The 255,045-nt window shown below is 32.6% G+C and overlaps 43 protein-coding genes, 1 non-coding gene and 1 pseudogene across 59 annotated transcripts; 12 read left to right on the top strand and 33 right to left on the bottom strand.

Moving 5' to 3' along the window:
* Positions 1–4,459: 4,459 nt before the first annotated feature.
* On the top strand, positions 4,460–4,566 carry LOC133036380 (small nucleolar RNA R71). Its single transcript, XR_009687037.1, has one exon. It is a non-coding gene; the product is annotated as a small nucleolar RNA R71 (small nucleolar RNA).
* An 11,097-nt stretch (positions 4,567–15,663) lies between these two features.
* On the bottom strand, positions 15,664–17,775 carry LOC133035522 (uncharacterized). Its single transcript, XM_061111363.1, has 2 exons — positions 17,715–17,775; positions 15,664–16,082 (listed from the first exon to the last, which is right to left on the bottom strand). The coding sequence occupies exons 1-2, from the start codon at positions 17,773–17,775 to the stop codon at positions 15,664–15,666; spliced, it is 480 nt and encodes a 159-aa protein (XP_060967346.1).
* Positions 17,776–20,946: 3,171 nt separating this feature from the next.
* On the top strand, positions 20,947–26,661 carry LOC115709016 (putative disease resistance RPP13-like protein 1). The gene is made up of 2 exons (XM_061111450.1): positions 20,947–24,000; positions 24,485–26,661. The coding sequence occupies exon 1, from the start codon at positions 20,983–20,985 to the stop codon at positions 23,311–23,313; it is 2,331 nt and encodes a 776-aa protein (XP_060967433.1). The 5' UTR covers positions 20,947–20,982; the 3' UTR covers positions 23,314–24,000; positions 24,485–26,661.
* On the bottom strand, positions 25,742–26,558 carry LOC115710005 (calmodulin-binding protein 25). Its single transcript, XM_030638295.2, has one exon. The coding sequence runs from the start codon at positions 26,556–26,558 to the stop codon at positions 25,926–25,928; it is 633 nt and encodes a 210-aa protein (XP_030494155.2). The 3' UTR covers positions 25,742–25,925.
* A 5,924-nt stretch (positions 26,662–32,585) lies between the features above and the next one.
* On the top strand, positions 32,586–38,934 carry LOC115711441 (uncharacterized). Its single transcript, XM_030639783.2, has 10 exons — positions 32,586–32,748; positions 36,150–36,212; positions 36,320–36,442; positions 36,990–37,187; positions 37,275–37,353; positions 37,449–37,594; positions 37,740–37,853; positions 37,982–38,113; positions 38,211–38,324; positions 38,600–38,934. Exons 2-10 carry the CDS (start codon positions 36,159–36,161, stop codon positions 38,639–38,641), a joined length of 1,002 nt encoding a protein of 333 aa, XP_030495643.2. The 5' UTR covers positions 32,586–32,748; positions 36,150–36,158; the 3' UTR covers positions 38,642–38,934.
* On the top strand, positions 32,615–34,470 carry LOC115711620 (uncharacterized). Its single transcript, XM_030639991.2, has 2 exons — positions 32,615–32,748; positions 32,998–34,470. The coding sequence occupies exon 2, from the start codon at positions 33,001–33,003 to the stop codon at positions 34,309–34,311; it is 1,311 nt and encodes a 436-aa protein (XP_030495851.2). The 5' UTR covers positions 32,615–32,748; positions 32,998–33,000; the 3' UTR covers positions 34,312–34,470.
* A 1,328-nt stretch (positions 38,935–40,262) lies between the features above and the next one.
* Positions 40,263–41,838, top strand: LOC115711706 (uncharacterized). The gene is made up of 3 exons (XM_030640093.2): positions 40,263–40,429; positions 40,532–40,584; positions 41,500–41,838. The coding sequence occupies exons 1-3, from the start codon at positions 40,339–40,341 to the stop codon at positions 41,620–41,622; spliced, it is 267 nt and encodes an 88-aa protein (XP_030495953.1). The 5' UTR covers positions 40,263–40,338; the 3' UTR covers positions 41,623–41,838.
* A 3,520-nt stretch (positions 41,839–45,358) lies between these two features.
* Positions 45,359–49,035, top strand: LOC115709773 (protein PNS1). The gene is made up of 5 exons (XM_030637981.2): positions 45,359–45,510; positions 45,621–45,941; positions 46,275–47,183; positions 47,852–48,085; positions 48,240–49,035. Exons 1-5 carry the CDS (start codon positions 45,490–45,492, stop codon positions 48,414–48,416), a joined length of 1,662 nt encoding a protein of 553 aa, XP_030493841.2. The 5' UTR covers positions 45,359–45,489; the 3' UTR covers positions 48,417–49,035.
* Positions 49,036–53,453: 4,418 nt separating this feature from the next.
* On the bottom strand, positions 53,454–54,554 carry LOC115709990 (N-terminal acetyltransferase A complex catalytic subunit NAA10). Its single transcript, XM_030638277.2, has one exon. It carries the CDS (start codon positions 54,215–54,217, stop codon positions 53,594–53,596), a length of 624 nt encoding a protein of 207 aa, XP_030494137.1. The 5' UTR covers positions 54,218–54,554; the 3' UTR covers positions 53,454–53,593.
* A 797-nt stretch (positions 54,555–55,351) lies between these two features.
* Positions 55,352–59,661, bottom strand: LOC115709813 (putative disease resistance RPP13-like protein 1). 4 transcript variants are annotated; one of them, XM_061111431.1, is made up of 4 exons: positions 59,293–59,661; positions 56,384–59,115; positions 56,074–56,152; positions 55,352–55,964 (listed from the first exon to the last, which is right to left on the bottom strand). In XM_061111431.1, the coding sequence occupies exons 1-3, from the start codon at positions 59,632–59,634 to the stop codon at positions 56,107–56,109; spliced, it is 3,120 nt and encodes a 1,039-aa protein (XP_060967414.1). In that variant the 5' UTR covers positions 59,635–59,661; the 3' UTR covers positions 55,352–55,964; positions 56,074–56,106. The 4 variants fall into 4 exon arrangements, with proteins under 4 accessions (XP_060967414.1, XP_060967417.1, XP_060967416.1 ...); XM_061111434.1 differs by having other exon boundaries at positions 55,352–55,923; XM_061111433.1 differs by having other exon boundaries at positions 55,352–55,910.
* A 153-nt stretch (positions 59,662–59,814) lies between these two features.
* On the bottom strand, positions 59,815–74,723 carry LOC115709812 (putative disease resistance RPP13-like protein 1). Of its 4 annotated transcripts, XM_061111436.1 has the most exons (3): positions 74,474–74,723; positions 62,238–64,475; positions 61,562–61,874 (listed from the first exon to the last, which is right to left on the bottom strand). In XM_061111436.1, exon 2 carries the CDS (start codon positions 64,302–64,304, stop codon positions 62,238–62,240), a length of 2,067 nt encoding a protein of 688 aa, XP_060967419.1. In that variant the 5' UTR covers positions 64,305–64,475; positions 74,474–74,723; the 3' UTR covers positions 61,562–61,874. The 4 variants fall into 4 exon arrangements, with proteins under 4 accessions (XP_060967421.1, XP_060967419.1, XP_060967420.1 ...); XM_061111438.1 differs by lacking the exons at positions 61,562–61,874; positions 74,474–74,723 and adding an exon at positions 59,815–60,404 and having other exon boundaries at positions 62,238–64,479; XM_061111437.1 differs by lacking the exon at positions 74,474–74,723 and having other exon boundaries at positions 61,562–62,169; positions 62,231–64,471.
* Positions 65,813–70,059, bottom strand: LOC133035565 (putative disease resistance RPP13-like protein 1). Of its 4 annotated transcripts, XM_061111449.1 has the most exons (3): positions 69,371–70,059; positions 66,145–68,788; positions 65,814–65,969 (listed from the first exon to the last, which is right to left on the bottom strand). In XM_061111449.1, exons 1-2 carry the CDS (start codon positions 69,677–69,679, stop codon positions 67,955–67,957), a joined length of 1,143 nt encoding a protein of 380 aa, XP_060967432.1. In that variant the 5' UTR covers positions 69,680–70,059; the 3' UTR covers positions 65,814–65,969; positions 66,145–67,954. The 4 variants fall into 4 exon arrangements, with proteins under 4 accessions (XP_060967430.1, XP_060967432.1, XP_060967429.1 ...); XM_061111447.1 differs by lacking the exon at positions 69,371–70,059 and having other exon boundaries at positions 65,813–65,969; positions 66,145–67,952; XM_061111446.1 differs by lacking the exon at positions 69,371–70,059 and having other exon boundaries at positions 65,814–65,953; positions 66,145–67,952.
* On the bottom strand, positions 70,663–75,298 carry LOC115709064 (putative disease resistance RPP13-like protein 1). The gene is made up of 5 exons (XM_061111362.1): positions 74,960–75,298; positions 71,985–74,723; positions 71,514–71,571; positions 71,281–71,394; positions 70,663–71,178 (listed from the first exon to the last, which is right to left on the bottom strand). The coding sequence occupies exons 1-2, from the start codon at positions 75,296–75,298 to the stop codon at positions 71,985–71,987; spliced, it is 3,078 nt and encodes a 1,025-aa protein (XP_060967345.1). The 3' UTR covers positions 70,663–71,178; positions 71,281–71,394; positions 71,514–71,571.
* Positions 75,299–76,982: 1,684 nt separating this feature from the next.
* On the bottom strand, positions 76,983–78,668 carry LOC115709491 (putative disease resistance RPP13-like protein 1). The gene has a single exon (XM_061111361.1). The coding sequence runs from the start codon at positions 78,666–78,668 to the stop codon at positions 76,983–76,985; it is 1,686 nt and encodes a 561-aa protein (XP_060967344.1).
* A 5,519-nt stretch (positions 78,669–84,187) lies between these two features.
* On the bottom strand, positions 84,188–87,679 carry LOC133035563 (putative disease resistance RPP13-like protein 1). The gene has a single exon (XM_061111435.1). It carries the CDS (start codon positions 87,414–87,416, stop codon positions 84,378–84,380), a length of 3,039 nt encoding a protein of 1,012 aa, XP_060967418.1. The 5' UTR covers positions 87,417–87,679; the 3' UTR covers positions 84,188–84,377.
* A 2,708-nt stretch (positions 87,680–90,387) lies between these two features.
* Positions 90,388–94,043, bottom strand: LOC115708924 (putative disease resistance RPP13-like protein 1; annotated as a pseudogene).
* Positions 94,044–95,790: 1,747 nt separating this feature from the next.
* Positions 95,791–99,907, bottom strand: LOC133035564 (putative disease resistance RPP13-like protein 1). Of its 5 annotated transcripts, XM_061111443.1 has the most exons (7): positions 98,474–99,907; positions 97,953–98,342; positions 97,267–97,764; positions 97,130–97,185; positions 96,802–96,859; positions 96,569–96,682; positions 95,911–96,467 (listed from the first exon to the last, which is right to left on the bottom strand). In XM_061111443.1, exon 1 carries the CDS (start codon positions 99,880–99,882, stop codon positions 98,605–98,607), a length of 1,278 nt encoding a protein of 425 aa, XP_060967426.1. In that variant the 5' UTR covers positions 99,883–99,907; the 3' UTR covers positions 95,911–96,467; positions 96,569–96,682; positions 96,802–96,859; positions 97,130–97,185; positions 97,267–97,764; positions 97,953–98,342; positions 98,474–98,604. The 5 variants fall into 5 exon arrangements, with proteins under 5 accessions (XP_060967425.1, XP_060967426.1, XP_060967423.1 ...); XM_061111442.1 differs by having other exon boundaries at positions 95,791–96,467; positions 97,267–98,337; XM_061111440.1 differs by having other exon boundaries at positions 97,267–98,342.
* On the bottom strand, positions 99,885–101,645 carry LOC115709493 (putative disease resistance RPP13-like protein 1). The gene is made up of 3 exons (XM_061111360.1): positions 101,304–101,645; positions 100,013–101,100; positions 99,885–99,894 (listed from the first exon to the last, which is right to left on the bottom strand). The coding sequence occupies exons 1-3, from the start codon at positions 101,643–101,645 to the stop codon at positions 99,885–99,887; spliced, it is 1,440 nt and encodes a 479-aa protein (XP_060967343.1).
* A 3,061-nt stretch (positions 101,646–104,706) lies between these two features.
* Positions 104,707–114,228, bottom strand: LOC115709486 (putative disease resistance RPP13-like protein 1). Its single transcript, XM_061111359.1, has 3 exons — positions 113,890–114,228; positions 113,180–113,642; positions 104,707–106,985 (listed from the first exon to the last, which is right to left on the bottom strand). The coding sequence occupies exons 1-3, from the start codon at positions 114,226–114,228 to the stop codon at positions 104,707–104,709; spliced, it is 3,081 nt and encodes a 1,026-aa protein (XP_060967342.1).
* Positions 114,229–115,892: 1,664 nt separating this feature from the next.
* On the bottom strand, positions 115,893–118,594 carry LOC133035521 (putative disease resistance RPP13-like protein 1). Its single transcript, XM_061111358.1, has one exon. It carries the CDS (start codon positions 118,326–118,328, stop codon positions 115,893–115,895), a length of 2,436 nt encoding a protein of 811 aa, XP_060967341.1. The 5' UTR covers positions 118,329–118,594.
* Positions 118,595–120,136: 1,542 nt separating this feature from the next.
* On the bottom strand, positions 120,137–124,391 carry LOC115709490 (putative disease resistance RPP13-like protein 1). Its single transcript, XM_061111430.1, has 2 exons — positions 121,055–124,391; positions 120,137–120,472 (listed from the first exon to the last, which is right to left on the bottom strand). The coding sequence occupies exons 1-2, from the start codon at positions 124,099–124,101 to the stop codon at positions 120,466–120,468; spliced, it is 3,054 nt and encodes a 1,017-aa protein (XP_060967413.1). The 5' UTR covers positions 124,102–124,391; the 3' UTR covers positions 120,137–120,465.
* A 1,833-nt stretch (positions 124,392–126,224) lies between these two features.
* On the bottom strand, positions 126,225–128,083 carry LOC133035520 (putative disease resistance protein At3g14460). Its single transcript, XM_061111357.1, has 2 exons — positions 126,731–128,083; positions 126,225–126,374 (listed from the first exon to the last, which is right to left on the bottom strand). The coding sequence occupies exons 1-2, from the start codon at positions 128,081–128,083 to the stop codon at positions 126,225–126,227; spliced, it is 1,503 nt and encodes a 500-aa protein (XP_060967340.1).
* Positions 128,084–129,335, bottom strand: LOC133035562 (putative disease resistance RPP13-like protein 1). Its single transcript, XM_061111424.1, has one exon. The coding sequence runs from the start codon at positions 129,201–129,203 to the stop codon at positions 128,088–128,090; it is 1,116 nt and encodes a 371-aa protein (XP_060967407.1). The 5' UTR covers positions 129,204–129,335; the 3' UTR covers positions 128,084–128,087.
* A 6,869-nt stretch (positions 129,336–136,204) lies between these two features.
* LOC115709722 (putative disease resistance RPP13-like protein 1) lies at positions 136,205–141,895 on the bottom strand. The gene is made up of 3 exons (XM_061111426.1): positions 141,528–141,895; positions 137,138–139,856; positions 136,205–136,800 (listed from the first exon to the last, which is right to left on the bottom strand). Exons 1-2 carry the CDS (start codon positions 141,867–141,869, stop codon positions 137,139–137,141), a joined length of 3,060 nt encoding a protein of 1,019 aa, XP_060967409.1. The 5' UTR covers positions 141,870–141,895; the 3' UTR covers positions 136,205–136,800; position 137,138.
* Positions 141,896–144,300: 2,405 nt separating this feature from the next.
* LOC115709482 (putative disease resistance RPP13-like protein 1) lies at positions 144,301–148,486 on the bottom strand. Its single transcript, XM_061111427.1, has 5 exons — positions 148,357–148,486; positions 145,833–148,164; positions 145,698–145,741; positions 145,130–145,416; positions 144,301–145,019 (listed from the first exon to the last, which is right to left on the bottom strand). Exon 2 carries the CDS (start codon positions 147,875–147,877, stop codon positions 146,687–146,689), a length of 1,191 nt encoding a protein of 396 aa, XP_060967410.1. The 5' UTR covers positions 147,878–148,164; positions 148,357–148,486; the 3' UTR covers positions 144,301–145,019; positions 145,130–145,416; positions 145,698–145,741; positions 145,833–146,686.
* LOC133035519 (disease resistance protein RGA2-like) lies at positions 144,882–146,392 on the bottom strand. Its single transcript, XM_061111356.1, has 4 exons — positions 146,106–146,392; positions 145,833–146,027; positions 145,249–145,375; positions 144,882–145,019 (listed from the first exon to the last, which is right to left on the bottom strand). The coding sequence occupies exons 1-4, from the start codon at positions 146,390–146,392 to the stop codon at positions 144,882–144,884; spliced, it is 747 nt and encodes a 248-aa protein (XP_060967339.1).
* Positions 148,487–149,603: 1,117 nt separating the features above from the next.
* On the bottom strand, positions 149,604–151,617 carry LOC133029081 (putative disease resistance RPP13-like protein 1). The gene is made up of 2 exons (XM_061111429.1): positions 150,270–151,617; positions 149,604–149,870 (listed from the first exon to the last, which is right to left on the bottom strand). The coding sequence occupies exon 1, from the start codon at positions 151,326–151,328 to the stop codon at positions 150,270–150,272; it is 1,059 nt and encodes a 352-aa protein (XP_060967412.1). The 5' UTR covers positions 151,329–151,617; the 3' UTR covers positions 149,604–149,870.
* Positions 151,618–151,621: 4 nt separating this feature from the next.
* Positions 151,622–156,254, bottom strand: LOC115709481 (putative disease resistance RPP13-like protein 1). Its single transcript, XM_061111355.1, has 3 exons — positions 154,653–156,254; positions 153,891–154,502; positions 151,622–153,445 (listed from the first exon to the last, which is right to left on the bottom strand). Exons 1-3 carry the CDS (start codon positions 154,989–154,991, stop codon positions 151,622–151,624), a joined length of 2,775 nt encoding a protein of 924 aa, XP_060967338.1. The 5' UTR covers positions 154,992–156,254.
* Positions 156,255–156,358: 104 nt separating this feature from the next.
* On the bottom strand, positions 156,359–159,430 carry LOC115711269 (F-box/WD-40 repeat-containing protein At3g52030). The gene is made up of 9 exons (XM_030639605.2): positions 159,155–159,430; positions 158,884–159,069; positions 158,559–158,613; positions 158,058–158,156; positions 157,876–157,979; positions 157,569–157,658; positions 157,216–157,355; positions 157,024–157,108; positions 156,359–156,931 (listed from the first exon to the last, which is right to left on the bottom strand). The coding sequence occupies exons 1-9, from the start codon at positions 159,322–159,324 to the stop codon at positions 156,577–156,579; spliced, it is 1,284 nt and encodes a 427-aa protein (XP_030495465.2). The 5' UTR covers positions 159,325–159,430; the 3' UTR covers positions 156,359–156,576.
* Positions 159,431–160,729: 1,299 nt separating this feature from the next.
* Positions 160,730–166,738, bottom strand: LOC115708728 (serine carboxypeptidase-like 40). The gene is made up of 6 exons (XM_030636729.2): positions 166,164–166,738; positions 164,977–165,084; positions 164,553–164,836; positions 162,755–163,012; positions 161,829–162,146; positions 160,730–160,982 (listed from the first exon to the last, which is right to left on the bottom strand). Exons 1-6 carry the CDS (start codon positions 166,564–166,566, stop codon positions 160,824–160,826), a joined length of 1,530 nt encoding a protein of 509 aa, XP_030492589.2. The 5' UTR covers positions 166,567–166,738; the 3' UTR covers positions 160,730–160,823.
* A 2,705-nt stretch (positions 166,739–169,443) lies between these two features.
* LOC133035518 (uncharacterized) lies at positions 169,444–170,580 on the top strand. The gene is made up of 4 exons (XM_061111354.1): positions 169,444–169,523; positions 169,708–169,752; positions 169,843–169,890; positions 169,975–170,580. The coding sequence occupies exons 2-4, from the start codon at positions 169,750–169,752 to the stop codon at positions 170,578–170,580; spliced, it is 657 nt and encodes a 218-aa protein (XP_060967337.1). The 5' UTR covers positions 169,444–169,523; positions 169,708–169,749.
* An 870-nt stretch (positions 170,581–171,450) lies between these two features.
* Positions 171,451–172,091, top strand: LOC133035517 (uncharacterized). The gene is made up of 2 exons (XM_061111353.1): positions 171,451–171,855; positions 171,951–172,091. The coding sequence occupies exons 1-2, from the start codon at positions 171,544–171,546 to the stop codon at positions 172,089–172,091; spliced, it is 453 nt and encodes a 150-aa protein (XP_060967336.1). The 5' UTR covers positions 171,451–171,543.
* Positions 172,092–172,635: 544 nt separating this feature from the next.
* LOC133029080 (uncharacterized) lies at positions 172,636–174,558 on the bottom strand. Its single transcript, XM_061111423.1, has 4 exons — positions 174,119–174,558; positions 173,894–174,020; positions 173,235–173,749; positions 172,636–173,155 (listed from the first exon to the last, which is right to left on the bottom strand). The coding sequence occupies exons 1-4, from the start codon at positions 174,289–174,291 to the stop codon at positions 172,954–172,956; spliced, it is 1,017 nt and encodes a 338-aa protein (XP_060967406.1). The 5' UTR covers positions 174,292–174,558; the 3' UTR covers positions 172,636–172,953.
* Positions 174,339–177,313, bottom strand: LOC133035516 (uncharacterized). The gene is made up of 8 exons (XM_061111352.1): positions 177,050–177,313; positions 176,721–176,804; positions 176,313–176,356; positions 175,489–176,224; positions 175,046–175,366; positions 174,769–174,948; positions 174,568–174,698; positions 174,339–174,462 (listed from the first exon to the last, which is right to left on the bottom strand). Exons 1-8 carry the CDS (start codon positions 177,311–177,313, stop codon positions 174,339–174,341), a joined length of 1,884 nt encoding a protein of 627 aa, XP_060967335.1.
* Positions 177,314–186,640: 9,327 nt separating this feature from the next.
* On the top strand, positions 186,641–188,703 carry LOC133035515 (uncharacterized). The gene is made up of 4 exons (XM_061111351.1): positions 186,641–186,665; positions 186,955–187,236; positions 187,366–188,156; positions 188,245–188,703. The coding sequence occupies exons 1-4, from the start codon at positions 186,641–186,643 to the stop codon at positions 188,701–188,703; spliced, it is 1,557 nt and encodes a 518-aa protein (XP_060967334.1).
* Positions 188,704–189,106: 403 nt separating this feature from the next.
* On the bottom strand, positions 189,107–192,406 carry LOC115701525 (uncharacterized). 2 transcript variants are annotated; one of them, XM_061111419.1, is made up of 9 exons: positions 191,972–192,406; positions 191,782–191,874; positions 191,466–191,543; positions 191,074–191,360; positions 190,902–190,967; positions 190,687–190,795; positions 190,229–190,588; positions 189,616–190,137; positions 189,107–189,517 (listed from the first exon to the last, which is right to left on the bottom strand). In XM_061111419.1, the coding sequence occupies exons 1-4, from the start codon at positions 192,347–192,349 to the stop codon at positions 191,214–191,216; spliced, it is 696 nt and encodes a 231-aa protein (XP_060967402.1). In that variant the 5' UTR covers positions 192,350–192,406; the 3' UTR covers positions 189,107–189,517; positions 189,616–190,137; positions 190,229–190,588; positions 190,687–190,795; positions 190,902–190,967; positions 191,074–191,213. The 2 variants fall into 2 exon arrangements, with proteins under 2 accessions (XP_060967402.1, XP_060967401.1); XM_061111418.1 differs by having other exon boundaries at positions 191,466–191,654; positions 191,972–192,350.
* A 31-nt stretch (positions 192,407–192,437) lies between these two features.
* LOC133035561 (uncharacterized) lies at positions 192,438–194,662 on the bottom strand. The gene is made up of 2 exons (XM_061111417.1): positions 194,108–194,662; positions 192,438–193,369 (listed from the first exon to the last, which is right to left on the bottom strand). Exons 1-2 carry the CDS (start codon positions 194,402–194,404, stop codon positions 192,440–192,442), a joined length of 1,227 nt encoding a protein of 408 aa, XP_060967400.1. The 5' UTR covers positions 194,405–194,662; the 3' UTR covers positions 192,438–192,439.
* Positions 194,663–197,767: 3,105 nt separating this feature from the next.
* Positions 197,768–198,682, top strand: LOC115709480 (protein BPS1, chloroplastic). Its single transcript, XM_030637596.2, has one exon. It carries the CDS (start codon positions 197,768–197,770, stop codon positions 198,680–198,682), a length of 915 nt encoding a protein of 304 aa, XP_030493456.2.
* A 2,758-nt stretch (positions 198,683–201,440) lies between these two features.
* On the bottom strand, positions 201,441–205,626 carry LOC115710309 (agamous-like MADS-box protein AGL15). Its single transcript, XM_030638677.2, has 8 exons — positions 204,864–205,626; positions 204,123–204,195; positions 203,331–203,395; positions 203,131–203,230; positions 202,980–203,021; positions 202,627–202,668; positions 202,373–202,545; positions 201,441–201,847 (listed from the first exon to the last, which is right to left on the bottom strand). The coding sequence occupies exons 1-8, from the start codon at positions 205,043–205,045 to the stop codon at positions 201,760–201,762; spliced, it is 765 nt and encodes a 254-aa protein (XP_030494537.1). The 5' UTR covers positions 205,046–205,626; the 3' UTR covers positions 201,441–201,759.
* A 15,692-nt stretch (positions 205,627–221,318) lies between these two features.
* LOC115711662 (uncharacterized) lies at positions 221,319–225,021 on the bottom strand. Its single transcript, XM_030640036.2, has 8 exons — positions 224,623–225,021; positions 223,758–223,871; positions 223,606–223,674; positions 223,471–223,490; positions 222,596–222,648; positions 222,440–222,470; positions 222,245–222,326; positions 221,319–221,873 (listed from the first exon to the last, which is right to left on the bottom strand). The coding sequence occupies exons 1-8, from the start codon at positions 224,804–224,806 to the stop codon at positions 221,692–221,694; spliced, it is 735 nt and encodes a 244-aa protein (XP_030495896.2). The 5' UTR covers positions 224,807–225,021; the 3' UTR covers positions 221,319–221,691.
* Positions 225,022–228,613: 3,592 nt separating this feature from the next.
* On the top strand, positions 228,614–230,382 carry LOC115711462 (glyoxylase I 4). Its single transcript, XM_030639804.2, has 2 exons — positions 228,614–228,959; positions 229,917–230,382. Exons 1-2 carry the CDS (start codon positions 228,657–228,659, stop codon positions 230,190–230,192), a joined length of 579 nt encoding a protein of 192 aa, XP_030495664.2. The 5' UTR covers positions 228,614–228,656; the 3' UTR covers positions 230,193–230,382.
* Positions 230,383–230,723: 341 nt separating this feature from the next.
* On the bottom strand, positions 230,724–233,145 carry LOC115711461 (probable 3-beta-hydroxysteroid-Delta(8),Delta(7)-isomerase). 2 transcript variants are annotated; one of them, XM_030639803.2, is made up of 5 exons: positions 233,010–233,145; positions 232,602–232,783; positions 232,365–232,511; positions 232,178–232,286; positions 230,724–231,237 (listed from the first exon to the last, which is right to left on the bottom strand). In XM_030639803.2, the coding sequence occupies exons 2-5, from the start codon at positions 232,744–232,746 to the stop codon at positions 230,955–230,957; spliced, it is 684 nt and encodes a 227-aa protein (XP_030495663.1). In that variant the 5' UTR covers positions 232,747–232,783; positions 233,010–233,145; the 3' UTR covers positions 230,724–230,954. The 2 variants fall into 2 exon arrangements, with proteins under 2 accessions (XP_030495663.1, XP_060967405.1); XM_061111422.1 differs by having other exon boundaries at positions 232,602–232,770; positions 233,010–233,138.
* A 1,080-nt stretch (positions 233,146–234,225) lies between these two features.
* On the top strand, positions 234,226–242,601 carry LOC115711242 (protein transport protein SEC31 homolog B). The gene is made up of 21 exons (XM_030639574.2): positions 234,226–234,833; positions 235,504–235,558; positions 235,676–235,798; positions 236,531–236,627; positions 236,713–236,749; positions 236,849–236,954; positions 237,061–237,118; positions 237,259–237,356; positions 237,480–237,599; positions 237,876–237,921; positions 238,090–238,208; positions 238,283–238,410; positions 238,548–239,109; positions 239,243–239,335; positions 239,524–239,706; positions 239,788–239,998; positions 240,518–240,579; positions 240,711–240,836; positions 241,128–241,596; positions 241,699–241,937; positions 242,033–242,601. Exons 1-21 carry the CDS (start codon positions 234,514–234,516, stop codon positions 242,120–242,122), a joined length of 3,342 nt encoding a protein of 1,113 aa, XP_030495434.2. The 5' UTR covers positions 234,226–234,513; the 3' UTR covers positions 242,123–242,601.
* A 3,423-nt stretch (positions 242,602–246,024) lies between these two features.
* Positions 246,025–248,282, bottom strand: LOC115709782 (serine/threonine-protein kinase-like protein At3g51990). Its single transcript, XM_030637991.2, has one exon. It carries the CDS (start codon positions 247,867–247,869, stop codon positions 246,316–246,318), a length of 1,554 nt encoding a protein of 517 aa, XP_030493851.1. The 5' UTR covers positions 247,870–248,282; the 3' UTR covers positions 246,025–246,315.
* A 457-nt stretch (positions 248,283–248,739) lies between these two features.
* On the bottom strand, positions 248,740–251,466 carry LOC115709479 (uncharacterized). Its single transcript, XM_061111421.1, has 2 exons — positions 249,573–251,466; positions 248,740–249,131 (listed from the first exon to the last, which is right to left on the bottom strand). The coding sequence occupies exon 1, from the start codon at positions 251,398–251,400 to the stop codon at positions 249,631–249,633; it is 1,770 nt and encodes a 589-aa protein (XP_060967404.1). The 5' UTR covers positions 251,401–251,466; the 3' UTR covers positions 248,740–249,131; positions 249,573–249,630.
* Between the last annotated feature and the right edge of the window lie 3,579 nt (positions 251,467–255,045).

Raw genomic sequence — 255,045 nt, 5'->3', positions numbered from 1 at the left:
CTTTTATTTGGGCTTACATTAAATTTTATTGGTTTTATTAAAACTTGGGTTGATTGGATAGTTCTTTGCTGTGTTAGCCCATGTTGTTGGTGATCAATTGTTAATGGGCTTAGCATCTGTGTGTAAAGTCTAGGTGAAGCAGAAGTGTGGGCTTTTCTAGTTGACTGAAGCCTTTGATGAGCAGGCCCAGCCCAACTAGGGTTTTTGTAGCTAAGTCCCCTCCCTAACTCTATAAATACATATTGTCTCATCACAATTGTATACCTTTTGATAATTGTTGCGAAAATTATTAATTACTACGCAAGTGCACGCAATCAAGTAGTATACTCACGCAAGTGAGGTCGAACCACAGGGAATTGGACTAATTACTACTAAATTATACTATTGATTCTATCTGGTAAAAGAATACTTTTTATGAATTAAATAAAACAATTCAGAAAATTAAAACTAACAAAAGGAAGATTAATCAAGATAAGAAAATAGGGAGACGAATCATGTTGTTAAGTTACCAATGTTAATGTTTAAATGCTATCCTTCTCTTGAAGTGAATGACAGATTATGAATTAACCTAGCTCTTTTCAGATCTTCTAGGTTCTAAATCTCATGCTCTCTAATTAATCTCTTAATTAAACCAACATGAAATCAGCATTAAGCAATAATCTAAATGTCACAAAGGCTATGTAAATACTTTCGTTTCACATCAAAACCTAGACTATCCAATTTTAGCATTCTCAATTCTCACTTTTCAGATTTTGAATTGAGATCATAAAACATGTAAAAGGTGATCAATCTTGCACATGGAAATTAAACACAAATATGAATAGTATTCACAATCAAGATGGAGGAATGGCAATTAATCATTAACTAGGAAAAACTTAAACAACATTCATCATTCTCCCTAAATAGGAGTTTAGTTCAAAACATCCATAATCAAATCCATAATTAACATTGAAATAGAAAAGAACATAGAAAAATTAAAGAGAAGAGAAAGAACTAGTTGAAGCAATTGATCCGGGTCGCCACAAGCCGCTCTTCTAGCCTCCTCCTTTGTTTCTAGGGTTCTAATTCTGAATAATCCCCTAATTTTCACGAACCCTCACTATTTAAACCAATTCTCATCTTTAAAATTCGTGAAATTACGAAACTGCCCAAAAATCCCGTCACTGGGGTCCCCGTCGCGACTGGCAAAGCCCCCGTCGCGACGGGGTTAAACTTTGAAACTTCGAGATCCTCTCTGCGGTTCCGTCGCGGCGGCATGTTCCCGCCGCGGCGGAACAGGCAGCGACACAAACTTTGGTTTTTTCTTCTCGATTCTTTCACCACTTTTCCTCAATTCTTGTACATACTTTCTTTAAACACCCAAGGACCTGAAACAAAAGAATCAAGCGTAAAATAGCCCTAAAACTAGAAACAAAGAGTGAAAACTAACTGAAAATACGACCCGAAACTTAGACTAATTTTAGCCTAACAAATTCCCCCAAACTAGATTCTTACTCGCCCCCGAGTAAGGTAAAAAAAAAACTAACTACGCTGTCAGATAATCACTACGCTGCTGACTCATGCTCTGTTTTCTTCCTTGCATAAACTAGAATTTCGATCCTACTAACTCTAACAATTAACTCAGATGCTCAATTTATAACACTATGTACAACTGTAAAAATTTATTCAAATGTGAAACATTGCTATAAAAGTTTTACTCTTTCCAACAGTTCCACAGCCCGATAATTCATAAGCTTGCATGCTTACCTTTCTCCACTAATGTTGACAGTATTCTTTGGAATCATTAGGTCTTTTCAAGGCTTTGGGTAATATGGCTCAGATATTCAGGGATAGGCAAAAGACAATTTTGGCTCAAGATATCATAAGCACACAAACAGAACCCACAAGCTTCTTACTTTTCTTTTTTCTAAGATCCCATAATATTCCCGAATTTACCAAGATTGATAGAAGACATCTCTATTATTTTTCAACATCACTGAAAAAAAATTTCTCTTTTTTTTTTCACACATATCTTTACTTTTTATTGTGTTTTTTTTTTCATCATATTCCATTTTTTTTCAGTGACATTGAATTACACAATTTTTTTTTCTTCTCAATCTTACAAGTTTTTCTCCCTCTCACTATTTCCTCACACTAAATGTTTCTCCTCCCCCAAACTAATTATGTAGCTTATGATATCATGGATAAAATGGTGAAGAAAAATTAATAGTGTGGTTGCAATTTTTTTTTTAAATCGATGGGTGAAAAACATAGCAGGTTTAGGCTCAAAAGGTTAACTAGGGATACATCTTATTACGGTAGGCTTGAAAGGCTCAAACTATCCAACAAATGCCTAAGTCATATTCCAATTGAACACTATCAAGGATTTCGTCTCAAAAGAATAAACATGCAAGTTCTAAGCTATCCTGTCAATCTTACCACAACCCATCGTAAAACAATTATAACAATTTTCACAGATTGAGTATTTACAGATAAATACAGGTTCATAAGCATCCAAGCTAATCCAAAGAGTTAGCAGAATCAAGCACACAGTTATTTTATAATTTCAGATCACATCACACTAATCAGCAGTATACAACTATCGTCAAGCTTATTGCCATCTCTTAACTAAAATAAAAAAAAAACTAAAATAGATAATTAAAATGCAAAAATTAAAGTGCAGAATTTAAAAAATTTTAAGTCTCTCCCCCCAAACTAAATATGACATTGTCCCCAATGTGCTATTATACTCAAGGTGAGAAGGACTTACCTGAACCCCCATCAGAAGGGGTTGGGCGGACCCTTTTCATCCAAAAGAGCCCTCGTACTAAATGAAGAAAATTTACCACCAATCGTGTTGATTTCAGAGTTTCGCACAAGAGTAAGCTCACCTTCAGAACTACCACACATCAATCTTTTCCAATGACGCCGAATCGTTCGAAGTCGCTCTTTAGGCTTTACTTTCTTCTTATCAGCTTTAACAAAAGAACCCTTTACCATCTCAATCTTGCAACAGGTAGGAATGTCGGTTGGGGCAAAAACATTAAAATTGACCTCTTCATCTTGCACTCTCAACTTTAACTCTCCCTTTTGAACATCTATTAATGCTCGGCCTGTGGCTAAGAATGGTCTTCCCAAAATAATGGGAATAGTTGAATCTTCCTCCATATCAAGAATTAGGAAATCAGCAGGGAAGATAAACTTACCAACCTTCACCAGTACATCTTCAATTATCCCACGAGGATGAGTCAAAGAACGATCCGCTAGTTGTAAAGTCACTGTTGTGGGCTTTGCTTTTCCCAATCCTAGCCTTTTGAAGACAGACAAGGGCATTAGATTAATGCTTGCTCCCAGATCACATAGAGCTTTAGTTTCCACCGAACCCCCTATAGAGCATGGAATATTGAAACTACCCGGATCTTTAAGCTTGGGCGGTAGTTTCTTTTGCAAAATGGCGCTACACTCCTTAGTTAATGCCACTGTTTCATAGTCCTCCAATTTTCTCTTCTTAGACAATATCTCCTTCATGAACTTCACATAACGGGGCATTTGTTCCAAGGCTTCGGCAAAAGGAATGTTGATGTGTAATCTTTTGAAGACCTCTAAAAATTTTGTGAACTGCTTGTCTAGATTGGTCTTTCGGAGTCTTTGAGGATAGGGTATTTTCACATGATGATCAATATTGATTGGTGGAGACTGTTGTGGTGGTGCTGGACTATCAGTAATCTTCTTATCTGATGATGCTTGAGTTGGTGTTGTTTGATCTTTAATCTCTTCATCCACTGGTTGTATCATCTCAGGCCCATCATATTTCTTTCCACTCCTTAAGGAAATTGCATTACATTGTTCTCTTCCTTTTGCATCATTAGTGCTAGGCGAATTTCCTTGAGCTTGTTTTTCCACTTGAGTAGCCAATTGTTCCATTTTAGTTTCTAGAGTTTTAATAGAGGCTCTAGTTTCCATCATGAATTGGAGCAATAAATCAGCTTGGATAGTGGAGCCTCCACTAGAACTTTGTTGTTGCAGCTGTTGTTGGTTTTGTTGGGGCTGGTTTCTCTGCTGGTAGAACCCCTGTTGGTTGTGCCCATAATTATTGTTTTGGGAATAGTTTCCAATGGCTTTTGCTTGATCCATTGGCAAATCATCCACATCTGCCTGACACTCAGAAAAGTGATGGGGACCTCCACATATCTCACAAACCACTTGAGCTTGTTTGGCTTGCACTGCGATCAGCTTTGTTAGGGCCTCAACCTGAGCTGTCAGCTTTGTAATGGCATCAACCTCTAACACACCAGCTACCTTCTTAGATTGACTCCTTTCAGTTGGCCACTGCTGGTTGTTTAGAGCCATCTCCTCCAATAGATCATACGCCTCATTAGCACTCTTTCTCATAAAGGCTCCGCCAGCTGCTGCATCTATTAGAGTTCTAGTGTTACCAACCAACCCGTTATAGAAATTATGAACCAGCATCCACTTCTCAATACCATGATGAGGACACTTTCTGATTAAGTCCTTGAACCTCTCCCAAGACTCATAGAGAGACTCATTCTCTTGTTGACAGAAATTGTTGATCTCTCCTCGCAGCTTAGCAGACTTTGCTGGGGGAAAGAACTTAGACAGAAATTTAGTTGCTAAGTCTGTCCATGTTGCTATGGAATTTGGTGGCAAGGAGATTAACCAACTCTTGGCTCTTTCTCTAAGTGAGAATGGAAACAGTCTCAAACGAATGGCATCATCACTAACTCCATTGACTTTAAAAGTCTCACAAAGTTCCATGAAGTTCGAGAGATGCAGATTAGGATCTTCAGAAGGGAGGCCACCAAACTGAACTGAAGACTGCACCATTTGAAGTATGGCAGGTTTGATCTCAAAGTTATTCGCATCAACTGCCGGTGGCCTGATACATGACTGCACTCCCGTCAGAGTAGGGAGAATGTAATCTCTCAAGCTACGGCCATTAGCTTGGTCTTCCACGGCACCACCATTATTGCCGTTATTTACAACATTCGCATTCACATTAGCAGCCATGATTTCTGTTGTTTCAGCAATTGCTGAAACTCTTTCTTGCCTCTTGTTCTTTCGGTTTCTCCTACAAGTTTTCTCGATTTCAGGATCAACTGGTAATATGACTGCTTGTCCTTGACGGCGCATACACTAGGATTCCTGGAATAGATAAAGAAAATATTGCTAAAAAAGATTAGTAATTAGCAAGAAAAATAAACCAAAGTAGAAGTTAGTATAATTTTGGGTAATATTAATCTTTACACAATTCCCCGGCAACGGCGCCAAAAACTTGTTGCGAAAATTATTAATTACTACGCAAGTGCACGCAATCAAGTAGTATACTCACGCAAGTGAGGTCGAACCACAGGGAATTGGACTAATTACTACTAAATTATACTATTGATTCTATCTGGTAAAAGAATACTTTTTATGAATTAAATAAAACAATTCAGAAAATTAAAACTAACAAAAGGAAGATTAATCAAGATAAGAAAATAGGGAGACGAATCATGTTGTTAAGTTACCAATGTTAATGTTTAAATGCTATCCTTCTCTTGAAGTGAATGACAGATTATGAATTAACCTAGCTCTTTTCAGATCTTCTAGGTTCTAAATCTCATGCTCTCTAATTAATCTCTTAATTAAACCAACATGAAATCAGCATTAAGCAATAATCTAAATGTCACAAAGGCTATGTAAATACTTTCGTTTCACATCAAAACCTAGACTATCCAATTTTAGCATTCTCAATTCTCACTTTTCAGATTTTGAATTGAGATCATAAAACATGTAAAAGGTGATCAATCTTGCACATGGAAATTAAACACAAATATGAATAGTATTCACAATCAAGATGGAGGAATGGCAATTAATCATTAACTAGGAAAAACTTAAACAACATTCATCATTCTCCCTAAATAGGAGTTTAGTTCAAAACATCCATAATCAAATCCATAATTAACATTGAAATAGAAAAGAACATAGAAAAATTAAAGAGAAGAGAAAGAACTAGTTGAAGCAATTGATCCGGGTCGCCACAAGCCGCTCTTCTAGCCTCCTCCTTTGTTTCTAGGGTTCTAATTCTGAATAATCCCCTAATTTTCACGAACCCTCACTATTTAAACCAATTCTCATCTTTAAAATTCGTGAAATTACGAAACTGCCCAAAAATCCCGTCACTGGGGTCCCCGTCGCGACTGGCAAAGCCCCCGTCGCGACGGGGTTAAACTTTGAAACTTCGAGATCCTCTCTGCCAGTTCCCGTCGCGACTGGCATGTTCCCAGTCGCGACTGGAACAGGCAGCGACACAAACTTTGGTTTTTCTTCTCGATTCTTTCACCACTTTTCCTCAATTCTTGTACATACTTTCTTTAAACACCCAAGGACCTGAAACAAAAGAATCAAGCGTAAAATAGCCCTAAAACTAGAAACAAAGAGTGAAAACTAACTGAAAATACGACCCGAAACTTAGACTAATTTTAGCCTAACAATAATCAGATAAATAAACTGCTTCTGATTTAGAGATCTAGGGAGGAAGACTTAGTTGATAGTATTGTACTATCAAAGTGGAGTAACTGTTGTGGATCAAACAGAGATAATTGCTATGGATCAATCAGGTACACATACCTAATTATTATATCTTATTATTGTGTTCTATGTTATATACAAATTGATCTTGGGGTTTATATTAATTTATCTAACATGTGGTATCAGATTGCCAATTGTATATGATTTAGAACCTATAATTTGTATAACCATTAATATGTATATGTTAATTTTCTTCAATTACATATTAATTTCGTTATTATTTTATGTTGAATTTTTTGTTTTTCAATCTTAAAAGTTTAGGGGTTTTATTCCTCATTAAATTCTCTTTCTATTAATATATTATTTGCATAAAATTATAGAGTAAATTAGGAGAATTTTAAGATTAAACTTTTAGGGTTTATATATTTTCTTTATGAAATTAATTTTGTGTTTTTCAATTTTATTGATTATAATTTGAAATTGATTGTGCATATCTCATCAATAATTGATTTATAATGTTTGTACACCTTTAATTTCTGAATTGGAACACATATTTGGGTTACTTTCTTCTTTAGTTTTCGGATTTATTTTAGATTAGATCTACCTAAGTTTATGTGTTTTCACATGAAATTAATATCGTAGATCTATTAGAAATTGTAAACCAATCAAAATCCCTTTTTTCCCGTCCGTTTCGTCACTTTTTTGGTCGGAATTTCGTCCCGACCCGCTCGGGTCTGAACCGGGTCGCACAAAACCCATTTTTTTCAGCCATGGAGGTTGCTGGAGGTTGAAGACAACCTGCTGGGACGAAGCCCACTCGCGGCTGCCGGAGAGTGAGAGAGAGTGAGGTAGTTTCGTGACTCTGTTTTCGACGATTCTTTTTTCCAGCATTATTAGAATTTGATTTCTGATTTTTTGGTGATTTTTAATTAATTTTTTGACGCCATTTAATAATTATTATTATTTTAATGATAATTATGCAGTTAAAAAAATTATTAAAAATAATTTTTGATGATTTTTCAAAATCCGTAAATCATAGAAAAATTTTTGGGTTTCTTCTCGTTCCATATGACATAGTCACTCTCTTATTTAATTTATTTTGACTATGTAGTCTCCACCAATTTTCTTATATTCACATCTTTTGATTATTTGTTGTTCTAAAGTTATAAAACTTAGTTGTTTGATACAAAAATAATGTGTTATGGTGGACACTTTATTTTTTGATTATCAATATAATAAAAGCAATTATATATCTCTTTTGGAAATTTGGTTAAAAATTATTAATTTTCAATGATTGTTTTATCACCAAATTTCACATGTTGAAGAAAATATTATATCTTTTGGTTGACTATATGTGTAATTACTTGCCCAAAGGTAGTATTTACATATATTAGTTCACATTCCATGAAGTGAGTTAATATTAAATGTATATATTTTAATTATTTGCCCAAAGGTAATAATTTAAATATATAAATTTATTATTAGTTTTTTGCTTGAATTAATACATATTTTTAAGAATTTTATTTGCCCAAAGGTAATAAAATTCTTAAATGATATGTATTTTTTCTTTGTTGTTAACTTCATGAAGGTAGATCATGTATGTGTTATATTCTCACCCCAAAGGGGAGTTTATAATGACCAGTTGACTCTACAATATTTTCTAATGCATTGCTCATATTGCTTATTCAAGTTTTAATTTTTGGATTTTGCGGTCTCCTTTCTGCGAACAACAATAACGTTTTCATCTGAATTCTGAATGCTTCCAACTTTAAGACATGGAAACGAGATGTGAAAATTACTTTAGGCATAATAGATTTGGACTTATGCCTTCGAGAAGAAAAATCTGCTGATCTTATTCTAATATCAGAATTGTTGCCCAAAAATTCTTCATGCACATTGGAAAAATTCAAATCATCTTAGTCTCATTGTTATGAACCGTTTAATTCCTGAACATCTTTTGATGGTTTGCCAAACACCTCAAATACTAATGAGTTTTTCAAAGTAGTAGAAAAACTATTTCACACTAGTGAAATCGCTAAAGCTGGACATCTTATGGATGAAATGGCAACCATTAAGTATGAAAAATCAAAGGAGTACGAGGTTTTATTCTGAAAATTATTCATGTTCAGTCCGAGTTGAAAGAACATAATATTCCTCTTCCCGGCTTTTACACCATTCTTTAAGTTCTTCATGAACTCCCTACCTCTTTTAGCTTTATCAAGACTGCCTAAACACTTATAATAAAGCATGGAGTGTTAGTGACCTTATTTCTCAGTGTGTAGCTGAAACAAGCAAGATAACAAATTGAAAAGAATGAGTCTTCTCACTTTGTTTCTCACCTCAAGCCTAACAAAGGATAAAGAAAATATGAAAAGAAACAACCACAACCAGAGGCTAAGGGATCTCAAGCAAATAAGTGAGAGGGAGTCAAAGCTTAAAGTGGCACTTATGTTGGAGTTGATGCTATCTATGTTGGCACACTTATTCTTGAATTACAGTTTAGTGTTCAGATTATTTTGAACAGTAATTTCTTGATTCTTACTTTTAAAGTAATTCAGTTTCGCTTCCGCGTTTAGTTAAACAATGATTTTCTTTTCGTTTTACCAATTATAGTGTTAACATTATGTTTGACTCCGAATAATTGGAAACTGTTTTTACTCTGATATTCTTTTCAAATTATCATTGACTTCCTTAGCTTCCTTTTTCAATGCTGTGAATATTGTGGGTAAGAAATCTTATATTAAGATAACATCCTTATTATTATGGCACGATATATCGGGTCATATTTCTAAACAAAAAATGATCGATTCCTTCTAGCTAAAATTCTTCCTCCTGTTGATGTTTCTGGTTGGAATACTTGTGCTGATTGTACTTGTAAAAAATTGACTAAAATAAGAAAGCAGACTGCTATCTATAGTCACTCTTTATAAGAGATTATCTACACTGACATTAGTGGACCTTATTCCACCACGTTGTGCAAAAATAAGTATTTATCACTTTTATCAATGATTTTTCTCGTTATGGATTCACCTATTTAATTAAAGAAAAATCTGACGCCCTTGATAAATTCAAAATTTTTCGAAATGAGGTTGAGAAACAATTAGGAAGAGTCATCAAAGTTGTTCATTCTGATGGTGGAGGAGAATATTATGGTCGTTATACAGAATCTGGACAACACATGGGGCTTTTTGCAGAGTACTTACAAGAAAATGGTATAGTTGCTCAATACACTATGCCTGGTTCACCTGAGCAAAATGGCGTTGCTGAAAGGAGAAATCGCACTCTCATGGATATGGTGAGAAGCATGATGAGTAGAACAAATCTTCCAGAGTTTTTATGGGGTGAAGCACTTATGACTGCAACTTATATTTTAAATCATGTTCCCAGTAAATCTGTTCATAAGACCCCTTTTGAGTTGTGGACTGGGCGGAAGCCTAGTCTGAATCATCTTCGTGTATGGGGTTGTCCAGCTGAAGTACAGATTTATGATCCTAATTTGAAAAAGTTAGATCCGAGAAGAAATCACTGTTATTTCATTGGTTATCCAATGCGCTCAAAACGCTATCGCTTTTGCTATCCTACTCGTGGTACGCGAATTGTTGAATCTCAGACTGCTAAATTTTTAGAATTTGATGTTGCTGAAAATATTCCTTCAACATCTCTTGAAACGGGGGAGTCATCTAAAGGAATTTTTATTCCTATGTCTTTTTCAAGAGATGATAATAATGGTAGTCTTATTCTTACTCTAGTTGATAACACTCCCATTACTGATGAATATATTGCTCCTAATATCTAAGATGACGAGGGTCCTATTATTGATGAGGAACCTATTATTGAAGAAGGTTTTGTTGTTGATGAGGGTCATGTTATCAGAGAAATCTAATTGTGGAATATGTCATTCAAAATGATGGTCAATAAATAGAGGTTATTCCAGAAGTACCTCCTATATGGAGATCTCAGAGACAAAAGAAGTCAACAAAGTGTCATGATAATTTTGTTTATCTTGGAGAAGGAGAATATGATATTGATCATTTTGTGGATCCTGTCACTTACAGTGAAGCACCTAATTGTCCACATTCTTCAAAATGGATAGAAGCCATGGATGATGAGATTAAGTTCATGGACAAAAATAATGTATGTGTGGAAGTTAGTTCTAATACTTGATGGTTTCAAACCAATAGGTTGCAAATGGATTTTTTAAGAACTAAAAGGGATAAAAAGGGACAGATTGAAAGGTTTAAAGCGTGTTTAGTGGCTAAAGGCTTTACTCAAAGAGAAGGTATTGATTACACTCAAAATTTTCTCACCTGTTTCCACTAAAGATTCATTCATAATTATTATGGATTTAGTTGTGCAATCTGATTCAGAGTTGCATCAAATGATTGTTAAAACTGTTGTTCTGAATGGAGAATTGAGTGAGCAAGTCTATATGTCTCAACCTGAAGGCTTCGAGGAAAATGGAAATGACAACTTGGTTTGCAAGTTAAAACGATCCATTTATGGTCTCAAACAGGCATCTCGCCAGTGGTACTTGAAGTTTGACAAGGTTGTGACATCGTTTGGTTTCGTAGAGAACAAGTTTGATCAGTGTATTTATATGAAGATCAGTGGGAGTCGTTATATTTTTCTTGTTTTTTATGTAGACGACATTTTACTTGCCAACAGTAATTTGTCATTACTAAATGAGACAAAAAAAAATTTCTGTCTTCCAATTTTGATATGAAAGATCTTGGAGAGGCATCCTATGTTTTGGGGATTGAGATCCATCGTGACAGGAATCAAAAAGTTCTTGGCTTATCTCAAGAAGCTTACATTAATCGTGTGCTCAAAAGGTTCAACATGGATTTGTGTAAAGCTGGTTCTGTTCCTATTCTGAAAGGGGACAAGTTCACTAAGCAACAATGTCCTAAGAACAACTTAAAAAAGAGAAGCAATGAAGAATATCCCATATGCAAGTGCAGTAGGGAGTTTGATGTATGCTTAGGTTTGCACTAGACCTGATATTGCTTTTATGGTCGATGTTCTTAGGAGATATTTATCTGATCCTGGCCATGATCATTGGGTTGCAGCCAATAAAGTTTTGAGATATTTGCATAGAACGAAGAGTTTTATGCTTGTGTATAAGCATGTCAACAATCTTCAAGTTGTTGGTTATTCAGATTCAAATTTTGGTGGTTATGTAGATGATTTAAAGTCAACTTCTGGCTATATTTTCACTTTTGTTGGTGCTGCTATTTCTTGAAAAAGTGTTAAATAGACTTTAATCGTATCATCTACTATGTATGTTAAATTTGTTGCATGTTATGGGGCATCTTTGTAAGCTTTATGGTTAAAGAATTTGATTTTAGAGATACGACTAGTTGATCCTATTTCCTCTCCTATACTAATCTATTGTGATAATAGTATTGTTGTTTTCTTTTCAAAGAATAATGAGATTAGTAGTGCTTCCAAAATTAAGGAAATAAAGTATCTCTCTATTGAAGACTTGGTTAAGAAAGGAGACATTGTGATAGAATATTGAAAGACCAAGTTGATGTTTGCAGATCCTCTAACCAAAGGATTAAGTGCCATATTGTTTGATAAATATGTTTTTGATATAGGCATTTTATAATCTTTTGCTCCTTTGGGTTAGTGGGAGTTTCTTGTTTTATCTTTTGAGATTACATTTATATGTAGTTTACTTGTTGATGTTATGAACTACTTTGTGGGCCAATAATTTTTATTATTGGATGTTTATGCTTTCAGTTAGGCTTTGTTATATTCTCGAGAATAATTGAATTGAAAGCATGTAGTTCATATCTTGTTGTGATCATTGTATTTTAAGTATATTTACTAAAAGACAATGATATTTTGTTGGCTTAATTTTTTAAGCAAGTTTAGTGACACTTACTTATTTATTAAGTAGTGTATGTTTAATTTCACTGGCTTATTTATTAAGCATCACGGTATCAGTGAAATTGAGGACTGATAAGGATATTATGTTATTTTAAATTGATCACATGTTGAACATAATTCCTTACCACACTACTAGACTTATTGACCATGTCGATTTAATACTTTGGTATTTGTGATTATGAATGTCTTTTGTTGAGTTAAAAACAATATGACTGTCATAGTTCATTATCAAAGGTTAAATTGGACCGGTATGTTGAGATGCTATCAGAGAACTATCATTTTTTAAAGTGGCCACAAATGTTTTCCTGTTGTTCAACCCATGAGTCGTTTTCAAACAAAATTATTTTAATATAATATATATGTATTAAAATCAATGTAGCCCAAGTGGGAGAATGTTAGACTTTTATTTGGGCTTACATTAAATTTTATTGGTTTTATTAAAACTTGGGTTGATTGGATAGTTCTTTGCTGTGTTAGCCCATGTTGTTGGTGATCAATTGTTAATGGGCTTAGCATCTGTGTGTAAAGTCTAGGTGAAGCAGAAGTGTGGGCTTTTCTAGTTGACTGAAGCCTTTGATGAGCAGGCCCAGCCCAACTAGGGTTTTTGTAGCTAAGTCCCCTCCCTAACTCTATAAATACATATTGTCTCATCACAATTGTATACCTTTTGATAATCAGATAAATAAACTGCTTCTGATTTAGAGATCTAGGGAGGAAGACTTAGTTGATAGTATTGTACTATCAAAGTGGAGTAACTGTTGTGGATCAAACAGAGATAATTGCTATGGATCAATCAGGTACACATACCTAATTATTATATCTTATTATTGTGTTCTATGTTATATACAAATTGATCTTGGGGTTTATATTAATTTATCTAACATCTATATGTTCATTAGATGAATCTGAAGAAAGTTGTTGTTAGTTATAGCAGTTGGCTTTAATATCACCTTAAAGGGGACCCCACCAACAACTATAAATAGGTGTTCTTCTATTCTCAAAGAGAGATTTGAGTTCTGATCCCTAATCTCCAAGCTCATATTTTAGTTTTAGATTCAAGTTTAAAGAGAGAGGTTCCAAGATCATAGTGAGTGTGTGTGGAGGGATGTAATAGGAGTATCATTCTTGAAGTAATTTCCCTCAATGTGAGACATTTCTTTATATTACTTCCCAATGTTGAGTTGTAATCTTGGGCTCATTCAATTGTGTACTACTGACTATTCCTATTCAATAAAAATTTATCATTCATTCTTTGTCTAATTTCAATTAAGTTCAAGTTTTGATTTTGGGATTGGTTTTAGTTTTGTTTATGCATTCTTGAATATTGTTATTGTTGTAACAATCTGTTTTGAGGGTGAGAATTCACCACATCAACATTAGTTGTGGGAGGGATAGACGGGGTATTGCGTGTTCTGGACCTGAACACAAGTGAAGTTGTTTAAAGAATTGTTTTGGCAGGAAGCATTTCGAGCTCCCGAGACAAGAATGGAGTCATTGCGAGGCTTGCGGAAGATGTTCACATGGACAGTGTTCCAAAAATTATTAGACCTTCCATAAGTTGCTTGGATGTTGGGATGAAAAAGGTTGTGACCACACATATTACAAAGTTCATATCAGTATAATGTACAATCTAGGAGTATTTGAATAATGTACTTTTATGGTTATTGTAAACACAAATTGGATAACCAAATATGACAACAGACATAAACATAACAAAATTGAGATACCGAAATTCATGCATGTATTGTTGTTGATTATACTAATTAATTAATTATCTACACTTTCAGTTGATACATTAAAGTATTTAGAATATAGAGTACATAATACTAATTAATTAATTATATTACTGAGTATATCTTCTCAAGATAATATAAAGGGAACAAGACAATATAGAAGAGTTTTTCATATGTAAAATGAAAAAGTGTAACAAATAACTTAGTACTTATTAAAGACTAAAGTGTGAGATTATCTTTAGCCATAAGTCAAAAGTTAAAAGTGTAGCAGTGGATATATTTAGTATTACTTTACAAAAAGAAAGATTCCCATGAATTATGGCTTTGATCAATAATGATTTATATATATATTAATTACAATTAATCAATTGTTTTGCTTTTTTACTATTATACATATATAACATCAGTAAAATTGTGATATGGTGTTTGTGAAGGAGTTGAAAACTTTGGTGTAGTCTTGGTTTGGTACTAATAAACCAATGGATTGGATTTCTCTAATTATTCATTATGATATATATATATATGCTTTGTCCTTAGATTAGTTAGAGAATTATTAGTGTTTATTGTATTGAATTTTTTTTCCACTATAATTTTTGTAAAATATATAATTCAAAATAATATTCATTAGAAGATAAGAAAATAATAAAAGTAAATCAAATTAACACATGTATATATAAAGATATTTTTAATTTCATTAGTCTTTTGCCTTTTGTTGATTGTTTATTAACCTATCGTATTCAAAAATATTTTATAGAGAAATGCTAAAGGGAACCAGTGGTGCCTATCACCTTCCTATGTGTCAATATCGCTATTGGTCCAATTAATTATCGGGTCCCATATAATTTAATATAATAGCTTTTATAGGGTATCGCTAACCAATCGCAACGCGACATGTCGAGAAGGTGCTGTGCACCACTGGTGCCTAATAGCAATGCTCTATTTTATATAGCACTTAAGGGGTAATAATTATAAAGTTCTTTTGCTATGCGGTATTACACTTTATTCTATTGTATATTGTATTTTATATAATATTTTTATATAAAACTATATGTGATATTAACTTTTATAGATACCTAAATATATAATATTTTAATATAAATTAAAATTTAGCATAGTTTTATATTAAAATATAATATATAATCTAATACAACCTAGTACAACCTAACAAATAAATATGTGCTATCTATCATATATTGTTTTTTAAAAATTAAATAAATAATTCCAACACGATTATATGGTGATGATATTAATTAAATTAAGTGGAAAATTAATTAATGGAGTTACATTGGATAATTAATTAATTAAGTAATAACAACTACACATCACATGCATGCATTTGATGCAAAACCAAAAAACATTCTCACTTTCACATAAAAAAACATGCTCTAACAAAACTTACCCAATAAATTTAGTAAGAAAGAGAGGCACTAATACAATTAATTAAGTACCTAGCTACGTCTATAAATATAGGTTGTGTTTTATAACAACCTCTCATATCATTCAATAATAATACAACAAATATATATCATAATATCTTTGGAATGTCGTGGACACCTGAAACCCCAGGAGTGCCAGGAATACCAGGGCCGGCGCCAGGAATGCCGGGAATGCCAGGAATGCCAGAAACACCTGGAGTGCCAGGGATACCGGGGGGGTCGGGGGGACCAGGGATGCCAGGAGTGCCAGAAACACCTGGAGTGCCAGGGGTACCGGGGGGGTCGGGGGGACCAGGGATGCCAGGAGTGCCAGAAACACCTGGAGTGCCGGGGATACCCGGGGGGTCGGGGGGACCAGGGATGCCAGGAGTGCCAGAAACTCCTGGAGTGCCGGGAATACCGGGGGGGTCGGGAATGCCGGGGGCGCCGAGGGTGCCGGGGGCATGGGATACACCAAGTGTGCCAGGGACGCCTGGATCATGGAATTGATCAACCCCTCCACCAACGCCTAAGAATATATAAGTGTGCATGTGTGCTAGAATAAAATATTGGTATTGTTATTTTGTTGCAAAATAATAATATTAATGAATAACACTGCAACTCACTCACATCACTAAGTTGTAGAGTTATTATATATTGTGCTATTGATTTGAATAAGTCAAATGTTATGTATTGTCAGTTTTATATTTCATTTACAAAAATAAAGATATGATCTTATGATGATCGTTCATTCATGATTCATCCTTAACTTTTTTAAAGTAGTATTTATTAATTTTAATTTTATATATTGAAAATTAAAGATATAATCGACTTGATTCTCAATAACTTTTAGGGAAGACGAGAGTTGCTTCAGTGATCAAATCAAAATCATCTCTTCAGTTTATTCAATGTACTTCTACTTTATTCAAACAACTCTCATAACTTTCATTATTTAAGTTATTGTCATTAAAACATTCTGAAGTAATTATGCACCCTTAAATTATCACATATAGAAATCTTACTATGGTTACCATGTGATTAATTTTTTTTTCAAGTGATAGTGTATTCTTCTTTTTCTTTGGTTGAATTTGGGTAACAAAGAAGGTATTGGTGACACCGACCCTGAAGGATGGATCCCAGTACCAGTCATAATCAAAATCTGTCATGTCATTCAACAAATTCATTACATCATGATTTTTTCTTAACAAAAGCTCTCCAGTTACCTATGTTCTATAATCCATCCAGTTTCTTATTTCATCATTAAGTCTGTTATAAAAGAATAGAGTAAACACTCACTTAAGAAATTAGGATAACATCCCTCTCCAAGCTTCTTAAATCTCCCCAAGCAAAATAGAATGATTCATTGTGTTGTTAAGCAAAATTCACAAAATAAGATAATGATCTTAATAAAGAATTTGGATTTTTTAGAGATCATAAGGCTGATCCCATCCCCGAAAATGTTATTAAAACCCTCACTTGTAGCGGAGAAATACCATCGAAACAAAACTTTAGCTCAAAACGAACTAAAACAAAATAGCACCAAACCAGTACAAATACAACACTGAGGTTCAACTGCCCCAATAAGAAAAAATTACACCAAAGATCTCCCATCTCTACTTTAAGTCTAAGAAGGACAAATGCTCAAAAAGCTTAGTCTTATACACCCAAGTAAATGTCAACGGTCTTATCTTATGCCGAAGATCATCCGATGTACACTAGCACCTTCAAAAATTCTGTTATGATCTCTAACCAGACAGCCCATAGAACTGCCAGGATTGCGATCCTCCATAAACAAGTCCTTCTACTACCATCCGACTTGCTAACTATCAAAACAACTTCCCAGAAACGAAGTTTTATTATTCTGCTACTAATGTTGACTCTTCTTCTGTTGCAATACAAACAATGCCATTATTTTTTGGAACCTTGGAGACCTTGAAATTTAATGGACTGCATATTCTCGAAGAGTGGTCCTTAAACGAAGGTGGAGTTTTTCCTCGTCTTAAGAATCTTATCTTAAGAGTTGCTATAGACTCAACGTGACATTGTTAGGAAATTATTTTCCTTCATTGAGGTGATAGTGAGGAATTAATACTATCATTACTCCCAAGTAGGGGTGAGCATAAAATTCCAAAAATTTAAAAAATCGTTCAAACCGACTTACCGAACACCGTTGGAACCGAAACCGAAAACCGAAAAAGACCGCCAACGGTTAAAACCGCCATTGAACGGTCGGATTTTTTTGGTAATAAACCGGCCGAAAAAACCGAAACCGACCGTTATACATATATATATTAAATTATTAAGTTTGTTTTTGATGTATTATAATTACTTATAATATATGAAAATAATATATTATTTTTTTATTAATATTAAAGTTAAAAGAATAAGATAAACCGCCCAAACCGAGGTTCAAAACGGTCGGTTTTAAGATAGATTCTAAATTGGTCAGTCGGTTTTCAGATTGCACCAATCCAGACCGAAAACCGAATTTTGAATTTTTATATAGAAAAAAACCGACCAAACCGACTGATGTTCAGCCCTATTCCCAAGAGCTCAACTCATGCAGGCCCCTTTGATCAGTTTAAAGAAGATTGTACTTAGTCTTTGTTTCAACTTGAAGTGCTTAGATGAGGCCGCCTTTCAGTACCTCACCTCCCTTGAGGAGTTGACGATTGAAGGCTGTCCTAACCTTCAACTCCAGAGGGAGACAGGGGAGGACTGGCCAATTATTGCTCACATCCCAAATATCATTGTTGATAAGAAGAAAATATGAGGTATTACTATTTTCTCTTCTTTTCTGTCCTAATTGTTTAAAAGCTTTATTCAATATTGAATCAAATAGTCTTCGATTTGTGTTCGTTTAAGGTTGTGTTGTGTTGTGTGTACAACACTCCCAGGTTGATATGATAGATTCTGTGTGTTTATAGCAGATTTATTGGAAGAAGCATCTCATGTATTGTACTTGTTTCACCCTCTGGCCCCAGCCCAAATGTTCGTTTTTTATATTTTGTGATGTTCTGCTCTACATTTCTGGTGTTAGTTCAGCCATTTAAGGTTGTCCATTCTGATGTGTCAATAACTGTTTTAACAGCTTCTACAATCGGGTTAGTTAGTTAGTATTCCTAACTGTCCCCATACTATAAATAGACCTTGTACATTTCGTTTCATTTAAAGTCATGTTATGAGATCAGAAAACTAAGAGAAAATTCAGTGGCAGGAGGGTTGTAAAAGGGGTTCAAGTGTGTCTGATCTTGATCCCCCAGTGTGAGTGCATGTGTAATTTCAGATCAATAATTCTCCATTGATTCAATTCTCTCATGTACTGATTTCATTCATCAAGAAAGGTCTCATTGCTGTTAAATTTCTCTTGTAATTCTATTCTGTTTTTGTCTTTGATTCTATTTGTCATCATTACAGTTTGTGATCAAACTGTTTTAGTTTTGATTGCTGTTATGTTTTCTTGACGCATTCAAAGAAGCATAATTTTCTATTATTTGTGTGTGCATGCTTTTAATTAGCAGTAAAATTACATGTAATTATGTAAATATGTATACACAGCACAAGCTATTAATTAGTAATTACTGTGTTTTTGCAGGATCCAAGTCCAACCATAGATGAGATTGAGTAGTGGAATTGATGTTTCTGAATGATTTGTGTGCTTATTGCTGACTAATTGGATTGAGTTGAAGAATGCAACTACTCAATTACCACCAAATAAACATCTATGATGACTTAAGCTCTCTTAATTTGCTTACTTTTATTTTGAATGTGGTGTGTGATTCTGAATAATACACTAGCTAGAGTGATTACAGTACAGTTGTAAGATTTGGGGTTTTGAATTTTATTGTGTGTGTATATATATATATGGAACTCAGAAACTTTGTACAAGAGGCTGATATGACACCATTGTTAATGTTAATGTAATTGTCTCTCCTTAATATAAATCTTGGTCTCCATTTTCTCATTTATTGTTACTTTCTTTTGAACATTTTGTCAATACAATTGCTTTGATTTGACTTGTTTGTGTCTATAAATAAATATTGTTAATCTCCTCAGTAGAATTGTTATAACAAAAACTAAAGGAAAATGTATATAGCTCTAAAACAAATCGAAATCAAACCTGACAACCAACATTTGCTAAAATGGAAGAAATATGATTCCCATTTCGTAACTAAGAATTCCATTTTCCTTTTAACTTCTTATAAAACAAATTACTAAAGTCAAGTGAAAGAAGTAAATTATATAAATATAAACTATTTATTCCAAGGAATTTTTTTTATATAAAGTTACATAAACAACGTTGTATGAAGATTCTCATTTCCAAGGAAATTTTTTTAAATAAAGTTACATAAACAATATAAATTTTGAATTATAAAACAAAAATATGAAGATTTGAAGAGTGGTCATTTATTGAAGGTAGAGTTTTTTCTCGTTTTAAGACTCAAAGTGACATTGTTTGTCGTCACATACAAGAGGCTGACTTGATACATAATTGCAGAATTATTGTTCTCTCAAACTAACATAACACATCTCTCTCTTCTTATTAGCTTTATAAAGTGATTAACTCTTTCTCTTTTATCATGTGGGACACTCATGTGTTATTTGGGAAGGCTATGCATCTAAATAAATTAACCAAATATTTGTTATACTGATCAAAAAGGGAAAGATACATCATCATCAGAAACTACAAATGTTAAAATAAGAAGATATAATTACATAAATAACTATCAATTTTGAACCACAAAACAAAGAACACTACTTAGCTTACATTACAAGAACTACAAATTATTCATAGCTTAATTTGCTCACTGATACTTACATCAAGAACAAATATAATTTTGATTTATGATGTTTGTGATTGACTATGTGTGGTTAATGAAAATAACCATGTCATGTATAAGCATGAAAATTGTAATGGAAAAGTGTAATTGTTTGGAACTATTTTTGACTGAGTCAAATTGTAATTAAAGAATAGAAGAGACTACTGAGTCAGTTATGGCAGCTTAATGAATAATAGTCAAACTGATAAAACAAATATGGAGCAAAGTTCAAGACAAGCCACCAACAAAAAGTGTCTTTTACATAAAGTCATGATTTTCTTCTTAGCATTTTAATTGAAAATATCAACTTATTTTGTAAGTTAGCTTTATATAGAATTATAATTAAGTGAAAATAATTAATTTTAAGAAAAAAAAAATTAAGAAAAAAAGAATACATATGTATATATTGGAAGTGGGATCTGAATCACAAAAAAGACAAACTTGAAGGGACATCTAACTAATAAGTCAAAAGGTATATAAAGTTTTAGAAAAGTGTTATAGTAGTACTCTTTATAAGTGTCATTATTTGTACTTAATTATATACTACTTAATTTGATAAGACCAGCCAGGAGCTCTGTCCTTCGAAAACCCTCAAAAAGGTTGATAATCATGGCTGCTGAAATTGTTGGAGGAGCACTTCTCTCTGCTTTTCTTGATCCCTTGGTGAAAAAGTTAGCTTCTGATGTCAAACACTTCTTCAAACGAAAAGAGACCATTCTCAAGCTGCTCAAGGAGTTGGAAACTTTGCTGTCCTCTGCTGATATGCTGCTCATTGATGCTGAGGAAAAGCTCATCAAAGACCCAAGAGTAAGGAAGTGGCTTGATGATCTCAAGGACACCATTTATGATGCAGACGATTTGGTTTACAAGATTGACACTGAAGCATTGCGAAAAGAAATGGAAGGTCATCATGAATCTCATGACAGTGGTTGTAGTAAGGTACTCATGAAACTCATCTCATCATCAAATCCTTTAACTTCTTTTGATAAAGACATAAAATTTGACATAGAAGAGACACTTGGGAAATTGAAGCTTCTTCTAGACAATAAAGATCTTGGTTTGGAACTTGTGAGAAATCATAAGAAGCCAGAGAGGGTATGTGCTCCATCGTTAGAAGAGTCTGAAATTTATGGAAGGGATTGTGAAAAAGAAGAGATTATTAAGTTGCTTTTGTTGGATGAAACAACCGGTGGTGACAAATTATCTGTGATTTCTATAGTGGGGATGGGCGGGATTGGAAAGACTACTCTTGCTCAACTTGTTTTCAAGGACGAAAGAGTCAACAAAATGTTTGATGTGAAAGTATGGATTACTGTGGGAGATGACAAAGTTGACTGCATGAAAGTGATGAGACTAATTGTTGAGAAGGTCACTTCTGAAAGATGTGAAATTGAGGAGCCGTATGATCTTCAAGAAGAAGTAAAGAAGGCTCTGAGTGTGAAGAAGTTTCTGTTTGTTGTTGATGATGTTTGGGATGAGAATCGTGCCAAGTGGGATGTCTTGAACAATTGTTTCAAATCGGGAAAACATGGAAGTAAGATTGTTGTGACAACACGGAGCACAGTTGTTGCATCGATTATGAAAACAGGGTCAACTTATCAACTAGGAAGATTAAATGAGGCTGCTGGTTGGCGATTATTTGCAAAACATGCTTCACTTGTTGTAGACTCAAATGATTACTTTGATCTCAAAGAAGTTGGAGAAAAAATAGTCGATAAGTGTAAGGGTCTTCCTTTAGCAATAAAGTCAATTGGTGATTTGTTAAGAGGAATACGCAGCAAGGAGGAATGGGAGAGCATCCTAAACAATGATATATGGGAGTTGTACGAAAGGAAAAGAGTTGAAATTCTTCCAGCATTGTGGTTGAGTTATTTTCATTTACCTTCTGCATTAAAGCAATGTTTTGCTTATTGCTCTTTATTTCCAAAAGATTATCATTTTAAAAAAGAAGAGATGGTCTTGTTATGGATGGCCGAAGGTCTTTTTCAGTCTACAAATGGAAAGAGAATTGAAAAAGTTGGAGAAGAGTATTTCGATTATCTTCTTTCTATGTCATTTTTCCAACCTTCATCATCGGACAGTGAAGAAACTTTCCTTATGCATGATCTTATACATGATTTAGCAATGTTTATCTCTGGCGAGTTTTGTGTAATGATGAATAACAGTATGAAATGTTCTCTCAAGGTTCGCCATTTACATTGTGAAGAATCGAGTATGCTTAAGAACTTTGAGGAGTTTTCTAAAGAGAAATGCTTCTTGCGCACCTTATTATTGTTCCATGAATTTGGTGAAGAATGGTTGTCTAAGTTGCATGAATCATTCCCACGCTTAAGAGTACTATCTATACAGAATGGTGTGATCAACAAGTTTCCTGATTCAATAGGCAATTTGAAGTATCTAAGATATTTGAGGTTAGATTGTAATTATATTGAAGAAATACCTAATACAATTTGTAAGCTGTATAATTTGGAGACTCTATTGTTAGAGCAATGTATAGAAGTTACTAGACTACCAAATGATATAGGAAATTTGATTAAGTTGCGACATCTTAGTGTTCCTAGATTATTAGAAATGCCATTGCAATTGGGGAAGCTACAAAATCTCCAAACACTAAATAGATTTGTTGTGGGACAAAATAGAGATTCTGGTGGTATTGAACTGTTGAAAGAGTTTCAAAATCTACACGGGAAGCTTTATATTAAGGGACTAGAAAATGTGAGTAGCCTTGAGGAAGTTTCGGATGCACCATTATTAATGAGTAAGAAGTTTCTTAGTCAGCTAACTTTGAAATGGGGTTATGGTCATGAACCTGATTACTTGCACAAAGAAAGACAAAGAGAGCTACTCAGTGTCCTCCAGCCTCATCCAAACTTGAAGGAACTTACAATTGAGAACTACAAAGGCAACAGTTTCCCGAACTGGATGGGAGATCATCGCTGATTGTCTAATTTAGTAAGGTTGGAGATTTCATGTTGTTCTAATTGCAGCTTCTTGCCGTCGTTGGGACAGCTGCCTTCTCTCAAAGACCTTAGGATTAGGTATTGTGGTGTGGTAGGAATAGGTTCAGAGTTTTATCATTCTACTAGTCTTGATTCTTCTGTTGCAATACAAACAAAACCGTTCTTTAGATCTTTGGAGAACTTGACATTCGGGGGTTTGTATTATCTCCAAGAGTGGTCATTTATCGAAGGTGGAGTTCTTCCTCGTCTTAAGAATCTTAATTTTGATAGGTGCAAGAGACTCAAAGTGACATTGTTAGGAGATTATTTTCCTGTATTGACAGTGCTTGTATTAAATGGTAGTGAAGAACTAATACCATTATTACTCCCAAGAGCTCAACTCAAGCAGGCCCCTTTGATCACTTTAAAGAAGATTAGAATTATGAGTTGTAAAAACTTGACACACTTGGACAAGGCGGCCTATCAGCATCTCACCTCCCTTGAGAAATTGGAAATTATAAACTGTCCTAAACTCCAGTGCTTGCCAAAAGAACTACCCGCTTCTCTTTCTGATCTACGCATTAAGAATTGTGAATTGCTAACACCACGAGTCGAGAGGGATAGGGGGGAGGACTGGCCAACTATTGCTCACATTTCAAATATAATTGTGGATGATGAGAAAATATAGGTATTACTCTTTTCTCTTCTCAGTCCTACTTGTTTGAAAGCTTTATTCAATAATGAATCAATGTCTTCAATTCCTTTTCTGTTTTAGGTTGTGTTATGTTGTGTTGTATGTACAACACTCCTAGGTTTCAGCAGAGTGAGATTGCTTAGAAACTTCTCAACTCTCTTGATTGACTTTGATTTTTCCATATTGACCAATGCCATTAATGTTCATGTTTACATTTGCTTTCTTAATCTTTGTTTTGGATATGAAACTGAATTAAGAAATTATTAACTTAATACTTGTGGAGAGAAGTATAATAAAATGTGCATGAATTCAATTGTTCATGATGTTCTTTCAAAAGTCACATTAGTTTAAGAAGCCCCTTGAAAGTATTCTTAAGGTTGTCTCTGCAAAATTCAAACATTAAAGAAACAAAACTAAGAGCAAGAAGTTGATCTGAATTTTACTAACATGACAGCTTGTATGGTTCATTTTTCTGCAGAGATGTGTGGATGGCAAAGAAGCTTTGGTTAGCATTTTCGGTTGCACATTTGCATGCTTCGCAACTACTTTTCTTTCCTTAAATTTCTGATTCTCATCATTGGCGGTTGATCTCTACTTTTAAGGTCTTGAGCTGATAATGAAGCAAAGTTATTGGAAGAAGAAGGACCATTTGATTCTACCACTGATTAATGTGAATCCATTGTTAAAATCTTCAATATCAAAGTATTTAACTTGATGACATTACATTTACATACATATTTTCATTTCTTAATCTTATCTCAGCTACTTTTCTTTCCTTTGAATTCATAATTCTCATCATTTGGCAGTTATGATCATAATAAAGAAATCTAATATCCTGAGTTGAAAACAGAAGATGAGTCTCTTATGCTTACTCTGCTTTTGGATGTGCCACCCATAAATATTGGCGCCCATTTTCTCTTACTGTCACTTTCTTTTGAAGATTTTGTCTATACAGTTGTTTTCTTGTTTGTGTACATAATATATATAAGTCAATTCTCTAACTATTTTAACTAAAGTCACATAAGCTGAACCAACTAACATAACAGCTCGGCCAAGCTGTCATGCCAATACTCGAACCCTATATATATAAGCCCGCTCATCATTCAGTTAGATGAGAAGTTTTTACAGAAAATTAGCGAGGAATTCACTTGGATGATTGAGTGTTTACTAGGGTTGTAAAAAGAGTAGTCTCGTGTGTTTAATTGATCGAGATCTGTCATGGTGAGAATTTTTCTGTAGTAGAGCAAGTCTTTCTAGATATATAGCAAGTCTCATGTGATTGTGTTTAATTTGTTATCTTTGTTTAGTTTTGTGTTTTTGTTGCTCGTTGGTTCTTGTTTGATAAACAAGAATAACATGCATTGTGAGGAATTCAATAGGATGAATGAGTGTTTATGAGAGTTGTAAAAGTGTAGTTTCATGTGTTTAATTGATTGGGCTCTTTCATGGTGAGAATTTTTCTGTAATAGAGCAAATCTTCCTAGATAAATCAACATCAATCTTAATTGTGTTTAATTTTGTTATTTTTGTTTAGTTTTGTGTTCTTGTTTGATGTTTTTTGGCATCAACAAGAATAATATACATTGTGGTTGTTGTAATGCACAATTATGGTTATAATTAATGTTACATATGTAAACTAATTAAAATTATTGTTATAATTAATGTTACATACATAATTGCATAATTATATTGTTCTCTCAAACTAACATAACCCAAGAAAAAACTCAAGATATAATTTCTAAACATTTGTTTACTTACTAATCAAAGGAAAAAAAAATACATCAAAAGGTTAAAATAAGAAGATAATTAAGATATAATTACATAAAACAAACGAACTGCCTAACATGGCTTACATTACAAGAACAGAGATCATCATCATCATCATCATCATCACCACAAAACCTAATCCAATCCCATAATCACATCACTTTCCATGATTCCAAAGTAGGAAAACTCGGCAAACTCTCCAATTCCAATCCAACCTCACCAACACCTCCCAATCCCATACTCACCGGAGAAAAACTAGAGAGCGGCACCAACGGCGGCTGATCCAGCAAAAACGCTGACGTGTCAAGAGTCGGAAGGCAACCGTTAGCGATCGGAAAACGGCTGCTGCAAGCTCTTTGCGGCTCAGGTTTAAGTATAGGCGCCGAAGTCGATGTAGAGAAAGGAGCCGAGCCGAATCTTACGCCGGTTACTTGCTGAACCATTTGTCGGAAATTAGCAGGGTCGGCTGTTATGAAAGTGGTGTTGGATCTCTTCGTGGCTCTGGATTTTCTTTTGGAAATCTTTCCGGTGATGGTGTTAGAAGTAGTTGTAGTATTATTCATGGTCGTGGTTGTGGAAGAGGGTTGAGGAAGTGAAAGAGTTTGGGTGTGAAGAATTAGGTCAGGAGGAGGTGAAGAATTAGCTATGGATTTTTGAAGGGCTTTGGTAATTATGGAATCTGCGTCTCTGTTGAGAAGATCGGAGAACCAAGAATCGGCGGAGAGGGAAGTGGGTTTGAAGACCCATGGGTCAATAGTAGTAGTGGCTAAATTCTCTGAAGCCATGAAAACGCGTTAAAGGAAGGAACACAGTGGTGAGAGTGAGTTATGTTTGTTGTGGTGTGTGAGTGAATGGAGTCAAAGGAATGGACTTTGAAGAGAGTGAGTCAAGAAATAAATGGAGAAGAGATTGAAGGGGTCATTAATGGAGACTTATATAGGACGGTGGAGAAGAAAGAAAGAGTGTTTTTTGGGGAGGGAGATGAGGAAACCGCGTTGTCTGGAGGACGATGAGATAGGGACACGCGTCATTTGATTGTACGGATGATGAGGATGATGCATTGATGATGATGAGGATGATGATGTTAGCTTTGCTAAGCTAATTTGTATGTATTTGTTCTAGTCTAGAGTCTAGATGGAGTGGTGTATGGTGAAATTTGAATTTATGTGTATAGTTTTGGTGTATATTAAATTTTTGAATACAAATTTATTAAGATTAAATAAATGGTAAATACTATTTTGGACGTGTTTTGCAAAAGTTATCAATTGGACCCTGTGTTTTGTTAAATGACAAAATGGACACTGTATTTTCTAAAATAGTACAAATAGGACCTTGAATTAATTTTTAAAGTTTAATTAGAATTCGATCTAAAAGTGCTATGACAAAACTGTTTACATTTTTTGTATCTGTTCATATTAGGAATTGTCTTCAAGTTGGTTGTATTAAAAAAAAATTGTCAAAAATTAAGCTCAGGGTCCTATTTTTACAATTTTAGAAAATATAGGGTCCATTTTATCATTTAAAAAAATAGAAGGTCCAATCTGTAATTTTTGCAAAACACAGATTTTTTATACTTACATATACCTAATATTTTATCCCTAAACTTATACATATCACTATTGAAAATATATGACCACTTTATCTAAAACCTAAAAATACCTCTCTCATAACTCAACCCCATCTCCCTCTCTCTCTGCTTGTCTACAACCCAAACTGAACTACAACCTAAACCCCCCCCCCCCACCACCATCCACAACGTCGGCCCCTCACCACCGTCTACAACACCAGCCCCCTCCCAAACCAAAACCGAGCACTTCTCTCCCACCACCTACCGCCTACACCGTCGGCCCCTTTTTTTTGTTATTATTTTTTTTGTGTGTGTGTGTGATATATGATTTGAAGTATTGATAGGTATTGATTTTAGGGTTATAATGTATAATGTATGTGTTTATGTGTGCACCGTGAGTTTTGTTAGATTTAGGTTCGATTTTAGGTTTAGATTTGGGATTTGGGAAAATTGCAGTTTGGGGAAGATGATGGCCCGATGGGGTCCGATGGGGGTTCGATGCTTGCGAGTTGGGAAAAAAAATGTGGTTGGGCCCGACGGGTCCGGTGGGCGGGGGGTCCGATGCTTGCGAGTTGGAAAAATTTCAGTTTGGGTCCGACAGGTCCGATGGGGGGGGGGGATCCGATGCATGTGCAGGTTGGGAAAAAATTTGTGGGTCCGATGGGGTCCGATGGATGTGCTGAAATGCGAGAGAGATGGGGTTGAGTTATGAGAGGGGTATTTTTGGGTTTTAAATAAAGTGATCATATATTTTCAATGGTGATATGTATTAGTTTAGGAATAAAATATTAAGTATATGTAAGTATAGAAAATTAAATTTCCCTTCCTATTTATACTGATAGTGGTTTGATGGGGGTTCGATGGTGGCCTGATGCTACTCATTTTTTTTTTATATATATATTTTTGTACATAAGTAAAGTAGCATCAGGTGACTATCGGACCACTATCAGACTATATTTACATTTATAGATGTTAAGCTCTATTTATTAGGCTCGTTAGGAAGGCATCAGACCATCATCGAACTCCTATCGGACCATATCATTGAGCTACCATCAGACCACCATCGAACCTTCATCTTCAACCTTTACTCATTTAACAACAGGAAGGCATCGGACCACTATCGAGCCTGACAAAAAAACTAATTTTTTGCCCAAAACTCATATTTAACTATTTTCGTGTGACAGTCAGTAGTCCCGTGATCCGTAAGGGGAAATACCGGGTAAGCTGTACAATCTCACACCGCCTGGGGAAGGTCAAGTGGGATGATTCTAAGACTGTGTAGGTATGGGACTACACAGTTGAATAGAGCTTAAATGGATTGATTGGTACTACCTATATCAACAAGGTGCATCTTGTTTTTCGGTAGCCCATCTCGAAAGAACTTCACAGTTAAGCGTGCTTGGCCTGGAGCAATTTCAAGGATGGGTGACCTCCTGGGAAGTTTTCCCAGGAAGCGTGTGAGTGAGGACAAAGCACGCTGAAAACATTCGTGTTGGTCTGTAGGGTCAGTCATCAGTCCATGAAGCAGCCATAGTGACGTACTCGTGTATAAGAGCCATTCAGTCCGTGGGTGTAAGGGCCCAATGGAGGCTTGAAGCGGGGACGTTACAAATGGTATCAGAGCCTTGACCCAGCCGGAAGTGTGGTCGACGAGGACGTCGAACCCTGTAAGGGGGTGATTGTGACAGTCAGTAGTCCCGTGATCCGTAAGGGGAAATACCGGGTAAGCTGTGCAATCCCACACCGCCTGGGGAAGGTCAAGTGGGATGATTCAGAGACTGTGTAGGTATGGGACTACACAGTTGAAAAGGGCTTAAATGGATTGATTGGTACTACCTATATCAACAAGGTGCATCTTATTTTTCGGTAGCCCATCTCGAAAGAACTTCACAGTTAAGCGTGCTTGGCCTGAAGCAATTTCAAGGATGGGTGACCTCTTGGGAAGTTTTCCCAGGAAGCGTGTGAGTGAGGACAAAGCACGCTGAAAATATTCGTGTTGGTCTGTAGGGTCAGTCATCAGTCCATGAAGCAGTCAGAGTGACGAACTCGTGTATAAGAGCCATTAGTCCGTGGGTGTAAGGACCCAATGGAGGCTTGAAGCGGGGACGTTACATTTCGACCCTAAATCGAACATCTACTCACACATAACAAACATTAATCATACAATTTATTCCTTTGACAACATTGTTGATGGTGAAGCCGTAGTTGATGGAGAAGTCATTGGGTCCATGGGTCCTTGGGTCTGTGGTCATGGTGGTCGTGGAAATCTAAGCCTCAATCTCTCTTTTTTGCTTTGAATGCCATCGTGCAGAAGTTTCTCTTCCAACAAATTCTAACACTGTTTCTGTAGAACTTTCTACTGTGTCGAGCTTCTCTTGATTCTTTAACTGTTCGAGTGATGACTTTTGAGGAACTTTAGCGTTTAGTTCTTGATGTTGTCAAAGCTCTCTCTAAAAAACATTGATACTCTATTTGTCTTTAGATTTGGCATCTTTATTTGTGATTGTTTCTTTATTTCATGTTCTTTTTACTCTCTATTTGCTTTCTGTTTAAACATATTTCTGTTCAATTCAAACAGTTTTGATGTCTGTTTAAACATCTCGATAACAATATAGTATTTAATTAATTAACTTGGTAATCATAAAAATGAAATTCACATTATATATTTTATTGTATTCTATTTTATTTTTATTTTTATTCGCATTTTTTACTATTATTCTTGTATTTTTATTTTTCTCAACCAAACACTATGTCTAAGAGTCTTTAATTTTTTTCTAAGTATAATAGTTTGACTCCTCTTTTTCTTCTTCTTCTTCTTCTTCTTTTGATTTTAATTTATATTTTATATTTTCTTATGTACATTTTTATGTGATTATAGCAGACTGATCGAAAGAAGCATCTCAGTACCTACCCCAACCCAAAGATTTATCTTTATATTTTTTTTTTGATGTTCTGCTCTACATTTAATTATTTACTTAATTTAATGGTTGTGAGATGTTTGACACAATCTATTTATTTATTATTTATTGACAATTTTAAATACAAGAAAATGAGACTTGTATGGATTCAAAAAGTGAGAGTAGAGTTGATAAAATTATATTAAAATCTACAAGGTTTGTTGTGACTGTAGTCTCTTGTTTTAAATTAATTCATAACATTCTACCTTATTTGACACAGTCAATTTTCTGTTTTTATTAAAATATTTAAAAGGTATGATATATATAGTTTGACTCTTCTTTCTTCTTCTTCTTTTATATTTTGTTTGATTTTCTTTAAGATTGTGAGGTGATTAATATGTTTCAAATCCAATACAAGTCTACTGATTATACCTTGAGTGTATTATGATGTCATTATTTAGGATGACATTATTTAATCAATTGGACACTTTTTTTCTCTTGATATTTTTTCATTGAGGTTTTAATGAGACCTATTTTTCTCAAATCAAAAGAAAAAAAAATTGAGTGTGGCATGTGATTGTGAATAATAATCACCATAGAGTGAGTGATTAGAATGCTATTGTGAGATTTAGGGTTTTGATTATCTATATAAATATTTTATTATTGTTATAATTTAAACTAAGTATAAATAAAAATAATTTTTAAATTATGATTAATTATACATTTTTTATATCGCAGATTAAAAAATATATCTTTATACAAAAATAATTATAGCTTAATAAAATATATACATATAATTAATTAATATTTATATAATACATATATATATGTATTATATTTACTCAAAAAATATTATGATATAGTGTTAATAAAAGTTTATTATTATTAGATTAATATTTTTTGGTATTTTAATTTTTTTTAGTGTAATATTATTTAGTTATAATCTTTCAATTAAAATACATTCTCAACTGTATTTTGAGATATTCATTCTTATCCTAATATAACTAGATATTGAATGGTTATTCCTAATTATGTGTGTTCTACTTGCATGAAACATAACCAAACTACTCTCCATGCCTCTTTTCTATAAATTTTTATAAAATTTTCAGTAGTAACAGATTTTTTAATATTTTAGTTTACCGTGATAAAAAAACGTAATAAATTTTTTAAAACTTTACAAAAATAATATTGTAAGTGTAATAAATAGTGCACTCCCAATTGCACCGTCACTTTGGAACAAGCTTTGGAATAGCAAAATTTTGGAGCACCACAAGGTCCTTTGGTGGTGTATTCTGTCTAACGCACTCCCGATTAGGTATGAGATTGGGAGACGATTTTAGATTGAGGACACAAGTTGTCCTTTGTGTGGGTTGAGGGATGAATCAATTGAACATTTGTTTCTTACTTGTGAGGTGGCGCTTCATTGTTGGCGATCTTCACCTTGGGGAATCTACCATGTGTGTGATAATGGTATTCGTGTTTGGGACTGGGTGAAGTTCATTTGGGATCTTAAAAAAAGGGGGATCCGAGTTGAAGACGTCTTTCTTTATGCTTCAATTGTTGTCGACACTATATGGAGGATGCGAAAAGAAAAGGTTCACAATAATACCAATCCTGATGTATTGACAATATTTATGCTTCTTTTGTAGAGTTACATGATTCTCTCTTGCCCATTCCTTCGCTGATCGTGAGGGAGTCCTGGTCTCCACCTCCCCAGGATTGGATAAAAATAAACTGTGATGTTAGAATGGGTTTAGAGAGTATGTGCACAGTTGTTGTAGCAAGGAATCATATGAGAAGGGTGATTTGGGTTCATACGGCTCGGTTGGATTTCTCTGATGTGTTATGCGGAGAAGCTGCGACTTGCTATTTGGCCGTCTCGCTGGCTATGGAGTTTGGGAATAAGTTTGTTATTGTGGAGAGTGACTCGAGACTAGCTATCAATGCTCTCAATGGGAAGGAGTTCTATTGGGTTCTTGATAACTATGTCTCTTTTTGTGTTTAGTCATCTCCCTCTTTTATTAGTTGTAGTTTTTCTAATGTTAGTAAGTCTTGTAATTTTGTTGCCCATAATGTGGCTAAACGGGCTTTCACCCACCAATTGTACAGATCTATTTTGATCTCCTCCTTACCGGAGGAAATATTTTGTAATGATCGAGATGTCTAACATTTATTTTATTTAATGAATGACTAAGCTTATTTTGTTTTTTTTTTAAAAAAAGTGAAATAAATAGTGGTAAGAAAAAAGTTTTAAAAAAAAGTATTTTAATATATATTTTTCCAACACAAAAATTGAGTAAAATATTAGAATTGGAGATTGACGGTATGTTAAGGATATTTCTCTTTGCATATTCAGTTATGGAGTGAAACTGTCTTCGTCTCCGTCTCTTGGTCGAGCTTCACCTTCAGAAATATCTGAACTCAAACCCTTTACTTCACCACTCTCTGCAACTAAATAAAGCTTCATCTTTCAATCCATGCTTCAATCTTATTGATTCCATTCCAATCAAGGTTACTCCTTATTTAATAATATCTTGTTTTTATCTTCATTTATTTCTGAACGAAATTGCACAATGATTGATCTTTATTTCTTGTTCTTATTGATGAAATCGGAAATTTCTCCTAAAAATGACTGTGAATATTGAAATGGATTTGCATATGTACTTACTCGAATCAAATAATTATTTTGATATGAATTCCCATTTCAATTCAGTTTGAAATTCTGCATTTGTTTTGCATTTGATTGAAAACGAATTATAGAGAATGAAGGAGAATGAAGAATTGGAATTAGCAAAGAAGAGATGCATAAATGTTATTGAGAGATTAAGAAGTTTGATTTCCACCACCACCACAAAAATCAACCCTTCTTCTCAACAAACCCTCCTCAAATTGGCCAAATCTGAGCTTGCCTTTCTCTCCCGTTCCTCAAACCCTAGGTGTTGTTTCAACATTGGGCACATTGAAGCTGTTCTCCACATTCTCCAACAGCCATTCATTACTGGAGTTTCACGTGTATGTAAGTCAATTTCTGTAAATGGTGAAAAAACTTGTGATTCTGTGTATGTAGATGTAGTTTGTACTCTCAATAGGAACCCAGTTTGGATTATTGTTTCTGATAGGAACCCTAATTACATTTCCTGGGATGAATCCCATTCGAGTAAAGGATTGAAATTTCGAATCGAGAAACTTCTTGCTGTTGCTAGGTCTTCTGTGGCACTTAAACCTTCTTCAGTTATTCTCTTCTTTGCTAATGGAATCAGTGAAGTCATTTATGAGAAACTCAGATTACAATTTGGGGCTGTTGAGTTTGGATTGGAGTTTACTGTCTTCGATTTCGATTTCTTTGAGGATTTGGAAGAAGAGTGGGTTAATGTATTAGCAAGAACATACAGAGATGCATCCATACTTGAAATTAGAACAAAGGATGATGATTGTGATGATGATGTTTCCAATTTGGATTGTGCTGCTGAAAACACATTCCAACTCGGAACTTTGGTATCCGAAAGGGATGATTCTTTCTCAACACTTATTTTCAGGATATGTGTCGAGAAAGAATGTGAATATGTGAATTTCGACACGACAGCTTTGATTGCTGTTGTTTCGGGAATCAGCAATGGTGGTTGTGAGAAACTGTTGGGTACCCCAGAAACTGATTTGAGAGAAAAATATAAGAGTAACTATGAGTTTGTGATTGGACAGGTAATGTCTGAAATTGAGAAACCAATTCATGTGGAACTAGGTAGTGTAATATCTGGAAAGAGAGGTATGATATGCCAAAGTGTTTGTTCAGAGTTCAAGGAATTAGTATCAATGTGTGGAGGGCCAAATGAGAAGTTAAGAGCTGATCACTTACTTGGATGTCTCAAGGTTGTTGTTGATTGTCCCTCGGAGCGTATGATGAGCCTCCCAACCACTAGGAAGCTTGCAATAAAGAATAAGGTTGTTTTCGGTACTGGTGATTACTGGCGCGCCCCTACTTTAACTGCAAATATGGCATTTGTGAGAGCAATTTCACAAACTGGGATGTCTCTGTTCACCATTGGACATAGACCGCGAGCTTTAATTGGCGATTAGTCAAAAGATACACACGATTTGTCGGAGAAGAAAAGCTTGCCTCTAATCAGCCTAAGTCGATTCAAAGCCACACAGGCACCAGTCACATAGCAGTATTGAGAAGGAGAAGCCTGGTTGGCTGTTATGTAAGATTATGGTGAAATAAGAATGATATAGTCTGTTAGGTATGATGTATTTTAACTGAACATTGTCTAATTTGATTTACATTACTGAGATAAATTTAATATCTTAACCCGGAAATAAAAGCTGAATGTGTAATTCAATAAAAGTTTGATGTGTTGAGGATTCTCTTTCAGCCTCTTATCTTTTATTTGTTACGTTTGGGGTCCTTGAATGTTCTCTCTATGTGTATTTTTTTTCAAAGGTTTTAGTCAGAATTTTATGTCTCTAAAAGAAGAGGAATTTTAGAAGCATGCCCATGATGACTATCTATAATTAGAGATGGAAATTGGACGGTTAATGTACGAGGAATGCAATCCCCACCCCCATCCCCGCTACCTGTTTATACCCCCATCCCCGTCCCATCCCTGTCTAATAACCAACAGATTCGGGGTAGGGGAATACCCATCGGTTATGGGGAACCCATCGGGTATCCATTAAGGTAAAATGAAAAAACAAATTAATTTAAAATAATTGAAAAAAAATAAGTTAAACTAATATTCTCACAAATATTTATTATGCATTCATAATTCATAGAAGATAAAAAATAAACCTACTTAAAAAAAACATAACCTAATAGAAAATAAAAACTAAATATGAGTCAAAGTTTGAAAAAAAAACAAAAAAAATTATATATATCTATATCGGGGTCGGATATGGTGCGGATAGTATTATTCCCGCCCTCGCCCCATTCCCGCTTCGGGTATTGAAATTGTCCTCCACCACCGCCCCATTAACCACTAAGATGGGGAATCCCCACCCCATTAGGGGCGGATCCCCGCGGTTGCCCATCCCCGCGGTATAAATTTCCATCTCTATCTATAATTGACACTCGTTTAATGTACTCAAGTTAGTTGATTTGGCTAATAGAGTTGTCTATTTAAGATACCAAAACTTCATTTTGATAAGAAAAGGATATTGAGATAAGATTGTTAGCATTTTCAATAAAGATGCTAATAAGTAATGTAAAATTAAAATATAGTTCATACTGCTTAAATCTCACTAGTAAATACTGCTTAAATCTCACTAGTAAATAGAAAGTTGAATCTACAATAGATCTCACTTGAATTGCCCCCATTTATCTTCTTAAGGAGAAGTTTGGATTCAAACCCCGATTCGAACAGAAAAAAACACACTATGCTAATGTGTTTTAGATGATCTACATCTCAGGGTCAGGTGTTGATAAGCACGCTGTACATTGAACTATTCACGTGGCTTAAAGCCTTCACAACCCAAGCACAATCACTCGAAGAGATAATACAAATTTGTATTATGAAAAAAATATTTTGCTAGAATATTTGTTATGATGTAAAATTTTGTATTAGTATAATGCTTTTTTTTTTATATAATTTTATTAGCTTATTATTACATTTAGCTATAATATTAAGTTCTAGATTTATTTATATATTTTTTTAATTAATTTACGTAATAAAATTATTTTATATTAAAAATATTAATTAAACATCAAATTTAACAATTATCAATTAATTATATGTTTTGGAGTTCTCAATTTTTAATCAAAACTAATGTAATTATTTCTAGGGGCGAATATTAATTTTAGATGGATAAACGACGTCGTATTTCTTTTTTATGTTTTTTGCTGTAAAACGAAGACGACGTCGTATATTAGGAAACAAAATTAAGTACATTACCCTGAAACGGACTAAGAACATTTACAGAAGACAACAATGGCGACGGAGCTAGAAGAACTAGTGGACTTCCTTTCTTCACCATCACCACAGGTACCCTTTTCCTTCTCTTCTTTCTTCTACAATCCACCCTCCAAAACTAAACTCAAACAAAGGGCTCTTTCTTTTTTATCTAATTTATTTAATTTTCATGTATTTAGGTGACAAAGGCGGCTGTTGATATAGTTCGAGGTTTAACTGGGTCTGATGATGGCTTAAAGTCCCTTGCCATTTATGCCAACAAGCTCCTCCCATCACTTTCTCGACTTTTAAATGCTCCTAAGGTATTATTATTATGCTAATATTTAAGCTTTACTAAACTTAAAAGCCTTTTACAACAATTAGGGATTTGATTGTTCAAATTTATATACTTTCATCATGTTTTGTGATTTTTTGACAACGGGGTTGAAGTGGTTTGGGGAAAGATTACATTTTGGGTGGCTACCTGGTTGTTTTAAGTCAAAAGGGTTTGAGGGGCTGAGCTTTTCAAGATTTCACTAGAGACTAGAATCTCATTTTACACTAACAAAACATAGTCAGCTGTAAATAAGATTCATGTTTGTATTTATCTATTATATTTTAGTCTTATGCTTGGCGAAACTCCCAAATAAAATTTGGGAGGGGTCAGTCTAAAATAAGTGACCTGAAAGAAAATTATGATTTAGAAACAAATGAATTGAACTAATTGACTTTGTCACTTAAAAATCAAGTTTAGATTTTGATGCAATTTAAGTTTTTTCTTTATTTATTTGATCTGATTATTGATATCTTGAGTTAAATGATTGATGATGTTTGGATGTTTAAATGTTGTTGGTTTGTCGGGTTTTTCAGGAGATTTCGGAACCTGCAGCTGAAGCTCTTGTTAATCTTTCACAAAATTATGATTTGGCAGAGAAGATGGTTGAGATTGGAATAGTTAAAACTTCTATGGATATCTTGTATAAGCCAGATTCTAGCATTGGCCACTTAATGGTTATGCTTTTAGTGAATCTTACACAACATGATGCTGGTATCACTTCCTTGCTTCAGGTGTGTTTTTCTTATAATCTTTCAGGGCTGCATCTGTTTGAAAAGATTGGAATGCTAACTTTTTATTTTTGCTATTTTACATTTAAGACTGGAGATGAGAAGATGCAAGGACTCTATGTTATGAAACTTGTTAGATCATTTTGCAGATCTTCAAGTGAAGCCAAAGGTAGACTTCAGTGGAAGATTATTGTTAATGTGTGTGTTTGTGTTAGGTAATACTTGTTTTGACATTTGTGGCACTTTTTATGATGCGGTGAGCAGAAGATGCATTTGAACATGTCGGTTCCATAATTGTAAATATTTCAAAGAACAAAGCTGGAAGGGAACTTTTATTGGATCCTAAGAGGGGGCTTTTGAAGCAGATGGTTAGACAGTTTGACTCACCTAATTCATTGAGAAGGAAAGGGGTATGTTTGCTCGTGTCTTATCGGTGTATATTGAACAATGCTTCTTTTAATTCATTTAAGCAAAGAGATGGCATGGAAATGTAGTTCATGGTATTTTGTATTTCAACTCAACTTGATTTTGGTAAAGCGTTTGTTTTTTCTATAGGTTTATGGAACTGTTCGGAACTGTTGTTTTGAAGCTGAGAATGAACTACAGAATTTACTTTTGATGTCCGAGTTCCTTTGGCCAGCTCTGCTTCTACCAGTTGCTGGAAACAAGGTGATACTTTTCTGTTATACGCTTGTTATAGTTCGTTGCTCCTCCCCTTATTATAAGCGAATTTAGAATTTCAACTTTCAACTCATATTTATTTTCTTTTTTTCTCTTTGCTTGGCGGAAATTTTCAGATTTACAGTGAACAAGACACATCAAAAATGCCACTTGAACTTGGTAGTGTGCTCTCAATCGAGCGTGAACCAGTTGTAGATCCTGATATTCGCATTCAATCCCTTGAAGCAATATACTTGATATCATTACAGGTTAAATAAGTAGCTGCATGCTGTGATTTGTGTTCTGATATTCTATGCTAATAACTTAAAAGACAAGAACTCTCTATTCTTTTCTCATTTTTTCCAGGAGGCGGGGCGGAGAGCCTTTTGGTCTGTGAATGGACCAAGGATAGTACAAGTTGGATATGAAGATGAGAAAGATCCAAAAGTTATTGAAGCATTCGAGCAACTCGGTTCTTTGGTATAAAACACTCAACCATAATCGATTTTATCATTTTAATGTGTATTTTTTTTTATACAGATAAAAGAAACGCCATAAGCTAAAAGTGGAAAGTTTACTGTCTATCTTAAGAGCATACTAAACCAATCACGGGCTGCAACATTAACATTGCGACTTATACAAGAAAGAAATGTCTTCGAAAAGCTAGATAATAAAACTTTAATATTAGAAAAAAAAACTTATATTTTCTTTAATGCGTATTAAGTACTGATGTTTTTGTATTCTGTTTTTACCAGTTGGTCAATAGTGGCGGGACAGAAGAACCTTCTTCAACATAGATAATCTACTCAACTTGCCTTAGTATAATGGTGTTATTGGAGAAGTGTTTGGAGATCATTGGAACTTGAGTGAAAGCTTTGCTTGTCTTATGATTCTTGTGTCACTCGTCTTAATATAAACTTTTTTTTTATCAATTGAAAATAGTTCCAATTTAATGAGAATAATCTCGATTGATTTCCAATTTTGAACATGGAAAAATGTTGAAAGTATTGTCTAGAATTTAATATTGTATGTTATGAGGCCTACTTGGATTATTCTTACTTGATCAACTAATTTGAGTAGAGATTATCACTAATCTTCTTGGACAATCACACCAATGCTCACATTGCATGGACAATCACACCAATGCCCACATAGCAAGGATTCTTTTTGATTGTGACATTGTTGTTCATTTTAACTTAAACCCACCATGATAATGTTGATGCCATCTTTCATATCTTTCATTTCACTTGTTAATTAAAAGAAACAATGATATTTGCGGTATAAGTACTCTAAATATTGAGTTTGTAATTGATATAGAGTATAAATACTTAATATTAGTAAAATTATAATTTTCAGTGTCAATTATCAATTTAATTTTCTACAATTTTAGGTAAGTTTAATTTAATTTAATTTGTTACTTAAAATAAAAAATTTAAAAATAAAAGGTATTCAAAGTTTTAGTAGATGTTAATGAGACCATATTACATTTTTATTGGCAATGTATTTTTGCTCAAACAATGTGGGATATCTTTTACTGGTTGGTTGGAGCATATTTTCCAACAATTTGATAAAGATATAAGGTGGTGGAAAGTGGCTATGCTTTGTTGGGCAATATAGGTAGGGAGCTCGTAATTCATTGATTTGGAAGCAAAAGTAAATTATCATGATAGCAATAATTACTCTTGAATAATGGGTAAGTGCTCAAGATCAACATGTTATCTCCATGATCTCGTTTGTGCCAGGGATGGTCTTGAGAAGTGGATGCTACTAATTGAAGACACCTTCAAAGTAAATGTTGATGTTGCATTATTTTCCAATTGATTGAGGCTCAAATAGGATGTAGGCATGGGGTTGTTAGCCTGAAAGTTGCGAAAGTCATTGGGCTTAAAGAAGGGTTGAGCTGGATTCAGTATCAATAAGAATAGTTGTCGAGATGGACTAGCTTTTCGTAGTATAAGCACTTCGGTATCGATTATTTACATGGGAGGAGAGTTGCATGTCCTCTTATTTGGGTGTGTTGGTTGAGGATTATAAGATGTTACAAACTCTACCTCATATGTTTTATTTTTTGTTCAACAGTCTACTAATAATATTACTCATAATTTAGTAATAATATCAGTATATTGCGAGGAAATGATGTTCCTCTCAAGTCTTCATGTTCACAATATTTTGTTATTTGACTTCGAGTTAGTAAAATTTATCCTTTATTGAAAAAATACAACTTTTGGTACTTTTACAAAAACAAAAAAAAATATTTAAGTGTAAATAAATTAGAAGTTTTGATACCTGAAAAAGGATAAAATTGAACGACAAGTCGTTCTTTACTTGAAAACGACACCTTATTTTGTATTGAAACTTTCTATTTTATCAACAAACGACGTGTCGTTTATAGGGCTCAATTCACAAAAATTGGAAGCTGATAAAAGAAAGAAGGCCAAAACCCTATCGAGAGAACTCTGCATCTGAAAAACCCCGAGAATCAGCAAGAGAGAAGATGACGCAGAAAAGTGGGTTATTCAAAGGCCAAAAGAAGAGGAAAACCGTTCCTCTAAACCGCCATGGAAAGGCACCCACAACTCGTAAAGGTATTATTATTTATTGGTTTGCTTTCTTTCTCGCTCAGCTAATAAATTGAGTCATAATCCTAATTTTGAGTCTCTGGTGTTCTTTTTCATGTTGATTTTCAGGGAAGAGATATGTGAAGCCTTCAAATTTCACGAGTGCAATGGATACTGATCGGGTATGTCTGTATTGTTAAATTTTGAATTAGAGAATTGAGTTGAAAGTTGAAACCCTAAGGACCCATTAATCTTACCTTGCTTTTGGAGTAGTTATTAAATTTGGCTTAGTGGGCAAGTCTTATTTAGTTTGGATTAGCTAGAAAAGCTATGGTTTTCCTAAAATTGGAGTCATAATAAGCAGGAAAACCTTAAAGTTGAGGGCTTTATGTCTTGTGGTATTGATATTCAGTTTTGAATTTGGGGGAATAAAGCTTTGTGTTTTCAAAAAATTTGATGTAATTGGAGGCTACTACTTTTCTATAGCTGTACTATAGATTTGTTTTTTAGTTTTTGGTTTTTACAACAATTGGGAATTTCCCATCTTTTCTGAATAATTCCTTTTTTTGTATCTTGCTTTGGAATATTATCTAAATTTGGCTTCTTTGGGCAAGTCTAGTGTAGTTTATGGTAGGAGGAAAACTATGGTTACACTGAGATGGAAGTCATGTGAGTAGGTAAAAGTTTGTGTTTCTATCTTAAAGTTGGGACTTTTTTAGGCATGTGGAATTTTGTATTTTGGTTCTTCTCAAGTTTGTGTGTGGAAACAAAGTCTTACCCAATCTTCATGGTTCGGTTAGTTTGACAATCTTACACTCCTTTGAGCAAAAAATTGTTTTGAAAACCTTGGTGTGTTCGGCCACCATTCTCAGGCTTAAAATGGTTAATCTAGGTTCAGTTCTCAACTTAGAGAATTCGATAATCTTTGATTTCACAAGTGACTGGAATGGAATGTTGATTGAAAATTGAAATATTAGCTATGATATTTGTTTAAACTATACTAAGCATTATTGTTTGTGTATCATACTTCTTCCTTACAAACCATGAAAATCAGCTAATAAAAGCACTTCCTCATAACTTTGATTTGATGAATTCAGGAGTTGACAAAGTTCATAAACAAGTGCAATGAAGTGAAGGCTGCCACCGCCGCAAACAAGGAAGGCGGTCAACTATGCATTGTCAAAACACCAGCTGGGAATGAAGCTGAGGCCAAGAAATAGAGTTAGGGATAATCACCATATATTCAACATATGGAGAGTTAAAAGAGAAACCTGAACAAAAGTTGTTAAATTTACTTCTCATTCAAGAAAAGCTAACACTTATTTTGCTTATCATCTTGTTCTCTTTGATTGTACCATGTATTTCTATGCAGTTTTGATAATTGAGTATGTGATAAAATTCTTTAATAGTTCGTTTATGAAACTCTTAAATACTCATTTTTGAAGTTTTTATTTTTTCTGTTCTTTTTCTACAAGAGAATTTTGTAATCAAGAAAACTTTGAATTGAACTTTTTGATGAAGAAGTACAACAACAAAAGCTAAAAAACATAAAAAGGAGTGAGAAGAGGGACAAGATAATATTGGGCATGGCCCATGACATTGATGTGTGAATGAAAGCTGAGTTGGATCTAAGTCATTAATCAACGGACCAGGCCCACATTCATGTTGACAGGTTCTACCATGTGTTGTAGTCTTGTTAGTAGATGATAAATGCTAAATAGTACCTTTTACTTTTTTTTTGCTAATTAAAATTTTCTAGTCCAAGATATGTGGTACTTTTAAGTTATTTGAACTATTGATATTTATAGATTCAAGGACATAAGCTTGACATAGATAAAAATTTAAAGAGTACGATTTGATACATGTCAAAATTTGGAACACAATTTAGTACATGTAAAAGTTCGAAACATAATTCAGTATATATTAAAGTTCAGATAGATAATTTGGTACATATATGGGGAATAATTTAGTGTATAGATGATCGCTATATTAGTAAAATTGAATGAAATTGGATAAAAAAATTTGAATCTAACATTCTCAACAATTCAAGGGGCATTTAACTTATCTTATAATAGTATTAGACACCACTAGTGCATAATAACAATCCGGAACAATAAATTAAATTAGGCAGGCTTATATTAGGCACGTGATGTTGCAATAAATCATTATTTTATGTACACTATTTTGATTAATCAATTAATACCTTAGTTACATATTCTATCCACAATCTTTTTTAATTGATTTATTCTTATCAAATATATATTTTGTTAAATTAATATAATGTACTCAGTAAATATTAAAAGAAAAATACAAATCTAGATTTGAACACACCTCTAAATTATTGAATATGTAATCTTTGATTCAAGTGAGATATTTTTTTTATGTTAAATTATTTATTATATTTTGAGTTAGAAATTATAATTAAAAAAATTAAAATTAAATTTTTTACTCTTATCTAGATTTTGAATGCAGAGATGCTTTGATTTGTTTAATAATAAATTTTACAAATGTTGAAACTATAAATTTATAAAATAAATAAAACTATTTGTTAAGGGATCCTTTTATACTAATTTAAATGTGAAAATAAATGTAAAAAATTTATAGAAGGTGTTCATTAAAATAGAAATATGAAAAGATAAGCACAATTACTTATTTATTATGTTCTCTCTTTTTTTTCCCTTAAGTGAAATTGAATATTATTGAAGTTTTTTTTTTCCCAAGGGTGAGACTAAGTCAATAATGTTCATGGGAAACCCAATTTTAATAAGTTCAAAAATTTAATTTAATTTTTTTTTTGAAAGGTATTTAATTTCATTTATTGAGATGAATAGATTATGATGAGCATGAGCCCCACCACAATAAGTGGCTAAAATGTATAGTACATACACATTTTTATTGGTGAAAAATTATGGAATTTTCTTATATTTTAATTTAAATTAATGCACTCTAGAAAATAGTAAAAGAGAAGAATATATAGAAAGAGATAGCCTTATTTTGTGCTAAGGGTATTTGAGAAAAAACTTTAAATTAAGTTTAGAGTTATAATAAGAAAGTAAATAGAGGTTAATATGTGGAGTTACCATCATTAATTAGATAAAATAAGTTCATAGTATTTTCAATGTAATCATATAATAACAAGTTTTATAGCTTCATAAAATAATTTAAAAAAAAAAACCTTTATTTACTAAATATTATATTGATCAAAAAGTCTTTTAAAGAATATATGAAGGTGTTGATCTAATTATAATTTTAGGTGTGTATTTTGTAAATATTTTTTATATAATAAATAAAATAATTTTACATATTTTCTAGAAAAATGTATGGCACAATAATATAATTCATATATATAAAGAAATCACTCTATCACACTCATATCATGGTCACATTCCTACTATAGAATAGAGCAAAGAAACAAGTGTAGTGTTTTTCTTAATTTGGACTTCTTTTTTCATATAAACTAACTTTCTTGCCAACCAAATGTTTCTATTTATACAAATATATTCCTTTAATTATGGGTTTTCAAGGACAATAGCAATAAATAAATAAATACATAAAAACTTGTAACAAATTTCAGCTTACAAAGCAAAGCAACCATTTTATATAGTATTCTTGTTTTTTTCAGTTGTATAATGGAAAGTAAAATAACAATATATAGAAGGAAATTGGTACGTATGTGACAAGTTTTATATATAGTTCCTTAATAAAATTATGTATATTTATATTAAATAATAATATAATAATAACTAGCAATAATGTCTATACAAAATTTCAAACAAGATAAGGCAAAGGTGGCTTATATTGTATATTTATTTATAATATATTTGTGTATTTATGTGTTGTAATATATGTTATGTTACACTCTTTAGTCTTATATACTATTATATAATATTTAAAGTCAATACCAATACAAATACATATATATAAATATTCCTTGTCAAAACTTTGCTCCTCATTTGAAGCAACCATCTCAGCCGTCAAACTTGATCAAAAGTACTCACTTTAATTACCATGCACACTCACCACCTAATATTATTCATCTAAATATAATTAATTAATATAGTCACTTATATTTTATTTTAATTATATATTGTCATTTTTTGTTTACTCTCTAAATATATATAATTATGCAATATTAATGTATTCAAAGGGGCAACTTTCAACTACATTATCCCTAATTAACAATTCATTTGGTCAAATCTTATTTGTTATTTGGTGTAATTTATTTTATTAAGCCAAATAAAATCAAACCACATTTATGATTTAATTATTTGGAGACAACAAATATTTTCATAAAGAAGAAATCACAATAAATACATTTTTCATTATAAATACAATTTTCTATAAATTATAAATAACAAAATAAAAAATAAGTGATAATTATTTTTTATTTTATTTTTGATTTTTCATCTTTTTTCCTCTTATATTTTAAAAAGAGAAATATTTAAATGTTTAAGCATTTCTAATACTCTCTAAAAAAAATATACATATATATTGTAAAAAAAAAAATACTTTTATAAATTTTAGTATTTACTACTTTTTCTTAGTAAAAAAAATTACTAAGTATGGTGTCTTAGATTATGATTCTTTTGTATATGTACACTCTTGTCCTTTTCAAAGATGACTCAAATAAACAATAACAAAAACATTAACCACATTCTTACATTAAATTTAATAAAAATCACCATAAATAAACACAAAACCGTTGTAATTTATTTATTTAATTAATTTCTTTAACATAAAAAAAATAAAAAAAACAAACTTTTTTTTTTAGAACAGAGCAAAAAAATCAGACATACCCACCCACCACTACTCCTCCTTCTTCTCTGTCCACGTGCGTCATCCCATGTCTGACAACAACAATAAACAAGGGTCTCTTCTCATTGGTGCGTGTACTTCACTCTCCTTGTCAGAGCGTGGATTTTCCCTCAAAACTGGGTCCCATAATGCATATTCTAGCTATATACATATATACATATATAGCCTTAGCAACTTTTACATCATCATCTTCTTCTTCTTTAATAACGTTCTTTTTGTAGTTTTGAAACCGCCGGCGCCGGAGAATTTTCCGGTCAACTCACTGTTTCAGAATGGGTGCAGCAGCTGAGCCTGTAATATACATATATATATATTTATATGTGTTTTATGATAAAGTTTTGATTTTTTATGGTGTTTTGCTTTGTGGGGTTGTGTAAAGTTTGGAACTTTGGTGTTGTTTCAGGTTGTGGAGAGAGAAAGAGAAGAAGAAGAAGAAGAAGTTAGAGAGAGAAATGAGAAGAGAGAAGAGGAGATGGAGATGGAGACAGAGGTGGTGAAAGTTAAAGACTTGGAAAAAGGTGAGGTGGGTTTGGAAGGAGAAGAGAAATTGGTTCATGATAATAATGTTAATAATGGAGAAGATTTTCAGATTTCAATGATGCAGAGGCTTAATCCAACTAATCCTTTAAGGGTTTTGGTTCAAAATAGTACAAGAGTAGATACTCCTTCTCCTTCTCAATTTTCTCAGCATTCAACTCAGCCTCGTTTTACACCAACCCCACAAGTAAGTATTTTTCTTTTGAAGCTGAGTTAGCTAAACAAGTGAATTTTGAAGGTTAAAGCTTTTATCTTTTCTGTCCAAAAATTTAGTCTGAGTGAAGTGTTTCAGAGGGTACCCAGAAAAAGAAAAAGGGAAAAAGATGAATTCTTTACTTGGAAATTTTAGTGGGCAATTTCATTTCTCAACTTTACTTGGTTAATATGCTTTTTATGGGGTTTTTTTATTTTTTTTTAGTGAATTTGTGTTAATTGCTGTTTTGGGTAGTACTAATTTAATCTGAATTTTATGGTTTAAGCTTAACAATTTGATGATTTTCTTTTTTTGGGTACTGATCAGCCATCTATAACAACATTAAATTCAAGAGCATACACCAACAAAATCTCTCTCTTTTTGTTCCTTGTGCATATGGTTGCTGCAATTGGATTAGTTGGGTTTCTTATATATAAGGGAGTTCAAGGGATTTTACAAGCATCAGATATCAAAAGAAAAGAGATGAAAATTCTCAAATTTTACATACCACAAGTTGAAGCATCATCATTATTAAGCATAACACTTGCATTTGCTTGGCAAAAAGCACTAAGAGAATGGCCTAAAATCATGGTACCTTTCATATTATGGAGCTCATTTTTGCTGTCATTATCAGCTGGAATTCTCTTAATTTGCTTCCAAAAACCATCCACTGATGGAGTTGGAGTTTGCTTCATTGCCTTTGCAATTGGCAATGGCTTATATGCTTGTTGGGTAACACAAAGAATGGGATTTTGTAGCCGAGTTTTGATCAAAGCGCTTGAGCCTGTATCGAAATTTCCTGACATTAACCATCCTATTTATTTGATGCTTGGAGTTGCATTTATTTGGATGTCTTTGTGGATTTTAGCAGTGATTGGTGCTCTTAATTTCTACTTACCACCATTAATTATAATTTTATTAGTATTGAGTTTAGCTTGGACTGCTGAAGTGATGAGAAATGTGGCTAATATAACAGTTAGTAGAGTAATTGCTTTGTATTATCTTAGAGGAATGCAATCAAGTACTCAGTTTTGTTTCCAAAGAGCATTGACCAAGAATCTTGGAAGTGCTTGTCTTGGCTCTCTCTTTGTGCCTACAATCGAGGCGTTGAGGATTGTTGCTCGGGCACTGAATTTGCTCGAGGGTGAAGATGAATTCATGTTCTCTTGTGCTCATTGCTGCTTAAATGTTATGCAATCCATCTTCAGATATGGCAATGGTTGGGCCTTTGTACAGGTACTCAAACTAAATAATTGGTTTCAATTTTCATTGTTTTGATTACTCTGAAAAAAGGCTTTTACCAAAAGATGTGTTTGTGTTTTCAAAAAGGATTAGGATTTTTTCTTTCTTCTGACATGTATCAAATTGTGTCTTGAACTTTTTAAGGCATTAAAGAACTCTTTCGAACTATTGAGATTGTTCGATTCAGTCCAATTCTGTTCAATTTTACTAACTGTTAAATGTCCAAGTTTGGGGAAAGAAAATTCTAATTAGCCATTATTTTATTTTTTAAATGAAGTATTAGGTGAAGCTTCCGTATGAGATTTTTTTTTTCTTTTTACATATTATCATTCTGAATATGATGTCAAGTATCTGGAATGATTCAAGTCAGTAAAAGCATACTTTTCTATGTAACTAACCAATATACACCATTTGACTATTTTCCCATTCAAATCTACTATTTTGGTAGGTAAATCTAGTCTCACTCTTATCAAATTTATTGTCTATCTGTCATTGTCATTAACTTTTAGCTCTTTTAGGGTCTGTTTGGTACACCGTATTATATCTTATTGTATTGTATAGTGTTATATTAAATTAGTTTATACGTCATATTTTTATATAATACTATGTTCGGACTGTATATAAAAAGTAAACTAATTTTTCCATTTGACCATAACAACCAGATAGCTGCATATGGAAAAGGCTTTGTAAGAGCATCCCAAGACACATGGGGACTATTCGAAAGGCAAGAAATCGTGCCTGTTGTTGACGCCGACATGACAAGCTCGATTTGTTTCCTCACCGGGGTATGCAGCGGCTCCATTTGTGTCATCGTAGCGGCTGCTTGGACAGCTAGAGTTCACCAAAGTTTCACAGCAACAATCTCACTTCTTGTTTTCATCATTGGATACCTTATGGTTAGTAATCCCCACTTCTTGACCAGTCTTTTACAAAGTTATTAGCTTTATTATTATTGTAATAATAAATTATTATTATCTTGACTCTTTTTTGCATTCAAATCACATGTTTAACTGAGTCAGCATTTTTCCTTTTTCTAATGGCATTATTCAGACAAGAATTGCCATGGCAGTACCTCATGCTTGTGTAGGCTGTTACTATGTTTGTTATGCTGAGAATCCAGACAATAGGCTATTTGACAAAACAATCAAGGATAGGGTCCACATGATTCAATCGGGTCGCGATGTGGTTGTGCCTACACCTCGATTACCCCGTCGGTATACAACTTGAGAAATACCAAGGTATTTTAAAGTGTCCAACATAACTCCGCTACTTTGTATGATGTTGAGCACCTTAAGGTTAATCAGCGAGACAGATCGACTCGTAGAGCATTGTAATCCTTTCAAGATTCTATTTTTCTTTTTGGGTTCTTAGTGATTTGTAAATACATTAGGTTGTTTAGATCATTTGCCATAGATATAACTTGTACCATATATTTGGCTAAGTCTTAATTGGGGTTTTTGGGCTTAACCAAAGTTTGAAGCTTTTGTTGGTGGTGATAATGACAATTTTGAATTGAAAAAAAAAAGAAGAGCAAATATGAGGTAAGGAAAATGGAGAGCCTAGTTGTTATACCACTCAACAAAGCTATGAAGAAGAAGAAGAAAAAAAAAGTATTTTAATTAGCACTAATGTGACCCCATTAGTACATTATTATAATTGCATAAACTTTTAGCATATTCCATGCAGAAAAGTCACTGAATTATTTAATTATTTATTATTAGTTTCTCTATCTCAATAAATTAGCTTAGCACACCCCAAACACCCCACCAAATATTTTTTATGTACCTATTCATTATTTAATACTATGTGATCTTGTATGAATCTCCATGAGTTTTGTTTCAGACTTTATTTCTTCATTTTATACATGTATATGTAATTATAATATGCTTGTATATTCTCAAGTGAAATAATGCACATAAGTGATAGTTGAGTTAGGTTTGGTGGAAATAAAAAAAAAATGGATAAATAAAGAAATTGGTGCCTAACACATTTATGTCCTTATGTTATTTCAAATTCCTTTCTATACTCTTTCTTTAATTTTTTTTAATTTTTTTTTTTATATTTACAGTTTGAATTGCTATATGAATTTTTCATAAAATGTAAAAAAAAATTACTTTAAAATATAAAAATAAAAAAAATTACTTATTATTAGTATAATTCAATATCAAATTTTTTATATTTTAATTTACTATCATTGAAAAATGGATATCTACTCAAAAAAGTGTCAAATTTATAGTAATATTGAGCACTACTAATAATATTATATTCAGATCAAATATCATTAATTTGTTGCCTAGCTCAGCTTGTTTATTTTATAATTCAGGTGATTTAAATTCTTGTGTACTATAGTATTATATTAATTACTTTCTTTCCCTACACATGGTGGAAGTGAAAATAATAGTAATATTAATATTCTAACCTCAATTATTATAGAGCCACTTTCATGAAAATATTTCAACTTGTTTTTTTTTAATGGAAGATCTTATACTTTGTGGTGACTAAGTATACATTATTACATGTTGACAACTAAGAATCATATGGAATAATCAACAAGTACTCATGTTTTAGTATATGGAGAAGCTTTATATACTTTTTAAGATTAACCAATCCAATCATAAGACAAATTTTCAATGTGTTTTGTTCATTTAAAACCAGCTTTTTTCTTTTCATTAAACAAAAAACAACAACAATAATAATAAAAACCCTGTTTTTTCTTTGTTTCAATAAGGACCCATTTTATTCCAAATGTCAATTTCAAATTTTTAAGTGAGCCAAAAAAAAAAAAAATTGATTGGATTGGGTTGGACAAACCCTCTAAAGATGGTGATGTTTCATGGCCTTTATGTATATAAACCCTTTTGAAAATGGAGCCACCACATTTCTCCACTCATTAATAATGGCTGCCACTGTACCTAATATATATATATATATTGATATATGTATAAATATAAATATTTAAATATTTAAATAAAAACTTCTCTTTGCCTTTAAAAATAATTAGTATTTTTGTTGTTGATAATTTGACACTATATTGACTTAGGGAGAGTTTTGTTATAATTATTAAAAACATAAATTAGTTGTTTAATTTATCCAAAAAAAACATAAATTTGTTGTCATCTATTTATTTAATAATAATAATAATGAAAAGCTTTAGATTCACTTTACACAAAGATATGTTAAAGGTCACCCAATTTGGAACAAAATTCTCCTCATAATAACTTTACAAGTGTTACTTATATGATAATCCAACTCTCTAGTATATTCCAATACACACACCAAAGAAATTTAAGAGTGTACAACTTTACAAACAACCAATAGAGATTATCCATTTCAAAGTTTAAATCTATTTTTATAGTACTTTATAGTTGATACGATGATCTAATAAAAGTTGGCTAAAGTATAAGACTCCTATAACTAACATGTGATTTTTGAGATCATCAAAAAGACAGAATGAATAGAGAAAGAATCTGCACCACGTGATCCCCTTTTAGTTAATAAAAAGAATCTATTTTTATAGACTTCTTTTTTGTTGTTGAGCTTTTGTTTGCTTGTTGGTGTTTAATCCTATAATTATCATTATTATTTCACAAAATATTGCTTGCGATATTAAAAGTGGCATAAAATTGATTATGACAGCCATCCACTTAGTATTTAACATAAAAATAAAAATTCATTTTTTTTTTCATTATTTTTCCAAATTATTTATTATTCCTAAAGATGATTTGCTGAGTAATCGATTTTATCCAAAGTGTTATAGTGACCAAGTGAAAAACCTTAATAGATTCCCTCTCTTTTCTCATTATTTTCCAAGCTATAGAGTAAGGAATATGTATAGAGAAAAATCAAGAAATATAGCTTGAACTTTCTATGTCTATTTTCATTGTAATGAACCCATAATGGAAAACCAATCAATGATAACTTTTCCTTTAAGCATTTATACCTACAAATTTCCATAAAATTTTCCAAGTCATTGAGAGTGATCCCATTGGCATAAACTTGGCTTAAAAAGATGAGAAAAAGCATGTGAGATTCTGAGTCGAACTTTTTGGTAATTTTTATTTGGTATTAACTTGACTCTTTGTCTTTGGGCACTTGAGAAAGAAAGAAAAAGTGATTGAGTAATGTGATTTGGTAATCAATGAGAATTGTTTGTAATAAGTCTTGATCAAGAATCTTGGTAACATGTCATGAGTGTTCAATCCTCCAAAAACTCAAACATGTCTTGTTTTGATGATATTTAAACCAAATTAATCTATGAATCTTTGGATAATTCCATAATCCACTCATCTAATGAGGCATCATTCACCAAATAGTAACAACAAAATGTCAAAAATGTCATTGTCAAAAGTTGAAAAAATCTAAATAATTATTGAACGAGTTGAGTGAAGTATACAACAAGCTATTGAAGAAGGTTTGCATTTGGCATAGTTAGAAATTTCAAAGGAGTTACCTATGTTGCTTCTTGGAAAGAAATAAAAGAACATTAGTGACTAACACTAATAATGAATCAATCAATCTTTCATTTTAAGTTCACATTTAGGGTGTGTTTAGTTGGGGAGTAATTAAAATAGGCAAATAGGAATAGAAAAGAGAACAAAAATAAATTTAATGTGTTGAAAAAAAATATTTCAATTATTCGTGTATTGAAACTACTTTTTTCTAGGCAACCAAATCAAAAAATGAAAATGGTTTCCATTCCATTCCTTTACCATTTCATTACATATGTTTGATTGGATGATTAGCAAATCTAAAAATCAAACCATCTTACAAGAACAATGGTAGTAAACCAAAGCAACACTTGTTTATCATCATCATCACAATTTCATAATTCATTTGATGATGATTGACGACGACACACTTAAATAGAGACCCTAAAATTACAGTAAGGCAATTCACAAATGTTCAATTGTAGAGACAGGTTCTAAATGACCATATTACTGAGCCGATTGAAGAGAACTACAAGGCCTATAACAATTCTACTTTTCTTTTAACCGAGCTCCTTGCAGTTTGAGTTATCCTTCACTTATGGGCCTGCTCATACAGCACCTAATCATATGGTATCCCAGGCTAAGTAGTTCTTTAAATCCAGTGTGAATTCGAGTCCCGAGTTTTCAGTAAATCGTAATACTATTCGGGGTCAAATTCTTCATTCACATAAAACATCAGTAAGTTCGCTAATAATGCTCGAAAACAAGGCCAAACCGAGCAGCATATGACATTCCCTAAATACCTCTAAAGCTAGAAAAATAACTTGTATGAATCTGTAATATTTACTGAGAATCATGCACCTCAATTCTTCCTTGCACAAACCTTTCAAATGTTATTAATAAAAATTTAGCATCTAGTATTAATATCAAATCAAGTTATCAAGTTGAAGCCATCTCAACAATATACTGCAATTCCTATACTCACTGCTATACTCCAACACCTCCTCAAATAACTACAATTCCATATCTTTCAGGCAAAAAATACAACATTTATTTCCATGTTAGCATCTAAAGTTCAATCAAATTGAAAGCAAGGTTTGTAAGTAGTTGGTAGTTAAGTCACTTCTTCTAAGTTTCAACACTTTAATTAGCTTTTGTGCCTATAGGGGAAATTTACTAAATTAACAATGTTAAATAGTAAAGTTTGCAAAATAATCACTCTCAATTTACTCTATGCGACCATCATGGTCCCCCAGTGTAATAGTGACCATACATGTTTATTAGCTAATAATTTTTTTTATAAAGACTACAACAACAGAAAGAGAAACACAAACTAAAACTATTGACACTCATAACTCTCACTATACTGCCTAAGTTTTAAGATCAAGACCAAACAAGGCACAAAACACATATAATTAACCAGAAAATACCTTTTAAAGAACTGTATAAAACCAAACAATTCAATGGTATAAGAATCAAATGCAGCCCAAAAAAGAACATACCGCTCAATTAAACCAAAGACCTAATACATCACATTCTATTTCTATCTACCCAAAAACTCATAACATATATATAACAACAGAAAGAGAAACACAAACTAAAACTCTTGATACTCATTACTCTCACTACACTGCCTAAGTTACAAGAACAAAGACCAAACAAGGCACCCATGATTAGCCAGAAACTATGCAATAAAGAAGCTTAGAAAACCAAACAACTCAATGGTATAATAAACAAATACAGCCCAAAAAAGAACATAACACTCAGTTAAACCAAAGAGGTCTTCTATTGCCATCTACCCCAAAGATAACTTATACAGATATAGTAATGCTACATCAGGAAACACATAATATATAATTAGATTCCCCAAATCCAAAAATGCATTATTCAAATTACCAAGCCAGCATAATCTGATAACATAAATGTAAAAAAGTAAACCAAAAAAAAAATCAAATCTTTACTTTCATTTCTCAATTCTCAGCCAGTTTTGGAATCAGTCTTAGCTTTCTCAGCCTTGGCACCACCTTTAGCCTCCACACTCTTGGGTTCACCACCAGAACAACACCCACCACCATGACCATGGTGATGATGACCATGACCGTGACCATGGCTATGACTATGAACATGTTGATGGGTTTTCTTCCCCTTAAGTTCTTTCCTCATATCATAAGCATCTTCTCCATCAGCATAATACTTAGCCTCAATATCATGAATCTTATACCCTAAAGTCTCAGTATACAAATTAAAAGCAGCTCTATTACTCTTCCTAACATGAAGAGAAACATACTCAGCTCCAAATACCTGTTCCATGGCGTTTTGAGCTGCACTCATGAGCTTTGTCGCGAGCCCTAATTTGCGATGGGTTCGGAGTACGGCGAGCGAGGTTATGTGGCCGTGGCACTCGTTGCTCTCTTCTTCCATCTTGGCGAGAACGTATCCAACGATTCTTCCATTGTAGTCTTCGGCTACGTAGAGGAGTTGCGGCCATGAGAGGATGTGGTAGAGGTAGTACTTCATCTGGTAATTCTCTGGAAGGCAGAATAAGTTGCAGGCTTGCATAGCTAGAAGATCGTCTATTGTGGCTTTACGTATGCACACCATGGTTGGATTTTGGATTGGGGATTTTAGGGTTTCTCTGGTTTTTAGGGTTTTGAGGGAATTTGATTGATTTGGTTCTCTAGGGATTTGGGAGAAGAAGAAGAAGAAAGCAATTGAGCGAGACGAATAGAGATTTGACTCTATGGTGGGCCTTGAATAAGGACATTTGGGCTTTTTTATGGGCCCTGAGCTCTATTTATTGGGTTTTCTATTGGACTTAATATGGGCTCAACAACAGCAACGTTTGGTAATATTGAGGAAATTTGTCTGATTAAAGTGATTATTTCAGGAATACCTAAAACATATTATGTTTTTACAGAATCCTGAATAATTTTTTTTTTTTAACGGAGTTTTTTTTTTTTACAGACTATTCTAAAAAAGACCATTGTTTACTTATAATTTATATTTATCATTCATGGGAATATGATAACATTGCGGTAACATGAAAATATCATTGAAAAACACAAGTCTGTAAAAATATAAATGAAAAAAAGTCTGTAAAAATATATATAAAAAATTATTTTTAAATGTATTGTGTAAATTTAGCAAGTAGCAACATTTTGTAAATATTTTTCTGTTTTGTTTTTTATATGAGATTATTTGCAAACATAACTCATTTTAAGGTTTTCTCCCCAATTAATCAAAAATATATAGTAAGTGATTGAAAAAAAAAAAATCTTAGAATAATACAGTATAATCTTATTGTTATACACCCTCTTTTCATTTTTTTTTTGGTTTTAAAAAACAATGTGTTATATGTAACTTCTTCTTTTAAATTTATGAAAAATATTAATAATTAATATTTACATGGAGGATAAATACTTTATCTGATAATGGAATTGTATAAAAGATGAGCCACACAAAAAGGAAGGAGTCAGAGTAAATTTTTTTGAAGAGGATGTGATAAACATAATGTTGAACAAACTACTAGCAAAATCAAAATTTCCAACTCATAATGAAGAACATTGATTTATGCAAGTCATTCAAATTTGTATATACTGATGTAAATGTATACAAAGATCAAATACACACACAAATTTTTGAATAGTACTTAAAGTTTAGCAATCTTACTAGGTAACATCAGTTGTTATTGTTACAACTTACAACTTACAAACTTAGCAAAACTACTCAAAGCAATTGAATGTTCAAAAGGAAAATGGATACCAAGATTTATGATAAGGTAATTAATTGAGGAGAGATAAAACATTAACAATGGTCTCAATCAACCTCTTCTACAAAGTAACATTAATGACACCACTCTAATCACTCTATAGTTATTATTATTCATAATCACACACACACCAAACTCAAACTTTCTTGGCCTTGATTACACCCTTTTATACACAGCTTAAGTTAAGTAAGAGAAAATAAAAGAATTTAGTTATAAGGGTGTTGAATTGGTAACTGACTTCTTGCATTGTCTATCATCCAAGTTTGTATGTAGCCCAACCAATCTGAATCTCTGGGAACACTTCCAAGGTTAACACAGAACCCAATAGATTTGAAATGCAGACAGGCACTCATTTATGGTTGGAGGGTGCAAGAAGAAGAGAGTAATAGGTTGTGTTGATTCACTTGGAATAATGGAAGGCCTTAACATAACAAATAGAGTAGAGATTAACCTGGAGATGAAATAACCATGGTGAAGGCTCCACTTATCTTCTGTTTTCATCAGCTCAGGAAATTGTTGAACCTGCTACAACATCACCCTGCCTTAGTTAAGAGGACTTTCACTATTACAATCACAACACTGCCATTGCCAATGACTGAGAATTAGAAATTTAAAAGGAAAGAAAAGTATCTAAGCTGATAAGAGAAGAGAACACAGTCACAAACAGAAGCTGCGAATAGATTTGTACCTTAATTCCATATATGATTGTTCTTTAATCTATTTAGCACAGAATCCAATTAAGCAGTCTGGCTGAATCTCGAAGAGCGCTGAAGCAACCAAAGTGATTGAAGTTATTGTTCAATATAAAGGATGAAACTCTGAATGAAATCTCAATTTTAAAATAAAAATTGATTGTGTCAAACAAACTTATTAATATGATCACTTTACCATTACATATTCTACCAAAATATATAACTAAATAATAATTTACAGCAGAAAATTACAAAATATAAAATAAAAATTAAAAAAGAAGAAGAAGAGGAGTCAAACTATCATACCTATGTTCTCCGTTATCGACGGTGATATTTGGGATGTGAGCAATAATTGGCCAGTCCTCCCCTGTCTCCCTCTCCACTCGTGGTCTTAGCAATGGACAATTCGAAATGTGTAGTTCAGAAAGAGAAGAGGGCAGTTCTTTTGGCAAGCATTCGAGGTTAGGACACTGATCAATGATCAACTCCTCAAGGGAGGTGAGGTGCTGAAAGGCCTCCTCGTCTAAGTGCCTCAAGTTGGGACATTTGACAAATTCAATCTTCTTTAAAGTGATCAAAGGGGCCTGCATGAGTTGAGCTCTTGGGAGTATTAATGCTATTAGTTGGTCACAGTCGTATACTAGAAGCTCTGTCAATGACGGGAAATAATCTCCTAACAATGTCACTTTGAGTCTCTTACACCAGATTAATTGAAGATTCTTAAGACGAGGAAAGCCTCCACCTTCCATAAATGACCACTCTTCCAGCTCAGAGAAGTCGATAAATGCCAAGGTCTCCAAAGATGTAAAGAATAAGGGTTTTGTTTGTATTGCAACAGAAGAAGAAGAAGAATCAAGAGTAGAACTACAATAAAACTCTGAATCTATTCTCACCACACCACAACCCCTAATCCAAAGATCTTTGAGAGAAGGCAGCTGTCCCAACGACGGCAAGAAGCTGCAATTACTACAATATTCCATCTTCAGGCTTACTAAATTAGACAAGCAGCGATGATCCCCCATCCAATTTGGAAAATTGTTGCCTTTGTAATGCCAAATGCTAAGTTTCTTCAGGTTTGGATGAGGCTGGAGGGCATTGAGTAGCTCTCTTTCTTTGAGCAACTCATCAAGTTTAGGAAAATGTGCACGATTCCATCTCAATTCTAGCTGATTAAGAGACTTCTTACTCTTTAATAATGGTGCTGCAGCATCTGAAACTTCCTCAAGCCTACTCACATTCACATTTTCTAGTCCTGTAATAGAAAGACTGCCGTGTAGATCTTGAAACTCTTTCAACAATTCAATACCACCACAATCTCTATTTCTTCCCACAACAAATCTATTTAGTGTTTGCAGATTTTGTAGCTTCCCCAATTGCAATGGCATCTCTACTAAGTTTATCTTAGGAACACTAAGATGTCGCAAGTTGATTAAATTTCCAATATCAGTTGGTAGTCTAGTAAGATATACACATCCCTCCAACAATAGTGTCTCCAAATTATACAACTTACATATTGTATTCGGTATCTCTTTAATGCGACAACGTAACTTCAAATATCTTAAATACTTCAAATTGCATATTGAATCAGGAAGCTTGGTGATCTCATTGTCCGCTATGGATAGCACTCTCAAGCATGGGAATGACTTGTTCAAGTCTTCAATCTTTAACAACCTTAGTTGATCACTGCTTGGACCTTGTTCCCACAATAGGGTGCGCAAGCATTTGGCTTTAAATAAATCCTCAAATTCCTTAGGGTCATCGGCCTTTGCACATTGCTGCAGGTACGAAAAATGACGAACCTTATGAGAACATTTACTGATATTATTCATCGTTAAACAAAAATTACCAGAAACAAATATTGCCAAATCATGTATAAGATCATGCATGTTAAAAGTTGGCTCCTCCTCATCCTCATTTGATTGTTGAAAAAATGACATAGAAATTAGATCTTTGAAGTACTTCTTTCCCATATCTTCATTTCTAATTCCCTCTTTAGGAAGTAAAAGACCTTCACCCATCCACAATAAGGTCATCTCCTGCTCATTGTACTCATAATCTTTGGGAAATATAGCACAATAGGAGAAACAAGACTTCAAATGCGAAGGTAAATAAAAATAGCTCAGCCATAAAGCTGGAAGAATACCAACACTCTCACTCTCATACAGCCCCCATATATCGTTGTTTAATATGTCATCCCAATCCTCTTTATTTTGCTTCCCACGTAAAAGACCCCCAAGTGATTTTATAGCTAGAGGAAGACCATTACACTTTTCAACAATTTTTCGACCAATTACTTGTAGGTCTGAGTACTCATGCGAGTTGACATCAATTGCAGCACATCTGACAAATAACTCCCAACCTTTGTCAAAAGATATAGTGCTTAGGAAATAAGTTGATGATGACTTAGTTCCCATAATTGATGCAACCCTAGTACTACGTGTTGTCACTATAATCTTGCTTCCGTGCAACCCTGATTGAAAAGTACTTTTTATGGCCTCCCATCTGTTGCTATCTTCATCCCAAACATCATCAAGAACAATGAGAAACTTCTTCCCAGTCAAAACCTTCTTGACTTCATTTAAAACTTCAAACTCCTCTTCAAATTCACTTTTGGCTGATTTAACCTTCAGAATAATTGTTTTCATCACTTTAGAACTATTCACTTTGTCATCGTCTCCCACAGTCACCCAGACTCTGGTATCAAACATTTTAGTGACTCTCGCGTCATTGTATACAAGTTGAGCAAGAGTAGTCTTTCCAATACCGCCCATCCCCACTATGGGAATCACAGAAAATTTATCATCCGACAAAAGCAATTGAATAATAGCTTCTTTATCACCATTTCTTCCATAGACATCAGATTCTTCCACCAAAGGAGCACATACTCTTTTTGGAAGCTTATGATTTTTCACACGTTCCAAACCAAGATCCTTATTGTCCAGAAGAAGCTTCAATTTCCCAAGTGTCTCTTCTATCTCAGGTTTTATGTTCTTATCAAAAGAAGTTAAAGGAGTTGATGAGATGAGTCTCAAGAGTGCCTGAATATTGATAGAGAAAGAGTGAGGAATTGTATTATATTCTGATATATTGAAAAAGACTCATACAATAATCTCTCTAATTCAAGTAAATAGCGTATAATATTCTCTAACTAATCTAATGACAAAGCAAATCATAATAAATAATTAGAGAAATCCAATCCATTGATTTATCAGTACCTTACTAGTACAACTGCAGCCTCTGTGAGATTCATGAGGATCACCACCTTCGAGTTTGTTTCGCCATGCTTCAGTGTCGATCTTGTAAACCAAGTCGTCTGCATCATAGATGGTGTCCTTGAGATCATCAAGCCACTTCCTTACTCTTGGGTCTTTGATGAGCTTCTCCTCAGCATCAATGAGCAGCAGATCAGCAGAGGACAGCAAAGTCTTCAACTCCTTCAGCAGCTTCAGAATGGCATCTTTCCCTTTGAAGAAGTCCTTGATCTCAGAAGCTAACTTTTCCACCAACGGAGCAAGGAAAGCAGAGAGAAGCGCTCCTCCAACCAATTCAGCAGCCATCAGATCAGATCTTCAAACAAACAGTAATTGCAAAAGAGAGAAGAACTAACAGAAATTGTAGCAAAAAATCACAATTTTAACTGTCGTTATATATATAAAAGCAAACAATTCATTGCTTGTAATTAATATATATCATCATTCATCAAAGCCATAATTCATGGGAATCTTTCTTTTTGTCAAGTAGAGTTATCTTGAGAATATCTTTTAACTTTTTCTTTATGTTGAATATGGTTCAAATCTTTAGTGCCACACAAAGAGTGATTATTAATAATAATAATACAGCAATTAATGGGTCCATTGCTTTACACTTTTTTTTATCAAGAAGAAATAGCTTCATTAATCACAAACAATTACACCTAAAGCAAACCAACCAGCTCAGCCGAGACTCCACACTACTTACAATATATTTTCTCTCCTCTCATGCCTATTTAGGCTTCTATTTTTAGCAATTAGTAATCTATAATAAACAACTTTCTGAATTTCCTGTACAATTTTAGAAGCTGTTGAAAATGCAGTTATTCCAATTGATCCACAAGTTGTAAATCACGACTCTTTGCTTCCTGTTGTTTTTGTTCAGCACTAACCAAGACTTCCAACTCTGGAAATCAATTGGCCAAACTCTTGAGCCCAGCCATTTGAAGATCAAATCAGTGATCCTTTGAGAGAAGCAGCATTCGAAAAATAAATAAATGCTGGTTTGACTCAGCTGCTGCACCACAAACAGGGCATGAAATGCAGTCCAATCCAATGAAATTGCATGAATTTTGTCCCTGTCATATTATATGTATAGAGATAAAGCAAATTGATTGTACTATAGAGATAAAATTATTGGACTCAGCAGTAATATATATGTGCTAAGGTGGCAAATGATCCTAAATAGAAAGATAAGTAAATGTTTTAAGAATTAGTAAAATGGTCAAATATAATAAATTAGATAATTAAAGTTGTAAAAATATCTTTATTTCATGTTATTTTCTTAAAAAAAAAAATTACTTAATGATAAAATTATGTTATATAATTTCTTTAGTATTAAATATTAATGTATTATATATAATTATAACGAATAAGTATATTATACCGTTAAATATATATTGCAAATATAATAATATTTAATATATTGTAGTACAAAAAATTAATATATATATTGTAGTAATAAAATTATGATTAATTAATATTTTTATCCCTAAATTTATGAATATAATCAATTGAAACCTACTTCTAAAGCACTTTATACAATGAAACTAAAACTAATACAGCTCAAAACATGAGACCATGAAATTAATCAACATTATCACAAATACACAATAATGTCCTGCTTTTCAACTTTCCAACTTTAATTATTACTCTTAATTAATATCATTTTAGTATCTTATTGTTTGCCATCACACAACTTAATACCCCTATTATTTAGGAGAATTGGTGTTAAATATTTTAAAAATTATGATATTTAAAAAATAGTTTTTTTTTTTATTAAAAAAAGTGTATTAGCATAATTGCAATAAATAATTTTTTAAATCCCAAAGTTATGCTATCATTGCTATTTCATAGGTAACATATACAATGATTTCAGTAAAACATTCTAAGAATCAAACTTAAACACAGTTGACAAATCAAAGTCAAAAAATGTGATGAATCAATAGCCCTGTTTCTTCTTCTTCTATCTTTAGTAGTCATTAGCATAATACTGCAAAAACTTAATTATAATCAAATCTGGGCACCTCTAATCCTCTCTTCATTGTTCTCTCAACATACTTTGTAGCTTCCAATAATCAAATCTAGGCACCTCTAATCCACTCTTTATAACATTATATATATAAACTAATATACTCACTCTGCAATAACAACTTCAGTTATTCTTGTTACAATTATATATACAAAATTTTGTCAAAGCAATTGCATAGACAAAATCTTCAAAAAGAAGTAAGAATAACAGAAAATGGAGAGCAAGATTTATATAAGAAAGGTAGCAATGGTTGTTTGTTATCTCTACTGGTACTAATGGTAGTAGAAAACATTAACATTAGCAATGGTGTCAACATCTTGTACAAAGTTTCATCACTCACTCTATAGACTATAGTATAGCTATTATTATTCACAATCACAATCACAATCAAACTAAAAGTAAGAAATTAAGAGAGGTAAAGTCTCATCATAGTCATATGTGTTTATTTGGTGGTAACTGACTTCTTCCATTCTTCAACTCAGTCTTCCATTTCACTACTCATATATAATTTGATTACCTTGCAAAAACAGGACTTAAATTAATAGCTTGTGTTGTGATTATATATTTACATGTAATTTCACTCAAATAATAGAAAATTAAACTTTTTATCTTGAATGCCACCAACTAATATTATAATCATGATATATATAGTTATGTTCTACCAGCTTCATCAACTAAACTTCACATGCTTAAATTAAATATGTACGCATCAAATTAGGTGATGACTCCAAATGCTACTATTAAACACTAATTAATCGTTGATTTAAAACAAGAGACCACAGTCACAGCCTAAAAGGGGCACAAATCGAAGACTATTTGATTCAATATTGAATAAAGGTTTTAAACAATTAGGACAGAAGAGAAGAGAAAAGAGTAATACCTATATATTCTTGCCATTGACAATGATATTTGGGATGTGAGCAATAATTGGCCAGTCCTCCCCTGTCTCCCTCTCCACTCTTGGTGTTATCAATGGACAATAAGTGATATGAAGATCAGAAAGAGAAGTGGGTAGTTCTTTCGGCAAGCATCGGAGGTAACGACATGTTTCAATTTTCAACTTCTTAAGACGAGGAAAAGCTCCACCTTCCGTAAATGACCACTCTTCCAACTTCTCCAAATTCTCAATTATCAAAGTCTCCAAAGATGTAAAGAATAAGGGCTTTGTTGGTATTGCAACAGAAGAAGAACCATAAAACTCTGAATCTATTTTCACCACACTACAATAACTAATCTGAAGATATTTGAGACAAGGCAGCTGCCCCAACGACGGAAAGAAGCTAAAACAGCAACACATCAACTTCAAACTTACTAAATTAGACAAGCAGCGAGGATCTCCCATCCAATTTGGGAAACTGTAGCCTTTGTAATGCCAAATGCTAAGTTCCTTCAAGTTTGGATGAGGCTCGAGGGCACCGAATATATCTATTTGTTTGTGCAACTCATCAACTTCAGCTTCACGATTATGATTCCATGCCAAATCTAGCTGACTAAGAGACTTCTTACTCTTTAATAATGGTGCTGCAGCATCTGAAACTTCCTCAAGCCTACCAACATTCACATTTTCTAGTCCGAAAATAAAAAGACTCCCGTGTAGATCTTGAAACTCTTTCAACAATTCAATACCACCACAATCTCTATTTCTTCCCGCAGCAAATCTATTCAGTGTTTGCAGATTTTGTAGCTTCCCCAATTGCAGTGGCATCTCTTTTAATGAACGAGAAACACTAAGATGTCGCAAGTTGATTAAATTTCCTATATCAGTTGGTAGAATAGTAAGATTTACACATTCCTCCAACAATAGTGTCTCCAAATTATACAACGTACATATTGTATTCGGTATCTCTTTAATGCGACAACGTAACTTCAAATATCTTAAATACTTCAAATTTCCTATTGAATCAGGATAAGTTTGGATCTGCTCAGCGTATATGCAATCTATGGATAGTACTCTTAAGCGTGGGAATGATTCATGCAACTTAGACAACAATTCTTCATCAATTTCTGCTCCGTTATGTAACAATAATAAGGTGCGCAAGAAGCGCTTCACTTTAGATATCTCCTCAAAGCTCTTAACCATACTAGCTTCTTCACAACGTAAATGGCGAACCTTGGGAGAACATTTATTACTGTCATTCATCATTAAACAAAACTCTCCTGAGATGAACATTGCTAAATCATGTATAAGATCATGCATAAGGAAAGTTTCTTCACCGTCGGATGATGAAGGTTGGAAAAATGACTTCGAGATTAGATCTTGGAAATACTCTTCTCCAACTTCTTCAACCCTCTTTCCATTTTCAGAATGTAAGAAACCTTCTGCCATCCATAACAAGACCATATCTTTTTTACTAAATGCAAAATCTTTTGGAAATAGAGAGCAGTGAGCAAAGCATTGCTTCAATTTAGAAGGTAGATAAAGATAACTCAACCACAAAGATGGAAGAATATTAACTTGTTTTCTTTCATACAACTCCCATATATCATTGTTTAGGATGCTCTCCCATTCCTCCTTGCAGCGCGTTCCTCGTAAGAGATCACCAATTGACTTTATGGCCAAAGGAAGTCCCTTACACTTAGCAACAATTTTTTCTCCAACTTCTTTGAGATGCAAGTAATCATTGGTGTCGACATCAATTGAGGCATGATTTACAAATAAAGCCCAGCTATCCTCGTCAGAAAGTGGCTTTAGCTTATAAATTGACTCGGTTTTCACAATTGATGCAACTTTTGTGCTACGTGTTGTGACAATAATCTTGCTTCCTTGCAATCCAGATTTGAAACAACTTCGCAAGACATTCCATTTAGTACAGTCTTCATCCCAAAGATCATCAAGAACAAACACGAACTTCTTTTTACTCAGAGTCCTCTTTACTTTCTCTTGAAGGTCATGCAATTCCTTAATTTCACATTTCCTAGAAGTGACCTTCTCCACAATTGACCTCATCACATTCCACAAGTCAAGTGGACCATCTCCCACTGTAATCCACACTCGAGTACCAAATCTTTGTTTGACTCTCTCATCTTTGTATAGACAAATTGAGCAAGAGTAGTCTTTCCAACACCACCCATCCCCACTATGGGGATAACAGAAAAAATACCACCACCGATACTACTACTACATTATCATCTTATCATCTTCATATATATATGGCCTACATTATCACTATAATGATTAATGTCCTGTGATTAGAGATAATCCATAAATAAAAGTTTTTTTTTAAATAATAAATCAAAACCATGCTTAAACATTACATGGCTATTTTCATTACATGGTGGGCTAGCATATACTAAATAAAAAGGGTAGTAGAGTAATTGTCTGAGGGTTGGGTTGTGAGTGAGAATAGGTTCTATATATATAGCTAAGTATAGAAAATTTCTTAATTATGCAGCTAGCTAATACGAGATTAAAAGAATAATCCATTATCTTTCTATTAATTAAGGAAATTAAATACAGGAAGTTAATGTGAGATCAATATGGTAATGGTAAAGAGGAAGAAAATAATCAAACCGCACAGCTCAAAACACTTTACGCCGTTAAAGTATTTGAACGTATCATTTTAATGCAATGTTCGATCTATTTTTGGCGGAATAATTATTTCATTTTTAAATGAATGCAGAACAGGTCATTCTAATATAACATTTAAGAAAAATTTAAGCGATTTTTTTCATTAATTTTTTACGTATTTTAAATTTTATTTCATTTTATTCTTATTCACCCATTTTCTCGTTCTTATTCTTATTCCTACCACCTGCTTTTAGAATTCATGTTATATCCCATTCCCGCCACATCCCCGTCTCATAACCAACGGATGCGGGGTAGGGAATCATCTCATTGAGTGTGTCCCTGTGGATAAATATGTGCATTTTAGAAGGAGAATCATGAGATAAGATCACAGTTATCTGGAAGCTTATGATTCTGCTACTTAAACTGACATTTCATTCTCTTTTTTGGTGTATAGGTGGCTTCTCTTGAACTTTTATGCTGCATATTGTTTATGAGTTTGACTATTCATTCAGCTGCCATAACTGACTGATGAGTAGTCTTTTTCTAAAATTACAATTTGACTCAGTCAAAAATAGTTTCTAGTTTCCAAGCAATTATTGTTTTAGTTACAAAGTAGCACAGAAGAAATTTCAATCGTAAGAAAAATGTGAGGTTGGAATTACATTTGATTATGATCATCATATATATAAGAGATAATCCATATATAATTATGTCTAGAGGTGACACCATTTTACACACACAAAGGCTTAATTCTATCTGAACAATGAAAAAAAAAATAAATTAAATAATTGAAAAAAATAAATTAAACTAATATTCTCATGAAATATTTATTATGCGTTAAAATAATTCATAGAAAATAAAAAAGATAAACCTACCTAAAAAAAGCATAACTTAGTAGAAAATAAAAACTAATTATGTCTTAAAGTTTGATAAGTTTTCTAACCTGTAAAAAGTTTGAGTATCACAGAAAAGCATTCCTAATTATTTTTCTAACGAGGCGAGTGAGTGGACTATCTCTTGTTCTTAGCTTTGAAACCTGTTGATCGGATAAAAGACTTAAGATGCTGACACTGCCTAGAGAAGAACCGCTGATACATAGGCATCCTAAAATCAGAAAATCAAACACAAGAAATGGCCTTCATCAGATAGCTGTTGAAAATGAGACACTGAATATTTTCAACCCCAAGATGGGTCATCAGTATGATACATAATATATTATTTGTTTTCAAAGACAAAATGTAAAATTTGGGAGAGAACAGAAGAGAAAAGAGTAACATACCTATATTTTCTTGCAATTAACAGTTATATTTGGGATGTGAGCAATTATTGGCCAGTCCTCCCCTGTCTCCCTCTCCACTCGTGGTCTTAGCAATTCACACAAAGTGATATGAAGATCAGAAAGAGAAAAGGGTAGTTCTTTTGGCAAGCATTGCAGCTTAGGACACTCTTCAATTCTCAACTCCTCAATGGAGGTGAGGTGTTGTAAGGCCGCCTCGTCTAACTGCCTCAAGTTTCCACATCTCATAATTCTAAGCTTCTTTAAACCGATCAAAGGGGCCTGCTCCATCAGTTGAGGTCTTGGGAGTAATAATGGTGGTATTTGTTCCTCACTGACACTTACTTCAAGCACTGTCAATGATGGAAAATAATCTCCTAACAATGTCACTTTGAGTTTATTACAATTATGAAGATGAAGATTCTTAAGACGAGGAAAATCTCCACCTTCAATAAATGATCACTCTTCGAGATTAGACAAATTCTGAAATCTCAAGCTCTCCAAAGATGTAAAGAATGGCTTTGTTTGTATTGCAACAGAAGAAGAGTCAACACTAGCAGAATAGTAAAACTCTGAACCAATTCTCACCACACTATTCAAATGTCCGATGACAAGGTCTTTAAGAGAAGGCAGTTGTCCCAACGACGGCAAGAAGCTGCAATTAGAACAATCTACCATCTTCAGGCTTACTAAATTAGACAAGCAGCGATGATCTCCCATCCAAATTGGGAAATTGTTGCCTTTGTAGTTCGAAATTGCAAGTGCTTTTAGGTTTGGGTGAGGCTGGAGGGCACTAAGTAGCTCTCCTTCATTGTGCAAGTAATCACCCCATGCCAAACATAGGTGGCTAAGAAACTTCTTACTCTTCAATGTTGCATCTGTAACTTCCTCAAGGCTACTCACATTTTCTAGTCCCTCTATCAGAAGACTACCGTGTAGATCTTGAAACTCATTCAACAACTTAATGCCACCAGAATCTCTATTTCTTCCCACAACAAATCTATTAAGTGTTTGCAGATTTTGTAGCTTCCCCAATTGCAATGGCATCTCTAATAAATTCCAAGAAACACTAAGATGTTGCAACTTGATTAAATTTCCTATATCAGTTGGTAGTCTAGTAACTTTTCTACATCTCTCCAACAATAGTGTCTCCAAATTATACAACATACATATTGTATTAGGTATGTCTTTAATATATTTACAATCTAACTTCAAATATCTTAAATACTTCAAATTGCCTATTGAATTAGGAAGCTTGGTGATATCACAGTCCGTTGTTGATAGTACTCTCAACCGTGGGAATGATTTGCCTAAGTTCTTAATCTTAAACAACTCTAGACCATCATATTTTGAACCTTCGTGCCACAATATAGTCCGCAAGCACTTGGCTTTAAATAGCTCCTCAAATTCCTTAGGGTCAATGTCTTTTGCACATCGTTGCATGTACGAAAAATGACGAACCTTGTGAGAACATTTACTGATATTATTCATCATTAAACAAAACTCACCAGAAACAAATATTGCCAAATCATGTATAAGATCATGCATGAGAAAAGTCGGCTCCTCCTCATAATTGTTATTTGATGGTTGAAAAAATGACATAGAAATTAGATCTTCGAAATACTCTTCTCCAACTTCCTCTACTCTCTTTTTATTTGAAGACTGTAAAATACCTTCAGCCATCCATAACAACACCATCACTTCTTTTCTAAAATGATAATCTTTTGGAAATAGGGAGCAGTAAGCGAAACATTGCTTTAATTCTGGGCGTAGATAAAAATAACTCAACCACAAAGCTGGAAGAATTTTAACTTCATTTCTCTCGTACGAGAAGACCCATTGACTTGATTGCCAAAGGGAGACCCTTACACTTGTCAACTATTTTTTCTCCAATTTGTTTGAGATCCAAGTAATCATTTGAGTCCACAACAAGTGAAGCATGTTTTGCAAATAATTTCCAGCCAGCAACCTCATTTATTCTTCCTAGTTGATAAGTTGACTCAGTTTTCATAATCGATGCAACAACTGTACTCCGAGTTGTCACAATGATCCTACTTCCATGCAACCCTGATATAAAACAATTATTTAAGACATCCCACTTGGAAGGATCCTCATCCCAAACATCGTCAACAACAAATAGAAACTTCTTCCCTCTCAGAGCCTTCTTTACTTCTTCTTGAAGATCATATGGCTCCTCAATCTCACATTTTCTACAAGTGACCTTCTCAATAATTAGTTTCATCACTTTCATACAATCAACTTTATCATCTCCCATCGTAATCCACACTTTGGTGTTAAACGTTTTGTTGACTCTCTCGTCTTTGTAAACAAGTTGAGCAAGAGTAGTCTTTCCAATACCGCCCATCCCAACAATAGGAATCACAGATAATTTGTCACCACCAGTTGTTTCATCCGATAAAAGCAACTTAATAATCTCTTCTTTCTCATTGTCCCTTCCATAAATATCATTTTCTTCTAGAGATGGAGCACATACCCTCTCTGGAAGCTTATGATTCTTCACACGTTCCAAACCAAGATCTTTATTGTCTAGAAGAAGTTTCAATTTCTCAAGTGTCTCTTCTATCTCAGCTTTTATGGTCTTGTCAAAAGATGTTAAAGGAGTTGATGAGACGAGTCTCATGAGTGCCTGACATGAATTATGCAATAGAGTAATTGACAATATTTCTTCCATAAAGAAAAAGAGACTCATAGAATAACTACTAGTGTATTGTAGAACAAATTTTACAAACTGTCAAACCCAAAATATACCACCCAAATCAACAAAAACACAACCTCAACAAAATTTAAACTTCAAAATTGTTTATTTTAATTGTATTTAGATATTGAAGTTATCTCAAAAAAAAAAAAGATATTGAAGTTTAATTTTAGTATTTAGACTATATTAATATTTTCTTCTATTTGAAACATATATATATGTATTCTTATATAACTAATAATTATTTGAAAACTAAAAACTAACAATAATAATAATAAAAAAATGAAGATTGGTGTGCGCAGGTTAATATGACCAAACTATCAAAATTATTAGACGGGTTATAATAAGAGGTTTGCAGGCTGAAGGCTGTTTAAAATATACTATAACCCGACGACGAATACTCACTCTTAATAACTATGTCTAAACCATAGTAAATGGTCATTAGATCACTTCTAAGTGATCTAATGACAAAGCAAAATAGAGAAATCCAATCCATTGTTTTATCAGTAGTACCTTACTAGTGAAACTGCCTTTCATTTTGTTTCGCTGTGCTTCATTGTCGATCTTGTAAACCAAGTCGTCTGCATCATAAATTACATCCTTGAGATCATCAAGCCACTTCCTTACTCTTGGGTCTTTGATGAGCTTCTCCTCAGCATCCGTGAGCAGCAGATCAGCAGAGGACAGCAAAGTTTTCAACTCCTTCACCAGCTTCAGAATGGCATCTTTTCCTTTGAAGAATTCCTTCACCTCACTAGTTAACTTGTTCACCAATGGATTAAGCAAAGCAGAGAGAAGCGGTCTTGCAACTAATTCAGCCATGAGATCTTCAAAAACTTGCAAAATGATTAAAGGAAAGATTGGTTGATGAACACAAAATAAATTCAAAATAAAGGATTAAGGAAAGTGATTGAGTGTAGTAGCTCTTGCACTAGCATAGCATATGATATATTGAATATGAAAGAATATCATGGGGCCACATTATATTATGATTATTAATTAATATTAATATTGTTTGTCTTACAATGGTATTTACTTATTATTTTTTATAGAGTTGGTATTAGGTACAAGTATAATGAAAACAAAACACAACAACTCACAAAAACCAATTTGTTTCTATTATAAAAATAGAGGTTTAGTATTATCATTACATGTGTTAATTGAGACTAAAAAGCTGAAAACCTTGCAATCAAAAAGAGCTTTAGTGCATATGTTTGTTCAAACAAAATATCAGCTAATTAACTATTTAATATATTAGTGGTGGCTATAGTTGGTAAACCTACTGCCTTAATTATTATACAAGATAAGTACAAAGACTTTGATATAATCATCATTAATAGAACGCAATATTTTTAGTTAATATTTATTAGTGTTATATTGTTGCTTTTAGTTTATGAAACCAAATCCATTCACACACCACACACTCAAACAATGCTTCTTTCAACTTTCTTTAACTATATTCATTCAAGTAGAAATTAACCTTCAGATCAAATGGTAAAAGTAAGCACTGTGTCTCGTTATGGATACCGCCTTTTTCCACTCATCATCTTCTGTTTTCGGCTCACATCACAATGAGAATCGGAAATTTAAGGAAAGAAAAATAGTTGCATAATAAGAACATATGAACTAGGAGATAAAAGCAAATGATAAACATGAAGACGCATATATAGTGCAAATTATTGGCATTTATTAATATAGTAAAGAGAACTGTGGTGCCTATCTAGCATCTATATGAGGTGTTATATAGCTATTGGTGCAGTTAAATATCAAATTTGATATGAAGTGTTGCTAGGTACCATGGTGCCTCATAGCAAAATGCTCCTTCTATAAATAATGAAAAAGCTAAAGAAATGAAGTTAATGTGAGGTCAATATGGAAAAGTAGTAGAAAATAATAAAACCCCACAGCTCACATCTTTTTTTTCAAAAAAAGAGAAATAGACTACCCCTACCACTATGTATTAATAATGGTTATAAGAAGAATACAAAAGAGGAAAAGATAAGATCACAAAACAAAACAGACCAAAACATCAAGTCTTTTTACATCAACACACTCCCACTCCCTACACAAGTCTAGAAAGGGAAAATTCTCAAAATGTTTTGTTCTAAAGGCCCATGTGACTGTCCAAAATCGAACTCTCTCCCAAACGTCCTCCGCCGGAATATTCTGCTATTTCTCTCTCAATCCACACAGCCCATTACATTTGAAAACGAGCAGACCAAACTTCAATGAATGCCACCCAACTGATGCACCCAAATCATGAACTTCAAATGGTTGAATATGTGTCAATGCAGAGTCTGTAACAATAACATCATGCAGTTCTGCAATGGGGAACATAAACAAAGCATAAATAACCACACAAAGCAAGATTAGTTTGGGAGTCTATTATGTACTGCCACCAACTAATTACATCCATTATATACCAATTAGTCAATCTGAATTCCCAGGCAGCCACTTTAGCTAAGGTTTTTGAAACCAAACCAAAGGTGAAACAACAAAAGTCATTTAAGTTGTTCTTCAGTATAGAGGATGAAACTCTCATTACACATCAAAAATTGATTGTGTCAAACATGTTAATCATCTCACAACCATAAAAAATTCTAGCAAAATACAAGCAAAGAATTACAGCAAAACATCACAAAATATAAAGATGAACCTTTGGGTTAAGCCAGAGGTAGAAACTGGTACAGGTGATGAAGCTTCCAATAAATATGCTACATAAAAATGAAGAAGAATATGTTAGGCCTCAAAAATATTCTTTCATATCCAGGTGTATGAATAAGGCATTCAATTTAGTTCCTTTAGGAATGATTGTTTTGTAAGTTGGTTAGTTAGTTAGAATTCATATGTTAAAGAAGGTGAAATACTTTCTGGGGAGATACCAAACTGTCTCAAAAAGTTTGAAACTTTGTAATTCTTTCATTGATATCAATAAAATACCTTTATTCTAGTTCTATCAAGTATTGGATTGGATCAAAAGTGTCATACCTGGGTTTTGTGCAATAGATTCAACCAACCTCCCAGTGTCAATACACACAACACAACCTAAAACTAAGAATGAAGACTTTGATTCAATACTGAATAAAGCTTTTAAACAATTACAAAAGACAAGAAAATAGAGTAATACCTATATTTTCTTGCCATCAATAATGATATTTGGGATGTGAGCTATAATTGGCCAGTCCTCCCCTGTCTCCCTCTGGACTCTTGGTGTTAACATCGGACAACCAATGATATAAATATCAGAAAGCGAAGTGGGTAGTTTTTTTGGCAAGCATCGGAGGTAATGACAGCCTTCAATTGTCAATTCCTCAAGGGAGGTGAGGTGTTGAAAGGCCGCCTCGTCTAAGTGTGTTAAGTTAAAAAAGTACATAAATGCAATCTTCTTTAAAGTGGTCAAAGGGGCTTGCATGAGTTGAGCTCTTGGGAGTAATAATGGTAATAGTACCTCACTGTTATGTATTACAAGCTCTGTCAATGAAGGAAAATAATCTCCTAACAATGTCACTTTGAGTCTATTGCAGTCAAAGAATTTAAGATTCTTAAGGTGTGGAAAAACACCACCTTCGATAAATGACCACTCTTCAAACTTCTCCAAATTATCAAACTCCAAAGTCTTCAAAGATCTAAAGAATGTCTTTGTTTGTATTGCAGCAGAAGAATCAACACTAGTAGAGCAATAAAACTTTGAATCTATTCTCACCACACCACAATTCACAATCAAAAGAACTTTGAGAGAGGGAAGTTGTCCCAATGACGGCAAGAAGCTACAATTACTACAATACATTAACTTCAAACTTACCAAATTAGACAAGCAACGATGATCTTCCATCCAATTTGGGAAGCTACTTCCTTTGTAGGACCAAATCTCAAGTTTCTTCAAATTTGGATGAGGCTCAACAGTGCAGAGTCTGAGTAGCTCTCTTTCTTTGTGCAAGTCATCAAGTTCAGGTTCATAGCGATAATCCCATACCAAAGATAGGTGACTAAGAAACTTTAAACTCTTTAATGGTGCTGCAACATCAGAAACTTCCTCAAGGCTACTAACTTTTTGTAGTCCCTTAATAGAAAGACTCCCGTGAAGATCTTGAAACTCTTTCAATAGCTTAATGCCACCACAATCTCTAGTTCTTCCAACAACAAATGCATTAAGTGTTTGCAGATTTTGTAGCTTGCCCAACTGCAATGGCATCCCAAATAAATTCTTCTCAGGAACACTAAGATGTCGCAACTTGACTAAATTGCCTATATCAGTTGGTAGTTGAGTGACTTTCCTACATTTCTCCAACAATAGTGTCTCCAAATTATACAATTTACATATTGTGTTAGGTATCTCTTCAATATCAATACAATCTAACTTCAAATATCTTAAATACTTCAAATTGCCAATTGAATTGGGAAACTTGGTGATGCTATAATCACATATGGATAGTACTCTCAATCCTGGGAATGACTTGTCTAAGTCCTCAATCTTTAACAGCTCCAGCAGATCACCGCTTAACTCTTGTTGCCACAATATGGTGCGCACGCCCTTCGCTTTGAATAACTCCTCAAATTCCTTGGGGTCATTGGCTCTTTCACAGTCACGCATGTACGAAAAATGACGAACCTTGTGAGAACATTTGTTTATATTATTCATCATATAGCAAAACTCACCAGAAACAAATATTGCCAAATCATGTATAAGATCATGCATGAGAAAAATCGACTCCTTCTTATTGTTATTTGATGGTTGAAAAAATGACATTGAGATTAGATCTTTGAAGTACTTCTTTCCAACGTCTTCAATTCTAACTCCCTTCTTAGGAAGTAATAGACCTTCAGCCGCCCACAATAAGATGACTTCTTCTTCTTTGTATTCATAATCTTTAGGAAATATAGCACAATAGGAGAAACAAGACTTCAAATGTGAAGGTAAATAAAAATAGCTCAGCCATAGAGCTGGAAGAATACCAACACTCTCATTCTCATACAACTCCCATATATCGTTGTTTAATATGTCATTCCAATCCTCCTTATTTTGTTTCCCATGTAGAAGACTCCCAAGTGATTTTATAGCTAAAGGAAGACCATTACACTTTTCAACAATCTCTCGACCAATTACTTGCAGGTCTGAGTACTCATGCGAGTTGACATCAATTGCAGCACATCTGACAAATAACTCCCAACCTTTGTCAAAAGATATAGTGCTTAGGAAATAAGTTGATGATGACTTAGTTCCCATAATTGATGCAACCCTATTGCTACGTGTTGTCACTATGATCTTGCTTCCGTGCAACCCAGATTGAAAAGTACTTTTTATGACGTCCCATCTGTTGCTATCTTCATCCCAAACATCATCTAGAACAATGAGAAACTTCTTCTCAGTCAAAACTTTCTTGACTTCATTTAAAACTTGGAACTCCTCTTCAATTTCACATTTGGTAGTTGTGATCGTCTGAATGATAGTTTTCATTACTTTAGAACTATTGACTTTGTTATTATCTCCCACAGTAACCCACACTCTAGTATCAAACATTGTATTCATAACTCTTTTATCATTGTACACAAGTTGAGCAAGAGTAGTCTTTCCAATACCGCCCATCCCCACTATGGGGATCACTGACAATTTGTCACCACAGGTTCTATCATCTGAACTAAGCAACTTAACAATAGCTTCTTTGTCAACATCCCTTCCATAAACATCAGATTCTTCCACCAAAGGAGCACATACCCTCTCTGGAAGCTTATGATTCTTCACACGTTCCAAACCAAGATCTCTATTGTCTAGAAGAAGCTTCAATTTCCCAAGTGCCTCTTCTATCTCAGGTTTAATGGTCTTATCAAAACAAGTTAAAGGAGTTGATGAGATGAGTCTCGTGAGTGCCTGACAAGTATTATGCACTAGATTAATTGATAGAGAAAGAGTGAAGAATTGTATATTATATTGTCATATATTGGAAAAGACTCATAACTACAAATTCTTTTACAAACACTCTAATTCAAATAAACTGCTCAAACCAACCCGAAATAATTTCAATCAAATGTAAAGCCTAAATAAGAAAGTATGTTACTAAACAAAAAGCAATTGTGATCAATCAAAGGTAATTGATTAATTATTACCTTGCTAGTACAAGTGCAGCCACTATGAGATTCATGAGGACCATCATCTTCCAGTTCATTTCGCCATGCTTCAGTGTCGATCTTGTAAACCAAGTCATCTGCATCATAAATGGTGTCCTTGAGATCATCAAGCCAGTTCCGCACTCTTGGGTCTTTGATGAGCTTCTCCTCAGCATCAATGAGCAGCAGATCAGCAGAGGACAGCAAAGCCTTGAACTCCTTGAGCAGCTTGAGAATGGCATCTTTTCCTTTGAAGAAGTCCTTCACCTCTGTAGTCAACTTTTTCACCAATGGGTTAAGCAAAGCAGAGAGAAGAGCTCCTCCAACCACTTCAGCCATCAGATCTTTAAAAACTCAGAAAAAAGATTAAAGGAAAGATTGATTGATGAACACAAAATGAATTCAAAATAGAGAAATAATATGAGTGAGAGTGTAGTAAACAGAGCTGAGCTCAGTGAGTGTAGAACATTGTTTATTATATATGATATGAGTTTTGTTTTATACATAATAGTTTACATAAATTTAGTACCTAATTACATGTGCTTTCATGTGTGAAACAGAGCCAAAGGCCTATGAAAACAAGAGATGACACTTTGAAATCTGATCATTTTATTATATAATTATTCCATAAACAATGTTGTAGTCTTTCTTTCATTATAAAAAAACCAACGACATCATGGAATCAGCTTTATTATCACAAATACACAATAATATAATTATGCTACTTTAATTATCACTCTTAATTAATATCTTATTGTTTGTCTTATTGTTTATCATAACACCAACTTATAGTATCCTATTATGTATTAAATACTAATTAACATGTTTTATATATAGTCAATTTAATATAACATAATGAGTTGGTAAGCCTAATAGCAATGCTCATAAGTTATTTGGACATGATTCATTTTTAATCTTAATTTGAATTTGAAAAGTGAGGTATAAGGAAAAATCATTTATAAAAAATGAAGGCACCAACTTGGGTCTTTTTGTTTTATCTTTAATCACTTAAATTATTGTGCTGTCTAGTGTAGTTAGTGCAAGTGGAGTTTTATCTTTAATCACATTCTTTCTTTTTATGTTGAGCATTACTGTAAGGTGTCTTGGTAGGTCCACTATTGAGTATATGATTATTGCCATTAATCACATAAATTTCATAAGCTGTTAAAATTAAGTTTATCCAATAATGGATATAACCAAGAAAGCAAAACTTGTATTTGTATAGACAAAATGTTCAAAAGAAATTAACAAATTTCAGAAAATGGACACCAAGATTTATTGAGATAATTAATTAAGGAGAGACAAAGGTAGCAATGGTTGCTATCTACAAATCATTAACAATGGTCTCAACAATTTCTAGTTTACAAAGTAACAGTAATGACCACTCTAATCACACTATAATCATCAACCAATCTCCATCTGAGAACACTTCCAAGGCTAAGACAGAAGCTGGTTTGAAATGAGAACACTTGTGTTTATATATGTTCATTCACTTGGAATGGAAGCTATCAATTTGAAAGGCATTAACAAGTAGAGTAGAGATCAAATCTTCAGATCAAATGGTGAAAGTAACCATTCAACACTCATGTTCTATTTACAGCTCAGAAATTGTTGAAGCTATAGGTATTAATGTATTATGATCACAACACTCCCAATGACTGAGGATCAGAAATTTAAAGGAAAGAAAAGTAGCCTTACATATTTTGTATGTAGTCTTACTCGAAAGCATGCCAATGTGCAACGAAAGTACTCATGATGACTTCTCAGAATTAGATTGATTTATTACAGTATGAGACAACACCTTTTAACAAAAGATCTTGATTCAAAGCTAACACTGGATTATTCATCATAAACACCAATCTCAATTTCTTTTTGCAAACTTCCAAGCAACCTTTCCAATCAAAGTATGCAAGCAACCTAAAAGTGTTGTAAAAAAGTTGAATAAGGACTTTGAAGACTTTGATTCAATATTGAATAAAGATTTTAAACAATATAGGACAGGGGGAAGAGAAAAGAGTAATACCTATGTTTTCTTGTCATCCACAATTATATTTGGGATGTGAGCAATAATTGGCCAGTCCTTCCCTGTCTCCCTCTCGACTCGTGGTCTTAGCAATTTACAACCAGTGATGTAAAGATCAGAAAGAGAAGTGGGTAGTTCTTTTGGCAAGCATTGGAGGTTACTGCAATGTCTAATTTTCAACTCCTCAAGGGAGGTGAGGTGCTGAAAGGCCGCGTCGTCAAAGCGCTTCAAGTTGAAACACTCGTTAATCATGATTTTCTTTAAACTGATCAAAGGGGCCTCCATGAGTTGAGCTCTTGGGAGTAATAATGGTATTAGTTCCTCACAATCAACTATTTCAAGCTCTGTCAATGACGGAAAATGATCTGCTAACAATGACACTTTGAGTCTCTCACACCACTTAAATTGCAGATTCTTAAGACGAGGAAAAACTCCACCTTCTATAAATGACCACTCTTCGAGCTTAGACAAATATTCAAATTTCAAGGTGTCCAATGATCTAAAGAATGGCTTTGTTTGTATTGCAATTGAAGAATCAACACTAGTACTAGTAGAGCAATAAAACTCTGAATCTATTCTCACCACACCACAATGCTCAATGAAAAGAACTTTGAGAGAAGGCAGTTGTCCCAACGACGGCAAGCAGATGCAATTGTGACAATTTACCATCTTCAAACTTACTAAATTAGACAAGCAGCAACAATCTCCCATCCAATTTGGGAAACTGTTGCCTTTGTAACTCCAAATCGTAAGTTCCCTCAGGTTTGGATGTGGCTGGAGGGAATTGAGTAGCTCTCTTTCTTTGTGCAAATCAAGTTCAGCTTTATTATTACCGGCCCATCCCAAATATAGACTAAGAAACTTCTTACTCTTTAATAATGGTGTTGCATCTGAAACTTCCTCAAGGCTACTCACATTTCTTAATCCATGAATAGAAAGACTCCCTCGTAGTTCTTGAAGCTCTTCCAACATTTTAATGCTACCACAATCTTTATTATTCCCCACAACAAATTTATTTAGTGTTTGCAGTTTTTGTAGCTTCCCCAACTGCAATGGCATCTCTTCTAATTTCCAAGGAACAGTAAGATGTCGCAACTTGATTAAATTTCCTATATGACTCGGTAGTCGAGTAACTCCTTCACATTCTTTCAACAACAAAGTCTCCAAATTATACAACTCACATATTGTATTAGGTATCTCTTCAATATCTTCACAATCTAACTTCAAATACCTTAAATACTTCAAATTTCCTATTGAATTAGGAAGCTTTGTGGTATAACAGTCGTTTATGGATAGTACTCTCAAGCTTGGAAATGATGTATCCAAGTGCTCAATCTTTAACAACTTTAGTTGGCTTGAACCTTGTTGCCACAATATGGTACGCAAGCACTTAGCTTTAAATAACTCCTCAAATTTCTTAGGGTCATTAGCTTTTGCACATTCTTGCATGTACGAAAAATGGCGAACCTTATGTGAGAATTTACTGCTATTATTCATCATATAACAAAACTCACCAGAAACAAATATTGCCAAATCGTGTATAAGATCATGCATGAGAAAAGTTGGCTCCTTCCTATTGTAATTTGATGGTTGAAAAAATGACATTAAGATTAGATCTTTAAAGTACTTCTTTCCTATTTCTTCAATTCTCATTCCCTTGCTAGGAAGTAAAAGACCTTCAGCCATCCACAATAAGATCATCTCTTCTTCATTGTATTCATAATCTTTAGGAAATATAGCACAATAGGAGAAACAAGACTTCAAATGTGAAGGTAAATAAAAATAGCTCAACCATAAAGCTGGAAGAATACCAACACTCTCCCTCTCATACAACTCCCATGTCATCCCAATCCTCTTTATTTTGCTTCCCACGTAAAAGTCCCCCAAGTGATTTTATAGCTAGAGGAAGACCATTACACTTTTCAACAATTTTTCGACCAATTGCTTGCAAATCTGAGTACTCGTGTGAGTTGACATCGATTGCAGCACATCTAACAAATAACTGCAAGCCTTTGTCGAAAGATATAGTGCTTAGGGAATAAGTTGATGACTTAGTTCCCATTATTGATGCAACCCTATTGCTACGTGTTGTCACTATGATCTTGCTTCCATGCAACCCAGATTGAAAAGTACTTTTTATAACATCCCATCTGCTGCTATTTTCATCCCAAACATCATCGAGAATAATAAGAAACTTCTTCCCAGCCAAAACCTTCTTAACTTCATTTAAAACTTCAAACTCCTCTTCGCTTTCACATTTGGCAGATGCGACCTTCAGAATAATTGTTTTCATCACTTTAGAACTATTCACCTTGTCATCGTCTCCCACAGTAACCCAAACTCTGGTATCAAACATTTTGATGACTTTGTCGTCGTTGTATACAAGTTGAGCAAGAGTAGTCTTTCCAATACCGCCCATACCCACTACTGGGATCACTGACAATTTGTCACCACCAGTTGTGTCATCTGACCGAAGCAACTTAACAATAGCTTCTTTATCAACATCTCTTCCATAAACATCAGATTCTTCCACCAAAGGACCACATACCCTCTCTGGCTTCTTATGATTTCTCACACGTTCCAGACCAAGATCTTTATGGTCTAGAAGAAACTTCAACTTCTCTAGTGTCTCTTCTATCTCGGGTTGTATGTTCTTATCAAAAGAAGTTAAAGGAGTTGATGAGATGAGTCTCATGAGTGCCTGACAAGTATTATGAACGCATGCAATATAGATCAATTTATAGAGAAAGAGAGGAATTGTATTATATTCTCATATATTGAAAAAGACTCATACAATAGCTATTATGGATGTACAATTTTTTTTACAAACACTTTAATCCTAATAAACTGTCTAACCAAACCGAAAAAACCAACCAATAAAATCTAAATCGCTCAATTAATATGATGGGTTGGATTGAAATATAACTTGAATGAACCAATTTACAATTTCTTTGAGAAAATATACATAACATATTATATAAACTATGGGTGGATTTATTAGTAAAGCCTAAATGACCATTTTCTCACTCTATGGTATAGTAAAGCCTAAATGACCATTTCAACTACCTTTACCCTAAGCCTAACATTACAAGTCTAGAAAGACCTTCTGATTCTTGGTTGTGCATTAATCTATATTAGTGGAGAATAGTAAGTATTGCAAGCATATGGAATTTTTGGTTAGTGGATTGATGATTGTAATTGGCATACATAAAGTGGTTTAATTGTTAGTTAATTGCATTCTATGGTTTGATGAGCTAAATGAAAATAAATTGAAATATGTCAAGGGTGTAATTGAACTGAAATTCTGGATTGTATGTATAAGTGAATTTTTTCATAATCATATTATTGAACCTACTTGAAAATTACTCATGTTTTGGAGATTGACTTGTTTAATGTTTATTTAGTGTTTTACTCGAGGACGAGTAAAAGCTTAGTTTGGGGGAATTTGTTAGGTTATTTTTAGTATTAATTTTAGATTAAGTTTAGTATATTTTTAATTAAGTTTTAATCGTGTTTGGAGCATTTTTACGCTTGTTATCTTTTATTTTTACAGATTTAAAACAGAAGAAGATTAGAAAAATATCAGAGAAAAAGATGGGAAAAAGATAAAAAATATCATGATATTTAAAATAGAGAAAATTGTGGAAGCCGAAACTTCAAGCCTAAATTCGACGGTTTTCTGATTGGATTTTGGAAAAAGTCAAAACATGAAAGCTCTAGATCTCTTTTTTATCTTTCCGGAACATCTTGAATCGTTCAATTCCGAGCAATATTGAGAGAGTTATGGTCCAAATACTATCAGTCGACGCAGCAGAAAAAAATATCTCGTTTGAGGTTTCCCAAAAATTTAAATTCGAGTGGGAATTTAAATATTGCGTTTTTTCCATATTTTTAGGCCTTCAATGCCTATATAAAGGGAAGAAGGGAGTTGATTTCATCAAGCAATTTTAGAGAGAAAAACAGAGAGAATACAGATGGAAAGTGGAGAGATCAACTGCAATATTGGAGGCATTCTTCAGAGGGTTTTCAGCATTCTTCTCTTCTCTATTTTTATCTCTTTTCTTAAAGTTAATATGTGTGATTGTGCTTTCATGAACATGTGTAGCTAAACACTTTAATTAGGGTTAGATGGATATTGTTTAACATTGTTTATGGTTTTAATATGATTAATTTTCCCCCTAATTTCTATGTATTCTATTTTATTTGTGCTTAATTACTTTTAATTGCCTGATCACCAATTAACTGTCTATGATTTTGATGCGAGATCTGAGAAGTGAGTGTCAAATATGCTATAGTAGAATAGAACTGAATTTCGATATAGGACGAGAGTACCTATATGGTTTAGATAGATTATAGGGTTTCTGTGTTTAATGCCTGTTGCATGTTAAATTTATCACGAGAGTAGAAAGTTTGCATGTAATTGAGGTTTATATATCTGAGAAGACTATAAATTACCTTAATAAACCTGCTATTGCATTGGAATTAATATTAGGGAAATAATCATATTAGACCATATTCAATAGAAACAATTGAAATCGACACCCTAGTTTTTATCAACTTTAAACTTTCTTGTATAATTGTTTCTTACTAGTTTCTTATTCTTAATTCTTTCTTTATTTTTTATTTAACCAAATAGAAGTAAAAGTTTAATTTTAACGTACTTAACTACACTCCCTGTGGGATCGACCTCACTCCTAGTGAGTCTACTACTTTAAACGATACGTACACTTGCGTGTGCAAAAATATCGCAACACCAATGAAAACCGAGGCGCGACTTCTTGGTGTGAACTTGTGTCTTCGAGAAGGGAGGGTGGAGCCATAGGCTAAACACCCGAAACTTCGAAGATGATCATATCTAGGATTTGTACCATGCAATAGTTGGTATGAAGTCAATCCCTTAAGCATTTTAGAGGGGGTCCTATTCATGATATATGTAGCGGTTTGAACTAGGTATGACCAATAAACCAAGGGTAAATTGGATTGAAATCCTAGTGCCCGAGCAATGTTTAATATGTGTTGGTGTTTCCTTTCAACAACGGAATTTTGTTGTGGTCTTTCCACACAAGAATGGTAATTCAATATACCTTTAGATGCAAAAAAGGATTGTAAGTTTAACTCTTTTGCATTGTCGGATCTTATGGCTTTAATGGATGTTGAAAATTGGGTACAAACCATGTTAAAAAAGGTAGGAATGACATTTTGAACATCGGATTTATTCTTGAGCAAATAAAGCCAAGTAAATCTTGATTTGTCATCGACGATAGTGAGGAAGTATTTGTAACCTTCTACACTAAGTATATGAAAAGGTCCCCAAATATCCATATGAACCAAATCAAACACATTCTTTGAGAAATTGTGATTGGAAATGAAAGGTAAGCGCTTTTGTTTTGCCAAATGGCATATATGACAATGTTTAGTAGAATTTGGATGTGAAATATTATGTTCTTTATTGAAAAAACTTGAAATACACATCGAAGGATGTCCAAGGCGATTGTGCCATTGGTTTACATTGATTTTATTGAAAGAAAAAGGGAAAATGGCAGCGGCTGTAGCAGAAGGATTGTCTTGTTGAATCAAGTACAATTTCCCACTTCTTTTAGCTGTCCCAATCACCACATTCAGAGTAAGATCCTGAATTTCACAAGAATTGCGATGAAGCACAATATCATTAGAGTTATGAAGCATGAAATCAGTAATGGAAAAAAGGTTTAGGTGAAACTGTGGGATATACAACACATTATGTAGGGTGATGTTGTTATTAATCTTGACAGTTCCAACCTTTTGAACAGGGACATCTTGTCCATTTGGTAATGTGACAACCTTAGGGAAAGTAACATTAGTAAATGAGGAAAAACATTTAATGTTGAAGCACATGTGGTGAGTTGCACCACTATCGATTATCCAAGAAAAGGAATGAGAATTTATACCTGCATGATTCGAAATTGCAGGGTTGCTGGCTGGGTTTTCAGCATTGCTGGTATGTCCTAGCTGCTGGCTTAGAAGTGATATGAGATGCTGGCAGTGAGAAGTAATATCAGCATGTGTAAGCTGGTGATCATTCTCAGGTTTCGGGTTGTGTGTGGAAGCAGTATTTGCCTTCCCTTTTCCCTTGTCTTGCTTCTTCTTATCACCATAGCCGGGGGGAATCCATGCAAAAAGTAACATTTATCAACCAAATGGCCTGGTTTGCCACAGTTAGAGCATGATGGCCTAGGCTTCTTTGCTCTTGGGGGATTGGTTGAAGACGAGGCAGCAGCAAAAGGAACAATTTCAGAGGATCCAAGGGATCGTTGACGCACTTCTTGAATGATCATTGCAAAGATTCGGGATAGGTTTGGAATAGGTTCATTTAATAGAATTTGAGCCCTAACCGAGGCATAGGATTCATTCAAACCAGTCAAGAATTGAAGGACTTGGTTTTGGTTGTAGTAATCCAAGAAAATTTTCATTGCACCACAAGAACAAGTGGTTATGGGTTGAAATTCTTTCAACTCATCCCATAGGGATTTCATTTTGGTGAAATAAGCAGAAACCGAAGAATCACCCTGCTGAAGCCGAGTGAGTTGGGTTTGCAACTGAAAAATTCTAGGGCCATTGCCCTCATTGAAACGTTCAGCAAGATCGTTCCACATTTCGGTAGCTAAATCAAAGTACATAATACTTTGTGCAATCTCAGGGGTGACAGAATTAACTAACCAAGACATTACAGTATTGTTACACCTTAACCAAGAATTGAGAGAGGGGTTACCAGGTTCTGGCCGAGGGAGAGAGCCATTGATGAACGAGACTTTGTTCTTGGCAGCCAAGGCCATTGTAATTCCTCTTTTCCATGGTTGATAGTTGGGGCCATTGAGAACTGTGGACACGAGTACAAGGCCAGGGTGATCACCGGTGCTCAAATAGAAAGGGCTGGAATGATCTTCAGCAATCGAGCGAGGGTGAGAAGCTTGAACTGCGTTGTCATCAACAATGGTGGTTTGGTCCTGGGGAGGAGGATCTGTCGATTGAGATTGAGTCCGAATCTGTGGGTTGCGAACAGGAATGGCGGAAGAATTGGGAGCTTGAACGGGATCGGAATTGATCTCGACTGTGTGATTGTCGACCGTGGAAGGAGGAGCTCCATCCTGGGAACGGGTCGAAGGTCTGGCCATGGAGGCTGGAGGCCTGATTACGTCTGATACCATATGAGAAGAAAGAAAATAGCAGAGGGAAAAACAGAGCTGATTTTCTATTATGAATTCTCTGCATGTTTTACAAAGGAGGGCTGAGTTTATATAGCCCCAAATAATCAAGAATTGTTAGTTGCATAACTAACTTACAACCGAATTGGCTCCAGCATTTAACAAACTGATTTAACATAATAAAACAACCCTAACTAACTTAAGCAAGTGGTTCCTAAAAGTCTTTAACAGTGATATTTGGGATGTGAGCAATAATTGGCCAGTCCTCCCCTGTCTCCCTCTTCACTCGTGGTGTTAGCAATGGACACCGACTGATATGAAGATCAGAAAGAGAAGTGGGTAGTCCTTTTGGTAAGCATTGGAGTTCCAAAAAGAGATCAATTGTCAACTCCTCAAGGGAGGTGAGGTGCTGAAAGGCCTCCTCGTCTAAGTGCCTCAAGTTGTAACAATAACCAAGTGTAATCTTCTTTAAAGTGATCAAAGGGGCCTGATTGAGTTGAGCTCTTGGGAGCAATAATGGTATTATTTCCCCACAACCATCAATTTTAAGCTCTGTCAATGACGGGAAATAATCTCCTAACAATGTCACTTTGAGTTTATCACACCAGATTAATTGAAGATTCTTAAGACGAGGAAAAACTCCCCCTTCGATAAATGACCACTCTTCCAGCTCACCCATAAAGTGAAATTTCAAGGTCTCCAAAGATGTAAAGAATAAGGGCTTTGTTTGTATTGCAACAGAAGAAGAAGAAGAATCAAGAGTAGTACTACAATAAAACTCTGAATCTATTCTCACCACACCACAATCCTGAATCAAAAGATCTTTGAGAGAAGGCAGCTGTCCCAACGACGGCAAGAAGCTGCAATTAGAACAACATGAAATCTCCAACCTTACTAAATTAGATAAGCAGCGATGGTCTCCCATCCAATTTGGGAAACTGTTGCCTTCGTAGTCCGAAATCGTAAGTTCCTTCAGGTTTGAATGAGGCTGGAGGGCACTCAGTACCTCTCTTTCTATGTGCAACTTGTCGAGTTTACTAGAATACCATTCCAAAGATAGATGACTAAGAAACTTGAAATTCTTTAATGCTGCTGCTGAAACTTCCTCCAGGCTACTCACATTTTCAAGTCCTTTAATAGAAAGAGTCCCGTGTAGATCTTGAAACTCTTTCAGCAACTTAATGCTAGCAGAATCTCTATTGTTTCCCACAACAAATGTATTCAGTGTTTGCAGATTTTGCAGTTTGCCCAATTGCAATGGCATCTCTACTAAGTTTATCTTAGGAACACTAAGATGTCGCAACTTGATTAAATTTCCTATATCATTTGGTAGTCTTTTAACCCTTTCACATTCCTCCAACAACAGTGTCTCCAAATTATACAACTTACATATTGTATTAGGTATCTCTTCAATATTTTCACAATCTAACTTCAAATATCTTAAATACTTCAAATTGCCTATTGAATCAGGAAGCTTTCTGATATGATAGTCCTTTATGGATAGTACTCTCAAGCTTGGGAATAACTTGTCCAACTGCTCAATCTTTAACGAATCATCGATTGAACCCTGGTGCCAGAATATGGTGCGCAAACACTTAGCTTTGAATAACTCCTCAAATTCCTTAGGGTCATCAGCTTCTTCACAATCTTGCATGAACGAAAAATGACGAACCTTGTGAGAACATTTACTGATATTATTCATCATATAACAGAACTCACCAGAAACAAATATCGCCAAATCATGTATAAGATCATGCATGAGAAAATTCGACTCCATCTCATCGTTATTTGATGGTTGGAAAAACGACATAGAAATTAGATCTTCAAAATACTCTTCTCCAACTTCTTCTTTTCTCTTTCCATTTGTAGACTGTAAAAGACCTTCGGCCATCCATAACAGGACCATCTCACCTTTTCTAAAATGATAATCTTTTGGAAATAAGGAGCAGTAAGCAAAACATTGCTTTAATTCTGGGCGTAGATTAAAGTAACTCAACCACAAAGCTGGAAGAATATCAACTTTTTTTCTATCATACAACTCCCATAAATCACTGTTTAGGATGTTGATCCATTCCTCCTTTCTCTGCTTCCGTCGTACGAGAAGACCCATTGACTTAATAGCCAACGGAAGACCCTTACACTTGTCAACAATTTTTTCCCCAACTTGTTTGAGATCCAAGTAATCATTTGAGTCCACAACAAGTGAAGCATGTTTTGCAAATAATTGCCAGCCAGCAGCCTCATCTATTCTTCCCAGTTGATAAGTTGACCCAGTTTTCATAATCGATGCAACATCTGTGCTCCGTGTTGTCACAATTATCTTGCTTCCATGTTTTCCCGATTTGAAACAATTGTTTAGAACGTCCCACTTGGAAGGATTCTCATCCCAAACATCATCAACAACAAACAGAAACTTCTTCCCAGTCAAAGCCTTCTTTACTTCTTCTTGAAGGTCATATGGATCCTGAATTTCACATGTTTTAGAAGTGATCTTCTCCACAATTAGTTTCATCACTTTTGTGCAGTCAACTTTGTCTTCCCCCACTGTAATCCATACTTTCGTATCGAACATATTGTTGACTCTATCGTCCATGTATACAAGTTGAGCAAGAGTAGTCTTTCCAATACCACCCATCCCCACAATGGGGATCACAGACAATTCACCACCGGCACCGGTTGTTTCATCCGGTAGAAGAAACTTGATAATCTCTTCTTTTTCATGATCCCTTCCATAAATATCAGACTCTTCTAGCGATGGAGCACATACCCTCTCCGGAAGCTTATGATTCTTCACATGTTTCAAACCGAGATCTTTATTTTCTAGAAGACGTTTTAATTTCCCAAGCGTCTCTTCTATCTCAAGTTTTATGGCCTTATCAAAAGAAGTTAAAGGAGTTGGGATGAGTTTCAAGAGCCCCTTCTTATACCGGCTGCTATGAGATTCGTGAGGACCACCACCTTTCAGCTTTTTTCGCGATGCTTCAGTGTCGATCTTGTAAACCACGTCGTCTACATGATAAATGGTGTCCTTGAAATCATCAAGCCACTTCCTGACTCTGGGTTCTTTGATAAGCTTCTCCTCAGCATCAATGAGCAGCAGATCAGCCGAGGACAGCAAAGTTTTCAGCTCCGTCACCAGTTTGAGAATGGCATCGTTTCCTTTGAAGAAGTCCTTCACCACAGAAGCTAACTTTTGCACCAACGGATCGAGGAAAGCAGAGAGAAGCGCTCCTCCAACCAATTCAGCAGCCATCAGATCAGATCTTCCAACAAATAGTAATTGCAGAAGAGAGAATAACTAAGAGAAATTGTAGCTAACAATGCTTGTGCTTGAGATTGAGAGTAGCAGTGTTGTGTTGCAGTAGTGATATCTAATTATGAAATGTAGAGGTGGTCAATTATGAAGACAATATTCCTGGGACCTACGTTATCACAATTATATATGGCCAAAGATAATCTCACACTTTAATCTTTAGTATTAAGTTATTTATGGTCTATTGAACTTTGCTGCATATTGTTTATGAGTTTGACTATTCATTCAGCTGCCATAACTGACTGATGAGAAGTCTTTTTCTAAAATCACAATATGACTCAGTCAAAAACAGTTCGTTCCAAGCAATTATTGTTTTAGTTACAAAGTAGCACAAAAGAAATTTCATCATAAGAAAATGTGAGGTTGGAATTACACATCTTGTCATCTTCATATATATATATGGCCTACATTATCACTATAATGATTAATGTCCTGTGATAAGAGATAATCCATAAATAAAAGTTTTTTTTTTAATAATAAATCAAAACCATGCTTAAACATTACATGGCTATTTTCATTACATGGTGGGCTAGCATATACTAAATAAAAAGGGTAGTAGAGTAATTGTCTGAGGGTTGGGTTGTGAGTGAGAATAGGTTCTATATATATAGCTAAGTATAGAAAATTTCTTAATTATGCAGCTAGCTAATACGAGATTAAAAGAATAATCCATTATCTTTCTATTAATTAAGGAAATTAAATACAGGAAGTTAATGTGAGATCAATATGGCATGGCAAAGAGGAAGAAAATAATCAAACCGCACAGCTCAAAACACTTTACGCCGTTAAAGTATTTGAATGTCATTTTAATGCAATGTCTTTTGACTATTTTAGCGAAATAACTATTTCATTTTTAAATGAATGGAAAGGTCATTCTAATATAACATGAGAAAAAATTTAAGGATTTTTTTCATTAATTTTTTTTTATGTATTTTAAATTTTATTTCATTTTATTCTTATTCCTATTCCCGTTCTTATTCTTATTCCTCTGTTTTTATTCATATCAACCAAACGCCACCTTAATGTAGAAATTGTTGGGTTTTATATCCTAAATAAAACTCATTTCAATATAATAAGATTTACTTATTAATAAAGATCAGAAATAACATTTAATGTTGCATGGTTCACATGATTTATTTCATGATTATATATATATATATAATGTATGAATTCTATTTAAGTCCAGAACATATCAATTTGTTAATGATTATAGTGTTGTCAGCACAGTGGAATATAATCTTGATTATATGTTCGAAAGTTTATTCCCTGATTTGTCAGTTCATTAGATTTAGACTGACATGATAATCAGCGATAGGTATTCTTACACCTTGGATAAGTGTTATGTCCTTTCCAGGACATTGGCAAAGTTTACCAGCATCGGATGTATGTAGTATACATCGGAAGGGTCCGATATTGAACTTTGATTAGATATATTAAAATTTACCGTAATATCTATTCAATTCAATATCACCCGTTGATCCTAGATCAAATGATCTTAATCCTGATATGTTTAGGTTCGATCTCAAGAGTATTATACATGTTCTTTGATTTGTTAGTTAAGCCTACTTTTGGGTCAGGGTGATACGTACATTTTGGGAACATGATAGTATAATTGAGTGGGAGCGCTAACATAAATATGGAGTCTATAACTTCTATAGGAATTTAGAAATGAAACGATGATATCCTTCGAGCTTGGCTAAACAGAGATAAATAGTGGAGATCTCATTTCACTTCGCTGAAATATAATTTATACGGAGCTAAGTGTTTTAAGGATAAAATACATTGAATGTGTAACGGTAACTCAGTGCCTATTCAATGTAGATCATCTATTAGAGGGTCATTGATCAAATTAGGATTGTAACAATGGATAACTAATGACGTATCTATATCGTGGAACATATAGAGCGTTCTATATACTGAGAGTGCAATTCTAAGTTCTATGCGTGGATTCAACGAAGAATTAATAAGTCAGTGAATTTAAGATATAAATTCTTGATCTGCTTATTGGAAGCTCGGATATATAGACCCATGGTCCCCATACTAGTTGAGACCATACTGCTTGTAAGACTCAGTTAACTGATTTTGATTAATCAATTATAATTCTAAAGTTAAACTATGTCTAGTTTATGAGTTTTCACTAAGCAATGGCGAAATTGTAAAAAAAAGAGATTCTAGGTTTAACTTTGTATGTCTAATTAATAAATATATTAAATGAAAATATTATTTAATAATTAATTTTTACTTATTAAATAATTAGAATTGGCATTTAAATGGTTGAATTTGAAAATTGACGTTTGTTGAGAAAATGAGATGCAGAAATGATAAAACAACAAAATTGCATAAGTGAGGCCCATTATCCAAAGCCCAGGTCGGCCACTCTTATAGGCTTTTATCATTTATTTTTTCATTATTTTAATGCCAAATAATTCTAACTTAAACCTAAGTGGTTACCTATAAATAAATAGTGATGGCTCTCATTCACACTTAACTTTAACAGATGAAATTTGAGCCTCCTATTCTTTCTCTATAGCCGCCACTTCCCTTCTCTTTTTCTCTTCAATTTCGAACCTTGAGTGAATGAGTGAGTGCCCACAGACATCAAGTGGTATCTCAATCATAGTGTGTAAGATTGTGGAAAATCAACTAACTAGAAGGAGAATCAGCATTAAAGGGAGAGAAAGAGATCCAAGTTCAAATCTTGGTGATGCTCTGCTACAGAAACTGACATTTCATTCTCTTTTTTGGTGTATAGGTGGCTTCTCTTGAACTTTGCTGCATATTGTTTATGAGTTTGACTATTCATTCAGCTGCCATAACTGACTGATGAGTAGTCTTTTTCTAAAATTACAATTTGACTCAGTCAAAAATAGTTTCTTTTCCAAGCAATTATTGTTTTAGTTACAAAGTAGCACAGAAGAAATTTCAATCGTAAGAAAATGTGAGGTTGGAATTACACATTTGATTATGATCATCATATATATAAGAGATAATCCATATATAAAGAGAGGTGACACCATTTTACACACACAAAGGCTTAATTCTATTCTGAACAATCAAATTAAAAGTAAGCAAATCAAATTACAGAAATAACAGAATTAATTTTAAGTGTTTTTTTGGTAACTGACTTGTTGCATTCTTCAACTCCAATTATTTCCACAAGGAAACATAGAAATACCAACTCTAGCTGATTGATTCTGTATCATCCAAGTTTGTATGTAGTCCAATCTGAGAACACTTCCAAGCTTAAGACAGAATCCGATAGATTTGAAATGCAAACAGCTACTCAATTATGGTAATAGCTTGTGTTTACATGTCTCACAAGGTGTTGCAAGGACTACAAAATGTTGGGGCTAACTTGATTTTCCCATGAAATTCTCACTGTCCTGCACAATGTAACAGAGAATGAAAAATTGGTTCATAGATTTCCCAACATGAAACATTTCCAGAAGTTGCTCCCGCAAATACTAAGTGACATCGTTGGTTTGAAACACAAAGGCCTCAAGTCTGATTTGGAAAGTTTGATAAGTTTTCTAACCTGTAAAAAGTTTGAGTATCACAGAAAAGCATTCCTAATTATTTTTCTAACGAGGCGAGTGAGTGGACTATCTCTTGTTCTTAGCTTTGAAACCTGTTGATCGGATAAAAGACTTAAGATGCTGACACTGCCTAGAGAAGAACCGCTGATACATAGGCATCCTAAAATCAGAAAATCAAACACAAGAAATGGCCTTCATCAGATAGCTGTTGAAAATGAGACACTGAATATTTTCAACCCCAAGATGGGTCATCAGTATGATACATAATATATTATTTGTTTTCAAAGACAAAATGTAAAATTTGGGAGAGAACAGAAGAGAAAAGAGTAACATACCTATATTTTCTTGCAATTAACAGTTATATTTGGGATGTGAGCAATTATTGGCCAGTCCTCCCCTGTCTCCCTCTCCACTCGTGGTCTTAGCAATTCACACAAAGTGATATGAAGATCAGAAAGAGAAATGGGTAGTTCTTTTGGCAAGCATTGCAGCTTAGGACACTCTTCAATCCTCAACTCCTCAATGGAGGTGAGCTGTTGTAAGGCCGCCTCGTCTAACTGCCTCAAGTTTAAACATCTCATAATTCTAAGCTTCCTTAAACTGATCAAAGGTGCCTGATCCATCAGTTGAGGTCTTGGGAGTAATAATGGTGGTATTAGTTCCTCACTGACACTTAGTTCAAGCACTGTCAATGATGGAAAATAATCTCCTAACAATGTCACTTTGAGTTTATTACAATTATGAAGATGAAGATTCTTAAGACGAGGTAAATCTCCACCTTCAATAAATGACCACTCTTCGAGATTAGACAAATTCTGAAATCTCATGCTCTCCAAAGATGTAAAGAATGGCTTTGTTTGTATTGCAACAGAAGAAGAGTCAACACTAGCAGAATAGTAAAACTCTGAACCAATTCTCACCACACTATTCAAATGTCCGATGACAAGGTCTTTGAGAGAAGGCAGTTGTCCCAACGACGGCAAAAAGCTGCAATTAGAACAATCTACCATATTCAGGCTTACTAAATTAGACAAGCAGCGATGATCTCCCATCCAAATTGGGAAATTGTTGCCTTTGTAGTTCGAAATTGCAAGTGCTTTTAGGTTTGGGTGAGGCTGGAGGGCACTAAGTAGCTCTCCTTCATTGTGCAAGTAATCACCCCATGCCAAACATAGGTGGCTAAGAAACTTCTTACTCTTCAATGTTGCATCTGTAACTTCCTCAAGGCTACTCACATTTTCTAGTCCCTCTATCAGAAGACTACCGTGTAGATCTTGAAACTCATTCAACAACTTAATGCCACCAGAATCTCTATTTCTTCCCACAACAAATCTATTAAGTGTTTGCAGATTTTGTAGCTTCCCCAATTGCAATGGCATCTCTAATAAATTCCAAGAAACACTAAGATGTCGCAACTTGATTAAACTTCCTATATCAGTTGGTAGTCTAGTAACTTTTCTACATCTCTCCAACAATAGTGTCTCCAAATTATACAACATACATATTGTATTAGGTATGTCTTTAATATATTTACAATCTAACTTCAAATATCTTAAATACTTCAAATTGCCTATTGAATTAGGAAGCTTGGTGATATCACAGTCCGTTGTTGATAGTACTCTCAACAGTGGGAATGCTTTGTCCAAGTTCTTAATCTTAAACAACTCTAGACCATCATATTTTGAACCTTCGTGCCACAATATAGTCCGCAAGCACTTGGCTTTAAATAGCTCCTCAAATTCCTTAGGGTCAATGTCTTTTGCACATCGTTGCATGTATGAAAAATGACGAACCTTGTGAGAACATTTACTGATATTATTCATTATTAAACAAAACTCACCAGAAACAAATATTGCCAAATCATGTATAAGATCATGCATGAGAAAAATCGGGTCCACCTCATAATTGTTATTTGATGGTTGAAAAAATGACATAGAAATTAGATCTTCGAAATACTCTTCTCCAACTTCCTCTACTCTCTTTTTATTTGAAGACTGTAAAATACCTTCAGCCATCCATAACAACACCATCACTTCTTTTCTAAAATGATAGTCTTTTGGAAATAGGGAGCAGTAAGCGAAACATTGCTTTAATTCTGGGCGTAGATTAAAATAACTCAACCACAAAGATGGAAGAATTTTAACTTCATTTCTCTCGTACAACTCCCATATATCATTTTTTAGAATTTTTTCCCATTCCTCCTTTCTCTGCTTCCGTCGTACGAGAAGACCCATTGACTTGATTGCCAAAGGGAGACCCTTACACTTGTCAACTATTTTTTCTCCAATTTGTTTGAGATCCAAGTAATCATTTGAGTCCACAACAAGTGAAGCATGTTTTGCAAATAATTTCCAGCCAGCAACCTCATTTATTCTTTCTAGTTGATAGGTTGACTCAGTTTTCATAATCGATGCAACAACTGTACTCCGAGTTGTCACAATGATCCTACTTCAATGCAACCCTGATATAAAACAATTATTTAAGACATCCCACTTGGAAGGATCCTCATCCCAAACATCGTCAACAACAAATAGAAACTTCTTCCCTCTCAGAGCCTTCTTTACTTCTTCTTGAAGATCATATGGCTCCTCAATCTCACATTTTCTACAAGTGACCTTCTCAATAATTAGTTTCATCACTTTCATACAATCAACTTTATCATCTCCCATCGTAATCCACACTTTGGTGTTAAACGTTTTGTTGACTCTCTCGTCTTTGTAAACAAGTTGAGCAAGAGTAGTCTTTCCAATACCGCGCCCATCCCAACTATAGGAATCACAGATAATTTGTCACCACCAGTTGTTTCATCCGATAAAAGCAACTTAATAATCTCTTCTTTCTCATTGTCCCTTCCATAAATATCATTTTCTTCTAGAGATGGAGCACATACCCTCTCTGGAAGCTTATGATTCTTCACACGTTCCAAACCAAGATCTTTATTGTCTAGAAGAAGCTTCAATTTCTCAAGTGTCTCTTCTATCTCAGCTTTTATGGTCTTGTCAAAAGATGTTAAAGGAGTTGATGAGACGAGTCTCATGAGTGCCTGACATGTATTATGCAATAGAGTAATTGACAATATTTCTTCCATAAAGAAAAAGAGACTCATAGAATAACTACTAGTGTATTGTAGAACAAATTTTACAAACTGTCAAACCTCAATATACCACCCAAATCAACAAAAAAACGCAACCTCAAAAAAATTTAAACTTCAAAATTGTTTATTTTAATTGTATTTAGATATTGAAGTTTAATTTTAGTATCTAGACTATATTAATATTTTCTTCTATTTGAAACATATATATGTATTCTTTTATATCTAATAATTATTTGAAAACTAAAAACTAACAATAATAATAATAACAAAAATAAGATTGGTGTGGGCAGGTTAATATGACCAAACTAAATTATTGGGCGGGTTATAATTAGATGTTTGCAGGCTGATATTACCATTGGGTTGTTTAAAATATACTATAACCCAACGAATATTCACTCTTATTAACTATGTCTAAAGCATAGTAAATGGTCATTAGATCACTCCTAAGTGATCTAATCCTAAGTGATCTAATGAGTGATCTAATGACAAAGCAAAATAAAGAAATCCAATCCATTGTTTTATCAGTAGTACCTTACTAGTGAAACTGCCTTTCATTTTGTTTCGCTGTGCTTCATTGTCGATTTTGTAAATCAAGTCGTCTGCATCATAAATTACATCCTTGAGATCATCAAGCCACTTCCTTACTCTTGGGTCTTTGATGAGCTTCTCCTCAGCATCAGTGAGCAGCAGATCAGCAGAGGATAGCAAAGTTTTCAACTCCTTCACCAGCTTCAGAATGGCATCTTTTCCTTTGAAGAATTCCTTCACCTCACTAGTTAACTTGTTCACCAATGGATTAAGCAAAGCAGAGAGAAGCGGTCTTGCAACTAATTCAGCCATGAGATCTTCAAAAACTTGGAAATGATTAAAGGAAAGATTGGTTGATGAACACAAAATAAACTCAAAATAAAGGATTAAGGAAAGTGATTGAGTGTAGTAGCTCTTGCACTAGCATAGCATATGATATATTGAATATGAAAGAATATCATGGGGCCACATTATATTATGATTATTAATTAATATTAATATTGTTTGTCTTACAATGGTATTTACTTATTATTTTTCATAGAGTTGGTATTAGGTACCAGGATAATGAAAACAAAACACAACAACTCACAAAAACCAATTTGTTTCTATTATAAAAATAGAGGTTTAGTATTATCATTACATGTGTTAATTGAGACAAAGAAGCTGAAAACCTTGCAATCAAAAAGAGCTTTAGTGCATATGTTTGTTCAAACAAAATATCAGCTAATTAACTAATTAATATATTAGTGGTGGCTATAGTTGGTAAACCTACTGCCTTAATTATTATACAAGATAAGTACAAAGACTTTGATATAATCATAATTAATAGAACGCAATATTTTTAGTTAATATTTATTAGTGTTATATTGTTGCTTTTAGTTTATGAAACCAAATCCATTCACACACCACACACTCAAACAATGCTTCTTTCAACTTTCTTTAACTATATTCATTCAAGTAGAAATCAACCTTCAGATCAAATGGTAAAAGTAAGCACTGTGTCTCGTTATGGATACCGCCTTTTTCCACTCATCATCTTCTGTTTTCGGCTCACATTACAATGAGAATCGGAAATTTAAGGAAAGAAAAGTAGTTGCATAATTAGAACATATGAACTAGGAAAGAAAAGGAAATGATAAACATGAACACATATATAGTGCAAACTATTGACATTTTTTAATATAGTAAAGAGCACCTGCAGTGCCTATAGCACCTCATATGAAGTGTTATATCGCTAATGGTGTAATTAAATATCAAATCTTATATGAGATGTTATATCGCTACGCTGTCTGATAAGGTTGCTAGGTACCATGGTGCCTCGTAGCAAAATGCTCCTTCTATAAATAATGAAAAAGCTAAAGAAATGAAGTTAATGTGAGGTCAATATGGAAAAGTAGTAGAAAATAATAAAACCCCACAGCTCACATCTTTTTTTTCAAAAAAAGAGAAATAGACTACCCCACCACTATGTATTAATAATGGTTATAAGAAGAATACAAAAGAGGAAATGATAAGATCACAAAACAAAACAGACCAAAACATCAAGTCTTTTTACATCAACACACTCCCACTCCCTACACAAGTCTAGAAAGGGAAAATTCTCAAAATGTTTTGTTCTAAAGGCCCATGTGACTGTCCAAAATCGAACTCTCTCCCAAACGTCCTCCGCTGGAATATTCTGCTATTTCTTTCTCAATCCACACAGCCCATTACATATGAAAACGAGCAGACCAAACTTCAATGAATGCCACCCAACTGATGCACCCAAATCATGAACTTCAAATGGTTGAATATGTGTCAATGCAGAGTCTGTAACAATAACATCATGCAGTTCTGCAATGGGGAACATAAACAAAGCATAAATAACCACACAAAGCAAGAAATTTTGGGAGTCTATTATGTACTGCCACCAACTAATAACATCCATTATATACCAATTAGTCAATCTGAATTCCCAGGCAGCCACTTTAGCTAAGGTTTTTGAACCCAAACCAAAGGTGAAACAATAAAAGTCATTTAAGTTGTTCTTCAGTATAGAGGATGAAACTCTGATTACACATCAAAAATTGATTGTGTCAAACATGTTAATCATCTCACAACCATAAAAAGTTCTAGCAAAATACAAGCAAAGAATTACAGCAAAACATCACAAAATATAAAGATGAACCTTTGGGTTAGGCTAGAGGTAGAAACTGGTACAGGTGATGATGCTTCCAATGTATCTACTACATAAAAATGAAGAAGAATATGTTAGGCCTCAAAAATATGCTTTCATATCCAGGTGTATAAATAAGGCATTCAATTTAGTTCCTTTAGGAATGATTGTTTTGTTAATTGGTTAGTTAGAATTCATATGTTAAAGAAGGTGAAACGCTTTCTGGGGAGATACCAAACTGTCTCAAAAAGTTTGAAACTTTGTAATTCTTTCTTTGATATCAATAAAATACCTTTATTCCAGTTCTATCAAGTATTGGATTGGATCAATAGTGTCATACCTGGGTTTTGTGCAATAGATTCAACCAACCTCCCAGTGTCATACACACAACACAACCTAAAACAAGAATGAAGACTTTGATTCAATACCGAATAAAGCTTTTAAACAATTACAAAAGACAAGAAAATAGAGTGATACCTATATTTTCTTGCGATCAAGAATGATATTTGGGATGCGAGCAATAATTGGCCAGTCCTCCCCTATCTCCCTCTGGACTCGTGGTCTTAGCAATGGACAATCGATGATGTGAAGATCAGAAAGAGAAGTGGGTAGTTGTTTGGGCAAGCATTGGAGATCATCACAAGAATAAATATACAACATCTCAAGAGAGGTGAGGTGCTGAAAGGTCACTTCATCAAAGTGCATCAACTTTTCACATCTGCCAATTGTAATCTTCTTTAAACTGATCAAAGGGGCCTGCATGAGTTGCGGTCTTGGGAGTAATAATGGTAATAGGACCTCGCTGCTATATATTGAAAGGTTTGTCAATGAAGGCAAATATTCCCTAACAATGTCACTTTGAGTCTCTCACAACCTTCAATATGAAGATTCTTAAGCCGAGGAAAAACTCCGCCTTCAGTAAATGACCATTCTTCGAATTTAGGCAAAAAGTGAAATTGCAATGTCTCCAGAGACCTAAAGAATGACTTTGTTTGTATTACAACAGAAGAAGAAGAAGAATGAAGACTAGTAGAGTAATAAAACTCTGAAGCTATTCTCTCCAAACCATTATAACGCATAATAACAAGGTCTTTGAGACATGGCAGTTGTCCCAACGACGGCAAAAAACTACAATTATTACAATCAAAAATCGTCAAGCTTACTAAATTAGACAAGCATTGATGGTCTCCCATCCAATTTGGGAAATTGTTGCCTTTGTAGCTGTTAATCTCAAGTTCCTTCAAGTTTGGATGAGGCTGGAGGGCATTGAGTAGCTCTCTTTCTTTTTGCAAGTCATCAAGTTCAGCTTCACGACCATATTCCCATTCCAAACATAGCTGACTAAGAAACTTCTTACTCTTTAATAATGGAGTTGCTGCATCTGAAACATCCACAATCTGATTTTTCCCAAAGTATCTCAGCTGAGCTGATCTTTCCCTCGAAGATTCTACTGTTTCTTTCCAACCATACTGCCCATAACAACGCCAAAATAGATGTCCTCCATAGGATAACCCTTCTCTTTCCTCCAATCAGCTTGTACGTTAAGACCTGGTCTACACCTCGGGGCAACACAACCATTAAAAATTTTACCAAAATATAACTAAATATAATTACAGCAGAAAATTACAAAATATACAATAGAAAATAAAGAAAAAGAAGAAGGAGAGGAGCCAAACTATCATACCTGGCTTATCTGTTTTTAACAGTGATATTTAGGATGTTAGCAATAATTGGCCAGTCCTCCCCTGTCTCCCTCTCCACTCGTGATCTTAGCAATTTTCACTCCTTAATGCGTAGATCAGAAAACAGTAATACCTATATTTTCTTGCGATCAAGGATGATATTTGGGATGTGAGCAATAATTGGCCAGTCCTCCCCTATCTCCCTCTGGACTCGTGGTCTTAGCAATGTGCAATAACTGATGTGAAGATCAGAAAGAGAAGTGGGTAGTTCTTTTGGTAAGCACCAGAGGTAAGGACACTCTTCAATCGTCAACTTCTTAAGACGAGGAAAAACTCCACCTTTGATAAATGACCACTCTTTCAGCTTAAACAATTCCTCAAATGTCAAGGTCTCCAAAGATGCAAAGAATGGCTTTGTTTGTACTGCAACAGAAGAAGAAGAATCAAGAATAGTAGAACAATAAAACTCTGAATCTATTCTCACCACACCACACCGCATGATGGTAAGATCTTTGAGAGAAGGCAGCTGTCCCAACGACGGCAAGAAGCTGCAATTAGAACACCTTGTAATGGTCAGGCTTACTAAATTAGACAAGCAGCGATGATCTCCCATCCAATTTGGGAAACTGCTGCCTTTGTATCTCCAAATCTCAAGTTTCTTCAAGTTTGGATGAGGTTGGAGGGCATTGAGTAGCTCTCTTTCTTTGTGCAACTCGTCAACTTCAGATTTATGAAAGAAACCCCATTTCAAACATAGGAGACTAAGAAACTTTAAACTCTTTAATGGTGTTGTAGCATCTGAAACTTCCTTAAGGCTACTCACATTCACATTTTGTAGTCCTTCAATAGAAAGACTCCCGTGTAGATCTTGAAACTCTTTCAACAATTCAATACCACCACAATCTTTATTTCTTCCCACAATAAATGCATTAAGTGTTTGCAGATTTTGTAGCTTCCCCAATTGCAATGGCATCTCTTCAAATGACCACCCATTAGGAACACTAAGATGCCGCAACTTGATTAAATTTCCTATGTCAGTTGGTAGTCTAGTAACACATGTATACTCCAACAATAATGTCTCCAAATTATACAACTTACATATTGTATTAGGTATCTTACCAAGATTATAACAATCTAACTTCAAATATCTTAAATACTTCAAATTCCCTATTGAATCAGGAAGCTTTGTGATCTCATCATTGTTTAATGATAGAACTCTCAAGCCCGGGAATGACTTGTCCAACTGCTCAATCTTTAGCTGATCAACTGTTCGACGTTGTTTCCACAATATGGTGCGCAAGCACTTAGCTTTAAATAACTCCTCAAATTCCTTAAGGTCATTGTCTTTCGCACATCCTTGTAGGTACGAAAAATGACGAACCATGTGAGAATGTTTACTGATATTATTCATCGTTAAAGAAAACTCACCAGAAACAAAGATTGCCAAATCATGTATAAGATCGTGCATGAGAAAAGTCGCCTCCTTCGCATCGTTATTTGATGGTTGCAAAAATAACATTGAGATCAAATCTTTGAAGTACTTCTTTCCGATATCTTCAATTCTGTCTTTCTTGTTAGGAAGTAAAAGACCTTCACCTATCCACAATAAGACCAACTCTTCTTCTGTGTACTTATAACCTTTAGGAAATATAGCACAATAGGAGAAACAAGACTTCAAATGTGAAGGTAAATAAAAATAGCTCAGCCATAAAGCTGGAAGAATACCAACACTCTCATTCTCATACAACCCCCATATATCGTTGTTCAATATGTCATCCCAATCCTCTTTATTTTGCTTCCCACGTAAAAGACCCCCAAGTGATTTTATAGCCAGAGGAAGACCATTACACTTTTCAACAATTTTTCGACCAATTACTTGTAAATCAGTGTACTCGTGCGTGTTGACATCGATTGTAGCACATCTAACAAACAACTGCCAACCTTTGTCAGTAGAGATAGTGCTTAGGGAGTAAGTTGACAACTTATTTCCCATAATTGATGCAACCTTATTGCTACGTGTCGTCACAATGATCCTGCTTCCATGCAACCCTGATTTGAAACAACTGTTTAAGACATCCCACTTGGAAGGATCCTCATCCCAAACATCATCAACAACAAACAGAAACTTCTTTGTACTCAGAGCCTTCTTTACTTCTTCTTGAAGATCATACGACTCCTCAATTTCACATTTTACAGAAGTGACCTTCTCGACAATTAGTTTCATTACTTTCATGCAGTCAACTTTGTCATCTCCCACCGTAATCCATACTTTGGTATCAAAAAAAATTTCAACTCTGTCATCCTTGTATACGAGTTGAGCAAGAGTAGTCTTTCCAATACCGCCCATCCCCACTATGGGGATCACAGACAATTTGTCACCACCACTTGTGCCATCCGACAGAAGCAGCTTAATAATAGCTTCTTTATCATCATCCCTTCCATAAACATCAGATTCTTCAACAGAAGGAGTACATACTCTTTCTGGATGTTTTTGTTTTTCTATACGTTTCAAACCAATATATTTATTGTCTAAAAGAACCTTCAATTTCCCAAGCGTCTCTTCTATCTCGGGTTTGATGGTCTTATCAAAAGAAGTTAAAGGAGTCGATGAGATGAATCTCGTGAGTGCCTGACAAGTATTATGCACTAGATTAATTGATACAGAAAGAGTGAGGAATTATATTATATTCTCATATATTGGAAAAGACTCATACAATAAACACTCTAATAATTCAAGTAAGTAAATAGTGTAGAATATTCTCTAACTAATCTAATGACAAAGCATGTCATAATAACTAATTAGAGAAATCCAATCCATTGATTTATCAGTACCTTACTAGTACAAGTGCAGCTGCTATGAGATTCTAGATAACCACCACCATCCATTTCCTTTTGCCATGCTTCAGTGTCAATCTTGTAAACCAAGTCGTCTGCATCATAAATGGCATCCTTGAGATCATCAAGCCATTTCCGCACTCTTGGGTTTCTGATTAGCTTCTCCTCGGCATCAATGAGCAGCAGATCAAAAGAGGACAACAAAGTTTTGAACTCCTTCAACAGCTTAAGAATGGCATCTTTTCCTTTGAAGAAGTCCTTAACCTCAGTAGTTAACTTTTTCACCAATGGATTAAGCAAAGCAGAGAGAAGTGCTCCTCCAACCACTTCAGCAGCCATAAGATCTTCAAAAACTCGAAAAGGATTACAGGAAGAGAGAGAGAGAAAGAGAGAAATCAGAAATAATTTGGCTTGAGTTCACATTAAAATTTTGAGTACGTAGTAAAATACCTCTCTAAAAGCAGATCATGGGGTCCATTAAACATTGTTTATTATGAGTTTGTTTTGTTTTATGGATCGCAGTGTAAAACAAAACATGAGTACACCTTTTTAATTACTGTAAACTAATGCTCATTTACAATAATATAATTATATGTTAATTTAATAGTGGTAGACTGTGCTAGCTGCATGGTTTAAATAAATTTAAGATAAAGAAATAAAATAACACCTCATTACATGTGCCTTCCCGTACGGCTATGAAGATTAGAGAAACTTTGATTATATGAAGCAAGAGAAATATAGCTAGCATTGTAGTATTTGTTTATAAAATGTAAAGGTTAATTGGAATACAGCTCAAAAATCAGATCAAGGAATTAATCAACATTATCACAAATACACAATAATAATGTCTAGTGGGGGATTGCTTTCCAACTTTACTTTAACTGTTAATTTAATATCATTTTAGTATCTTATTGTTTGTCATAACACCAACTTACAACCCTTCTTTCCCAACTCTTCAAACATTACAACCCCATCCTCATTAGAATAATACTCTAATCCTCGCTTTATAACATTATATATGTTTATGCATAATTGGCTCACAACCTCTGTTTATCATTAATGTCAAAAGTCCCTTAACCGTGCTATACACTAAAATACTAACTCTGCAATAACAACTTCACTTATTCTTGTTACGATTATATATATAGACTAAAATTAGTCAAAGCAATTGCATAGACAAATAATCTTCAAAAAAAAAAAAAGAATAAGAGAAAATGGAGAGCAAATTTATATTAAGAAAAGGTAGCAATGGTTGTTTTGTTGGTTCTCTCTACTAGTACTAATGGTAGTGCATACATACAGATATATATATATATATATATATATATATATATATGTTACAATAACAGTACTCTAATAGTCACTCAAACTAAAAGTAAGCAAATCATATTCATGTGTTTAATTTGGTGGTAACTGACTTCTTCCATTCTTTAGAAACAAACATACAAATCACTTAATAGCATTAATCACTGACAATTTGTCACCACCGATTGTGTCATCCGATAAAAGAGACTTAATAATAGCTTCTTTATCAGCATCCCTTCCATAAACATCAGATTCTTCCACTAAAGGACCACATACCCTTTCTGGCTTCTTATGATCTTTTGCACGTTCCAAACCAAGATCTTTGTTATCTAGAAGAAGCTTCAATTTCTCAAATGTCTCTTCTATCTCAGGTTTTATGGTCTTATCAAAAGAAGTTAAAGGATTTGTTGAGATGAGTCTCATGAGTGCCTGAAGTATTATGCTTGCATGCAATAGGTCAATTGACAGAGAAAGAGTGAAGAATTGCATTAAATAAACCACCAACTAGTTAAGCCAGCTGTCTTAATTAACAGCTATTGTATCAAAGTTTAGCAATCTTTGATACAATATAGATAGATACACACACAAAGGTAGCAATGGTGGTTAGAAACAAGAGTGAGTGAAGTTAGAGAAACAGCATCCAAGTTTGTATGTAGCCCAGCCAATCCAAGGTTAAGGCAGAAGCCTGTCGATTCCGGATATATTCACATTCACTTTGAATGGAAGCTATTAATTTGAAAGGCCTTAACAAGTAGAGTAGAGATTAACCTTTTGATCAAATTAATAAGCATGAGGCCACTACCTTAGTTAAGGACTACTTTCATATTTTCTCTTTTGAAATATTTGTATTAAACTTTAGACTGATATCACTCTCTAGGTGTATTTTAGGGTGTTAATTTTGGCTGTGAATTGATTATTTCGGATTGTTTTGTGTGGTTTTGTTACTGTATCGATTGTATTTGGATGCACTCTTCGAGTCAGTGTCAAACTCCAAATGAACCGAAGTATCTTCATAGTCTAACAGGTTTTATGTTTTTTTAAGTTTTGAACGATTCAGAATGCATTGGACAAATTAAGTATTGTTGCTATTACGAAATTGTTAGTTGTGTAAGTTACTAGTACGACGTTGTAGCTTCACCAAAAATGCATACAACCAAGAAACCAAAACAAGTGAAAGCAATTGCATAGACAAAAAAGAATAACAGAAAATGGATACCAAAAATGTTGCAATGGTTACAAGACTGATTCAAATTACATAAACAACATAAACATAATTAGTCAGATTGAAACATACAAAATATAACATAAGGTGATTACTTTGCTGCACTAGCTGATTGATTGATTGATTGATTCTGAATCATCCAAGTATGTAATGTCAATCATTTAGAAGCATTTATTAATAATTCCTCTACACTACTCATTTATGGTTGGACCCTGCAACAACAGAGTAACACCTTGTGTTAAATTCTACCAGTCAAGCAAAGCTTCATTTTGTTATGCCAACATCTATACAGTCTCTTCTTAATTGAAAAGAAAAAAAAAATTGTAAGGTAATCATAATATACTAGATTGGCCTCTTTTAGTGAATAGTAAGCAAAGTCAATCTGAATAACATGGTAATTCTTCAATATACAGGATGAAACTTTGAATAACATGGTATTTTGTAAAAAAATAAATTGATTGTGTCATACATATTTCTCAAAACCACTAAATATTCTAGCTATAAACAAATAAAATTAAACACCACAAATATTTAATAAATAATGAAAATAACAAATAAAGAAGCAGAAGAAGAGGAGTCAAACTATCATACCTGGGTTTTGTACAGCTGAATCAATCAACCTGGCAGTGTTGTACACACAACACAACACAACACAACCTAAAACAGAAACAAGAAATAAATAAAATGAAAACTTCGATTCATAATTGAATAAAGCTTTTAAGCAATTTTAAAAGTGCTAAGGGGCAACTTAAGAGGCCAAGCACCACAAGAAGTGGCATAATCGCGAACTACTTATGGAGGGTCATATATCGGTGTAGTGTTAAGATGCTAAATAGCAATGTTGTAAACAATTAGGACAGAAAAGAGTATTACCTATATTTTCTTGCCATCAACAATGATATTTGGGATGTGAGCTATAATTGGCCAGTCCTCCCCTGTCTCCCTCTTCACTAGTGGTGTTAGCAATGGACACTCAATGATATGAAGATCAGAAAGCGAAGTGGGTAGTTTTTTTGGCAAGCATCGGAGGTAATGACAGCCTTCAATTGTCAATTCCTCAAGGGAGGTGAGGTGCTGAAAGGCCGCCTCGTCTAAGTGTGTTAAGTTAAAAAAGTACATAAATGCAATCTTCTTTAAAGTGGTCAAAGGGGCTTGCATGAGTTGAGCTCTTGGGAGTAATAATGGTAATAGTACCTCACTGTTATGTATTACAAGCTCTGTCAATGACGGAAAATAATCTCCTAACAATGTCACTTTGAGTCTGTTGCAGTCAAAAAATTTAAGATTCTTCAGGTGTGGAAAAACACCACCTTCCATAAATGACCACTCTTCAAACTTCTCCAAATTATTAAACTCCAAGGTCTCCAAAGATCTAAAGAATGTCTTTTTTTGTATTGCACCAGAAGAATCAACACTAGTAGAGCAATAAAACTTTGAATCTATTCTCACCACACCACAATTCACAATCAAAAGAACTTTGAGAGAGGGAAGCTGTCCCAATGACGGCAAGAAGCTACAATTACTACAATACATTAACTTCAAACTTACCAAATTAGACAAGCAACGATGATCTTCCATCCAATTTGGGAAGCTACTTCCTTTGTAGGACCAAATCTCAAGTTTCTTCAAATTTGGATGAGGCTCAACAGTGCAGAGTCTGAGTAGCTCTCTTTCTTTGTGCAAGTCATCAAGTTCAGGTTCATAGCGATAATCCCATACCAAAGATAGGTGACTAAGAAACTTTAAACTCTTTAATGGTGCTGCAACATCAGAAACTTCCTCAAGGCAACTAACTTTTTGTAGTCCCTTAATAGAAAGACTCCCGTGCAGATCTTGAAACTCTTTCAATAGCTTAATGCCACCACAATCTCTAGTTCTTCCAACAACAAATGCATTAAGTGTTTGCAGATTTTGTAGCTTGCCCAACTGCAATGGCATCCCAAATAAATTCTTCTCAGGAACACTAAGATGTCGCAACTTGACTAAATTGCCTATATCAGTTGGTAGTTGAGTGACTTTCCTACATTTCTCCAACAATAGTGTCTCCAAATTATACAATTTACATATTGTGTTAGGTATCTCTTCAATATCAATACAATCTAACTTCAAATATCTTAAATACTTCAAATTGCCTATTGAATTGGGAAACTTGGTGATGCTATAATCACATATGGATAGTACTCTCAATCTTGGGAATGACTTGTCTAAGTCCTCAATCTTTAACAGCTCCAGCAGATCACCGCTTAACTCTTGTTGCCACAATATGGTGCGCACGCCCTTCGCTTTGAATAACTCCTCAAATTCCTTGGGGTCATTGGCTCTTTCACAGTCACGCATGTACGAAAAATGACGAACCTTGTGAGAACATTTGTTTATATTATTCATCATATAGCAAAACTCACCAGAAACAAATATTGCCAAATCATGTATAAGATCATGCATGAGAAAAATGGACTCCTTCTTATTGTTATTTGATGGTTGAAAAAATGACATTGAGATTAGATCTTTGAAGTACTTCTTTCCAATGTCTTCAATTCTAACTCCCTTCTTAGGAAGTAATAGACCTTCAGCCATCCACAATAAGATCATCTCTTCTTCATTGTATTCATAATCTTTAGGAAATATAGCACAATAGGAGAAACAAGACTTCAAATGTGAAGGTAAATAAAAATAGCTCAGCCATAGAGCTGGAAGAATACCAACACTCTCATTCTCATACAACTCCCATATATCGTTGTTTAATATGTCATCCCAATCCTCTTTATTTTGCTTCCCACGTAAAAGTCCCCCAAGTGATTTTATAGCTAGAGGAAGACCATTACACTTTTCAACAATTTTTCGACCAATTGCTTGCAAATCTGAGTACTCATGCGAGTTGACATCAATTGCAGCACATCTGACAAATAACTCCCAACCTTTGTCAAAAGATATAGTGCTTAGGGAATAAGTTGATGATGGCTTAGTTCCCATAATTGATGCAACCCTATTGCTACGTGTTGTCACTATGATCTTGCTTCCGCGCAGCCCAGATTGAAAAGTACTTTTTATGACGTCCCATCTGTTGCTATCTTCATCCCAAACATCATCTAGAACAATGAGAAACTTCTTCTCAGTCAAAACTTTCTTGACTTCATTTAAAACTTGGAACTGTTAGACTATATATATAGTGTATGAAATATAGCATATACAAATGATATGAAATGCGGAAAATAAACTTTAATCATATCAATAATATATGCAATGAAAGGATCGATGTACCTCCAGCCATTGATCTTTGAGCTTCAATCCCTGCGATAGCTTCGGTATTGGAGTTCGGGCTTCCTCGCTCTCTCAACTCTCTTTAGATGGAATTTGCTGAATGAATTCAGAATGAGTGAGGAGCTCGGGGACCGAGACCCTATATTTATAGGTGAGATACTCCATCAGTATCTTCGCCACATTAATTGTCAGAATATTTTGACAATTAATTCAGGAAATCAAATCAGGTAATGAATATAGAAATCTGACCATATATAGAATATTACATAATTGATTTTGTCCAGATTTAATGAATATAAAATATTCATTTATCAGAAAATCAATTATTTATTTATTTCCTTAAATAGAAAATCATTTCCTTAATTAGAAAATAACTTCCATATATAAAATATTCTAATATTCTCCCACTTGGTCAGCATTTAAACTAAAATATTCAAACCCAACGTTCCTCATTATATAATAAACATACGAATCATAGCGACATGTCCTCATTATGAATCGAGTATTATCTTCCATGTATTACAATACATTTATTATATAACAATGTACTTTATGTGGCAATGTACTTAAGTGAATAAACCCTAAACCTTATGTTTATTCAGGTCCTCTGAAAATTTTTCTCAAATGTAAAATTAAGATGCGCATAAATATGAGAAAAATCAAAATAAGAGTTTCATTAATAATAACTTTATTTGTACAAATTACATAAGGGAACCAAGTCCCATGTTCTCTACATGATCCTTGAATTTATGAGGTGGCAAGCCTTTTGTCATAGGATCGGCAATCATCAATTCAGAGCTAATGTGTTGAATGACCACTTTATTTTCCTTAACACGTTCTCTAATAGCTAAGTACTTAATGTCGATGTGCTTGCTTCGACTTCCACTTTTGTTGTTCTTAGCCATGAAAACAGCAGCTGAATTGTCACAGAACATCTTTAGCGGCCTTGCAATGGAATCAACCACTCTAAGGCCTGAAATGAAACTCTTTAGCCATACACCATGTGATGTAGCCTCAAAGCAAGAAACGAACTCAGCCTCCATAGTATAAGTAGCAGTCAAGGTTTGTTTGTTACTCCTCCAGGACACAGCTCCACCGAGAAACATAAACACGTAACCGGATGTAGATTTACGTGAATCGGTGCAACCGGCGAAATGCGAGTACGAGTAGCCAACTACTTCTAGATTGTCGATTCGTTTGAACATCGGTTTGTAATCCTTAGTACCCCGAAGATACCTCATTACTTTCTTTGCGGCTTTCCGGTGGTCTATCCCCGGGTTACTCGAAATCTTCCTAACATTCCGACGAGAATAAGCAATGTCGGGTCTTGTGCACACTCGAGCATACATTAGGCTTCCGACAGCAGAAGCATAGGAATGTTCTTCATTTGTTCTCTTTCAAAATCATTCTTTGGGCACTGGCTCAAATTTAATTTATCACCCTTCATAATTGGAGCAACGCTCGGTGAACAATCTTTCATATGAAATCTTTCTAAAACTCTGTTGATGTAGGCTTCTTGAGATAAACCTAAGATACCTCGGTATCTATCTCTATGAATCTTAATGCCTATGACATAGGATGCTTCACCCATGTCTTTCATTTCAAAGTTCTTTGAAAGAAATTGTTTCACTTCACGTAGCAACCCTTTATCATTGGATGCAAGAAGAATATCGTCCACATATAAAACAAGAAAACAGATTTTACTCCCACTTTCCTTCAGGTATATGCATTGGTCCATGACATTCTCTTCAAATCCAAAGGAAGAGATGACATCATGAAATTTTAAATACCATTGGCGGGATGCTTGTTTTAATCCATAGATGGACTTCGAGCTTGCATACCAAATCCCGACCTTCACTAGAAGAGAATCCTTCGGTTGTTTCATGTATACCTCCTCCTCTAGATCACCATTCGAAAAGCGAGTTTTTACATCCATCTCGCTCCAGCTCTGAAATCAAAATGAGCAACTAATGCCAAGATGACTCTCAGGGAATCTTTCTTTGATACAGGAGAAAAAGTCTCTGTATAGTCAATTCCTTCCTCTTGAGTGAATCCTTTAGCAACAAGTCTCGCTTTGTACCTCTCAGTGTTGCCTAATGAGTCTTTCTTAGTTTTATAGACCCATTTACAGCCAATGGCTCTCGCCCCATTAGGCAACTTTACAAGTTCCCAGACTCTGTTGCACCTCATAGAATTCATTTCATCATCCATAGCATTGTACCACAATTTTGATTCTCTACTGTTCATAGCTTGTAAAAACGTTTCTGGATCATTTCCAATTCCAATATCAGATTCTAATAAATACACAACATAGTCTTTATAAATCCTTGGTTTGATAGGTCTAGTAGATCTTCTTAAGACTTCACCAACAGGCTCTTGGGGAGCAGCAGCAGGTTCAGCAGGTTGTTCAACAGTTGCAGGCAACTCTTGAACATTTTGATCTACTGGATTATCATTACCAACTTGTGGATCTTCAGTGATTGGTAATGGTTGTTCAACATTCGTTTGAACGACAGGAGTGTTAACCATTATCAATCTTGCTTTTGAAGTGGAAGGTTCTGAAGGATCTTTCTCAGGACCTAAGTCCTTTGATTGATCACTCCCACTGATCAAGGCATTCTCAAGAAATTTTGCATTCCTTGATTCCACAATTCTTGTGCTATGAGATGGACAATAAAACTTGTAACCTTTAGACTTTTCGGCGTACCCTATAAAGAATCCGCTTATGGTCCTTGGGTCCAATTTCTTCTCTTGTGGATTATATATTCTGACTTCAGATGGACATCCCCAAATGCGTACATGATTCAAACTTGGTTTCCAACCTTTCCATAATTCAAAAGGAGTTTTTGAGACTGCCTTTGTTGGAACTCGGTTTAATATGTACACGGATGTCTTTAATGCTTCAGTCCACAAGGATTTAGGAAGATTAGAGTTGCTACTAAGCATACTCCGCACCATGTCCATTAATGTTCGGTTTCTTCTTTCTGCAACACCGTTTTGCTCGGGTGTACCGGGCAAGGTGTAATGGGCAACAATCCCATTTTCTTCAAGAAACTTCGCAAATGCACCAGTGCTTGTCCATCTTCTCGTGTATCTACCATAATACTCACCTCCTCTATCTCGATCTCACTATCTTAATTTGCTTGTTGCATTGTTTCTCTACTTCAGCTTTAAATATCTTAAAGACATCTAATGCTTCACTTTTATTATGAAGTAAGTAGATATACATGTAGCGTGAGTAATCATCTATGAATGAGATGAAGTATTTCTGACCATGTGACTCCATATCTGGACTACATATATCAGTATGTATGATTTCTAATATTTCGTAACTCCTATGGACACCGGTTTTGACGGACTTGGAGGTTTGCTTTCCCTTAATGCAATCCACACAAGTATCAAAGTCAGTAAAATCTAAGGTATTGAGTACCCCATCTTTTACCAACCTTTTAATTCTATCAATGGAGATATGTCCCAATCTCCGGTGCCACAATGTACAGGAATCCTCTTTCATAACACATCTTTTAGTGCCAGCGTGAACATGCATAACATTATTAGTGGTATTATTTTGTAAATTAAGGCAGTAAAGACCATCGTACAAAATACCATTTCCAACACATTCGCATTTATAATATAAATTAAAATATTTGTCTGAAAATGTAAAGGAAAAACCAAAGGGTATAAGTCTTGAAACTGAAATCAAGTTTCTAGAGAAACTTGGTACATAAAAGGTCTTTTCTAACTTTAAAATAAAACCATTACTTAAAACTAAATTGCATGTTCCAATAGCTTCCACATGTGAGCCCATCTTGTTTCCAGATAAGATGCTTTGCTCACTTGCCACTGGCTTCCTTAGATTTTGAATATCCTGCAAGGAATTTGTTATGTGAATTGTTGAACCGGAATCAATCCACCATGTGTTAAGATTAACATTAGCCATATTAGATTCATAACATACTAAGGAAATTGGATTACCTTTGTCATCCATCCATTTCTTGAACTGGCTGCACTCCCTTTTAGCATGTCCCTTTTGTTTACAAAAGAAACATTTGATGGAATCTTTCTTTATGGCAGCCTTGGGAGCCATGGGCTTTTTCCCTTTGTTCTTCTTGAATGGCTTGCGTTTCTTAGGTTGAGTGGTCAGGTGAACACTTTCTCCTTGCTCCTGTAGGAGCCTGGCTTCCTCTTGAACACACATGGTCATCAATTCATTGATAGTCCATTTTTCTTTATGTGTGTTGTAGGAAATTTTGAAAGGCCCATACTTGTGGAGGAAGATTGTGAAGGATGTAATGAACCGGGAAGGTATCAGGAATGATAACGTCGAGTTTCTTCAAATGAGCAGTGATGTCCCTCATTTTAGAAATGTGTTCTCGAACTCCTTTAACACCGGTGAGTTTTGTGGATGAGAACTCTTGGATGAGGTTGATGAATAAGGATTTATCTGAAGTGTCAAACTGCTCATCCATAACTTTGATAAAGTCTTTCACCTTCTCAGGTGGCTCCACCGATCCACGCATTCCCATAGGAATTCTGGACATAATGAACATGATGCAGAGACGATTAGATTGCTCCCACTTTTCACGTAGTGCAATCTCGACGGCGGTGCTAGTATCGGTGATAGCAATGGTTCATCTTTCCTTATTGCATAATCCATGTCAGTGCAAGCAAGGTGGAGAAGAACTCGTTCCTTCCATATTTTGAAGTTGTCACTCCTAAGCTGAGGGATTTCACTAGTGATTTCAGCATATTTAGAGGTGGATGAAATAGCTGCAAGAGTAGGATTACAAAAAATTTAGATGTTAAAAGAATTGAGGCTTTAATGAATTCATGTTTTACCAATGTAGAAACATGATGAAGATAAAAATTTTATTAAATCTAAAATTGCCTGTGGGCTAAATTTTAAATCTAATAAAATTAGATGAACTTTATGATAGATTTAATGAAGTATTTAATTTAGAAATAATAGAGGAATGAAATCTATCTTTAATTAAAATTTGTGATAACACTATTAATTCAAATCCTCATAACTCCCTGTGGGGTAAATTAAGAGAATTTAACTTAATATATTATCCTAATTAATTATAAAAATATAATAAAATCCCTGTGGGGTAAAATTATTATATCCAAATAATTAATTACAAGTTTTGTCCATTAAGGTGAATTTTAATTAATATATAATTTTATATAATTAAAGATGCTGTGGCTACTCCCTAATTATAAAAAATTATATTTTCACTTTAGACATTAGGTATTGGGCTCTACCTAAAAGTAATTTCGTTATTAACATAATAGACAATCACTGAGATTAGTGCTCCTAGTGTGGTCGTCCGAAGATCATTAAAAACCGTTCTAGATATGAGCATTTGTCCCAGGTTCATGTTTTCTTATGTCAAACCACAAAATTACTTACGTTTTATTCATATCTTATTCATTTTATAAAGTTTTATGAATATTTTATGAATTATTTTATGAAGTTTTATGAAACTTAATTGCTAAATAAAATATTCAACCTATCTTAATGTTTGAATATTTCTAAATATATCTAGCACTATAAAAGGAATTTATGTATAGCATTTAAATCATACAAATCCAAATTAATTGCATTAAACATAAATTTGTCAAATAAATACAAAATAATACAATTAATGTATGATTATTAATTAAATGCTAATTCCTTAATATGAAATTAATGGTATCAGAGCTTCAATCCCTGCGATAGCTTCGGTATTGGAGTTCGGGCTTCCTCGCTCTCTCAACTCTCTTTAGATGGAATTTGCTGAATGAATTCAGAATGAGTGAGGAGCTCGGGGACCGAGACCCTATATTTATAGGTGAGATACTCCATCAGTATCTTCGCCACATTAATTGTCAGAATATTTTGACAATTAATTCAGGAAATCAAATCAGGTAATGAATATAGAAATCTGACCATATATAGAATATTACATAATTGATTTTGTCCAGATTTAATGAATATAAAATATTCATTTATCAGAAAATCAATTATTTATTTATTTCCTTAAATAGAAAATCATTTCCTTAATTAGAAAATAACTTCCATATATAAAATATTCTAATAGGAACTCCTCTTCAATTTCACATTTGGTAGTTGTGATCGTCTGAATGATAGTTTTCATTACTTTAGAACTATTGACTTTGTTATTATCTCCCACAGTAACCCACACTCTAGTATCAAACAATGTATTCATAACTCTTTTATCATTGTACACAAGTTGAGCAAGAGTAGTCTTTCCAATACCGCCCATCCCCACTATGGGGATCACTGACAATTTGTCACCACAGGTTCTATCATCTGAACTAAGCAACTTAACAATAGCTTCTTTGTCAACATCCCTTCCATAAACATCAGATTCTTCCACCAAAGGAGCACATACCCTCTCTGGAAGCTTATGATTCTTCACACGTTCCAAACCAAGATCTCTATTGTCTAGAAGAAGCTTCAATTTCCCAAGTGCCTCTTCTATCTCAGGTTTAATGGTCTTATCAAAACAAGTTAAAGGAGTTGATGAGATGAGTCTCTTGAGTGCCTGACAAGTATTATGCACTAGATTACTTGATAGAGAAAGAGTGAAGAATTTTATATTATATTGTCATATATTGGAAAAGACTCATAACTATTTGTGGTGTACAAATTCTTTTACAAACACTCTAATTCAAATAAACTGCTCAAACCAACCCGAAATAATTTCAATCAAATGTAAAGCCTAAATAAGAAAGTATGTTACTAAACAAAAAGCAATTGTGATTAATCAAAGGTAATTGATTAATTATTACCTTGCTAGTACAAGTGCAGCCACTATGAGATTCATGAGGACCACCATCTTCCAGTTCATTTCGCCATGCTTCAGTGTCTATCTTGTAAACCAAGTCATCTGCATCATAAATGGTGTCCTTGAGATCATCAAGCCAGTTCCGCACTCTTGGGTCTTTGATGAGCTTCTCCTCAGCATCAATGAGCAGCAGATCAGCAGAGGACAGCAAAGCCTTGAACTCCTTGAGCAGCTTGAGAATGGCATCTTTTCCTTTGAAGAAGTCCTTCACCTCTGTAGTCAACTTTTTCACCAATGGGTTAAGCAAAGCAGAGAGAAGCGCTCCTCCAACCACTTCAGCCATCAGATCTTTAAAAACTCAGAAAAGATTAAAGGAAAGATTGATTGATGAACACAAAATAAATTCAAAAGAGAGAAATAATATGAGTGAGAGTGTAGTAAACAGAGCTGAGCTCAGTGAGTGTAGAACATTGTTTATTATATATGATATGAGTTTTGTTTTATACATAATAGTTTACATAAATTTAGTACCTAATTACATGTGCTTTCATGTGTGAAACAGAGCCAAAGGCCTATGAAAACAAGAGATGACACTTTGAAATCTGATCATTTTATTATATAATTATTCCATAAACAATGTTGTAGTCTTTCTTTTATTATAAAAAAACCAACGACATCATGGAATCAGCTTTATTATCACAAATACACAATAATATAATTATGCTACTTTAATTATCACTCTTAATTAATATCTTATTGTTTGTCTTATTGTTTATCATAACACCAACTTATAGTATCCTATTATGTATTAAATACTAATTAACATGTTTTATATATAACATAATGAGTTGGTAAGCCTAATAGCAATGCTCATAAGTTATTTGGACATGATTCATTTTTAATCTTAATTTGAATTTGAAAAGTGAGGTATAAGGAAAAATCATTTATAAAAAATGAAGGCACCAACTTGGGTCTTTTTGTTTTATCTTTAATCACTTAAATTATTGTGCTGTCTAGTGTAGATAGTGCAAGTGGAGTTTTATCTTTAATCACATTTTTTTTTATGTTGAGCATTACTGTAAGGTGTCTTGGTAGGTCCACTATTGAGTATATGATTATTGCCATTAATCACATAAATTTCATAAGCTGTTAAAATTAAGTTTATCCAATAATGGATATAACCAAGAAAGCAAAACTTGTATTTGTATAGACAAAATGTTCAAAAGAAATTAACAAATTTCAGAAAATGGACACCAAGATTTATTGAGATAATTAATTAAGGAGAGACAAAGGTAGCAATGGTTGCTATCTACAAATCATTAACAATGGTCTCAACAATTTCTAGTTTACAAAGTAACAGTAATGACCACTCTAATCACACTATAATCATCAACCAATCTTCATCTGAGAACACTTCCAAGGCTAAGACAGAAGCTGGTTTGAAATGCAAACCGGTACTCATTTATATATGTTCATTCACTTGGAATGGAAGCTATCAATTTGAAAGGCATTAACAAGTAGAGTAGAGATCAAATCTTCAGATCAAAATGGTGAAAGTAACCATTCAACACTCATGTTCTATTTACAGCTCAGAAAATTGTTGAAGCTATAGGTATTAATGACTGAGGATCAGAAATTTAAAGGAAAGAAAAGTAGCCTTACATATTTTGTATGTAGTCTTACTCGAAAGCATGCCAATGTGCAATCGAAAGTACTTATGATGACTTCTCAGAATTAGATTGATTTATTACAGTATAAGACACCACCTTTTAACAAAAGATCTTGATTCAAAGCTAACACTGGATTATTCATCATAAACACCAATCTCAATTTCTTTTCGCAAACTTCCAAGCAACCTTTCCAATCAAAGTATGCAAGCAATCTCTTAAGTGAAACCCAACCTAGAAGTGTTGTAAAAAAATTGAATAAGGACTTTGAAGACTTTGATTCAATATTGAATAAAGCTTTTAAACAATGTAGGACAGGGGGAAGAGAAAAGAGTAATACCTATGTTTTCTTGTCATCCACAATTATATTTGGGATGTGAGCAATAATTGGCCAGTCCTTCCCTGTCTCCCTCTCGACTCGTGGTCTTAGCAATTTACAACCAGTGATGTAAAGATCAGAAAGAGAAGTGGGTAGTTCTTTTGGCAAGCATTGGAGGTTACTGCAATGTCTAATTTTCAACTCCTCAAGGGAGGTGAGGTGCTGAAAGGCCGTGTCGTCAAAGCGCGTCAAGTTGAAACACTCGCTAATCATGATTCTCTTTAAACTGATCAAAGGGGCCTCCATGAGTTGAGCTCTTGGGAGTAATAATGGTATTAGTTCCTCACAATCAACTATTTCAAGCTCTGTCAATGACGGAAAATGATCTGCTAACAATGACACTTTGAGTCTCTCACACCACTTAAATTGCAGATTCTTAAGACGAGGAAAAACTCCACCTTCTATAAATGACCACTCTTCAAGCTTAGACAAATATTCAAATTTCAAGTTCTCCAAAGATCTAAAGAATGGCTTTGTTTGTATTGCAATTGAAGAATCAATACTAGTACTAGTAGAGCAATAAAACTCTGAATCTATTCTCACCACACCACAATGCTCAATGAAAAGAACTTTGAGAGAAGGCAGTTGTCCCAACGACGGCAAGCAGATGCAATTATGACAATTTACCATCTTCAGGCTTACTAAATTAGACAAGCAGCAACAATCTCCCATCCAATTTGGGAAACAGTTGCCTTTGTAACTCCAAATTGTAAGTTCCCTCAGGTTTGGATGTGGCTGGAGGGAATTGAGTAGCTCTCTTTCTTTGTGCAAATCAAGTTCAGCTTTATGATTACCGGCCCATCCCAAATATAGACTAAGAAACTTCTTACTCTTCAATAATGGTGTTGCATCTGAAACTTCCTCAAGGCTACTCACATTTCTTAATCCGTGAATAGAAAGACTTCCTCGTAGTTCTTGAAGGTTTTCCAACATCTTAATGCTACCACAATCTTTACTATTCCCCACAACAAATTTATTTAGTGTTTGCAGTTTTTGTAGCTTCCCCAACTGCAATGGCATCTCTTCTAATTTCCAAGGAACAGTAAGATGTCGCAACTTGATTAAATTTCCTATATCATTCGGTAGTCGAGTAACTCCTTCACATTCCGTCAACAACAAAGTCTCCAAATTATACAACTCACATATTGTATTAGGTATCTCTTCAATATCTTCACAATCTAACTTCAAATACCTTAAATACTTCAAATTTCCTATTGAATTAGGAAGCTTTGTGGTATAACAGTCGTTTATGGATAGTACTCTCAAGCTTGGAAATGATGTATCCAAGTGCTCAATCTTTAACAACTTTAGTTGGCTTGAACCTTGTTGCCACAATATGGTACGCAAGCACTTAGCTTTAAATAACTCCTCAAATTCCTTAGGTTCATTAGCTTTTGCACATTCTTGCATGTACGAAAAATGGCGAACCTTATGTGAGAATTTACTGCTATTATTCATCATATAACAAAACTCACCAGAAACAAATATTGCCAAATCGTGTATAAGATCATGCATGAGAAAAGTTGGCTCCTTCCTATTGTAATTTGATGGTTGAAAAAATGACATTAAGATTAGATCTTTAAAGCACTTCTTTCCTATTTCTTCAATTCTCATTCCCTTGCTAGGAAGTAAAAGACCTTCAGCCATCCACAATAAGATCATCTCTTCTTCATTGTATTCATAATCTTTAGGAAATATAGCACAATAGGAGAAACAAGACTTCAAATGTGAAGGTAAATAAAAATAGCTCAGCCATAAAGCTGGAAGAATACCTACACTCTCCCTCTCATACAACTCCCATATATCGTTGTTTAATATGTCATCCCAATCCTCTTTATTTTGCTTCCCACGTAAAAGTCCCCCAAGTGATTTTATAGCTAGAGGAAGACCATTACACTTTTCAACAATTTTTCGACCAATTGCTTGCAAATCTGAGTACTCGTGTGAGTTGACATCGATTGCAGCACATCTAACAAATAACTGCCAGCCTTTGTCAAAAGATATAGTGCTTAGGGAATAAGTTGATGACTTAGTTCCCATTATTGATGCAACCCTATTGCTACGTGTTGTCACTATGATCTTGCTTCCATGCAACCCAGATTGAAAAGTACTTTTTATAACATCCCATCTGCTGCTATCTTCATCCCAAACATCATCAAGAACGATGAGAAACTTCTTCCCAGTCAAAACCTTCTTAACTTCATTTAATACCTCAAACTCCTCTTCGCTTTCACATTTGGCAGATGTGACCTTCAGAATAATTGTTTTCATCACTTTAGAACTATTCACCTTGTCATCGTCTCCCACAGTAACCCAAACTCTGGTATCAAACATTTTAATGACTTTGTCGTCGTTGTATACAAGTTGAGCAAGAGTAGTCTTTCCAATACCGCCCATACCCACTACTGGGATCACTGACAATTTGTCACCACCAGTTGTGTCATCGGACCGAAGCAACTTAACAATAGCTTCTTTATCAACATCTCTTCCATAAACATCAGATTCTTCCACCAAAGGACCACATACCCTCTCTGGCTTCTTATGATTTCTCACACGTTCCAGACCAAGATCTTTATGGTCTAGAAGAAACTTCAACTTCTCTAGTGTCTCTTCTATCTCAGGTTTTATGTTCTTATCAAAAGAAGTTAAAGGAGTTGATGAGATGAGTCTCATGAGTTCCTGACAAGTATTATGAACGCATGCAATATAGATCAAATTTTTTTACAAACACTCCAAGAAAATATGATGGGTGGATTGAAATATAACTTGAATGAACCAATTTACAAGAAAATATACATAACATATTATATAAACTATGGGTGGATTTATTAGTACCTTACTACTACAAAAGCAGCTGGTATGAGATTCAGGAGGACCACTAACTTCCAGTTCCAGTTGGTTTCGCCATGCTTCAGTGTCAATCTTGTAAACCAAGTCGTCTGCGTCATAAACGGCGTTTTTGAGATCATCAAGCCATTTCCTCACTCTATGGTCTTTGATGAGCTTCTCCTCGGCATCAATGAGCAGCAGATCAGCCGACGACAGCAAAGTTTTGAACTCCTTGAGAAGCTTGAGAATGGCTTCTTTTCCTTTGAAGAAGTCCTTCACCTCAGAAGCTAACTTTTCCACCAATGGATTAAGCAAAGCAGAGAGAAGAGCTCCTCCAACCAATTCAGCCATATCAGATCTTCAGAAACTCACAAAAGAATTACAGGGAAGAGTATACAATGCTCAGTTAGTGTAGTACATTGTAACAGACTGCTCTAAAAGCAGATCATTGAACATTGTTTATTATGAGTTTGTTTTGGTTTATGGATAGCAGTGTAAAATAATGATAATTATATGTTAATTTAATTGTGGTAGACTGTGCTAGTGGTGCATGGTTTACATAAATTCAAAATAAAGAAATAAAATACTACCTCATTACATGTGCATTCACGTGTTTGAATGTGAAACAGAGCAACTGCTATGAAAATAAGAGAAACTTTGATTATATGAAGAGAAATATAGCTAGCAATAGCATTGTAGTATTTGATTATAAAATGTAAAGGTTAATTGAAGATCAGATCATGGAATTAATCAACATTATCACAAATACACAATAATATCACTTTTTGGTATCTTATTTTAGAGCATTGGTAGTAAATACATTAAATTCATTATGAATCAAGAATCAACAGCTCTGTGTCTTCTTCTTCTTTTTCTATCTCTAGTAGTCATTTCTTCCCATATCTCCGAAAAATATCAGCCAAATCAACCAAACCCACCTCCCTCAACTTATTTCCCACCTCTTCAAACATTACAACTCCATCCTCATTAGAATAATTCTCTCTTCATTGTTCTCACAACATACTTTGTAGCTTCCAACAACTTTCCCGCCTTAACCAAACCACCAACAAAAATCGTATCGAAATTCACAAGAGGATCCAATCCTTTCCTTCCTCTCCTTCCCAAATGTCCCTGCACTGCAATAACATTATATATGTATATGCATAATTTAAATACTTAATGATAAAACTTGCTCTTTTCAATCTCACAAAACCCCTTAACCAAACTATGGTACTCACGAATATCTGGTTCCTCAATATCTTTCCACAACCTTGTAAGTCATACTCAACTTCAGTTGCTCTTGTTACAATATTTATGGACACAAACTAGTCAATTCCAAGCAATTGTATGGACAAAATCTTCAAGAAAAGTAAGAGTAAGAGAAAATGGAGACCATGATTTATATTGAGGAGAGACAAACAAAGGTAGCAATGGTTGTTTGTTCTCTACACTAATCTGAGTAAATGGTAGTACATACAGAACATTAACAATGGTGTCAACCTCTTCTACAATTTCACAATAGTAGTCTAATCACTCACTCTATAGTATAGCTATTATTATTCAAAATCACACACAACACTCAAACTAAATATAAGCAAATTAAGTCATCATAAGTGTTTATTTGGTGGTAGCTGACTTCTTGCATTCTTCAACTCAATCCAAATCATTTAGAAGCATTCATTCCACTACAAATTGATGGTTGGACTTAGATCCTGCAAAAACATAATAATTAATAGCTTGTGTTGTGTTTTCATCAGAACATACCAAAATATAAAATACAAAATACAAATAGAAAAAAATATATATAAAAGAAGAAGAAGAACAATCAAACTATCATATATGGGTTTTGAAACTTAATCATATATGTTGAAATTAAGATAGTTTAGATTGAAAAGAAACAGAATGAGCAACTGTATTTTAAATATTTCAATGAAAACAGAAAAATTGATTGTCTCAAATAGGGTAGAAAGAAACCTAGCAGATTTTATCAAGTCTACTCTCATTTTCTTGTGTTTTCAAAATTTGTCAATAAAAACATAAATTCATTGTGTCAAACATCTCACAACCATTATTATTATTATTATTATTATTATTATTATTATTATTATTATTATTATTATTATTATTATTTATTTTTAGCAAAATATAAGTAAATAATTAAAATGAGCAGAACAAGTATAGGAGATAGCTTCTTCCAATAAATCTGCTATACACAATACATACACATAAATAAAGTTACACATCACAAAATATATAACCCAAAAAAAAGAGAGAAAAGAGTCAAACTATCATACCTGGCAACTCTGTCATCGACAGTGATATTTGGGATGTGAGCAATAATTGGCCAGTCCTCCCCTGTCTCCCTCTTCACTCCTGGTGCTAGCAATGGACACTCAATGATATGAAGATCAGAAAGAGAAGTGGGTAGTCCTTTTGGTAAGCATTGGAGGTTACAACACCATTCAATCCTCAGCTCCTTAAGGGAGGTGAGGTGCTGAAAGGCCTCCTCGTCTAAGTGCGTCAAGTTGGGACAACCCTTAAATCTAATCTTCTTTAAAGTGATCAAAGGGGCCTGCATGAGTCGAGCTCTTGGGAGTAATAATGGTATTAGTTGCTCACAGTCATGTATTTCAAGCTCTGTCAATGACGGGAAATAATCTCCTAACAATGTCACTTTGAGTCTCTCACACCTGATTAATTGAAGATTCTTAAGACGAGGAAAACCTCCACCTTCAATAAATGACCACTCTTCCAGCTCATAGAATCCGATAAATGCCAAGGTCTCCAAAGATCTAAAGAATAAGGGTTTTGTTTGTATTGCAACAGAAGAAGAAGAATCAAGAGTAGTACTACAATAAAACTCTGAATCTATTCTCACCACACCACAAGCCCTAATCCAAAGATCTTTGAGAGAAGGCAGCTGTCCCAACGACGGCAAGAAGCTGCAATTACGACAATATGAAATCTTCAACCTTACTAAATTAGACAAGCAGCGACAATCTCCCATCCAATTTGGGAAACTGTTGCCTTTGTAGGTCTCAATCGTAAGTTCCTTCAGGTTTGAATGAGGCTGGAGGGCACTCAGTACCTCTCTTTCTATGTGCAACTCGTCGAGTTCACTATAATGATGATAATACCAGTCCAAAGATAGATGACTAAGAAACTTGAAATTCTTTAATGCTGCTGCTGAAACTTCCTCCAGGCTACTCACATTTTGAAGTCCTTTAATAGAAAGAGTCCCGTGTAGATCTTGAAACTCTTTCAGCAACTTAATGCTAGCAGAATCTCTATTGTTTCCCACAACAAATGTATTAAGTGTTTGCAGATTTTGCAGTTTGCCCAATTGCAATGGCATCTCTACTAAGTTTATCTTAGGAACACTAAGATGTCGCAACTTGATTAAATTTCCTATATCATTTGGTAGTCTTTTAACCTCTTTACATTCCTCCAACAACAGTGTCTCCAAATTATACAACTTACATATTGTATTAGGTATCTCTTTAATCTCTGGAGAGTGTAACTTGAAATATCTTAAATATTTCAAATTGCCTATAGAATCAGGAAGCTCAGAGATATGCAAATCCTTTATGGATAGTACTCTCAAGCTTGGGAATAACTTGTCCAACTGCTCAATCTTTAACGAAACAACGATTGAAAAGTGGTCCCATAATATGGTGCGCAAACACTTAGCTTTGAATAACCCCTCAAATTCTTTAGGCTTATAGGCTTCTTTACAATATTGCATGAACGAAAAATGACGAACCTTGTGGGAACATTTATTGATATTATTCATCATATAACAGAACTCACCAGAAACAAATATCGCCAAATCATGTATAAGATCATGCATGAGAAAAGTCGACTCCTTCTCATCGTTATTTGATGGTTGAAAAAATGACATAGAAATTAGATCTTCGAAATACTCTTCTCCAACTTCTACTCTCTTTCCATTTGTAGACTGTAAAAGACCTTCGGCCATCCATAACAGGACCATCTCCCCTTTTCTAAAATGATAATCTTTTGGAAATAAGGAGCAGTAAGCAAAACATTGCTTTAATTCTGGGCGTAGATTAAAGTAACTCAACCACAAAGCTGGAAGAATATCAACTTTTTTTCTATCATACAACTCCCATAAATCACTGTATAGGATGTTGTTCCATTCCTCCTTCTTCTGCTTATCTCGTAAGAGAAGACCCATTGACTTAATAGCCAACGGAAGACCCTTACACTTGTCAACAATTTTTTCCCCAACTTGTTTGAGATTCAAGTAATCATTTGAGTCCACAACAAGTGAAGCATGTTTTGCAAATAATCGCCAGCCAGCAGCCTCATTTATTCTTCCTAGTTGATAAGTTGACCCAGTTTTCATAATCGATGCAACAACTGTGCTCCGTGTTGTCACAATAATCTTGCTTCCATGTTTTCCCCATTTGAAACAATTGTTTAGGACATCCCACTTGGCACGGTCCTCATCCCAAACATCATCAACAACAAACAGAAACTTCTTCCCAGTCAAAACCTTCTTTACTTCTTCTTGAAGTTCATATGGATCCTGAATTTCACATGTTTTAGAAGTGACCTTTTCCACAATTAGTTTCATCACTTTTGTGCAGTCAACTTTGTCTTCCCCCAATGTAATCCATACTTTCCTATCGAACATCTTGTTGACTCTTTTGTCCTTGTATACAAGTTGAGCAAGAGTAGTCTTCCCAATACCACCCATCCCCACTATGGGGATCACAGACAATTTACCACCGGCACCGGTTGTTTCATCCGGTAGAAGAAACTTGATAATCTCTTCTTTTTCACGATTCCTTCCATAAATATCAGACTCTTCTAGCGATGGAGCACATACCCTCTCCGGAAGCTTATGATTCTTCACATGTTTCAAACCGAGCTCTTTATTGTCTAGAAGACGTTTCAATTTCCCAAGCGTCTCTTCTATCTCAGGTTTTATGGCCTTATCAAAAGAAGTTAAAGGAGTGGGGATGACTTTAAGGAGCCTCTTCTTATACTGGCTGCTATGAGATTCGTCAGGACCACCACCTTTCAGCTTTTTTAGCGATGCTTCAGCGTCGATCTTGTAAACCACGTCGTCTACATGATAAATGGTGTCCTTAAGATCATCAAGCCATTTTCTCACCCTTGGGTCTTTGATGAGCTTCTCCTCAGCATCAATGAGCAGCAGATCAGCCGAGGACAGCAAAGTCTTCAACTCCTTCAGCAGCTTGAGAATGGCATCTTTCCCTTTGAAGAAGTCCTTCATCTCAGAAGCTAACTTTTCCACCAACGGAGCAAGGAAAGCAGAGAGAAGCGCTCCTCCAAACAATTCAGCAGCCATCAGATCAGATCTTCCAACAAATAGTAATTGCAGAAGAGAGAATAACTAAGAGAAATTGTAGCTAACAATGCTTGAGATTGAGAGTAACAGTGTTGTGTTGCAGTAGTGATATTTAATTATGAAATGTAGAGATGGTCAATTATGAACACAATATTCTTGGGACCTACGTTATCACAATTATATTATATGGCCAAAGATAATCTCACACTTTAGTCTTTAGTATTAAGTTATTTGTTAATCCAAAATGACCTCCATTACACAGCTAGTAGTACAGATGACATTCTAATGTAATGTTCTTTCTACTATTTTAGTGGAATGACTATTACATTTTAAAAAAGAAGGAAAGATCATTCCAATATAACAAGAGAAAAATTTAATGATTTTTTTATTAATTTTTTTTTTATGCATTTTAATTTTATTCCATTCCATTCCTAATTCTTTTTCATTCTCATTCCTATTCTTATATTTTTATTACTCCCAAACCAAATGCCCACTAAAAGAAAAGATTAATAGATATTTGGGGCAAGGGCCTACTAATGGAAGTAGAAAAAAATGGTGTCACACGAGATCTTGGGACCTACCTTATCACAATTACTCAATTAGTGTTGACAAATATAATAGTAAAGCAAAAAAAAAGGTTCAGTTAGTAATATAATATAATTACAAAGTAATATTGAACATCTTTTGAATATTACTTTGTAATTGAATATTATTTTGCTGCATATTGTTTATGAGTTTGACTATTCATTCAGCTGACATAACTGACTGATGAGTAGTCTTTTTCTAAAATGACAATATGACTCAGTCAAAAACAGTTCCTTCCAAGCAATTATTATTTTAGTTACAAAGTAGCACAAAAGAAATTTCAATCATAATAAAATGTGAGGTTGGAATTACACATCTTATCATCTTCATATATATATGGCCTACATTATCACTATAATGATTAATGTCCTGTGATAGAGATAATCCATAAATAAAAGTTTTTTTTTTTTAATAATAAATCAAAACCATGCTTATACATTACATGGCTATTTTCATTACCGGGTGTGCTAGCATATACTAAATAAAAAGGGTAGTAGAGTAATTCTCTGAGGGTTGGGCTGTGACCACTTGGGGCTAGCTCAAGTGGCCATAAGTGGGTGTGTGAGTGTTGGAGGTCCTGGGTTCGAGTCCCTGGTAAAACATGTTGTAATATATAAACGCTTAAATCAAAAAAAAAAAAGAGGGTTGGGCTGTGAGTGAGAATAGGTTCTATATATATATAGCTAAGTATAGAAAATTTCTTAATTATGCAGCTAGCTAATACCAGATTAAAAGAATAATCCATTATCTTTCTATTAATTAAGGAAATTAAATACAGGAAGTTAATGTGAGATCAATATGGCATGGCAAAGAGGAAGAAAATAATCAAACCACACAGCTCACAACACTCTAAGCGGTTAAAGTATTTGAATGTCATTTTAATGGAATGTCTTTTGACTATTTTGGTGGAACTATTCTATTTTTAAATGAATGAAAATGTCATTCTAATATAACATGAGAAAAATTTAATGATTTTTTTCATTAATTTTTTTTTTTTATGTATTTTAAATTTTATTCCATTCTATTCTTATTCTTATTCTTATTCTCATTCTTATTCTTCTATTTTTATTCATATCAACCAAACGCCACCTTAATGAAGAAATCACAAGGATTGAAAATTCTTTCAATCTAATATGTTTGTAAACTAAAAATGATAGTTTGAGTTTCCAACAAATAAATAATTGATTTTCTCAAATAATTTGTACTTGTGCCTGAATTTTTAAAATCTTTTCATGAAAGGGGTAATTTATCAATCATAATAGCAACTTGAAATTGTTCATTAATAGTCATACCTTCAGATAGAATTTCGTGAGCTATTTTTTGAAGCTCGTGAGATTGGGCTTCGACTAATTTATCATCAGTCATTTGAAACTTCAAGTAGCTACTCACAGCGTATTTCTTTGTTCCTGCCTCCTCGGTATTATAATTTTTTTGTAATGCTTCACATATTTGCTTGGTAGATTTGTCAGAATTATAATAATCATACAAATCATTAGACAGACCATTCAAAATAAAATTCTTACACACAAAATCATTCTCTACCTAGAAGTTCTTTCCTTAACATGCGATTCGTACCTCTCGACTTCACCCTTCTTCTCAGCAGGAGGTGGAGTCTCAAACACAACTAGTTTCAAATAGTCAGCACAAACACAACTTTTTTCATAGTCAGGAAAAACAACCTCTTCTATCTTCAACGTTTAAAATGCAAACCCTCAAAATGAAAAAGGCTTGTTAATGTCAGCTGTAGAACCAGAAAAATCGTCGGTAGTATTCATAGTAGAACGAACGTCTTAAAATTGTTATACAGACTGCTACTGAAAAATAAAACAGGAACGATATTACCGAATGAAATTTTTGGGTTGAGTCGCGGACTAAGTCGCTCTCTTTAAGACGTTCACGACACTGTTCAAGATTATGCAAGTAATCGGAAATTACCGGTCGTCCCCAGGATAAAATAGTCAAGTTGTCGTACACTGCTAAACAAAAAAATATAGCAGTTGTAAATAAAAGTTTCCTAAAAGGAAAACTCTGAATCTATTCTCACCACTCCACAATCCCTAATCCAAAGATATTTGAGAGAAGGCAGCTGTCCCAACGACGGCAAGAAGTTGCAATTACGACAATTTACCATCTTCAGGCTTACTAAATTAGACAAGCAGCTATGGTCTCCCATCCAATTCGGGAAACTGTTGCCTTTGTATTTCTCAATCGTAAGTTCCTTCAGGTTTGAATGAGGCTGGAGGGCACTCAGTACCTCTCTTTGGATGTTCAACTCATCGCTTTCTATGTGCAACTCATCGACTTTAGGATAATGATGATAATCCCATTCCAAAGATAGGTGACTAAGAAACTTGAAATTGTTTAATGCTGCTGCTGAAACCTCCTCCAGACTACTCACATTTTGAAGTCCTTTAATCGAAAGACTCCCGTGTAGATGTTGAAACTCTTTTAGCAACTTAATGCTAGCTGCAGAATCTTTATTTTTTCCCACAACAAATGAATTAAGTGTTTGCAGATTTTGCAGTTTGCTCAATTGCAATGGGATCTCTACTAAGCCCTTCATAGGAACACTAAGATGTTGCAATTTGATTAAATTTCCTATATCAGTTGGTAGTGTAGTAACCATCCCACATCCCTCCAACAATAGTATCTTTAAATTATACAACTTACATATTGTATTAGGTATTTCTTTAATACTTCCACAATCTAACTTCAAATATCTTAAATACTTCAAATTGCCTATTGAATCAGGAAGCTTGGTGATACGATTGTCCTCTATGGATAGTACTCTCAAGCTTGGGAATAACTTGTCCAACTGCTCAATCTTTAACAAATCATTGATTGAACCCTGGCGCCAGTGCCATAATATGGTGCGCAAACACTTAGCTTTGAATAACTCCTCAAATTCTTTAGCCTCATAGGCTCCTTTCCAATCTTGGCTGAGCGAAAAATGACGAACCTTGTGAGAACATTTATTGATATTATTCATCATATAACAGAACTCACCAGAAACAAATATCGCCAAATCATGTATAAGATCATGCATGAGAAAAGTTGACTCCATCTTATCGTTATTTGATGGTTGAAAAAATGACATAGAAATTAGATCTTCGAAATACTCTTCTCCAACTTCTTCTACTCTCTTTCTATTTGTAGACTGTAAAAGACCTTCGGCCATCCATAACAGGACCATCTCCCCTTTTCTAAAATGATAATCTTTTGGAAATAAGGAGCAGTAAGCAAAACATTGCTTTAATTCTGGGCGTAGATTAAAGTAACTCAACCACAAAGCTGGAAGAATATCAACTTCTTTTCTATCATACAACTCCCATAAATCACTGTATAGGATCTTGATCCATTCCTCCTTCTTCTGCTTATTTCGTAAGAGAAGACCCATTGACTTAATAGTCAACAATTTTTTCCCCAACTTGTTTGAGATTCAAGTAATCATTTGTGTCCACAACAAGTGAAGCATGTTTTGCAAATAATTGCCAGCCAGCAGCCTCATCTATGGTTCCCAGTTCATAAGTTGACCCAGCTTCCATAATCGATGCAACAACTGTGCTCCGTGTTGTCACAATTATCTTGCTTCCATGTTTTCCCGATTTGAAACAATTGTTTAGAACGTCCCACTTGGAAGGATTCTCATCCCAAACATCATCAACAACAAACAGAAACTTCTTCCCAGTCAAAGCCTTCTTTAATTCTTCTTGAAGATCATATGGATCCTGAATTTCACATGTTTTAGAAGTGATCTTCTGCACAATTAGCTTCATCACTTTTGTGCAGTCAACTTTGTCTTCCCCCACTGTAATCCATACTTTCGTATCGAACATCTTGTTGACTCTGTCGTCCTTGTATACAAGTTGAGCAAGAGTAGTCTTTCCAATACCACCCATCCCCACTATGGGGATCACAGACAATTTACCACCGGCACCGGTTGTTTCATCCGGTAGAAGAAACTTGATAATCTCTTCTTTTTCACGATTCCTTCCATAAATATCAAACTCTTCTAGCGATGGAGCACATACCCTCTCCGGAAGCTTATGATTATTCACATGTTTCAAACCGAGCTCTTTATTGTCTAGAAGACGTTTCAATTTCCCAAGCGTCTCTTCTATCTCAGGTTTTATGGCCTTATCAAAAGAAGTTAAAGGAGTGGGGATGACTTTAAGGAGCCTCTTCTTATACTGGCTGCTATGAGATTCGTCAGGACCACCACCTTTCAGCTTTTTTAGCGATGCTTCAGCGTCGATCTTGTAAACCACGTCGTCTGCATGATAAATGACATCCTTGAGATCATCAAGCCATTTTCTCACCCTTGGGTCTTTGATGAGCTTCTCCTCAGCATCAATGAGCAGCAGATCAGCCGGGGAGAGCAAAGTTTCCAACTCCTCCACCAGCTTCAGAATGGCATTTTTCCCATTGAAGAAGTCTTTCACCTCAGCAGTTAACTTTTTCACCAACGGAGCAAGAACAGCAGAGAGAAGCGCCCCTCCAACCATTTCAGCCGCCATTAGATCAGATCTTCCGACAAATAGTAATTGCAAAAGAGAGAATAACTAGCAGAAATTGTAGCGAACAGTGTTTGAGATTGAGTGTAGCAGTTTTGAATTGATCTTTAATTATGAAATGTAGAACAGGTCAATTATGAACACCATATTCATGGGACCTACGTTATCACAATTTTACTGTTGTTATATATATATCTATAAATATATATAATATAAGCAGAACAATTCATTGATTGTAATATCAAAGCAATAATTCATTGGAATCTTTCTTTTTCTAAAGTAAGTCTTTAATTAAAATTACTTACATATTTAGTGCTACACAGTGAGTGACACCACAGAAAGGATTAATGTAATTAAGAGTGAAATATTTGCGTAGCAAAATAGAACTTGGAGCACCATTAATATGTGGTCTTTAACTACAAAATCATTAGTCTTTTATTTAAAGATAAAAATCCACAAAAACACATTCTAAGCAGTAGTATTTTAGCAAGTGCATACCAAAGCTTCAATCATTAATTGGAAGTTAATCATAAAATGACATGTATAAATGCAGAATACTCTTCATAGATTAATATTGCAAAAGAAAGACTTAATGTAGTACCATTGACATTGATAAGATTTATAATAATTGCTTTCCAACTTTACTTTAATTATAACTGTTAATTTAATATCATTTTAGTATCTTATTGTTTGTCATAACACCAACTTACAACCCTTCTTTCCAAACTCTTCAAACATTACAACCCCATCCTCATTAGAATAATATGTTAAAGATCAACACCTACTCTACAAGTATCTAGAACTTTCTATCATTTTGGTAATATTATAGAATTTTCTAGAATCATAGAGAGTAGTAGTCATTAGAAGTTTCAAGAATATTTTAGTAACACAATTAGTTAGAATTATCTAGAATATTATAGTTGGTTTCTTTTGAGTAGTATAAATAGGGGTCATGGGTCTTCAAGTTGTGCATCCAACAAGAGTGTTCAAAGTGTGTTCAAAAGAGTGAGAGTGTGTTCTAAAGTGTCCCTAAAATCTTTCAAAAGTGTGAGTTATACACAAGTGTGTAGTAAAGGTGTCTAGTGATAAAATAAAGAGTGAGTGCTTGGTGTGTATTGTGATCAAGTTAAAGTGTTCAAGTCTTGGTGTAATTGCTTTTTCAATAATAAAGTAATTACGTTTTTCACGTGTTGTGGTGTTCAACAAGTGGTATCAGAGCCGGATCGAGTTCGTTCCGAAAGAGTCCTTTGTTGAGTTTCTTAGAGTGATCGTGTGTGGTTTAGTACTATAGAGTTTGCACGATGGGTGACCTTCAAGTGGTCGGCGGAATTAAGAAACTTAACAACCAAAATTACAACACGTGGTCGATGCACATGGAGGCATATCTCCAAGGCCAAGACTTATGGGAGATCGTTGGTGGCAATGAAGTCACACAACCGGAGGATGCATCCGCTTTAAAGAAATGGAAGATTAAAGCGGGCAAAGCCATGTTTGCGATTCGAACCACAGTCGAAGATGAGATGTTGGAGCACATCAGGCCGGCGAAGACACCGAAGGAAGCATGGGATACTTTTGCATCGTTGTTCACCAAGAAGAATGATACAAGATTACAGCTTCTGGAGAATGAGCTTCTCTCAATCAGGCAGCGCGACATGACGATAGCAAGGTAAAATCTCTTTGTCGCGAAATCTCTGCATTAGACTCTGGTGCTGGCATGTCAGATGCTAGAATTAGAAGAATTATTATTCATGGATTAAGGCCGGAATATAGAACTTTTATTGCTGCAATACAAGGTTGGCCAAGCCAACCTTCTCTTGTTGAGTTAGAAAACTTGCTAGCTGACCAAGAAGCGTTAGCTAAGCAAACGTCTGGAGTCTCATTAAAGAGTGATGAAGAAGCACTCTTTAGTAGAGATAAGAAAGGACGACCCCGACCAAATACTAGTAGAAATACTAGAAAACATGATGACAAGGATAGTCATCATGGGAGCTCCCAAACAGGGGGAGCTCAGAATAAAGACAAACGGGGTGGTCAATCAAAGAATAACAATAAATTTGATGGAAAATGCTACAACTGTGGCAAGTATGGCCACATGGCTAAAAGTTGTTGGTTCAAGAAGAAAACTGCAGAAGGCAATGCAGCCACATCAAATGCAGAAAGAACAAGCGATGAAGAATGGGACGCAGAAGCATCATTCGCAGTGGAGGAAGAAGAATTAGCTTTGACAGCTTCTGTTCCAGGAAAGATCGACTACAATAACGATTGGATAGTCGACTCTGGCTGCTCAAATCATATGACAGGAGATGAAGAGAAGCTGCAAGATATGACAGAATATAAAGGTGGTCGCGTTGTGGTGACAGCCAACAACTCAAGATTACCGATCGCGCACATCGGTAAAACAACAATCATCCCGAGATTCAGCCCAAAAGAAGTTTCACTCCAGGATGTCTACCATGTACCTGGGATGAAGAAAAACTTGCTATCAGTGGCGCAACTTACGGCGACAGGTCACCATGTCGTATTCGGTCCTCAAGATGTCAAGATCTACCAAGATCTTGAAATCTCTGGAACACCGATGATGAGAGGACGACGCTTAGAGTCTGTCTATGTAATGTCAGCAGAGTCCGCTTATGTAGACAAGACTCGGAAGAATGAAACAACAGATTTGTGGCATGCAAGGCTAGGACATGTTAGTTATCATAAACTCAAGGTGATGATGAAGAAGTCTATGCTGAAAGGTCTTCCTCAACTTGAGGTCAGAACAGAGACTATATGTGCTGGCTGCCAATACGGTAAGGCGCATCAATTACCGTATGAAGATTCAAAGTTCAAAGCTAAAGCACCATTGGAGCTGGTCCATTCTGACGTGTTTGGGCGAGTCAAACAACCATCAATCAGCGGCATGCGGTACATGGTTACATTCATCGACGACTTCTCAAGGTACGTATGGGTTTTCTTTATGAAAGAAAAATCCGAAACTTTTTTAAAATTTAAAGAGTTTAAAGAAATAGTAGAAGGAGAAGTCGGCAAGAAGATCCAATGTCTCCGAACAGACAACGGTGGCGAATATACCTCAGATGAATTTTCTGAGTATCTTCGAGAATGCCGCATACGCCATCAATTCACATGTGCAAATACGCCACAACAGAATGGAATAGCCGAGAGGAAAAATCGCCATCTTGCAGAAACATGTCGAAGCATGCTACATGCAAAGAATGTTCCAGGGAAATTTTGGGCTGAAGGTATGAAGACAGCCGCTCATGTAATCAATAGGCTTCCCCAGGCTAAGTTAGGGTTCGTTTCACCCTTTGAAAAACTGTGGGCTTGTAAACCTGCAGTAAGTCACTTTCGAGTATTTGGTTGTGTGTGCTACGTATTCGTGCCAAGCCACCTACGTAGCAAATTTGACAAGAAGGCGATACGATGTATCTTTGTGGGATACGACAGCCAACGAAAAGGGTGGAGATGTTGCGACCCTACAACTGGAAAGTGTTATACATCAAGGAATGTGGTCTTCGATGAGGCATCATCATGGTGGTCATCGCAAAAGGAAGCATTACCAGATTCTAGAGAAATGGAAGATGAATTGCAGAAGAAAATGGGGAAGCAAATTGTTGAGTTACCTATAACACAAGATACAGATGAAGAAGAAAACAGCGAGGATGAGGCACCTCAGAATCCCTGGCAAACAGGGGTGCATCAAAGAGAAGGAGATGATGATAGTCAACCAGAACTTCGGAGATCAACAAGAGCGCGAAAGCCAAATCCAAAATATGCTAATGCTGCTGTAGCTGAAGAAGAAAAGTTCAAAGAACCAGAGTCATATGAAGAGGCATACCAAAACTCCAAGTGGCTAGGAGCTATGAAAGAAGAAATACGTGCGCTAGCAAAGAATCAGAATTGGGAGTTGGTACCAAAGCCGAAGGAAGTGAAACCCATTTCGTGCAAATGGGTCTACAAGGTAAAAACTCGTCTTGATGGTTCAATTGAGAGATACAAGGCTCGGTTAGTTGCTCGAGGATTCTCTCAACAATATGGGCTAGATTATGACGAGACATTTAGCCCAGTCGCTAAAATTACAACAGTGCGAGTTCTGTTAGCACTTGCAGCTAGTAAAGACTGGAGGCTATGGCAGATGGATGTGAAGAATGCCTTTCTACATGGAGAACTGGATCGAGAGATATACATGGTGCAACCAAGAGGATTTGAGGATAAAGCACATCCTGACTATGTTTGCAAACTGAAAAAGGCGCTCTATGGATTAAAGCAAGCTCCACGAGCATGGTATGGAAAGATTGCTGAGTTTTTAGTAGAAAGCGGATATTCCATGGCACATGCAGATTCAAGCTTATTCGTCAAAGTAAAGGAAGCAAAGATCGCAATTGTTCTGGTATATGTCGATGATCTCATTATCACTGGAGATGATGATGCAGAAATTTATCAAACAAAAGAGAACCTATCAGTACGCTTTCAAATGAAGGAGCTTGGAGAATTGAAACACTTCCTTGGATTAGAAGTTGATCGAACTGAGGAAGGCTTATTTCTCTGTCAACAAAAGTATGCTAAAGATTTGCTGCAAAGATTTGGAATGCTCGAGTGCAAGCCCATCTCAACACCTATGGAAGCCAATGCTAAGCTATGTGCTCATGCTGGGAAGGACTTGCAAGATGGAGCAATGTATCGACAACTGGTGGGAAGTCTAATCTACCTTACATTGACTCGACCAGATATTTCTTATGCAGTTGGAGTAGTAAGTCGATATATGCAGCAACCAAAGAAGCCACATTTGGAAGTAGTACGACGAATACTGAGGTATGTCAAAGATACCATTAACTATGGTCTCTTCTATAAGAAAGGGGATGAGGTTAAGATCATTGGCTACTGCGATGCTGATTATGCTGGAGATCATGATACCCGACGATCAACTACTGGGTATGTATTCAAGATTGGATCTGGAGTAGTGTCTTGGTGTAGCAAAAGGCAACCAACAGTGTCTTTGTCAACCACAGAAGCAGAGTATAGAGCAGCAGCAATGGCAGCTCAAGAGAGTACGTGGTTGATGCAACTAATGAAGGATCTACACCAATCTACAGATTCTGCAGTGCCACTATATTGTGACAATCAGTCTGCTATTCGTCTAGCAGAGAATCCGGTATTTCATGCTCGAACAAAGCATGTGGAGGTGCATTACCATTTTCTCAGGGAGAAAGTACTTCAAGAAGAATTAGAGATGCACCAAGTGAAGAGCGAAGATCAAGTAGCAGACTTATTCACTAAAGGACTTAGCACAACGCGATTTCAGAAGCTGAGAGACCAACTCAGTATGAAGAGTTGGTGTTGAGGGGGAGTGTTAAAGATCAACACCTACTCTACAAGTATCTAGAACTTTCTATCATTTTGGTAATATTATAGAATTTTCTAGAATCATAGAGAGTAGTAGTCATTAGAAGTTTCAAGAATATTTTAGTAACACAATTAGTTAGAATTATCTAGAATATTATAGTTGGTTTCTTTTGAGTAGTATAAATAGGGGTCATGGGTCTTCAAGTTGTGCATCCAACAAGAGTGTTCAAAGTGTGTTCAAAAGAGTGAGAGTGTGTTCTAAAGTGTCCCTAAAATCTTTCAAAAGTGTGAGTTATACACAAGTGTGTAGTAAAGGTGTCTAGTGATAAAATAAAGAGTGAGTGCTTGGTGTGTATTGTGATCAAGTTAAAGTGTTCAAGTCTTGGTGTAATTGCTTTTTCAATAATAAAGTAATTACGTTTTTCACGTGTTGTGGTGTTCAACATAATACTGAATCAAATTTAGGCACTTCTAATCCTCTCTTTGTAACATTATATATGTTTATGCATAAATGGCCCACAACCTCTGTTTTATCATTAATCTCAAAAGTCCCTTAACCGTGGTATACACTAATATACTCACTCTGCAATAACAACTTCAGTAATTCTTGTTACAATTACATAGACAAAAATTAGTCAAAGCAATTGCATAGACAAATAATCTTCAAAAAAAAAAAGAATAAGAATAAGAATAAGAGAAAATGGAGAACCCAATGAATATATATATTGTAGTGAATGAATCACTCTCAAGAACACAATGCAGCAACCAAAAACAAGCACAAATAACCAACACAGTTTGATCACAAACTGTGCTGATATAACCAGCAACTTAAAGATCAATTCAAAGAGAAAATTAACACCAAGAGTTGATAAACATAGACCTTTTATTGATGTTGAAAACAGTACATACAATGAAGAAAGGATGAGAAGAAATTACAATGAACCTCACCAATAGGGAACCAAGATCAGTTGCTCTTAGTTCCCTTAAACATCCCTCCTTTTCATTCCTTTATTACTAAAATCTAATTTTACAACATAACTAAAAAGTGTGTTACAAGGTCTATTTATAGTATGTGAAGTTGGTCGTTTGTTGAAACAACTAACTCGGGTACCAACTGTCAAAACAGTTGGTGACACATCAGCAAAAGATAAAACATAAAATGGTTGAACTAAACACCACATATATGTTACAATAACAGTACTCTAATAGTCACTCAAACTAAAAGTAAGCAAATCTTATTCATATGTGTTTATTTGGTGGTAACTGAAACATACAAATCACTCAGAAGCATTTATACCTGCAAAAACAGACTAATTAATAGATTGAAAAGAAACAGAATGAGCAATTGTATTTTAAATATTTCAATAAAAACAGAAAAATTGATGGTGTCAAATAGGCTAGAAAGAATGTTATAAATTGATTTCATTTTATTTATGCCATTCAGTCTCAGTTTCTTGCATTTTTTGAATATGTCAATAAAAACATAAATTTGACTGTCAAACATCTCACAACCATTATTATTATTTCTTTTTAGCAAAATATAAGTAAATAATTAAAATGAGCAGAACAAGTATAGGAGATAGCTTCTTCCAATAAATCTGCTATATACAATACATACACATAAATAAAGTTACACATCGCAAAATATATAACCCAAAAAAAGAGTCAAACTATCATACCTATATTTTCTTCCGATCAAGAGTGATATTTGGGATGCGAGCAATAATTGGCCACTTCTCCTTGTGTCCCTCTCGACTCGTGGTCTTAGCAATGGACAACAGTAAATGATTAGCTCAGAAAGAGAAGTGGGTAGTTCTTTTGGCAACCGTTGGAGGTTTTGACACATACTAATCGTCAACTCCTCAAGGGAGGTGAGGTGCTGAAAGGCCGCCTCATCTAAGTGCGTCAAGAAGTGACAACCTTCGATTATAATCTTCTTTAAACTGATCAAAAGGGCATGCATGAGCTGAGCTCTTGGGAGTAATAATGGTGTTAGTTGCTCACAACCATCAATTTGAAGCTCTGTCAATGAAGGAAAATAATCTCCTAACAATGTAACTTTGAGTCTCTTGCATTGATGGAAATAAAGATTCTTAAGATGAGGAAAAACTCCACCTTCGATAACTGACCACTCTTCGAGATTAGACAAATCATGTGTTTATTTGGTGGTAACTACTGTGTTGTTGACTTGTTGTATTCTTCAACTCAATCCAATTAGTCCTCAGCAACAAACATGCAAATCATTTATGGTTGGACCCTGCAAAAACAAACATAGTAATTTCACTGAAAACCAAAAGCATGCACAAATAGTAGAAAATTAAAGCTTCTTTGAATGCCACCAACTAATGTTATTATCATTCAAACGGGTTCAGATTAACTTTTTTTCTTCTTTCAAATAGATTTGTACCTTATAATTTCATATGATTATTTAAATTCCAAGCAAGCACCCTCTTTAGCTAAGGTTTTTGAAACATATTAATCATCTCACAGTCATTATTGTTATTTTAAAATATGTTGATATAAATCTACAACACCAGAACATCAGAAAATATAAAATAAATTAACAAAAAAAATAGAAAAGAAGAGTAATATACCCTATATTTTCTTGTGATTGAGAAAGATATTTGGGATGTGAGCAATAATTGGCCAGTCCTCCCCTGTCTCCCTCTGGAGTAGTGGTGTTAGCCATGAACAATTATAAATGTGTAGTTCAGAAAGAGAAGTGGGTAGTTCTTTTGGCAAGCATCGGAGGTTAAAACAACGTCCAATTGTCAACTTCTCAAGGGAGGTGAGGTGCTGAAAGGTCGCCTCGTCTAAGTGCGTCAAGTTGACACAATTGACAATTCTAATCTTCTTTAAAGTGATCAAAGGGGCCTGCATGAGTTGAGCTCTTGGGAGTATTAATGGTATTAGTTCCTCACAATCAACTATTTCAAGATCTGTCAATGACGGAAAATATTCTGCTAACAATGTCACTTTCAGTCTCGTGCATCTACTAAAATAAAGATTTTTAAGACGAGGAAAAACTCCACCTTCCATAAATGACCACTCTTTAAACTTCTCCAAATTCTCAAATTTCAAGGACTCCAAAGATCTAAAGAATAAGGGCTTTGTTTGTATTGCAACAGAAGAAGAAGAACAATAAAACTCTGAATCTATTCTCACCACACCACCACAACTCCTAATGAAAAGGTCTTTGAGAGAAGGCAGTTGTCCCAACGACGGCAAGAAGCTGCAATTACTACAACTTACCATCTCCAAACTTACTAAATTAGACAAGCAGCGATGATCTCCCATCCAATTTGGGAAGTTGTTGCCTTTGTAGGACCAAATCTCAAGTTTCTTCAGATTTGGATGAGGCTGGAGGGCACTGAGTAGCTCTCTTTCTTTGTGCAACTCATCAAATTCAGGTTCATAGCGATAATCCCATGCTAAAGATAGTCGACTAAGAAACTTCTTACTCTTTAAAAATGGAACTGCATCTGAAACTTCCTCAAGGATACAAACATTTTGTAGTCCTTTAATAGAAAGACCCCCGTGTAGATCTTGAAACTCTTTCAACAACTTAATGCCATTAGAATCTCTATTTTTTCCAACAACAAAATTATTAAGGGTTTGCAGATTTTGTAGCTTCCCCAATTGCAGCGGCATCTCTTCTAATGAATACATAGGAACACTAAGATGTCTCAACTTGATTAAATTTCCTACATCAATTGGTAGTTGAGTAATTTTCTTACATTTCTCCAACAATAGTGTCTCCAAATTATACAAGTTACAAATTGTATTAGGTATCTCCTCAATCTTTTGACAATCTAACTTCAAATATCTTAAATACTTCAATTTTCCTATTGAATCAGGAAGCTTTGTAATCTGATCATCATATATGGATAGTACTCTCAAGCCTCGGAATGACTTATGCAAGTCCTCCATTTTTAACAACTTTAGACAAGCATCAACCCTTGAATCTTGTTGCCACAATATGGTGCGCAAGCACTTAACTTTAAATAACTCCTCAATTTCATTAGGGTCATCGACTTTCGCACATTCTTGTACGTACGAAAAATGACGAACCTTGTGAGAACATTTACTCAAATTATTCATCATATAACAAAACTCACCAGAAACAAATATTGCCAAATCATGTACAAGATCATGCATGTGAAAAGTTGGTTCCTTCTCATACCCATCCTTATTTGATGGTTGAAAAATTGACATTGAGATTAGATCTTTGAAGTACTTCTTTCCGATTTCTTCAATTCTCACTCCCTTCTTAGGAAGTAAAAGACCTTCGGCCATCCACAATAAGATCATATCTTCTTCATTGTATTCATAATCTTTAGGAAATATAGCACAATAAGAGAAACAAGACTTCAAATGTGAAGGTAAGTAAAAATAACTCAGCCATAAAGCTGGAAGAATATCAACACTCTCACTCTCATACAAACCCCATATATCGTTGTTTAATATGTCATCCCAATCCTCCTTATTTTGTTTCCCACGTAAAAGTCCCCCAAGTGATTTTATAGCTAGAGGAAGCCCATTACACTTCTCAACAATTTTTCGACCAATTACTTGTAGATCAGCATACTCGTGCATGTTCACATCGATTGCTGCACGTCTAACAAACAGCTGCCAACCTTTGTCAAACGATATAGTGCTTAGGGAATAAGTTGATGTTGGCTTAGTTTCCATAATTGAAGCAACCTTATTGCTCCGTGTTGTCACAATAATCTTGCTTCCATGTAACCCTGATTGAAAGACACTTTTTATGACATCCCATCTGTTGCTATCTTCATCCCAAACATCATCAAGAATGATGAGAAACTTCTTCCCAGTCAAAACCTCCTTGACTTCATTTAAAACTTCAAACTCCTCTTCAAATTTACATTTGGCTGATTTAACCTTTAGAATAATTGTTTTCATCACTTTAGAACTATTCACTTTGTCATCGTCTCCCACAGTGACCCAGACTCTGGTATCAAACATTTTAGTGACTCTCGCGTCATTGTATACAAGTTGAGCAAGAGTAGTCTTTCCAATACCGCCCATCCCCACTATGGGAATCACAGAAAATTTATCCGACAAAAGCAACTTAACAATAGCTTCTTTATCAACATCCCTTCCATAAACATCAGATTCTTCCACCAAAGGACCACATACCCTCTCTGGCTTCTTATGATTTTTTACACGTTCCAAACCAAGATCCTTATTGTCCAGAAGAAGCTTCAGTTTCTCAAGTGTCTCTTCTATCTCGGGTTTTATGTTCTTATCAAAAGAAGTTAAAGGAGTTGATGAGATGAGTCTCATGAGTGCCTGACAAGTATTATGTTTGCATGCAACAAAGAGTGAGTAATTGCATTATATCCCCATATATTGAAAAAGACTCATACAATAACTATTAGGGGTGTGATTTTTTTACTCTTTTTTTTCTTTTATAAACTCTGTGGTGTGTAATTCTCATAAACCTAATAGTTTCAAATAACAACTTGCCAAAAAGCCTGGGTTGTTAAGTTTTTTGACAGACTCAATTAAGAGCTTTCTTGATATTTGGTGTTGCAGAAAAATACACATATATTCTGAAGAGACCATTTACATGACACAAACCGAAGGATTCAAGGTGGAATCTGAAGGAAGGAAACTGGTTTGCTTTTTGAAAGTCCATCTATGGACTTAAAAAAAAACAGAGAGATAGAGGTCATTGTCTTATTATCACCTCTAAATGTATAGAAAATCTTGGTTAACAAAGAAGTAAAAGATAAATTTGTACAAGAAAGAAAACGCAAAGCAAAATGAAAAGCTATTGGCTCTATTACAACAGTGTTTTCCACTCCCTACATAAATCTAGGAATGAGAAACACTCAAAGTGTTTATGTCGATGATATGCTAATAATGGGAACAGATTCTAGCAAGATTGACAAGCTCAAGAAGGTTTTGAAAGGAGAATTTGAGATGAAGGTCTTAGGCATTGATATATTCAGAGATAGAAAATGCCACAAGGTAAGGTATCTCAAAGTTACTACTTGGAGATAGTACTAAAATAGTTCAATATGACAGAAACAAATGAAGTGTGTATCATGAAAGATCAAAACACATAGATGTGAGACTATTTCAGATAAGGGATCAGATTGAATAAGGGACTATTGAACTTCACAAGGTGTCAATTGAAGAAAATCCTGCTGGTACAGGTACGAAGATTCTTACTTTTAATGAGTTTCAACATTGTTTGAAACTTATGAACAACTTGTGGTGTGTAATTCTCATAAACCTATCAGTTTCAACTAACAACTTGCCAGATTGGTCTGGGTTGTTAAGTTTTGTTCCAGGCTCAGTTAAGGGCTTTCTTGGTATTTGGTGTTGCAGACCAATTAATACCTCTATACTCTGAAGTCCATCCTCATTTTCAAAGGGTGAGAAAGTCAAAAGAAAAAGAGGAGAAAGAGAGAGCAATTGAGATCTAGAGAGAGAATTGAGAGAAGGGGTTTGGGAAACACTTTTGAGAGATTTGTATGGGATGTGAGAGGAGAGTTGTGAGGTTTGAGTGATTGTTCAAGTTCTTGGGTGTAAAAAGGTTCTCTGGTTTCTCATCTAAGTCTTATACATGTTGTGTTCCCAGATCAATCTCTGTTTATCTAAGACAAGTTTGTAACAGATTGTTTTGCTCAAAGTGGAACCTCTTGGAGAAACTAGAGTAGGCTATTGATTAGGCCGAACCAGTATAACCTTTGTTGTGTTTTGTCCATTTCTTTTATTCTGTTCCTGGTTTATTTTGTTGTTCATTGCTTTCTGAGATAGAATCTACCAAACATTGATTGTGTTGTATGTTTACAACACACTCAATTCTAAATAAACTGCCTAAACCAAATCGAAAAAAACCAACCAGTTGATATCCAATGGGTGGATTGAAATATAACTTGAATAAACTGATTTACACAAGGTTAAACTATTATTTTATTTTAATCGTAAAGGTAATTGATTTATTAGTACCTTACTAGTACAAGTGCAGCCATTATGAGAGTCATGAAGACCACCACCACCTTCCAGCTCGTTTTGTGATGCTTCAGTGTCGATCTTGTAAACCAAGTCGTCTGCATCATAAATGACATCTTTGAGATCATCAAGCCACTTCCTTACTCTTGGGTCTTTGATGAGCTTCTCCTCAGCATCAATGAGCAGCAGATCAGCAGAGGACAGCAAAGTTTTGAGCTCCTTCAACAGCTTGAGAATGGCATCTTTTCCTTTGAAGAAGTCCTTCACCTCAGTAGTTAACTTGTTCACCAATGGATTGAGCAAAGCAGAGAGAAGAGCTCCTCCAACCAATTCAGCCATATCAGATCTTCAGAAACTCAGAAAAGGATTACAGAAAAGATTGATTGATTGATGAACACAAAGTAATAATTCAAAAGCATATATATATGAGTTTGATTATTAGGAGTTTGTTTGATATAACTTAATTATATATATGTTAATTGAATATTAGTGGTGGTAGCTGCATGGCTAATTATAAGTAATTACATGTGCCTTCACGTCTTTGATTATATAATATAAATAAATAGAAGAGATCAAACTTTGAGATTTGATCATTTTAATTAATATAAATAAATTTGATAGTCAACACTATTTAATTATAAAAATAAGCCACCAATTAGTTAAGCCAGCTGTCTTAATTAACAGCTAGTGTATCAAAGTTTAGCAATCTTTGATACATTATATTCTGCTAAAACACACAAAGGTATCCAAGTTTGTGTGCCAATCCAAGGTTAATACAGAAGCCTGTCGATTCGGGACATGATTTAGAGTAATAGCTTGTGTTGTGTTCACAATATGTTCATTCACATTCACTTTGAATGGAAGCTATTAATTTGAAAGGCCTTAACAAGTAGAGTAGAGATTAACCTTATGATCAAATTAATAAGCATGAGGTTAATTTGATCATAAGGTTAATTTGATCATGAGGTTAATTTATATATCTTAAGAGTAACTATTCTTATGATATTCACATTCATTTATCTAAGAGAACACCTGCAACTGAAACTTATCTATGATGAGCAGAAATCAACATAATCAGGCTATTAAATTAAGCAAGAACATATGATCAACTCGTAATGTGTTCTGGTCATTTCAACACGCAAGTAAACGTATCGTAAACAAATAATAGACTCACAAAGAGTAAGGTCAATCCCACAAGGATTATAGTTAAGTACTTTAAAATTAAATCTTTATTTTTATTTGTCTATATCAAAATTAAGAGAAAATTAAAATTAATAATAAAGAAACAGTAAAAATAAGAAGCAAATAATAAATAGGTAAATTAACAATAATTAAAATTTAGGATTTTCGATTTCAATTGTATCTATTGATATGGTTTAACATGATTTAATTCCTATTACCAAATTCTATGCAATAGCAGGTTTACTCAAGTAATTTATAGTCTTTTCAGATATATAAATCTCAATTACATGCAAATTTTCTACTCTCATGATAAATTAAACATGTAAAAGGCATTAAACACAGAAACCCTATAAGTTATCCAAACCATATAAGTACTCTCGTCCTACATCGAAATTTGTTTCTATTTCATTATAGCATAATTGACACTCACTTATCAGATTTTGCATCAAAATCATAAACATTTAATTAGTGATCAGGCAATTATAAGTAATTACGTACGAATGAAATAGAATATATAGAAATTTGAAGAAAATTAAATCACATTAACACCATAAATCAATGTCAAACAATATTCATCTAAACACTAATAAACTATTTAGCTACTCATGTTCATCGTAGAAAATTTACACCTATTAATTCGAAATAGAAGAAGAAAAAAATGTTGAAAACCCCGTAGAAAAAGCCTTCCAGGTTGATTTTGCTCTCCAATTTTCGTACTCCTAAACTGCTTGCAAATTAAGAGTTTATGAGTTTTTTTTAGCTCTGAAAACGTACTAAAAACACTAATAATAATGTGTTTATATAGGTTAACAGAGTTACTTAAAAGATACTAAAAAGATTTAAAATTTAAATTAAAAAAAAAAAATCGCAACTCTACTTGAAAAGTTATCTTTTTTTTCGCTATTTTTTTATCTTTTTTTTTTCAGAAATTTTCTACTAGAACTACTGATAGTATTTTGGTCATAACTCTCTCGATATTGCTCAGAATTTGACGATTCAAGATGTTCCGGAAAGCTGAAATAGAGATCTATAACTTTTATGTTTTGACTTTTTCTAAAATCTGATCAGATCATAGTCGAATTCAGGCTTAATATTTCAGCTTTATTTTTTGCACAATTTTCTCTATTTTATAGATCATCTTTTTTTGAAATTTGACCCATTCATACATTTTAAGTGTAGAAACTTTAAATTAAAGAAAACAAGCGTAATTCTATTCTAAAAAGTAACAATGAAAAAGAAAATTAACTCTAAAAATAATTTAAAAAATAGGCTAAAAATATCCAACATAATGAAAATGAAATTTCAAGAAAGCAAATGTTAAACGATAAACACATTTGTGGCATTTCTTAATTATGCATATAAAAAACATTAACTTTTAACAATTATGGCATGAAAAGATTTGTAAGAAAATAATTGTGTCTAAGAGCTCTACATTTAGAATCTGCTATTTCAATTTTCAGGGAAACAAGGTAAAACTGATCCATTGAAAAATAAAACAGTGATTTAAATCTCTGCATGTATGAAATTTTATTCATTTAGCAATCTTGTATGAATGTTACAACAAGAAATGATAAATTAAGCTTCTCCAATAATGGATACAACCAAGAAAGAAAAACTAATTGTATTTGTATAGACAATTCTTCAAAAGAAAGTAACAATGGATGGTAGTACAAAACATTAACAATGGTCTCAATCAACCTCTTCTACAAAGTAAAATTAATGACACCACTCTAATCACACACCATACTCAAACTTTAGACATGACTGAGAAGGCGAAGCTGCTCAGTTCCAAGCGATGCACATTTTTGGGCTTAACTTGAGCAGTGATCATCAATTATATTTCTAACTAAAATTTCATAATAATTTACTGCATTTTTATAAAATGGCTAAGTGAAAATGAGAGGATGAACCACCATACCGCATACACAGGGGCGGACCCACATTGTAGCGAGGGGGGCAGTCGCCCCCCTGAAAAAAAAAATCGAGAAAAAAATGTATATGTATTTTAATTAGTTACAACATATATTTGTATTAAAAGATGATATTTATAGACATAATAGTAACCTTAGTATAATGGTTAAGGTAGTTGGTGAATAGGTTAGAGGGTAAAGGTTCAAACCCCATTAACTACACTTTATATTTCCTTTTTAAATTTATTTACGCCCCCCCTCACTTTAAATTCTGGGTCCGCCACTGCGCAGTGCGCATACATAAAGCCTTGGAAAAGGTACCCTCACGGGGAGGAAATACACTTCTTGCCCCATCTCGCCTCCTTATACATATACGAGTGCCAAGTAAGCCAACAATCTATGAAATGTAAACAATGTCACTAGCATAGGAAAGAAAATCATGAACTATAAGTGTAAGCAAGTTTCAGTTAACACTTATTCAATGATTTGTTGATGTATTCAAGTTACCTTAGATTCATCAAAATCGAAGTCAACTACAGAGGTTGAGTCTGGTGTTGAAAATTCTTCCATCATTTATAGTTTCCTAACGACCACAGACGCATATCCTACCATAATTTTTCACATACCCTCTCTGGCTTCTTATAATTTTTCACACGGTCCAAACCAAGATCTTTGTTGTCTAGAAGAAGTTTCAATTTCCCCAGTGTCTCTTCCAACTCACGTTTTATTTGGTGGTAACTGACTTCTTCCATTCTTCAGCAACAAACATACAAATCACTCAGAAGCATTTATACCTGCAAAAACAGACTAATTAATAGATTGAAAAGAAACAGAATGAGCAATTGTATTTTAAATATTTCAATAAAAACAGAAAAATTGATGGTGTCAAATAGGCTAGAAAGAATGTTCTAAATTGATTTAAAACAAGAGACCACAGTCACAAACCTAACAGATTTTATCAAGTGTAATCTCATTTTCTTGTGTTTTCAAAATTTGTCAATAAAAACATAAATTGATTGTGTCAAACATCTCACAACCATTATAATTATTACTTATTTTTAGCAAAATATAATACCTGGGACTGGGAGTGTTGAACTTGAACACACAGCACAACACAACCTAAAACGGACACAAATTGAAGACTATTTGATTCAATATTCAATAAAGCTTTTAAACAATTAGGACAGAAGAGAAGAGAAAACAGTAATACCTATATATTCTCGCCATCGACAGTGATATTTGGAATGTGAGCAATAATGGACAAGTACGGATGCATAGATCAGAAAGAGAAGCGGGTAGTTCTTTCGGCAAGCATCGGAGATAATGACAGCTTTCAATCCTCAGTTTCTTAAGGCGAGGAAATACCCCACCTTCGATAAATGACCACTCTTCCAGCTTATCCAAACTTAAAAATTCCAAGGTCTCCAAAGATCTAAAGAATAAAGGCTTTGTTTGAACAATAAAACTCGGAATTTATTCTCACCACCCCACCACAACAACTAATGAAAAGAGATCTTTAAGAGAAGGCAGCTGTCCCAACGACGGCAAGAAGGTGCAATTAGAACACCATGTAATGGTCAGGCTTACTAAATTAGACAAACAGCGATCATCTCCCATCCAATTTGGGAAACTGTTGCCACTATAGTACTCTATCTTTAGTTTCTTTAAGTTTGGATGAGGCTGGAGGGCATTGAGTACCTCTCTTTCTTTGTGCAACTTCTTACTCTTTACTAATGGTGCTGCAGCATCTGAAATTTCGCCTACCAACATTTTGTAGATCTTGAAACTCTTTCAACAATTCAATACCACCACAATCACTATTTCTTCCCACAACAAATCTATTCAGTGTTTGAAGATTTTGTAGCTTCCCCAATTGCAATGGCATCCCTTCTAATGAGAAGGGAGCACCAAGACGTCGCAACTTGATTAAATTTCCTATATCGGTTGGTAATCTAGTAACACATGTAAACTCTAACAATAGTGTCTCCAAATTATACAACTTACATATTGTATTAGGTATCTCTTTAATCTCAAGACAATATAACTTCAAATATCTTAAATACTTCAAATTGCCGACTGAATCAGGAAACTTGGGATGCTATAATCATATAAGGATAGTACTCTCAAGCCTGGGAATGACTTGTCCAACTCCTCAATCTTTAACATCCTTAACTGTTGGCTTAAATCTTGTTCCCACAATATGGTGCGCAAGCATTTAGCTTTAAATAAATCCTCAAATTCCTTCGGGTTATCGGTCTTTGCACATCTTTGCATGTATGAAAAATGACGAACCTTGTGAGCACATTTACTTCTATTATCCATCATTAAACAAAATTCACTAGAAACAAATATTGCCAAATCATGGATAAGATCATGCATGAGAAAAGTCGGGTACCCTTGATCCTTATTTGATGGTTGAAAAAATGACATAGAAATTAGATCTTCGAAATACTCTTCTCCAACTTCTTCTACTCTCTTTTCATTTGCAGACTGTAAAAGACCTTCGGCCATCCATAACAACACCATCTCCCCTTTTCTGAAATGATAATCTTTTGGAAATAGGGAGCAGTAAGCGAAACATTGCTTCAATTCTGGGCGTAGATTAAAATAACTCAACCACAAAGCTGGAAGGATTTTAACTTCCTTTCTATCATACAACTCCCATATATCACTGTTTAGGATGTTGTTCCATTCCTTCTTTTTCTGCCTCCCTCTTAAGAGACAACCCATTGATGTTATTGCTAAAGGAAGGCCCTTGCATTTGTCCACTATTTTTTCCCCAACTTGTTTGAGATCCAAGTAATCATTTGAGTCCACAACAAGTGAAGCATGTTTTGCAAATAATTGCCAACTAGCAGCCTCATTTATTCTTCCTAGTTCAAAAGTTGACCCTGTTTTCATAATCGTTGCAACAGCTACACTCCGAGTTGTCACAATGATCCTGCTTCCATGCAACCCTGATTTGAAACAGTTGTTCAAGACATCCCACTTGGAAGGATCCTCATCCCAGACATCGTCAACAACAAACAAAAACTTCTTCACTCTCAGAACCTTCTTTACTTCTTCTTGAAGATCATATGGCTCCTCAATCTTACATTTTTTAGAAGTTACCTTCTCGATAACCAGTTTCATCACTTTCAAACAGTCAACTTTGTCATCCCCCACTGTAATCCATTCTTTCGTGTCGAACGTTTTGTTGACTCTCTTGTCCTTGAAAACAAGTTGAGCAAGAGTAGTCTTTCCAATACCACCCATTCCAACTATGGGAATCACGAAAATTTGTCAGCACCCCCAGTCGTGTTGTCATTCGACATAAGCAACTTAATAATCTCTTCTTTCTCATTGTCCCTTCCATAAATATCATTTTCATCTAGAGATGGAGCACATACCCTCTTTGGAAGCTTATGATTCTTCACACGTTCCAAACCAAGATCTTTATTGTCTAGGAGAAGCTTCAATTTCTCAAGTGTCTCTTCTATCTCAGGTTTTATGGTCTTATCAAAAGTAGTTAAAGGAGTTGACGAGATGAGTCTCATGAGTGCCTGAGTATTATACAATAACTGTTAGGGGTGTCAAAGAAAAAGACTCATACATTGGGTTGGTTGATCATAGAAAAAAAAAACATTGAGTTGGATATAACCTAACTAATATACACTCAAAATAACTATGTCTAAAGCATAGTAAATCTTAGAATATTTTCTAGCCAATCTCATGACAGAGCATAATATTAGTACCTTACTAGTACAAGTGCAGCCGCTACGAGATTCATGAGGACCACCACCTTCAAGTTTGTTTCGCCATGCTTCAGTGTCGATCTTGTAAACCAAGTCATCAGCGTCATAAATGGCATCCTTGAGATCATCAAGCCACTTCCTCACTCTTGGGTCTTTGATGAGCTTCTCCTCGGCATCAATGAGCAGCAGATCAGCCGAGGACAGCAGAGTTTTGAACTTCTTCAACAGCTTGAGAACGACATCTTTTCCTTTGAAGAAGTCTTTCATCTCAGTAGTTAACTTGTTCACCAAGGGATTAAGCAAAGCAGAGAGAAGTGCACCTCCAACCAATTCAGCCATCAGATATTGAAAACAAGAAATAGAGAGAGAAATAATATGAGTTGGTGAAAATTTTGAGTTAGTAAACAGAGCTCAGTGAGTGAGCTTAGTAGCATATATGGTTTAGTTTACAATGAACTTTTGATTACACAAAAGCAGATCATGGGGTCCATTGAACATTGTTTAATATTATGATCAGTTTGTTTTGTTTTATGGATAATAGTGTAAAACAAAACATGAATAACACTTTCTTAATTACTGTAAAGTAATGCTAATTATATGTTAATTTAATCTTGGTAGACTGTGGTAGTGGTCCTATCCCAGGTGCATGGTTTAGATAAATTTTATAATAAAGAAATAAAATAGTACATTACATGTGCCTTCACGTGTATGAAAATAAGAGAAAACTAAGTAAGTAGCATTGTAATATTTAATATTTGATTATAAAATGTAGAGGTTAATTAGAATACAGCTCAAAAATTAGATCATGAAATTAATCAACATTATCACAAATACACAATAATGTCCAACTTTCCTACTTTAAGTTTTGTTTTATTACTTTTTAATGGTTATATACAAATTTTTGAATAGCACTCAAAGTTTACCAATCTTACAAGGTTGTATCAGATTCAGATATAATTGTTACAACTTACAAGTAACAATTACAGCTTGTTAAAATAAAAGTTGCAGAAATAACAGAATTAGTTATAAGTGCTTATTTGGCATCATCCAAGTTTGTACGTAGCCCACCCAATCTGCATCTGAGAACACTTCCAAGCTTGAAACAGAAGCTGGTTTCAAATACTAAGTGAGAGCGTGGATTGAAACACAACGCCCTCAAGTCTGCTTTGAAAAGTTAAGTTTTGTAATGATGAAAAAGTTTGTCAAGGCTTGAGATGCTGACATTATTTGTTTTCAAGGAAGAAATGTAAAATCTATAAACTGATTTAGTTCAAAATCTGATTTTTAAGCAAGACCAGACCACTTATTAAAACTAAAAACTATAGAACAAATAATATAGTTCTGTTTATTACAATATCTGCCAACAACCAAAATATTTTTAGTGAACATTGCTCTAATCACTCTAAACACACACCACACTCAAACTTTGTTGGTCTTATACAGTACACCCTTTTACTTCAACTCAATCCAATTGGTCGTCAGCAACAAACATACAAATCATTTATGGTTGGACCCTGTAAAATAGAGTAATCAAAAGCAAAACCAACTAATATTACCAGCTTCATCAACTTCACATGCTGAATATGTATGCATCAAATTAGCTGATGAATCCAAATTCTATCATTAAACACTAATTAATGGTTGATTTAATATTGCAAAAGAAAGAATTAAATGCAGCAATGTACCAGTGATTGTTTCACTGGAGGTACTTTCTTGTTCTTAGTGACTTTCCCATGCCTATAATAACAATTTACTCTTTGAAAATATAAAGGTGCAAAATGATCTTTAATTCAGTATTGTACACACAACACAATACAGCCTAAAACGGAAAAGAAATTGAAGACTTTGATTCAGTATTGAATAAATCTTTTAAACAAGTAAGACAGAAGAGAAGACAAAAGAGCAATGGATACCTATATTTTCTTGTCATCGATAATGATATTTGGGATGTGAGCAATAATTGGCCAGTCCCCCCCTGTCTCCCTCTCGACTCGTGTTCTTAGCAATGGACAATCTTGAATGCGAAGATTAGAAAGAGAAACAGGTAGTTCTTGTGGCAAGCATCTGAGGTTAGGACACTTTCTAATCGTCAACTCCTCAAGGGAGGTGAGGTGCTGAAAGGGCTCCTCGTCTAAGTGCATCAAGTCGAAACCACTTATTCTAAGCCTCTTTAAAGTGATCAAAGGGGCCTGCATGAGTTGAGCTCTTGGGAGTAACAATGGTAATAGTTTCTCACAATTAAATATTTCAAGCTGTGTCAATGACGGAAAATAATCTCCTAACAATGTCACTTTGAGTCTCAAACAACTTTGAAAATAAAGATTCTTAAGACGAGGAAAAACTCCACCTTCGATAACTGACCACTCTTCAAACTTTTTCATATCACGAAATTTCAAGGTCTCCAAAGATCTAAAGAATGGCTTTGCTTGTATTGCAGCAGAAGAATCAACACTAGTAGAGTAATAAAACTCTGAATCTATTCTCACCACACCACAATCCATAATGAAAAGATACATGAGAGAAGGAAGCTGTCCCAACGACGGCAAGAAGCTGCAATTAGAGCAATATGAAATCTCCAGGCTTACTAAATTAGACAAGCAACGATGATCTCCCATCCAATTTGGGAAATTGTTTCCCTTGTAGCCTCGAATCCTAAGTTCTTTCAAATTTGGATGAGGCTGGAGGACACTGAGTAGCTCTCTTTCTTTGTGCAACTCATCAACTTCAGCTTCATGTTGACCATCATCCCATGCCAAATGGAGGTGACTAAGAGACTTTTTACTCTTTAATGATAATGCTGCATCATTAACTTCCTCAAGGGTACGAACATTTTGTAGTCCCTTAATAAAAAGACTCCCGTGAAGATCTTGAAACTCTTTCAACAACTTGATGCCAACAGAATCTCTATTTCTTCCCACAACAAATGCATTAAGTGTTTGCAGATTTTTTAGCTTTCCCAATTGCAATGGCATCTCTTCAAATAAATACTCATTAGGAACACTAAGATGTCGCAACTTGATTAAATTTCCAATATCAGTTGGTAGTCTGGTAACACTGGTACATCCCTCCAACAATAGTGTCTCCAAATTATACAACTTACATATTGTATTAGGTATCTCTTCAATATTTTCACAATCTAACTTCAAATATCTTAAATACTTCAAATTGCCTATTGAATCAGGAAGCTTGGTGGTCTTACCGTCCTTTATGGATAGTACTCTCAAGCTTGGGAATGACGTGTCCAAGTGCTTAATCTTTAACAATCTTAGCTGATGTCTTGAACATTGTTCCCACAATATGGTGCGCAAGCATTTGGCTTTACATAACTCCTCAAATTCCTTAACGTCATCAACTTTTGCACACTCTTGCATGTACGAAAAATGACGAGCCTTGTCAGAATATTTATATTATTCATCATATAACAAAACTCACCAGAAACAAATATCGCCAAATCATGAATAAGATCATGCATGAGAAAAGTTGACTCCATCTCATAGTATTTATTTGATGGTTGAAAAAATGACATAGAAATTAGATCTTCGAAATACTCTTCTCCAACTTCTTCTACTCTCTTTTCATTTGAAGACTGTAAAAGACCTTCGGCCATCCATAACAACACCATCTCCCCTTTTCTGAAATGATAATCTTTTGGAAATAGGGAGCAGTAAGCGAAACATTGCTTTAATTCTGGGCGTAGATTAAAATAACTCAACCACAAAGCTGGAAGAATATCAACTTTTTTTCTATCATACAACTCCCATAAATCACTGTTTAGGATGTTGATCCATTCCTCCTTCTTCTGCTTCCCTCGTAACAGAAGACCCATTGACTTTACTGCCAAAGGAAGACCCTTACACTTGTCAACTATTTTTTCTCCAACTTGCTTGAGATCTAAGTAATCATTTGAGTCCACAACAAGTGAAGCATGCTTTGCAAATAATCGCCAGCCAGCAGCCTCATTTATTCCTCTTAGTTGATAAGTTGACCCAGTTTTCATAATCGATGCAACAACTGTGCTCCGTGTTGTCACAATAATCTTGCTTCCATGTTTTCCCGATTTGAAACAATTGTTTAGGACATCCCACTTGGCACGGTCCTCATCCCAAACATCATCAACAACAAACAGAAACTTCTTCACACTCAGAGCCTTCTTTACTTCTTCTTGAAGATCATATGGATCCTGAATTTCACATTTTTCCAAAGTGACCTTCTCCACAATTAGTTTCATCACTTTCATGCAGTCCACTTTGTCATCACCCACCGTAATCCATACTTTCGTATTGAACATGGTGTTGACTCTTTCGTCCTTGAAAACAAGTTGAGCAAGAGTAGTCTTTCCAATCCCGCCCATCCCCACTATGGGAATCACAGATAATTTGTCACCACCGGTTGTTTCATCCGATAAAAGCAACTTAATAATCTCTTCTTTCTCATGATCCCTTCCATAAATATCAGATTCTTCTAGAGCTGGAGCACATACCCTCTCTGGAAGCTTATGTTTTTCCAAATGTTTTAAACCAAGATCTTTATTGTCTAGAAGAAGCTTCAATTTCTCAATCATCTCTTCTATCTCAACTTTTCTTTTCTTATCGAAAGAAGTTAAACGAGTTGAGATGAGTTTCATGAGCACCTTACTACTAGTACAACTGCAGCCGCTATGATCTTCATGATGACCACCTTCCAATTGGTTTTGCCATGCTTCAGTGTCGATCTTGTAAACCAAGTCGTCTGCATCATAAATGGCGTCCTTGAGATCATCAAGCCACTTCCTGACTCTGGCGTCTTTGATAAGCTTCTCCTCAGCATCAATGAGCAGCAGATCAGCCGAGCACAACAAAGTTTTCAACTCCGTCACCAGCTTGAGAATGACATCTTTTCCTCTGAAGAAATCCTTGACCTCAGAAGCTAACTTTTGCACCAACGGATCAAGGAAAGCTGAGAGAAGCGCTCCTCCAACCAATTCAGCAGCCATAAGATGAGATGAGATCTTCCAACAAATAGTAATTGCAAAAGAGAGAATACTAACACAACAAACAGTAGTACTGTGTGAGAGTAGCAGTGTTGTGTTGTAGTGATCTTTAATTATGAAATGTAGACGTTAATTATCACAATAACTATTGATATATAATAATTCATTGATTGTAATATATCATCATCCATCAAAGGCATAATCCATTATTGAGAATCTTGCTTTTAGTAAAGTAGAGTTATCTTGAGAGCATCTTTGAAAACCTTTCTTTTTCTGAGAGTGGCAGACAGATATATGGTTAAAGATAATATTGAGCACCAACATCACACTTAAGCAACAATTAATTGTTATTGTTAGTAACAAACAGAAAATGACAACTAAGAAAAAAGATTGATAGAGAGAGGTTTGGCCAAGGGCCTACTAATATGAGATAATAGAAACACAAAATAATGGTGTCACACCAGATCATGGGACCTACCTTATCACAGTTACTCAATTAGTGTTGATAAATATAATAGTAAATCAAAAAAAAAGTTCTTTTAGTGATAGTCTATGTAATATAAAATATACATATACATATTAGCAACATCAGCCTTACTAAAGTACTTTTAATGACATCCCATCTGCTGCTATCTTCATCCCAAACATCATCGAGAACAATGAGAAACTTCTTCCCAGTCAAAACCTTTTTGACTTCATTTAAAACTTCATACTCCTCTTCAATTTCACATTTGGCAGATGTGACCTTCCCAATAATTGTTTTGATCACATTCGAGCTGTTGACTTTGTCATCGTCTCCCACAGTAACCCAGACTCTGGTATCGAATATTGTATTCATGACTCTCTCATCATTGTATACAAGTTGAACAAGAGTAGTCTTTCCAATACCACCCATCCCCACTATGGGGATCACTGACAATTTGTCACCACCAATTGTGTCATCCGATAAAAGAAACTTAATAATAGCTTCTTTATCAGCATCCCTTCCATAAACATCAGATTCTTCCACCAAAGGACCACATACCCTTTCTGGCTTCTTATGATTTTTTACACGTTCCAAACCAAGATCTTTGTTGTCTAGAAGAAGCTTCAATTTCTCAAGTGTCTCTTCTATCTCAGGTTTTATGGCCTTATCAAAAGAAGTTAAAGGATTTGTTGAGATGAGTCTCATGAGTGCCTGACAAGTATTATGCATGCATGCAATAGGTCAATTGATAGAGAAAAAGTGAAGAATTGCATTAAATTCGCTCAATATATTTATAAAAAATATGTTTAATTGTTAAACTATCCTTATATTTTATCGTAAAGGTAATTGATTTATTAGTACCTTACTAGTACAACTGCAGCCGCTATGAGATTCATAAGGACCACCACCTTCAAGTTCGTTTCGCCATGCTTCAGTGTCGATCTTGTAAACCAAGTCGTCTGCATCATAAATTACATCCTTGAGATCATCAAGCCACTTCCTTACCCTTGGGTCTTTGATAAGCTTCTCCTCAGCATCAATGAGCAGTAGATCAGCAGAGGACAGCAAGGTTTTGAACTCCTTCAACAGCTTGAGAATGGCATCTTTTCCTTTGAAGAAGTCCTTCACCTCAGTAGTTAACTTGTTCACCAATGGATTGAGCAAAGCAGAGAGAAGAGCTCCTCCAACCAATTCAGCCATATCAAATCTTCAGAACTCAGAAAAGGATTGCAGAAAAGATTGAATGATTGATGAACACAAAGCAATAATTCAAAAACATATATGAATTTGATTATTAGGAGTTTGTTTGATTTAACTAATTATATGTTAATTGAATATGAGTGGTGGTAGCTGCATGGCTAATTATAAGTAATTACATGTGCCTTCACGTCTTTGATTATATTATATAAATAAATAGAAGAGATCAAACTTTGAGATTTGATCATTTTAATTAATATACATAAATTTGATAGTCAACACTATTTAATTATATAAATAATAACAGCTATTGAATCAAAGTTTTGCAATCTTTGATACAATATAGATAGATACACACACAAAGATAGCAATGGTGGTTAGAAACAAGAGCGAGTGAAGTTAGAGAAGCATCATCCAAGTTTGTATATAGCCCAGCAAATCCAAGGTTAAGACAGAAGCCTGACGATTCTGAACATGATTTAGAGTAAGAGCTTGTGTTGTGTTTACAATATGTTCATTCACATTCACATTCACTTTAAATGGAAGCTATTCATTTGAAAGGCCTTAACAAGTAGAGTAGAGATTAACCTTTTGATCAAATTAATAAGCACTCCTTCACCAGCTTGAGAATGGCATCTTTCCCTTTGAAGAAGTCCTTGACCTCATGAGCTAACTTTTCCACCAACGGAGCAAGGAAAGCAGAGAGAAGCGCTCCTCCAACCAATTCAGCAGCCATCAGATCAGATCTTCAAACAAACAGAAATTGTAGCAAACAGTGTTTGAGATTGAGTGTAGCAGTGTTGTGTTGATGCTTTTGTGCTTTTTTTCTTTTTGTATACCTTCTAAGATAAGATGTTGCATCTGAAACCTCCTCAAGGCTGCTCACATTTTCTGGTCCCTGATTCCGAAGACTCCCCGCATTTGCAGATTTTGTAGCTTGCCTAATTGCAATGCCATCTCTTGTAATGAATACTTAGGAACACTAAGATGTTGCAGCTTAATTAAATTTCCTATATCAGTTGGAGTTACGCTTCTACATTCCAACAATAGTGTCTCCGAATTATACAACTTACATATTGTATTAGGTATTTCTTCATTACATTCACAATCTAACTTCAAATATCTTGAATACTTCAAGTTGTAAGTGAATCCATCAAAGTAAGCTTGTGAAAAGAAGTTGAAACTGAACAAGTTTCATTGCAGAGAGTTTGAGATGTTTACTCTTTTAAGGAAATATGTAACCCTACTAATTAAGTAAAACTCAATCAAACAAAATCTTCTTCCCTTTCTTGAACACTACCAATTACTCATATTTCCACAAAGAAACATAAACATTTAAGAATAAGGAGCCAAAATCATGACACAGCACGAAAAAAAATCCAAAGGGAGCTGTGGATATGGTACACAATATAGTAGTTGTTCATACATATTTTTCTATTCTATAAATTATTTGGGAAAATCTTCTCCCAAAATCCCTTGTTTCTTTCTTGATGGAGCAAAAATATACTAGTTTTGAGTAGACACTAGAAAATCCAATAAAATACATTATTCAACTATTCCTAAATTGTGGAATAATATCTATGTAAAGTTAGCTAAATTTCCACAACCTGATGAACTTGGTATTATGTGTGGTGACAACCTTTTTCATCCCAACAGCCAAGCAAGTTATGGGAGGTCGAATAATTTTCGGAACACTGTCAATGTGAACATCTTCTGCAAGCCTTGCTCCTCTTGTTCTCACAACTATTCCATTCTTGTCTCGAGAGCTCGAAATGCTTCCTGCCAAAACAATTCTGGAAACAACTTCACCTGTGTTCTGGTTCAGAACACGCAGTATACCGTCTATCCCGCCCACAACTAATGTTGATGAGTCATTTCTTAGGTGTTGCAAGGAGTACAAAACGTTGGGGCTAACTCGATTTTCCCATAAAATTCTCATTGTCCTGCACAATATAACAGAGAATGAAAAAATGGTTCATAGATTTCAAAAATGATAAGAATGTTACGAAAATCGCAGAAAAGCATTTGTTATTACCTAATGTCCCAACAAGACATATTTCCAGAAGTTACTCCCGCAAATACCAAGTGAGAGCGTGGATTGAAACACAAAGCCCTCAAGTCTGATTTGAAAAATTTGTTAAAGTTTTCTAACCTGTAAAAATTTTATGTATCACGAAAAGCATTCCTAATTATTTTTCTACCTAAGCGAGTGAGTGGACTATCTAACCTGTGGAATCTCTTGTTCTTAGCTTGGAAACCTGTTGATCGGAGGAAAGACTTGAGATGCTGACATTGCCTAGAGAAGAACCGCTGAGTACCAGTTGATCGTCGCTCATACATAAGCACGTCACTGGCCCGGTATGCATCCTGAAATCAGAAAACCAAACATAAAAATGACCTCCATCAGATAGTTTATTTAGATCAAAGAGTTGCAATTATTTTCTTTTCAAGAACGAAATGTAAAATCTATAAACTGATTTAGAAGGATAGCAAGGCATCCTTAAGAACATGCTATAATTAGCTTTTACAGAAATTGATAGGAGACACGAAGAGCATATAAAGTGTTGATTTACTTTTTACCTAATTATCCGAGAGCATTTCTTACTGTACATATCGAATACACGAACTGTTCCATCTTCACACCCAACCACAGCCTCAGGATCCAAGTATCTGTAAATAGATAAGAACACAAATTTAGACATGACAGAGAAAGGGTCAGAAGCAATAATACCATAAAAGGCGAAGCTGCTCAGTTCCAAGTGATGCACATTTTCGGACTTAACATAAGCCAGTGATCATGAATTATCTTTCTAACTAAAAATTTCATAATTTTTTACTACATTTTTATCAAATGACCACGTGAAAATGAGAGGATGAAGCACCATACCGCATGCATAAACCCTTGGAAAAGGTACCCTCACGAGGAGGAAATACACTTCTTGCCCCATCTCGCCTCCATATACATATACGAGTGCCAAGTAATCCAACAATCTATGAAACACAAACAATGTCACTAACATAGAAAATAAAATCATGAACTACAATGATTTGCTGATGTATTCAAGCTACCTTAGATTCATCAAAATCAAAGTCAACTACAGAGGTTGAGTCTGGTGTTGAATACTCTTCCAAACATTTATAGTTTCCTAATGACCACAGACGCATAACCTACCATAAGAAACATATAGAAAAACAGTAATTTAACAATTATTAAGGGAAAAGATTTATAAGAAAAAAATTGCATGTATAAGAGCTCTACATTTATAATTTACTATGGAGGCTAATGACTAATGTGACCTAGCATTATGAGAACCTGGAAATAATGATGAAGATTCATTTATTTAAATAACAATACATTCTACTTGAGAACTTCTTAAAGCCTTTGTAAGATCTAAACAGAACATCTGCAAAGGGAACTTATCTATGATGAGAAAAAACCGACATATAATCGTAGTCTACTAAGCAAGAACATATGTCAAAATCAGCACAGAATCCCTCATTTTCACGTTCTAACTAAGTAATCATAAGTGAAAAAACTCTACTATTATCTTGGTGAGAGGTAGAATATACCTTATCACCTCCACCAGTAAGAAGCAATCCCCTCTTCATTCGACATTGATTCGCCCTAAAGAAGTTAACTTAGAAAATTAGCAACAACAACAAAAGTTAGAAAACATGATATACACTCTTTGAACCCATTGATTACATTTCAAGTTTAAAACAACCATCTTGATCGTTATGCTCATTTTTTAAGCATTGTCATTGGTAAACACTTAAATTCCAATAGCTAACCATAGATGAAACAACATATTATTTCATAAGTGAATTAACATCTTCCAAAGTAACCAAAAACAAAGTTTCAAACTTGAAGAAATACTATGTCAATAAACATTACCCAATTGAATGGCCTCTCCACTGATTAACAACAACCGATCCTTTAGCCAAAGCCAATTTATGGCGCTCCATAGCCAGCTCCTCCAAATACACATTCAGAGGCTTCTCCAAACTCGTAGAACCATCCAATTTCTGCTGCTTCATGTAAAAGACTTGAAGCAGCTTAGACTTGTTGATAACCACATGCCTTCATCAAAACACAAAAATTAACATAAAAAATTAAAACTTTAAATACTTTTTCAAATGGGTTTTTCATATAAACAAAAGGGTACCAAGATTTGCAGACAACGGAGCAGTGAGCGAGGTCGAAGAGGTCAAGGAAGGAGAAAATGATGCAGAGGACGTTGTGGTCAAGGCAGCCACCTGTTGTACGAGCTCTTGAGCTTCCATGAGTGTGAATGTGAAGATGCCTCTTCTTGTTGCCGGAAGGCGTGGGGTCCATCACCGCCGGCGAGGCTGGCACTATGAGCCGGAATAGAGGTTGGGGAGGAAAGGAGAGAATGGCTTCCGGTTTGGTTGGAATTTGGATGTCGTTTTTGTGTTGTTGACAGTTATGTAGTTTTCGTTTTGATGACACTAACCAACGACATCATATTTTAAGTCGTTTACCGTTATTTAGTAGAAATTAAATATATTTTTTACTTTGAAGTTTGAACTATCAACTTTTAGAATTTACATCTTTTCTTTTTTGAAAAAATTCACTCAAAGCTTTAGTATTCATTAGTTGCATCTATTTCTTTTTTTTCTAATGTAAAAATACTTTTATTAATCATTAAACTCTATTAATTGACAAGGTAATAACTCAGTTAGAATAAATTTCAAACTAAAATAGGATTATAGTACAAAATAGAGACTTGAATAAAATTATGAGCTACTACAGATTGCTTAATAAAAATAATTGAAACATTACATAATTCAGTAAGTAAATTTCTACAAACCGAACAACGATATCATACGAATAGAACTATGTAAAGCTTGCAGAACACCAAAAGTCAATCAATCTCTGCGGTTACTTGTTGCCATTGTTCCTATTTGATCCAACTCGAAGCTTCACGAACTCCTATTGTCTCGGCTAAAATTCTCCCCAAGTACAAATGAAAGGTGCATCATAAGTTTCTTTTGTCGCTTCAAAGAATGATTATTGTTGTAGTCATACAAGAAACTTTAATCGTGTAAGTAGACTCGATTGAAGTTTCGATTGTTTGAGTGGTTGCTCACTCAATTGATCCTTAACCAATAACCTTAGTTAATTAAATTAATTCTAACCTAATTTCTTTAGCGATAAATAAAATTGCATCAATTCATCAAATGCATTGTCATGTCGGGCATAGGCGGGCTAGGCGTCCAAGAGCACAAAAAAAAAATTCCTTTTAAAATTATATATTTTTATTATTAATTTTAAAAAATATCAATTTTTTTCTAAATAAAAGTTAAAATATATTTTTTACTTATAACCCACTAAATTTTAAGATCGTTTTGTGCATTGTGATACCTAACTTGAGAGAAATGTTATAAACCATGGTACTAGATCTAGCTTGATGAATCTTGCATAGGCCTTATTGAGGGTTTTGAAATAGATCATTTTTTATACATTAAATTCAATGTTTGATTTTTGAAGTGAAATAATAAAATAGTTTCTTTTCTTCTTTTTTCCATGTATAAGTAGAAAAAATAGAGAAAGAAACAGAGACACAATACATGGAAATTTTTGTAACTTTTCTTTTTTCCTCTTTTTTCTTATTATATATTAATTAATCAATGAGATCAAATCGAAACACTTTAATAATAAATACATAAACTATATAGCATATTATAGAAAAATGAACTACATATATAATATATAGAAATTAATAAACTATATATTCTATAATTAAGCGAAGTGAAATAATTAATTATGAACTTATTACAATTAATTATTTCTATGATAAGACTAATAAACAATTAATCATATCTTGTGGTATCAGGAAGATCAGTGCCATCAAGGAAGTGTTTGATGAGTGAAAGAGCTCTACGAGGTTGGTAACTTGGGACTTGATGACCAGCTCCTCTCACTGTCGAAAATGTTAACTCTCCTTTATACACTTCTGTATATCCACCAATCTATACATATACACACACATATAATACTTGTTATAATAAATATATATGTTTTAATTCATATTTAATTTTGTGTGTACATGTTATATCATACTATAATTAAGTCACCAAATTGTATATGAATTTGAAGTATTTTAAAAACAATATTAATCACAAAACTATAATTTAGTGTGACAAAATATGTTTAAAGTTAGTAACAATGTGACTTAATTAATTATTACTATTCAAAACTAACTTATTAGTAACAATTTGTATCTAAATACTAATTAAATAATAATGAATGTTATGATGTAAAAATATTTCACGGTATATAACCGAAAGTGACATTTTTGCAAATGAATAATATTACCAAAAGTAAGATATTTTTGTTTGTGTGGAATGTTGCCTAATAATTCAATTCAAGCACTACAAGAAGTGACATATCGCTATTGGTGTATTTTGGATCTTATCGAGCTAGACCTAAGGCCCACACAGCCCAAAAATCCCAAAAAAAATGTTTGGAACATATATTTTTTAGTAATTTTTAAAAATATACCACCTACAAATTTCAAGCCAGATCCTATTTAATATGAAAACCCGCTAATCAATTACAAGATGTTTCGTCAATATGGTATTGAAGGGCCCCAAAACCTTTGGAAATACACATATTTTTTTAGTAATTTTTAAAAATATACCACCTATTCTTTTATTAAGGGCCCAAAAATTTTACTTTATTTAAGGCCTAGACCCTATTCAATATGAAAACTTGCTAACTAATTATAAAGTGTTTCGTCAATTAATATAATGTTGAACGCCTTAAAATAGCAGATAATAAAAATATATCATCATAATGTGATTATATTTGTGTACCTCTCCATCGAAGTACCAAGGATGCCATTGAGTCTTAACAGTGAGGTTCATGAGTTTGAGTGAGTTAATGGTTGAAGTAACAGGCACTCTTCCATCTATGTCACCACTAAAAATCCAAACTCGAAGACCATTAGACATGAACTCACGTAGAAGTGGTAAGACAGTGTGTGGACTGTCAGCCCATCCTTGGATCACATCACTGCATGGCTCCCAATCATATGGAAGCTTTGTTACGTTTGCATGCATGGCTATTTGAACATCTCTTCTGTTCAAATATGCATGCACGTAGTAATCGCTACATGGATCAAAATTCATCACCTATATATAAACAAATATCTATATATATGAGAAAATTAATGATTAAAAAGAATATTATACACAGAAATTCCACAATTCATTACCTTAAAATGGGAATATATATCCATTGTTGTTTATGAGAAATTATGTGTAAATTTTTGAAAAATTCAAAATAATTTAACATATATATACACAATAACGGAGCTAGGGGCAGGAAAGTGTCATGGTCTCCTAAATAGTTTTAATGTTTTTAAAATTATATGTAAAAAATAAAATAAAATAATTTATATATATAATTTTACTTTGTCCCTGCTTAATTTAAAATTAAAGTAAAAATGCGAAATAGCATAAATTCTACTTTTTGAATTTTTTTAGGAGTACCCTAGATCAACACCATATATATTTATAAATTTTTACATGCATGAATAAAATAACAAAATTCTATTAATATTTAGAGTTAATTATCAAATATATCATGTGAGAGTTAATTTATAAATAAGTTTTATAAAATTAATCACAAAATATCCAAGTTAATTAATTGGGAATTATAAAAAGTTCCAATGTTCAACATTGCATGCATGCATATATATTAGTTTATATATATAATTATAAGTAATATATATACTTACCGAAGCTGATTTGGGCTTTGAAGTGAGATTTGTGGAAGTACAAAGAGGAGCATAGATATTATAAATATCAAGATAATAAGTGTCTTTATTGACCTCTTCCATGGCAATATCACACTCAGTTGACTGAGCTGCCTTAGGTGAGAAGTCACAGTGATTTTTAATGGTATTGGCTGATTTATCTGATATCAAAGCATGTGATCCCATGTACTCATACATTCCTCTTTCATCACTTTCATCATTAATCACTGCATTTCCAATCTAATCAACAACAACAACAAAAAAAGTCAAAATATATCATATCATATTACATAGAGAGAAAAAGGTTTTGGTGTTCAATTTTAATCATCTAACAAAGAAATTATAACACAAAATTGTTATGATTAGAAAAAATATATAGGACCCATTAATTGATCAATACTAATTACCAAAAATTATCATGACTTCAAATTGATTATGAATTATTTTTCCACCACTAGTACTTGTGGAGCTTCAAAATCCTAATTAATTATTGTGGATAAATATTTTAAGTTTAAATTTTGACAGTAATAATACTTAATTTATATTTTTGAAACTATATTTAATAGTTAAATTATTCTGCACATTCACTTTTTTATTAGTATATTTAAATTAATCTTAAAATAAATAACAAAATTTTAATAATCTAAACCAAATAAAGACTGTTACTTGACAATTTACTTACTTAACAATCAAGTACACCTACCGAAGTTCTAAAATTATAATTTTAAAAATTAAATTTAAATATTTATCTAATCGAAATTAAACGTAAGTATTTATACACTACAAAAAATCTTACTTTTAGTCACAATAAAACTTGTGACTAAAAGTAAAAAAATTGTGACTAGTTATAAATTATTTTTCCTATATTGTGACTAAAAGGTCTGTGGCTAAAGGTATTAGTCATAAAAATTTTAATTTGTTGTGACTAAATGTAATTTTACTCACAATACTTATTGTGACTAAAACTAAATTAGTGACAACTTGTAACTAAATACTATATATGTTTTAGTCACAAGTAACATTTTTATTGTGACTAAAAGTCACATTTTGTCACAAAAAAATTATGTTGTGACTAAAAAATTGTCACTAAAAGTAACAGTTTTTTATAGTGATACTAAAAATTCTTATTAATTATAATAATATATTTATGTAATATACATGTGTGTATTATATTATATAGAAGCCAATTATCTAAGAATATGTAGTACCTTTACAACTATGCAATCTACCCTACCCACTTGCATGTTACCCTCTTTTAATACATAAATCATATAATGAATCTCTCTAACTACTTGGGTAATATTCATGATCATGACTTTCTATTAATATCTTAGAATTAGTGAAGAAAAAAAAAGGAAAATATATATAAAGAAGAATTTTCATCATTAATTACCATATATGAATGCTATAAATTAACTAATTAATAATTATTTCATAATAAACTATCAAAGTCTTAGTTTGCTAAATTATCGCAATTAATTAAATATTTTCTTTAGAAAATTAATTAGGTAAACTGAAATTAATTAGCAACTCTAAATATATAGCATATACAAATACTATATTAATTAATATTTATATATTTATAGTTAATAATTATGAGGTTGCAATTTATAATTATATATATGGGCCCCAATCAAGTGACATATAGTTTAGGATTCTAGCTAGCTTAGGTATACATATATTGGTCCACAGAATAATATATGATGACTATATATAACTAATTATTTTGTAGTTTTTCAATAATATATATAATTAAAAAAAGAAGAAGAAGAAGACATACAAGGATTCCTTTGAGGTTGATAATGGTGTTGTTGGTATTATTATTATTATTGTTGTGGTAGAGAATTGTATGAGCCAATTGAGGGACATAATGACCAGCATAGCTTTCTCCAGAAATGTAAAAATCTCTGTTTTTGTATTCTGGAAATCTTTCCAACCATTTGACCAAAAATAAATAATTATCAGCTGCTGTGTTAGCATCTCCACTTTTGTCATAATCAGATGTTGTGTTTGAGTATGAAAATCCTACCCCAGCTGGTGATTCAAGGAACAATACATTTGCAGCTGATCACAAATTAACAAATATTATAATATGATCACTCAAACACAACAAAATTAAGTTATTAGCTAAAAAGAAATAAAAAGAAATAATTCCAAAATATTTTCCAAATTAAATTTATATGAATATATATATGTATATATACCATAATTCCAAGAATATCTGTTGGAGTAAAGTGATTTGCCATCACTATGAACTCTGAATGGTCCCAACTCTTGCATTGCTCCATAGGCTAGTGAAGAACAACCAGGTCCTGCATTGCCCATCAAAATTAATTATATATATTAATTTATTTATTACTTTTAAATTTTAATATTGATTAATTTTAGCAATATTCTAAATATATATATGTAACGTAAATGTCTAATAACTAATAATCTTTTATGTCTACATAATTATAGAAGTTAATTTGTTTTTATGATCAGGACAGCCGTACTTATAATTTTTTTAATTTATAATTAATTAATGTACTTTTCTATCAAATTAATATTTAATTGATTTTTTATATTGACTTATATATTAATTAATATATATTATATATATTTAGTTACAAAGGCCACGCCGGAAAATCCTGAAGAAGAGAGCAAAGTATGGGATTTGAATCAAAATTAGAGGCACACAACCTGGACAACAGTACTGTTTTATTTATATATATATTTATATATATATATATTTAATTAAATCTGTATTTGTATAAAAAATAATGATACAATAAAACTAATATTATTAATTAATGTTGCTTAAGTAGGTTTGCCAAATTTATTTATTATTGTCATAATGCATTATGCATGTGCTTTAGCCAAAATGGATATATAATTCATTCATTACATGCCATATAGAAATTAATTAATTAATTGCTTGTGATGAAAACTACAATTAATGTTGATTTAACAACCAATTCCAACCTAAACTTGGGTACAAAACAAATTGTACAGCTTTTTAAATTTATTTAACTTATTTTATTATTATTTAATTACTATTATTGAATGAAAGAAAAAATCAAATTGGGTTCATATTTCATGCAAATGTGATTACTAGCTTAATTACTATAAAATAGTATTATTAATCAAATACAGAAAAAAGACAGAAGAATCAATTAATAATTAATAAAATGAAATTATAAATTATTAGAAAAAGAAATAAAAAAGGTGTATAGCGTAAGAAATAATTAAGAACCATATCATACAATTATGACTTAAATACAAAAATAAATAAATATTAAAAAAAATAATCATCAAAATTTTCACATTATTAGAGATTCAAGATTCATTTTCATTTCTTAAAAAAATAACTCTTTGAAGAAGAAGAAGAAGAATTAGTATTTGTAATTACCTCCATTGAGCCAAAGAAGAAGAGGTAATGAATCCTTATTATAGTGAGCTTCGACAAAATAATAATAGAGCGAACGACCCGCTGTTTTATTTACCGTAACATATCCACCATACTGAGTAAAATTCACATTCGGTTGCCCCGGCAATCTTCCAATTCTATCATTCTCCTTCAAAAATTTCTCGTCATCATCATGATCGTGAAGATCATGATGATTGACTACATTGCTTTGATCAACAGCGAAAAGGTTGGTGTCCACTCCAGCTTTTCGTTTTGAGAAAGCTTTGCTCAAATGGATGAGAGATTTGGCTTGCCTTTTGCCATGAATTTCAGCCACAAAATAACAAGAAATTATTATCAAAGAAAGAATCAAACAATGGTGATGATGAGAGCTCTTTAGTTTCATATTTGTTTTGAGTCAAAATAGAGAGAATATAGCTAGTTAGGGTTTTTGAATGGTGAGATTATATAAGTTGGGAGTGTTGAGGAGAACTTATTGGTAGTGAGTTGGTTATATTTATATATGTGTATATATATAAGAGCTAGTGAAGTTTTGATGAAAAGGGTAGAATTGGATGAATCAATTTTTTAATCATTTATATATATAAATATTTATAGAGAGAATTTTGTTTCTTTGTGACCAATCATGTTCTGCCATGTGAGTATATATAGTGTTATATATATAAATATATGTATTCGTATATATGTATCTATATATTGCCTTATTATTAATACATTTAATAAATTCACATGCAATAATAGCAATCAATCCGGACAAACTATATATTATAATAATTATTTATTTATTTATTGAAGAAAAATATTATCATTCATATAAATATAAGACCAGCCGGCCTTTATGGTAAAACCACATATTTTATATTAATTATATAATTTTTTTTTTTTTGGTAAGATATTATATTATAAGATTTAATTCATCATGCAAATATATATAAATATACCATGATCAAAGATTCCTTTTTTAAGAAAAAAATAAATGAAAAATTGATCATGTTTATATTAGTGAAATATTATGTATACAAATTAATTACCTGAAATAAATCTATAGAAACTGAAATTATGATATGGCTTCTTTGCCTTAATATATAATTGTAGCCTTTGAAATTGAAATGATAATATATATAAATATATAAATTTATATATAAATATAATAAATTATATCAAAACAAAGTATGGTAATTGGCTAGTGCTCAATACAATTTGCGTGCAAAACTTTAGAAGGAGAAAAAAAAAATATGGCATTTTAATATATTTTTTTTTTCAATTAATATTTTTTGTGATTTGTAATAATAATTAATGGAATTAGGTACTCTTGCACCACACAAAAGTGGAATGACATATGATTGTAATAATTAATGAAATTAGGTCTTGCTCCATACAAACATATCATAAAAAATAAAATAAAAAAATCATAATAAATTTAATAAAATCATAATAAATTTCCTAGCTTATGTATTGTATCTATTTTCTATTTTATATTTTTTAAAAAAAAAATATCACACAAATTATATGAAAAAAAAATCACAAATTATGATCATAATTAAAAATTAAGTACTCTCATCTCAATTATATCTTTATAAATAAATAAGAAAGAGATCTGATATATTGATCAATAATATTATTCTACAAATTTAATATATTAATTAAAAAAGAAAAATTAAATCTAATTAATAACCAATTCTTTAGCTTGGTGACATTTATATATTCAATATCTCATTTAAAAATATTAATGGTAGAAATAATTTCATTTTCTTTTAATTTTGAATTAAATATTATGTTAATTTTTTTTGTCATAATTGTACCTCCTTCTATGGAATTTTGGGTTTTATTTGCCTTATAACGTAATTATTATAATTAATATATTATTTTTATTCTATGTGAAACTACCCCTTTTAGTTTTTTTTTAACAGTAACTGATGATAAAGGTTAAGATAACAAAAATATTAAAATTTGTGACTAAAAGTACAAAATTTATTACTAATTATAAATTATCAAGTTGTGACTAGTTAAAAAGTTTATAGCTAAAAGTATATTAGTCACAAAAATTAAAATTTGTTATGACTAAATGTGTTTTTAGTCACAATACTTGTTGTGATTAAAACTAAATTAGTGACAACTTGTATCTAAATTTTATGCTTTAGTTATGACTAAAAATTACATTTAGTCACAAAAAAATTATATTATTACTAAAACAATAGTCATTAAAGATAGTTTTTTTTTGTAATAATTAATGGTCTGTTTTGGGTTTGTATAATATAGTCTGTTTGGTTTTGTATGACCATGATGATCTGTTTTTAATTTTGTATGACCAGTATGATTTTATTTTTAATTATGAAATGGCCAATATGAATAATTTTAATTTTCTAAGATTACTATGGTTTAAACAAAATATCAGATGTATATATATATTAGAGATACTTTCAAACGAAAAATAATATAAATAAGTCACATTATTTATATCATAAAATTATGTGTGATAATATTTATTAAAATCTTATTTATTTATTTCTTATATATTTGATACTAATTAATTTTTTTATATTTTTTTTTATTTTGTAGTTTTCTACCATGGTAAGATGGAAACAAGTTAAATATATTTTTTCTTGTAATGTTTATACGTTTTATTGTCTAGATATTTTTCTAGGGAAAAAAACAGGAATATTCTAAAAATGGTAAAATATTACAACAATACTGTGGGCCGGCCCAATCAACATTTGTACAGCCCAAAATGAAAATATTACAAAAATACCACTTGCCCTTACCTTCAGCCGCACGTCACAAACGGAGAGGATGAATGAAGCTCCATCGATGCAGTCGGCCACGCAACCAGAATGAAACCAGATCGAACGTAAAACAACTGTAAATCCCGTCGAATTTCAATAGGAAACGAACAAATCCAACGATCTAAACAGAAATTTTTTTAAAAAAAAGAGCAGGACAACCGTGGAGAAACTGAATTTCAACATTTGATTTCGGTTTTTATAGTGCAATATCACTCAAACGATCGTCGAAAATTCAGATTGAAGCAATGTAAATCTGTATTGAATAGATCTGGAGCTCCCCCTCAAATCCAAAAAAAAGGTATGAACTGAATTTTTTTTTCAACAATGATACACAGCATTTTTAGTTGCATTCTGGTTGATTCAATGGTGTGCAACAGGCAATACATATGGTAAAAACCAATAAACAAGAACTGATTATGATTAAGGAAACAAGGGATACTAATAACTTCGTTTCATTTTTTTTTTGCGTTGGCTTACAGTTGCATTATCGTTTGAAAATGGTTTCGAAATCATGAAGAAGTGTTATATGACAAGTACCAAGAGCTAGCATATGTACAAGGTAAGATATATGTTAATGGTAGCAAATTAGTTTTATAATAGTTGTAAATCGATCTGATTCGAATAAACATGATGAAAAATGACAATGCGTTATAACTATGTAATTTTGGGGATATAATCGTTGTTTTTCAGTTGGTTTACAGTTGCATAATCATTTAATAATAGTTTCATTACGTTTTTTGCAGGAATTTATTGTGGAAAAGATAGAGTACAGAACAGTTTGAGAAATGGTTAGTTTCCCAAAATTTAAATGAAGTTTCTTAATAGTTTTATTCTCGTTTCTTTGTAGTTTATTAACTACCAAAAAATGGCAAAATCAGGAATCTGGACAGGAAACACAATGCTTGAACAAAGGAACAGAGATAGTAGTAAGTTTGTACTCTATTTCATAACATAATAAAACCAGTTTTAAAATTCGTTGCCTCGGACTAATAACAATTGCAAAAACACAGGAAAGGAAAGACATTCCATTCCTAGTCTTCTACAATGGAAAATTCGATGATCGAATGAATTATGAAAATTATGAAGCCAGTGGACACTACATTTCTGCCAATTGTAACTATGAAGATTTGCAACAGAAACTCAAAGATGCCCTGGAATGCAACCAAGAAAACAACATTTTGCGAGTGAAATATCAAGTGAAGGAAGGATACCAACCATTGAGGATAAAGGATGATCAAAGCCTGCATTTCTACATACAACTCAAACTGAAAGACCCCGACTTCACAACATACCCAATGTGTGTGAATGTCATCAACAACCCAACAACAACCATCGATGCAACATTCTTTGGAAATGACAATTCATTAATTACACATAGAAGCGCCTTCCAACCAATCGAATACAATGCAGCAACAACAGAAGACTCAACAAATCAACAACATATAATTGAAGCAAGAGTACCAGAATTTGGGGAAGAAAGTTTTGACTTCATGGACTATGCAAAACTTGTGGCAGAGGAAATGGTTGAGCAACTGGAAAACAACGAGAAAAAAGGAACCGAAATCACGGATTATGACGAACTACTAATCACGGATCCGCATCATCCGGGGAAATAGAAGAAGCACAAATATACAAAGACAAAGAAACAGCACGAGAGCGTGCTTGGTTTCTATGCAATTAGGAACAACTTCCAATTCAGAGTTAAAAAATCATGTGCAAAAACATACAAGATTTGTTGTTTGGATCCAAAATGCAAGTGGGCACTAACAGCATCCAGAAACGGGCCAACAAAGTCATTCATCATTCGAAAGTACGACAGAAAGGTGATACACACTTGTGATCTAAACATCGCATTTGCCGACAAGAGACACGCTACAACGAAATTGATTGGAAACTACATCAAGCCACGGTTCACCAACATAAAAACAACTCAAACGCCACAAGACATCAGAGAAATGAAACACAAGTATGGGGTCGAATGAACTACATGAAAGCATGGAGAAGCAAAGAGCACGCGCAAGAAGAATTACGAGGAAAAGCCAACGAATCATACGGAGTTGTTGCCCGGTTTTTTGCACATGTTGCAAAAAACTAATCCCGGAACAATAGTGCACATGGAAACGAGAGGATGACAACAAATACTTCAAGTACTTGTTTGTCGCCTTGGATGCATCAATAAAAGGATGGAAGAAATGCAAACCTATAATAGTTGTTGACGGAACTTTCCTTAAATCAACATATGGAGGTACATTGCTCTCTGCTTGTACACAGGATGCAAATGGGCACATTTTTCCACTAGCTTTTTCTGTTGTGGATTCAGAAAACAACAACTCATGGCAATGGTTTTTCACAAAAGTGAGAGAAACATATGGGATTAGAGAGGAACAGTGCTTGATCTCAGATAGACATGAGAGCATAAGTAAGGCGACTTGTCAAGTATTTCCGAAATCACACATTGCTATTGTGTATACCACTTGTTAAGCAACCTAAAAGCAACCTTCAAGAAGAATGCAAGCAAGCTGGATAAACCATTCTTCGTTGCAGCCAGAGCATACACAGAGAGGAAATTTGAATACCATATGAGCGAGTTGGACAGCTTGGACATCCGTGTAAGACCATATTTACAACAAGTTGGATACCACAAATGGTCAAGATACCACTGCAAAAACAACAGGTATTCAACTATGACTTCAAACATTGCTGAATCTCTAAATGCAGCAAACTTGGCAGCTAGAGAGCTACCAATCACAACACTGATGGAGTCATTGAGAGCATTGATTCAACAATGGACATACACAAACAGGAAAAAAGCACAGAAAACAACAACATTTTTAACACCTACAGCAGAAAAGAAATTAGTCGACAACTTTGTGGAATCATTGACAGAAAATGTAATGACATGTTAAATATTTTAGTTGCATTTCAGTTTCTTTATAGTTTGTTTTTCGTTGTCATACATATTAACAGTTTCACACTTAATCCGCAGGTAAAACCAATAAACGAGACCATGTTCGAAGTCATTGAACTAACCAGATCATGGGTCATCAACCTCAAGGAGAAAACATGCAGTTGCAACAGATTCCAACTTGATGAGTTACCGTGTGCTCATGCGCTTGTCATGTTATAAAAGAGATGAACTTGAATGTTTACAACTACTGTTCGGGTTATTACACCACGCGAACATGGCTTGAAACATACAGCGGCTCAACATATCCGGTACACAATCACACAACTTGGGATGTGCCACAAAACATAAAAGATATCATTGTTCTGCCACCAAACCAAAAAATAAGATCTGGAAGACCAAGGAAACGAAGGTTTTTATCTGAATGGGATACAAAAAAACATAACAGGTGCGGCAAATGTGGACAACACGGACACAATCGAAAGACATGCAACAATCAAGCAATAAAATAGATACATATGAAATATTTGAATTGTTTAATTTTGTGTGCAAATTCAAACAGGTTGATCTGTGATGCTCTAAATACATGGGATTTCATTTTTATGAAATTTGAAACAGTTTTTTAATAGTTTCAAAATCGTTTTGTTACAGTTGCGACCCTTTGTAAAATATTAAGTACCGGAATGACTTATTGTTTACAGTTTTAAAGGCAGTCAGTCAATAATTGATAAAACATAACTTGAATAAGGGAAAATAGTTAACGGAATACGAAGAATAAATATACATTCATAGCACTATTTAGGAAAAATGAAAACATAGTTTGTATTTAGTTGGTTAATAGTTTCTCCATAGTTGTGCGACCGTATATATGAACTTGAACAATTAAAAAAACACAAAACTTTGGGAAATACAAACCTATACAATAAAGATATTATAAGTAGTGAATGTCAAATATCCTAAAAGTTTTAAACCAGCTACATAGTATAAAATCAAATATAATACCTACATTGAAACAACAACACTAAAACTTGTCAAGTAAATAGATTCAACAAATAACATAATAGAGCCACCAAATTAAAAGTTCCTATTTCTTCAATTTAGATGCCTTAGAAGACTTGGATTGCTTCTCATCCTCGCTGTCAATACTTTCGTCAATTTTCCTTTGTCCGTACGAGTAGAAAAGTGCAGCAAGTCGGGTTCGATAAACTTCGATGTCAAAGTCTGCAGGGACATCCTTTCCGTGTATAAAGAATTCAGCAAAGGCAGCAACATATGCTCCACAATCACTGTTAAAAAACATAGAGAAAAAATAAACAGATTAGAAACTAAAAAACAACATAAAAGAAACTTAAAAGAAACACTCACTTCTTCTGCTGAGACGCAAGACCACTAAGCTCCACGATTCTGAATGGAGCTGTAGGGTCAGAAACTGAGGCAGGAACTTGTGCTCTATTCTTCCAGAACCCAAGTAAATCGAAAAACAAAGGCAACAACACGGAATAAGCCTTCATCGCATTCCTAGCTGCGGCATTCATCTTCGCGGTTCTCAAAGAATTGTACAGAAATAACGTCCTTTCGTGCACGTCAAGACGCCCAAAAACCCAATGACTTTCCCTTCTTAAATTGATGATGAAAAGCACGTGATCGGCTTCATACCAAGGCTTGGAACAGGGAATGCGCATACCTCGGATGTAATGCGCAATTGGGTGGGCAGCGTGAATGTGTGACATCTTAGTCTTCATTGACTTGGCCTTGTTAAATTTGTGGTACAATGCTTGGATGGAATCATCAAAAAGACAATCAGTGGTTGCGAAATTCAACGTCACAGCGGAAGAATACTTACCTTTTTTCCGAAGGTAATAGAATATGGTGTTCATATGCTGAGAAAAAAAAACAACACAGAAACACAAATGAAAAGGTTTAACAACTGTAAAAAAACTGAAATGTAGTATCAAAACTAAAAAACATTTATAAAGAAACTAAAAACAAACTACCATAAGTACAATATAAATTGGAAACTTTACCGAGTCGTTCATAAACATGTCGCATGTGGCCAAATGGTAAAACCAAGTTTTATCCTCAACATAATCAACACCTAGCCTAAAACCCGGGGTAAATTTCTTTGCGCCGTCTTCATAACAATTATAATGCCTACAACAACAAAAAAACAGCAAAAAAACAGCATTAAAACAGGAATAAAACTGGAAAAAAAAAATAATACAAAAACAGATTTAATAAAAAACAGTCACCTGGGATGTTTAAGCAATCCTTCACCAATCCAAGAGTCAAATTTTGCCTCAATCTCGGTAGATACGGGATCAGCAAAAGCATCATTAAGAGCATAAAGGCCCTTCACATAAGTCACCATTTTGAAATCCCTATCATCCCCAGCAGACTGAGAACCTGAGGACATAAGCTCCATTGGAGTGCTCCCAACATCAGCAGACCCGAAATCAACAAATGGAGATTTCAAGGCCGGAGCACGCTTCCTCTTATCCAACAGAGGTGTATCAGAGACAGTATCCTCAGTTTCTTCATCAGTATGAATGGCATCTGACTTTTCACCAACAACATCTGGATTGGGTGCGGGGACCTAAAAAATAAAGAATGCATTAAAACAGTTGCAAAACATAGTAGAAACTAATGAGCAACCAAAAAGAAACCTAGTTTTTTTGAAAACAATTAAAAGTAAACTTACATTGATTTTAGCAATGTACCTCCAAGCCACCCCAACACAACTTGATCATCATCTATTACAAGCTGGCTCAACCCATCAAAGAAATCGTCCCCCTTCAATCGAGACTCATCGCCCTTCGGCTTCTCAACATCCTTAACATTTTTATCACTCCCTCCAACATCCTCAGAAGGATTCACATCGGCGAAGGGACGGCGATATGACCTTGTCAGCATCATCAGCATCCCCACCAACTTTAACCAACTCACCACCATCGTCGGAGTCGGAATCAATATTTTCTGGATCAGGCAATTGCTTGTCATCATCCTCGGCATCATCATCATCATCATCATCATCAGGATCATCATCAGAATCTTGAGTTACTAATTCATCCGATGACTTTCCCTGTATCAGCCAACATAAATGAAACTTAAATAAAACAGTAAAGAAACTATACAAAAAAAAAATAAAAAAACCTAAACAATAAAATAAGAATAAATACCTCGTCAGAAGGACGACGATGAATGGCATTAACCTTCTCTTGGATATCCTTAATTACAGTCATTACAGATTTGAAATTAAAATCAACAAAACACCTCAACGAAATGAAGTCCTCGGCCAATGATGATTGATTCGAACTGAGCATCTCCAGCTTAGATTTCATCCAATCAATATCTGCTGAATCAGACTTCTTTGAAGATGAGCCACCCTCGAAGGATTGCTTCGCTACACCACGTTCATCAATAGATTCATCGAGAAATAGACCGTCAAGTTGAAGCTGCTGCCTCTCTTCATCAGTAGGACGCATGTTTTTTATCTTCAACTGAACAGCATAATTAAACATAGTATGAAAAAAAATTAAAACAATTGGAAAAACCAAAAAACAACTACATATATTAAACTGAAAAGAAACAGGAAAAAAACAGTAAAGAAACTGTAAAGTACCTTCTCCAAAGGTAAATCAAAAATCTTGCCCTTCAAGTCTCGAAGGGTTGGATTTTTGGTGACGATGGTGTTGCTCCAGTTCAGAATCCTGGGAATAGAAGATGAAACTCTCTTACAGAAAGAGTTCACCATTGCAGGACAGCATTCATAAAACCAAACAGTAAAAACCCAAGGACATCCCAATGCCCTATACCAGCCATCATATTGGCCTCCCTTCTCTGCCTTTCTATTTTTCATAATGATCCCATGCTCAATCCTACCTTTGAATGAGTCAATTGTCAATTCAAATGATTCCCTACCCCAACAATACTCATCCCACCGACCGCTATCAACTACATCTAGAACAAACCTAGACACTTCTTTGTCAGGAGTATTGCTAAGAAGAAAACACTGAATGAAATACAAAACAGCCATTTTCAAACCAATAGACTCATCCAAACCCCACCGACTACCCAAAAAAGCATCCTCGATGGCTTTGTTGTCAATAGTTTTTACACCACGGAAACATGTTTCTACCAATTGATTTGTTTCCTGTGAAAACAACAACTTGTTGCAATCACCGAAACAATCTAAACCAGAAATAAGGTAAAATTCTTCGGCACTAAACCGTATGCAACGGCCAGCAACCTTAGCCCAAAACTCCTTAGGATTAGGCTGTAAAACTTCCCTTAAGTAGTAAACTATGAACGACTTGTGGGTGAAAAACAAACTCAGGCATATCCAGAAAATGCCCAAACTGAGTTTGACGAAACAAAGAAAGCAAATTAACAGATAAAGTGTTTTTAATATTATTTATCACAGAATACACACTGGTGCACACACACTTAGATCTGTAAAAATCAGAAGGACTAAATTTACAGTCCCAAACCTGCAACATAACAAAAAAGGGCCAATATAAATTATAAATCCTGAGTTAAACAGTATGAAAACTGTAATACAACTACAAACAAACTAAAAACAAACTATCAATGGCAAACAACTACACAGAAAATAACAGCAAAGACCTTAAATCGTTTGGAAACATAAAAAAAACAGTAAACAACTAACCCTAAAAGAAATCGAAAAATGCAGTATAAAAAGAACAACAAAACTATATTAAAACAACAAACAAACTAAAAAACATATACAACTATAGGAAAATATAGAGCAAAGATTTGAAAATCGTTTTGAAATCTAAAATATAACAGCAAACAACAAAAACTTATGAAAATCGAAAACACATCAAAACATACCAAAAGAATAAAACTATTTAAAAACTGAAAAGAAACTAACGAAGAATGATTGAAAACACCAAAAACGAAAACAAAACACATAACCTGTAAGCACAAAAAAACACTAAAAATAAAGAAAACAAAACAAAATTAAATAACAACACCCAGACCAGAATCAAATGGAAAGATCAAAAGCAACAATAAATAACTAAAAAATTTAAAAACATGAAACAAAATGCACAAATGAAACCCTAAAATCACACAAAGCAAAATGAACATGAAACGCCAAAAATCTGGGTAAAGCAGAAATGGAAGAAAAGGGGGAAACGAAAATAAAACTAAAAACCAACCTCAGTCCGATCTGCAGAATGTGTAACAGGTTTTTGAAATTTTTTCCCAGAAATTTCTGGAAGCGAGGACTCCTCCAAGTTCAGCTTCGATTTCTTCGAAGAAGTGGGTTTCACACGCTTCGGCATGGGAGCTTCAAAATCAGAATCAAAATCATCAATGATTGGGCGTTTACCCTTGGATTTGTTGGCCAAAGATTTCTTGCCCATTTTTGATTTCTTTTTGAGAACTGGAGAAGGGGATGAAGATGACCGAGTGATTGCCATGGTATAAATAAGATTGAAAAAAAATGAAACAGAGAGGGAAAAACAGTTGCTAAATCGTGGGCTAAGAGGAAGTTGAAAATTCGTGGATGAACCAAAAATAAGAGGGAAAAACGTGATAAATTGTGAGTGGTTAATGGAGGTTACTTGAATTCAAAATGAACTTAGAGAACAGAAATGAAGAATAGAAAATGAAATCAAAACAAAATGAAAAAAGAGAGGGAAGAGAGTATGATTTGATTGATGATGCATGGGGATAGAACACGTGTATGCATGGTATGATGAGTAAGTGGTAAATGTGTAATAAAAATAAGTTTGTAAGTATAAATGTAGTAATAGGCGTGTGAGGGTAATAATGTAATAAAGTGAGTAAAAAGGATTTTTCATGTAAAAATGCACTTAGGATAAACAATAAATTTTTTTAAATATAAGAAAATCCTCCAATTTTTAAGTATTTTAATCTTTTATACCCTTACAATATACATATACATAATCTCATAATTAATGATAAATATATGGATTCATAAAAAATAAAATAAAAAACTAACTATTACATATGTATTATTATAGGCCATCTTTTACTAAAATTCCACCAAAAAGAATATTCTTTATTATTATTTTATAACACAAATTAATAAAATATTATGTATTTTCGATGTTTTTTTGGATTTGTTAGTTCTTGCAAAGTTATTTTGCGCTCTGTGAATGGTATTGCACATGGCACTTCTTCTATTACTAGTTTCATATGAGATTGTATTTAGACAAATGTCTGTCTATATTTCATTAATTTTTCTGTAACAGTTGATTTAATTTAATGAAATTTTACTTCCTTTAAAAAATAATAATAATAAATGCTAGGGTGCCATTATAGCACCACTTAATTTTGTTACAATGTTGTTCGGTTTGAGAGAATTTTAACACAATTTTTATTGTTTAATTTTGCAGTTCCATATATGGAGTTGCCCTTATATATAGGACTATATGGCTCTTGGTTTTCAACAATAATAAGAATAATAAAGGGATGTGTATAAATAATATAGGTCCAGTGTTTTGATAGATCTCCTATTTGTTTTGTCATCAAGAAAAAAATTTAGTTTAATTTTTTAAAAATTAAGTAATTTACTGTTGAAAATAAGATTTATATATTTTGTTGTACGTACGATTATTTTTTCTTATACTCATGATAAATAATTATTTAAATTTTATTTTCGACATTATAAATTATTCAGAATTATTTAAAAAATTATAAGTGATCTTAAATAATTACAACTATGCGATCATGATACAAAAATAGACTAAAAATATTTTTTTAAATACAAAAATTATAGATAGAAAGTTTACATAACACAATCCTTCAAAGGGTCTAAAATTTTCAATAATATAATTAAATAATAACCTTTCAATAAATCAATGATCACTAATCCATTTCAAATTGAAAAATAAAAAAAAAAATCAACTAATAAATGGATCAATCTTCTCATGTTAAGAGTGAACATGCAAAGTGGTCCCTTATCCCTACTACTCTTTTTATTTTTCATTTTTTAATTTTTTATTTTTAAGGTTCACATTGCCATATTACTAAAAGTCAACTTAAGAGAGGCACATTCAACATTGCCATATACAAATTGCTAGTGAAAAAAAAAAATAGAAATAAATAGTAAAGGTATGGGAAAAAGAAAGAAATAAATTAGGCATTATTATATAATTGTTAATTATAACATGTATAATTAAAATAAGAGTGTTGTCATTTTCTTTTTTTTCATAATCATATCTGTTCTATATAAAGTGTGACTATATAACTAAAATTCTTGGTTTTTGAGAAATTTATGGGTGATTTTTAATTTTTATTTAATAAAATAATAAAATATTATTTATATATAATAAAATAATAATAAAACAAATTCCATTAATATTTGAACTGATATTTGGGTAACTTTTAATTTTTATTTAATAAAATAATAAAATATTATTTATATATAATAAAATAATAATAAAACAAATTCCATTAATATTTGAACTGATATTTGATGCTAAATATTCGAGAATCACAACACATTTAAAAAAAAAAAAACAACCCGGGATTTGATACTCTGAGACTCTCAATTAAAAAAAAAAAAGTAATATGCTCATCAAATTTGTATTTATTTTTAAACATGGTGAAAAAATGAATTATCTTTCATATTATTCAACAGAGTAAAACAAGTTTTATATTGGTTTACTATTCAACAACCTTGTCAAGAATTCTTGTAAGTTGTAACCACAAAATTGCCAAGTCAAACCAACACTTTCATTGCAATATTCACAGACTAACTACAAAATTATTTCATAGCATTTACAGAACCGCACACCCCCAATCATCTTTAATATGGACGTATCAGAAGCCAGATCATTAACCTAAATTGGTTAGTTCTATTATGTTTTGGAACAAATCGTCTATAATATAAAAAACCCATCATACTTGTATCTTGAAATATTCTTCAGGAACAAAGATTTTAAAACACAATTGTTACCTCCTTAAGGTCAACCCACTCCCAAGTCTCATTTGTTGTATTTATATCATAGACCAAAGCATGTTGGCCCTGTAAATAATAAGAAAATCAAACGTGGTTTAAATCTCAAGGCAATAGAGCCTTTTCCGTTAAATCTCAAAGATACATAAATATACAAGATAAAAAAGCCAATCTAAGAAGTGGGTGCCACGTTAAAGCTAAGGAAACATTAAGCAACTGTTAGGCTTGTTTTACAATTTATGGTGTTTTAAAAGAACATATCGAAACAGAAACACATAAAAAAACCTCCACATCATTTAATTTTTTTTAAGGTAGTGTTCAACTAGGAGATCTAACGAGTTTCGCCCCTTCGCTAATGGTTTCTAAGAGTTCAAATTCCAGTATTGTATAAATCTTCAATTTGTTATTTCTTATATTAAATGAAATTTTGCTACTTTTTTTTTTTAATTTACAACTTTATTTTTATATATTATTAGGGACATTCATGAAAATTAGGGTTTCTTTGAAATATACAATTAATGAGCATTACTTTTTGATCATAGTGTGTTTTCCATGGCTGAAAACCTCAATAATCTCTATCATTTGATATCAAATAAAATAAAATTATCATGATGTATACATTATGGTTATTTAATGAGTAATTAGTGTGTTGAAATTGTCAAGCTGATATTTAGAATTGTTTATAATTGAATTGTTTCTTTGTCAAAATTAATATTAAGTATATTTATATGTTTATAAGTTTATCTATTTTCTCTTAGATCAATTATGCTCATATAGCAATAGAATCATACTCATATAGACATGTTATTTTCATTTTGTAATTTAGATCTTTTTAGTCATTGTTTAGTTCACTTAAACCTTTTCCGATTATGCTAATTGAAGTTTTGTTTCTTTTAGGTACTTCATTACAAAGATCTGTATTACATGTATTGTTTATTTTTGACTATGAGGAGGTGGATTTCTTTATTGGGAAACATATAGCGTGACAAATTATTGTTCATATATTTAATAATTCTTTTTGATTAATGAGATTCATATATATAAATGTGTATATTGAATTCTTTATTCAAATAATTATTTTTGATTTTTACGTGATTATTTATTGTTCTTTATTCAAATAATCTCACCTAATAACTAATAATGTTTTTTCTTTAATTTTTTATTGTATCATTTTCAAATAACATAAAAAAAAACTAGCATAAAATTTAATATACGTGCCTCGCACGTAGTTTTTGCTAGTATAAAGAAAAGGGCTTAAATGTAACGGAATTTTTAATTTATCGATATTTTTTAATTTTTATTTTAATTTTAACAGAATATATTATTACTTAACATAATATTTTTTATTAATTTTATAATATTATTATATATATTTAAAAATAAAAATTATCCAAATATTTTATATAAAAAAATTTAAATTTAAAATACTTAAATATTATAGATATTTTTAATCACACTTTTAATTCTGTTGGTTTAACTTTGAATAAAATAAGAAATAATTCTACTCAATCGGTTCACCGCGATATCACTTGATTTTTATTTTACATATAAAATACGTATATATATATAATTACATTTAAACGATATACCAATGAAAAAAAATTCTCAAATATCACATTAATTAATTAAAAAAAAAATTGCATGTATTGCATTAACATCATCTAATTAAACCTAATTAAAAAAACTAATTATACTTAAGTGCATTATATTGTACATAACATCAACCTAATATACATAAATATTCTAATCACAAGAGAACAAACAAAAAGTTGTTCTTTTTTTTTTTTTTTTTTTTTTTTTGACGTGAACAAGAAATTCATATTTCAACAACAATGATACCATTTTTTCACCTTATATTAATTATTTTTTCTATAATATATTTTATTTGGTTGATGTCACCATAGTATGTCTTATATGTTAAATTCAAATCAATATAGAAAAGTCATAAATAAATGAGAAAATTTGGGGAAATTATGTTGAATCAGCAGACAAAAATTAATTAATTACTATAACATTATACTTTGATTAATTACATAATAAATTTTTTAAAGTATTTAATTATGTATTATATACAAATTAATGAAATTTCCAATGAAGGGGACCATATTAAACAGGACTATTTAAAGATTGGATTTGGAATTTGATGCAATCAATGAAGATTATTGACTTAACTATTTAATTATAAATTTTTAATATATGATTGATATAAACAAAGGTTAATATATATATATATATTCTTTTAAATGAGTTCAATTGACTTTTTAAGATAAATTTAGTAGCAAATGAATGGTTCTTGCAAAATTATATATTAATTTAAAGGCTTTGTTTAGATTGTATTCTTATTTGTAACGAATAATTGAGATGTACAATGTTGTTGTAAAACAGGCCATTTAAAAATAAATGAATAAATAAAAATAAATGGGAGCTAGACTCGGACTTGAGTACAGGTCGCACTTGTACTTGAAGTCCACCTAGTTTAGTGGCTCAAAATAAGTCTTTACCTTTTAAAATTACACATTTCTTACTGTTTTTAAAAAATACCACAGTTTGTTTTGAATAAGGGCTCGAAAATAATTTTTTTCTTATATCCCACTAAATTTCAAGACTGGCCTTGATGGAAGCGTAGCTTAATCGAAAAATTTGAAACGATAATTTGAGTAAAACCCTAAGAGCACTCTCAATGGCTCTTTTAAAATAGAGAAAAAATACCTTCTAACAAATAATGTAAACTCTTTCTCTATTTTAAAGCATCTCAATTTTCTTTAAATGCTTCTTGCCTTTACATGTAGAGAAGCTTTATTCATCCTTTAAACATATTTCAATAATATTTTATTATATATATTAAGAAATATATTATTTAAATGATGTGAAGAAGATATAAAATAAAATAAAAATAGAGAAGCTGATATATGATGTATTGTAAAAGTGTGATATAAAATAAAGAAAGTGGTGTTTTAGTGATTTGTTTAAAAAATAAAGTAAATAAGTTGTTCGGAATGCTTTAGGGTGTATTTGGAAATTATAATTAAAGGTAATTATGTATATAATTTAACATGTTTGTACGACCATATAATTATAAGTATAATTAGTGGTAAACAAAGAATTCTGGTTACACTCTTTAATTCTTGAATGAAAAAAAACCCCCCACAAATTGTGCTACATTTGTTATCTTTGCAATTTTAATATTTTATCGGTTCTCTCTAAAATAATATGAATTCTCAGAAAAATATTGAACAATTGTAAAGCAACAAAACAGAACAATTAAAACAAGAGTGTAACAACTAAAAAATAACCGTAAAAATTTAACACATTACACAATATAAAACTTACATAATAGTTTTTTTAAGAAGATACAGTATTTTTGAAGAAAAAAAATTCTGCCCCACAATCAAAGAATAAAAAAGTTAGAAATTTCGTGTAAAAATCCTTAGAGATAAGTTGAAAAATGCCTTTTTTTTGTATTCATTAGTCAAAAATACCCTCATATTATTTTTTTTATTAAAATATACCTAATTTTTTGAGTGGATTGCCTAATATACCCTCACTCTCTACTTAAATCTAGCATATAATTTACATAACCTAATGGGTCTTATGGGAACATCATTTATAAAAATAGGTATATCTAAAAAATATGAAAATAGAGGTAAAAGTTAAAATAAGTAAAATAAAGTGGATATACAATGTAATTTCCTCAAATCCTTAATTAGAAATGGTTCTATTAAGCCCGGTTAATATGTTGGGCCCAAGTAGCATAATGGGCCCATTTTTTCCAATCCACGTAGCCCATCAAATATTGAATCCAAAACTTATACCATATAAAAAGATTTGTATTGATATTTTTTGTTTTATTTCAAGGATAATTATACAAGATATTATTGTAAAAAAATTACATTTTTACGCTTAAAGTTTTTTTTTTTTATATATTTTTACGGTTTTGTATAGAAATAACATGAAAATAACAAGAAAATTACATAAAAGTGACATGAAAATAACATTTAAATAACATACATATAACAAAAAATCAACAACAAATTAACAAGATAACAACACAAAATAACCGTATTTTCTGTAAATAAAATCAAAAAAATCGTAAAAATATTTAAAATTCTATAAAACTGTATTTTTGTAATTTTTTTGTTATTTTTGTGTATTTGTGAAATTATCCCTTTATTTTAAGTGTTACTTTTAGGGTAGGGATAAAAAATTTTTATTTATCACATAAATAGAATACACCTTCCCAAGTCACATAAGAAACCAAAACAAGAGTTAGAAATGATAGGAGTATTCAAATATTACATATCTTTAACCTAGTTTATATTAATTTTACTTACTTTCAATTTTATTTAAAAAAGATAAAATATACATCATACTCCTATATTTTCAATATATTTTTTTTTATATAATATCTAGAATGATATAAATTATTTTTTTTTACATGTGGGACTTGGATACTCAAAGTCTAGAAAGTTAATTAAATTATTTATATTATATACATATAATTTCTTAGATGACTATCTAAATAATAATATAGTAATATCTTTATTTTTTTTATTATGTTTGCTTGGAATATACTTTTTAATAGATATTATACATAGTTATTAAAAAAATTTAATTATAAATATTAATTTTAAAAATATTAAATTATTAAATTTTGATCCAATAATAAATAATAAAATAAAAATTTGAGTTTTTATACTTAATTTAACAACTCATATTAGAAAAAATCAAAACATGTCTCTTTTTAAACTATACCCAAAAATATATTTATATATAAATATTTAAGTCAAACTCAATATTTCTTTATTTATTTTTTTGTTATTAGAATATTTTTTTCAGCCAATGGAACAAACTCAATTCATATAATGTGAAGATTTATTTTTTTTAATTAGATAGAAAAATTAAATATAAAAATTCAAAATTTTCTAATAATATATATTGGTGAGTAATACTTATTAAAAGTGCACCATATAATTTATAAAAGGGTCAACTTTTTCTTCAATACCATTTTCTTTGAACTCAAGCCAAATTTAATAGAATAATATTGTCAAACTTATTAGCTTCACGTTTTATCCCTAGAAAAAAAAAACGTCAAACTATATATTTTATTTATTATTTTTTTTAACAAAAGAAACTTCAAACTATATATATTATAAGATTATTTTGGATCTTTTCAAAAAAAAAGAAAAAGAAAAATTATTTTGGATATATAAATAGGGGCACAAAAAAAAACCTTTTTAAAAAGATATATAAATGCAAAAAATTATATTAAAATATGATTATAAATATAAAATTTTACACAAAATAGATTAAATTATAAACACATATAATTTTTATAAAGATCAATTAACCCTACTTGTCTCCATATAATCTGCCACTAATTCTATTTTTCTACTCTATATTGTAAATAAATAAATAGTATTAGCCACATATTTATTTATAAATGCAATTAATAAGAAAGGTAGCCCATTTATCCAACTTATTAGTTAATTTTAAAGTACATATTTTTATGAGCATTTTGGGTTATATTATGGGGAAATTTTTATATATATACATTATATATATTAATATTACAGAAAAAACGTTAAATGAAAACAATGCATTTGTATGCCGTGACACGTCATCAAGCTTACCGTGATTAGCTTCAATAATTTTGGAACCACCGGCGATGAAGGAGACGCGCCCACAATTCCATATTTCTCGGCCATCTCTGCGCGTGGTTCTACTGTTTAAAACAGAAATCTATAAATACCGTAAGAATAATACACGAAAACGAAAAACAGAAACCAAACCAACCTTGAACGAAAAAACACCATTGACGGAAAAATACAGATCTCGACGAATCTGAAAATTAGAGAATCGATCATCATATCTCTCAAAACTGTTGCTGTATACAACAAGCAAATCATCGTCTCTCTAATTCGACCTACAATTCAATCCATCAATAAACCTATGAGCTGATCACAACAAACAAAAAATCGAAAAACCAGAAATCGTTGCTTCGAGGAAGAAGAAGAAGTCCGTCAACTACAACATCGAAAACTAAATCTGAATAAGGTACCTATTATACATTACGATACATACTACTGCTTATAACACATTACACCTTCCAATTCCTGAAAACACCTAAAAATCCATCATGTTTGTTAATTCTGTTAAACATGATTATTTGACAATTAATCAGTACTAATCAGATAGTTTACCAGTTGTAATCATAACTGATAGTAAACTAATCAATACTAAGTACTTTAAAAAATACAGTACACTATAAACCTTCGTAATTGTAATCGCTCCAACATTATAGTTCAACATATAGTCATCTAATTAGTAAAACTGCATATAAACCTTACTATAAAAAATATAAAATTTAGTTTATGAACATCACACCTATTACATGTTTATTATTTTTGTATATACATAATGTTTACTGTATACAATACTTAACATGATTAAACTAAACAAATCACGCAGAATATGGATGTTAGAACAGTTGATTCTTTTTTACAATGGAACTTGGGTTGACAAAACAACATACGTTGATTATGAAGTCGAAGGTATACTAATTCCAACAGTTGTTCACATTATGAGCTTTCTCACATAGTATACGAAGCTTTGAATTTGGACAGAAACAAATATACGATTGATCTTCAATTTCAAGTAACTGAAGGCATACCACCAATAAGAATCAAAGACAATAGTGGATGCAAGTTTTATGAACAAATACGAAGGAAAAATGATGATGAGACCAAATATCCTATCTGTGTTAACATCTCAACATCCACAACCGACAATGAACACAATGATAGAGTAAACTATACCTACAATGGGGAAACTAGTTTACAAACAAGGCAAGCTATTACTACCAACAAGAACAGAATATGCAACAAAGATGGCAGATTATGTGATTGAACAAACTCAAATATCGATGGAAGAAAGCTCCGAAGAAAATCAAATAATTTTAAATCCTCAAGTTCTTTGAAATACACATTGGCCAAGTTTTTGCAAACAAGGAAACCCTCCAACAAGCAGTAAGCCTTCACTCAATAAGATACAATCAACCTTTCAAGGTAAAAAGATCATCAAAATTAGACTATAAACTAGTCTGTATTGATGATAACTGCAACTGGACATTCTTAGCATCAAAACATGGAAAGACTGACATGTTTATCATAAGAAAAATAGAGCATACTCATACATGTTCATTGGACATCACTTCTGGAGACCATCCTCAAGCTACAAGCAACCTGGTTGGAAAGGTTATAAAAAACAAGTTTGTAAACCCAAAAAGAGATTACACTCCAACAGAAATTGTGGATGACATGGCAGATGATTACAGTGTCTCTATATCTTACCAAAAAGCATGGAGAGCTAGAGAAAAGGCAATTGTGGATGCTCGTCGCTGCCCACAAGAATCATACAGTGAGATACCATCAATTTTATACATGATGCAAATATCAAACCTGTGTAATAAAATACTTCATCAACATAAAGTACTAATATGCTATATAGGAATTTATACTATAAACTAATTGGTTACTTTTGAAACAGGAACAATCACAGACCTAGTAACAGATGAAGATAACAAATTCAAATATCTATACTTTGCAGTAGGTGCTTCAATAAAAGGTTGGCAACACTGTACACCAATAATAGTCACAGATGGAACCTTTTTGACAAACCAACATGGAGGCACTTTGTTGATAGCAAGTGCACAAAATGCAAATAGACATATATTCCCACTTGCATTTGCAGTAGTAGATTCCGAAAATGACAGCTCTTGGGAATGGTTTCTTCACAAAATAAAGGAAACTTATGGCGAAAGAGAAGGTCAATGCATCGTATCAGATAGACATGAGAGTATACTAAAAGCAGTAAAAGAGACCTTTCCAGATATAATGCATGGGGTATGTTGTTACCATTTGATGAAGAATATAAAAATGAAATTCAAAAAAGGAGGTGATGAGCTCAAGATTGCATTTAATAGTGCATCTAAAGCTTACAACATAGAAGATTTTGAAAAGAGCATGCAAGACTTGGACAATATAGATGTAAGAATAAGAGATTACTTGGTGAATGAAATTGGTGTCGAAAAGTGGACAAGACTATATGGCATGAACAGGAGATACAAAACAATGACATCAAATATTGCCGAATCAGTCAATGCAGCCTTGAAAGGAATAAGCGACCTACCCATCGCAACTCTACTAGAATGCCTACATTCATTGGTGCAAAGATGGTATTGGGAAAACAAGAATAGAGCCCAAAAAACTACAACAACACTGGCAAAAATACCTGAAAAAACATTAAAGAAACAAAGAGATATGAGTTTAAAGTACAAGGTAATTATGTATACAGAAAAATAAAAATTGCTTACAAACATATTTACTTCCGTTGTAAACTTAATAATCGTTTACTTGATTAATACAGGTTGAAACAGCAAACCTTCTGGTATACCAAGTACACGACAACAACAGATCTCACATAGTAAACTTGGAGAATAAAACATGCAGCTGCCAACGATTTGAATATGATGAAATGCCTTGCTCTCATGCAATGGCTGTACTAAGCAAAAGGAACCTGTCTTGCTACAAATATTGCTCATACTACTACACGAAAGAAGCTTTTATGGCAACATATGAAGACAGTATACTCCCATTAGGTGAGGCAACATCATGGAATATACCAGATTTAATAAGAAATATTGTAGTCCTCCCACCTAAACATAAGAGAGCTGCCGGAAGACCAAAGAAACAACGATACAAAAATGGACTTGAAGCAAAAGCACAAGTGGTATGCGGTCAATGTCACCAGAGAGGACACAACAAAAGATCATGTAAAAATGACCCAAAAGACTTAAAACCACCAAGAAAAAGAAAAAGATCATAAGATCCTGAGGTAAAATGAATAAATGTTGGTAAGCATCAAACATGGTTACTAAATAGACAGTATACAAAAACAATTTACAATGATAATTGTTAGTTGATAAAGCTTTTCAATGTATTAATACAAACTTTTAATAAAATGATTACAATTCGCTTAGATTCAAGTAAGTTTTTTTTTTCCTCCTCTATATATGAACAGTTACCAAATATATGAACAGTTACTAACTGTAATTTATTTACAACCATTTTAAAGGTTAATAAACCATCACATTGGTTTATATCACTTAGAATGGTATACAGAAATGTCATTGGTTTATAAGATCAAACAAAATTAAACAAAAATCACATAAAAAAAGCCAGAACACTAAAACTAATTTCTAAATCCAAAAAATTAACATATTGTCTCACAGAAATACATAACATAAAAACTGCAAAACATACTGTGCCAGTAAACCAAAAGGTTACTTCAAAATTAAAATAGGCAAGAGTCTCCTAAAATATTACTGTTCCAAACAGTTTCTTAAACAAACACAAACATAAACCTAAAAACAAAACAACATGACATAAAAATACACATAAAGTTCAAAAAAATGTAAACTAGGTTTCCAACATGTTGTTCTATTACATAAAACTATGGCATCCTTCCTGGATGCTCCGAAGTAGACTCGTACCCACCCAACTCCTTCTTCTTTGCATGAACAAACAGATCAACACACAACTTCTTCCGAGTGAATGCAATGTCCAACTTCTTAGGAATCTTATCAATCAATCCATGCATGAAGAAATGAGCATACTTTATGATAAAAACACCACAATCACTACATCACAAAAATAAACCCATAGCAATTGTCAGATAACAAAAAATAAACAATAACATAGAATCATAAATATAAAAAAAAAAAACAAAGATAGTTACCTATCCTCTTGTTGTGGCAAATTATCAACCACGACAATATCAAACGCATCAGTATCTTTTTTACCTTGCCAGTGCTTACTACTCCTGTCAATATCTTTTCTCCCCTCATAGAAATTAACATGTGACAGTAAGATAGGAATTATTACAGCAAATGCACGAACAAAACTCTCTGAGTTGTTCTTGTACCTCCCAAACCTCATAGAATTCAACACTTTTAAGCATCTCATCTTAATGTCAAGAATACACAATATCCAATGAGCAAGAACAATCACGTTAACAGGCATTAGTACGAAATCAAGCTCAGCCCAGGGTTTATTGCATAACATATAAAAACCCGCTATGTATGCAGCTGCCTTAGAATCCTTCTTAACCGAATCAACATTTTCACCACTTGCAACAAACTCATTATATAATTCAAAAATTTGAGAAGCAAAGAAGCAATCAGTAGTATTACCAGAAATTTTCACAGCATCGGTCATACTTTAACTTCTTTCTCAAATAGTAGAAACAAACATCAATATGCTGCAATAAACATAAAACAATCCAAAGTTATAAACAAATATACAGAAAAAGTATACAATAAACAAAAAAAAATATATAATAACACACTAACCGAGCATGACAAGTTCTTCCCAACAGTAAGCAAATCATAGAACCACATCTTATCATCAATTTGACAAACCACAAAATCCAATGGAACCTTAAGCTTCCTATGACATTCTTTAAACTTCTTCACTTTGTTTTTATCATTAAACCCAATCTTAAACCACTGATCAAAAGATTTAGCTTGCACATCATCAATCACATTGAAAAAGCCAAATCCAAAAGCACATGATCCAGGACGTCCACCTTTTGGTTTACCAATACTACCTGAACCAAATTCTGTGGCATACGGACTGTTGTATACAGAACTAGGTTTCCTCTCTCTATTTCCAACTGTAGGAGTTTCTTCCTCCAATTTTATAGACTTTCCCTAGCATTCAAAACAATTACAAACAAATAAAAAAAAAAGTAAGTGAAAAGAAAAAAAAAAATAAACTACCAAATAACATAAACAAAATAAAAATAAACCTTTTTCAAACTGTCTTCATAGGAAACCAAATGATCATTAACAACCTCCATGGTAGATACAGAAAAGCTTTCGAGAACCATGCTTCTTCTCAACACCAACAACATCGGCCTTAAAATATCATGCAAAAAAAAAAACAAAAAATATGTAAACATAGTAAACCAAAAATCAATACTCAGAACATAATCAAGAATTAAAAAAAAAAAAGTAAACAAACCTTGTCCAACCCATAGGTAGATAAAACATCAGCATTTGTTGCCTCTAATTTATTTAAAGACTTATCCTAAAAACAAAAAATAAAAAATAATTAAACATGACAAAATGATTCAAAATATAAAATAAACTAAATAAACAAAAAAGTATACGATAAAAAACAAAAAATGACAAACCTTTTTAATGCTTCCCTCATAGGCATCAATCTTTTCATTTATAATCTCCAAAGCAGACACAGTGATACTATCCTCAGTGCCTTGACTATCAAACAACTTTCCCTTACTACAAACACCTTCAACATCATTTACACTTGCATCTACATCAACTCGCTCTGCGCCTCAACATTATCTTTATTACTCCCATCTGCAACATCTTTTGCTTCTTCAGTATTCTTTCCCTCAACATTGTCTTTATTTGTCCCATCTGAACCAATAGCTTTAACAGCATCACCACCCCCCAAACCCTGTAAATATACAAAACAAACATAAAAAACATTTGACAGAGACAACAACCAACATAGTAACAAATCATCTAAATAATGAAAAAACTAAAAAATAAATAAACTTGCCTGGTCATCACCACCATCATCTTCATCCTCCTTAGATTTTTTAACAACATCCTTAAATAGGCCATGATCATCAACAACCTGTTCTTCATCATTCAATTTATCAGTATTCTTTTTTTCTTCAGTAAACCAATCAGGTTTACTAGAAATAAAACTCATAATATCAAATGAAGGAGCATCATCATTAAAAACCTACAAAAAAATAAAAAAAAACCCATTAAACAATAAAAACATTAATAACATAAATAAAAAATATTCAAAAAACAAAAAATATTCAATAAACAAAAAACAATATACTAGTTTACAAAACAATAATAACCTGAGTATATTGGATATTCTCATCGAGTCCAACAGTTTCAATTGCATCTTGACTTTTCACATCAAAAACTTCAACATCATTTAAATCATCATTCTTGCAACAAAAAAAAAGAAAAAACCAACAAAATCAAAATAACATATGAAAAAACAAAGAAACATCTAATAAACTAATAAAATAAACATAATCAAACCTTGCCATCGCTCTCATCAGGACTATCATTTCCATCTTTAGAAATTTTTGCATTTTCAATAGCTTCCTTCAACTCATTAAACTTCAATTCCATAAAAAAAACCAAGCCTTCACTGATCTTTGAGTCAATATACGACTGAAGACTTAACTGCAACTCCTTGAATCTACCCTCCAACACATTATTCAATACTTCAATAGACTCATCAGTCTTCTTTTGCCTAGAAATAAACTCCTTCATCTTACGCATCACACCATCGACATCAAACCCACCAGTAAACTCCTTCTGTACACCAGAAGATCCAACTCTATCAACATTAAACTTTGAGAATGGAACATCATCAAAGTCATCATCTGACTCTTCTCGGCCAATAAACTCCATTCCAGTAAGCACCAATAAACCTTTTATTTCATCTTCAGTAGGCACAATATGTTTTCCTTTCAGCTAGCAAAACAAGAAAAAATAATTAGTTTACAAAATATAATAAAAACAACAAATAAACAATTTACAAAATATAAAAAATACCTTATTTGAAGATAGAACTTTCTTCTCAACTTCACTTGAATTAGGATTTCCAATACTCTTCCATCTACAAAACCTATATGGTTTACCAGAATCATAGGAACAAAACTTTGCCTTCAAGCACAAAGGAATGGTTTCATACAACCAAACCAAAAATGCAAAAGGTAAACCAGGAAGTTTATAAGATCGAGGACCCTTTTCCAAATGTTTCCCTTTAACCTTAGCAAGAGGCTTAGCAACACCTTTTCCCTTCATAACACCCCTCAGACCAATCTTTAAATTGTGCAAAGTTAATTCAAACACTGGTATACCCCATGGAAAACTACCATACTCATCAACCCCAATTATGTTCAAAATCTCAACAGGAACTTTTTTTGAGTAAACACTACTAATCAAACAATTAGTAACAAGGTACAAAACAGCCATCTTCACAGCATACTCATCTGACTTGAAATCACTATACATAAACCTATGCTCAACAGCACTAACAGTCACTGTCTGATCACAAAAATATCGATCAACAAAAGCATTTTCTCTGTGTGTATACTTACTCAAATCGACATCACCAACACACAGTAAACCAGAAACAACAGCAAACTCAGCTAAACTGAATCTGAAATTCTCATCACCAAACTTAAACCACATTTCTTTTTCATTTTTCTGATATACCTCCCTATGTAAGGCATTATGAACTAATTGAGACTGAAAACCAACAGGATGGCTATCCAAAAAATAACCAAAACAAGTATCACGAAACAACTTATGTTGATCTTTAGTCAACTTGGAATTAATATTTTTGACAACAATGTTATCCTGATTAGGGAATAACATCACTTTTCCCTGAATCTTTTCACCAGGCTTGAAATATAAATCCCATTCCTGTAAAAAAAAATGATATACAAAGAAATTCACACATTAAACTAAAAATAAGCATCAATAAACAACTTCACAAGATACAATAATCATTTAAATTTGTAAACCAATACTTTCCACTGTAAACAAAAAAAAAAATACACATCAATACCTAAAAAACTATAATAAACCATAAACATACAAAAATAAACCAGTAAGCTTAAACATAAACCTAAATAAACAAAATCGAAAAAAAATTAACAAATAAACTAAAAAATCAATAACAATAACCTAAAAATAAATAATCAAACCCTATAATAAACAAAAACAGAAAATATATTTGTAAGCCAAAACTTTCCATAGTAAACAAGAAAAATACCCATCAAAAATCTAAAACCCAAAAATAAACCATAACCATACAGAAATAAAACAAAATAAACTTAAACATAACCTAAATAAACAAAATCGAAACAAATTAACAAATAAACCAAAAAAGCACATAAACAGTAACCTAAAAACAAATAATCAAACCTATAATCAACAAAATAGATTACAAACATCATGAAAAATAACAAAATAAAAACAACACCCAAAAACCCACAAATAAAAACCGACTACAATATAAACCAAAAAAAATATTACAAACAAACATAAAAAACATTTAAAAACATAAAACAATAAACTATAAAATCTAAAAATAAATTAAACCCCTAAAAATCGTAAACCCAATACAACCAAATAAAAAATTAAAAATCATAAAAATACCTTCAAATCATTACGAACTTCAACCTCCAAGTCTTCACTATCATAATCCTCAGGCAAATCTTCAGCAACTTGCTTCATCTTTTTCACATTTCGAACATCTTCTTTCTTCACTTTATCAACAACTCTTTTTCTCTTTTGCAATGCCGAGCCACGGCTACCATCCGATGATCCACCAGAACCACCAGAACGATCAGAATCATCACGATCTCCATCATCGGAGACATTTTCCATTTTCTTCTTATCAGCAGCTACCTTTACAGAATGCGAAGGAGAAATTGAGGAACGAGTTTTAACCATTTTTTAGGTTTACAGATGATAATAACAAGGCAATAAACGAAAATGATGCACTCAAACTCTCTTGCTAATACAAAAATAAACCACCCCAAGAAGAAGAAACCCTAACCCCTATACTCTGTATAAAACGAAAACAGAGAAAAGAAAAGCTCAAAATGAATATTTATAAAACAAACTTACTTTCCTTTTATACAAACACTTAAAAAACCATAAAAATGGTAAAATAGAATATAAAAATAAAAAAAAATGATTACAATCCTCTAAAACTGTCCATAATTTGAATTACACATGCAAAAAAAGTGGCGCGTGAACAGTTGAACACTGCAACATGGAAGACGTGCAGGACGTGATGTGATGACGTCATCACACATCACACGTCCCATCCAGTTATTTAAAAAAAAAAAAAATGAATTAAATTGAAAACGGTATAAAAAACGGTACATTATCATATATAAATGACAGCACCATATTTTTGTAAAAAGAATGCAATTAAAGTACTGGAGTGTAAATTTTCCTATATTATATTATGAGTTAAGTGCATACGTGCACTTTGGCTTAATATATTATATTATACAGTGTATAGAGTAATTGGTGACCAAATCAAGTTATGACCAAGTTGAGTTGCAAAATTGCAAAACATGTAACCATTTATGCCATATTTGAAACCAAATAGTCAAAAATGTCATACAATAAGCTTATAAGAGTGTTTTTTGAACAAAAGCTTATAAGAGTGTTACTTACTCATAATACAATATAGTCAAATATATATATTATATATCCATGTGTATTATGTAGGAGATTTTGACCTTGGCTTTGAAATCAAAATAAAAATAATATCTTAATAAGCAAGTAAAATAACATAAAATATCTTAGGTAACTTCTTACATAATTTTGTTTAAAGAAAAAAGGGTCATTAGTCCTTAGCTAGTATATAGATATTTTGTTATATCACTTTTTCTAGATATTTATGTCTAAGTAGTAAGCATGACTACTCATTAGTCATTATAGAGGAATTGGATCCAAAATTTCATATTTTTATAGTCTCCTTCATATTTCACAATTAAAAAACAATTAAATATATTTGTGGAAAAATAAAATGTGATTTTAAATGAAGTAGTTGCTCTCAAGCTATGGAAAGTAATTCCATTTAAAAAAAAAAAAAGTGTTATAAATAACTAAATTATGTGAAATAATACTTAATATATTTTTAGAAAATAAATTATCATTTTAAGGAAATTAAGTGGTAGAACATTAATATATGAATTATGTTAACATAATTTTTGCACATGTATTTAATTTTAGCAACATATAAATTTAAGTGAGGAACACATTATTTTTATTTGTATGGTTAAGATTAATTACACTTCATTTGTTTAAAAAATTAGTATAATTTGAATCTCTCTCTAAATATATATATGGAACACTTCTCAATGGATATTACCCATTGATGGTTACTAAACAATTTAACTATGAATATTAATTTTTGAAATATTAAATTATTAGATTTTGATCTAATTACTAATAATAAGAAAATTTTAAATTTTTATACTTAATTTAGCTATTTAATTAAATAAATATATACTTCTTACACTACATTAAAAATATCTTTATATACAAAATACTTAAGTCGAATTCAACTTTTTTTTCTTAATGTTTCTTTCAACCGATGGAATAATCCCAACTCATATAATATAAAAATAAGAGATTTTTTTAATTAGATAAAAAAACTAAACATAAAAACTCAATTTTTCATAATATTACTCATAAATGGGTAATACTCATGAAAAGTAGATGAAGCATTTTTTAATTTATTTTGAAAAGCTTTAGTCATAACAAATTTGTGTTGGAAAACCTTACTTTATACATGATGAAAAAGAAGTATTTATTATTCATGGAGTTTATTGGATTTTGGCATTGACAATTTAGAGACTAAAAACTTTGAATTTAATAGTTCTTAACTCTTCATAATGTTAATTAATTGTAGCACATATCTAAATTAAATTGACTAAATTATTTCAACGATTTATGGTCTATTGGTTTAGGTCATCCTAACCACAAATTTAGGAGAAAAAGAAAGATAAAATTTATAAAAGATTTGTTTTAGAATTAATGAGTCAATCATTCAATTATATATTTTTATAGTTTTAATTGGATTTATATAATACTTTACACATAATCAAATAAAAAAAATGATTAGAATCTAAATGTTTAATAGTAAATACATATATAAATAACGTTACAGTTACAAGTACTCAAAATTTTAAGATTATAAAATGAATAAATTTAATGTTTATTTTTAACAACATAAATACTCAATATTTGTAAAACTGTAATTTTTTTATAATTTTATCAGTACAAACTTTGTTATTGTCTTAAACAGGACACATATAAGGCCCATATTTTAAATCGTTGGGTCTAGACAGAAACATATAGTATCTAAAACTTCTAAATGTTCTTTTAATAAATTTAAAACAAACTCTGTAGTCTGTACTGATAAAATTGGAAGAAAATTACAGTTTTATAAACATTGAGTATTTATACCGCTAAAAATAAACATTAAATTTATCTCGCTTACAAACTTAAAATTTTAAATACCTATGTCGCTATTTACCCTTATTATTATTAAATTATAAGAATTTTTAACTTGTTGCATTTTTTGGTTAGTATATTTGTGTTATATGTCGTACTTTTGTGCTTGTTGTGCTTAATTTTTTTTTTTTTTGTGTTGTGTTATACTAATTTATAATATCGTATTGTGTCATGCCTAACTTCATATTTTTTGGTACCAAAGTCTAAGTCCCTAGTTACAACACTATTCTCAACTAATAACTAACTAGTGAGCTTTTGACTAGAAACAATGGGTATTCAAATGCAATACCATTTTTTCCCCTTGACCCATCAACAAACACAATGTCTAGCAAAAACAAAACGCGTTCATGAATCATAATTATGAATTAATTAATCAAACTTCCATTTCAAAACCAAAAAACACCCCTATATTTAATTCAATAACAACAAAGTTTACCATATATTTCTCCTCAATTTACCCAAATACATGTACTTTAAATGCATAATTAAATAGCTGTTAGATAATGACACCCTTAAAATCACAGCTTGCATATCAAGCTCTCCACTAGTGGCCAAGTTGGTGTTGGAAACGTGTGAATGTGACTATGAAGAAAATAAAACAATAATGTACACAACAAAGTACAAAACAGTATAATAATAATAATACCAGATAAGAACGTTTGACCATACGCGGTCTTGCTTTTTCTACTAAACATATATATAATATTGGATCATCGCAACAATAAAAATCAGAACTTTAACTGATTTTCTTTTGTGTTTTGTTGTTTTTGATCATCAATGGTACTCTTGGTAGCAAAAATCAGTAAGCTTTATTCCAAGCTGGAAAATCTTCACCATCATAGCCAAACAGAGGCTTTGTTAGCTTCTTTTGAAGGGTTTGAATCCCAAGTGTCCAATCACTTGATAAAGTTTCAATCTTTAGGGTTAAAGATCTTATCTTTTTCATGGATTCATCAACTCTTTGAGCTTATTTCTTTGGTCAACAAAGCTTTTGCTAGGCTTGTTGTTGAGATTGAATACCCTGCAAGTAAATGGGAATCTTCATCTATTGATGAGTATCTCAAATATAGTTTGAATTTGCTTGATTTTTTCAACTCAATTAGTTCATCTCTTTCTCATCTTGCTCAAGCTAAGCTCTCTTTATCTCATGGTGTGAGTTTAGAAGAGAAATCATCATCTTTGGGTTTGAAGAATTTGAAGCCAATTCAGCCATTTAAGCCCAACAACAAGAAGAAATATTTGGTCAAAGAAAAAGTCAAAGATGGTGCTTCTTTGTCTTGTAAAGAAGAGGTAATTCACCATGCTTTGATGGTTATGGAAAGTTTGAGTTATTGGGTATGTGGGGCTGTGTTGTGTGGTTTGTCTAGTGATGATGAGATTTACTTTGAGGTGAGAAAATTGGCAATTGGGTATGTGAAAGTTTCTTCCTTTATTAGATTAGAGTCAAGTGTTTATGAATTTGTGGTGGAGAAAAAGAATGGTGTTAAGGAAGTGAAAGAGGTTAATGATTCATTGGCTAAGCTTGTGGATGCAATTTCTGATGAGAAAAGCTATGATGATGAAGCTGAGGATTTGAGGAAGAAATTGGGTGTTTTTGAGGCTATGTTGGAAGGGTTTGGAAAAGAAGTTGATCATCTTTTTAATGAGGTTTTGAGTGGAAGAAATCAATTGATTAATGGATTTAGACACTAAAATTAATGTGATGTGTAAATCAGCACAAGTTGTAATGTTTTATAAAGCTTCTTATTTAAGAAGAAGTTTTGAATCTTTTGTGTATTTTATCTTGATTGATTGTAATATGTATGTCTTGGGATTAAGAAGAAATCTATGTACAGAAAAGCTCAAATTTAATTATTCATTTTCTCAATATGTTCTTTATTTACTTGTTGTGTTCTTATCATTTCATAATAGGTGTTTCAAAATCTCATAAATCATTGTTTGGAATTGGTGATGTTACAAAGTACCTAGTAGTAATATAAATTATTTTTTTCATCTGTTGAAGGAAAGTACCTCATCAAGAGCACCAGAGATGTAAATGTAATTAATCTTACACTATGTTTGGTAGAGGGATACATGGATTGATGGATTCCTTATTTGGCAAGAGGGAGAAGATTGATGGAGGGAGACTCTTTCACTCCATATATACAATTTCTAAAGGAGGAGGGAGGGAGAGGGATAGAGGGATTGATGAATTTTCTTGTTTGGCAAGAGGGAGAAGGGAAGGGAAGGGAGAGGATTGATGGAGGGAGAACCTTTTCCTCCAAATGCACAATTTCTAATCCCTTAAAAAATGGGGGAATTGAAAAAAAAAAAGACAAAAATGTTATATAAAATGACTTTTTTACCCTTCAAAATAAAATATATAATCATATTAAAAATAATAAAATAGTAATTTTACTCTCCGTCTTTTTAACTTTACTTTAATACCAAACAACATAAAAGAGACTAACTATCCTCTCCATCTCTCTTACTTCCCATCATTTCAAAACTCTTTATCTATCCTACTCTTCCTCCTTCCTACTAAACATAGAAAAATGCTAAAAGAGCACTTTAAGGTGTCAAGCATCACAAGAGTTGACGTACTGCTGTTGATGTAATTTAATATCGAGTCTCACACATTTAATAAATAATACAGTAAACCAATAGCTAATTATAAAATATCATATCAGTATAATATTAGACCCTTAAAACACCAAATAACAATATTCTACCGGCCTACTTGTTCTTAAGGTACCACATCATTAATATTAGATATTGTGCTAAATATCATATAAACTTATACCACTTCAAAACTTAATACATAGTAAAAGTCTTTTTTTTCTTAAATTTTTTAAGAAAGCTTTGTCATACATTCTAACTTCTCAAACCTTAACAGAGCCAAAATAAAATACTCAAGCATCAAAACCAATTTTTCTTTCTTGAAGAGAAAGAAGAACTAGGGTATATACCTTGAGTTGACTAACAAAATTCTTCTCAAAACTTAGTTGAATCCTTGTAAAATTGATAATGAAAATGATTCTTTTGGTACAAAATGTGTGCACAAAATTAGTTTTTTAGGGCTCGTTTGGTACGTCGTATAAATGTCGTATTGTATTAAATAATAAATAATACTATGTTCAGATTAAGCAATGTATTGTATTAATTATTACGACTAAATTTTTTAATACAATGTATGTTGTATTATTTAATACATAATAGATTGTCCGTATTAGCTTGTATTATAATATTTACAAAGGATTTGGAGTCAACACCAATCTCCGACCCAAACCCAGACCCGGACCTGGACTCGGACCCAAACCTGGACCCGGACCCAGACCCTGGACCCGGGACCCGGACCTGGACCCAAGACCCAGACCCGGACCCGAGACCCAAACCCGGGACCCGAGACCCGGACCCGTAGTTGGTGTTGGGATCGAGTGTATTAAAAATATATTATAACTTTACATAATCAATTAATACAAGTCAATACCAAACATTGTATTGTATTAAATAATATTAATACAATACAATACAATACAACACAATCCAACACAATACATTACAATACGGCGTACCAAACGAGCCCTTAGTGTGCTTCTTTGTAAATCATGTTGCTATACTCATAGCAAAGTTTTTAAGTAGCGTTTAGTAATACTTTTACTTTTAAATTTTTTAATCACAAAAATGAAAAGTAAAATTTTTATTTTTAAAAAATAAAAATGTGTTCTATAATTACTTTTGTTTTTCAATTTTAAAAATAGAAAATAAAAGTGTATTCTGTAAGTTTAATTTTCATTTGTTAATTTTATTTAAGTTGGGTTCGAAGTCGGGGTCCAAGTTTGGGGTCAAGTCTGAGGTCCGAAGTCGAGTCTGGCGTCCAGGTCGGGGTTTGGGTCTAGGGTCTGAGTCGAAGTTTGGATCCCAAAGTCTAAGATGAGATCAGAGTCCAAAATATTAATCAAGAAAAAAAATTATTCAAAAAAATTTTGAAAGTAATTTTTTTTATTCTCAATTAAAAAATTAAAAAATGACAACAATTTTATAAAACATAATTTTTAGAAATTATTTTTACTTTTCTAATTAAAAAAGTATTACAAAAAAGCACCCTTAAAATATAAGGGAATTATCTCATATATTATTTGTTTAACTTTTTTTTTTCTTTTTTAAATTTACAGTTTGAGTTGCTCTGATGGTTTCTCTTGTAATTTCTATCTGGGTTGTTATACGAATTTTGATTGCGATTTAAGTTACTCTATTAGTTGTTATAAGGGTTTCTGTGTAAAATTTTGTAAAAAAAAAAATTATTTTAAAGTGTAAAAATGAAAAAATCCTTAAAATATATATCTAATTTTAGTAATTACACTTTCTTTCCATCTTTTTACTTTAAATACATGAAATGAAGGAAAATTATATCCAAAAAAAAAAAATGTAACAAGAACACAAGTCCACCAGAATATCCAATTCCAAATGAGATGAGAAAGAAGAATATATTTGCAAGAAAGAGAAAGTTGGGGAGTTCCTTCCTATTTTGATGCATACTAAAAGAGAAAGCTATGTATAGTATGCCAATGTCCATAGTTAGTCACCTTAATTCTATAAGAATGTTAAAAACTTCATAATTAACTAGAACAGAATCAAAGCCTAAAAGGAACAAATCTATCTGACATAGACGATTCTACACAACTTTTCTTCAATAAAGGAAGGGTGGTTATCAACAAAAATTGCAAAACTCAAAACAAAATCGCCAAATTCATTTCGGTTTTGCTATGTGATTCTGTTAAAAGAATCAATCAAAGTAGGCCCATGTTGCTTCCTGAGTCTGTGGAGTGCATTTCTTGCTCAGGAGATTTCCTCTTTCTGTAAACATCACTAGCCAACCTGGATGAACAATAACAAATCAATGAGTAAACATGACATAGCCTCAACCGTTCGATATTACGGGACTAGAAAACTATAACAATTTATGTGTAAGTATCTAAGAAGGACTCAAACATTTGTGGGAAATCATAACAATTTCTGTATATGTATCTAGGACCTAAGGCGAGCTAGTCCTGCGCCTAGGGCCCACCTAGCCAGAGCTCCAAAAAAAAGTTTTCCCTCCTAAAAATACATACTTTTTTACTAGTTTTGAAAATATCGCATTTTTTTCTAAACAAAGGGCTCACAAAAGTTCAGGGCCGACCCTGTAAGTATCTAAGGACTCAAACATTTATGGGAATAAACCACATGTCTGACCATTTGAGCTACCACATCAGGTATCTCAATAATCAAATTTCTATAAACAATCTCACATAAGAATCTTCGCCTAATCATTAAGTGCCTAAGAAGAATTAAATAATCAAATTTGAAAATGCATATCTAAGTGACTCTGGTATAAACAATCTCATAAAGAAGAATTAGTACCCTAAATGCAATGTGGTGTCAGAGTCTCCTTTCTCGGCTGCAAAATTGGAGTTCTGGTCTGGTCCAATGTCACTATGATTAGCACTAGAATTCTTCTTTTCAATGGGGTAGTACTCAAGGTAAGATGGAACCGTGCAATCAGCTCGAGGAAATAAACATCGAAGCTCTTCAATCTACAATTTAAAGCAGAAAAAATCAGATACACTATTGTAAAGAGAGACAAGCTAATGTTACAAACTCACACACAAACTTACTTGTCTGCGCAATGTTTCGTTTTCAAGTACAGCACGCTGTTCCTGGAAAACCGAAAAATTTGAAAGGATTAATGATACAATCATGTACAACATAAGAATTGTAAAGTTTTCATATCCAAACTACAATTCAAGATATTACATTGGGAAAAACCAACACCATTCATAGACTTTCTTCAAGAAAATCATTAGCTTTGAGCATATAATTTTTCGGAAATGTAAAACTAAAACAGTCTTTTAAGCCTTGTTCTATAATTAAAAGAGAAAACTACAAGAATAATAGGACAGATAAGCATTTTTACATGATAATTTCGGTTAAATTGAAGATTAGCAAGTTCTAAAGTCTTGTCACTTACCTGTAGTCTTGATTGTTCTAGTTGCTCCTTCAGTAATTTCTCCTGAAATCATAAGAACAACAACTAATAAGGCCTTTGTAATACAGAGAAAAAGTCAACAACAACACGATAAGAATAACAATAAGTGTTATTCAAACCAAAAGCAATGAACCTTTCTTTCCTTCACCGAAATTAATCCATCATTTAGTTGGTGTTCAAGGTGCTGCAATTCTTTCGAGCTCATTCCACTTAAGTCTTCGCCTAACAAACGACTAAAAAAAACAAAGATTAGATCATTGAATCATTATTATTATTTTTCATTTTTAGGATCTAGCAGCATCCCAAGAATTGTAAATTCCAAAGAGTACATACGATTGTTTTCGTTGTAGCTTTGCAATTTCATCTTTCAAATCATCAACCTCCTTAGAATCTTGCTTCTGAAAAGTTACAATTACAAGCATCATGCAATATTGTATTATCCCAATTAATATTGGTTCATGAGAACAACACCATAGCAATAGCAAGAGCCCTTTTAGATTTATGTTATCCTCAAACAAAGTCATTATCAGTTGAAAATCATTAAAAAATTATTAGAGCCTGCATTTCAAATTAATCTAGAAATGCCAATAAAACATTCCCAAAATCTATCAAGATTAGTTCACTTAATATATAAGCTGAATAACAGTGAAGTACAATACAAAAATCAAAATAAAAAACATGTACACATATATTAATTCTGCCATTTCTTCAAGTAGTTTTATCATCGCCAAGTTGCCCAAGGCTTACACTTTTCTAAAATCCAATCGTGGATTTTATGCCAGTAACCCCTCTTTTATTTTTTATTTCTATTAGCTTTGTCGCTGTAAGTTTTTGCTAAGATTTTGAATACTGTACTAGACAAATTCATCATTTAATTGAAAACACACACACACAAAAAAAAATATATCAACAGATATGATAAGATCGAACTGGTATAACCATTAATACAAGTGGTCTCTCTTAACCATTATTCAATAACTTTTTAAGTACATTCCAAATATAAAATTTGGTTTCATTTATATCCAAGTAATAAGAAGCAAAATTATGTATAAGAACTTTTGCCCATATTCTCAAACTTTAAATGATAATAACAAATAATAAAAGAGTCAAAATAACAAAGAATACCTCTGTTTTGTCTACAATAGCACCTTCAGGATAATCTACACATTTATTATACCTTGCCAGTGTTCTTTTCATACTGAAAAAACAACAACAAAGAAGAATACAAAAACAAATATATAAGTGTTATCATTTCACTCAAAGGGAGGCACCTTTTGTTTGTCCCATGAGTCCATGTGTCACCAGAACAAAATGAAAACATAAAAAAGAGGGCAATGATCACAACAACAATCATAAATAATAATAATAATAAAAATAAAAATGGTTGGATAAGAAAACTCAGATAAATCCATGGACTTAAAAGACCACTCAAAGTAATGATTTTTGAGAATTTGTTACAGAGTACCAAAAAGGGGTATAATGTTTAACAATGTAGATTTAGACCTATTAAGGAGAAGCCACTAATAGAGTGTCACCAAGATAATAAGAAAACAAAAAAAAAAAAAAAAACCATTTCTTAAAAGTTGCATTTTGAATTGAAAAAAGACCATTTCAAACAAATAGCCCCTTTAAGGGGTAACAGAATATCAAATCCCAGATAAACATTTTCCATGTGAGTTCATTTAATGAAAACATTTTCACAAACATTTAAGAAACAGAAAGAGAGTCAAAGAGAGTGTATATTCAAATGGGTTTAATGATTAAAATACAAACATGCAAAACACTCAATAAGGAAAATGAAAAAAAAAAAAAAAAAAAATTCACCTGTATCAAATGAATAAATAAATAAATAAATAAAAAACATACCCAGAACTCGAATACTCAAAAAGCTTCCCTGTATTAGAAAAGATTATAACAGCAACCTCAGCATCACAAAGAATAGCAAGTTCTTGAGCCTTTTTAAGCAAACCAGCCCTTCTTTTAGAGAAAGTAACTTGTCTGCTATTAGCATTTTCAATCCTCTTAATCTCAATCTTACCCCTACCCATCTCAAAACCCAGATAACAAAATTGATCAAAACTCAAAACCCAGAAATAAAAATCCAAACTTTCAATAAAAAATCCAATCTTTCTCGAAGATATTATATCTCTCTAATCTAACCCCTTAATGGGTTTTCTTCTTTGTTCTAAACTTGGAAAAAGAGGGTGTGAGGGTTGCCAAATATAGTGAAGATGAGAAGATAAAAGGGCGTGAGATAGAGAGCGTTTTACCCCAAATGGCGAAAGTTTGGAAACGGCAAGCTTTTGCATGGCTCTGTATACTATTTAGAGTTGTGCATGACTCTTTTTTGCCACATTTAGAGTGGTGTGATGTTAATAGGGTCTCCACTTTTGGGTCCCACTTTTTTAATAATAATAAATTAATTAAAAATTCTAATATTATTATTTTAATCTTAACTAAGTCAGTCTGCCTCATCTTTTGGGTCCCACCTAGAAATGGATTTTTTCATAAAAAAAAATTGAAAACAAAATAAGGGTGATTATATAATGAGTATTGCTATTTGGGATTAGTAGTGCTCCACACTTTCTATAAGAGTATTGTTATTAGGTATTAGTGGTGTCCAGCACCTTTTATAAGGTGACACTTTATGCTTAGTTAGTGATATTCTCTGAAAGTTATTTTCTTAAGTTATATAAGATATGCTACTTAATTACATCAATAATAGTATGACACTAAAGAGAGTGCTAGGCACCAGTGTTATCTTTTAGCAACTCTTCTTTTATAGGTGGCGCTCCATGATTGGTGATATTTTCTAAAAATTATATAAAACCTGATACTTAATTACACCAATAGCGGTATGACACCGAAGAGGGTGTTAGGCACCAGTAGTATCTTTTAGCAATTCTACTCTATAATGCACTCTTTTAAAAAGATATACGATGCATCCCATTTGTTTCGGAATTTAGATGAACATTTTAGCCATTTTTTTATGTTGTAATCATTTAAGATATTTTGTAAAATTTTAAAAACTTTAAAATAATTTACAATATAGAAAACAGTGTTCAAATAATCTATTTCACACATATAAAATAAAAAAAATATATCATATTTGTAACAAATTATTTAAAACCATATTTTCAATATATTAATTTTTTTTTGAGTTTCTAAAAAAAAGGAACTAATTTTTTTTTTTCTTCAAAATATTAAAACAAATAAAGTATATTGATGTACTTTTTTAAGTGTGGAATATTAGAATATTTCTAATTAAGGAAATAAAATAATATTATTGATTCTGATAAATGAATATTTTATATTCATTGAATCTGGATAGAATCAATTATGTAATATTCTATATATGGTCAGATTTCTATATTCATTACCTGATTTGATTTTCTGAATTAATTGTCAAAATATTCTGACAATTAATGTGGCACAGATACTGATGGAGTATCTCACCTATAAATATAGGGTCTCGGTCCCCGAGCTCCTCACTCATTCTGTTCATAACAGCAAATTCCATCTAAAGAGAGTTGAGAGAGCGAGGAAGCCCGATTACCCATGGTAGTCAATTTCCTTTGCAGATCAAAGCTTATGTGGGTTTGAAGCTCAAGATTCAATGGCTGGAGGTATTTCGATCCTTAAATTATAGTGCATATATGTTTGATTAATTCCGCACTTTATACTTAAACATATATATTTCAGTTTATACATATAAATGTCTAACAGTTGGTATCAGAGCGGTTTTTATCTCTGCCTTGATTTTAGTTTGAGTTTCATATATATATATATATATGATCGTATATACAGTGTTTATATATATATATTTAATTCAGTGTTGATATATATATTTATTTTCGTTGGGGTATATATTTATATATTCATATTCATTCAATCCCAATTATATATATACATATATATTTTCATACATATATACTTGTTTATTCATTCAGTTCATATATATATATTCATATACATATATATATATTTTCTTCATTTCATTACGTATATATGTTGTATATATATATATATATTATTTATATATCTAAATGCTATATACAAATATATACATATATACATTTCATGTTTATATATATACATACAGTATTTTTATTTTTCTGTATATATATGTATATATATTTATATATATATTGTATATGTATTAATACATTCATATATTAATATAGATTATTCTAAGCATGAAAATCCACTTTGAAAAAACAAAGAAATCTCAAAATTATTTTTCAGAAAATTTTGGTGATTTTTAAAGTCTTTGTTTTATGTATTTTCGATGCATAAAATCTATATGAATGTCTTAATTTTTGCATTTAGATTCATTTGGAATTGATTTCATGATTTTTGGAAGTTTAAGGAAATTTTATCATGTCGCTTATGGCAGTGTATTTTTCAAAAAAAAAAAAAAGGGGAAAAAAGTTTCGATTTTTTTTTTATATATTTTTTTTATTTATTTGAAAATATAAATTATTCTCCTATTGTTAATTTAGTCAATAAATTACATTCATTAATTTCCATTTTTAATTTAATACATATATTTAGAATTAATATGTTATTTAGTATAAACTGAAAATGGAAATTTGTTTTAATATGGTAATTAATTACATGATTTATTTAGGCATGTAATAATTGTGCAATTTGTATAATTGTGCATTTAATTATTTATTACCAAATTTATGTAATTTATTGTTTAAATTAATAAAATTTGAAAAATCTGCCATTAAGTATAGTCTTTAATTTTGCATTTAATTCATTCCATATAATTAATTGTACTAATTTGTATAATTACCTTATTTATACAAATTAATTATTAGTATAAATATTTAAGATATTATATGGTCATAAATGCATAATTAATTATATATTATGGAATTAAGCATTTAATTTATTATCATACAATAATTGTATTAATTTGTATTTATTTGGCAAATTTATGTTTAATGCAATTAATTTAGATTTGTATGATTTAAATGCTATACATAAATTCCTTTTATAGTGCTAGATATATTTAGAAATATTCAAACATTAAGATAGGTTGAATATTTTATATAGCACATTAAGTTTCATAAAACTTCATAAAATATTCATAAAACTTCCTAAAATGAATAAAATATGAATAAAATGTAAGTAATTTTGTGGTTTGACATAAGAAAACATGAATTTGGGACAAATGCTCATATCTAGAACGGTTTTTAATGATCTTCGGACGACCACACTAGGAGCATTAATCTCAGTGATTGTCTACTATGTTAATAACGAAATTACTTTTAGGTAGAGCCCAATACCTAATGTCAAAGTGAAAATATAATTTTATATAATTAGGGAGTAGCCACAGCATCCTTATTTGTATAAAATTATATATTAATTAAAATTTACCTTAATGGACATAACTTGTAATTAATTATATAGGTATAATAATTTTACCCCACGGGGATTTTATTATATTTGTATAATTAATTAGGATAATATGTTAAATTAAATTCTCTTAATTTACCCCACAGGGAGTTATGGGGATTTAATTTAATAGTGTTATCACAAATTTAATTAAAGATAGATAATAATCCTTCATTTTCCTAAACTAATTGTTTAATTAAATCTATCATAAGGTTCATCTAATTTTATTAAATTTAAAATTTAGCCCACAGGCAATTTTAGATTTAGTAAAATTTTAATCTTCAGTTTATACTTTGGTGTCTAGTGAACCACATAATTTTAAATAATTAGGGAGTAGCCACAGCATCCTTAATTATATAAAATTATATATATTAAGTGGATTAAGATCACATAATGGACATGAATTATGTGAACATAATAATCTTACCCTACAGGGATTTTATTATATTCACATGATTAATATGTTAAATTAAATTCTCTTAATTTATCCCACAGGAAATTATGTAGATTTAATTTAATAATTTTATCATAAAGTATAAAATTTTGAAACATTTATAAATAATTAAGTGTTTCATACCTTTCATTAAGATAGAAATATTAAACTTTAAGTTTTTCATAAATTGTGTAAATCTATCATAATCTACATCTAAATCTAATCTTATTAAATTAAAAATTTAGCCCACAGGCAATTTTTGTTTAATAAGATTTCATATTTAAGCATGTTTATTCATTGGTAAAAACATGATTCATTTAAACCTCAAAACTATATATGTAATTTTATTACATCACTATTCATAAATTTCTTCCATACCAGTAGAAATTTTCAAAATTTATTCTGATAACTTCATTTAGAATATACAGTTTTTATTGTATAATTAAGAAAAATAAATCACTTTATTATCACCAATAAATTTTAATTTATTGTGTATGAATTCATTCTAATATAGTTAATGTGATTATTAACACATAGTGGATTATTTTAGATTGTTATTCCACATTCATAATTTCTTGCAAGGTTTACAAATAAACCTAAGAAAGTCAGTAACTGTGAGCAAATCTTATCCACAGACAAGATAAGTTCTCACATTTAGAAGTTTAAGGAACAAGCAATATAGTAGTGGCTTCGTTTTAAAATTGGCAAAGACCTTTATGTTCCAAGATTCTATTGAAACTTGATTGACACATTTAGAGGTCTTTACTACAAATGATGTCACTCATAAAGATATGCAAGTTCAATCTGACAATAAGAAATGTGTTATTAATAAGAATTCTTCTACATTATAGCACCAAAAATTATGGAACATATCTCCATAAATAGAATAAATGTTAGTAATTGGTGGGGATATTTATTACACTTGATTTTACTAACTTTATTTAGAACTTGTGTGAATTTCATTAAAAATATGTATTCCAACAAGTCAAAATCGGTGCATACTAGAATTCTATCATATTAGAAATCATACAAGTCAATTAATTTGAAGACATGGACTCAAATTTTGCATCTCTTTTTTAACGATTACTCACATAAATAATTTTTCTACAAAAGTATAGATTTATATGTTTCAAAGACATTTAAATCTTAAGTAGAGAAATGGTGCATTTTGCATATTAAGATAGTGAGATCAAATATAAAATGGAGAATACTACATTAAAATTCATGAGTATGGATAAACTCCCAGTCTATTTGCAAAGTTTCTTTAAAAGCATGGGTTCATTGCCCGATACATATGCTTGGTACACCTAAATTATAGTGTGTAACAGATTTAAGAAACTAAGCATTTTTTGGACATGGGGTGGAGCCTACATAGCAAACTCCAATCTTTCCTAAATCTTTGTCTATTGATACTCAACAATGGGGTGTACATTTCGAATCGTGTTCTAACCAAAGTTGTTTCTCAAACATATTTTGAGTTGTGATAAGGTTGAAAACCGACTTGATGACATGTACACATTTTATAAATACCCATATATAGTTAGAGTACAATTGTCAAAGAAAAGATCTGGGCCCTAAACCATAAATGAGCATATTTCATTTGAAAAGCTATAAGGTTTAAGGGTTACATATTTTATTATCCATCTCACAACACTAGAATTGTGGAATTAAGAATTGACTTGATCAGTGGGAGTGATCAATCTAGGAACCTAGTTTCCGAGAAAGATCATTCATATTTTCTCAAACTTCCACCTCAAGTGTTAGATTAATTATGATTCACAACAACCCTTAAGATTACTGGTTATTGAGAATTCATAACTAATCATTAATAATATACAAGTCATTGGTAAAATTCTAATAAGTTATGTTATTTAGTAATTGCTTACAATTTCTAAAATAACATGCTATTGAACCATTTGCTCTTTTAAGAGTTTGTTGGTCCATCCTTAAGATGACTTATTAGAACGATTAAGATCAATGTATTCTAGTGATCACATTTTGTACAATAAGAGTTCAACTACAATATTAATTTGAGACACAAATTAAATTATAGAATGATAAAGAATTGAAGTTGTAGTACAATATGCCATGAATGAAGAAATGAATATCTTTAATAGCAATAAAGTTTATCTTTAGTAAAGTTGCCTAATGGGGTGGAGAACATTAATTAAGCATAGGTTTTTTCACCAATAATATTCATTAGGCAACATTGAGAAACATAAAGATATAAAAGAATATTCATTGCTAAGAAGTTCATTTTGAAATAAGAATCAATAACAAAGGAGATTACATTCTCACTTGTTTTTATAAAAGATTCTATTATAGACCTTGGCATTTGTTGCTTGTTTTAATTCATTAATCAATTCCAAATAGTGAACTAGAGGAGAAGGTATATAGACTGCCATAAAGATTTTCCTCTAATAGTGGTGAACATATGCAAGCTTAAAGTGTCTACCTATAGATTAAAACAAACATCTCACAAATTGGTATTATATCATCTTTTCCTTTAGGTTTGAAAAGAGAATTATGGAAATAATTATATACCAGAAAGTTAGTGGGAGTAATATTTGTTTTATACGTCGACAATATGTTACTTGCAAATGATAATAAAAGTTTTCTATATAAGTTGAAATCATTCATATCTTAAATTATTATTTTGAGATAAGGAATATAAATAATATATATAATTTTAATTAATTAGAGAGTAGCCACAGCATCTCTGATTAAATAAAATTATGTATTATTCATCAGATATAATTTTTATCTTTAAGTGTGATAAATTCAACTCGAACCAGCATCAGAAAAATGATCTGAAGTGAGAATAAATTAAGAACATTCATTTGCTTCTATTTTAGAAGCCTAATGTATGCCTAAGAGTCTGAATAAGACTTTGCATTACATTTGTTTCAGGATCGTTAAGCAAGATATCGAATAACTAAAGTTAAGGCCCCTTTATTTTTCATACAAAGTGATGAGGTATCTTTAAGATACTAAAAATTATATTCATACATATTTTAAGATGAATTGACCATCTGGAAATATAGTTAACCAATTAGATTCTAACATACTTCACTGGTTGTATTTATTCACGTAAATCAATATTTTATTACGTCCTTAAGATTACCAGTAAGTTATATTGTAGAGAATCTTGATTGTTATTTCCACTATAGAAGTCAGATTCATTTACTGTTTTGAGGATACATCTCGTATGATGTATTATAGAGTTTCATAGTAGGCCTAGAGTTCAGAATTACAGTTTCATTAGGCCATTAAGAAAATTTTGCGATAAATTCAGCTACAATATTTATGGCTAATAACTGCAAGAGTGCGGTCGAAGCTAGCATATCGACATTAAGTATTTAGCCATAAAAATGCGTGATAAAGTGGTCATTAATCACGCAAACCGAATTGGGTGATCGCATAGATCCTTGACTAAAGGCATGCGCAACACAAATTCAAGGATCATAAAGTAAATATGGGATTCGATTAACCCATATGCAGTTTTTTTTTTATTTGTACAACCAAAAATTATTTTATGAAACTCTAATTTCGATATTTTCTCATATTTATGTGCACCTTAATTTCATCTGAGAAAATTATCGTAAGAGGACCTGAATAAACATAAGGGTTAGGGTTTATTCACTTAAGTACATTGCCACATAAAGTACATTGTTATATAATAAATATATCGTAATACATGGAAGATAATACTCGACTTATAATGAGGACATATCGCTATGATTCGTATGTTTATTATATAATGAGGAACATTTGGGTTTGAATGTTTTAGTTTAAATGCTGACCAAGTGGGAGAATATTAGAATATTTCTAATTAAGGAAATAAAATAATATTATTGATTCTGATAAATGAATATTTTATATTCATTGAATCTGGATAGAATCAATTATGTAATATTCTATATATGGTCAGATTTCTATATTCATTACCTGATTTGATTTTCTGAATTAATTGTCAAAATATTCTGACAATTAATGTGGCACAGATACTGATGGAGTATCTCACCTATAAATATAGGGTCTCGGTCCCCGAGCTCCTCACTCATTCTGTTCATAACAGCAAATTCCATCTAAAGAGAGTTGAGAGAGCGAGGAAGCCCGATTACCCATGGTAGTCAATTTCCTTTGCAGATCAAAGCTTATGTGGGTTTGAAGCTCAAGATTCAATGGCTGGAGGTATTTCGATCCTTAAATTATAGTGCATATATGTTTGATTAATTCCGCACTTTATACTTAAACATATATATTTCAGTTTATACATATAAATGTCTAACATGGAATTTTCTAAAAAAATTAATAGATTTATTATTATTATTGTCATTATCTAATTTGCTGTGCAAATATGTTAAGGTCATCATTATTGCCACAAATGGTAAATTCACTACCAAAATTAGAGAAAAAAAGGTAGTCACCTATTTTGAGTTCTTTGCCGTTTTAGAAGTGAAGAAAAAATATGAGTTTATATTTGGGTGTGTGGCCCCCTCACTTTACCTATTTTTATAAATTTCATAATTTATAAATATAAATATTTATTTTTTTGCTACATTAAGAAGTTTTCTCTTTATTTATTTTTTTGGTTACATTGAGTCTTTACAATTTAGTAAATACCCTCCCATATTTAGAGAACCAAATTGTCTAGTTTGTCTTTATATAATTTTTTTGGAAGGATTTAGTACCATCTTGTTACTTGTAATGTTTCCTTAGTTTCAAAAAAATCCCAAAATATCAATTTTAAAAAAGAAAGGGGAGTTTAAACTTTAAAGTTGTGAAAATTAGTTACATTTTTTAAAAAAAGAAATTTTTTTTTTTAAAATAATAATTTGTGAGAGAGAAGAAGAGGTTGCTATTTTTGGAGGGAATCCAATATACTTTATTGATTATTGTATTCTTTATTTGTGGAGATATATAAGGGATTTTTTTGACTCTATATTAGGCCTAATTAATAAGATTACACCAACTACTTTTTTGACTAGGTGTGTAGTGTAGTGTAGATAATTAATTGTGTGAATAAGTTATGAAGTTATTATTGGTGAGTGATATATGTATAAGATAAAATTATACACCATGGCCACTATTTTTATTCATATATAATTGTGTATTATAGCTATTACATATAGACTAATTATGATTTTTGTCCTGAACTTTGACATGTACCAAATTATGCCCTTTGAACTTTTAAGGTCATTGAAAATGTCCCCTGAACTATTTAGATTGTTGGATTTAAGGACTTTTTTCTAATTTTAGTAAAAAAATCTAACATGGATGAAAGTTCAGGGTACATAATTTAGTGCATGTCAAAATTCGAAGGGCATGATTTGGTAGATATCAAAGTCTGAGGAACATGGTTTAGTACATAAACAATCATTGAAATAGTAAAATTGAATAAAATTAGAAAAAAGTCCTTAAATTTAACAATCTCAATAGTTCAAGGGCATTTTCAATGGCCTTAAAAGTTCAGGGGGCATGATTTGGTACATGTCAAAGTTCAGGGACAAAAATTTTAATTAGCCTTACATATATTTAAGCTACTTTTGAAAAATTGAAATAATAAGTTGTTCCGAAAAATAAATTCAAATATTTAATTGCATGTTTATTTTTTATGTGTATGATTAATTATTTTGAATTGTAGACGTTAATTGTAGGTGGACACCGATAATCTACACACAATACAAGAAAACAAAATCGCGTGTAAAGCCTTTGAGACATTGTGGTGGTGTTGGCTTAAGGGATTCTGACGGTCAAGTAAGTCAGTTACGTAATTTATAACAAGTAGACTGAAAATAAAATAGAAAGACTTAGCTATAATTGTCGTCAAAATACCGAAGATTGAAGTGAAGCTCCAATAATAAGAGAAGGTTTAGAATAAATGCATTGTGTAGAGCGTAGGATATAGAATGTAGAAGATAACAGATATCTGATGATCATTCTTTGAGAAGGATCGATCCTTTAAATAGAATTTGTTCTTTAGAAAGTGAAATCGTTATTTTTCGCAACACTAGGTCGTGGAGTGATGTGGCACTCGATGTTCTCTACGATTTAAAAGATTATAGACTGATTCTCAATTGAGAGTGAATTGTTTGAGATAGATTTCAAGTCATATGTTTGACTTCATTTTTAAGTAGATGTAACTTTGTTAATGAATGTAGGTATCTATAACTTAAGCTTATTAGCCTACATTGATTTATAAAATGGCTAGGCTGAGAGTATGCTTTTTGGATCGTGGGTGTGTATTACTATTTTTCTGCCACTACATGAACCATGTTAGTTTTGTAAATTACTTCAATAATTTCAAAATAGGCACAATGCTTATTATAAATAGGGATATTTTCAATAATAAAAAAAGTAAGGATATTTGTAGTCAAATTTTATTAATATTTACAATTGTTATATATATATAATCTTAATAAAAAAATAGTAGCAAAAGTACTTTTTATAATTTTATTGCACCCGTATCCTTTTGACTATTAAGTGTCAACTCAAAAATAAGCAGCAACACATTATTGTTGTTATACGTTGATTTTGTAAAAATAATAATCACAATGATAACATTTCATCCAGACATTTAGGTGGTGAAACCACCATGTCTCATCACCTCAATCTACATCTAGGTGGTGGCACGACGTCAACTCACCTTCTCCAAGATCGAGGTACTCTTTATTAGGGCACCATCTTGATCCTAGACGAGATGCACATCATCTCGGCCCTAGCCGAGATGCACATCCTCATAAGTGCATCATCTTGACATCCTCAAACATCTTCACTTTGGTTCCAAAAGATGCACATTACCTCAACTTACATTAAAGTCCACCATCTCAAACCAAAGCCGAGAAACACACTCCAAGCATCACCTTGGCTCAAACACCACCATCTCGCCTCAAACACCATCATCTCGTACTACAGCTCACCATCTCGGACCAAGACTGAGAATCACACTCCAAGCATCATGTTAACCCTAGCTGAGATACACATCCTCGTAAGTGCATCATCTCAGCTCAAACACAATCACCCTATTCTAAATCTCACCATCTCGGACCAAAGTTGAGAACATCATCTCGACCTCCTCACGAAGGCATCATCTCGACCTTGTCTCATACTACCACATTGGCCTACTAATCACTCATGCATTACCTCGATCTCATATTCTCACCAACATCATCATCACCTCGGACCAAGGCCAAGATCATCACCTTGGACCAAGGCTAAGAACACCATTTCGGCCCAAGAAGATCCATCAACATGTGCTCCTCACTAACATGCCAGCACGTGCTACTCATGACGAAAACAAGCTAGCACCTGTCATTAAAAAATATCTTCAACAAATTATTATTTTTTAGATATTTATTTTGAAATATTATTTATTATTATTTTGCATATTAAACTTAATTTGACTATAGTTAAGAGAAAGTGTGTCTCAGGATTAAGAGATTTTAAACCCTAAGAGAGTCCTAGATGAAAACCTATATAATAAAGGTAATATCAATTATAAAGGACTCGAAATGATTCTCACGATTGGTTAGTAATATTTTTTAAAAGTTATTATCTTAAGTTATATGAGACTCGATACTTAATTGCATTATAGCGATATGACACCGAGAGAGTTCTAGGCACTACTGTGCCTTTTAGCATTTCTCACCTTTATTGCAATTGAAAAAACTATATTTCTTTTTATTTATTATATATATTTATAGGGAATATTTGCGGTGAGAACTCTCTTAACATTTGTAATTGTTACACATCTAAATTTAATAAAAAAAAAGTGGTAACAAAAGTATCTTTTAACTGTTACAATTATTGACATGATTTGTCATCAAAGAATTTAAGAATATTGTAAACGAACAGGGTGAACACAAGTATGTCAATCAAAGTAAATCATTTTATCGAAAAAAAATTCAACAAAGATGAACACGAGAATTTTATAGTGACTCACTCCCTTTCAGCAGTAATATGCTAATCTATTTAAATATGTTTATGGTCTCAATGCTTGAGGAGAGTTCTCTAAAATTATGCTCTGCAATAGTTCAATCCTCAAATGAATTTTAGAATGATAGAGTGAGAGTTTATAAGACGTCATCTCTAAGTAGTAATAAACATTACTGGTACCTAATAACAATGCTAAAAGGAATATATATAATATCTCAATGAATAATAGTAAAACACCCCTATTATACACACACACACACTTAATTAGTGCTTTTTTTTAACTAATTATCTTTAGAGCATTACTATTGAGTACCAGTGGTGCCTAGCACCAGACATGTCGCCTTACGATTGGTTAACGATATTCTTTAAAAATTATTACATTAAATTATGTGGATTTGATACTTAATTTGACCAATTGCGATATTAACACATAGAAAGATGATAGAGAGGACTAACTCTCTCTTATTTTTATTAAGAAGAATATCCAAAATTAAAAATGACTTGTGATAAAAGGTGGTGTTTTTTTAAGCATGACAACCATGAAAGTTGTGTTATGAGTTATGATGTGTTGCTGTTGTATTATGTTGTTAAGTGTACGGAAAAGCCCTGACAAATCAGATCACTTCCCAATGTTCAAATACTAATTTTAATAGTCATATTCTTGCTCTTCATGAATAATTTTAAAAGAAGAAAGAATAATTTTGTTTCAACTGTTTTACCAACTTCTTTTAATTTAATGAGATAATTCATTTGAAATTAATTTATAATTTATTACTTTTAAAATTTAATTGGGCTCTCAACTCCTTCTTTCTCTATTTTTATCTTTTTTATATTTATTTTTTATATTTAATTTTTGAGGGGATAACTTTCAAACTTGTTAGTTATCTTTTTTATGATGTGGTTAGTGATTTTGTTTGTAAATGATAATCTTACACTATTTTTGTATTTTTTTTTTAATTTTAATCTTATTGTGCTTCAATCTTTTTTTTAATGATATGAACTAAATTTTTACCAAAATAGGAAGGTGCATTTGGTAATATTTTTTTAATTAATTTTCTATTTTTTAATTAAAAAAGTGAAAATATTTTTTTAAAAGCATGTTTTATAAAACTGTTTTCCCTTTTTAATTTTTTAATTGAGAATCAAAATTTTAAAAATTTTAAAAACAAAAAAAAATTACTTTCATATTTTTTTTACAGTTTTTTGTTCTTAATTAATATTTTAGACTCTGACCTCAACTTGGACCTTAGACTCGAACTCCGGCCCTGGCCTCAGTCTCAGACTCGGACCACAGCCCCGATCCCAAACCCGCACCTGAGCCCGACTTGAATAAAAGCAAGAAATAAAAATGAAAACGAAAATTATAGAACACACTTTTATTTTCTATTTTTAAAATCAAAAAATAAAAGTGGTTCTAGAACACAATTTTATTTTTAAAATAAATTTTAAAAACACAAATTTTACTTTTATTTTTGTGATTAAAAAATTAAAAAATAAAAGTATTACCTAATGCCCTTATGTTTTTTATTTTTTATTTTTTTTACAAAAATAACTTACTAAAGAACCATTAATTTGTATATTAAAAATATGAACTTTCTTTTATTTTTACATTTCAAAGCAATTTTTTTACATACTTAAATCGCAACCTACTGTGCAACATCAGAGAAACCTAAGCCATAAAAATAAAAATAAAAAATAAAATAATTCTCCTTAAAAATATTATTCTTTACCTATTTTTATATTAAGAAAATGTATATTTGTTTAACAAGAAAACATATTACTTGGAGGAAATAATTTAACATATTACTATATCATAAACAACATGTATTTTTTTTTATAACAAACAACATGTAATTTTCACTACAAAACAATGTGAACAATATTGTTTTCAATACAATTAAATTATGAATTTCATATAATCTGACATGTTATATAAATATCTATCTAATTATAATTTGTTATGTATTTAAGGGTTTATTATATTTTTAACAGAATATACTCTTACAAAATTAAATTTAACATATTTTATATTACTAAATATATTTTAAAGAGTTTCACCCTTTAATAAAAAAGACATTTATTTACAACAAGTAAACACTCGTTTCATACCTACTCTTTTTCATAAATCTGTACCAAATTATAGATGCGATACATGATACATTTCATTGTTATTGTTTCTATTATTATTTTGTTTTAATGAACACATATTTATTCTCAAAAATTTAAAAAAAAAAAAAAACTTTCCAGAACTCTTATTATTAGTATAGGGAGAATTATCCTAATTATTGTTTATAGTGGCAAATTATAAATTTTTTATATTATTAATTAATATGCAATATATCTATTTTTATATAAAGTGTGCATATATAACAGAATTATTGTTTTATGAGAAATTCATGGTTGAATTTTTATTTATATTAAAAATAAAATAGTTTATTAATAAAAATAAAATGGTTTATGAAAAGTTCATGTGTCACTTTTTATTTATATATAATAAAATATATTCCATTAAATTAAAAAAAAAATTGAGTTTTTGCTGTTGTACATCTACGATTGACTTTTCTAAATATACTTATGTTATTTAGTTGGATTTTATTCTAAATAAGAATTTACTACTATTTATATATTATATATATTTTGCTAAAGAATTTTTCTATTTATTTTTTTTTATTGGCTCGATCAGGTTATAATTGTTTGCCTCCACATGGCGAATTCTTTGTTTATGATAAATTATTGGGTCTCTTTTTTAAAATATATTTTTTTTTATATAAAATGTGGCTATGTAATAGAATTCTTGGTTTCATGTTATTATTTATTTTTCTATCAAAATGTTAATAGAATATTCTAATATTTGACAGAATATTCTGATTAGAAAACGTTAATTATAATTGATTAATTTTAGCTAAATAATCCTACCAAAATTTAATCTAACAAATTTCTCTCTCTAGAGCAAAAACCCTAACCTCCAACACAACATTTACCAGTTTATAACCTTAGTTATAATTTCTTAAGCTATATTTTATAATTTTAATTTTCATCTTAAAATTTAAAAAATACTAATGAAGACAACATGTTACATGCTATTATACAAAAGTATTGTATTTATATATCCCACGATGTTTCAAAAATATTTTAGAAAGTTTATCTTGAATTAATTATTAATATGTAATAAAAGATATTAGTTATTATACTATTACTTCAAACAAAGGAAAGTTCTAGCGGTGCTTCTACTTTCTGATTATAAACCTTAATTTTGGTTTCTTTAACTAGCTGCCACACACAAGTTACTTACTCTGAATTTATAGCCATTTACAATTTTTTAACACTCAAAAAGTTACCGAGTTTGTTTTCTATAGCTCTACTTATTAAGGTAGAAAAATATTTTTAGATTGACTCCATTTCGTTTATTAAATGAATTATTTTCAAGTTGACACATTAACTTAAAAATGACACAATAATGACCTACTACAAAGTATACAATTATATTCATTCTATTTATTGAGAATCAAAATTTCAATCTTCTTCACTAGATTAGCCAGACACACACAATATTTGGACATAAACACAGGACACAATATTATAACTCAAACTCATAAACACTTAGTCGAAACTTGAATGAATAATGCCACTCTTTTAAGTTTTAAGACTGTATATGACTAGGCAATTTTGGTTATTGTATTATCATTCCTACTACATAGTTGATTATTTTTAGATTTTTGATGTGAAATTTCGTTTTGTGAGCTTGTTAGAGTTTCTAATAGACTTCAATGAGTAATAGATTTATATAATTATACTTGGAATAAATTTTGATAATGTTGTAATTGGTGGATTCCTATTTTGTTATTATGTAACATAATATTATTATTTGTTAGGTCTGTCACAATTATTAAGTGAGAATAAATCAATTTAAAAACCTTTCACTATATTGAAAAGTGAGATTGATTTTAATATAAGCTTAATTATATTTTTTATTTTGTATATCTATTGTTTTATTTGAAAACAGGTGAATAAATGACTACACTATATACTATAATTAAGGACATCACTCCAACTACAGTTGAAAGAATAAAATGAGAGTGTTTAGAAAAAATTTGAAAAGATGACAAATAAGAGCTCACCACTCAAATATCAAAAGCTTAATGTTAGCAGACAAAAAAGTATACAATCAGTTAATTTACTGTTGAAATTGTCAATACTCTACTAATAAATGCTATATTTTTTAAATTTTGCCTGTACTCGCGTTGCAACAAATTATTATTTCATAAATATATTTTTTTTCCTTAAAAATGAACACAGGATAATGATGTTGAACCTAATAACTAATAATATTTTTTAAAATTTTTAATTGTATCACTTTTTTAATAACGTAGAAAAAAACTAGAATAAAATTTAGTATACGTGCCTCACACGTAATTCTTTGCTAGTATTAATATAAGCATTTAAATACTATATAACATCTCATATTTATTTACTACAATAACGATATGGTACTTCTAGCATTTCTTATAAAAAGAAACCTAAAATAAAAAGAGGGACAATACATACACACAAACAATTGAAATATCTCATCAAATAAATTTATATGAAAGAAACATTATTATTCTCATGTCCAAAGAAACGTCCCAAATCAAAAAAATTAATAAGAAGAAGAAAAAAATAAAGTCCTTAATTTTCTTAGCTATTTTCTTATATATATTTTTCACTCTATAAGTTAAAGCTAACACACTCCAATTACTAAATGGTAACATTTATTTGTTACAAAACACCACAAAGGATGCTAAATGATTACTTCTCAATCATCACCTCATTGTACAATCAAGAAGTGTAATTCCATGAATGATTATGTTTTGTGTTTTTGTACCTTTAGATCGTCGTCATCGGACATGATCGTCGGTGCCATGTCGCGATAGTAAATTACTACAAGACATTGGTAATCAGCTCTGTTTCATCCAATTTTTTACATATGTATATGAAGTGAGAATCTGGATCTTCCAAGATGAAATCCGTTGGGAGTAAACCATTTTCGGTTGTGGGAATAGGTTCCAAACTCGGCCGTGTTGATGAACTATCACCGTCGCGCTTTTTGAATCCAGGTCTAGCTGTTGAAAAATAAGGAGACAAGTTCAAGAAAAACCGAAAGAGGAATAAGAAGTTCAAAGGATACATATTCATAGATATTTTCATATTTAAACTTAAAATTATCACAAATCGAGAAAAAATTCTCGAATAAAATATTGGGGATCCGAGAAGTTTTAAGTTAGATTAAGGATAAAAAATGGCCAACGAGAAAGCTTTATGATTGTAGGACCGGTGTCTCTTTATTGTTTATCGGTCTGCTAGCTAACAGAGTTGCTCATAGTTTTGTTAGAACTTTTCATTCTTTTCCAGATCGAAGTTTCAGGATGTTTCTAACAAGTTTATGTCTATTAAAAAACTGATCAAACACGACAAAATCCTCTAAAAAACTTACGTATAATGTATAACATGATTTTCCAATTGTATACCGGTTTGTTCAAATGAGGCATCCGTACTCTAGGATCGCCATAAGTTATCTGACAAAGAAGACGATTCAGTAACCGATCATACTTTTCCATGAAAAAAGAAAGAAAGAACAAAAAAGTTACTAAATTGACAAAAGACATGTCTAGGTGAGAGTATAGTTTACCAACATATAAATACCTCCTGGTTTAAGAAGCCTACAACAGAAAAACACAAGTGATTACTTTAGAAATAAACAAATGCAAAACTTAATTATGAAAAAAATAACACAGATCAGAACAGAACAGGAATACAAAACCATTGTTTTTTTAAAGTCTACAACCTACTGACTTCTCCTAGCATTTGGGAAGTACTGACCGGCGCGTCGGTGCCACACTACAGTCAAAACAACAAGAAAGTGTTAAAGCATGCCCCGATATCGTTAAAAAAGGGTACCGTTAATACTAGAATAAATATGATTTTTGCCTCCCAAACTATGAAATTTGTAGGATTTTGCCTCTTGAATTATTTTTTTTTGTAAAAAATTCCACTCGAACTTTGGAAATTTCCCCCTTTAATAACATTATGTTCATTTTTGCAAACAGTTTTCTAATGTAAAACTGATTCAGGATTAATCTACTGTAATTCGAGTATCTATGCAAAAAATATTAGCATAGTTAGTAGTAGTCTAGCAATAAAATTTGGGAGTATATATTCGTAATTTTAGAGTTAATATTTGAAAGTTTAAGATTATTATAATTAGTTCTAATTAGCTTAAATTAATTAATATTTGAAAGTTTAAGATTATTATAATTAGTTCTAAATTTCTAATTAGCTTAAATTAATTAAATAGATCCTCACAGGTGGTTTATGTTAGAATTTGAGGAATAAGATGAATGAGGTTCCATCCCAAAATTAATTGGCAATGGGAGGAGTAGCCCATTCATCTTATATATCACAATTTATTTCCACACATTAGCAATGTGGGACTAACTCTAATAGTTTCTGACTACATCAATAAATTATCTCAAAAAAAAGTTAAATGCAATAAAAGAGGAAAATTTGCAATTCCATAACTCAACGGGAACTTCTTACAAAAGAAAAATACAATAATAATTTAAGGGACAAAACCTTACATGTTGTTAGTTCGAGTTCGAGGGTAAAAATCTTAATTATTCTAATAACTAATATGAACATACGAACAAGAATCATACATACCATCAAAGAATCCAGAGTTCCTACAATAGAGTTCGAAAGGCCATTTTCGCGAACATGTTAACACCGACACGAAAAAATTAGTAAAGATTATTGCAATTCGATGAATGAAACCGAAAGTTATGAGTATGTTCAAACCTTTATCAAGAACACCATCGAATGATTCGTCGGGGAAGACGCTCATATCCCTAACATCCATTTGCATATCTGTGACAATTTGTATAGGAAATAACTTTTAAGCAAAATAAGATTATGTTATGTTTATGAAAAGTTTCATTTGTTAAGGATACATTTCAGCTGAGGAGTATTCACATGTTTTCTTTTCATCATTTCAATGGCGACCGATGAAATATCGATGTTCATTATGTCTTCGTACCCGTCCTTAACCATGTCTTCGGACATAACTACACAAAACCGAAAGATTCAATCGAAATTGTGTCACTAAAAAGTTCCTCTAATCAAGCTACAATGATTTAGCAACAGAAACATTGAAAGAATAAGAAGAAATATTATGATATGTCCTAAGTTACTATGATTTGTCCTAAGAAATATTATGATTGTTTGGAATTTTTTGGGAAACTTAAAAGGGCTAATCGCAAAATACTTGATTAGTTTGTTGTTTTCGAAAACCAAATCCAAATAAGAATTCGAGTTTTAAGCTGAAAAATGAAAACACAAATGTTATGTTTTCTTAGTTTTCGAATCATTATTTTCAAAAACTCTCCAAATATTCTCAGTATTAAGATTACCAACTAATCACAAATTCAATTTTGAGAAACAATGAATAACATTACAACCAATCAAATCCTCCAATTTCCCCTTCTATCATTTTTTCTTCTGTACTTACCTTAAGTCTCAAAATAAATAAATTGAATAAAGCTTTATTCACTTTCAAAATATGATGCAAAAATCTTCATTCATTCTAAGACTGAAGACAATTACAAATAACACTAACATAACTAAAAACCCCAAAAATATCTACAAATTCTTCACCAAAAACTAATAAGGAAATCTTAATCATAATCCACAAAATCCAAAACATCAATAAATAATTTCAGGCAAAATCAAAACAAAAACCAAAACTTCAATTGAATTGAATTTTCTGAGCAACCAAACAAAATCTGAAATCCAGAAAGAAAGAAAAAGGTGATATACCAGCATTGCCACAACCAACCATGAGAACTCGAGAAGAGGTTGGAAAATAGTTTCGAACAAATGGTCGAAGAGCAGAGTAACGTTGGTACCAATCAAAAGACCCACCTTCTTGGATATAACGAGCATCCCAATACAAAGCATCGCCATAGTTGTAAGTATTACAGCTCGATGTGTCTCTGAACATTATAAAGATTGGATTTTTATTATAAGTTTGGGAAAAAGATTGAATTTTTTTTGGTGGGTCACCGTAGATGGTGGGTCTGATTTTCCGGCGTCGGAGGAATTTGGGGTTTGAAAGAGAGAAAGTGAAAGTGAAGATGTGGAAGTTTGAGGTTTGAGGAGGTGAACAGAGGAAGTAAAGTACTTAAGTTTTTGTAGTGTATTTTGGCTAACTTAACTGTTCTGTTTGTTTTTTTGTTGGTTCGGTTACATCTTGAAATAGTAAAAGTAAATTTCACATCTTCGCACGTGCCAAAGTTATATTTTTGTTATTTATTTATTTTTTTATTAGAAAAAAGAAAGTGTTAAGTATAGTATAAATAAAGACTAAAGTGAGTTTAGATGGGCATTATTATTTATATGATATGAATTCTTACCATGTATAATTATGAAATATAATAATTTTTCTAGATGATTAATTATTGTAGAATGTTCTATTAAAAAATAAAATATATATTGTAGAATGTTATTTTTTTTTTTTGAGAAAAAAGCTATATTTTTTGTAAACTTGCCAAAAAAATATATAACCACAAAAAACTCCTTAAAAAGTAATAGTTGACAAAAAAAAAAAAAAATGAATGCTAAAAAATATGTTGGGTGATTGAAACATTCAAATCATGTTGATAATAACTCAAAAACTTTGAGTCTTTATAGTCTTATATAACATAGAATATTTATAATATATCAAGATAATCTCAATTTATTCGATTTTATTTATTTAAGCTAAAAGTTAGAAAAAAAAAACAAATTAATTTGCAAATCTTTTAATTTATAAGGAAAAATCTAAAAAAGTAGCAAATTTGTATAATAGGCACATAGATTTATTCTATTTAGAGTAAATACTATTTTAGATCATGTGTTTTGTAAAAATTACTAATTTGACTCTTTGTTTTGATAGATAAAAAATTAGATTGTGTAATTTTCAAAATAATAGTAAATAGTATCTTACACTAATTTTTTGTCAAAATAAAACTTAATAATAACTAAATTTAGAGGTGTTATAACAAAACTGATTACATTTATGACATCTATTCGTGTTATGAATTGTCTTCAAATTAGTTCTATTAAATAAAAATAATCGAAAATTGAGGTCAAGATTTTATTTATACCATTTTAAAAAATAAAAGGTTAATTTTATCATTTAACAAAATAGAAAATCAAATTAGTAATTTTTCGTAAAACACAAATCTAAAATAGTATTAACACTTCTATTTATATTCTTTTAATATATTGTATAATTACTACTTCCAATTATTATTTTATTGGAAATTTGAAAATAAAATTAGTTAGTTAAGTTTATTTTTGAAAATAAAAATATGACATAGCTCCTCTTTAGGAGTTTGTAACCATAAAAAGTTTCTCACTTGCAAGTAAAACGTTAATGTATCACAATTATAAGGACCTTCCTACACGTGTTAAGTTAATTAGTGATAATATAATTTAAAATGTTGCTATGAACTCCTAATTAACATTAAATTGTAGGAAGGTTCAAAATAAATTTCTAACTTAATTAGTGATAATATAACTTAAAAGGAAGAGTAATTTCCGAGTAACTCTTTTATTTTAAGGAGTTTGGTGAGTTGTTAGAACTATTACATATTCATAATTCATTTGTACACTTTGGTAGAAAAGTAAACATTAGATCAAGTAAATTAGTCTCTCTAGTTAATTCTCATATGAAAATCAGCTCATGTGTAGCAAATTTAGTTAAGAAAGAAAAATTGGCCAATGATGAAAATCACAATCCACATTGAATTGCCTTTGAATGTAAGATATTGGGTTGGTTGCTTTAGTTTGAAAACCAAAAGATAAAATAAATTTTCATGATTGCCAATTCAAAACTAGTAACCTATATGAGAATAAATAACATTTACAAAATTGTATCTGATCTAACATTATCATTGGTACCTTGTATTTTATCAAAATATAGATTTAGTATCTTGTATTTTTAATATATTTATATAGTATTTTATATTTTGAAATTGTAGATATTAAGTAAGTTGAACTCTAATTTAATCAGCAATTTTTTTTATCAATATCATTAAAATATTTTAATTGTTAATTACATATAATTGAGAGTCATTTGTCAAATTAATTAAAATTGAATTTAGACTACTAAATTTGTACAATTTATAAATTTATATTAAGAGATGAATATTATTGTTCATCTTGATAGAGTTGGTTTATCTAATGTTGTTCGAATTGTGTTTTTTTTTATTTCGATTTCTCTTTACTTGTAGTGATGGTGTTTAATTCATTTATTCTTTTGGCTTTAGGCTGTTTTGTTAGAGCCTATCCTTTAATGTTTCTCTTGCTATTTTGCACCTTCTTGTAAACGGTGTGGGTTGTCGTTATTTGGTTATCTTCTTGTAAGCTTTATTGTGATTTTGTTTTTGTACAACTTTCTAAGCTTGGTTCTTTGTTTTCATGAATAATTCTTTCAAAGAAAAGAAAAATAATAAACAAAATACTAGATTTATTTATTTTGATAAAACACGTAATATCAAATGAGTATATTTTATTTTGGCAATAATATCACAAAAAATACACACATTAATTAATTTTGAGAAAGAGGGTGTTAATTATAGTTATTTGTTAGAATTATTTTTATAACTGTGTTTGTTATAATTATAATGTTATTTCTGTAATTTTTTAAAATTTTTGAATAATTTACTGTACTACAAATAGAGTTCTTAATATTTTAATTTACTATATGTGTTCAAAAAAATTATAAACTTAATTTTAACATTATAAATTATTGAAATTATTTAAAAAATAATAATAATAAAACTATAATGATTACCACTATATATAAAAAGAATATTTTTTAAAAATATTTAAATGTCTTTTCAAATATAAAATTTAATTAAAAGGTTATAATAAAATGTTACCAGATAATATATGGAAAATTTGAAATTATATACATAATAAAATTAAAATTGGTCCCATAATTTAAAACTATATAAAATTTGTAAAAATGGGATAATTTTTTATTAAAACTTAATTTTACCCCCTCATTCTAAACTGACTCTCTCTCTCTTCCTTCCCTTTCTCTCTATCTTTCCTTTTTCAAATTCCCACCACCCACGGACCATTCCCACTCGACCACCGATGAACCCATCCCACGGACCGAACTCTCTTTGGATCTTTTTTTTTTTTCGTCGGATGTGATTTGGGAAAAATTTGGGTTTGATTTTATCGGGCCCAATGCAGGCCCGACACCGATCTGATGGTATTACAGAAAAATTAAGAAAGATAAAGATCCGATGGGCCCGATGGTGGGTCTGATGCCTATGTAAAAAATAGAATTTGATATGGCCCGATAGTGGGCCCGAGCCCGATACCTGTGTAAAAAAAAATAAAATTTGATATGGCCCGATGCTGGGCTCGATAGTGGGCTCGATCGAATCCGATGGCTATAAAATAAAAGAGAAAAAAAAAGAGGAAGGCAATATAATAGGAAATTATTTTAAGGATATTATAAAATGTATCAGCAATATCAAATAATATGAATTTATGGAAAAAATGTTAAGTATATATAAACATAAAAAAAATCAAATTCCTTAATATATTTATGTGAGTGAGGCATGGCGTATGAGTAGTAGCTACCTCATCAATACATTCCAAGTGTCTACTTCACAATGTCACACGTTATAACCTCAAACTCCATTTCACACACACCCTTTGCGCCACGTGTACACTATTATTCAACACTCATCCCAATACTCACAATTATATATTCAACCCATTATATTTATATAAACACAATTTGACTAAACCAAAGATGCAGCAGAAGAATAAGAGTGATCATCATTATGGAAGATGATAAGGCCAAATCCAATAATGATGATGGTGATCATGGTGATGAGCAGCAGCAGCAGCCTCCTTTAATGGCTTTAAACCATGTGTCAAGGGTGTGTAAAAATGTGGAGGAGTCTATAGATTTCTACACCAAAGTTTTGGGGTTTGTTGAGATTGAGAGACCACCTGCTTTTGATTTTGATGGAGCTTGGTTGTTTAATTATGGAGTTGGTGTTCACTTGGTTCAATCTAAGGATCATGAGAAGTTGCCTCAACCTCATAATTTGGATCCCATGGACAATCACATTTCATTCCAGGTTAACACAATTTTTATGCTATTAAAATGAGTATTTTAGTACACTTTCTTATCTGTTTTAACAGTCTTTTAGTCTAATTTTTATAGGCTAATTTTGATTTTTGTGTCAAATTTTTAAATATATCAAATCATGTTTTTCTTTAAGGCTGTTGAAAATTCTTTATAAATTAATTAAGATGGTTGGATCTATGGATTTTGTTTTCTTTCTAATTTTAATAAGAAGAGTTTAACTTGATGAAAGTTTAGAGGGTATGATTTAGTATCATTAAAGTTTGATTTGGTAAAGTTTGATTTGGTAGATATTAAAGTATAATTAGTTGAATTAGTTAAATTGAATGATTTTGGAGATCATGATTTAATACATAAATAATTACCGAATTAGTTAAATTAAATAATAAGGATAAAAGTCTTTATAATCTAACCATTTTAATAGTTAATACATAAATAATTACCGAATTAGTTAAATTAAATAATAAGGATAAAAGTCTTTATAATCTAACCATTTTAATAGTTTTGAAAGAATTTTTAACTAACGCCATTTACATTTCAAAACTTGAAAGTTAAAGAGCAAAAATTTTAATTAACTATTTTTATATCATCTTGGAATTTTCAAAAAATTTGAATGATTACTAGTGCCTTCAAAAATTAAATTTGATAGTAACAAAATATTTGATTTTTTTTGAAAAATTACAATTTTAAATAAATTTTGGTATGATGTAGTGGTAAAGAAGCTTTTTGTTGGGATTTTTTCTCACTTGGGTTTGAATCCCTTAATACTTTTAAGCTTGACTTTTTGATAGGTTAACTTGCTTAATGGGTAAAAAAATTGTAAGAAAAAATTGAAAAATTTGTTTGAGTACCGAAACAGATAGAGGTGTATCGAAATACTTCCAAAATGTAGTATAGATTTTTGAATTGTTATATATGTTTGAATGTGATTTTTAATGTATTGATGCAGTGTGAAGATATGAATGCAATTGAGAGAAAACTGAAGGAGCTAAACATAAAGTGCAAGAAAAGAACAGTAGAAGATGACAAGAATGGAAGTGTTATAGACCAATTGTTTTTTAATGACCCAGATGGATTCATGATTGAGATCTGTAACTGTGAAAATCTCAAACTTGTTCCAGCTGGTTCTCTTGGAAAGATAATGCTTCCATTAGATCGACATAATCCACCTATTCAAGTTCAACCCAATAACAACAACAACAATAATGCTCACATTCACAACTAGTTGTTTTAACATGTTCTTATGAGATTTGTAACAGTTTCAGTACTTAGTCATATATGCTTCTATTTCCTTTTTTTATAGACCAGTGATGATACTATCATGAAAGCCACTACTGTAGACCAATTCAGATTATTTATGAGCTTTATAGAATCAAATATTTGGCAACACATCAGTTTTGCTTTAATAATACAAATTTATATTACATCTCTATTTGTTTCAGTATTTAAAAAATTAGACTGAAAAATAGATACTGAAACAAAACAAGATAAGAAAGGTATTTGTATGTTATAGTTGTTTAAGACTAGTAAATTTTCAAAAGATTTCGAGTACGCGTGGAAAATAATCGCTTAAATCTTACTGTAAATTATTCAGAATTTTTTTTTTTCTAAATACCAAAATAGATAGAGAATCTATACCCTTACCAAAACCACCAGTCTAATACAAAATTTTCATACATTTATATAGGCAAAACATATTAGCAAAAATCATGAAGTGTGCAAGGTGAAACTGTTCGATTCTCTAAGGTATAAAAAATGAAGTAATCACCATGTGTTGACTTTGATTGCATTTCACTAAATTATCCCAAAAAGTCTCAAGAAATTAATCAAAATTTATTACATGAACAAAGTCATAAGAATGAAGTGATAATCACCTTGTGTTGACTTCATTGAATATTATTATTATTAAATCATCCCAAAAAAACAAAGCCTCACAAAATGAATCATAACTTATTATAACAAGAAAAAAAGACTAAAGTTACCATCTTTAACGAGTCTTGGTCTTTTTCTGGGATGACTGAGGTTGAGCCTGAGCCACCCCCACAGCTGAACATATCTTCTTCCAACATCGGATCGAAATGAGAGTTGGGATGACTAGCCATGAGAAGTTGGCACCAACATAGTATGCATAGTAGTAAAATGGACTTGCGGCAAAGTTGTCACCATCCAAAAATGCAGTTATGAAGTATACAAATGTTCCATAGAGTTGACCCAATGAAATGGCAAATTGAAGAATGTAACTATATGACTTTCTTGTAGCTATTGCATATCTGCACAATGCAAAATCACCCAAAACCATATGAATTTGAATGTACACATATACTGTTTTGAGTTTGAGTCTTTCTTTCATTGAAAACTAATTTGAGAGCAACTTACATGGCTAATGAATCAGATTAATGGTGTTGTTACTATTACCCTTTTGTAGTGATGTGTTCTTAAGAATAAAAGAGGGATTTGTTCATTTTCTGGGGTCTTTAGAAGCACATAAGAAATGAGTTATATTTGGATTTGTTTCATTATTTGGAATGTGACTTTTAGGTTTTGCAGGTAGGATTTGTTCTTTCTCGGGGTCTTTAAGGGACGTAAAAACACATAAGAACTCTTTAGTAGAAGTGAAATGAGCTATATTTGGATTTGTTTCATCACTCGAAATAAGATTTTTACGCTATCCAAGTGGGATTTGTTCACTTTTTGGGGTCATGAAAGGGAGTAGAAACACATAAGAACTCTTCAATAAAAGTAAAATGAGTTATATTCGGATTTGTTTCATTAGTCAAATAGGATTTTTATGCTATGCAGGTATTCAAGTGGGATTTGTTCATTTTTCGGGGTCTAGAAGGGCGTAGAAACACATAAGAACTCTTTCACGGGAGTGAAACAAGTTATATTTGAATTTGTTTCATTAGTCGAAATAAGATTTTTATGTTATGCAGGTAGGATTTGTTCATATTTGTGGTCTTGAAGGGGTGTAAAAACACATAAAAACTCTTTAATGAAAATAAGTTACATTTGGATTTGTTTCATTACTCGAAATAGGATTTCTACACTATGCAGATATTCAAGTGGGGACTCAAACTTGAGACTTTGTAAGAGCAAACACACATAGTAGAAAGCAATTCACATGCCTAATCACTTAAACTACTCTTATTGGCTAATTTCAAATCAAAACTAAACAATATGAAAAACATAAAACAAAGCTAAGAATCTTACATAGCTAGAAGACAAGCTGGACCTTCAAGCACTGCAGTTAGTCCTTCAACAGCAACTATATCAGAAGCTCTAGCTACATATCTTGAATCCCCTTTACTATACTCTTTCCCTACAAATCAAAAAATGACCTTAATATTATCACCTTCAAAAAAAGTTGGTTAAATATCAGAAAAACAACAACACTTACAAACTTCAGCTAAGTAACAAGCAGTCTTATCCTTGTAAAATTCTGGTGAAAAGACAAAATAGCCCTCAAGTATCATGTGGGTAAGTCCAGTGAATGCCCACCAACACATTAACCATCTTTCTAAAGTTGTGATCTTTTTTGCTTTACCTGTTCATACATAGGGATATTTATACAATCATTTCAGATTTGGGAATAAAAATTGAGAATTGGGAATAAAATAGAAAAGGGGTTATTTACCAGAGAAGATCCAAACTATGGAAACAACAATAATTGAAGCTGCAGCATAGATTCCAACAATGGTGGACATAGGAAGAACCAATGGAACATAACCTTCGATTTTCAAATCTCTGGGTATGTACGGATGATCATGAGATCCCTCCATTTTTTTTTTTTGCTTCTTCAAGCTCTGAAAATAAGACCTGTAAAGTTGAAAATTTTGGGAAAGATTTGTAATGTTAAAAAGACTTTCTTTTTTTCTTTTTGAGAGTGAGAAAAGTCAAAAGTTTGAAACTTTTTGAGTGAATAAACAAAACCCACCAATCAGATTTGAACACAAAATGAAAAAACATGAATAGATCTAATAAAGGGTTTTTCTTAATTTTAACAATTTTGTGTAATAATGGTGAATTGAGAAGAAATTTGTACCTGGTAATGGAGGAAATTGACTTTCAAATGTTGCTCAGTTCAGTTTTGATAAACCAAAGATTCAAACTTTATCAAATCTGATTGTATAAGATAATGAAAATATTGTTATAAATTATTATTAGGATCTATGGTATGGTCCACATGGAAATTTTCCTAAACTATCATCAAAATATTAAATTAGTAAATGGTTAATTTAGATTTTTATCCGTTGAATTTTAATATATAATAAATTATATTTCTAAACTTTTAAAGTGGTTAAAAAATTCTTTCTTAATTATTGAAATTATAAATTAAAATTACAGGGACATAATTTGTTATATGTCAAAATTTAAAGAATATAATTTGTTAAATTCAAAGTTTGGGAAGTACAATTTAGTACATGGAGAATTGTCGAATTAGTAAAATTGAATAAAATTAGACAAAAGTCTATAATCTAATAATTTCAATAGTTTAAGGAAAAATGTTCAGGAGTATTATTTAGTACATGTAAAAGTTCAAGCAGATAAATATCCTAATTAGTCTTAAATCATATTGAATTAAATTTATAATGTGTTGCTATAAGATTTGAACATTGTAAATTTATGGAGCAAATGATTATTTGTAATTATTTGCCTAGTGTAATTTTTTATCGCTCGGTTAATTTGTTAATAAAATTTGTTAGAGTATTATTATTAGATACAATATTTTTTATAGGTGTCGTTTTATAATTAGTTAGCAATATTATTTAAAATTTATTTTTTAAAATCATACGAGATTTGATACTTAATTACATTCATAAAAATAGTATGATATTTTAAAAAAATGTTAAACACTAATAATATTTTTTAATAATTTTCAATTTGTTAAAAATAAGAAGTTCTTTTGCTAATAATTTTTTTTAATGTACAATGACATTATGTTAAATTTTAGAATATAAAGTAACTCATTACTCATTTGGTTATATGATTACCTTTACTTTATTTTTTTATATTTTTAAAGTTTTGTTTCATGAAACATGTCCTTCAATTAAACAAGTTCAAGTAATTCTAATTGCTATGCACAAACAAAATGAATCATAAATTTTTAATTAAAATAAAAATAACAAAATAGCGAATTAAATATCTTAATTAAAACAAAAAAGCTCAGGCAAAAAACACAGTTGTCACGATCTAATTGGCCAAATTTTGTTGTACACAGAGCTATAATCGTCTACACACAATACCCCAACCCTTTCCGACCACCGCGCTTTATATTGTAATACCTTAATTACCCCCCAACGTACAACCCTTAACAGCACAAATTCTGAAACCTTAGAAAAAAGAAAGAGAAGAAATGTTCATAATTTTCATTTAGATCCCAATTCAGATCTTAGCCCCCAAAATCTTCCATTTCACTCAAATCCCTAATTCTCTCTCTCTTTCAGATCCCAATTCGGACCTTCTTCTTCGTCTTCTTACAGTTGAATTGAATCTTTATATATACATATAGATATATTTATATACAGTGGTGACAAATTGTAACGGCAATGGCGTGTATAAAAGGGGTGAATAGATCGGCGTCGGTGGCGCTGGCGCCGGATGCGCCTTACATGGCGGCTGGGACCATGGCTGGGGCTGTGGATCTATCGTTTAGCTCAACCGCTAATCTTGAGATCTTTAAGCTCGATTTTCAGACCGATGATCGTGATATTCCTGTTGTTGGTGAAACACCGAGTTCTGAGAGATTCAATCGGTTATCGTGGTCGAAGCCTACTGATTCTGGGAGTGAGAAGTTTGGGCTTGGGCTTATTGCCGGTGGACTTGTGGATGGGAGCATTGATATCTATAACCCACTGTCGTTGATCGGGTAATTGACTTGAATTTCTTTTGGTTTGATTCTGATTCTCTTAAATTTGGAGATTTTGAGGTTTTGTTTGCGAGTTTTGTGGAAATGTTGGAATTGAATGGATCTTTGTTGATTGATTGTGATTGAAATTGGGCGTAATTTGACATTTGTGGGCACATTTTGTATTTGGTAACTTTATTATTTAGGCTGAGAATTGATGATTTGATGATTGTAATGTAACGTAATGGAAATGAAATGAGTGTGTGGGAATTCACGCGAGTTTAGTTTTATCTGGAATTTTTCTGTAATCTTGCTATATTTCTGAGTCGCTTCCTTCTGTTGATTCGCATCTGGCTAAGTTGAGGGACGTGGGGATAATTGGTTGATAATTTCATTTGTGGGAGTGATGCTTTGTTTACTTTGGCTTTCTTTTTAAATGTTTAGCAGTAGGGAAATAGTGGTAAGCTGATCGAATTCCTCTTTTAGCTTGTGTGTCTTGAATGTAATGTGGTTGAATTTCTCTTAGGTGATCGAATTCCTCGTAGCTTGTTTTAAGTTAATCTTTTTATCTATAGAAAGTAATGTGCTTTGTTCTCCTGTTTGGTTATTTGGGTGTAGTTTTGTATGCTTAATAATATGACGTTAAACCTATTTGCTTATTGGATTTCTTATTTGTTCTTACACCTTTTAGGTCCGAGCCTAGTGAAAGTGCTCTTGTTGGACATCTCTCAAGGCATAAGGGGCCTGTAAGTTTTTCTGTTTACAATTATACTCATGCCCTTTGTTTATGGTAGTATTTTTGAAACTTAGAGCTTGAAGGTAGGATATGTCAGTCACATTTTTTATTGTGATATGATCATCAGGTTCGTGGTCTTGAATTTAATGCAATGGCACCAAACTTGCTTGCATCTGGTGCTGATGATGGCGAGATTGTAATCTGGGATTTGGCCAACCCTGCAGAACCTTCTCAATTTCCACCTCTTAAGGTTAGTAGTTATGACAGCGTATAAAAAAATCATTCTGCTTTCTTCAAATATGCACGCCTGTGAGGACAAATTTATTGAAATATATGATTCAGACGATATATGGTTTTCATCAGCTAGTAGATCTTTATCACCCTATAATTGTGTCTTGTGTCATTTTTACCATAGCAGTTTAACTTATAGTCATGATAACTTCTATCTGAAAGCGTATGAAAGTCTCAAATAGAATTTAAGAGAACAAAACAAAGATGATACATTTATTCATTTTGAGCCATATTCGTTTTGTGGGCATTTTGATATTTTGATAAGGAACTTATATTATTAATAACAAGAATATTATTACAAAATTGTGTCCTTGTTATGTCATGTGTTAAAGTAGTTAATATTGTAAAAGATTTTGCTCTCTCCACGCCTTTTATTTTTCTTAACATTAATTAGGGAAATCTGTAAATACCTATACGTTCTTTGTGGCTGTGATTGGATACTTGATCCAATCTTATCTACCCTGAGTTGTAACATTTAGAGTAGTTAAGGAACCTTTTAAACAGTTGAACACACACACTAGAAGCAATGTGGAACACCAGTGTACCAACAAGGGCTCCCTCGCTCCATCTTTCTAGTTGGATGGATAGATGGAAGTTTAAAGCAACTGCTCTTTGAGTTTCAGCTGCTAAGGAGCTTCTAAAATGCGGTTATATTTATTTAGACATCTAATTGTGTTCTATTGTCAAACAGGGTAATGGTTCTGCTGCTCAGGATGAGATTTCATTCTTATCTTGGAATAGCAAGGTTCAACACATATTAGCATCTACTTCATATAATGGAACAACAGGTAGGGAATTCTTACTTACTTCAACTGATTGTGAACTAATACTTTTCTGTTTAAATCTGGAATCTCACGTCTTCTGTTTTTTCAGTGGTTTGGGACCTAAAGAAGCAAAAACCTGTGATTAGGTAACTCTTCTTCTATTCTGTGGATTTGTTTACATATTATTATTTCTCTTTTATGTAATTGAGTGCCTTCTGTAATCTGAAAACTCTGTCAACTGGCAGCTTCTCCGATTCAGTTAGACGCCGCTCCTCTGTTTTACAATGGAATCCTGATGTTGCTACTCAGCTTGTTGTTGCATCAGATGAGGATGGTTCACCAGCTTTAAGGGTATTGACTTTGTAGTCTCTTTAAGATAATATAATCCCCCCAAGACACACACACATACACACGTACTAAAGGTAACAAGATAATCATTTGCTTTACTTTTAAACAGCTTTGGGATATGCGGAATATAATGTCACCAGTTGCAGAGTTTGTTGGGCACACCAAAGGTAACAAGATAATCATTTTCATCTTTCTTTCTTTTTTATTTATTTTATGTGTATGTATACATGTTTCCTGAACATCTCTCTTTCCTGAACTCAATTTATAATCTTTTGAATTTTTGCTAATGCTCATGTTGAAACACTAGGTGTAATTGCAATGTCGTGGTGTCCGAATGACAGTTCATATTTGCTTACTTGTGCAAAGGATAACCGAACTATTTGCTGGAACACAGTTACTGCTGAGGTGTCATATTTTTCCTCCTTCCATTAGCTCTATAATTTTTTCTCCCCTTTAAATTGACCTATCACCCTTGGTTTATGTGTTTCCATTTATTAGATGACACAACTTTATTTAATTTTTGTGTAGATTGTCTGTGAGTTGCCAGCAAGCACCAATTGGAACTTTGATGTGCACTGGTATCCAAAAATACCTGGAGTTATATCAGCATCTTCATTTGATGGAAAGATTGGAATTTACAACGTTGAGGTATCTCATGTCCCACGTAATTGCTAAGTAATAATGTTCTGCCTTATATATTACGTTTGATTAAGAATTATATTGGAGGTGGTTGGAATTGATCAAGTGTTTAGTTTTAAAATGGAGAACAATAATGTTTTTATTTGATTTAATACTGTGATGGTTTTCTTTGATTCAGTTATTTGTTATCCTTGTTGCATTATGCTTATTTTCTTTAAAGAGGACACCTGATCTCTTCATTGTATTAGTTTTCTTTTTCATTTACTATTGATTTCTCTCACACAGGGTTGCAGTCGATATGGTGCTGGTGACACTGCTTTTGGTGGAGCAGGTAATGTAGATTATAGTTAATAGTTATAATAAATCTGTAATCCTGGAGTTATCACATAATTCATTGGCTAGCTGTTTGTTTGATCTTTTTTTTTGGGGGCAGAACTATTTTTATCTTATAGTAATATTATGTTGTAAATTAATGTTTGATGGACCTTATAATATGCAGGATATCTGAAAGCTCCAAAATGGTATAAACGCCCAGCTGGTGTGTCCTTTGGCTTCGGTGGCAAGCTTGTTTCGTTTCAAACTAAGTCGTCAACTGGAGGTGCTTCATCTGTTTCAGAGGTATGCTTTACTGGTGCAATGCATACCTTCATTTAAAATGGACTTTGTTTTTTGATTGTCTTCAATGTATCTAGGTTTTTGTACACACTGTGGTCACTGAACACAGTTTGGTGAGCCGCTCCTCTGATTTTGAAGCTGCAATACAAAATGGAGAAAAGTCCTTATTGAGGACTTTGTGCGAGAAGAAACTAGAAGAATCTGAGTATGACATCTAACTTTAAAATAGCTTTATGATAATTTTATTGACAAGACATTTTTGATCTGCACCCTATTTGCTATCGTATTCGACAAACAATTAATGCTCTTTCTTTCTCTTGCTTTCTGTTACTTTCCTAATAGATCTGATGATGAACGTGAAACATGGGGTTTGTTAAAAGTTATGTTTGAAGATGATGGAACTGCAAGGACAAAGCTTCTAACTCACCTTGGCTTCAATGTCCCTGAAGTAGCAAAGCCTGATGTCCAAGATGAGCTATCTAATGAAGTAAATGCTATTGGACTTAATGATACCACAGAAGAGACAGCTGGATTTGAAGGTGGGAAAGATGTCACCGCTTTCCCTACTGACAATGGAGAAGACTTTTTCAACAATCTTCCTAGTCCTAAAGCTGAAACACCATTGGCTACATCTGGCGATAAGTTTGTTGTTGATGATACTGTTCCTAGCACTGATCAGGTGCAGGAAGAGTCAGATGTAATGGAGGAGAGTGTTGATGATCCATCATTTGATGAATCTGTTCAACATGCATTAGTTGTTGGAGATTATAAGGGGGCTGTTGCGAAGTGCATTTCAGCTAACAAAATGGCTGATGCTTTGGTTATAGCGCATGCTGGTGGTGATTCTTTGTGGGAGAGCACACGAGATCAATACCTAAAGATTAGCCGCTCACCTTACCTTAAGGTAGATTATTTTTCCATCTTATGCTCTCAGAAGTAGTGATGTTTTCCTTTGAATCTGAAATTCAGCTGACTTATGTTTTGCTTATTTTGCATTCTTTCTTCTCTAACCATTCTGAATTATGCTTAACTGTCAGGTTGTTTCTGCAATGGTGAACAATGACCTTTTGAGTCTCGTAAATACCAGACCCCTCAAATTTTGGAAAGAAACTCTTGCTCTTCTTTGTAGTGTAAGTATTCTAACTCCAATGTTAAATATGGTTAATCATCATCAGTAACTGATATTTATAGTTGAATGCATTGCATGCAATTTTTCTTTCTTGGATTACACTGTTATGTTGGGATTGAGCTCATTAACAAAAAACTTAAGTTACTATATTTACTAACTTGCAAAATTGTTTTCATGATGAATCAACAGTTTGCATCAAGAGAGCAATGGACTATGCTTTGTGATGCACTAGCTTCCAAACTGAGTGCTGCTGGTAATACGCTGGCAGCAACTATTTGTTACATATGTGCTGGAAATATTGATAAGACTGTTGAGATTTGGTCTAAGAGTTTGTCAACTGAGCATGAGAAATCTTATGTAGACCGTCTTCAGGTTAGTTTTTGGTGCTTTGCTATTGCATGGGAACATGTTAAACTTTTTATTCACCTGAGCTGAAACATTGCATGTGTTTAGGACTTAATGGAGAAGACTATTGTCCTTGCCTTAGCATCAGGGCAAAAGCGATTCAGTGCATCATTATGCAAACTTGTAGAGAAGTACGCTGAAATTTTGGCAAGTCAAGGGCTTCTTAAAACAGCAATGGAATACCTAAGATTGTTTGGGTCTGATGAAGTGACACCCGAACTTGAGATCTTAAAAGAACGTATTGCTCTTTGTGAATCTGGTATGGACATTGACATTTGCATTTTCTTCTACCTCTTAATTCCCTAATGATTGCAATGCAAAATGACCTTCTTTTCTGCTATATTTTCCTTGAGTAATTGCTCCAACTTGTATTGTATGTTTAAATTTCTTCACTCTTTATATAAGCTAGTAGTATTGTTTTTCATTAATATTTTATTTTCTATCTTTCTACTAGTACTGTAATCAAAGAAAAATCTAAACTGGTCTATTGGTGATCTTTCACTGTTAAGTGTAAAGAATATTGATGTCGTCGGTGGACTGTTATGGTTTTTGCCTGTCGCTAGTAGTAAAAATAAAAAAGAGCTTGTATGGAGATTTCTATGTTTGTATTGGATTATTTCCACCAAGCAGCAATTGGAGAAACCGGGTCTGTAGTATTAATAAATTTGCTATGATGAAAACTTACTCCATTATATCTGCTAACTGTGCAAGTTTATGGTGAGATTCCTTACCATGGCCAAAACATTAGTCTCACTCATTTATCCTCTATTTGACTCAGAAAAACATGTAGAGCAAAGTGCACCAGTGCAACCTGTTGACGTTACACCTTCACATTACCAGGTTTTTGCTCTTTACTAAAGTCCCTATCTGTTTTTTCCCCTGGTATTTTTATTGTCTCCAAACATTTATCTCAACCTTAGCTATTTATATATTTCTTGTTTATTCTATAAACTTTGTTATTGCTCTTTCAGCCTAATCCTGTCAATCCTTATGCTGAGCACAATGGACAGAATTCTTCTTCGCTCAGATATGTTGCTCCTCCTGCGCAGAATACTCAAATGTTTGTCCCCACACAGCTTACACCTCAAGTTCCTAAGGTATTTGTTATAGTAGTTTTTTAGATTTCAACTGTATTTTTTTTAATCTGTTTTCCTTACTTGTAGAGTCTATTTGTTTTATATTTTTCATCGTTTAGGTTTTACTGTTTGGTTTAACTTTGCCATTCCCTAACTTATTAGATTCTCTATAAACATATATCAGATCTTTAATTAAAAAATCTCTTTATATGTGAATCTTCACTCACCAAACCTTCATTCTAATATTTCCAATTTTCGCATTTAGGTGTCATTTATCTAGACATTAACACGGTCTCTTATTTTTGCTTTTAGGACAACTTTGCTGCAGCACCAGCCTCTATTCAGTCTAGCATGAGGACCTTCGTTCCTACAAATCCTACTATGCTGAAAAATGTGGAGCAATATCAGCAACCTCAGACATCTACATTGGGCTCTCAGTTGTATCCTAATCCTAACAATGCATATCAGCCTGTTGCACCTCCTAACACCACTTTTCAGCCCGTGGCACCTCCTAACAACGCTTATCAGCCTGTTGCACCTCCCAACAATCTTTATCAGCCTGCCCCACCTCTTAATGCTCCTCTTCCACCTCAACCAAAGCCTAATATGTCATTCAGTACGAATCCCTATCCTCCTAGGGAATTTACACCTGGACCTGTTCAAGGGCCCGGTTCAATGCAACCACCTAGCCCTACTACTAATACTGCGTCGATGCAAACTCCTGCTGCTCCTCCAGCTCCACCACCTACAGTACAGACAGCTGTCACCTCGAACGTACCTGGTATTTCTATCTGGATCTTATATCCACTGCTTCATTTTGATACATCTACACTTGTTGTTTTCTAACGAGCTTTTACTGGTTTTCTGATCGTTGGATCCACAGCTCACCTAAAACCTGCTGTTGCAACCTTGACGAGACTTTTCAATGAGACATCAGAAATATTGGGAGGTTCAAGAGCAAATCCTGGCAAGAAGCGTGAAATAGAAGACAATTCAAGGAAGATAGGCGCCTTATTTGCCAAACTCAACAATGCAGACATTTCTACAAATGCTGCTGACCAGCTCGTTAAGCTCTGCCAAGCCCTCGACAATGGCGATTTCCCCACTGCCCTCCAAATCCAGGTATATTAATAGTTACCAAATTTTCGAACAAATGGAAACCATGATAATTGACAAGTTTCCCTTTTAAATATTTTTTCGTTTCCTTCTAAATTCAGGTACTTCTGACCGCAAGCGAATGGGATGAGTGCAATTTCTGGCTAGCTCCTCTCAAGCGCATGATTAAGACCAGGCAAAACGTGAGATAAGGGCAACGAAACCATATTTGATTACTGGCTCGGTTTTGGGGGGAACTCATAAATTGGTTAGTCACTGCTTTTGTACAACACAAGATGGCGTTTTCGTCATATCATTTTTAAAGGATTTCGATCCCTTCCCTTCTCTCAATCCGTTTCCTTTGGTTTGGTTTTTAATCAACACTACCTTCAAAAGGCAAATTACTGAGTTTTAAAAAAAGCAGTTAGTGAGGGGCATTAAATAGAACACTATGTTTCAATTTTATATTTGTAGTGTTAAAAGATAGCCTTTTAATTTCAATGTTAATTTTTTTTTTACTTCTTTTCTTTGGGTTTAATTTTGTTTTTCCAGCTCATGTAATGCTCACTGAGCTCTTACCATCGTTGTTGGCTTATGTAGGTTTTTGTAGAATCATTGTGGTTTTTTTTTTTTTTTTGATTTATATGAATACTCAATATTTGAATAACAAACAAGACTTCAATTTTGTTCATACAAATTCTTCTGATGAATGATACTCAAAATAATTTTTCAATGAGTATAGGGTTTCCCATTCTCTGGTTTTGTTTTTTGAAATGTATTTGAGATTGTATTGTAATATTTAGGAAAAATTATACTGCACTTCCTTAAAAGGTCATTTCAGTAATTTGCTTGTCAATTAGAAAAAGGGAAATTTAAAAAACTATACTTTAAAAACTCTAATATTTTATTCTTAAAGCAATACATTTCAAACTAAAAAATATGATACTTTTATCAAAAATCTAAAAATAACTCACATAACTCAATTCTATTTTTTTCAACCTGCACATGCATCGGACCCCCCCATCAGACCCGTCGGACCCCCCATCGGATCCGTTTTTTTTTTTGGTTTTCGGTTGAGGCTCACGGGTTGAGAGAGGAAGAGAGAGGGGGGCTGGGTCCGAGAGAGGGGGGCTGGGTCCTTCGTCGGAGGTGGTGGGTGGTCCTCGGTGGTCGTCAGAGGTGGTGGAGGTGAGCCGTGGAGGAAGAGAGAGGTCCTCGGTGGTCGTGCATTTGGGTGGTCCTCACGGGTTGAGAGAGAGGAAGAGAGAGGGGGGCTGGGTGGTCCTCGGTGGTCGTCAGACCCATCGGACCATATGCTTTTTTTTTTTCAGTTTGAGGAAAACGAAGAGAGAGAGGCACATTGGTCCGATGGTTGGACCCATGGTCCGATGGGTCCGATTGGTCGGACCCCATCGGATCATGTGTCGGATCCCATCGGATCATGTGGTCCGACCATCGGACCACCATGCACATTTTTTTTCTTTTTTTGTTCGGTCCGAGAGAGAGACAAAGTAGGTAGAGGGGGGTATTTTTGGGGTTTTGAAAAAAGTGTCATATTTTTTGTAGTGTAAAATGTATTGATTTAAAAAAAAAAATAACATTTTTAATTTTTAAGTATAGAAAATCAAATTTCCCAATCAAGGTATAGAATACATCTAATATTTATATATTTGAATTCAAAGTTATTTTACAAATGAATTTTTAAGCAAAGGATGAAAACGACATCTCATCAATGACTATTTATTAGTTACCTCAAAAGTTGAATCATAACCTGAAATAGGGGAATTTCAGTGATGACCATGACTGAAAAGAGGTCTTAAAGAGAATCTATTCCATAAAATATGGAAATAAGTAAATCAAAAAACCTTCAACAGACAAAAACACACTAGAGTTCTTGGGTAAGTAAGAGTATCCCTTTCCACAAGATTGTACTGTTTTACACCTTCAGAAATGACACTTAACCTTAATAATGTCAATTGTTTTTTTCACTAAAAAAAAACATAATGAAGAGCTTATGGGGTCCCATTTAAGACTCCTAAAAATCCTTCCACAGCATAGACTTTGAGGTAAAAATGAGAGTTGTCTTTCATGAAAAAGAAAAAAACAGAGCAATAAAACATGACAAAATTCCAAATTGTTTCGAAAAATGAGACTCACCCACATGCAAACTTAAGAGTTTTAACAGTAAGCAAAAAACCCAAGTGAGCTGTAAAGTCATATATACATACATAAATACAGCCATATACATCTTCCTAGCTCATGCCAAGAACTAAAAGACACCGTATTTTTCACACCTATCTTCTCCTTTCATTATTATTATTTTATAATTGTTAAAAATAGTTTTTTGAGTTGGAAAAAACAGTACTCAGACACCATATCACTATTGATGCTTAGCACTACTTAAAATGTTATATTGTTGTTGGTACGATTAAGTATCAAGTTTCATATAATTTAATATAATATTGTCGCTAACCAATCACAAATATCACCTCGTCGTAATCAGCACCACTGGTGCCTAATAAAAATGCTCTCTTTACACCTCTCTTCTCCTTTCATTATTATTCTTTTATAGTTGTTAAAAACTCTTCTAGTTTTTTGAGTTTAAAAAATTCGTACTTAGACACCATATCGCTATTGGTGCTTAGCACTATCAATGGTGCATAACATTACTTAATGTGCATATTGCTAGTAATATAATTAAGTATCGAATTTCACATAATATAATTTAATAACCTTATAAAATATAGCTAACCAATTGCAAAATACCACCTCGTGGTAATGATACTAAGTATCACTAGTGCCTAATAAAATGCTCTTCTTACACTTCTCTTCTCCTTTCAATATTAGTCTTTTATAATTGTTAAAATATCTTCTAGTTTTTTAAGTTCAAAATATTAGTACTTAGACACCATATATATTGCCTAACATGACCAAGGTGTCATATTGTTAGTGATGTAATATTGTTAGTGATGAAATTAAGTATCGAGTTTCACATAATTTAATGTAATAATTTTGATAAAATATCATTAACTAATCACAAAATGTCACTTTATAATACAATTAGGTACCAGTGCTACTTAATAAAAATACTCATTCTTACACCTCTCGTATCATCCAATGTATCATATTATTAGTGATGTAATTAAGTATTGAGTTACATATAATTTAATGTAATAATTTTAATAAAATATTGCTAACTAGTTACAAAATGCCACCTGATAATAAAACTATATACCACTGACCTAATAAAAAATAAAAATGCTCGTTCTTACACCTCTCTTCTCCTTTCATTATAATTCTTTTATAATTGTTATAAAGTCTTCTAATTTTTTGAGTTGGAAAAATCAGTACTTGGACCCAGCTCAGTATCTCTTCTTAGTGGTCTTTTTTTACTAATTCAGTACAAACTTTGTTTGAATCAATATGTTTTATTCAGTCACAAGAGAATATAAATAAAGTGAGAAACTTTGTCCTAATAAAAGAGAATATTTGGCTACTTCACTAAGTTTAATTGAATCAAGTTAAACTAGGTTCTTGTGCAGTTGTTTTCTTGAGCATTACAACTCATACCCGTGAAATGCGTCAAAATGTTCTGTCTTTAATCTTAAAAGTCAACTTTATGTTCATTTTTACAATGGCAATAATAATTGAGAAATACCCTTTAATATAATTTATAAATAATATATAAATATTAAGGGAAAAAAAATCACTACCCATTATTCAGACTTTTATAAGAGATTTTCATAAATATTGAGTATTGTTTTGTGAGTGATAGTTTAGGACATAATGTAAAAAAGTTAACTTTTGACTTGGGTGAAGAAGAATATAGAATTTCTCAAGTTTACATTTTTAACCCATTCTATTAGTTAAAATTATTGAGGTGTCCAACACTATTATTTAAAGATTTTTTATACTATTATTTAAAGATTTTTTATATTATTTATTAAATTAAAATATGTTAGACTTTAAATTACACTAATAACGATATAATATAATATCTTCTTGTACTACTGCTCGATACATTAAAGTGCCCCTAAACATTTTTCAAGTTCAAAAGACATGGTGATAAAATGAAAAGAGAGTACAAAATCCAAAATTTAAAAGAATTAGTATAGTGAATTTTGAATCAGTTCAATTTTGTATTGAATGTGAGAAACATAACAGCAAAGAGAATAACAGTACAAGGACCACAAGCCTATGATGATCATGACACATGAGAAATGTGTCATTGAACTCCAAATATGAAGAAAATTACAAGAAATTACAAAAGTTAAAAAAGAACATAGAGAGATTGATTAAATTCTATGTTCATTACAACAAACCAAACAAAGCAATGAGCTACAAACAAATATACATCAATTTGAAAAGAAAAAAAAAATGAAACTTTGCAAACAACAGAAAAAGCTTACTGATTAGAGCTTCGCTCAATCTTTTCAATGGCTGCTGCGCCCTGAGAACGAAAACTTGTTCGAGGAATTATATCATCTCTTCTTGAACAAATCTCTGCACCTCCTCCTCCTATTGAACGGTTTCGCCTCAAAGGAAAGACATCATTTTTATCAGTACAAGTTTGAGATAGATTTTTCCCTCTGATGCCATATCTTTCACTACCACCAAATTTAGTACTCGAAATTCGATTTCTAGATCTTAATTTAGGCACAACAACTCCATCAGCTTCACCTCTGTATTCAGTCTCCTCATCGGTACCACCAGCCATAAGCTCCATCAAATTGCTACTAAATCCCAAATCAGAGTAAACTCTCCTAGAATTCCTCATAATTTGCCTAGCATACTTAGAATCCACACCATCCAAATTCCCATCTCCATTATTATCGAACCAATTCGAATGAGGATTAATTACCTCAACCGGACGCCCCACATTCTCGATCATCATACAAGGATTGTTAAAACTATTCCATGAATGCAAAGGAACAAGTTTACTCAACCCCGAAAGCCAAACAACCACATCTTTCATAGCCGGTCTTCTCTCCCTACAAGACCTAACACACTTAGCTGCAACAACAGCCAATTGCTTCCTCACAATAAGATCTCTAGGAGGCGAAATTCGAGGATCATAAACACTAAAAAGCTTCCCTTTTTTAATAAGTGGAATAGCCCAATCAACAATTGAAGGTGGTGAATAACCAACATCAATAGCTTTTCTCCCACTTATAATCTCTAACAACAAAATCCCAAAACTAAAAACATCAAGTTTAGTACTCAAATTATCTGGTGTCACATAACCAGGATCAAGATAACCCATAGTACCAGCAGGTGGGGTTGATCTAAGTCTATAATCATCAACATGACAACGTAATGCCAAACCAAAATCACCTAATCTGGCATTAAAATTACGATCAATTAACACATTTGCAGACTTAATATCTCTATGAATTACAGGTGGGTTTGAACAATGAAGGGTATCAATAGCTTTAGCAGTTTGTAAAGCCAATCTAATCCTTCTACCCCAATTGGGTGGTCTAGGATTAGTATGTAGAACATCATACAGAGTACCATTACTCATAAACTCAACAACCAAAAGTCTATTATTATGTCTTGAATCATTATTATTATTATTAATATTAGTAAACCCTACAAGATTAACAAGTCTAGGGTTTTGAATTTTCGATAAGATCTCGATCTCATTATCTACCTCATTGGTGATCTCCGGCGTCGAATTGGGTCGTGACCCAGTAAAATTCTGAGGCCGAGAAGGTCTTTTGACTGCCACGTGTCGTCCACGGACCACTGCTTTGTAGACATATCCATGGCTTCCTTTACCCAAAAGCTTCTGTTCAGAAAACCCATTTGTGGCAGCTTCAAGATCACTATACTCGAAATGTTGGATCTTAATGGGCTTGTCTTGACCAGAGCCGACACCGGCGGTTGTTTTGGCAGATGGGTTTTGAGAATTGGCGGTGGAAACGGCGGATTCAGCTCTACAAGAAAGGTATCCCATTAAATCAAGATCGTACCTTTATGTCTATATAATTATATTTTTCTGGATTTTTTTATAAGAAGAAGAAGAAAGAAAGAAAAAGAAATGTTTTTTTTTTTTTGATATATTTTATCCAAAATTAAATCCAAGGAAGAGAAAGAGAGACAGAGGATTTTGGAATTTGGAGTATTGGTGAAGTAAAAGTTTTGGGTTTTTAATGCAATTTTTTAAAGATATGTTTTTTATTTTTATTTTGGATTTTTTTTGGGATTTTGGGATTGGGAATGGTCCAATTTTTAATGCTATGTCTCTCTAGAGAGAGAGTTGAAGTATGTTGTAGGGTGTTTTTGTCTTTTATGGGTCCACCATATAAGAATCCCAATGGAAAATTTTATATAATTTGTTATGGTAAGATTTATGATAATTCTATTGTTAATGTGACATAAAGATTGGTCATTTATTTAATTATTTATTGTATTAGTATTTTTGCATGACAATTGGCAAATGTATACGTATATAAGTTATCTATATCTAACCTAACAAAAGATATGATTCATATGAAAGCAATTGATTTGATTTGATGAACTCTCTCTACTTGTTTATTAGTTTTTGTTGGTGTATTAGTAATGGTGTAGAAAGTTAGTAGTACAAGTAATTTAAATAGTAAAAATATGTTAGAAGTTTCAAATTTGTGAGATTATTATCTTAGTAAAAATATAGAAACGGTTAAAATTATTAAAAGCATATATATATTTTTTTTAGTTCATAAGAACTTATATATTTTTGAAAAATGAGTAAAATATGAATTCAAACATGATACAAAAATATTGATAGTATTAAATTTTATTATCACGACCAACCTAAAATTTAATGGACTAAAAAAGAAAAAACCAATAAAGATATATAATTTTAAAATATAATTTTTTTTTTAGCCTTAGGTTAAGTGGATACTAAATACAGACCTAATCCGCTTATATTCAGAATCAAATCTATTTATTATATAAAAATTATTGACACCACGATTCATACTTTTACAGAATTTTTCAAACTACGGACCAAACTTCTCCCCACAATCAGGTTAGATAATAATAGAATGTATACAATTTTGGATCAATTTGTTTTCTGTAATAATAGTTTGGACCATCAATTTCAAACACTTACAATTAGTACCTTCTCTTTTGTACATTGGTAAAAAAAATAAATAAAAAAATTGCACCATAAGTTTAACAATTCTTTGAACTCTTCATTTTGACTTTTTCTCTTTCTGCTCCCACGAACTAATTCTGCCACAAAAACCAATAAAGAAAATCAAAGACAACTTTTGAATTTCATTCTTTTAATTCTTTCCAATTAGGTAGAACAAGTTTTAAAGCCTTATGTATATATCTATAGTAATTATTCAAGTAATTTTTCAAAATAAAAAACAAATTAGTAAAGCTAAGTGCAACAATAATATCCAATTAATTCCCACACCACAATATTATTGTACATTTATTATACCTTAGTTAATAAAAGAATGTTGATAAATGAATAAATTGATGTTCAATTGTACAAATCGAAAACATAAAATACACAACAAAAAAGATTATAAAGGAATTTTAAAAGAAAGAATATAAAGAAAAAAAAATATATAGAACAACAAAAGCAATAGAAGAAGAATTGGCCTAATCGAACTTTGATCAACCCTCTACCATATCCATTATCCAATAGCCAAAGATAAATACCTCTTTAAGGTTCGGGTGAACATAAAACCCGACCCGAACCACATTATATTTGACCCTTTTATTTGTATACGAGATTCTCAGCTGAGGGACTTCGAATTCGGGCACTATTACTTGATTTTTTTGAGACTGACCCGCCACCCGACCCACAAACAATGGAACATTCCACTCCACAAATATTGCTAAAGCAAGAAAATAGACCATTGTCGCCGCCACCATCAGTGTGGCGGCGAGCATGGCGGGACTCCGATAAGCTTGAGAAATCGCCGCGATCATAGACCGGTGGCAATTCAGTCCGCCACCGCTCGAGCTTAGATCGGAGTCCTTCCATGCTCTCATCCACACTCCATCCCCCAAGAACTGAGCTTTCTGTCTCCTCCACTGCTTGAGGTTGTTTTGCAATCGCTTCCGCCACCTCCGACGGAGAAGGGCCGAGCTCTGATTCCGTTAAAAACGCCCCACCGCTAGTCATGAGCGTCGATTTTCTCGGTGTTGCATACTCATACGTCATCGGAGTAGGATGAAATTTCGCATTATGAAACGGAGATTTCACATAATTATTATTCCCATTCCTTGGGGCATTCTGTTGAACCAAGTTAAACCTCGGCGAGGGTTTAGTAACCCTCGGCGAGGCATTAACCATCCCCATCGCTATCGCAGCTTCGCGACCAAACGATGGAGATGGTTTCAAAATAGGCTTAATAACATCCTTTTTCTTTGCTAAAACATTATGATTATTATTATTATTATTATTATTATATTCTATATCCACGTCAGCATCTGAATTACCGTTAATTAACGAACTCTTTTTCGTACCTTTACTCTTTTTAGGTGGTTCCACCGCAACAACATCTGAAACACCATTAATCAAAGAACTCACTTTTCCCGTTTTACCCTTATACGACGTCGTATCACCTTTATCACCTGAACCACCACCACCACCACCATTGTTAACAACCGAACTCGGTTTCCCCAAATTACTCTTCCCCGTCCGGCGACTAATTGCGCTACTAATCAACGAGCTTCCTCCTTTCTTCCTACTCTTCCTTCTCCTCCTTCTCAAAATTGAACTCGCCTCTGATTCATTAACCATAGAACTTGATTTTTTCCCCTTATTTTTTCCCTTATTAACTTCTTTAAATTCCTTAGCTCTGTTTTCAGACCCAATCAAAGAACTCACATCACTCTTAGTCCTCCTTAATTCCGACAACAAACCCACATGAACAGTATGATTATTATTATTTTGATTTTGATTATTATGATGATGATGAATTGGGTCTTCTTCACCCATTAATTCCTTATACCCAACAGCAGAGGTACTTAACTGAGAATACAAAGGCATACTTCTCATCGAGCTATGAAGCAAAGCAACCCCAATATTCAAAATCCCTTGAGGACGACCCGAAGCCCGACGAACCTGTAAAGCAACGAATCTCATCCCCAATTGAGGATTATGAAAATGGCCACCGCCGCGGCCGTGACCGTGGCCGTGGCCATAAGAAGAAGTTGGTCGAGAAAGAGGGTTCGGAATCAAATTTCCAACAAGAATCCGTACAGTACCAACGTGGATATCTTTAAACCAATGAAGAGCGTAGATTTCAATCATGACTGCTGACGTGTCATTTTGTAAGAAATCTTCATCGACACGAAACACAAATTTATCATTCCACGTCGGATTATTGTGTCCACGTGTATCGACACGTGTCGAGAGTTTTCGATCTGGGTGGACCCACGCTACGGCGTAAGTCCTCATTGAACGTGAGACTGGAGAAAGGTCTTGAGCTGAGATTACATTTAATTCTAATAATTGAAATGGGTTTAGTATAGACATGATTTTTTTGGTGAATTGGGTTTTTTATTATTTTTCTTTGATTATTTTTTTTTGGGTTTGTTCAGATGAGAGCCGTCGTCTCCTCCGTCGTCGCCGCCGAGGACGACGAGGGAAAGGGTGGCATGAAAGGAAGAAAGATCCAGGAGGATAAAAGAGAAAAGGGTATTAAGTGTTTTTCTATTTGGTTAATAATAATAATGAAAATAATTAATTAATTAATTAATTAATAATTTTTGTGTTTTGAGAAAAAATATAATTGAGAAATAAATGGTGGGAATTGGTCAGGTGCTGAGTTTTTGAGTTTGACCATTGTGGGAAATATGAGGTTGTAAGTTGAATTTTAGTAATGATAAATAATATACTAATTTGGGATTAGTATTAATTAATGTAATTTTTTTTAGTCCAAATATTTATAGATAATAATAGGTGATATTAGTCTAAAAATAAAGATTAGATAGATAATAATAGTATGTTTATAATTTTGAATTATTTTTTTTATCTGTAAGACTGTAATATTTGTTTGAACCATCAATTTCAAACATTTACAATTACGATCCTTCTGTCATGTTAAAAAAAACATCACTTTAACAGTTTGAATATATATTAGGAGAATTTTTAAAATATATATTTTTCAACATATTTTTAATTATTTATGTATGTGATATTTTTTATAATTTTTTTTTTTTCTAGAAAAAGTCACATTAATTTAGTCATAGAAACAAAAAGTAAAAAGGCAAGGAAGGTAGTATAAAGTCACAAAGGTAAAAGTAATAGGTTGAAAAGAACAAATGGAGAGTGATATAAGGTGAATCGTATCCTAATAGTAATACAATTTCAAATAAATTATGAAACAAACTAAAAAAAATTATTCATTATTTTTAATGAAAAGATATTTATGTAAATAAAAAAATTTAAAGAATAAAAATAAATTCTTTTTTATTTTGATGTATTTTTATAATTTTTTGATTTATTATATAAATTTCTATATGTGGGTATATATAAAATACATTGGTTCCCTCTACTTAGTGATTGGGTCAAGATCAATTTTGATGTGAGAGTTGAGTGCGAATCCATGTGCGTTGTGGCTCTCGCTAGAGACCACACGGAGTCAATTTTGTGGGTGGCTACAAACATGCTTAATTTCTCTGATCCCCTTATTGGAGAAGCTGCAACCTGTTTATTAGCCATAGAGACGGTCGTTTCGTTTCAACACCTTTTGTGATGGTTGAGAGTGACTTGTTGTGATATTTTACACTCTTGACAGATTTCAATTTATTTTCATTTAGCTTAGCTGCATCCTGTTTATTAGCCATAGAGACGGTCGTTTCGTTTCAACACCTTTTGTGATAGTTGAGAGTGACTCTGAGTCAGTTATCAAAACTCTAAAGGGAACCTATTTCAGTTGAGGAATCGATAACTATGTGCATCATTGTACATTTTTTTACTTTTATATTAGGTTGTAGTTTTTCTTTTATTCTTAGAGTTTATAATTTTGCGGTTCATAATGTAGTTAAGTTGGCGTCTGCTAATAATATTATCGGTATAATTGTTTTTTTTGATACCAAACTTTATTCTTTATAATGACCACGAAGTCTAACTTTTAGTACTTTTATTTATAAGATTTTTTTTAAAAAAAAAACTTGATTATTTTAATGAAAATAATTATAAATATGACCAATTTCATTATGTACTACTATAACTTTTTCAACATAATTTTAATTATTTATATATGAGGTATTTTTTATAATTTTTTTTTTCTAGAAAAAGTCACATTAATTTAGTCATAGAATTAGAAACAAAAAGTAAAAAGGCAAGGAAGGTAGTATAAAGTCACAAAGGTAAAAAGTAATAGGTTGAAAAGAACAAATGGAGAGTGATATAAGGTGAATCGTATCTTAATAGTAATAAATATGTCCATTATATGTTTTTTTTTTTAATTTTAATTTGTAATCTATTATAATGTAATAGCTATTACATTAACTATTTAATTTTTATTACAATTACACTCCATAAAAAAAAAATATTTAAATAAAAATATAATAAGAAAGTCAAAGTCTATAATACATTTTTTTTTTTAAATATTTTATAATTATAAAATAAAAATAATAAAATTATTTTAGTCAATACAAATTTTATTTCATTACATTCTTATATCAAATCAAACACAATAATTCTGAAAACAACATGAATTTTAACTACAAACTAAACATTATAATAATATTCTTATTTTATTACACCAAATCAAACACCACCTAATAATATTAGTCAAAAATATTAAAAATTAAAAATTGCAATTATATTAATTTATTTGTTACTAATTTAACCAAAATTTAATCATACTTTCCACTTGGTAGGCAATGGTAAAGTAAGTATATATATATATACGAATTAAAGTATGCCAATTGGATCAAAATATTATTATATAATAAGGAAAAGTTGTTTGGTATATGTGAGAAAAAGGAGAATCATTTTTCTTTTCTTTTATTTCTTTTCTTTTCTTGCAATCAATTCTTTGTAACTAATTAATTATAATAAATTACCTCACCAATGTTCTGGCCATTTTGGTTAACACTATTTGATAATGGAAGTGTATAAAGCAATTAATCTCCCCAAATAAAATATGCTTTGGTATAGTGCTGTAATAATAGCCTATATATACACTATTTGAGTCCAAGGTATTACTAACTTTGATCATTGTTCTTCCTATCATCAATTGGTTATTAATACATAAAGGCATGTTTAGAGTAACTATATAAGAAGGGCCAACTTTACTTTGTATGGGGTATAGGACAAAATTTAAAAAATAAACCATTTATTTGATAAATAAATTAATGAATTTAATTAAATTTTTAAACCATTTTTTCTAGCAAAAATATTTTAAGAGACCTTATATGGACTAAAATTATAAGAAATTTCTTAAAAGGAGAAAAGAGATTGGGAGGTCTCATCTCTTGGGCAACAGCTCCAGTCGTCTTATCTTAAAAACGGTCCTGTATATAAGTAGAAAAGTATAATATCTTAAAAACGGTCCTGTATATAAGTAGAAAAGTATAAGCCTTGAAGCTAGCACAATAATGAGAGAAAGTAGGAAAAGCGAATACTACACAAGTTCGAACTTAAAACTCTTGAATTATTAGTTAAAATATTTATTATTATGTTGTAATAAAATTAAATATTCAATATCGTATTACCATACGTACGTATCACTTACCATCCTACTCCTAGGGTCGAGTCTAAGTTAAGGTGGGTTAGACGCGAACTTAGGACCCACCCAGCCTAAGGGCCTAAAAACAAAAAAAAAATATTTTAAAATACATATATTCTTTTAATAATTTTTGAAAATCATATAGTATTTTTTTAAATAATCCAATAATTTTGTTACTATCTAAGACCCAACAAATCTCAAGGTTGCCCTGCCTATGCCAACCGCCCTTATGTAACATAACTAAGATAAAAGCTCTCATTTCTAATTCAAATTATTCAATATTTTACATATCCAATAGATAATCTTAGTTTGTTCATTTGTTCTTATGCCTTTATTCTTACACAAGTTTTTTTTCTCTCTTTTCCCTTTCAATATATCATCACATAGATATTATTATTATTATTATTATTAAAAGAAATAAAAAGAAAAAGAAAAGGACA

Source organism: Cannabis sativa, chromosome 3, assembly GCF_029168945.1.
Source record: "Cannabis sativa cultivar Pink pepper isolate KNU-18-1 chromosome 3, ASM2916894v1, whole genome shotgun sequence".
NCBI classification, from domain to species: domain Eukaryota; kingdom Viridiplantae; phylum Streptophyta; class Magnoliopsida; order Rosales; family Cannabaceae; genus Cannabis; species Cannabis sativa.
Note: the sequence above shows the minus strand (reverse complement) of the source record. Positions and strands in the feature narration are given on the sequence as shown.

What these genes read in the sequence shown, in the direction of transcription:
- LOC115709479 (XM_061111421.1), bottom strand. Translation starts at nt 251,400, where the DNA reads ATGTCTATACTAAACCCATTTCAATTATTAGAATTAAATGTAATCTCA.
- LOC133035516 (XM_061111352.1), bottom strand. Translation starts at nt 177,313, where the DNA reads ATGGCAATCACTCGGTCATCTTCATCCCCTTCTCCAGTTCTCAAAAAG. An exon ending in ATTCTGCAGATCGGACTGAG is followed by an intron (nt 176,805 to 177,049) that starts GTTGGTTTTTAG and finishes TTGTGCTTACAG; the next exon opens with GTTATGTGTTTTGTTTTCGT. An exon ending in GGTACATTGCTAAAATCAAT is followed by an intron (nt 174,463 to 174,567) that starts GTAAGTTTACTT and finishes TTTATTTTTTAG; the next exon opens with GTCCCCGCACCCAATCCAGA.
- LOC115709490 (XM_061111430.1), bottom strand. Translation starts at nt 124,101, where the DNA reads ATGGCTGCTGAATTGTTTGGAGGAGCGCTTCTCTCTGCTTTCCTTGCT.
- LOC115709782 (XM_030637991.2), bottom strand. Translation starts at nt 247,869, where the DNA reads ATGGGATACCTTTCTTGTAGAGCTGAATCCGCCGTTTCCACCGCCAAT.
- LOC115709773 (XM_030637981.2), top strand. Translation starts at nt 45,490, where the DNA reads ATGGGTGCAGCAGCTGAGCCT. An exon ending in ATGGTTGGGCCTTTGTACAG is followed by an intron (nt 47,184 to 47,851) that starts GTACTCAAACTA and finishes CATAACAACCAG; the next exon opens with ATAGCTGCATATGGAAAAGG. An exon ending in TCATCATTGGATACCTTATG is followed by an intron (nt 48,086 to 48,239) that starts GTTAGTAATCCC and finishes GGCATTATTCAG; the next exon opens with ACAAGAATTGCCATGGCAGT.
- LOC115709481 (XM_061111355.1), bottom strand. Translation starts at nt 154,991, where the DNA reads ATGGCTGAATTGGTTGGAGGAGCTCTTCTCTCTGCTTTGCTCAATCCA. An exon ending in GCTGCAGTTGTACTAGTAAG is followed by an intron (nt 154,503 to 154,652) that starts GTACTAATAAAT and finishes AATACTTGTCAG; the next exon opens with GCACTCATGAGACTCATCTC. An exon ending in TGCTAATATGTATATGTATA is followed by an intron (nt 153,446 to 153,890) that starts TTTTATATTACA and finishes TAACGTCTACAT; the next exon opens with TTCATAATTAAAGATCACTA.
- LOC115709486 (XM_061111359.1), bottom strand. Translation starts at nt 114,228, where the DNA reads ATGGCTGAAGTGGTTGGAGGAGCGCTTCTCTCTGCTTTGCTTAACCCA. An exon ending in GCTGCACTTGTACTAGCAAG is followed by an intron (nt 113,643 to 113,889) that starts GTAATAATTAAT and finishes AATACTTGTCAG; the next exon opens with GCACTCAAGAGACTCATCTC. An exon ending in CAAATGTGAAATTGAAGAGG is followed by an intron (nt 106,986 to 113,179) that starts AGTTCCTATTAG and finishes TATATATAGTCT; the next exon opens with AACAGTTCCAAGTTTTAAAT.
- LOC115711461 (XM_030639803.2), bottom strand. Translation starts at nt 232,746, where the DNA reads ATGGAGGGATCTCATGATCATCCGTACATACCCAGAGATTTGAAAATC. An exon ending in CATAGTTTGGATCTTCTCTG is followed by an intron (nt 232,512 to 232,601) that starts GTAAATAACCCC and finishes ATGTATGAACAG; the next exon opens with GTAAAGCAAAAAAGATCACA. An exon ending in TTGTTACTTAGCTGAAGTTT is followed by an intron (nt 232,287 to 232,364) that starts GTAAGTGTTGTT and finishes TTTGATTTGTAG; the next exon opens with GGAAAGAGTATAGTAAAGGG.
- LOC133035563 (XM_061111435.1), bottom strand. Translation starts at nt 87,416, where the DNA reads ATGGCTGCTGAATTGGTTGGAGGAGCGCTTCTCTCTGCTTTCCTCGAT.
- LOC133035565 (XM_061111447.1), bottom strand. Translation starts at nt 67,839, where the DNA reads ATGGTGTTGTTATGGATGGCTGAAGGTATTTTACAGTCTTCAAATAAA.
- LOC115709722 (XM_061111426.1), bottom strand. Translation starts at nt 141,869, where the DNA reads ATGGCTGAATTGGTTGGAGGAGCTCTTCTCTCTGCTTTGCTCAATCCA. An exon ending in GCTGCACTTGTACTAGTAAG is followed by an intron (nt 139,857 to 141,527) that starts GTACTAATAAAT and finishes AATACTTGTCAG; the next exon opens with GCACTCATGAGACTCATCTC.
- LOC115711706 (XM_030640093.2), top strand. Translation starts at nt 40,339, where the DNA reads ATGACGCAGAAAAGTGGGTTATTCAAAGGCCAAAAGAAGAGGAAAACC. An exon ending in GGCACCCACAACTCGTAAAG is followed by an intron (nt 40,430 to 40,531) that starts GTATTATTATTT and finishes GTTGATTTTCAG; the next exon opens with GGAAGAGATATGTGAAGCCT. An exon ending in GTGCAATGGATACTGATCGG is followed by an intron (nt 40,585 to 41,499) that starts GTATGTCTGTAT and finishes TGATGAATTCAG; the next exon opens with GAGTTGACAAAGTTCATAAA.
- LOC133035519 (XM_061111356.1), bottom strand. Translation starts at nt 146,392, where the DNA reads ATGTTGGTAGGCGAAATTTCAGATGCTGCAGCACCATTAGTAAAGAGT. An exon ending in TTAGTTGTTGTGGTGGGGTG is followed by an intron (nt 146,028 to 146,105) that starts GTGAGAATAAAT and finishes GGAATTTTTAAG; the next exon opens with TTTGGATAAGCTGGAAGAGT. An exon ending in TCGATGGCGAGAATATATAG is followed by an intron (nt 145,376 to 145,832) that starts GTATTACTGTTT and finishes TTGTTGCTGAAG; the next exon opens with AATGGAAGAAGTCAGTTACC.
- LOC133035521 (XM_061111358.1), bottom strand. Translation starts at nt 118,328, where the DNA reads ATGGGCGGTATTGGAAAGACTACTCTTGCTCAACTTGTATACAACGAC.
- LOC133035562 (XM_061111424.1), bottom strand. Translation starts at nt 129,203, where the DNA reads ATGGCGGCTGAAATGGTTGGAGGGGCGCTTCTCTCTGCTGTTCTTGCT.
- LOC133035515 (XM_061111351.1), top strand. Translation starts at nt 186,641, where the DNA reads ATGGGGAAACTAGTTTACAAACAAG. An exon ending in GAAACTAGTTTACAAACAAG is followed by an intron (nt 186,666 to 186,954) that starts GCAAGCTATTAC and finishes GGACATTCTTAG; the next exon opens with CATCAAAACATGGAAAGACT. An exon ending in ATATGAGTTTAAAGTACAAG is followed by an intron (nt 188,157 to 188,244) that starts GTAATTATGTAT and finishes TGATTAATACAG; the next exon opens with GTTGAAACAGCAAACCTTCT.
- LOC133035564 (XM_061111442.1), bottom strand. Translation starts at nt 99,882, where the DNA reads ATGAATAATATCAGTAAACATTCTCACATGGTTCGTCATTTTTCGTAC.
- LOC115710309 (XM_030638677.2), bottom strand. Translation starts at nt 205,045, where the DNA reads ATGGGTAGGGGTAAGATTGAGATTAAGAGGATTGAAAATGCTAATAGC. An exon ending in TTTGAGTATTCGAGTTCTGG is followed by an intron (nt 204,196 to 204,863) that starts GTATGTTTTTTA and finishes TTGTTTTTTCAG; the next exon opens with TATGAAAAGAACACTGGCAA. An exon ending in ACGAAACATTGCGCAGACAA is followed by an intron (nt 202,546 to 202,626) that starts GTAAGTTTGTGT and finishes TTTAAATTGTAG; the next exon opens with ATTGAAGAGCTTCGATGTTT.
- LOC115708728 (XM_030636729.2), bottom strand. Translation starts at nt 166,566, where the DNA reads ATGAAACTAAAGAGCTCTCATCATCACCATTGTTTGATTCTTTCTTTG. An exon ending in TCTTCTTTGGCTCAATGGAG is followed by an intron (nt 165,085 to 166,163) that starts GTAATTACAAAT and finishes TGGGCAATGCAG; the next exon opens with GACCTGGTTGTTCTTCACTA. An exon ending in CTTGGTACTTCGATGGAGAG is followed by an intron (nt 160,983 to 161,828) that starts GTACACAAATAT and finishes GTATATGTATAG; the next exon opens with ATTGGTGGATATACAGAAGT.
- LOC115709480 (XM_030637596.2), top strand. Translation starts at nt 197,768, where the DNA reads ATGGTACTCTTGGTAGCAAAAATCAGTAAGCTTTATTCCAAGCTGGAA.
- LOC133029081 (XM_061111429.1), bottom strand. Translation starts at nt 151,328, where the DNA reads ATGCCATTGCAATTGGGAAAGCTAAAAAATCTGCAAACACTTAATGCA.
- LOC115711662 (XM_030640036.2), bottom strand. Translation starts at nt 224,806, where the DNA reads ATGTTCAGAGACACATCGAGCTGTAATACTTACAACTATGGCGATGCT. An exon ending in ATGCTAGGAGAAGTCAGTAG is followed by an intron (nt 222,471 to 222,595) that starts GTTGTAGACTTT and finishes TTTCTGTTGTAG; the next exon opens with GCTTCTTAAACCAGGAGGTA. An exon ending in CAGGAGGTATTTATATGTTG is followed by an intron (nt 222,327 to 222,439) that starts GTAAACTATACT and finishes CTTCTTTGTCAG; the next exon opens with ATAACTTATGGCGATCCTAG.
- LOC115709064 (XM_061111362.1), bottom strand. Translation starts at nt 75,298, where the DNA reads ATGGCTGAAGTGGTTGGAGGAGCTCTTCTCTCTGCTTTGCTTAACCCA. An exon ending in GCTGCACTTGTACTAGCAAG is followed by an intron (nt 74,724 to 74,959) that starts GTAATAATTAAT and finishes AATACTTGTCAG; the next exon opens with GCACTCACGAGACTCATCTC.
- LOC115711462 (XM_030639804.2), top strand. Translation starts at nt 228,657, where the DNA reads ATGGAAGATGATAAGGCCAAATCCAATAATGATGATGGTGATCATGGT. An exon ending in ACAATCACATTTCATTCCAG is followed by an intron (nt 228,960 to 229,916) that starts GTTAACACAATT and finishes GTATTGATGCAG; the next exon opens with TGTGAAGATATGAATGCAAT.
- LOC115711269 (XM_030639605.2), bottom strand. Translation starts at nt 159,324, where the DNA reads ATGGACCCCACGCCTTCCGGCAACAAGAAGAGGCATCTTCACATTCAC. An exon ending in TTGATTTTGATGAATCTAAG is followed by an intron (nt 157,980 to 158,057) that starts GTAGCTTGAATA and finishes TGTGTTTCATAG; the next exon opens with ATTGTTGGATTACTTGGCAC. An exon ending in AAGAACAAGAGATTCCACAG is followed by an intron (nt 157,109 to 157,215) that starts GTTAGATAGTCC and finishes TTTTCAAATCAG; the next exon opens with ACTTGAGGGCTTTGTGTTTC.
- LOC115711620 (XM_030639991.2), top strand. Translation starts at nt 33,001, where the DNA reads ATGAAGGAGAATGAAGAATTGGAATTAGCAAAGAAGAGATGCATAAAT.
- LOC133035520 (XM_061111357.1), bottom strand. Translation starts at nt 128,083, where the DNA reads ATGGGTCTTCTCTTACGAAATAAGCAGAAGAAGGAGGAATGGATCAAG. An exon ending in GGATTAGGGATTGTGGAGTG is followed by an intron (nt 126,375 to 126,730) that starts GTGAGAATAGAT and finishes TAAACGTTGAAG; the next exon opens with ATAGAAGAGGTTGTTTTTCC.
- LOC133035517 (XM_061111353.1), top strand. Translation starts at nt 171,544, where the DNA reads ATGAGCGAGTTGGACAGCTTGGACATCCGTGTAAGACCATATTTACAA. An exon ending in TGGAATCATTGACAGAAAAT is followed by an intron (nt 171,856 to 171,950) that starts GTAATGACATGT and finishes CTTAATCCGCAG; the next exon opens with GTAAAACCAATAAACGAGAC.
- LOC115709812 (XM_061111436.1), bottom strand. Translation starts at nt 64,304, where the DNA reads ATGAGGTCAATTGTGGAGAAGGTCACTTCTAGGAAATGTGAAATTAAG.
- LOC115709990 (XM_030638277.2), bottom strand. Translation starts at nt 54,217, where the DNA reads ATGGTGTGCATACGTAAAGCCACAATAGACGATCTTCTAGCTATGCAA.
- LOC115711441 (XM_030639783.2), top strand. Translation starts at nt 36,159, where the DNA reads ATGGCGACGGAGCTAGAAGAACTAGTGGACTTCCTTTCTTCACCATCA. An exon ending in GTATCACTTCCTTGCTTCAG is followed by an intron (nt 37,188 to 37,274) that starts GTGTGTTTTTCT and finishes TTTACATTTAAG; the next exon opens with ACTGGAGATGAGAAGATGCA. An exon ending in TCGAGCAACTCGGTTCTTTG is followed by an intron (nt 38,325 to 38,599) that starts GTATAAAACACT and finishes TGTTTTTACCAG; the next exon opens with TTGGTCAATAGTGGCGGGAC.
- LOC133035561 (XM_061111417.1), bottom strand. Translation starts at nt 194,404, where the DNA reads ATGGTTAAAACTCGTTCCTCAATTTCTCCTTCGCATTCTGTAAAGGTA. An exon ending in AAGTTCGTAATGATTTGAAG is followed by an intron (nt 193,370 to 194,107) that starts GTATTTTTATGA and finishes TTTTTTTTACAG; the next exon opens with GAATGGGATTTATATTTCAA.
- LOC115709493 (XM_061111360.1), bottom strand. Translation starts at nt 101,645, where the DNA reads ATGGCTGCTGAAGTGGTTGGAGGAGCACTTCTCTCTGCTTTGCTTAAT. An exon ending in GCTGCACTTGTACTAGTAAG is followed by an intron (nt 101,101 to 101,303) that starts GTACTGATAAAT and finishes AATACTTGTCAG; the next exon opens with GCACTCACGAGATTCATCTC.
- LOC115710005 (XM_030638295.2), bottom strand. Translation starts at nt 26,558, where the DNA reads ATGGCTTCAGAGAATTTAGCCACTACTACTATTGACCCATGGGTCTTC.
- LOC133035518 (XM_061111354.1), top strand. An exon ending in ACAAAGGAACAGAGATAGTA is followed by an intron (nt 169,891 to 169,974) that starts GTAAGTTTGTAC and finishes GCAAAAACACAG; the next exon opens with GAAAGGAAAGACATTCCATT.
- LOC133035522 (XM_061111363.1), bottom strand. Translation starts at nt 17,775, where the DNA reads ATGGCGGTTTTAACCGTTGGCGGTCTTTTTCGGTTTTCGGTTTCGGTT. An exon ending in TTCGGTTCCAACGGTGTTCG is followed by an intron (nt 16,083 to 17,714) that starts GTAAGTCGGTTT and finishes ATATATTCTTAG; the next exon opens with GCGTTGGTGGAGGGGTTGAT.
- LOC115709482 (XM_061111427.1), bottom strand. Translation starts at nt 147,877, where the DNA reads ATGGGTGGTATTGGAAAGACTACTCTTGCTCAACTTGTTTTCAAGGAC.
- LOC133029080 (XM_061111423.1), bottom strand. Translation starts at nt 174,291, where the DNA reads ATGGAGCTTATGTCCTCAGGTTCTCAGTCTGCTGGGGATGATAGGGAT. An exon ending in ACATGTTTATGAACGACTCG is followed by an intron (nt 173,750 to 173,893) that starts GTAAAGTTTCCA and finishes TTTTTTTCTCAG; the next exon opens with CATATGAACACCATATTCTA. An exon ending in CTTGCGTCTCAGCAGAAGAA is followed by an intron (nt 173,156 to 173,234) that starts GTGAGTGTTTCT and finishes GTTTTTTAACAG; the next exon opens with TGATTGTGGAGCATATGTTG.
- LOC115701525 (XM_061111418.1), bottom strand. Translation starts at nt 192,349, where the DNA reads ATGGAGTTTATTGGCCGAGAAGAGTCAGATGATGACTTTGATGATGTT. An exon ending in CTGATGAGAGCGATGGCAAG is followed by an intron (nt 191,875 to 191,971) that starts GTTTGATTATGT and finishes TTTTGTTGCAAG; the next exon opens with AATGATGATTTAAATGATGT. An exon ending in AGAATATCCAATATACTCAG is followed by an intron (nt 191,655 to 191,781) that starts GTTATTATTGTT and finishes ATTTTTTTGTAG; the next exon opens with GTTTTTAATGATGATGCTCC.
- LOC115709813 (XM_061111431.1), bottom strand. Translation starts at nt 59,634, where the DNA reads ATGGCTGCTGAATTGGTTGGAGGAGCGCTTCTCTCTGCTTTCCTTGCT. An exon ending in GCTGCAGTTGTACTAGTAAG is followed by an intron (nt 59,116 to 59,292) that starts GTACTGATAAAT and finishes ATCAATATTCAG; the next exon opens with GCACTCTTGAGACTCATCTC. An exon ending in GTCGATAACGGAGAACATAG is followed by an intron (nt 56,153 to 56,383) that starts GTATGATAGTTT and finishes TGGTTGCTTCAG; the next exon opens with CGCTCTTCGAGATTCAGCCA.
- LOC115709491 (XM_061111361.1), bottom strand. Translation starts at nt 78,668, where the DNA reads ATGGCTGAAGGTCTTTTACTTCCTAGCAAGGGAATGAGAATTGAAGAA.
- LOC115709016 (XM_061111450.1), top strand. Translation starts at nt 20,983, where the DNA reads ATGGCTGCTGAAATTGTTGGAGGAGCACTTCTCTCTGCTTTTCTTGAT.
- LOC115711242 (XM_030639574.2), top strand. Translation starts at nt 234,514, where the DNA reads ATGGCGTGTATAAAAGGGGTGAATAGATCGGCGTCGGTGGCGCTGGCG. An exon ending in AAGCAAAAACCTGTGATTAG is followed by an intron (nt 236,750 to 236,848) that starts GTAACTCTTCTT and finishes GTCAACTGGCAG; the next exon opens with CTTCTCCGATTCAGTTAGAC. An exon ending in TTACACCTCAAGTTCCTAAG is followed by an intron (nt 240,837 to 241,127) that starts GTATTTGTTATA and finishes TTTTGCTTTTAG; the next exon opens with GACAACTTTGCTGCAGCACC.